The sequence below is a fragment of the Scleropages formosus genome, chromosome 24 (assembly GCF_900964775.1).
Source record: "Scleropages formosus chromosome 24, fSclFor1.1, whole genome shotgun sequence".
NCBI classification, from domain to species: Eukaryota; Metazoa; Chordata; class Actinopteri; order Osteoglossiformes; family Osteoglossidae; genus Scleropages; species Scleropages formosus.
Window position 1 is genome coordinate 7,903,033 of NC_041829.1, and position 242,004 is coordinate 8,145,036.

The 242,004-nt window shown below is 43.3% G+C and overlaps 19 protein-coding genes and 1 non-coding gene across 30 annotated transcripts; 9 read left to right on the forward strand and 11 right to left on the reverse strand.

Moving 5' to 3' along the window:
* The first annotated feature begins 4,679 nt into the window (after nt 1–4,679).
* On the forward strand, nt 4,680–14,239 carry LOC108936591 (casein kinase II subunit alpha-like). The gene is made up of 13 exons (XM_018756066.2): nt 4,680–4,828; nt 7,736–7,929; nt 8,493–8,604; nt 8,867–8,968; nt 9,074–9,124; nt 9,287–9,346; nt 9,900–9,983; nt 10,349–10,459; nt 10,726–10,827; nt 10,921–11,021; nt 11,318–11,466; nt 11,839–11,928; nt 13,166–14,239. Exons 2-13 carry the CDS (start codon nt 7,829–7,831, stop codon nt 13,279–13,281), a joined length of 1,179 nt encoding a protein of 392 aa, XP_018611582.1. The 5' UTR covers nt 4,680–4,828; nt 7,736–7,828; the 3' UTR covers nt 13,282–14,239.
* A 28-nt stretch (nt 14,240–14,267) lies between these two features.
* slc2a10 (solute carrier family 2 member 10) lies at nt 14,268–20,767 on the reverse strand. Its single transcript, XM_018756065.2, has 6 exons — nt 20,509–20,767; nt 19,352–19,450; nt 17,444–18,766; nt 16,302–16,424; nt 15,466–15,601; nt 14,268–15,248 (listed from the first exon to the last, which is right to left on the reverse strand). The coding sequence occupies exons 2-6, from the start codon at nt 19,353–19,355 to the stop codon at nt 15,146–15,148; spliced, it is 1,689 nt and encodes a 562-aa protein (XP_018611581.1). The 5' UTR covers nt 19,356–19,450; nt 20,509–20,767; the 3' UTR covers nt 14,268–15,145.
* A 1,097-nt stretch (nt 20,768–21,864) lies between these two features.
* Nucleotides 21,865–24,246, forward strand: tp53rk (TP53 regulating kinase). The gene is made up of 2 exons (XM_018755818.1): nt 21,865–22,283; nt 23,522–24,246. The coding sequence occupies exons 1-2, from the start codon at nt 22,058–22,060 to the stop codon at nt 24,004–24,006; spliced, it is 711 nt and encodes a 236-aa protein (XP_018611334.1). The 5' UTR covers nt 21,865–22,057; the 3' UTR covers nt 24,007–24,246.
* Nucleotides 24,247–32,366: 8,120 nt separating this feature from the next.
* Nucleotides 32,367–41,451, forward strand: LOC108936570 (hepatocyte nuclear factor 4-alpha-like). 2 transcript variants are annotated; one of them, XM_018756011.2, is made up of 11 exons: nt 32,367–32,658; nt 33,742–33,980; nt 36,044–36,218; nt 36,435–36,529; nt 37,110–37,216; nt 38,726–38,881; nt 38,997–39,084; nt 39,430–39,582; nt 39,767–40,003; nt 40,246–40,368; nt 40,556–41,451. In XM_018756011.2, the coding sequence occupies exons 2-11, from the start codon at nt 33,866–33,868 to the stop codon at nt 40,696–40,698; spliced, it is 1,392 nt and encodes a 463-aa protein (XP_018611527.1). In that variant the 5' UTR covers nt 32,367–32,658; nt 33,742–33,865; the 3' UTR covers nt 40,699–41,451. The 2 variants fall into 2 exon arrangements, with proteins under 2 accessions (XP_018611527.1, XP_018611526.1); XM_018756010.2 differs by lacking the exon at nt 32,367–32,658 and having other exon boundaries at nt 32,983–33,980.
* Nucleotides 41,452–42,360: 909 nt separating this feature from the next.
* Nucleotides 42,361–50,016, reverse strand: serinc3 (serine incorporator 3). The gene is made up of 11 exons (XM_018756009.2): nt 49,974–50,016; nt 49,695–49,872; nt 47,621–47,782; nt 46,673–46,866; nt 46,303–46,382; nt 45,905–46,042; nt 45,605–45,774; nt 45,177–45,267; nt 44,085–44,286; nt 43,188–43,421; nt 42,361–42,534 (listed from the first exon to the last, which is right to left on the reverse strand). The coding sequence occupies exons 2-11, from the start codon at nt 49,731–49,733 to the stop codon at nt 42,396–42,398; spliced, it is 1,449 nt and encodes a 482-aa protein (XP_018611525.1). The 5' UTR covers nt 49,734–49,872; nt 49,974–50,016; the 3' UTR covers nt 42,361–42,395.
* An 854-nt stretch (nt 50,017–50,870) lies between these two features.
* Nucleotides 50,871–53,559, forward strand: LOC108936385 (ice nucleation protein-like). Its single transcript, XM_018755724.2, has 5 exons — nt 50,871–51,003; nt 51,117–51,169; nt 51,272–53,269; nt 53,381–53,409; nt 53,494–53,559. The coding sequence occupies exons 1-4, from the start codon at nt 50,978–50,980 to the stop codon at nt 53,392–53,394; spliced, it is 2,091 nt and encodes a 696-aa protein (XP_018611240.2). The 5' UTR covers nt 50,871–50,977; the 3' UTR covers nt 53,395–53,409; nt 53,494–53,559.
* A 1,561-nt stretch (nt 53,560–55,120) lies between these two features.
* On the reverse strand, nt 55,121–57,584 carry LOC108936479 (uncharacterized). The gene is made up of 4 exons (XM_029248942.1): nt 57,539–57,584; nt 57,141–57,283; nt 55,833–56,126; nt 55,121–55,481 (listed from the first exon to the last, which is right to left on the reverse strand). The coding sequence occupies exons 1-4, from the start codon at nt 57,552–57,554 to the stop codon at nt 55,305–55,307; spliced, it is 630 nt and encodes a 209-aa protein (XP_029104775.1). The 5' UTR covers nt 57,555–57,584; the 3' UTR covers nt 55,121–55,304.
* A 234-nt stretch (nt 57,585–57,818) lies between these two features.
* Nucleotides 57,819–71,460, reverse strand: appl1 (adaptor protein, phosphotyrosine interaction, PH domain and leucine zipper containing 1). 3 transcript variants are annotated; one of them, XM_018756110.2, is made up of 22 exons: nt 71,145–71,460; nt 69,174–69,272; nt 68,729–68,788; nt 68,555–68,626; nt 68,340–68,427; nt 68,124–68,165; nt 67,878–67,936; nt 67,376–67,522; nt 66,780–66,862; nt 65,970–66,128; nt 65,125–65,313; nt 64,797–64,839; nt 63,811–63,867; nt 63,476–63,567; nt 63,040–63,222; nt 62,747–62,799; nt 62,193–62,367; nt 61,943–61,979; nt 61,252–61,401; nt 60,372–60,441; nt 60,043–60,132; nt 57,819–59,819 (listed from the first exon to the last, which is right to left on the reverse strand). In XM_018756110.2, exons 1-22 carry the CDS (start codon nt 71,196–71,198, stop codon nt 59,782–59,784), a joined length of 2,040 nt encoding a protein of 679 aa, XP_018611626.1. In that variant the 5' UTR covers nt 71,199–71,460; the 3' UTR covers nt 57,819–59,781. The 3 variants fall into 3 exon arrangements, with proteins under 3 accessions (XP_018611626.1, XP_018611625.1, XP_018611624.1); XM_018756109.2 differs by having other exon boundaries at nt 60,391–60,441; nt 62,747–62,796; nt 71,145–71,455; XM_018756108.2 differs by having other exon boundaries at nt 60,391–60,441; nt 71,145–71,455.
* Nucleotides 71,461–73,906: 2,446 nt separating this feature from the next.
* ube2v1 (ubiquitin-conjugating enzyme E2 variant 1) lies at nt 73,907–79,161 on the reverse strand. The gene is made up of 4 exons (XM_029248873.1): nt 79,073–79,161; nt 77,659–77,807; nt 75,245–75,370; nt 73,907–75,025 (listed from the first exon to the last, which is right to left on the reverse strand). The coding sequence occupies exons 1-4, from the start codon at nt 79,137–79,139 to the stop codon at nt 74,879–74,881; spliced, it is 489 nt and encodes a 162-aa protein (XP_029104706.1). The 5' UTR covers nt 79,140–79,161; the 3' UTR covers nt 73,907–74,878.
* A 1,993-nt stretch (nt 79,162–81,154) lies between these two features.
* Nucleotides 81,155–82,827, forward strand: LOC114909438 (CCAAT/enhancer-binding protein beta-like). The gene has a single exon (XM_029248872.1). The coding sequence runs from the start codon at nt 81,464–81,466 to the stop codon at nt 82,325–82,327; it is 864 nt and encodes a 287-aa protein (XP_029104705.1). The 5' UTR covers nt 81,155–81,463; the 3' UTR covers nt 82,328–82,827.
* An 8,417-nt stretch (nt 82,828–91,244) lies between these two features.
* On the reverse strand, nt 91,245–102,314 carry LOC108936323 (tyrosine-protein phosphatase non-receptor type 1-like). The gene is made up of 9 exons (XM_018755647.2): nt 102,129–102,314; nt 100,070–100,160; nt 98,186–98,286; nt 95,540–95,638; nt 95,320–95,457; nt 94,596–94,805; nt 94,080–94,241; nt 93,438–93,628; nt 91,245–91,934 (listed from the first exon to the last, which is right to left on the reverse strand). The coding sequence occupies exons 1-9, from the start codon at nt 102,222–102,224 to the stop codon at nt 91,580–91,582; spliced, it is 1,443 nt and encodes a 480-aa protein (XP_018611163.1). The 5' UTR covers nt 102,225–102,314; the 3' UTR covers nt 91,245–91,579.
* Nucleotides 102,315–105,732: 3,418 nt separating this feature from the next.
* Nucleotides 105,733–119,650, reverse strand: LOC108936597 (proto-oncogene tyrosine-protein kinase Src-like). Its single transcript, XM_018756072.2, has 12 exons — nt 119,302–119,650; nt 111,799–112,153; nt 111,526–111,625; nt 111,185–111,283; nt 110,665–110,768; nt 109,903–110,052; nt 109,376–109,531; nt 108,587–108,766; nt 108,271–108,347; nt 107,402–107,555; nt 106,367–106,498; nt 105,733–106,026 (listed from the first exon to the last, which is right to left on the reverse strand). The coding sequence occupies exons 2-12, from the start codon at nt 112,031–112,033 to the stop codon at nt 105,818–105,820; spliced, it is 1,596 nt and encodes a 531-aa protein (XP_018611588.1). The 5' UTR covers nt 112,034–112,153; nt 119,302–119,650; the 3' UTR covers nt 105,733–105,817.
* Nucleotides 119,651–121,354: 1,704 nt separating this feature from the next.
* On the reverse strand, nt 121,355–122,968 carry manbal (mannosidase beta like). 4 transcript variants are annotated; one of them, XM_018755821.2, is made up of 3 exons: nt 122,903–122,968; nt 122,323–122,506; nt 121,355–122,145 (listed from the first exon to the last, which is right to left on the reverse strand). In XM_018755821.2, the coding sequence occupies exons 2-3, from the start codon at nt 122,470–122,472 to the stop codon at nt 122,035–122,037; spliced, it is 261 nt and encodes an 86-aa protein (XP_018611337.1). In that variant the 5' UTR covers nt 122,473–122,506; nt 122,903–122,968; the 3' UTR covers nt 121,355–122,034. The 4 variants fall into 4 exon arrangements, with proteins under 4 accessions (XP_018611337.1, XP_018611336.1, XP_018611338.1 ...); XM_018755820.2 differs by having other exon boundaries at nt 122,323–122,503; nt 122,903–122,933; XM_018755822.2 differs by lacking the exon at nt 122,903–122,968 and adding an exon at nt 122,850–122,902 and having other exon boundaries at nt 122,323–122,503.
* Nucleotides 122,969–127,270: 4,302 nt separating this feature from the next.
* Nucleotides 127,271–147,102, reverse strand: nfatc2b (nuclear factor of activated T cells 2b). Of its 2 annotated transcripts, none has more exons than XM_018755662.2 (10): nt 146,731–147,102; nt 144,713–145,556; nt 144,455–144,623; nt 139,289–139,491; nt 138,033–138,205; nt 137,478–137,618; nt 134,049–134,104; nt 133,111–133,243; nt 132,402–132,965; nt 127,271–128,029 (listed from the first exon to the last, which is right to left on the reverse strand). In XM_018755662.2, exons 1-10 carry the CDS (start codon nt 146,873–146,875, stop codon nt 127,977–127,979), a joined length of 2,481 nt encoding a protein of 826 aa, XP_018611178.2. In that variant the 5' UTR covers nt 146,876–147,102; the 3' UTR covers nt 127,271–127,976. The 2 variants fall into 2 exon arrangements, with proteins under 2 accessions (XP_018611178.2, XP_018611179.2); XM_018755663.2 differs by having other exon boundaries at nt 144,455–144,626.
* Nucleotides 147,103–163,697: 16,595 nt separating this feature from the next.
* On the forward strand, nt 163,698–171,576 carry cyp24a1 (cytochrome P450, family 24, subfamily A, polypeptide 1). Its single transcript, XM_018755812.2, has 12 exons — nt 163,698–163,994; nt 164,575–164,765; nt 164,922–165,015; nt 165,899–165,992; nt 166,172–166,263; nt 166,765–166,876; nt 168,241–168,386; nt 168,748–168,914; nt 169,121–169,199; nt 169,433–169,630; nt 170,554–170,665; nt 171,018–171,576. The coding sequence occupies exons 1-11, from the start codon at nt 163,722–163,724 to the stop codon at nt 170,662–170,664; spliced, it is 1,557 nt and encodes a 518-aa protein (XP_018611328.2). The 5' UTR covers nt 163,698–163,721; the 3' UTR covers nt 170,665; nt 171,018–171,576.
* Nucleotides 171,577–174,567: 2,991 nt separating this feature from the next.
* LOC114909447 (5S ribosomal RNA) lies at nt 174,568–174,686 on the reverse strand. The gene has a single exon (XR_003797320.1). It is a non-coding gene; the product is annotated as a 5S ribosomal RNA (ribosomal RNA).
* An 883-nt stretch (nt 174,687–175,569) lies between these two features.
* On the forward strand, nt 175,570–179,348 carry LOC108936461 (coiled-coil domain-containing protein 69-like). Its single transcript, XM_018755824.2, has 9 exons — nt 175,570–175,778; nt 176,905–176,962; nt 177,159–177,310; nt 177,667–177,742; nt 177,825–177,898; nt 177,997–178,098; nt 178,342–178,461; nt 178,601–178,698; nt 178,925–179,348. The coding sequence occupies exons 1-9, from the start codon at nt 175,746–175,748 to the stop codon at nt 178,953–178,955; spliced, it is 744 nt and encodes a 247-aa protein (XP_018611340.2). The 5' UTR covers nt 175,570–175,745; the 3' UTR covers nt 178,956–179,348.
* A 6,982-nt stretch (nt 179,349–186,330) lies between these two features.
* On the forward strand, nt 186,331–194,208 carry LOC108936466 (docking protein 5-like). Its single transcript, XM_018755830.2, has 7 exons — nt 186,331–186,420; nt 189,215–189,322; nt 191,090–191,204; nt 191,752–191,871; nt 192,485–192,674; nt 192,893–193,019; nt 194,131–194,208. Exons 1-7 carry the CDS (start codon nt 186,352–186,354, stop codon nt 194,203–194,205), a joined length of 804 nt encoding a protein of 267 aa, XP_018611346.1. The 5' UTR covers nt 186,331–186,351; the 3' UTR covers nt 194,206–194,208.
* Nucleotides 194,209–197,792: 3,584 nt separating this feature from the next.
* nat8l2 (N-acetyltransferase 8-like 2) lies at nt 197,793–201,290 on the forward strand. Its single transcript, XM_018756054.2, has 2 exons — nt 197,793–197,823; nt 200,510–201,290. Coding segments are annotated over exons 1-2 (735 nt in total). The 5' UTR covers nt 197,793–197,822; the 3' UTR covers nt 201,244–201,290.
* A 1,688-nt stretch (nt 201,291–202,978) lies between these two features.
* Nucleotides 202,979–221,045, reverse strand: znf335 (zinc finger protein 335). 4 transcript variants are annotated; one of them, XM_018756053.2, is made up of 28 exons: nt 219,467–221,045; nt 217,358–217,555; nt 216,228–216,501; nt 216,028–216,105; nt 214,684–215,742; nt 214,435–214,587; nt 214,170–214,331; nt 213,795–214,065; nt 213,504–213,678; nt 213,053–213,165; nt 212,769–212,787; nt 211,779–211,895; nt 211,134–211,210; nt 210,854–211,014; nt 209,975–210,204; nt 209,778–209,880; nt 209,078–209,166; nt 208,544–208,764; nt 208,163–208,298; nt 207,829–208,032; nt 207,286–207,428; nt 207,002–207,141; nt 206,307–206,410; nt 206,015–206,101; nt 205,657–205,740; nt 205,505–205,570; nt 205,001–205,106; nt 202,979–203,918 (listed from the first exon to the last, which is right to left on the reverse strand). In XM_018756053.2, exons 2-28 carry the CDS (start codon nt 217,547–217,549, stop codon nt 203,794–203,796), a joined length of 4,689 nt encoding a protein of 1,562 aa, XP_018611569.1. In that variant the 5' UTR covers nt 217,550–217,555; nt 219,467–221,045; the 3' UTR covers nt 202,979–203,793. The 4 variants fall into 4 exon arrangements, with proteins under 4 accessions (XP_018611569.1, XP_018611568.1, XP_018611567.1 ...); XM_018756052.2 differs by having other exon boundaries at nt 202,980–203,918; nt 206,307–206,407; nt 213,504–213,681; XM_018756051.2 differs by having other exon boundaries at nt 202,980–203,918; nt 213,504–213,681; nt 217,358–217,583.
* Nucleotides 221,046–242,004: the final 20,959 nt, after the last annotated feature.

A 242,004-nucleotide genomic window follows, 5' to 3' on the forward strand; every position in this document is an offset into this window, starting at 1 on the left:
TGACAGCACCAGTATTGTTCTTCCATGACCTCAAAGTCCACCGAAGGGACAGAACAGCAGCGGCTTTGTGACAAGACAGCTTCTGTCCATGACAAGTGTTTCCCCTGTATGCAAACACTCAGGAAGTTCACTGTTTATCTTCATCTCTGCTGGACAGCATCAACTGGAGAGAAATAAGAAGATGACATGTTAGTCCTGGGTGAGGATAAACATGTAAATTTGCCCCAAGCCATCTTTCAACTTGTTGTTCAGTCATCTTGAACCCAGGCTACATGACATGCCAGAGAGTCGCCTCAACTCTGATGCAATTTTATAGTACAACTTATAAGCCAATAATATCAAGGAAATCTGTGTTGTTGTAATTTCCTGCAATTGTGGTGCTTTCCGCTTCTCAAGTAAGCTTATGAAAGCTATTCAATCCATTTATCCTGCAGTATTTGACAGCACCTATCCTCAGTGAATGAAATGGAATGTGCGGTACGGTTTCTGAAAGGGACGCAGAGCTGCAGTTGCCCATATTTGTAGAATTTGGCCATTTTCGGTGTGTATTTGTGTCATGAATTTGTTTCACTCCAGTGGGGAAAAAAATGTAGTGTTTGAGCATAAAAAGGATAAAGCAGGATTGCCTGCAGATTTTTAGCTCTGTATTTAACTCCATGCTTGTTAACTTTTAAAATATATCGCTGTTTAAGAACAGCTGAGCCTCTGATGTCTAGCAGTGCCCGATCAATGGCTTCACTTCCTTTCCTTTTTTCCAAGAACTGCCAAGAAGCCAATTGATTGTCTGTGCTGAGCCTCTGGAGAAAAGCATCTGCTAAAAGCAGATAATCTGTAAATCTTCCAGAATATTCTTTATCATGTCTGTTTTGGCCATGATGTAATTTCCTCCCTTCACAATGTAGGTTCTTTGCCAGCAGATGCTACAGTGATTAAGGACTCAGCCTTGTACCCTGAACTTATTATCCATCCACTACAGCACTATCCGTGGACCGTGTGTGAGATGTCTCCTACTCTCTGACTGTCCTCACCCCCATGACTGCAGCCTGAGCCTCCCAGTGTCTCCCAAGGGCCCTCGCAGGCAGGAAGCTGTCACTGAGGACTCTGGAAGGAAAAGCATGTGCAGCTGAACCTGTAGGGACTGCTCTCCATGCGACCGATCCTGGGTCGGTGCCAGTCTTGACGTCATGCGACACTTCGGCCCGGATTTGCGGCTCCTAAATTTAAATCTCCAATGAGAAGGTGTTCAGAACACAGTTGCGAGATCAGGCAACCCCTCCAGCAGCTGGACAGCTGGACAAAAAGTAAGGAAATTCCTTGAAAAAAATTAATTCTGTATGTTACAGTGGTCTGTCACGTAAGGGTCCAAGGGACTGTGTAGCCTCTCTTGAACTCCACATGGACAATGAAGTAAAGTACTTCACAGTAAAAACATGTCAGATTATCAAATATGGAAGCCACTTAAAGATTCTGTGTAAGAAACTAATGAACAGGGAGTTACATTAAATAGGAGAAAGGTGGTCATGAAGGACAAAGATGTCATCTGTATAAAATTTGTATATACTGTATAATAACAGTACCTATTAAGAGGCAAAAGTGGATTGATATTAAATCCATTAAAACAGACATGTACCTAGATTTCCCAGAATGCCTTGCACTCCAAGGAGCTTGGGATGGAAATTAAATGGGCCCAGTCGTGGCAATAAGATTAATGACTGATTTACAGTGATCTTGAAGATTCTGTCCACTTAAACAGCAGCTGAGTAGATGTGGTGTGGAGGGCTGTCATCAACACCCCCCTATCAATGATGTCCCAGAAGATGACAGATTATGACCCACTGAGGGGGTCCTTGGTGGTCTGTATTACTGCCAGAGCCAACCTTGAAGTGGTACATCTGAACATAGCTACAGTTCACGAACAGAAGAGGTTCAGGCTGATAGAGCAGGTTGAAGAGCCGCTGTGCTTGTGTGGCCCAGGGCAGTGCAGAGGCACAGGGTTTGGTACCCAGTGGAGGTTCTGCACGCAGACCCGGTTGCTAGCTGTGCGGATCTCCAACCCTCCGAGTCCCAGTAGGGTGGGCCGAGCGCGTGGTGGTCTGACAGCGGAGGTGAAAAGGAGGCTAATCGCAGGTCAGCACCTCCTTATGAAAACATGAAAACAATAAGAGGCAGGCCCATGTGCGCAAGCAGCTCCACAGGAGAGACTAGACACCTCCATTTGACTTGTGGGTCCCAATTAGTTCTTTTGAAAGGGTTGTGAATTTTCCAACTCGTGGAAAACACAGGGTTTTGGAAAGAAACACCCTCGAGGAACATGTCAGCTTCTCACAGAACTTGGGGTCAGAGACCTGTTCCTGCAGGTTCCTTCCACTGAGACCAGTGACTTATCATCTGCATTCACTGACCCACTGGAGACCATCTGATGACCAGGACGGGGGTCTGGATGACCACCTGACCGCTCGTATTTCCCCTAATTGTGTAATGCTGGCATACCCACCAGGGGTGGACAATCAGCTGGCATTGGAGGATTTCTTCTCCTATACAAACCTCCTCTGTTGCCTTTTAATTTTTTTCCTACTCTTATTTTTAAACCTATGTATCTCTGATGCTCTTACAAAATGCTGCTTGTTACAAGGCTTACTATGCTGATGTTACGAGCTCTGAGGCAACATAGTGGTGTTATACTGAGGGAAACTGAACCGAATTTAATTACTTAAATATACTCATAATTTGTAAGAAAATAATAGTGAAACAATAATAAGATAAAATAATAAAACACCTGTCATGCTTTTAAGTTCAGAAACATCAATGGCACCTAGTCATGCTAATCAAATATGAACACAATTCTCTGCATATAATGAACATCTTAAAGAACATTATTTTGGGACATCTCTTTGCTAAATTTTACTGCACCCACAAATAGAGAATTATTAATACAAAATACTGCATGTACTTTTTTTGTCATACACTGTGCATGATATATATATATTTTTTATAAAAATGTTTTCTGTTGGGCTACATCATGGTCTTCTTCCTCCTTCAGTAAGGAATTTTCCCCTTTGTTTTGGTGCCTTCAGCAGCTTCTTACAGGATCTGAGTACAGTGCTGCGCAGATCTTCCCAGGCATTGAGCCATCCCAAAACACTACCTGAATGCCATAAAGCATTTTGTGCTTCGTTACGATGTGTGTAACACTTTTCAAAACTTTCAGCAGAAATTCTCTTTGTTGCACAGTTCAGATTTTTTTTTCTAGGCGTTTCTTAGGTAATCATGATTACTTGTGAGAGGTTTGGCACTTATGATCACCTGTGAGAGTTAAGGCTGATGTGTAAATTTCTCCCCTTATTTTGAAAAACAAGAACAAGAAGGATCACACGACTCCCACTTTCACTCCAGCTGTAAGCAGCGCGGTTGTTTCACAAGGGAAAGTCGTGCAGCTGCCCGATGCTGGACGAACACCGAGCACGGAACTCGGGCATTTTGTTTCAACAGCAGGGCTAATTGTTGGGAGGATTTCCTCAATCAAGGGTCCCGCCGACACAATGGGCCGCCTCGCTGACAGATGCGTGGAGACTGTTGTAAGTTTGTTTCAGATTGTTTCCTACATTTCTAAATATCGCTTTGTTTTCTTGAGTGTTCTTGGCAAGACATTGTAGGCCTTCTCCTGACAAAAATCTGTTTTATTCCTCAGTTGCTTATTTTGCATGTTTTTTTCTTATTTACATTTTCTTATGTCATCTTGGACATATCATATGTTAACGTCCTAGAAGGAATTTTTATTCTATTTAGCTAACTCATCCTGATTTTTCACCCGTTAAATTGACCAGTGAGATGTAATGTTGATTTCTTCAGTTAAATACGAATTATCTGCTATTTTATTCAGAATTTTATCCTGTACTTGAAAACATGTAACATGTGCACCATTAATGTCCTGTACAGTACCTGCAAAATGTGTTGCACTTCTGGCTACTTGAAAATAAAGACATTATGAAGACAGCTCTTTGAAATACTGTAATATTTCAGAGTTGCACTGTTTTTAATGTAAGACACCAAGAATAAATGACACCGTTCATCCATTCAAACTATTGAAACTATAAGCAGAAAGCCTTGCGGTATAAGAGTAGGTCCCTGAACCAAAAGCAGCGAATTATAAAGGAAAACAGAAAATATTCATAATAATACTGTATGTGTCCACAGTGAAATAATTCCTGATGTATACTACCCTCCTGTGGCAGGTAATGTCATTCACATACACCTAATTTTACTATTAAAAATTACATTTAAAATATGCATGGGCTCATGAACTGCATATTAAGTTGGACACTGCAAGGACACTAGATCTTCCAGTGAAACCTGTTAACTTGCTAATTATTATTTTTATTTGTTGCTTAGCTTGGGCAATACGTGGATAATAGATACTAACTTTGCTGAAAGCCACATTATCTTGCCTGCAGTACTTAGTGGGGGCGATTTAATGAGACTTGTTATGTAAGCAGAAGCCACATTAAGAGCAACAAGACCACTGATCGATGGACTTAACTATAAACACTCGTTACTACATTCATAACTCGGGAGCGCACTTAACCCCATCCGTTGCTATACGCGTTTCCGCTTCCGGTTAGTGTGCCGTCCTACTCTATGACTTGGGCTGGTTGCGGTTGTCGGCTGGGGTTTCCGTTTCCGGTCAGAGTTGGTCGCTCTTCCGGTGGCTGGTCCTTAGCGCGGCCGGCCATATTGTCCCTGAGACAGCAGAAATCCTCCCGGCGGACGAGGCACCAGCGGAAGGAACGCGGCTGGGCGCGTCGAGGAAGAAGCGAGTCCCCACTGAGAGGTATTACCGCCTCTTTGGCTCGGATGGTTTTCCCGGGCGGTCGATATGGACCGGGAGGAAGGACGATAATGATAATGATGATGTGCTCCGGTTCGGGCGAGGTGCTGAGACTGACTGAGACTCTGGGAGAGACGAAAGTCGGCAGCCCGCCGGTTGTGTTGATTTGTTTTATATTAAACAACGCAAGCAAGTCCTAAGGCTCAGTTAAAGAAGCAGATTTAGGGCCCTGGTGGTGTCGGCGCTACCTGAAGGCTGTTTCCCCAGCAGCAAAATGTTGTCACCGGACGCATAAGTAACCCGTGCAAATCATGCTGTGTGTGTGTGTGTGAGAGAGAGAGAGAGAGAGAGAGAGAGAGAGAGAGTCAGAACCGGGTTGTGAGTTTTTAAATTACAGGTGTGGAATCTCCTTTGATATGAGTTGGTCAGATCTGGACTCCCTGGACACTTGATCCTATTCCTAGCAGCCTGTCCATCAGGTCCAGTGTGGGGGATGGATGGATGAATGGATGGATGGAGAGAGGTGTGTAGCATCACACTGACCCCACATGCTTTGGCTTCATCTACCTGGTACCTGGCAGCGCAGCACAGCAAGGATGTGTTCGGACCCAGGAACGGACAGGGTCCAGTCAGATGGATTTTTGACACAGTCCAGCCAGACACCTTGCAGTGCAGCCCAGCGATAAACACGCAGCTGTTGCACATTGTAACACGGTACAGGCAGACGTGCTCTTTACTGAACACAGATTCGAAAAAAACCTGCATGTCTTGCTGTAGCACCAATGGCTCTTTAAAAAAAAAAAAAAAAAGAAGAAGAAATATTGATGCGGTGCAACAATATGTTTATGCCAGTGAGACATGATTGATTTGAGGCTGTTCTCTGGTGAGCTACTATTAATTTAGTGCCCCTTCAGTATGAATCCAGATGCCAGTGCAATAACTTCTCTTAAATGGGACAGCTGGTAGTATGGTGGTTAGAGTGCCATCTTGCACCAGAAGGATCAGGGTTTAAATCCCACCTCTTGCTGTAGTAGCTTTAATAAAGGTACTTCCCCCTAACCTGATGTAGTAAAAATTACCCAGTTGTATAGATGTAAATAGTGCATTGTTGTAAAGACCTATCATTGTAAGTGGTTCTGGAGAAAAGTGATAAAGAACAATAATAGAAAGAAAAAACATGCATTTGCTGGAAGGTTGCCAGCTACTGTCTTAGTACTTTTCAGCACTGTACTTATAATTAATATGTTGCATCCATAAAACAGCAAATTAAGGATGGTAATTAACTGTGTTATCAGGTCACACTAGAAGATCTGGTGGTGTTTTATTCTCTGTAAACTACAGTACATGAACCTATATATAGTTAACAATTTCTGTTGTAAGATGTGTATACATATATCTATATAGGTAAAAGATATTCTTTTATCTGCAGTCTGCATTGAAGATATATAGACACAGTAACCATTTGTTTTACATCTTTTCAGTGTTGTCTGGATGTTTTATAATGTTAAATGTTGTATATGTTCAGAGATGCATGTTTGCCTGAATTCATGATTGTGAGTCAGTGCAACCAAAATTTTATTACATAAAACATTTATTAAAGTGTCTAATATACATTGCTGCTCTTTTTGGTTGCTTTTTACCGCCAGCTATGTGGTGGGTGCAGAAACGCAGGTGACGTTCATTCCACAAATAGATTTTTGAAAATAGAATCGTGAAAGTAAAGGAAATGAGAATTTAAAAATGGAATGTTAACATTCGAAAATGAATAACTCTAGCATTTATAACAGTAGGAGCCAGTGTCCTTCATTGAGTAATTTGGTTGCTGGTCTGTAAATACACAGTACATTTCGCTGGTGTTGTCTTAGAATATCACAGTATTTGAATTCGTCAGCTATAAAATTGGAACTGATGTGCATTTTTATCAGAATTTCTGTGCTTTGACCTAGTCAGCTCCAGAAACCATCTATTCTTGGTCAGTGTATTTTGTGGTTAAACTAACCTACTTTATTTTGTTTTTAATTTGGTTAATTGCGGTTTCTAGATTTTTAGGTTAATGCTACAACTTACTTAAATGTAATGTAAGCTGCATCCAGTACAGTTAAGAGCAGGAAGAGTACAAAGTAAATATGTTCTGCAGTTAGAGATGTTTTTGATTGTATATAATTTTACTACTGTCATGCAAGAATTTAACTTTTTAAATCATTTAGATTTGTTTAGAGATTTGCTGGGTTCTCATGGACAGACTTATCATACACAGCTCCAACCCACAGTTTCTGGTTTTCACATACAGGCACCGCTGTACTTCTGTAAATTTGATTTACGTAAATCCGGATTTACATATTAAAAAAAAAAATAAAATTCCCGGCATACGCATTATTTATGGATAGCGCTTTTACTTTACGCAAAATATCTGAAATGTCTTAAGCAGAAGTCGGCATAGCTAGGCAAGGCAGGAAACTGCATCTTCCCGGTTCCTGCGAGTTTAGAGCTGTGAACGAATCTCCTCTCATTAGCGTAGTACTTTTTTCACCCCCCCCCCCCCCCATTTCGTTATTCACAATACCTGGTGGTAAACGTGCACTTGAAGGTAAAGAAGAATTGCCTCGCAAGTGTACAGCAAAGCTGGAAAAAGATTCTCGTCTGCACCACAAGAACTAGGTTTAGCCGTATCCACTGTAAAGACAATAGTGAAGGATGCTGGAATTTGACATGTGTAACTTCTGACTTAGAACAGTCTATTTGCATAAGTCGAAGCGTGTCCGTAGTTGATGCGAGCAGTGAAGTTAGAAACTGAATTTGAAACGTTTAGTTTGACTGAAATTTAAGGGGAAATAATGTTAATTTAAGAACAAAGTAATGCTATTTGGATGTGAATAATTTCTTAAATCTTCTTGTCCTAAATTTTCACAGCTATAGCGGTGGACCTCATCTCTACTTACCAGTCACACCCTCCCCATCCTTCACCGAAGAACAGGTTCTGCCCTCTTTGCCAAGCTGTCGGACATGTCAGGACCCGTGCCGAGTCGGGCCAGGGTGTACACAGAAGTGAACACGCACAGGCCCCGAGAATACTGGGATTATGAGTCCCACGTGGTTGAGTGGGGGTAGGTAGTTTTTGACTGACAAACACCACATCTGAGTTTTGTTACTTTGTCTTTGAGTACAATGTAAAAGAATATTTTTATTTTATCTATATATCCAAATATATATATGTATATTCCCCCCCAGTGTTTGATATTTTATGTACTTTCCAGGAGCAAGCTGGATGAGGGTACATAGTTTGATGGTCTTTTAATTGTCCATTCCTGTCTGTAAGCCTTTGTCACACTGCCACCTACTGGCCAGTCATTCAGAAACGGTCACTGGAGTGCTGAACCATTATTAAACCTTCTTGTCTTCAGAGAGTAAGGCTGAGATTTGTTTGTAGATGGCACAAATGTTGCTGTCTTTTGTATAACATAGAAACACCGGTTCCTTTCTGAGGCATTTTATACAAGTGAACTAGTGTGTTAAAGTACTAACTTACAAAATGTACGTTGTACGAGAACAGCTGGGCTTTAATAGATTGTATATATTTCAGTATTCTTTGATATTTGGTTGTTTTTTCCTGTCAAGTTTTAAAAAATTGAGGGTGGTGAAAGATTGTGGAAATTAAATTCCCTTGCAGAAACCAGGATGACTTCCAGCTGGTGCGGAAATTGGGACGGGGCAAGTACAGTGAAGTCTTTGAGGCGATCAACATCACAAACAACGAGAAAGTTGTCGTGAAAATTCTCAAGGTATGGCTATGTGTACAGAAAGAAAGAAACCTGCTTATTTTTTTTTTTTTTTTTTTTTTTTTTTTTTTTTTTTTTTTTTTTTTTTAAATTTATATGCATACTTTCCTTTGGAGCTTTTGCCTTCAGATTTTTCTGCTAATTTGAAAAATTGTTTTTTCATGCAATGGTATCAGCTTTACCCATGTTGTAGCAGTGTCTTGTTCAGTCAGTAGAGCTGTTATTCTTTGTGCCCTGGGTCAAAGTTATCTGAACTCTGTTATAGCCTGTAAAGAAGAAGAAAATCAAACGTGAAATTAAGATCCTGGAGAATCTTCGTGGAGGGCCAAACATTATCTCCCTCATTGACATTGTGAAAGACCCCGTGGTGAGTGCTGATCTAGTTGACCATGCAGAGATGACAGTTGATGGACACAGTATAATTCACTGCAATGTTGTTTTTCTTTTTCCTTCTGCTCCCACCCCATCCAAGTCACGGACTCCAGCGCTGGTTTTTGAACACGTGAACAACACTGATTTCAAGGTAACGTCCACATGTTCAAACCCGCCTCCCGCAAAGACTGCAAGGAATTCATAGCTATTAAAAGAAATCGTCAATTCATAAATGTCTGTCTGTGCCAAATTTGACACAATTCAGTTCTGAATTTGTTTTACAGTGCATTTTATGTTCTGTTTTTATCAACAGCAACTGTACCAGACCTTAACAGACTATGATATACGATTCTACATGTATGAGATCCTCAAGGTGAGTATTTTAAGGAAGCTAAAGTAAAATTAAGTGGAACACATTTCCTGTCTGAAAAAAAAATCAGTTTTATCCTCCAGTCTACAACATAGCAAATACACAAAAGGACAAGCATCCATCACCCAAATATGATATACATGAGTAAAATTTTAATTCATGACTTCAGATGGGTTTTTTTTCCCTGCATGGAGATGTCAAGTTTTCCATCTCCATCGGGCCATATGTGTTTGCTGTGTTTCTTCCTTGGAGTGTAGGGAACTTGGGTCATTTCCACACTATGCTACTATTAGCTGAGTGGTTTATAGCAGCTGATCTGCAACAAGGCTATAAATAAAGTTTAGCTGCCAGTGGCAGAACTGTGCCAGTCTTAGATGAATGACACCCTTAAAATACCTGTGGATTTTACAGTAAATGAGTCAAGGCAAAACTTGGTGTATCTGTACTTTAACCCTAACATAAGTACAGTCATATTTTCCCATTATTCCTATTGAAGTGAAATCTCTGCCATTTAAATATTTCATGCTGATGGATAACAGCCTTTATTTTGCCTCAGGCCCTGGACTACTGCCACAGCATGGGAATCATGCACAGAGATGTGAAACCCCACAATGTGATGATTGACCATGAACACCGCAAGGTAACATAGTTCTTATTTACCAAAAGGAAATGATGCCATCTTGCTTATAATGGGGGGAAAGCAAAAAAACACACTGGCTGCTGCCACAATGTGCTAATAAGTTTAGGGTTTTTTTTTTTTTTTTTTTTAATTTTTTTAAGGGTAAATGCTGAGTGTCGTTTGGTCTACATGTCGTTAATTAGTCTTGTTGAGTCTAGACAAAAAAAGCAGAGTACAGGATAGATGATTAGCCTTTTGTATGTTTAGGAGAAGTCAGATGTTTTCGATTCAAGCATCACATTTGATGTCCATTAAGTTTTTGAAATGGCTATTGAATGTTTACAAAGGAAGCCCCAATAAGTGATGTGTGGCATCTGTGCTCGTAGCTGCGGCTCATCGACTGGGGTCTGGCAGAGTTCTACCACCCAGGGCAGGAGTACAATGTCAGGGTGGCCTCCCGTTACTTCAAAGGTCCAGAGCTGCTTGTTGATTACCAGGTACGTCCTGCTTGGGGCATGCATGGGGGCGTGCTTGTTGTCAAGCCCTTTTAGGCAGATATGTAACAGTTTATGGGGTCTAAGCCTGGAACTGTTAACAGTGCATGGGCTTTTCATGGTTTATGCTCTGAATGAATAAATGTGAATTTTAAAAGCCAGAACTATTACAGGCATGTGACACAGGCAGCAACACAGGAGTTCCTGTCTTCAACCTCAGGGCCACAGGTGTTGCCCACATGTTGATGCTTCTGCTCTTTTCTTGTCAGATGTACGATTACAGCTTGGACATGTGGAGTCTGGGCTGCATGCTGGCCAGCATGATCTTCAGGAAGGAACCCTTCTTCCATGGCCATGACAACTACGACCAGGTGAGCAGGAAACCCTTGTTACTTCCTCTTTCTACAGAGGGGTGAACGGAAAAGTACAACTATGAAGCTAACGGCTCTTCCCCCTCCCACCAGTTGGTGAGAATAGCTAAAGTCCTTGGAACTGAAGACCTTTATGACTATATTGACAAGTACAACATTGAACTGGAGCCCAGGTTTAATGACATCTTAGGAAGGTGAGTTCTCAGACCTGAAACTCCAGCTGAAAGTGTTTATGCATCTTGTTTTAAAGTTTTTATATTTTAATATGAGTCAGTTGTGGGAATTTTTAGAAGCTTTCGCAGATTACTCTTATTAACGATGATTTGTAATTTTAACAGTTACCCAAAAGCTAAAGCTAGTTCTTGATAAAATCCTCAACACCTAAACTTGTGGACTAATGAAATTGAAGGACTTGAGCTCTGTGAATACCTGGATGAAATTTGGATTGAGGTTTCTGTCTCCTTACTTACTTCTACTTCCCTCCACCTAGGCATTCCCGCAAACGGTGGGAAAGGTTTGTACACAGTGAGAATCAGCACCTGGTGAGCACTGAGGCCCTAGACTTCTTGGACAAGCTGCTGCGCTATGACCACCAAACCCGGCTGACAGCCCGCGAGGCCATGGAACACCCGTACTTCTGTGAGTCCCAGTGTACATGCACAAAGCCGCAAAACTACATGGGAAAATTTTACTTTGCCATATACCTTGATGTTTAATGGGAACAATTCAGTAGGTTTCTAAATGGTACAACAATAGGTCTCTTATGGGGACTTGAACCTGCTTGACAACATCCTTGGCAACACCAGTCCAACAGCTGTGATTCCTCCAGGCAAAAATTCATCATAAACTGAAATTCGTTTACTGTGCTTTACCACTATTAAGTGATTCTTTGGATTCCGGAGCAATCCCCGCTTGGAACACACATGTTGACTCGTGAACCTCCCTTTTGCTTATTGCATTTTTACCATGACACAGTGCAGCTGTTCACATGGACACTCTGTCCTCTTGCAGATCAAATTGTTAAGGATCAGAATCGGATGGGAGGCTCTGCTGGTTTACCCAGCGGGAACACGCCTGTCAGTTCGGCCAGTATGATACCAGGTGAGGCTTCATTGTAGCAGGCAGGTCAGAGTTCTCTCCTTCTGTCAGCTGCAGACCAAGTTTTCATTCTAGAGCCCTAGTTTCAGGTTCCTGTGAGTGGCACATCTAATATGTCCTGATTATCATGTGTGTGCGTGTGTGTCATTCCCTTATTGCTGGGCACTGAACTATATATGTTTGTTTCTGTGCTTTGCGCTTGACACATCAGTCAAAAGAATCTTGATTAAACAAGTCCATTGTTTTCCACCATTTACTTCTCTGTTGACATTAAACAAACTTAAAACTGGTTTTTTTTCCCGGGGAATTTGTTAGAGGGAAGTCAGGAGTGAAGAGCCGTGTTATAATTGAGTTCCTGTGCGGCGGCACGTGTGTTTCACATCTCTTGGGTGTGTGTGTACATTGGGCGATGGTGTGTAAACTGCTCAAACAGAGCAGCACACTTCTCATTTAACTTTGTTGACTACCAGTAAGCTCTTGGAGCTCTATACAAGCTTTGTTCCTGTCCTCATCATGAACTGGATTTAAATGTTCAGCAGTGGAAGTGAGAAAATCAAGGACTTGTTTCCCAGTAATATTACATTTTTATTTATTCAATTACCTTTTCTCCGAAGTGCTGTATGACTTGGGGTAATCAGAAGTGCATTTGCTACAAATAAAGAGCTTTAGATAAAAATACTTTAAAGTGCAGTTTGTCTGCCACTATTTTTTTGCTGGCACACGTAACGAGTAGAATTGAGTGAGATGGGAAATACAAAGATTATGACAGATGTGATGCACATTTATGTAGCTTTTTTGGAGGTCAGGAGAGAAATGGGTCTGAAAGAGATGTTTTGAGATCCTTCTCACATGCTGAAAGGGATTCATCAGCTCTAAGGGACAGAGGAATCGCATTCCTCCACATCAGGGCCTAAACGAAGAACTGATGATGTTGGTCACTTTGTGAGTGTGACAAGCTGTGTGCCAGAGGCAGACCAGCACAGTCCTCTTGCTGAGGTGTTGGGATTAATCGGCTTCTGTAGGTATTGGGGTGCTTGTCTTGCAGTCCATATCCAGAATCTTTAACTTGGTTACTGTAGGATTGATTTTAGTTTGTAGTGTTGACATTAGAATAAAACTAAATGTAGACAATATTTAGTACATGCCATGATTATCTTGTGCAGTGTGTTTTTTTTTTTAAATAAATTCCAAGAATTCCCTCAAGGATTAACAAACAACTGTTTTCTATTCATTCACTCAGGGATTGCTGCCTTGCCCTCCGCCTCCTTAGGCCCTCTTGCAGGCTCGCCTGTTATCTCTGCCCCTAGCGCCCTGAGCACCCCGGTGCCCGCTGCAGCTGCAGGAGCCCAGCAGTGACAGCACTCCAGCGCCCTGGCTGTAAACCAGGTTTTCACCCGATTACTTGTGGAAGCAGTGCACGGTCGCCAGCCCTGGCTGTTATTCCCTGGAGGGAACTTGCGATTTCACTGAAATGACAACGAACGTGAATGTTTTTGTATGTCATATATACAGGTATTATACACATTTTACAGTTGAGGCACATGCGCGCGTGTGTACATGTTGCAAGGAAAAAATATATAAAATTTGGAACTGGCTAGATTTTTTTCCTTTTTTTTAATGTAGATGACACTATGCTAATTGAAAGTGAACTATGAAATCAAGATCATTGGGGAAATCATTTGGACCAAACAAGCACATACCATAAAACTGCTGAAGGTAATGTTAACAAACACCAGAAGGATGTCTGCCTCCAACAAACAGGAAGGACTCCCAGTTCTCCACACTGAAGGAGCACCACCGTTGAACTATTCATCCCCAACAATGTCTTGGTGGCAAGGGTGTGACACAATGGGTGCTTGCTCATGTGCTGTAGTAACACTGCTGCTGTGGACTGATGTTCAGCTTCGCACACTCTGGCGTGCATTTCTGCTGGGAGTCTTCGGCTTTGTCCTCCACTGAGCCCTGGGTATATGCAGAGGTTTGCTCCCGATTTCGCCGTGGACTTATTCAGCGCAATCAGTGATCCCCAAATTTTGCCAGAGCAGCCCTCACTGCTTCTGAATTTGACAACCTTGATCCAGCAGCCTACAAGTTCTGCTTCATGGGTATATTGGACCCGATACACATTTTTTAATCTTTTTTTTTTTTGTTGTTGTTTTTGTTTTGCTTTATTCATGTGAAATGCCATATACAGTTAAGTGGTCCTCTTTGCAGAAAGCCATCAAGCCAAGCTTGTTATTTTATAAAGTATACTTTTTTAAATTATAACTTTCTTCAAGTAGCATAACCAAAGTTGTTATATTTCTCTGAGAGACTGACCAAATTTGTTTTTTTTTTTTTTGTTTTTTTTTTTTTTTTGTTTTTTTGATTTCTTACACTGATAGACGTAACTGGCTTTAAAGTACTTAACTTATTCTAACATGGAAATAGGCATTTGTTATATAAGAGCACAAATGCAGATGTCATTGTGCTTGAAATGACTTTGCACTTAGTTTGAGCATTTTTTCATATGGTAAATTGCTCTTGATAATATCTTCAACCTCACTTTCTGAATTATATATATGGAAGGGTAATACAGTTGTATTTTTGGTTCTTGCCAGTTTTACCTAGAGGATATGGAAGGACACTGCAAAACTTGAAGGGGATTAAAGCTTTTTGCATTGTAGTGCCATTTACGGGGTCTTTGTCCATACATTGTCTTAAGCTTAGACCCAGATGTACCTATGCTTCATAACCTTTTATTTACAGTTGTAAAAACCCCAATGCATAAAACATTGCAATGAAACTATGAACCCTTATCACTGTATATATTTTTATGTCCTGATGTGGAACAGCAGTCTGTAAGAATGTGTAAATAAACTTGTGTTTTATTTAACAGCGGTAAAATTTTAACAACCATTGTCATAACTTTGACAAAAATTTTAATCTTAAAATTGACATCAGATTATTTCTTGAAATGCGTTTTAAAACCTGCACTTCCTTGTATGTCTTAAAACCTCCCACAGGAAGTGTGAATAGCTAGAAAGCTGACATCCTGTACAAATGACATGAAGCGATGAGGTAGTTGGGAATTTCAAAACGAGCTGCACGGAGGCCTGGAGATGGTCGTTCTGGCTATTTATGCAGACTTGGGCATAGTTCAGTACTGGTGACTGCTGATATGTCTACAGCTGGTTGGTGTTTCAGACCATCACATGCAGCTTGACTTTGAGGTTGAAGATCACAGTTCTGATGCGTTTGTTGAATCCACATCCACCCTTTCATAACCTTTGGAGGAAATTCTTCTCTTCAGGCCATCACAGCATCCACCTCTGCTGCTTAGTCTACAACACAATAATTCATCAGACACATAGCCATTCATACAAATCTGATTTATGAGACTTGCACAAGAGATTTGGAAATGTTCACTGTACAAGTACTTGTCCTTCAACACCATGCAATGCTGCTGGATGGTTTTTTCTTTTTAAAGTGTAACTTTACAATATTTACCATGACCTGAAGCAGTGGCATCTTTCTTTCAAACTCTTACAAATATCTCACCTCTTCCTGGAGAGTTCCTTGTCTATTTCCTCAAGGGATTTTCCTTTGGTTTCAGGCAACATGGTATAAATAAATAAAACTGCCACCACTCCGATCAGCCCGTACAGGAGGAATGTCCTTGAAATACCCAAAGCATCTACAGAAGAAAATGCAGCGTTAGCAAGATCTACTGTTGAACACAAGGTTTGTCTAAGAAATTCCTTTTCCTGTTGAATGTAACTTGTTTCATCTACCCATCCAATAACTGCTTATCCAATAAAGGGTCTGGAGCCTATCCTGGAAAAGGCATGAGGTGGGTTGCACCCTGGATGGGATGTCTGCCACAGGGATTTATTTTTTCTAAGTGTTTTAAAACTACCTGCCAATAATGTTCTTGATGATATATAAGTATATTTCCAAAGTGGCCTAATGCTAGCATGTAGCTTATACACTCTGTGACCAATTTATTATAAAAGTTATGCTAGACTGATCATTAAGCGATATTCATCGTCAGAAACTTTTTTGCCATTGTGGCATTCAAAAGAAACTTAGTATTTAAAAAAAAATGGCCAAGAAAAAAATCCCCACACCATTACACTACTACCCCCAGTCAATACTGGCCATGTGTACCTAATAAAGTGGCCAATGAGTGTATCTCAAAGTTAATAATACCACCTACCAAACTCTTGTATACAGAAAAATGGTGAATGAGGAAAAAAAATTAAACAAGCAAAGCAGTCAATTATTTCAGGCCCTGAAAGTGAATTGCCAAGGTAATGATTCCTTTGGAGGTCTGATGTTGCATAGCGAACCAGAAACCGGCGTTTGATACGAAGCCTGGAAAATATCATACGTACCAATTACATTTAAGAAGGAGAAGGTGATGATCAAGTTCGCAGCCCAGTTGAAACAGGTGGTCAGTGCAAACGCTCTTCCTCGCACCCAGGCAGGAAATATCTCACTGAGCACAAGCCAAGTCACTGCCAATAAAGACACATTGGGACACTGAGGATACAGAAAATGACAGCAAAAAACTGATTTTCTTCTCACTTATAGAATTTATAATAGACCATAATGGATTTTTTTAGCATTGCTGTCATTTATTATGTTTGAGCAAACCAGGTTTAAAGCACTGATTTGTAGAATAAATAATTGTGAAATAAATACCATTTTTTATTATCCGGAAGAGCTACTTAAAATGCTAATGTACAGATGAATCTTACTGAATTACTATAGACTAATTACATTGCACAATGATAAACATAAAGTGGTACCATGTTCAGAACACTATGACATGAAAATAAGACACAGTGGAGCCACTTGGGTAGGGGGGGCACGGTGGTGCAGCGGGTTTGGCTGGGTCCCGCTCTCTGGCAGAGCTGGGGTTTAAGTCCTGCTTGGGGTGCCTTGTGGCAGACCAGCGTCCCATCCTAGGTGCGCCCCTCCCCATCCAGCCTTGTGCCCTGTGTTGCCAGGTTAGGCTCCGGTTTGCCATGACCCCGCTTAGGACAAGCAGCTTCTGACTGTGTGCGTGGAGCCACTTGGAGGTAAATGCCACTGATCCAGTGTGTTATAAACTGTCAGGAAATTAACTTTACATCCTAGATACGAGTCCCTGTGTGACTGAAGGTGAGAAAATAAAACACATCTGAGCTGAAATGTCCATCTTCTCCATGTTTTTTGATGGTAGAAATGATAATGGTAACATAGTGGTTAGATCAACTGCCTTTGGACCCAAAGGTCACAGATTTGAGCCTCACCTCCAGCTGTAGTACCCTTGAGCAAGGGACTGACCTCGAATTGCTGCAGTAAAATTACCCAGCTGTATAAATTGGTAAATAATTATGTCACTTTGGAGAAAAGCATCTGCTAAATCAATAAATGTACCAGTAGGTACTGATATCTGCATTCCCTCACTGCCATCGTTTAAATCCATGTTTACAAAGTATCGTGACTGTGGTCAAATGAACATTTTGACAGCGCAACGACAGCAACTTACTTGGTCCGAATCCTACTGAATAGGCACTGACATACGCCATCATGCTGATGAGAACAATCCAGTTTCCAGCTCCGTTACCTACAGGCCCAGCCGGTACCGCGGGGGTGGAAAAGACTGAGTCGTTGGTGTCCGGGTTCAAGCCAAGAGGCCTGAGGACATCGAACTCCCTGAGAACAGCGCGTTCCCCTCCCGTCGTGCCCTGAGAGCTCCTGAGGAGAGAGGTGCTATTTGGGTGAAGAGGCACCATCCTGCCGCCTGTGGGCTCAATCAGCGGTAGGGTGTCGTTTTGCAGCAGCTCTCTGGCCTCACAGGGCCTCCTTTGGCCATGCAGTGTGTGGTTGCTGAGAAGCGCAATGACGATCAAGGAGGCGCTCATCACGGTGCATCCTCCGATCAGCAGCGCCCTCCTGCCCACTTTGTCAGTGCACATCATGGAAACCAGGGTTGCGGCGACCTTCATGACCCCAAGCCCCACAGAGGCCAGGATGGCCGAGGCGTCGCTCTGGAAGCCCACCGAGTGGAAGATGGTGGAGGCGTAGAAGAGCACGCTCGGCTGTCCCGTGAACTGCTGAAAGAGCACGAGACCCAGACCGAGGATCATCCTGGTCCTCATGTTGTCCTTGCTTCGGAAAAGATCCAAGATCCCATTGGGTGGAGTGCTCTGGCGGTTCATGGCCAGCATGTCTGCCTCGCCCTGGTCCCCGCTGGCGAACCGTACGAGCGCACTGTGTCTCTGTGGCTTTGCCGTGTCCCTCACGCTCTTTCCAGGATTGGATGGAAGAAACCAAATGGTGGCAAGCTGAACCGAGGATGGTGCCATGGCCAGCCCAAACATGTACCTCCACCCTCCCCTGACATCCTCTAAAATGTAGTTCATGGCGTAAGCTGCCAAGATGCCAACTGTGATGCCCGCTTCGTAGAGACTGACCAGCAGCCCCCGGCGCTCAGGACTCACCATCTCGGACACAAAGATACAGCAGGACATAGAGGACAGGGACATCGCGAAGCCCACAGCAACGCGACCCACCGCCAGAGTGGGAACAGACCGGCTCGCAACCAGAACCACGCTACCAGCCTGGATGAAGAGGTTACTGAGAAGGATGGAAGTCCTCCGGCCATGGCGGTCGATAAGGACGCCACCGACTGCAGACGCCAGTAAGCCGCCGATCAGGAGGGCGCTCACCACCGCCTCCTGCTGGAAGCAACTGAGGTGAAACTCGGCCTGCAGCTGAAGGAGCGCTCCAGAGATGATCGCCAGCTCATATCCAAAAACCAAGCCACCGAGTGTGGATACCAGCGTGGTCAAGGCCAGGACAGAGCAACCTAAACATACGATAATTAAATATAACAGTTTCCCAGTTAGAAAAGTAAGTGTCGTCAGGTCATTTTTAAAACCAAGAATGCAGTGAAAGAAAATATTAGCAACGCAAGGCTTTGCGATAAACTGTGCACTTTGCTTGATCGATAAACCTATAGACTTAGTGTTTACAAAAACAGAGACAAGAAGATGAGATGCACCACGATGGCGCCAGGATGGCCGACACTCAAGTCAATGGTGACCTGTCCTATTTTTGTCCTTTTCTCTACAAACGCAGGCAGGAGGGAGTATTGGCCCGAGACCGAAAAACAGAAGAGTCCGTTGAAGTCGTTTTCAGGAATTTATGCTGCTTTGCTGAAATTAATTAGCGTAGTATATGCTACACCTTTAAATTAATACAGTAAATTGTTTTTTTAATCTAGTAAAATTTACTGTAATTTTACTAAATCCATGGATATTTTGATTGACTCATTTATTAGTTAATATTTTCCTCATGCAAGTGCCTCCATCAATTTATTTTTGTTGATATTCTGGAAAATATCGCATATTCTGAGTAATCAGTAACTAGTAAGAAATTTTCCAGGACTTACCCATCTTGTTGCTTTTAAAAGATGTGCAGAGAGGTCGATTTTCTAGTCATGTTTCAGACAAAGCTTGGTGGGTGGTATTGATTCAGTGATTGAGACCTCCTGAAAAAGACAAAATATCTATAATAATAATGCCGATGACGATGATGATGATGATGATGATGATGATGAAGAACATGAGAAATTGCACTGGGGCTCCCGCACATCATTGACAGGATGACTGATCCGAAATACCCAGTGGTCCACAGACAAGGTCTGGAAGGTGGCCCTGGGAAGGAAAACACTGTAACCATGACAACGGCCCTGTTTGTGCCCCTGATATTATTAGACAAATCCACTTGAGTCCAAGATCAAAGGGAACCCATAAATGAGACTAAGTGCCCTTTGTCCCAATCTAAAGCAAAATATGAAGAATAGCATATTATACGTGTATTATTGTAAATGCAACGCAGGTCTCAAGAGAACATCAGTTTCTGAACAAAACAAAACAGAAATCCAATTTAAACTGTAATAGAAATAACCTAGAAACGAAACAGCTAAAAGTTGCTGTATTTTTTTTATAAATAACACTGGACACTGGACGGCACCTCCTCCGGCACGTGTCGCTTCCATTGGAGCAGCAAACATTTTATTCCAATAATGCGGAGAAACACATCTGAGTACTGCAAGATATTTCTTTTTTTTTAAAAAAAAAAAAAAACAATCTGTATTGATGTGAACGCGGCGCTATGAGACTCCGAGCAGCACGTCGCACATCTGTCAGAATGAAACATTAATGGAAAGAAAAGAGGCGCAACATCTTGTAGGGAGAGAGTGAGTGTAAGTAGTGTATCTAGCAGTGTAAGTCACCTTGGTCAATAAGGTGTGTGGGCTGGGAACACTACATAGAGTTCATTGGAAGTGCTTTGGGGAAAAGAGTCTGATAAATAAATTAATGTAAACGTAGAGAGAGAGGGAGGGAGGGAGGGAGGGAGGGAGCGCTGGAGAGCCGGTCCTTACACCACCAGCGCATCCTACACGCACGGCACGCGCTTAATAACAGGATGGAACGGAATGATACCGACTCTTCTTGGCATCTTCAAACTATCAAAAGGGAGGCGGATCTTTTCTTTTTTTTTTTTGGTTTTAGCTGTAAATCGACAGCCTTCTTTCGTTCTCACCGTGTCTGTGGTGGCAGATCGTCCCGTCTTGTCCGAAATTCCCGGAGAAACTCTGTCTGCGGACGTCGTTGCGTCACTGGAAGGTCGAGCGGGCGCGCGGTGCGAAGCCGGGCTCGAGACGCTGCCGTCCGCCGGAGCTCCGCAGTCAGTGGGTCGGACGGAGTGACGGTCGGTCGGTCAGTCGGTAGGTCGGACGGAAGGACGGGCTGGGCAACGCACCGCACCGTACCGCACCGCACCGCGTTCTCCAGCCACCCAGCCCACCCCCAATTCGCTCCCCTCCCCCAGCGCAGCGCTCCCGTCCAGGAAGTTCGGACACGTGGCAAACGACACACAGTCCCGTAAACTTCGCTTAAATTCCTGAGCGTCGCCGCGTCCGGTCCCGCAGAGACACAGGACACGATCGTGTCAAAATGTCTCCAGACCAAGTTTAAACTCTGCTCTAGGTTTACTTACACTTACGTCTCGACTTGCTCGTACGGCAGCTCCTGTACACTTTGTTTGTATTAGCGTTCGTGGCCTTATTATTATTATTATTATTTGCTGTCGTGATATTTCTCAGCGGACGTCCGACGACGTTAACGCTTTAAAAAAACTTTTTTCCTCCTTTTTTTTTAATTAAACTAATAATTCAGAAATTCAAGAATATTGACACAGAGAAACCAAATCTAGCCAGGGGAAGTATACAAACTAGTGAATGAAAATAAATAAATAAATAAATAAATAAATAGAAATAAACTCCGATGACCTTCCTTCGTTGTATACTTACATGACAACTTTAAAAATATTACAGTAATTTACCGTCTTGGTGGCGTTATTGTGAGAACACTTTCGTAGTTTTTACGCACTGTTCAAATTCTTTAAAAACGGATAAGAAAGGTTTTGTGGTTAGCAAATTTGGAGCCGTGTATATGATATTTGGCTAAGATAATTATCAAACTGATAATATATGACTGCATCTCGTTGCTTCTGTCAAAATGTAAAAATCCAAACAATACATATTCATAAAGCAGAGCAAAATCCTCATATAGTTTATCAACCATTAACATCTCTTCATAGCTTTCTGGTGTAAAAATTCTTGTGCTAGAAAATGTGAGGCACACACAGTCTCTGGGTGCATGATGTTACAAAAAAAAAAAACTATTTATATCTATCCCGTCCTTGAATTTTTTTTTTCAGAAAATGCTTTACAGGGTAGAATTTATGTATAATCTTAAAAGAGATTTCTTAATCTTGTTTGTTAAAAAGTATTTGTGAGTCAGCAGTCAAACTTTCTCCCACGTTTCAACTAACGGACCTGAAATAGAACGCGTCCTTTTTAATATGAGACCTTTATACCTCCGAACCGCTAGGTGGTGCGATGCGGAAAAATAGGGGCGACGGAACACAGTCAGGCCGTTTACAACCACGAAGAAGAACAAAGTCCTCCAGACAGTAGGTGGCACTGTAGCGCCACCCGTGTCCAATAAGAGGCACTGAAGCGCTCTTTTTTTCACCATGCGATACAGAAGCTGCGAGGCGGTTGAGTTAAAAAAAAAAAAGTGGCAATATGGCTGCCGAAAAAGACAACAGCGCCGTGCTAACGTTTCTCCGAGGTTTAACGCTGCTGAAGCAAGGAGCGGAGGCTCGCGTTTACCGCGGGGAGTTTTTAGGGAAGCCGGTGATCGTAAAAGAGCGATTCCGGAAAGAGTATCGGCACCCGACACTGGACGAGAAGCTCACGCACCGTAGGACCGTGCAGGAGGTGCGCTCCGTGCTGCGCTGCCGCAAAGCAGGTATCTGTCTCGCCAGTTTAGTTTACGCAGCTGAGTGTTTTTACTGGTGTAGCTCCGTGTGAGTTAGTCGATCAAGGGTACTTGTTGTACGCGTTGTAGAGTAGCATTGCGGTGGGGCTCGAACCAGTATCGTTTGGTTCGTAAGTTCGTGTCGACCTCTACCCTACGTGCTGCCGCTGACCAGCGGAGGGCGCTGTTGCTCGCTAGTGAATTTCGAGCGCGTAGTCAAAACTATATTTAAAAAAAGACAAGAGAATATAATTTTAAAAATGTACAGGGTACTGAATTAAAGCTAAAATGTAAAAAATTGCAATTAAGATTTAGAGAACAAAAAAATGTGCAAGGTTTTGAATGTGCATTATTAATAAAGTGCAATGTGCAGCGCTGATGAATAACACGATACCACCAGGGTCCAAGTTAAAGTGTATGTTTCCATCATGTTGAGGAGTCTGATGGCCAGAGGGATGACTTTTGAGTCTGAGATCTGGATTCTACATTCTCTGCAGGCCTTTAGCTTTACATTATTATACCTCAGTTTGGGCCCGTTAGTCATGAAGGGTCTCTAAATTCCAGAACGATAAGGTCATCACGTCTCAGAACACCATATTTTTTAGAGGGTTTTTTTAAAACCACCATGCGATGTTATTCAACTTCAAAAATCCGTGAACAAATCGGTTGTCCCTCCCCGAAAGTTCTTGTGCAAGATTAATTAAGAAGGCGCAATTTAATTTGATCTTTTCGGGGAAAAACTCGAGCTGGGGGAAAGGCGTAGATCTGAGTGGAAAAGTATTAAACAAAATGCATTTACGTAAAGCTTTAAAAAAGTGTGTCCAATCTTGTCGGCAACCCGTTCGTCCGCTGAGATGAATGCTGCTGTGTCCGTGATGACGCGCGCGCGCAGTGGTGAGCGAGTGGGACGTGTGAGGCCCGAACGCTCACGAACACCAAAACAAATGTGCGAAACGCTGCCGCAGGTTAGATTTAGTTAAATTTGTTTATTGGGATTTTTTTTTCCCCTACCTTTTTGCCTCAGCAATGCGCAAACGGAAGTACTTAGCGTTCGCATTGTTTGGAATGAAATAAAGAATCATGCGGGTAGCAGTCATCCGGTTAGGCATCGACGTCTTCTCTCTCAGGCGGTTCTTCAAACAGTGGGTTTCTGTTGTTTCTCAGCTTCTGATCAGCAATATGTTTATTCCAGCAGGTAATTTTGAAAAATTGTCTTGTTTCCTCTCCAGGCATCTCCACACCCGTTGTCTATTTCGTTGACTACACGTCCCATTGCGTCTTCCTCGAGGACATCGTGGGGTCGGTCACGGTCAGAGACCACGTTAACTCTGCCCAGAGGTCAGAAACGGGCCGTGGCGGTCTGGAAGCTCTGGCCGGAAAGATCGGGCAGATTCTCGCCAGGATGCATGACGAAGATGTGATTCACGGCGACCTCACGACATCCAACATGCTCCTGAGGGGGCGACCTGAGAGCGGGGAACCGGACTTGGTGCTGATCGACTTTGGGCTCAGTTACGCTTCGGCGTTGCCGGAGGACAAGGGGGTCGACCTGTACGTTCTGGAGAAGGCTTTCCTGAGCACGCATCCCAACACGGAGGCGCTCTTTGACGCGCTGCTTAAGAGCTACACGGCCGCTTCGAAGAAGTCGTCGGCCGTCATCGGTAAACTCAACGAAGTTCGATTAAGAGGAAGGAAGAGGTCCATGGTTGGCTAGCGGCGAGTCCTCTTTAACAAAATTGGGGGCTTAACTTTGACTGAAAAGTACTGCTTTAAGGGTGCATATGTTATACGTTTCCTGTCTGCAATGCGAACGTACAACAAAAAGCGTTTCATCCTGTGTTGAAGACTTCAGTATCGCCAAAATAAAGTGCAGTTCTTATACAGGGGTTGTTTGAACGGTGAGACGTGGTAAAGTAAATCATACCTGTCAACAACTTTTTCAATAAAAACATTATTGCCAATTTTTAGTGCGTTGCTACTTTAACTTGCTGTCATTGTGTGTCTCCCGGTGGCATTTGCTATCTTCTTACCACAAAAGGCAGACATCCCATAGGTAGCTACAGACGATTGTTTGGAAGCCTTTTCTCGGTCAGTCGTTTGAGTTATTGGAGCCTCGGCAAACCACAGTCCCGTGCTTTGAAATACGGTGGTGATAATTGTTACGTGAACCAGTTCACCGCAGAGGAGGTGACCCACTGCTGGTGCCCGAGAGCTTCTGGGCCATGGGTTCGAATCCAGCTCCGTTGGGATGAGTCTGAGGATGAATGAGTGGAATCCGGCCGGTAGCGCTTTTCTCCCACCGTGTCGCATCCTGGATGAAGGCTGCAGGCGTGTCACGGCATGCTCCTCGGTGTGGGGCGTGCCTCATCTCAGTCCCTCTCAGCTGGGGTGGGAACTGGGTAAGTGTCCAAACTGGGAGAAAGAGGGTAAAACACATTAAAACAACTCCACAGTCCAATCCTGACAGAACGTGTTTGCCATGTTTGATGTATTTTCTAACCTCACCACCTCCAGTCACACCGCATGTTCCTCACAAATTTTATGTCATTTGTTCTCCGCATCAGCGTGAGTCCGATGACGTCGAGAGCAGATGACGAAACGAGGAGGCCAAGGTTCATTACAGACACGGGTTCGACGCAGATCTGGTTCTGTTGCTGTAGGAGGCGACAGTCTAAACTGGTAGGTACGGCAGACAGTAACGGCACAGCTGCTGGTTTCGTTTAAACGGTTCTTTAAATGATGACTTATCTACAGAAGAAAGTTACCTGGATATTCACTGTGATTACTGGGAACAGCACATACAGTACATGGATACACCTGACCTGTGCCTGGACACAGAAAACCATGAAAGATGAATCACAAGTTGTAAAAGCGCAAAAAAAACAAATACCCTGGTGTTTCGATCCACTTGTTGCTATGGTTACCACAACCATATAGACGGGTGTCCGTAAGAGGTTCGGTTACTGTTTAACCTCCCCGCCCTCATTTTTCCAGATTAGGAAAATCAATAAGATAAGAAGAGAGGAACAGGCCTAACCTTTTGCCAACACCTCCTTCCTGTGCGTAGAGTGGGTCTGAACGACATGCTGCACTTTTCGCTCGCTGTGTAAGAAGTGGGAGTCACTTCGTTGTGAAGGAGCACGGAAAGACATGGTCAATGCGAACACCGAGGGCACCGCTGGCGTGGACGTTGCATGCGGTGAGTTTTCTACCGACGTCGCTAGAGGCGGCATGATGATCCTCATACCCTTTCTGTTGGTTTTATTTTTTTTTTTTTAAAAAAAAAAAAAAAAGAAATGCAGCTTTCTTGTGGCATGAGTGTGATGGGCAAAATTTTTTTTGTTTTTTTTTTTTTTTTTTTTTTTTTAAATTGCTGATATTGAATCAAGATGCCATTTTGGGGAGTGTTTTGCTACCATTTACCTGAAGGCCATGTTGGGATGGATCGTAGATTTTTCACTTTTCCTCTGAATTTGCTTTATTATCTAAATACATTTAAGATGCATGTTTCAGGGATGGTCTTTTAAACCTGAGCTGCAAGAGATCTGCTTCTCCAACAAAGGACAGTGTTTACACGGGCCAGAACGCGTCCTTCCGTGCGGGTCAATCGCGTTTTTATTACTTTCCGAGACTAGATAAGATTCAAATCATATAATAAAAAATGATTACTGTTTGACAAAAGTATTACTTCTGCTTTGTGAATCCTAAAATTTTAAACACGTCTTTGCTGTTGATGGAATTGTCGCCTCTGAGGTCCCTTCGGGTGCCTGAAAACAATTTATAATACAGATATTAAAATTTTGAGCAGAAGAGTGCTCAGGACCTTTGCATACCTAACACTACTATATAAAGCTTCTGATTTTGGTGTGTGAACTCAGGTTCTCTGCATGTTTGTCCTTTTCTCGCTGTAGTTGTTTTGTGGAGGTCGTCATCATGCAAAAATCTGAACAATTTCTAATGTCGGGCACAGGGAAAAATTAGATTTAATGAACGGATCGAAGAAAACAGGAGGGATTCTGTCCCCTTCACCGTAAAAGGATTCGACACCAGTCTCCCCATCTGGTAATAACAGGTATACTTTTTATAGCCCCAATTCCGATTGAATGACTTGGTACCCTGAACACTGTAAAAAATGTTTGTACAGTGCTCCGCACATGTATTACTGTGAGTGTCGTGCATGTGGCGCTGATGTTTTTTCTTCGCTGCTTTCAACCGGCACTGAACAATAGTTCAGCTTTGCCTGTGAGATGGGAGGAGGCAGAAATGTGGCTCAGCCAAACCGCTGAGGTAGCAGAGCAGAATTTTTACCTCCTAATTTATCAGCCTATAAAGCTCCAGGGCTGTTCCTACAATTCAGGTGCATCAGTTTTTTTTTTTTTTGGTGACCCCTAGCGTAGAACCCTGAGCAACAAAGGACTTGGAACCGGGACCTGCGTGTAATTCCTTAAGTCTCAAAGATCTCGGTACTCTAGTATTGTACTGTACTACGTTTATTTTACTTTACCTGCTCCGTACAACTATTGCTGGAGTGAGTGAGGTTAGTCATTGCGCCCCTTTGCAGCTGTTTTAAGGAGCAATTTAGTTGAAATCATAGTGCTAAGGGGGGGTGGGGGCTGTGTCCCCCCAGTGTTGACACAAGTGTCCCTCCAACATTTCTATGTATCTCCACCGAGTGATACAGCCGTCAAGGTGTTACAGCACTGGTGTCATTTATGAATATGAACTTGCAGCTACAGGTCCTACAGCACCTGAGAGTAGAAAACAAACTTAAAGCAGTTAAGAGTCTCTGTTGGGGTTTTTTTTTTTTTTTTTATTTTTTAAATTCTGTTGCTTTGCTGATCCTATTGGTATTCTGGTGGGTTCTGCTACCGTTACAGAGACTCGTGCTTGAATCCAGTTAAATGGAGGACATGACCATAACCATCGCTTTACGGTTCTTAGCATCCTGATTTAAAGTGCCAATTTCCAATGTGTGGCGGAGACCAGTACAGAGCGATGCCATGGTTTTTCTCACAGGGCCAGGACTGTTTTTTCAGCAGCACTTTGACCTCTGTCTTCAGGGACACACATTTGTTAATAATCAAAATTGCACAGTTCATGCAAGATCACACGGTTTATAGAACCTTTCTAGAACTGGGTGGCCAGGATAGGCGGCTCTCTTGGTGATGTAAATGATTTTGTCTGTGCCACCACGAGGTGTGCGTCTCAGGTGGCAGCGCCAGGAGGGCCACGCAAACAGCACTACTTCACCATGGTATCTATGAGTACTGTGGCTGAACAATCAAGGACACCTGTACCTGCCTCATAATGACAGCGGCACGACCAACCGCCACAACAAAAAGGTACATTGTCCTCGCTGATTTTCCCAAAACATTTCCCTTGAAGCAACATTCAAAATTATTGACTTGAAAGGCAAGAAGTGCTTAAAACGTATGTGTATCTGGCACCGGTTACAGTACAAATATATGTAAATTTATTCCTTTTCTAGAAATTGTATTGGAGCCCGACATCGTCAGGGATCCATGCACTTCCCCTGCTCTGGAAAAACTCAGCTTGTGCTGTATTTGGTTTGCCTTCGATTCTCCTCGCCACTGTTTAGATTACTCATTTACAGTATACAGATCTGGTGGCAGAGGGAAGAGACCATGGATGGTGGGCTCAGGTGAGACCAGTGGAGGTTAGGGTTAGAGGGTCTGTGGCTAAGTCAGTTGCATCATTGTTGGGGGAATTTGATATTAGAGGCCGTTCGTTAAAGGCGGCGGAGAAGGCAAGCCAGGGGTTATGGCTGAAAAGAGAGCAGGGTAGTTGGGGTTGTAGGTTGGATGGAGATGTGTAATGCTGGAAAACTAGTCGCGGGTGGCTAGTAATGGGAAACAGCTGGCAGTGATTGAGGAGGCATGGCCTCTAGGGTGGTTTAAGTTGGTGGAGTGGTGCATTTGCACTTTCTGCTGGCAGGTATGGAGGTAAAGGTACAGCGTCTAGAAGGTATGTACCGAGCTCTGCTTTATCTGGTTGTTGAGTTAGCGGAGGTGCAGTATTTGTTGAGGGTGAAGGGAATCTAACATGTGTATGGAGGGGGGTGGGTCTGGGACGCCAGACTGCACTGTTGAGCCTTCTGGAGGTGTCGTGGGCCTAATTCAGTGAAACGCTGACGAAGGGAGGTGCCCACTTGACAACCTCAGTGAAATACTCATGTTGGTACCCTGCTGGTTTGGTTTGTTGGCTTGCTTGGTGAGTTAGGCTTGGTTTGTTGGTGGGTTGGAGGAAGGTAGTTAAGCTTCTTGGTCTCGGGTCGTAGGATGTGTTCTCTGGCTTCATGCTGTTGGTTGGACTGGGTCTTTGTGTACAGCTGTTGAAAAATACGCATGGGGTAGAACATCTTGTCCTGTGTGTCTTGAATGTTACGTTGATTCTTTATCGATAACTGTGAACGCCGCAGGGCTGCGGCGGCCCGGAGCCGTATTACCCTGTTACCAGTTCACTCGAACACACATCTTTGGACTGTGGGAGGAAACCCGAGTATCCCTTGCTCGTGATTGTTTTGAGTTTTTGCCGTTTAGCCTCCTTATGTAAAGCATGTACGTGAGTTATGTATTTACATTTATTAATTTAGGTGACGCTTTTCTCGAAAGTGACTTACAATGTTAGTCTGTCTACAGTTATCTACCCATTTATACAGCTGGGTAATGTTACAGGTGCAATTTAGGGTATGTACCTCGCTCAGAGGTACTACAGTTGGAGGCGGATCGACCTGCGACCTTTTGGGTCCAAAGGCAACGGCTCTAACCACCACACCGCTAGCTGTCCCAATGTATAAATTTCACACAGCTTCTTTACTGATGAAGGATCTGCCGGAATCTGCAATATTGGGAATTTGCAGCTTTTCTACATGGCTGTTGGTTAAGTAAAGAAATGTACGCAAACGTAGAAGTAAACAGTCGCACCTCGAGATGTGACCGTTGGAGTTACGAGAATTCCACTTCACGAGCGCTTTCTTCATAAATTCTCAAATGGGATGTCGGTGCACCGTCAGCACACTGGATGGCGCTCTGTTCCCTATTTTCCCAGTTGAACTGTTGAAAAAAACACTCTTAAATATCGATAAACTCTGCCGGTAGCTTCGTGGTTTCAGTGGAGCTTTTACGTAATTATTAGTTCTATGGCACGATTTCCATTACAAACATTCATCACTTTAAATAATTTAACATTTAAAACTGTAGCTACAATCGAATGTACCCATAAATGTTTCCTAAGTCAAAAAAACACAAAGCTAAATAACTCAATAAAAATCATGCAACTGAACATCCCAGGGTCAAGTGCAATGTGAAGCGATAGAGGCCCTGAGCAGGGTACTTACCCTGAACTGCTCTGAAAAAACATGACCCAGATGTATAAATGGCTGTCGTTGTACGTAGCTTAGTTTAGCAAACATTTTAACGTGGTTTGTTGAACCATCGGAGCAACCGCAATTACTGACCTGCAAAAATATAGAGGTTTTGTGTGATGCTATACATGCTGTGTGTATATATGGTACACCGACCACTTGTTCATATTTGACGTTTCCGTGATTGCGGTGGCACAGTGGGTAGCGCTGGCGCCTCAAAGCTGTAGGTTCGAATCTAGCTCCATCTGGGTGGAGGTTACATGTTCCATGTGCTTTATTTCTCATGTGCTATCCTCCTGGGATAGGCTTGGGACCCGCAATAACCCTGCACTCCAGTCAGTAGGTTTAACAAAAAACCAAACCGGGTGCAGGTTCCGCTTTTTGTGCAGTGGAAGTGGGTGGATCCACGAGGCCCCGCCCTACACTCAACATCCAATAGAATACCTCGAAGAGGGCTCCATTTGCATATGTCTAACCACTGCTGGTGCACCGAAAATTCGAAATGCTTCTTCCATTAAATGTCCAAAAAATTTAGCGCTGCTGAAAAGCAAGTGTTTTGAGAAGATGTTTAGGATTACTGGAGATTATTTAATACTGATGGATGGGTATGGACATGAAGTGTCTATAATAGACTATATGCTGACCAACAGAGATTGCAGAGAAACACCTGAGATGAGATGATTGATGGGCTTGATTCGGGGGGGGAAAAAACTTAAAATAAATGCTCACTCCTCTAATACAGCAGAGTTGGACAGAATACAGCAGGCCTGTTCAACTTTGGTCCAGGAGGACCGACTTCTGCAAGTTTTCCAGCGCTGTCGCGAAAGCGTTCAGTCGGTACAGAAAGTTTGAATGAGATGTTTACGTTGCTGCTACAAAAAAAAACTGGACTCTGTGGTCCAGCAACGCAGCTGAATATCCCTGTTTATAGCAACATCTGTTTGTTTGTCAGCCGCATGCAGTCTGTTTATTGTGTAGATTGCTGAAGACAGAAGGCAGCTATAATAGCAGAAATGCTGATTTGTTCTGTATTTCAAAGGTATTCTCAGCAGTTAATGATTAGTTAAAGGTATTATCACGTTGTCAGTGATTGATTTACAGAAAGCTTTGGCGATAGTTATTGATGCAATTGTTTGCCTTCCTAAAGTATGAAAGGCTAATTTATTAACCGTTTATGGCCAGAAGTGAAAATGCTTAAACGTTTCTTTATTTGGAAAATAATAGAGCTTTTGTGCAGCCTGTACCTCGTTTTAACAACCACCGAGGCCGTTCGGGCGAAGCGAAACAGGGTACACCTGTGAGTTCTTCCTGCTGTGGCCGTTGTTGGCTATTTGCATGTTCGCGGTCGTTGCCACATTCAGGCAGCGGTGCGGAGCCTACATGCGGATTTACTTTGAGACAACTGTCCTGAAACAGCTGTAAAACTATCAGTATAATGTACTGTTTCTTGTCTTTAAATGTGTTTGTGGCATTTTTACAGTGGATCCACATTCCTGCACTGGCCAAAAAAAAAACATTCTAATGCCAACTAGGTGTTTCCATGTAAGCGTGTGATTTTTTTTCCGAAGCACTTCCGTGATGAGCGTTGGCAAAGTGGTGCAGCGGGTGGCTCGAGTGCACAGGTTGAGGTTTATTGCTGATGTTTTTAATTTCTTCATCTGTTTGTTCTTTTCGTAGCCAGGGCGCCTCACAGCTCCAGCTCTATGGCTTTGAACCGAGGCTCGTCTCTCTGTCTCTCGGTTCACGCGTTCTCTCCGCGTTTCTGTGGGTTTGCCCAGGGTGTCGTTTCCTCCTACGCTCCACGCGCACGGTGCAGCCGATCTGGTGACTCCAAAGGGCCGTGCGAGTACCCTGCAGTGGCCTGGCGTGCTGTTAAGGGTGTCCCTTACCCCCTACCCCATGTCTCCAGGGATCGGCTTGGGATCACCTTCAACGGGACGGTCGTCCAAATGACTCCATGTAGTGGATGACCAGAAAAGACTGGGCTGTGTAAACCTCAGCCGGTTAGCAATCCGTTCCAAAACAGGACAGTGGTAATTAATAAGAAATGAATATTTAAAATCTAGGAGGTTTTCCATGTATTTCAAATCCCATAGCACCGTGTTTGGGACTGTGCCTTGATTCATCGATTCAAATGAATTTTTGCGTGGCTTCCTACTTGCATATCTCCGTCTGCCTCATTCAGGCAGGTATTTACCGGTGTGAAAACTGCTGTGTTAAGCGTGTTGTTGCAGTCCTCCTTTCCCTCTTATCAACAGCGATGTGCAACAGCGCCATAAAGGTAACCTGTTCCGGGTGTACCGCTCTATTAGAAGCACTCGGTACACCCCAGTGTCGTCCAAACCCTGAGCAGGCCGAGCAGTTGGAAAGAATCGATCTGTTCAGATCATTCCGTTTTCTGCCTCTTTCTCTGACCCACTCTCTGTGGAGTTGTAGCTCGGGCACAGAAAAGGGCGACCGAAGCACATATTCGGTGTGATTTTAAATGGAGCTTGATCACCTGTGAAGAGCGAGTCGTGAGCGAGGGACTTGGTTCATGATAAATAAGCGGCAAATTTAGATGGGGGTCTCTTGTATTGTAGTCTCGGCATCTCCGAGTGAGAATGCCATATGCTCCTTCCCTGTCCGTCACATTCTGGAACGCGCCGGTGTTGTCGGCAGAAAGTCGGCGTCCGGAGTGTCGGCGGGTGCACCCGCGGACGAGATGGAGCAGATGGCATATTTGAGATCTTACAGTGGATAATTAGTATTCACTAGATGGAAATGTGTCAGCGGGCCAAAAAATTCAGCTCGTTTATTTGCGTTTCCAGTTATCTTCGGTTCAGAAACGATGTCTAAAATGATCTGCCCGGGGAAAAACATCACCACAAATGCAATCTATAGAAATGAGACTTAATTCCATATTGTAAATTGACAGGAATTGAATGGTGAGCGGGTGTGTAAATGAATATGTTGGAGCGCATTTCCGACAAACCGCGAAGGGTAAGTAGGTACTGTGGCGCTGCTGAAATTTTACATCCAAGATGTGGTGAGTCATTCCGTGCTCTTTGTCATACCAAAGGCAGCTTTCAGGGTCTCTTCTCCATGAATCATTTGGCAGAGTGTGGTGTACAACATGACTCTAATCTTGTAGATTATGTTTTATTGGGCCTAATATTGCTGTTCTCAGGGTTTCTTGGAAAGATGAAGATGCGAGCCGAGATACGGCTCTTAATGGCGAGGCAGATAAGATACTCTCCGCAGGGTGCTGACGGGCCGCACACACCTCGGGCCATTCGACAAAACCGTTTTCGAAAAGAATTTTGTTTTAAGGGGAAAAAGACAGTAAAGCCACGAGTCGGGTAAATGGCTGCGACAGTCCTGTGCCTCATAGCTGGTAGTTTACTGCAGTAAAATGGTTTTAGTGTTGCTGATATTTCTTAAAATGACTTTGTTCTGGATTTTATTGTTGTTTGTTACCCTATACAATTAGAACTGAACATGCTTTATGGACATGATAAAACGGTCTCTTATCGGGCATCATACACCATATCGGTTTTTTCAGTGCGGAAATCTTACTTGAAACCTTGAAATAGACCTTCCTGGGTGGCGTTTACCTCTGTACACCACTGGCTTATTCATTGTAGAAATGAAATTTCATCTCGTACACATTTATAGACACTAAAAATAGTGGATATTGTGTAATTTAAAAGAGCCACTCAGTACACACACACTGCTATTGTGTTGCCAGTGTTGGCCAGATGCAACACAAGGTGTAATATAAGAAAAGTTTAGGTCACTTTAATATGATATGAATTTAATGGCACTTTGAAGCTGCCTCTTTTTTTTTTTGATCTGGTAAAATCGAGTGTTGCGGGAAATGGGGTGTTTGGGTGGGGGTACGGTAAACACCAGCTCGCCAAAAATAGAAAACGGCCCCGGCATCGTCCACGGCGTCGCCGGCTAAATATTAACAAAACAATTACCATGCCCTTTACCTGGGAGGAGACTGGCCCGCAGCCTCAGTCATTAGCAGAATGTACTCCTCCTTGGACCTGGTGAGATAGTGATGTTCACTGACTGCAGGGAAGGCCTATCAAGGAGGAGTGTGTGCTTCTGTGTGTACCTGAGTGCGGGAAGGTGTGAGCCAGGAGTGAGGTCACGTTCGTCGACGCGGTCGAGTCTCGCGCCCGCCGTCAGGTAGCCGACGATGAACTTGTCCGGAACCCTGGCGGACATGGAGATGGTGGACTACAGCGAGGCCCTAGACCCGGCCTTCACTACCCTCGAGTTTGAGAACCTGCAAGTGCTCGCCATGACCACGGGTGAGTCGCTCACCGACGCTGCCTCCGATGCCACCGGATTAGTGCGTGAGCGTGTTACAGGAAGGCGTGTTTTTGCACAGTCGTGCTCTTCAAGGCGTACCTGTGACTTGAAGTTCATTCACGCGCACATTTTGCTTATTAATATTATATGGACAGTATTTAATTACATTAGATTAAAATTTATATACCATTAGCAACCAAACACTTGATGCGTGCAGAAGAAATTAGTAGGATTGTCGGTCGTTGGTGGCTTCGTGCCTTAGGAGAAGGAGTTGGCTCTTGGTTTAACACCTTTTATAGATCTTATGTTTTGCTTCAAAATTTCCCTCCAATTAGACCTCTTTTCCACTGATAACCCTTAGAGAACCTATGATTACTCAGTAAACGTATTGGGCGACGTCATATACGTTTATTCGTTTAGCAGACGCTTTTCTCCGAAGTGACGTACGTCTCGAATACAATGTGAGCATTATGTTAATGTACATAATTTCATAATGTTCACTGTCAGAAAGAGACTTGGATGCAGATGCATGATTCTATATATTGTAATACTTGTATATTAAAATGACAACCTATATAATTGTTTTTCCTCAGAGGAAAAAACCCTTCAACAGAACCTATATTATCTACTCTGTAAACATATATTGAGTGGCAAAATGAAGGATTTTTTTGCAAATTCTTAAGTGAGATATTCAATCCCAAATATAACGAGCTACAGTTAATTTACGTTCACTGCAGTTTGCAAGAGTTAGTGAAAATGCCCTGCCTCCTGATGTAGTGTACCTGTTGAATGCTCACACTTACGGTTGTTCATCCTGCACTCTTTGGTTTGATCAACCAAGAGGCAATCATGTTTATTGATTACTGTGATTGGCACTGCAGTCAGTTTGTTGATTTAATGTGAGTATCACTGTTTCAACAGAAGCACTATTTGCACGGGTCATGAACAAATCTTGAGCTCTCTTCTGATCCCCGGCTCTAAATAGTGACCGGTACTAAACCTAAGATTTTCACAGAGCATTATACACACACACATCATCTGAAACCGCTTGTCCCATGCGGGGAGTGGGATCCTAACCCGGCAACACAGGGCGTAAGGCTGGAGGGGGAGGGGACACACCCAGGACGGGACACCAGTCTATTGCAAGGCATCCCAAGCGGGACTCGAACCCCAGACCCACTGGAGAGCAGGACCCGTCCAACCCGCTGCACCACCGCGCCCCCCACATTATATACAAATTAGTATCACTTATGTCTTTCCCATATGACAGTGAGATTTTATTTGAGGGCAAAAGCACACATGTATCTCGTAGACTGCTTAGGAGGCATCGGTTGAATGTGATCAAAAATGATATGTAATTTTTATATATTTTAGAGGGATCCTTAAACTGTACCATGGCTTTGTACGGAAAATAAGTGTGTAGCTACACGTATTTCATAGGTCACTGAATTATGTTTATACCGTTTTTAATGCTCAGCCTGTTTCAGACAGATTTGTTCATGATTTACTTTTCGGTGCCATTGCAGTGGTACCGTAACGTACCACTTGCGGAACTCGTAACCTTCGGGGCCACGGGACGCACTCGGGCTCTGTCTTCCTGCTTCGTCGCTGAGTCGTCGTTGGGCATGTAATAGTGTTCACGTCAGATGTAAATCACATGGAATTGTATCCCAAATTCACAAAATATTTTGTAATCAAGGCCTGCTCTTTTATTTCCTCCCCATTCTGATTTCCATCAGTGGTTTCAGATTTCTCATCTTTGTCATTGTGCTATGGTGTTATTTTATGCTGCTGGTTAATTCCAGCTCCTCTTTCACTGTTCAAGTCATAGGCATTTGATACAGCGCTTTCTCGCGCCATTATTCTCCAGGACTGGGGTTTGATCACACCCTCCTGCCAGTGCCTCACCTGTCCTCATACTTTGCTTAACTCCGCCCCTTTTCCTTGACCAGCCCAATCAACACCACTCTGGGCTGCCTGACTCCGCCCAGCTTCGCCCACTGCCGCACCTGACTTAGAAGTTTACATTCCCACATTTGCTTCCCTCTGCCTGTGATTTCAGATTCTTCCCCTGCTGAAGGTACCGGCGGGATGGGCGTCCCCATCGGTGACCTGAACGCTCTGTGCGCCATCTGTGGCGACCGGGCTACGGGAAAGCACTACGGGGCCTCCAGCTGCGACGGCTGCAAGGGCTTCTTCCGCCGCAGCGTCCGGAAAAACCACGCCTACTCCTGCAGGTGGGATCGCCTGCAAAGTGCGTTCTGTGGTGTGTGTCACAGCGAGGCTTCAGGCACCCGAACCAGAGCAGTCGAGCTGAGTGACATTTAGAAACATCTCACCTCCTTTTCCTTGAGCGCTAGGCAGGGTACGCCTCAACAGGGTGTCTGTCGGTCATTGCAAAGCTCTTTTTGTCATGTTTTCGTATTCGATTTCACGGTTCGTTTGTTTTACAGATTCAGCAGACAGTGTGTTGTGGATAAAGACAAACGAAACCAGTGCAGATACTGTAGGCTGAAGAAATGCTTCCGAGCGGGAATGAAGAAAGAAGGTATGTCTGCCTCTCTCTTTGTATGTTGCTGTTTGCAGGAAGGTTCCTACCTGCTGGAGTCCACTTTTTTTTCCCCCCCCCCACAATTTCATTATGTATTTTTTTCTACCTCTATGATTTACACTTAATTATTCTCTGATTACTCTTTATTATTCATTTTATGGTTTTCATTTGTGTTATTTTTACTCAATATATTTTGCTTGTTTGCTGTCCCTTGTTTTTAACGTCGTCGTCCCTTTTCCTTGTTTGCTTTGGAAATTTCTGGAATACCAAGCTCCTCTGTTTAGGAGGCCTTGGATGGTCTCTTCTATAGGTCCACGATGATGATAATGGAAGCTGTGGTTATATAAGTGGTGGTAGAGAGGCTGGAGCTGCGTGGCTGTCTTCAATGGGGTAACATCTGGGTAGTCTGCACACGTGTAACAAACCACGTTAAGCTTATTTCTGCCTTATTATTGGGACTCCAAAGAATGTGGAATTATCTGACGAACATCTGTTCCAACACCAGAATATAATAAGGCAAAATATAGGCAGTTTATACTGGAGCGATTTTGGTTGAAACCTCATTGTTCCTCATCAGCTGTGCAAAACGAGAGGGACAGGATAAGCACGAGGAGGTCGAGTTACGAGGACAGCAGCCTTCCTTCCATTCACGCCCTCATACAAGCTGACGTCCTCTCAAGACAGGTATGGTGGCAGCATGGTGAATGCCTTTCAGTTTCATAAGTATTCATCTAATTCTGAATGCATCCCTGGTTGTCTTAATGCATCACTGCTCTTTGTGTGAACATTTAAAGGCACTGAAATTTCCTTCAGTATGTATATATACACACACATACAGTACTGTGCCTAAAACTTTTGCACTTGGGAAAAAGCTGTGAAGTGAGGATGCTTCTAAAAACAATGCTCTTAACTTCCTGCAAAGCTTGGCTGGGTCCTGCTTTCTGGTGAATCTGGGGTTCGAGTCCCACTTGGGGTGCCTTGTGATGGACTGGCATCCCATCCTGGGTGTCCCCCCTCCCCCTCCAGCCTTAAGCCCTGTGTTGTTGGGTTAGGCTCTGCTTTGCCATGACCCCACTTGGGATAAGTGGTTTCAGACTCTGTGTGTGTGTGTGTGTATGTGTGTGTGTGTGTACGTACTTCGACATACAAAACCCTTACTGTAATACTGTTCCTTTTTGCAAAAGGAATGCTTGGAAATCTAAAATATGCTCTTTCTGCATTGACACTAATGCAGAAAACATGAAATTACCATCTAAAACAAGTATTTTTGTGAAACATCTAAGTGCCTAAGACTTTTTCACAGTACTGTGGCGCTTGAAGCGTGCGATCAAAATCCGATCACCTCTTGAGGTCATATTTATGCAGAACTAGAGAGAATTCTAAAGGTTTTTCAAACTTTCAAGCACCACTGTGTTTCTGAAATGTGTATTTTGGGAATATACTGAACCTAATAACATAAACTACTTTGGACAAAAGTGGTGGCTAAATGAAGAAACGGATTGAGCTGCAACGAAGTCACTGCAGTGAATCACCTCAATATGAAATGTTTTTGATTTAAAGTCACTTGCCACGAAACCTTACTCCATGAGGCAGCTAGTGACACAGAGTGTAAAGCTGCATCTTTAAACACTAAGAGCTCTGTTCAAATCTCACCACCTCCTGCAGTCCTGTTGATCAAGGTACTTTGTGGAGGAATTTTGCGCACATCTCACATTCATTGCAGCTTCGCCTTTATTCTTTGGTGAGTACAACGGTGATGAGCAGCATGCTGGGATTTTTTTTTTCTTTTTAAAAATACAAAAGATGGGCGGCTTATCAGTTTACAGCACGTTTTGGACTGTGGTCAGCTGTTGGACACAAGGGTGTCGTAACACAATATTTTGAAAAGGAAATAACGGCTGTGCAAGACATTGATGGAAACAGAGTGGATATTAGGGCATCAGGTGTATGCAGGGAAATGAAGCGCAACATGTTTTACAGCATAATTCAGTACTTTCCTTCAACTTACCCTGAACTGATAACAGTAAGAAAAATAACCCCGCTGGATAAATGGGTAAATAGCTTAACATTGTAAGTCATTTTGGAGAGCAAGTTGAGCGAAGAAATCAATGTAACTACGCTCAGACGTGCGTCACTGGGTGCAACTGGCTATCGAAGGATTTTGAGAATTGTTTATTGTTCAATGTGTGGCAGATATCGTCACCAGCGCACGTCCAGAGCGGTGACATCAGAGTGAAAAAGGTTGCCACCATCCCTGATGTGTGCGAGTCCATGAGGATGCAGCTCCTGGTCCTGGTGGAATGGGCCAAATACATCCCTGCCTTCTCTGAACTCCCACTGGATGATCAGGTGAGGCCCACTGCTGCTGGGTGAACGTCTTCAGAATGCCAGCTTGGTGATGATGGTCCCCTTTATTTTATTTTTCCCCAAGAAGACACATAATGGCACATGTTCATCCCCATAGGTTGCCTTACTGAGAGCTCATGCTGGAGAGCATCTGCTCTTAGGAGTCACCAAGAGGTCGATGCCATACAAAGACCTGCTGCTTCTAGGTGAGCATCTGTTGGAACTAATGACCTTCAGACATATATTATGGAAAATATATAATTTTGCTGTGGACTGCTTTGGCTAACGCTCAAACTCCCACTTGGCACTGCTATTTGCCAAGAAAAGTTGTCGTTTAAATGTGCAGAAATAGCTCAACTCACTTCAGTGTTAGGGCAAAAATATAAAAATAAAAGTTCTGAGCTTTTTTGAGACTTGTAAAAGACTAATGTTGAAGTAACATTGTGGTGTTGCGGCAACATTAGTCTGCTTAATGTATTAACACCAAATTAAATATTTATTGCTCCCAGTACTATTGCTATTACTGTTTATTATTAACAATTTTCTCCCAGGAAGTGACCACATCGTACCGCGGAACTGCCCAGAGCAGGAGATTTGTCGCTTAGCAGCGAGGGTTCTGGACGAGCTGGTGCTGCCTTTCCAGGAGCTGCAGATCGATGACCACGAATATGCCTGCTTGAAAGCCATCATTTTCTTTGACCCGGGTATGAGCACATTTAAATCCTAAATCACACAGAACTGTCCTGCCAGTGATTAGATCATAGGTTCTACATGTACTTTCTTGTAACAGTTTTCTCAAGCTATACATTGATTAATATAGGAAAAACCGGAAATGAACAAATAAGATTGTGGTTCTTGACACTAATGCTGCATTCCATCCTCTGCCAGACGCCAAGGGCCTGAGCAACCCGGGGAAGATAAAGCAGCTGCGCTACCAGATGCAGACGAGCCTGGAGGACTACATCAACGACCGGCAGTACGACTCACGGGGGCGCTTTGGCGAGTTGCTCCTGCTCTTACCTGCGCTGCAGAGCATCACCTGGCAGATGGTGGAGCAGCTGCAGGTGGTCAAACTCTTTGGCCTGGCCAAGATAGACAGCCTGCTCCAAGAGATGTTGCTTGGAGGTGAGGCACTAACAACCCTCCCCAGTTCCTGCTTCTGTTGAAATTTTAGCGAAGAACTTAGAAGCCTAGTGAACACGTTTGTAGGCCACTCCAGTACCGTAGCTGTCTCAAGCAGTACGTTAATTTCAGCGATCCAACGTCTTTCCCCGAGCGTGTATATAGACTTCAGTTTTACACAAGTGCAGAGCAATATTCACTTGCATTCACTATTGAGAGCTCATGCCCTGTGTTGTCATTTCCAGGTCCTGTCAATGAAATGCTCCATGCACCTCCTTCTTTGCAACCCAACCTGGTCCAGGAGCACCTCAGTGGCTCACCTGCAGTGGGTAGTAGCATGGTTGCCCCCCTGCACAGCCCACAGATCTGTGAGTACTTGACCCTTGCTTGTGATATTACCTCATTATTAATGAGACAAAAAGTGGATCTTGCTTAACACCAAAAAAGGTCAGTATAGCTAAGGTGACATCCAGTTAACCTTGGTGGTACTCCTGATGCTTGGGACCTGCTTGACTTACCATTTCCAGCACTGTCAACTTTTGCCATGTTTTGCAGCATCTCCTGAAACACCCCTGCCGTCACCCCCAGCAACTTCCAGTTTGGAGCATTACAAGCAGCCCCGGGGGGTCATAACTATGGCACCCAAGGAAAGCTCCCGCTTCCAGCAGCACATCACCTCCAAACAAGGAGATGCCTAACCTCTTCACAGCCTGCAGCCTTTTACTGTTCTGGTTTCATTGCTGTTCAGTGGAGCAGAAAATACCCATGTAAATAATTTATGGTATGACTTTGTGAAGTTTTTCCAAAAGCAGCTTTTAAAATGTTTAGTGTTTTCCAAGTGGTTTTATTCATTAGCATGAGCTAGGTTAACTAAATACTGTTATGCTTAAGTACCAATACAAATAATTAAGTGGCATTCTGATAAGCAGAGTAACAAAAAATACCCATCTTCAGAAGCAAATTTTTTTGTGTGGGTAATTTAATACATTCCTTAGTATGGCCTAAACTGTTCTACAGTAGCAGTGAGTAGAAACTAGTGACCAAGTTTGTGGTTAAACAAATCACTTTAACATAACTTATACAGCAGATGACAACTTTAGACATTGGAGCACAGCCAGCCATCATATTAATAGCCTGGAAGAAATACACATATGCAAGTAGAAATCTTTCACAAATATTTGGCAAAAACATACAAAATAGCAGTATTGTTAAAGAACACACATCTTTGCGATATGTCTTGCTTTACAACCAAGAATTTAAAGTGCACAATTGACAAATCCAGTCACATAAGGCATGAAGTGCTGGACCCACCACAAAAACATCAGGAATCAAAATTTGCAACTGGATGTTGCACTTTCACAATGTCAGTTTATGTTTTGTCATTTCTAAACAAAAAAAAGAACCAAGAAAGAGCACCATGTGCAACAGTGTCACACACATACACAATGCTCATGAAGAGCTTCAAAATGTAGGTACTAGGACAACTTACAATCGGCCCTGCATTTTGGATCATGTTTAAAAACAGATGAAATCAAATCTTACTCCACACTTAGTTCTGCTTTGTAGAGGAGGAACCTGTGTGAGTAAGAACTCCACATAGAAAAGCTACAGCAGTTCAAAAACGCTATAGATTTGTACAAATTGTAGGACACACACACACACTAAGTGCTGGTCTGTCAGTTTAACAAACAGATGGCAGAAGTCCACAGCCATTGAAATGAGCAATGGTTTTTCAAGAACTAAGCACTGCTAAATCAACTTAGATTTCTAAATTTAAATAAGGCAAAACAATTTAAACATTTTGGGTATACAAACTGTGCTCTATTAAAAACATTACATGCTACCTCACATTCACTTGAGACATTGTAAAATCTAGGCACATCATCAGGACACCCCCCCATACTAAAGAAGAAAAGTTTTCTTCCCTTACAAAAACACAGTGAGTCTGCTGAAATGAAGAATAAACAAAACTGCAATTTGTTCACTACTCCTGAACACTGCACACTCCATTCACAAACTTTGCATAAAAACAACAGGTAAGTGCAACTAAAATGGTTTGGAATCAATTTAACTGAACCTGTATGTTCACCATTTGATATCAAAAGATCTTATGTCTACAATGTACATTCTACAACTAAGTCTTTGGAATTGAAGATGTTTTCCCCACCAATATGTTCACAGGATTTAGCTATAAAAGAAAAAAAAAAAATCCTATACCTCTAAAAAATTAAAAGCCTTTAAGTATCTAGTGATGGAACATGTGTAATATGTAGGCAAAACGGCATTCATTACTTTGTACTTTAAAACTACATAAGAAATGATAAATGCTCAGTGACTTTCAAAAAAATGTGAATGCTTTGGCCCTCGAGGCAGTACAGTGGGGACTGTAGTGAGTTTAGCTAAAGTCACGGTTGGGGCACATCATTGGGGCCACCAAGGTCCACACATAGAGAGCGAGACATACCCAGCTGGAGGTCATCTTCACCCAGACGGCCGGCCACTTGCTCGTCATGGTGCTGTAGTCGGCATCAGGGCTACAGGGAGGGTGAACATTTTCTAAGAATCATGATCGACATCCTGGCACTCAACAAATGCATTCAGTTACCCCTGCAGTAAAGGCAATTGACCTGGGGAGGCCGGCTTTAGGCTCTGAAAGGAAAGCAGAAACCTGAACAAAACTCATGCGAATGCCACGTAAAATACAGGAAGATGATGGATACTAACAAACCAGCCATAAAACTCCTAAACTGATTATTATGAGGCTAGGTTTATATACTAAGATACAGACATTTATTTACCATTTATACAGCAGGATATTTTTACTATATTAATTGAGGGTGACTTCCGTAATCAAGGGTACTGTAGCAGGAGTGGAATTAAAACCCAGGCTCTTCAATTGCAAGGTGATGGCTATTACCGCTGCACTACCAGCAGCCCCCATGAAAATACTCTCTTATTATTACTGTCATTTTGATGCTTGGCTCATGTTTTCACACCTGAATTTGTCCACTGAAAAATAGGGATTGGATAACGGATACAAAGTGCAGCTTTAAAGAAAGCATTGGCTAAGAAAATTGTATTATAATTATACAAATATTTATATTATTAATAATAAAATCATCATCATCATCATCATCATCACTACTACTATTATTACATATTCGGAAAATAAGGCAGGCACACTGACCTGTACCAGTTGGTCAGCGTCATCATGATGTAGAGGGAGGCGAGGAAGAGCATGAGATGGAAGCAAGAGTAGCTGTACTGAACTGCCTCCTTCTCGTTGTCCTCCACCCGCCTCGGCCCTTGGCCCTGCTCTGCTTCGTCGGGGGTGCTCGCCCCCGAGTGGCTGTCAAGGATGACCATATCGTTGGACGCCAAAGTCAGCTTGTTCACCTGGCTGGTACTGGAAGAGCGGATGCTGCCAAGGGAAGAACACAATTCCCTGAGCACTGTGCTCCCGCTTACATTCTCAACCTCGACCCCAGTTCTCCTTCCTCTTCGTCTCCCTCACTTTAAACTTCACTGAAACGCTCCTTCTTTGAAAAGTAAGAAACGACTCTAAACTCATCCTGTGCAGACAGTAAAAATATTAACAATACTGATGGAGTGTAACAATACCATTTGACTACACTTCTTACTGAATTTCAGAGGAAATTTTGTTAAGAACCAGCAAATCATTAGGTAGTCATGGGCCAAACAGGGTAAACTGTGTAATGCGAGGTTGCGCAGCTTTGTGATCAGACCTGACGATTTTTCATTGCTTTGATGAATCGCAGGGGGTCACAGTAACAAACAGGCAGAGAGGGAACACTGAGAAGTTACAAATTCATCCATATACACAGAGCAAGGGGTCAAAGTCAAAAGGCTACGATATTTCACAGTTATAATATCAGCATGACCACCATGTAATAACTGCATGGCATCATACAGCCCTAGCTCAAAATGTCCAGAAGGGTGAGCAGATATTATACAATTTCTTAGAAGAATGATGCAGATGAAATGTTAATGGAAGAAATGTAAACACTTCCGTTACAGACATACAGAGCATGAACCTGCTTTTGGCCCTAATGGTTTAACTCACCTTGAGTACAGTATGCAGAGGACAAAAATGGCCAGTCCCACAATACTCTGGGCATCCCACCACGGTAGGTATGGTGCCGAGGGAACCGGCTCCTCCGTATCAATGATCTGGACGGCCGTCTGATTTTCCTCAGCGATGGGGGCCAGCGTGGGAGCAGCAATCTGCTGGAAGATGCTCAGCAGGCTGGGATTGCATTTACGCTCTGGAATGAGTGGGGGGTGGAAATCACTCTGTTCAGGAACGTGCAAAATGAACCTTTATTTATTTCTACTTCTAAATATTTCAAAAGGAAAAAACTAGCAATAAATTGCCACCAAATTTTACATCCCTTTTACCATATGTAGTAACATCAAGTATGATTGTAGATGGTCATCAAAATGTACAAATTAATAATACAAAGTGGAACAGCTGCACATCCTTTAAAATATCAATTGACAGTAATCGTCAAAACAGGCATTCATAAAACCTTTCCACTACATAATTATGCATTTAATAACCTCCTTTAAGGGAAAAAGCAGAGATACGTTTCAGTGTAATGAGGACAGTAAACAGGTGAGAGTCCCTCAATGAGAAAGGGAAAAGTGTGAAATAAACTAAAATAGTTCACGAAACATTGTGCAGTACAATGAAACCAAAGCCAGAGCTCCTGCACTAAAAGACCGAGGACCACATTCTGTGTGCAGATGATGTGCTGTTGGACTGGAAACGAGATTTTTAGCAATTAAAATAAAAGGCTTACAATATGCTATAGATGAAAAGCTACAGTTTCACTTATGCAGCTAAAGAATGTTAATAAGGACATGTATATGCATACATATGTATAACTTTAAGGGTTCTATTTTATTTGAGATGGGGAGGGGGGATTGTGGTACTATTGTATGGTTTGCTCATTGTCACACAATCAGTGGAGACAAGCAGCTCCCACCTTCACTGAAAACTGTATGAACGAGTCTCTCTAAAAAACAGCCTAAACCTGCGCGGCTTCCTGGCGTTGTAATATCGACAAAACATCACAGTCATTTTCCGTGCGGGTCGGGGCTGCGTGATCACGGGCTGCTGTAAAATCAGCGCCGCTTTGCACCGAGAACTCACCGGGTTCGTTGGTGATGGCTGACCACGTCAGATACATGGTGTATAGGGTTATGATGGAGGACTGCAGCAGGCCGGAATGCGGATGGGCTTCCTACACACACACACACACACACACACACACACACACACACACACACACACACACACACACACACACACGAGTTAAATTTAATACAACCCTTGGCAACCGTTTCCAAACTGTACAAACTCCACTTCAGCACCGGAATCCACTGGTACCAGTTTCCCTTTAATTAGTGTAAAATTACTATTAAACATAAGTATAAACATTTCTAAATAACGGGAATCATGTAGTTTTGTCAAACTGCCTGACACCCAAAAATCGTCTGGGAACCAGAGACATGCACGCAACACCCAAAGAGTGGAGAGGTCCTCCTGACACCCGCCCCCAGGTCAAAAGTCACCCTCACCTGTACTTTGGGCAGGATGGAAACAACTGAGGCCCCGAAACACAAGAGCATGTTGAAGCTGATGAAGAACTTGTTGAGCCCACAGCCCTCAGGATGAGTGTAGAACACAAAGAGCAGAACAATGGCCACCAGGGAGAGAACGTAGCACAAGCCCGTCATCAAGAGCAAAGCTGGAAACCAAGCAAAACAACAAGAAGAAAAATTCCATCTCGTTCACGCACTGAGCTTTGGGGATGTGTTTCGGAAAGGAACAGTGAACCAAAAGGCACCCGCTCGAGGCAGCGTTTAGGAGGGACCCACCGGCATACCAGCCCCGGGAGTTGCCCTCCTCCATCTTGTCCACCCAAGATTCATTCCACGAGTGGGCAAAGTCCACCAGGAGAACAAGCTGGATGAGGATAAAAATGGATGCTCCACCGATCGCTGTAACGAACCAACCTGCAAACACAGGGTTCATGAGAAATAATACAGCTTTATTATTACTGTAACTGCTTCAGATGCTTTACAGCATTTACTTCATCAGCTGGGTATTTGCTATAGCATTTAGAGTACGGTACCATGCTTACCGGTTCAGCTACACAGCCTTGTGTCGGATTTAAACTTACAACCTTAGAGATACTTAACCTAGAGTGTTACCAGATGTGTACGTTGTATGCAGTGAGGAAAATACATGATACAATGGAAGTGAGGATCCTTACCACGTGTGAAAGCCCCATCTGGTATGTAAAAGGCACCAACTGTAATAGCAATTATGGCAGCAATCTTAAAAAACCAAAACCTGCACAAAAAAAAAAAAAAAAAAAAAAGTTTTAGTGCTACGAGTTGGATAAACTCTCGAGTAAACTAACAGTCACATTCATCCAGCGAAAGAAAGGAGCCCTTTCTCATCTCAGCGTGCTGATCATATGACACTGGAATTTGCTTTGGGAACTTAGCACTGCTTCACCATGGGATTTACTGCCTTTGCAAAGGAACAGGAATCTCCATTATGTTCAAACACCCTAACTCGTTTTGCCCATGAACTTCTCTTTTTGTTTGATTGATTGATTGATTGACTGACTGACTTACCCATTGTGGACAGCTGCTCGGGGATCCCGGCTGTTTCTAACATTGAGCATAAGCAAGAAAAACAACAGGAAAAACATGGCCATGCCGAAGCAGATGCGGTACACTGCCTTGTAGCCCACAAAGATCTCACAGTTGACGCTGCCATGGATGCCGGGTATGGAGGAACCGACGCCTCCTTCGCAGAAGCCTGGAATCTGCACATGGAGAGAGGTACAGGAACAGCTTTTACCCCACTGCCGTAAGAGTATACAACACTCACCAATGTGCCACTTTTTATAACTAGAGTTGGACTGCTCCTTCCAAGCACATTGGTAGATTACAGTGTCACTTTAAGCATTCTCATGTTCTGAGTTCTCTGGCTGTCTACTGTTATTCATTGTTACCGTTATTTATTATTGTCATTAGTATTACTCATTGTCATTGTTTTGTGCAGTATTTCTATTGTTTTTGTCCACAGTCTGTGGAGAAGCATTCAAGAAGAGTTTCATGATACTTGTACATGGTACTTGTACCTATGACAATAAACGTGAACGATCCTATATATTGCTTATGTTATGTATTGTCATTTTTATTATGACATAACTTCTGTACGTTATTATTCATTTGGTATTTAGCTGACTCTTCTTCACAGTCTCACAGCATTTGACTCATTTATACAGCTGTGTTTTTACCTTGATCAGTGGTACTACAGCAGTAGCGGAGAATGCGGTTTGAGCTGGCAGCTTTCACGTAAAAGTGTAAGCACATGTTCTTAACCACACTTACATGCTGCATCCGCTGAAAAGTAAACCATGTGACTGAACTGGTGTCACCTGTGGAACCGCTACAGTGACGACAATGCCCTTAGATCATTCTGACCGAGATCATTCTTTATGTGACATTGGTCCCGGCAGCAGCGATGTTGGATGCGGGCTTGATCCTCAGCTGGGTCAGGCCTACCACGAGTACCTTTTTGAGCTGGTGCTCGATGCCCGGAGACAGCATTATGCAGGCAACGATGGTCCCCAGAAGCAGGAGGAAGGCGTAGATGATGCGGGTCACCGTGGAGTTCCTGCTATTGGGGCAGCATCTGCACAGCAGACATGTCGCGCCACTGCAGAGGCATGGAACCTGTGTGGTCACACACACAGCGATCAAATTAGCTGTGGTCAGCCAGCGGTCACCTGCACGCTTCAGCCTTCTGCGTTGCGTTCCCATGCTGAGCAGTAGGTCGAAGGGGAGCAGAGCCCCTGCAAATTGTTCCGACATGGAAAACCAAGAGAAAAAGTCATCATTTCAAAAGCAATTCACCGAAGGAGACATTTCGGGTGGGGTGGGGGTAAAGGGGGGGAAAAAAAAAAAAAAAAAAGAAGACATTTTGTGATATATATGTCTGAAACAGGTGGCTCGTGGGCTCTGTTGCTTTAAGACCAAGTCCAACACCAGTGTGTGCTGGAGAGGATTGTAAACAACTTCTTAACGCTAAACCCAGCAGGGAAGGTCAGTGCCGCTTGGGCACATTTGATAATCGACAACACACTCCCCACAAACACCTAGCACTCGGACAAAGCCCGTCTGCAGCTGATAGCCCTAACATGTCACATGTCAACGAAGAGGAGCGCGAAAGACAAACTGTGTTCTGTGCTCTTGTCCACAAGCAATGTCATGTTCTGGCAAGAGAGCAGCGAGCCCATGTGTTCAAAGAGGATGTGGTAAAGGGTTTGGTGTGCAATGTGCAGACGATGAGGTTTCCCGCAAAACACACTTTTTTTTTTTTTATCGGTTACAAATGTCCAAAACCGTGCCATCCTCCTCTACCAGAACTGACTGACCTTCACGTAACCACTGCAGTCAAAGCTTACCTGCTTTCTTATAGGTATCAATTTAGAAGTGAGTTTGATAAACACCAACGTCATCTTTTTTTGCTGAAGAAAAAAGAACCGAGAGAAGAAAAGGAGCACAAAAGAGCCCAAGAGGAAGACAAAGCCCACTAAGGAGCTCCACTCCAGTTCACTGTGTGGCTGGAAAAGTGACCTTTTCCTGACTGAGCCCATGGGCCATTAAACTGTACTCCCAATCTAACGTGTAAAAGCACAACACTAATTATTTATGTTATGGCATGTACATTTAAATGTATTCATTTAGCAGACACTTTTGTCCAAAGAGAGTACATCTCAGCAAAAGTACAATTTATGCATTACATTAGAGAAGGAGACATAGCTGCAGACATGATGAAAAGTCTCAAGCAAACCTAGTTTGTTCCCTACCACTTGCTTCACCGAGGTTCATCGTTCGAGTAGGTGCATAAAACATAGACAAATCCTGATACCCTCCTACCAATTTTTTTTTTTTTTTTTACATAAGATACACAAAGAAGAAAATAGAATGCAAGAATAGTGGCTGTATGTATCTGCCAGGGGATGCTCATGATGAAGTAACTAAGTAGTTATGGTGCGTGAACATTTACACCGTACATGAGCTTTGTTGTTGTTATTATGAGGACTGCAAGAAATTATAACTAATAATAATTAGTAAGAGTAATAACATAAACCTAGCAATAACATTTAGTGGCAGAATCGTTTGTAATAAGGATTTTTTCCACAAGCCTTCAGCCACATCGACACTGAGGTGTTTCTCCTGTCCTCGTGACGGAATGAACCCCCGGCCGCACTAATCCTATTTATCCCCCAGAGCTCCATTAATATTAACCCTTTTCCACCTTTCCACGCACGGACACCGTTTTCCCCGTGTTTTAACACACGGAACCACGGTGAATAGGCGCAGCTTTCACTTCCCCTTCAACACCGCAACGCAAGGAAAGTGCCGTAGTTTTCGGTTTCACTGGAAAACGAAACGGATTCCGGCTCGCAGGGTCACGCGACGCCCGCGCGACGACACTCGCCGCGCTCCTTTCAGATCTCTCTGCACTCCTTTATCGTGCCACGCCGCCCCAAACCTGTTGATCGGGCGGCTCCAGGTCATCCACTGTGCAGAGGCTGATCTCACCACAGCACAGGGTTCGGGTCGCGGCGCCGCTGCTTACCCAGCTGGCCACGGAGAAGGCACCCAAGACCGTTCCCATCCTGCCGCTTCACCCGCACCGCACTGCCGCCGTCCTCCGCTCGCTCGCTCACTGACTCACTGCGCCCTCCGCTGCTCTCCTGTCCAACCGTGATCACACCTCTGCTCTAACACTTTTTGAGAACTCTTATGTTCCAGCCCTAAAATATACAATCACAGCAATATTAAACAGAGACTGAGGATCAACAGAACACACTTAAGTCTTGAGCCCAAGAGCAGACACGCACCGGGTAGCGCTCACCACCGCCAAGAAAATTCTACTGCGTCAAACCGAGGTGACGTCACCGCGCTTGATTGTCTTTTTCCTCGGGCGAAGCCACACCTCTGTGTGACGTCATCGTGCTTGGGCCAGATCCATACAAGTTGACTGTATCGTTGTAACCGTACGGTAACAATAAATTGGCACTTTTCACTGAGTGACAAAACTTGGATGATCTCAAATAAATATTCTATAACTAATGAGGTTAAGGAGGTTTTCATATATCACTCCATAGAATCTACGTAAAGACCCTTGAAGGCTTGTGCATGAATTTAAAGTGGATAAAGAAAAGGGCGCTTTTGTGCTTTTTGTAGGCCTGAAACCAACATTTTTTTTTGGTTATGTACCTTGGTGAAAATTCTTTGTTTTGAGCTGCAGTAAAGTAGTAATACTGTCAGTTTGAAACCTTTTGATTTTTGATTTTTCGCTGAAACAGTCACGTGGTTCCGTGCTGGTTGGTACTTGGATTGGAGGCCGCCGGAGAGTACAGTACCAGGTGTTGTACGCGTTTCCCACCACTGCTCCGCCAGGGGGCGCTATTTAGCCGTTCCATCTTCATATCCTTCATACGCCTCATCACATCATTTACTTTAAAGAATCTTGATTACTGTTTTCGTACTGCTAAAGCTTACATAATTAGTGCTTTTTGTTACTCATATATATCAATGTTTTAACTTCACTGATTGTCAAAATAATGTTAATTTACTCTGAATTTACTCCATGGCTAGCATATTTATTATGCTTATGTTCAACAAGCTGGAAAGCATATCCTTTACTCAAACTGAACAATCATTAACTGCATTTAATTGCTGCCAGTTGTTTCCAGAGGTCCCACCTGCCCCTGGTTAGTCAGGCTGCAAACAGTGAAAAGCTGCCGGTTCAGAGCTGATTGTTATTCAGTGGGGAAGGGAACTTAGACCCAAAGTAACACTCCAGGGTTCTTGCCACTAGTGGGTTCTTGGAGAGGTGGTGTGTTTAGGATCTGAATGATGGCATCTCAGGTTTATTTGAGGTATGTCTGACATTTTTAAGTTGGTTTTGGGTCTACTACAACTTGAGTTGAGTTCCCTGATGTTTGTCTCTTCCTATGCTCTATGTAATGGTCCTGTCTGGTTTGTTCTGCAGGGCACTTTGCTTGCTGTTAATAATGGGTGTCTCTTGCACTGAAACCCAGAAAGGTAACTACCTTGGAATAGTGACCTAACTGTAGGTATACAGTGGGGTTTATGACAATACCTTGTCTAGGCTGCCTTTCACGCTTGTCCCCTTGTGTGTTGCAGGTCCAGGCTTTGGTGTTTCTTGGCAACAGTACCCTAGTGCCATTGATAAGCGTACCGGTTCCTTCCAGCGTGGAAATGCTGCTGGGGACTATGAGCCCACCTCAAACCAGCCTGGTTCTGGCACCTATATTTCTGGCCTCGTAGCAAGTTCCCCAAGTAGCTATAACCCTGTTGTGGTGAAACCAACCCCTAGTAACTTCTGGCTCAAATACCTGAGCTCAGGCAGGTATGCCTCCAGTAGTGCTGAGCCTGTTCTGAACACTTCTGGTTCACCCAGTGACTCTAGTTCTTCCAAGAGCCTTAATTACCAGGCTGGCCTTCCAGGGTACAGGTCTCGTTCTGGTCAGCAGGTGGGATCTTGGCATAACTTTGCTCAGGGAAGTATGCCTGTATATGGTTCATCACAAGGTGGGTCTGGTTTTGTCCAGTTGGCTACTTATCCAGTGGCACATGGTTCTGCCCAGAGCAGCTATAGTGTTTCTCCAAGCAGAAGCTATAGCACTACCTTGGGAAATAATGGTCTTGCAGTGAATTCTGGTTCTGCTCAGGCTGACCATGGCTCAGGTCAGCAAGCTGCTGGTTTTGGATCACTGTTTGCATCTGGTTCTCCTGGCAGGTATGCTTTCCACCATATGCGTCCTGCTGCTTCTTGGCCACCCTCTAGATCAACATTAGTCCCTTCTGGTTCTGCCCAGAGTGTAGCAACCCTGCCTTCACTGGGGACTGCTCAAGTCATCTACCGTTCTGGTCTAGGCATGAGCTCCCAGGGTGTGTCTAGTTCAGCTGGCAGGTTTGTTTCACCACAGGGTGGTGCTTCTGGTCAACTCTCAGTTCCCCAGCTGAGTCATGGTGTTGGTCAGAGGCCTCAATCCCAGAGCTGCTATGGCTGTACTGGCAGCCCTGTTTCCTGGACTCAAGGATCCCAAGCATCCTCTGTCCCTCAGGTTTATCCTCCATCAGTCCAGCTGATTGACACTCCAGCTGTCTCTGGTTCTCAGACTACTGGTTCATGCTCTGGTTGTCCCCAGAGCACAATGTCTCAGGTGGGGTATGGCCCAAGACATGCATACCAGGGCATGTCAGTCTCTGGCCAACAAACAGGGGCCTGGTCTCAGTATGGTTCTGCACAGACTACACCATCCCAGGTGGGCTATGGCTCTAGTGACAACTATGGCTTGACCCTGGGGCAGATCTCCCAGACCAGCTATGGTCCTGGTCAGACAACAGGAACCCAACCCCAGTATGGTTCTGCACAGACTGTAGCATCAGACCTAGGCTATGGATCTCCTGCCAGCTATGGTTCTTCACTTGGTGAAGTTGCTCAGACAAGAACCAAATCTGAGTATGGTTACCCACAAACTGTGGGTTTGCAGGTGGATTGTGGATTGGATGGCAGCTCTGGATTAACCCTGGGGCAGGTCTACCACAGAAGTTCTCCTCAACAGAGAAGGACTCGGATTAGTGTTGGTACACAAGCTGGTTTTGGTTCTGCACAGCAAGCCTTTGATCAAGGTACAAGTGTCCAGAGCAGATATGGAGCTGCTCAGAGCTCTGGCTCTCACACCCACTATGGGTCTGCCAGGGGTTCTGGTTCTACTCAAAATGTAGCTTCCCAGCATTTCCCTATGGCCTCTTACAGTAGCTGCACCCCTGTCCAAGGGGTGGGCTCCCAGCCTCTTTCTGGCTTAGCTAGCAGCTATGGTTCTGCACTGGGTTTGGGCTCCCAGTTTGCTTCTGCATCTGTTCCTATCGCTTCTAATCAAGCTGGAGGATCTCTGCTTGGCTCCATCTCAACTGGGTGTGCTAGCTCTACCCAGGGTGGCTCTGAACTTGGCTCATCCCAGCAAGTAGCTTCCCAGGTCACTTCCAGTTCAGCTCAAGGTGTTGGGTCACAGGTGGATCAGAGTTCTACTCAAACACTAGGCTTCAACCTTAACTCTGGTTCTGTTCCAAGTGGATGGCCCTTTGGCAACAGTCAATCCAGGACATACATTCCAGGTAATTTTTCCTCCCCCTCAATTTGGGGGAAATGGTGATTTTTTTTTTTTTTTTTTTTTTTTTTTTTTTTAACACTTTGTTTTTAACATCTCATGTCTTTCCCTTTCACAGGGAAAGGACTGTGATCTTCAATCTTGATGGTAAGATTGATTATTCAGTTTGCATATGCTGGTCTAGCTTTATGCTCTTGCATAATTGCTTACTCTGTTTTTTTTCCTTTCCAGGTACTTGATTGCTCTTCATGAGCTGAAGAGATTATGCATGTCTTTTATAAATAAATATTCTTGCTTGTAACATACTGTAGTGTCCTTTAATGTCCTAAGGACAGGTAAGAGGGTGGCACACCACATGATGGATCCTAATTCCCTTAATTAGGAGAATGCTGAGTGTCTGACCCACCACTAAATGTGGTGGGTGCTGAAGTTGGGACTGGTAGTCTAGTCATTCCTTCTCTTGCACCACATTCAAGAAGCCTCTTTTGGCAGTGTTATCCTTGATAGCATAGCACTCAAAATAGTTGGGTTATCAGAAGCTGCATGTAACTTATGGCTTTTTTTTTTTTTTTTTTTTTCTCCCCCCCCAAAAAAAAAAAAATGTAGCTCAGCAGTAAATGCTGAACCTGGGGATGTTAATGTAGGACTGGGATGCACCAGGCCCTATTCCTTAAGCAATGAATAAGGCTTTGACTGCCTACAGAAGGGGTGACTAATGTCAGCATTACAAAAATCATCTGATCAGAACTGAGCTTTCCTGTGAGAGGGCTCTGCACTAGCACATCCTAGACAGCCCAAGACCTTTCCAGTCTAAAGAATTTAAAGGCAAAATCCAGCTTCTGTGACAAGTTTAAAAAAACCATTTTTGTACGGTCCGCTTTCAGCCGGGCTCCTGGTACCTAATTGCCCTTAAAGATTAATTTTAATGTCTGTCGAGTTGGGCAATTGAAACGAGTGGCGCTGTAGCGGTTTGTGCTCTACTGCCCTCCCGTGGCAGTGGTGTCGTACTGCAGCCACGTGTCGGCACGACTAAGTAGCGCTTTAGGTGTGAGTGCAAGTGGGATGGAGCAAAACGGAAAATACAGGTAATTTAGTTTTAAATAACTAGTTCTATCACTTACAGCTGGCTGTGGCTTTAAGATACTTGTGATCACCCAGCAGGCACTTTGGGCCGTTCTCACAGGTTGGCTGTAGGTGTTATATAAGTGACAAATTCCCATAATTTAAGGGCCTTCAATTTACACCAGAAACTAAAACAGCAGGACAGACAATTTTAAAATCAAATCTGAGAATTATTGCACAGTACTCACTTATTTGCTTTTAAATGCAGTACCTCACAGCATTAAAGGAAGAGTCGAATCCAGCCACAAATCTTGTGAGGGGGAAAAAGACATGATCTTGCCTTTTCTCCACCCTATGAATGTCTTATGTAGAGTTTGCTGGAAGTTGCTTTGGAGAAAAGCATTTGCTAAATAAATGTAAATATATCTCTCTACCAATTCAGCCTTTGTATAATAAAGTTTTTAAAAAGTGACAGTTGACAATGTAAAAAATATTAAACCATTCACATATAGATATACCACCCATTAATATAAACTGACATTGTTTCATTTAATCCTTGCTTGTTTCCCCTCTTGTCTTTGCAAAAGGCTGCTTTCAGGTCTTTACACAGTGATCAAATATTTGAAAATGTCAAATGTAACATTTTCCAAAGGATACTATGAAAATTTCAGTAATACCTTTTTGGTGATGCCCATACACCCTTTGTGCCAGTGTAAGAAAAGGTGACAACACTTTCATTGAAAACAGCTGTTAAGGTGAGGTATTTCAGACCTTTGAAACTACAAAAGTAACAGTTAATCGTTTTATTGTTCTGCTGACACCACAGATGGACATTTTACAAACTAAATCAGTGACACCTTTTCTTGAAGGCACAGCAGCGAGAGCCACTCCGGAAATCTGACTTGGCAACTGGGCCGCATCCTTAACCGCAGCGCTACAGGGTACCTGGGAGTGGGTGTCAGCAGGTAGGCCTGCTCAGCTCAGTTCTTTCCTGGCTTCTTCACACCACTCACACGTCCACTGAAGTGCTGTGAGGTTCCGGCCCAAGCGGCGCGGTGCTGCATAGCTGGTAAGAAGCTCTCGCTCCTGGTCACCCATTTACTGGCGCGTCCACGCTCACAGGGACACCTTGTGGGAGCAGCACACACCTTTGGACCCTGGGAGTGAAGAACAGGCCAGCAATTAATTAGTGAAAGAAAGGAGGGGGGGAAATCTTCAGTTCATCAAGGACGTCACGTATTAAATCAGACGCCTTGGCAGAGAGTTTAGTGTAATTATTATAGCTGATCATGTGTGGTTTTTTGGGAGGCCGATTGGCACATGTGGTGCAGGCTGTTTACATGAGTTTCCTTTTGTAACTCAAACTGCTCCCTGTGTGTGTGTGTAAAAACATGCTGGTGGTAGCCCTGCCTTTACATCGCGTTGTCATCGATTAGCTCCAGACAAGTGGTGGGGGGGGGGGGGGCAGCTGCTATGTCCACATGTTCCAAAGCGGAAGAAAGACCGACCTCCCGCCGTTCCTGGAAGCGTGTCGACAAGTCCACTGGGCGGCTGCTACAGAGGCTCAGCGTCATGCTTCCGATGGTGGTGGCGCTGGCCTGGTGGCTGCTGGTGCCTACAAAGAGTCCAGTTGGGATGGAGATTTTGGACGCAGCGCAGCAGCTCAGGCCGAGCAATGGAGGGGCGGAAGGGCCCGCGCCCCTCGGAGGCAGTCTCTTTCTCATGATGAAGGCAAACTGCTTCTTCTCCTCATTGAGCTGCCGAAGGCGGGCCAGCTTCTGCTGCTCGAGTCTCTTCAGCGTCTTTGGGGAGAGACGGAGGTGCGAAGGTCAAGGGGACGCTGCCGATTTGGACAGACCACACTGAGAACTGGGGTACCGCAAAGAACAAAGAGCGAAGCTGTATGGGACAAAGCGAAGGGAGTCACCACTGGGTGTCCCGTGATGGACGACCGCTTGCGCTGCCTGTCACTTGCTGTCCTTTTAGCTTGTCGCGATTTGCCGTTTGACTCGGGCTGTGCCGGACAAAGGAGGCTGCGCGGACAAAGAAAGACCTCTTCATCCTCCTTTGTGATTTTACAGCGCCTCGTCGCGTCACCGTCTCCAGGGTTCTGGGAACAAGCGAATTCCTGACCTCCCAAGTTGAGTTTCCACACAACATCACACAAGGCTTGACTTGTGGTCCCTCTGGGAGACTCAAGGCCTTGCTAGTCTCAATTTGTAACGTGCCGGAAACCGTAAAAGAATCAGTCACCCTCAGTGTCCAGTGCAAATACTGCTGTCAGAGCAGCCAAACTGCCCGCCCGGCTATTGCGAGTCACACAGAACAGCGCAGTTCCAGCGTTGAGCGCATGCGCCGCGCGATTTTGGCGGCATTTTAATGAGCGCAGTGCAAACACGTGTGTTTAAAGGCGGCCTATTTGATCTGAGGGGTTTAATGAATAGTGTTACTAAGAGACCGTCCGGCCGCCCAAACCCTCCCCAGTTACACTTAGTCAAGGGCTGGTTAATGATCGGCTTTTCCCGGAAAGGAGTTTTTTTTAAATTTATTTTATTTTAAATTATTAAAACTCCTCGAAATTCGTGTTTTAAAAAAAACGGATGCAAATTTAACATTCCACAGCCAAGCCCAAGACATGTTTTTTTTTTCTTTTTGGTAAGTTACAAACGCGCATTAAGTTATCTTCAGTAGTATTTTTAAAACAGAGTCGGGTTCAATGTAAAAGATGAGCCGAGAGCCGGGTGGGTTCCGTTCACGTCCCGTCGAGTCCCGCGCCGCGCGTCCTGCTCACGTGCTCAGGTGGTCGCGCTCCTTACCTTCACGAGCTGCTTCTGGTCCCTGATGAAGTCGTTGTTCACTTTTTGGGAAGCGCTCATCAGATCGGGGGCGCAGAGCGAGTAAATCGGGTCGTTTCTGTACAGCAGCAGCAAGGAGACAGTGGGATTGGCGTCCATGTGCGCTGTGGGCAGCGAAGGAGATGAACAAGGATGAAGGTGAAGGATGAGGAATCGGCGCCCTTCTGTATTCTACGTTCCTCAGTCCTGTACCCAACAACACCCCCTCCCCACGCCCACGAAGGGACACGCACCGACGTGTGGCGCCTCCTGCTGAACGGCTTCGGCACGCAGCGCGGACGCCGAGTACTGTACTGTACTTTACTCTACTGTAACTGTAAGTGTAGAGTCCCAGGACACCACAGTCCTTTATCACTCACATGTCCAACTCCACATCCAGAACCCGGGATCAGCTGGTGCCGTAGCGGTTGCATCTGCCGCCCTTGGACCCGGGTTCGAATCGCAGCTCCTGCTGTGGCGCCCTTGACCTGGGTACTTACTCACCCTGAAGTGACGCGGTAAAAATTACCCTGCCATCTGAGTGTAAGTCACTGCGAGTTACTCAGTTCCTCTGGAGCAAAATGGGAGCACTTGATTTCCTACAGAAAAGATGTGCTTTTCTGGGGAAGAAGGAAAAGCGAAGCGCAGGTTTGTATTGCTGTACATTTATTGTTTAAGGGATTTAGTGGCATCCTGAAAAAGTTGCTTCCTGTTAAGAGTCACTGATATGTACAATAAATGTCTGTAGCTCCAAATTCCCTGTCCCACAATGCTAAAGTGCAGTTCACCTTGCTTTGAGCTTTTATACACAACTGTTACAGTTCCAGAAATGATCAGACACCCCCCAGAAAGCACTTTGAATTGGGGAGGATATTGATCATGGCTGCAATATTCATTTCCATTTCATGTTACCTGTTTGGCCCCTGAAATACAAAAACCAACATTCTATATTTCAGTGGACAAACTTCCCCCTCCCCAGTAACTTTGTCCCATCAGACCGCTCCTTGTATGTAAAACATTTTAAAGCAATTGATACATCACAATGCCATCCATCTAAATTTTAAATTGCACACAATGTATACAGTACATAACATGTATACAGACAACTGTAAAAGGGACATGTACAAATTAATTTTCAGAAATTTTCCACAACTGTTGAATCTGAAATTAGTCTAATACATAAAGAACTAATTTTTAGTCAGTTTAGAGGTTAGTGCAAAGAAAAAAAACCCAATCCATCTCACTGCTTTGATACAAATCCCACTGACAAAGTTATGTGGGAGAAACACTTTTTCCAAAGTGCTCAAGTACTGCTGCATCTGTTTTTCAACCTTTGTGTTAGTGTAGAGGGAAAAAAGCAATAGTGACATTCAAAAAGAGATTTACTCTTATTTACACTCAGCACAGGACTTATTCAAGTGCCAACCTCCAGGTGTCACTTGGTGGATACGCTCAGGTACACTTGTGTTTCTCTGCTCCTATTTGGTTTGGATTTAAAAATGAGCGAGTGGTCAGGCCGGTCTTTACACGCAGAACGCCTGCCAGACTTCGCTTTGCGACACACAGCTTTGTGCGAGACCCAGACAGGGGCCATCGTGAGGCCACACAGGATGGAAACACTGATCTTGAGGGAGGGAAAAGAAAAATGGACTTTCTGACACAGTGGCAGGAACAATGACTGCACCCTTGCTCCGAAATACAGTATAATAAATGGATATTTTAATTCTTGAAAGGACACCAGCCTTTTAATTCGCTGTATTGAAACAAGGGTCCACGGATACTGCAGGTTTCGTAGGGAATGCTGTGGTGTACAAGTCGGTGACGTATGCAAAAAATATTGGCCATAAAAACACGCTCTACTCAGCTGTGACAGAACTTCAGCCGCAAGAGGGCTGGAGCTCTGACTGTGCCGGAGGGACACCGCAGTTAGTGACAAAAACAGCCGACAGACAGCAGCGCGCACAGAGACTCGGCTCTGCAATCCGCAAAGCAAAGGAACCGAGCCGCCGGGAAGAGCGGCGCACGCTCCCTCAGCAAGATATGCAGCTCATGCAAATCTGTTATCTGCGTAATGATATAAGAACAGGAGATAATAGAAGGTTGTCTGCATTTTACCAGTTATCAGTGTTATAAGACTGGTTTCACCAGGCATGATGACACCCCCTGAAAAAAGCTTCATGTATCACTTCACCTTCATATTTTAGCATGATGTAGGGTTTCAGCACTGAATTACTCTATATAATAAAACATTGTTCTAAAACATTTTTGAAAACCGTCTGAATATAGAAGCTGGTATAAAATACTGGATTTATAGAAAAAATATCAGGGAAACAACTGAATCTGCAGGTCATTTGACATCTTTTGCTAGAATTGTTTTCCTTCTTCGGGGTGGGGGGTGGGGGTGTCACTTTGCCCTTGCTCCCTGTGAATGCCGAAAGGGAGAAGCTCAAGTTCTGGAAGGAGGAGCTCCAGAAGGAGGTTTCGCACAGGTCCTTGCTGCTCATGTCAGGCTTCCGACTCTCCCTTCTTCCGACTGTCCTCTCCCGTGTCGCTGTCCTCAGACTGGCTGTTGCTGAGCACCATGAACTGCTTGTCGGAGGCAGTGGCGGCGGCGTTGGGTCGGCTAGAGGCTGCTATCAAGCGGCTCTGTTCCTCCAGGTCCTGAAGGATTCAGAGATTACTTTTTCAATTGTAGTTCCTAGCCATGATTGCAAAGAATTTCATGATACTTGTACACAGTACTTGTACCTATGACAAACTTGAAACTTGAAGTGAAATACTTAATAAGGGGAGATGGGGGTAACAGTGAGAAGGCACAATCTCCCAGTCAGCACACATTTCCACAGCACTATTCACAGCAGTAGTTCTCCTTCTCCTGAGATACCTTCTCGATCTGCTTCTGCTTGCTCAGCTCCTCTTGTTGCTTCTCCTTGGCTTTGACCAGCTCCCTCTGCCTCTCGGAGGCCTTGCGCCCCTGGGAGAGAAGCAGGCAACGCAATCACCAGTGACTGGACCGTGCAAACATCTTGCTGCATATTTAACTGCTCAAACCACAAAGGTGGTTATGAACATTTGGGGGAAAATTATATTTCTCTATATAATTTTAAATGGCACAAAAGGGAGAAGTGCAGCTGCTAAGTTTGCATTTTTAAGCAAGCATCTATGAAACCAAGAAGGAGGAAAGCAGAGTGAAAAAAAGAGTCATGAACATACTGAGCTGAGCTTTCCTCACCATCTCTGAGTGGAAGGCAATCTGCTTTGCCAAACCAACGCTGTCACATATCTGCAAAAAAAGGAAAATATAAAAGTAAACCTTTTGACACAGAGATGAGACTTCTGGGCTAGAAACAGGCACAACGGACCTAGACAAGAGGCCCAAAATCTAAGTTTTTGCATTTTCAGTTTTGTCCCAAATGTGGTGGAATGATCATCTTCTGTCCCTCAGAGCTGCTGAATCCCTCCCAGCATTCAAGAAGGGTCTCAAAACTGATCTTTTTCAGACCCACTTCTCTCCAGCTCTCCTAACTGCTCTTTAAACCTGCATCACTCCATTTGTCACCATCACCACTGCATTTACATTTATTCATTTAGCGGATGCTTTTCTCCAAAGCAACGTACATCTCACAGAAAAATACAATGAGTGCATCACATCAACAGAGAGACTTTGATGCAGACACGTGATTCTAAGTACAGTTAATTGTTACATTTTACGATATGACTCAATGTATACAAGCAGCTGCATAATGGTTTATATTCCATCATTTCCCATCAGGCTCTACTCTAAAGGCATCTAGTCGCACAATGTGTGCCAGCAAAATGGTGGTATTAAACTGACTGCTTCACATGTCTATGTCTAAAGCTCTTTGTTGTTTAACGTACTTTTGTTTACTCCAAGCTGTGCATCGCCTTGGAGGAAAGCGTCTGCTAAATAAACAAACGTAAAAGATTACCTTTGCTTTCATGTAGAAGTGTACGTGACCTTGCAAAGCTTAACGTCTTTAAGATGAACAATCAAGGAAACTGCACAACTGTCTAGCTAGCAGGGGCTGGTTTGGTGGAACTCCACTGCGGTGCATGGGAGGGCTGATCATACCTTCTCCCCATCATTGTTGGACTCAAAGATGTAACAGATGGAGCCAAGCTGGCCCTCGGCCCGACCGCCACCGCCCATCTGTAGGACGAAGCCGAAGAGGCGCTTGTTCTCCTGGTGAGAAGCGCAGAGTACCACGCTAGAGAGGGGAAACTGAGGGGAGAGCGAGAGGTAGAGAAAATGAATCTGAATACAAATATTGTAAAGGCTGATTCTGCTAGGTGAGTAAGTTTTAAGCTACTTATTATAAAAGTTACTGTGTGGCAGTAGTAGAGGGTATAATGCACTCATATTTTTTGCTTTGGAAAAAAGCATCTGCTAAGGGAATAAATGTATAACCTACCCTATGTCTAGCTGCTACTTTATTATTTGTTTACATTGTGGACTTTATCACTAAGTGAAGTACAGCAACACAGTATATGAAAGACTTGTTACACTTACTTCAGAGCAGCTGTACTTTAACCTGTTAACTGCAGTTACACTTTCTACCATAAAATTTTTTTGTGATTATATTCTTATTAAATTACTCCCTTAATTAAAAGAACACAAAACAATGATTCAGATTCAAAGGAACAAAGTAGCAGGAAGAAAATATGTAACAAGTCCTTTTCAGTGATGATGGAACAGCATATTGGAATGAAATGAGACAGGAGATTATTTGACACTTGTCGCCCGATAGGATAGTGAGGCTTACCCTGAGCCGTGTGACCTGGGTCTGGGGGTCAATAAGTCTGAGGAAAGAAAACAGACAGGAATTCACTTCTGTTGTGACCCTTCAAACATACCTGTCACATATTTTCACTTTTTTTTTTTACCTGTACATATGGCCAATGCAATTAGTTTAATGCATATATCTACTAACACTGATATTACATTAACAAATGGTAAAGTCTACCAGCACTTTAAATACCACAGGTAGCCAAATGTAGGAAATGGCATCTCACTTAAGGCAGTCGCAGGTGACCAGGAGGTGGGACTCTGTCATGCGGAAAATGTTGTGGATGGCACGAGCGGCCAGGATTTGGCGCATTGTCTCATAGATGACGTCCGAGCTGTCTGTGGCCCGCACCTCCATGGAGCCCAGGAAGCGCACGATGTACAGCTGGTGCAGGATGGAGTCTGGGGAAGGGATGGGACTGAGGTCATATCTGAAAGTCTAAAGTCCTGAAGAGGTAGTAGTAAAACTGGAAAAAATGCTATTACAATACTGTCCAAACAGTACCATTGCCTACAGATAACAAAAGTGAGGTTCAACAAAAACTGGTGTGGCTGGTGATGCTTTTATATGCATATAAAATATGTATATTGCTTTAGGACACTGCTTCCAGGGCAGATTCGCACTGGGGTTCTGTGTAGAACAGCATACCTTTAATGTCCATATGAGGGAGGGCATGGACTATAATGTGCACTCCGGAGACTGATGAGGGACACTAGTTGAGGGAAGAAGCTATGGCACCACAAAGCCCTGACCAACACGGGGCATAGAGGAGTCTCATACCTGAACCATCTTCCGACTGACTGTCTCCAGATTCCCCAAAAGGGTTTGTCCTTCTTTCAGGAAACACAGAGGGGAGAGTGGGATTCAAAGTCACAGGTGCGAACGTAGCATGAATAAGAAGAGAGACTAATCTGGCTATCTAAGTCAAAGCCAGTAACTTATAAACAAACATGAGGAAAACACTACATGCTACCTATAACCTTCTCTGGAGCTTATGAAACAAAGCGTGTGTCCTGTCCAGAAGGAGCTTTGTGCGTGTCAGGAAATGTGCTCCAGTGTATAACGAACCAGACCTGCCCCCCTGCCCAGTGGTTTTGGCCTGGCTGCCTGTCTCCTCGCTGACAGGTGAGATGATGTCAAACTGGATGGGTGTGTTGGAGGCCACCAGCGAGTCCAGAGACAGGGACGAGAGTGAGGAGAGGGCTGGAGAATCAGAGCCCTGGCTGCTGGTCCGAGATGTCTTGGGACGGCCTTGCCTGGAGGCAACAACAGACACACAGGAATCAGACAAGGACTTCTGGGAATCATTCAGTTTACACTGGTACCATAGAAACTCTTATAATTTTACTGGTATTTGAACCGACAGCCTTAAGTCACAAGCCCAGGTCCTCGTCCTTTTTGATGGTGTCACCTGCGGCCTCATTAGCCTAGCTTCTGAGAGGTAGCGTACATTGAAACGGAGCTCTATGGTGGCCTACAGCGCCCTGCGGTGCCACACTGCACACTCACACGCCTGGCCGTAGGCTCTCGTGCCTTTGCTGGAAGGAGGGTGAGGGCGTCACCGCCTCGAGAGCAGATTGGTTCACCCGCGCGGCAATTTCCTGCCAACGAGACAATACTTCAGAATCGCAACAAATCTGGGAACGGCACCGAACCAAGAGGGTGGAGCATCTTTCTGAGAGGTACAAATTCACAGTAAAATTCTTGCCACCAGGGGGGGGAAAAAAAAAAAAAAAAAAAAAAAAAAATGCAGCACAGCGTACTGTCCCGCTAGCCGTTTAAACACACGGTGTTCTTTGCATAGAACAGAGGATGGCAAGCCAGGCATCACATCCAACACTCACCTCAGGGTTTTCGCTGAGATAGATACGCTTGGAAATGTTGTTAATGGTGGCGATCCACTGGAAACAGAGGGACACAACCACATACAGTCAGTAACTGGAACAAAATATAGACATACAAAGCCATAAAGGAAAGATATGTGAAGCCTTTTTAAAAAGGCTCCTGGGAAATGGTTATTGGAAAAAGGATGACCATTATGATTATGAGTGGCAGCTCCATGCACCAGCAGGGAGCCAGCACTCAAAGTAAAATGCTAAAACTAAAAAAACAGAAGGGAAGATGTTTAAGTTGTGACGGAAAGAATAATCTGCTATATCACGACATTTGTGCGTATTTAGCTGTTACAGAAAAGTACTGTGTTTGAATAACGAGGTATTAAGAACCACCACACTGCACTGGAAGGTCCCAGGATTGAATCCCAAAACCCTGCTCTAGAACCCTTGATCAAGGTACTTGCCCTGAATTAACAGAGTAAAAATTACCCAGCTATATCAATGGGTAAATCAGTGCAAGCAGCTTAACACTAAGTAACTTTGGAGAAAAGCATGAGCTAAATAAACAAATGTAAATGTATTATTGACAAGAAGCTGGAAATGGAACAGGAAACTATAGATGAAACACAACCGAAAGTGCCAAACAAGTCTAAAGCACTGAAAGATATATTCTCAGCAAGCTATTCTGAAAATAATCTATTTACCGGTGCTCAAATTCAGCATTTAAGTTTTCGTCTACACTGGACAATCCCGGTGTAAGAGATTAGCGTATTTACCTGCACATAGTGAAAATGTGCTTACAAAATAAAATTCAGTATTTAGTCCCATTTTCATCCTTATCTACCCAGTCCTGCAGGGCTTTTGCACAAGACAAGGTTTTTTCCTCGTAGTCAAGGGATCTAAAAGCTAACACAGTCATTAGGCCATAAAAGACGGGCAAACAGGCGTTCAGACCACAGAAACAAATAGTCATAAACCGTCTCCCGCCCTCTCACCTCCTCACAGTCCTTCCTGCTGTCGGCTTGCAGAATGGCCACCCTGGAAGAGAGAGAGAGCGTTTCAGATAGCCCTGGTCCCTGGAGGAACGAAAGAAGGAATTGCCAGGCTGGCACCATCCAGGCTTTCTCATATGACCATGTTAGAGGGCTGCTACTGGACACTCTTGTCTGGCCACACCACGGAACCAACTGCAGTGCCATTTTTCTTAGAGATTAAATTTACTTAAACTCTCAGTTCATTATGCCATTAAGATATTGTGATTTTAAAAGTCATTCTAGACCACTGTCACACCGTATCAATGACGTAAAAAATGGTCTGACTCACTTCTTGCCATCGAAGGACGTGATCTGGAAGCAGAAGCGTCGGTCCTCGCAGTCCACTGCCATCACGGAGCAGTTATCAATATCCATGACAAGACCCCCGGCCACATCCCCCCGCGCCTGGCTCATCAGGTTCCCCCCTTGGGTGAAGAAGTACTGTCGCTCCCAGGATGATGAGACCAGACCTGTCTTGCTGGTGATGCCACATCACACAGGTGTGCACACACACACAAACACAGACTGAGACATTACACTAGCTAAGCTCTGTGATTAAGACCCAGAAATTAACAAAGTTGTAAACAGCAAGGGTTACAACTACAGCAACAAAAGACAAAGTGGTAAAGGAAATTAAGAACTTATTAAATATTAATTACTATTAAAAACAAAATGTTCAGCCAGTCTTAGCTTATTTTGTTTTTAATGACTAAGTATGATTTGAACATTGTCAATGCCCCATTCACTTTGGGAATCTTATTAGTTAAAAAAATATATTTTGTTCTTTAGTTCTCATTATAACTGTCCACAAAAGATGTCAATTTCACCAACAAGTTCCCTGGTTCTGCTTGTAGAAATTTCATTAGATATTTGATCAGTAAAATTCATATAACTAAAATGAATAAATGGAAGGAAGGTAGTACTGGAAATAAACTGAGATGATAGGTTTTCACAGCAACAACTGATAATTGAAGCGCTGGAAATAACAACAACAATAATTTTCTGCACTGTGATCTTTGTAGCTGCTCTCCCACAGCAATTTCATATATCAGCAGCAGAAAATTCTAATTAAATCTTTTTGGAAATTTGGTTTCCCCAAAGAGACAGATGAGAATAACGGGAGGCGAGCCTTACTTGCGGGTGTTGAGGTAGCCGGCCTTCTGGGTCAGGTTGCGGTTGATGGGTATCTTGCTGGGATCGGGGTCAGGCAGATAGAGAAGGTCACTGCCTTGCTCCAAGTCCTGGATGGTCTGCTGCATCACATTCACATCGTTGTCCATCTCCCTGCGGACACTGATGAAATGCAAGACATTCTGGAGTCACTGCCTCTGGATATATATATATATGAAATAAATTAAAAATTCTTTGCCACACTTCGAATTTTAATATTTTTATAACCTCAAGCAACATTAAAACTAATTTAAAATGCCTGAAAATAATAATACATTGTCTCCACAAAACTCCTAGTCAATGGCAAATACATTTACATTAATTTAGCAGACGCTTTTCTCCTAAGCAACGTAGATCTCAGAGGAAAATACGAGTACGTCACATCAACCGAAGACACGTGATTCTAAAATACAGTTAATTGTCACATTCCACCATATGAACCAGTATACATCACGAGTAGATGCGTAAAGGTTTATCCAGAATTCTAAAATTCTGAACACAGAATTATTGAACATAATAATAAGGCACCAAGTGAGTGACTTGATTTAAAGTGTTGCCATCCACTTCATTCTGAGTGCATTTTACTGAAATCTACTGTACAAGTTGCTTTTACTTGGCCACAAACTGAAAATGTATTCACTCAGTGATGAAAATGCAATTAAAACAAATAAATAGACAGGAAAATATCATGCTTTAAATTTCATAACTCGGCTGTAAAAAAAAGCAGCCAGTGTAGTCCATGGCACAGTGTAAGGCCACTAGTGGCACCCTTACTTCTGCACACTTGTACCAATGTTGGTCAGGAAGTCCTCCCATTGCTGCGTCAGGTTCTCTGAACCCAGCTTGAAGAAGCTGATCTGCCGGTTGGTGTGAAACAGACAGTGCCAGTGAGCTGATGAGTCACGCTACGTCCCTCCACACATCATCCGACAGATGACTAAAAGCAATTTCCCATAAACCTCCTTTATTCATGGTTTTAAGAGATCAAAGGAGATGTGTCAATCAGCAGAGCAATGCTAAACACTGGTTTTACAGAGCATACACATCATTTTAACATTAACACTGATACAGGTTTTTTTTTTTTTTAATGACTACTCGTTTAACTGGTGCTTTCCTCAGAACTGAATTGTGATTTTAATCTACTTACAGTGATTTACCCATTTATACAGCTTGGTAATGTTTACTGTATCAATTTAGGGTGAGGAAGCAGGGATATAAGCCTCAGTCCTTTGAGTGCAGTGCAACAGGTCTGAGTACCAGTCCAACAGCTCCTCCAGCTATTATCACTAAGGATTCACAAAGGAGTCATACGGAGATGGCAAGCTGAACAGCATTGGTCTTTGGCGATTCTGGAGGTGGAGCTACCACACCTGTGCCTGCATGTATCCCAGCAATGGCTCCAGCAGCGCAATCTTCTTCTTGTACTGCAGAGAGTTGAGTGCTGTGAAGTAGTGCATCATGGTCTGGTGCTGCTTCTTCCGGGATGTGTAGACATCCTCCGTTGCTTCATTCCTCACCTGGGAAAAAATGTCACACAGATGTGTGAATAAACACAGGTCATGCCTTTACTTCTTTCCCCTAATTTCTCCTGAAGTGCCCATTTTATGCTTCCTACCTGCCCACAAAACCACTCCAAAACATTAGATGTAAGCAGTTAATCACCAAACTGGCCTTAAACAGTGAAGTGCAATTGGAAGCACATCATTGCAATGATTAAGCCCCTTATGATAAATTCCATATAGCTTAAGTCCTAGGAATAGTTTTACAGCTGTGCCTTTAAACAGGATGCTTAACCTGGAAGAGCTGTGTTAATGGGCAAAGTGGAAAAGTGCATGAGGTTTTTCAGGAGTGAGCAATCTCAAAATAACATACCTTCTCATTGTCCCTCTTCTTTGAGAGCTTGCTGTATCTGTTGATCGCTATGTCATGATCTACAAGAATGAACCTAACAGGGTCAAATGCTGATTTATGTCAACATAGCAATTGCTGTTATTCTTGATCTTATTTCCATCCATCCATCCATACACCCCCAAGGAAACCCTCTGGGGCACAGAGAGAGCTCCACACCTTTGCAGTGAATGCTTCCACATGCCAAAAGAAATGGAAACAACTGCTCACCACTACTGGCAATCTGGAAGACCTCCTTAAGAGTGAGAATTTCTGCATGGGGAGAATAGAACAGCTCAGACCAAGTCTAATCAGTTCCTGATTACACACCATAGCGATCAAGCTGCAATCTGACTTTTTAACGGGTCACCATTGTAACTTGCAGCCAACCCAGCAACAGCTGATGGCTTTGTTGTGGCCTACAAGTCAGGAATCCTCCTCTTGTACCTTTTAGATCCCTCTCCTTGAACTGGGTGATGGGGAACATCATCGCATCAGCCAGCTGTGTTGACAGGACTGCATGACAGGAGCTGAGCTGTGGGACAAGGAGAATTTGGAGAGCTGGTTTAACTCATCATCAGTTATATCTGTGCAGCTACCAGGCCATTGCAATAAATGGCAACAGGGAGGATACAGAAAGCATGAAGGGCAGGCCTGCACACCTCATCAATGACCTTGGCGAACTGCTGTAGTGTAGAGCTCATGACTTCGTCATCACCCCCTAGAGGAAAACGCTGAAAAGACAGGGCAGAATCAGTGAAAAAGCTCAGGTGGGGTTCACATTCTCCATGCAGGTTTCCAACAGCAAATATCAGCCTCAGTCCGTACGGTTCTACCTGTTTCTCGTACTCCTTCAGGAGTCTGGAGGTCAGGTGAGTGGCCGCACTCAGTTCGTTCTGCAAAGCAAACGAAACCCGACCCCTCAGAATCTCATTGTTGTCACCACCACAGCCATCAAATCAAACTGGATGTGTAAACACAAGAATTTAGAGTGTCAGTCCTCTTTAAGCAATAACATGCAGCAAAAGAGGCTGGTTTACTGCTAATGGCAAACATTGACATCAGGGACCTAAAGATGTAACAATTGGTTTAATATCTTAAGTCATAAAATGATTTTCTAGAATGTGGTACCCACCGAGCGTGAGTGTGTGTGTGTGTGTGCGCGCGCGCGCGCATGTTGTTCTTAAGTGTGTGAGAGCGGGAACACGTGTAGAGTATGTGCATGTGTGCGAGTGCACCTCTGAGCTTGGGTGCATGAATAGCGCTGTGAGAACTTCTTGCCTGAGCATCATAAATCCTCTGCATAGCGTGAAAGAGCTGGCTGGTGTAGCTGGAGATAGCTGCTGCATCCTCCTCAAAGACCCCCAGCAAGGACCTCGTCTGGAGCCAGGCGTGCGAGAACGTGGCATGAAACACGAAACGCAGGACAATCAGATAGTAGAAATTACAGTACGACACAGCACAGGAATCCTCTTGCAGTATCTCTGTGGGAATTTGATAACCCCTCGTACAACTGTAAATCATGGTAGACCTACAAGTATTTAAAGCTGCTCCACTGAAAGAAAAAAAATTATGGGTGGTCCAGCTTTATTTCTTTCCCATAGTTTCTCGCTGACTTCCTCAGTACCAGGGCAAAGCAGTGAAAGGGCTCGGCTCTTTGCTAATGAGCTAAATTTAGTTTCACACTTAAGTGATGCTGAATGCTGTCCCGCGTGAGCAGAGAGGAGCTGTGATCAGTGACAGCCATGCAAAAAACACAAAATCCTTGGACTCTGATTAGGCCCTCGCTTTCTTTTAGCCCTTAAGGTTGAAAGTGAACAATATAGACAGCAAATATTCCAGAAATCCAGATACTATGCAATTAGAACCATTTCTGGGGGTTGCGAACCCAAACTCGCAAGAATTCTCGTCCGACGGTTCTTTCTAAATAGTCAAGGGCAAGCATGTTTCCAATTGCAAATAATATGTAATCAGCATACAGTTACTGATACTAAGTGAACTGGTCAGGCCTGCCTCTTCGTTCTGATAAAATGAATGCAGGTATCACGTAAACCGATAAAGCAGATTGTTCCTTGAACCGGGACTTCAGATGCGGTAATAAAGGTTGGGGAAAATTTTCTGCTAGAAACCAGAAGGTTATTTTATCTGTGACAAACTGAAAGAAACCAACAAAGTAACAGGTCAGGCTGAAAAAGGGATGAAAACAGAGTTGTTATCAGGTAAACAGGTGCCGTACTAGTTAGGGTTGTCCCTTTGTAACGTGAACTCCCTGAATCCCACTTACACTTACACTCCCACTTACAGTATTACTACTGTAATACTTCTGATGAAGGTATTTACCCTGACTGACGGGGTGAAAATTACTCAGCAGTATAAATTAAATAAGTGATTGAGCAACTTAGCGTACAAAGTCGACACTGCAAGTGACCGTGGAGAAACGTCTCAGATAAATAATGTGTGTACTTCATATAGTCTTGACAAGGAGCTCAAACACATTCTACACACACCTTGGCTTGTTGGGATGGACCGGCTGTTTGCAACACACACGTCTATTTCACGCGTTTGGCTCAGTGTTACATCACATCTGCTCATGTATGGTTTTTAATTAACTAATGTAAAAATTATGAAGTGCAAATATGGGCAGGAAAACAATGCAAAAGTCCAAATTTTCCCAGCTTGTTACACTGTTCTCCATGCAAATAGACACCTAAGGATTCCTGCTGCAGGCAGCAGGTGGCGTGACGGTTGGAGATTCCACATTTGCAACATCAGGTCCCGGGTTCAAATCCCACTTCCTGTTGTAGTACCCTTGATGAAGGCACTTACCCTCAACTGATAAAATAAAAAAATTACCCATCTGAAATGAGTAAATCGTTTTTAACTTAAAACGAACTGTACTGTACACACTGCTTCCCTCAGAAAAACGTCAAAGAAACAACTTTTAAAAAAATAGAAAAGTACAACGCAAATTAAAAGGGATTAATTAATTCATTTAAAAATGAACGGCGTCTTGCGGGGGGTGCTCTCTCTCGTGCGCGCGCTCGCCACTTGTAAACAATGCGGGGCGCACGAGCGCTCCTGTGGTGGGGCTCGCGTGCGGAACCACAGATTTATAACAGGCGGTCAGTTTACAGGAAAACAACCGGGGTGGATCATTTTCCAAACCTGTTTTTTCGGCACAGCTGCTGTGCTGAGCTGCGACCGTGCGACCTGCTCGTGTTATCGACAACAGACCAAAACGCATCTGCTTACCTGAGGACTGTCCTCCAGCGCCTCTTCTATCGGAAGTTTATCGATCCCAGGCATGTCTCCGAAATAAGCACAGAAAAATGAAGCCCCGAAATTAAAACAATGCGATGACAATAAGGTTCGAGTCCTACTGCATGCAACAGCTCCACAAATCCACAACACCCAACCCTACCCTTTTCCCGATATGCGGATATCCCGCCTACTGGGTTATTTCTGATTGGGTAAGCAGACGATAGCTATTTGTCTTTAGGACGCGATTGGTTTAGGAACGTGTCACACAACCAAAATGAGGAAAATTACGCCATTTTGGCTCTAAAGCAAGTCTCGCCCTGTCACGTGATATGCTATGACGGCTGGGGAAAGCGGCTGTGGTCCAATTTAAAACGATGTGAACAAAATTCTGCGGGGAAAAAAAACAAATAACATGAAAAGAACACGAAGACAACATTCATTTTCTTTCTGCAAAAAATATGTGTAATTACTAAAAAACTTGCATTCTTTTTCAGTATTTATTTGTATTGTCGGAGAACGGAGACCGTGTAAGAATATGATTTGTCGATATTCCGGCCGTTGTTGTGGAGCTCTTCTTCCAGCAGAGGGCGTCCCGTTCAGACCCGCACCGTGACCTGTAATATACTGTTCTCCATTCCTCCAAAAGCGACGTTTAACGGTTATTACCTTGTATTTAGTTTACATTTTTCTCCAACGTGACTCAAAATGCTAGGAACACTAAACTCCCTTCGGTCGCTGATACACACCGCGCGCAATTTAGTCACCGGTTCACATGAAATATTAATGAACGGGTACTTCTAGACAGCTGGTCTGATTCACTTTTTTTTAAATTTTGCAATACCAGCGCCCAAAATTGCTTTAAATATCAACAACACAAAATAAAATTTGGCACAGCTCAATGAAATGATTGTCTCTAGCAGTCCTTCAGAAACAGGTTTTTTTTTTTTTTTTTTGCTAAAATTATTTATTTTAAAAATATAAAATACCTTAAGTCTTAGCTATAGGCTATATAGAAGAGAAAAGGAAACTTCCTCTGTGATTTTCTGTTTTCTTCTCGTTTGTCTTTGCTTATCAGTAATGTTTTTACAAAATACACATTTTCTGAGTGAGGCGTACGTCGCGAAAAGCGTCTGCTAAATGAAATGAGGAAAAGAATTTTAAAGCAGTTATAGCTACGAAGACAGTCAGTGTGATTAGCATTATAGTATAAAATCGGTTCTCTTTAGGTATTGATATGCGGTGGCTATATTTTAATATAGTCAATATGATGTTGACCACATTGGAGACACTAACGACCACCCTAGCCTAGGTCTCAAAGACCGTCTACCGAAACCCATCACTCGAATAGTCGAATGCCGATTTACAATCGATTCCATCAGCACTCTGATAGTAATGCCTGGACGGGCAGGCGTTTAATCCTCGTGTTCTGCCAAGATTCCTTTTACGTACTTCCTCATTGTTTTGGGTCCAAATGCGGTATTTGTAGATATCATAATAATTTAGAAATGAACCCTATTGTTCGCCAGCCTATATACCAATTATAACTCTGTAGACAGAAAATGATTGCAGCTTAACCCTCCCGTTGCTACACAAAGCATACGTGCAAATTAAAATCCGCAAATGCCATAACATCATCATTACAGAACTGTTCCCATAATTTTGGGAAAAACGTAGCAAGCTGCCGAAAAAAGGTTTCTTGATCTCACGGACTCCAAAGACAGCGTCTATTGCAATTTATAACAGTGCGGGACATTTTAAGAATGTAGAGACTGTCGAAATGAATAATATTCAACAGTAAGCGTAGTAAGAAATTACATATATTTTTCACATCACTTCGTTTCACTTTTATCACCCTGGCTGTAACATTAAGGTTGCTGGTTTTGAGTTCCTTCTCCTGTAGTATCTTTAATGACTTGAGTTACCCCCAGTAAGAATACCATGTTACATCAATAACTGTAACATATCCTTATAAATTAAATCAGATGATGTGTGTCATTTCATGTCTAATCCCTTAATTCACCTCAAGTTCCTGAAACAGGTATCATAGTGTAGCTTGCAGGGGGGCAGGGATGAAGGTGAATCCGACCGCCTGCCTTTTGTAAGACAGCCCAAATCCAGGGGGCAAATAACGTGAACAGTCCAAATGTCTGCTTCCACAAACACTTGAACCCATGTCTCTGCCACAGCGAAATCACTTCACTGATACACTGCACCAGAAGCAAACTACCTCCAAGCCCATGAACATTTACATTTCAATGCATTATATGCACTTTTTGTTTCCAGAACTGACACTTTTGACACCGTAGTTTGATTCAGGTATAATGCAGTATTTATCATATGTACTAGCAGGAAATGTTGCTTGATCAATGTGGACCAATGGATACCTCTGGAATAAAGTGCAGACAGTCATGTGCCCCAAGAGTATTATGGTCAAAACATTTCATAAGAAAGCTAGGACCTGATAACCGTAAATTAAGTAAAATGAATGTCAGTCATAATCATAATCAGACAACTGGATGGCTTTTGAACACTATATTGTAAAAAAAAAAAATGCTTCAAATTCAAATTAAAATATGGCCAAAGTACATTCAGTGTAGAGGGGATAAGTAACTGAAAAGATATATTCATCACTGACATTTTGTTATAAATCAATCAACCTGAACACCACAACATTCTGGTTTTCATTAATTGTAAATACAACACAAAGGATTTTGGAGTAATTCTGTACCAAAACAAGCAAGTTACCATTATTGACATTTTACAATTTAATATCCACTCAAGAGGAATAAAGACTGTTCCATTACACCAAAAACCCCCTTTCATTTGCAGGATGTTAGAAACACAAGAATGGATTTAAATAAACCAGCACAAGAAGGACACTAAAACACACAGTGCTTCCTTCTAAAACACACAGGAGAGCAAAACATGGCCATGAAACCAATAAACATTCATATTATTGATGACCAGATTCCCAGAATAACTGTAGCATTATGGGCACAGAAGTTCATTAAAATCCTACTGAATTATCATCATTTTGGAAAACAAGATTCCCAGTTAGCGATTTGAAAAGTATACAGCAACAGGTCAGAAGAACCAGTGTTCTCCATATATTAAAGCTGGGAGGTAGACCAAAAAACAGTCGCATAAAACCAAAAACTGGACTAAATGGTATGTAAAACAAATATGTACGTTATGACATGCTCATCATATGTCACAGAAATGTATTATCCGTGCCATTGCTGCATCTTTAACTGCTTGACCAAACCAGCCATAGCTTGTAAATTCAGATTTCATATGAATGTGTTCACAGCACTCTGTGAATGAAAAATACAGCACACGTGGGTACACTCAATAAGATCATTTATGTTATTTTACAGTCTGCATTTATAACAAGTAATAAAAAAAGATTAGTAAGATGTACAGTATCACAATGGTATTTTCTGGCCTGCGTAGTCCATCTATAAGTATCTGGTCAGTCCAGTGGAGGGGGTTGTGGAAGGGTGGGGGTTCAGCTACTGGGAAATGAGTAGTAGAGGGGAGAGCATGGGAATGAATTTCAGAGTCTCTGATGGAAGGGGTCAGCTCGGGTGGGGGGCACTGCTGCTTGTTGCCTGTGTGTGGAACAGAGGGAAGCAGGAAAAGAAGTAAGGAAAGATGGATGGATGGAGAAGCAGATGAAACCCAAAGAGAAGCAGAGAGCGGGTCAAAGAGAAGCCAAGGGAGGGTCAGTTGCTGTAGACCTGACCCTCGGGCGGCTGTGGCAGCTTCATATTTTCTTTGCAAGTCATGAGCCGCCGCAACTCCTGGAGGACCACACGGATGCTGTACGAGTTCTGCCACTTGGCCAGGGCCGACACTGCCCGTGTGTCCACCTGGTGGGCAGGGCAAATGACGATAAACTCATTGACCAACAGAATATTCACAGCCCAAACCCTGTTGCACTCGAACACATTTCCTTACCTCATTCTGGAAATAAAAGAATTGTGGGTCATAATTTCTGAAGAGTCATCATGTAAACAAGGAACAAAATCACAATGTCACCTAAATTACTGACATTTTGAAGAGCAGCCTAGGAGGATTGGGTCACTTACCACCCCATTTGAGGTGTGCACTCCATTCAAGTTGATCTTGGTCACAAATCTAACAAAGGGAGGGGTCTCAGGATACCTGGGCCCACATTCCACCTTCAAGCTGTACATCCTGTTCTCATAAATTGTCTGCAATAAAGAGAAAAGCAGCACAGTAAACAAGAGGTCCCTTTTCTTTGAACAGTTACTACTAGAATTTCTATTAATTCTAGTTATGTACGATTAATAAATGTTTTCTGAAAAGACCATTTTTGTGAATAGCAGCATCACACGCAAATGAAATAGCAGAATGAAAATACTGCAAAACAAAACCATAAATGCACATAAATACACACAATGGCCACTATAAATCAGTTAGAATGGACAGTGCCCACAAATCCCACACTTAGCAAGGCTCAAAACTGCACCAATTACAAAAAAAAAAAAAAAAAAAAATATTTTGATACAAAATGCCAAAAACAGCTGTCAGCTAGGCATGGAGTTGGAGAGCTGGCAAAATAAGCCCTGGCTTTACTACTGTAGCTCAGGTTAGATTTTGGTATAAAGTTTTCCGTCTTTCTTTAGAGTCAGATGAACTTTTTAACAAACCATCTTTAATATTTAAGTAATTTGACAGAATCTGCTGACCTTTGGTGAAAAAACATTTACAGAATGACCAAATAAGGTGCTGCCCCTCCAATAATGAAAGAACTGTAATTCACTTGAGGGTGGTGATCTTCGAAATACAGATACAAGGCAGAGTAAACCCTGGATGGGATACCAGTCCACCATTCACCTATTTGCTCACAGATGCACACAAGAGCATTTTAGAACTACCAATTCATTTCTTTGGACTATGGGAAGGAACCAGAGAGCCTGGAGGTAAGAGGGCATGCAAACCAGACACAGACTGAGCTGAATTTCAACCCAAAACCATACCATACAGTCCAAGAGCTATGAGGCACCAGCACTACCTGTGCCATCGTGCCCCACAACAGAAATATAAAACGGACACATGTTCTATTTGACCTAAATAGCTAGTCTTTGCCATTTTGAAGATTTTCACATAACCCTCATCACTTCACACTTGGAAGGCTCATGCTGATTCATTTGTTGCTTTGTATATAAAAGTAAACTGATACATCTAAAATTTTAGCTTTGACATCACAATGAGCCAAAAAACTTCCATCATGTTATAAATCATAGAAAGGTCATTAATTCAAGGTCTCAAAAAAGCAGGGTCATAATTCAAAGCAAGTACAATTAAATCCTCACAGTAAAGGTACTTTTCTGAAGGTCGCAGTTAACAAATGAGAGGCTGTGCAAGCAATCTGTTGCCATGTAACAGACTGTCAATGAAAATAACAGAGTGCTTGAAGACCACTTCGGTTAAACAGACAAGCAATAAAATATGAATCAACTGCATTTACACTAAAATTAGATACACTGTCACTATATAAAGCAGATGTATAATGATTCTCTCTCTGCCATGGCTAAGATTTATAATAATTTTATTCTATCCTGGCTGAGTCTTACCCTTTAATGCAAAACTTAGAGGAAGTCTATGTCCCAAGTGGGTTTTAACGGATGTGCCTTGCCACATAACAAATATAGGATCTGGAGACTTTCAACACAAAATGAAACCTGAACTGTTTCCTGTGCTAGATGTCAATTTTACCTTCAGGTTTCCATAAACAACAAGAATGTTTATACACATTTAAACACAGACGTGATGCACACAAATGACTCAAAAAGTACAGTAATTTTCATTTAACATGTTAATACAATTGCATCATCTCCTGCACTCTTGCTTTTGACTAATCTGCATAGTGAATGTGACAATAGGGCAGCAGAGCAGTTAAGTATATGTATGGATTTTTTTTAAATGAAGGATGTGATTCTAGTCCCAGGAGTGCCCTGTCACTGTAAACATTAGCAGGACCTTCATCTGAATTCAGTGTCCAGCTGCACAGATTAAGTTGAACACTGTCTTAAGCTTTTAAGTTGCTTTGGATATAAATATCTGTCAAGCTGCTAAATATCAACTTTTTGAAACCTGAACCTATAACGGGGACTTTTTTGGAACCCGAAACTGTTAAGCCGACTTACTTTCCTTTAATAGCTAGCAGCATGACACTTAAACTGGACTGTGCCTACAAAACTGACAGTTTAAAAGGCTTTAAAGAAATCTACCAATGCTTGGGAAAGGAGGGAGGAGGGAAAAAGAAAGAAAGAAAAAAAAAACAACATATTGATTACAAATCCAGATGCAAGAATAGCAAATGAGTACAAAAATAACACTGCTGTATGCTGCATACAACAGTAATGCTACAAATAGTACCACTACCTTTTTCTACTGCCATTGCTACTACTGCTACCACCAACAAAAATAACAATAAGAAAGATAATAACAGCTGGGGCATGACACGTCTACTCACCCGAGGTGGGCCAATGATCATCCCCCTCCAGCGGGTGAGGGTCATGTCCTCATCGTCCTCCAAACCCCAGCTCACTGTCCCATCTCCCACGCCCTTCTGCCCTTCCTCTAGCTCTTCAAGCAGACGGAAGTTACGGGGAACCTTCACGCCTGGACATACAGACACACAAAATTGATGCACGTGTGAGACACTGTGAAACAAACTTTTTTCTTTTTTTTTTTTAAAGAAACAAACTAGAGAACAAACACTTACACCCAGGCATCCCTAAACCTTCATGAAAGGTCGAGCTTCTGGAAAAATCAGCTCACTTCCGGTAAACTCAGTCAATTCAAAGCACAGTTTTATGTATAAGTCCACATTACATGCCTTTCTACAAACAATGTAGTGATCAAAAAAGACAATATATGCTAGGCATTTACGCTAGAGCTCAAAGTACATAATAAAGAGGCTACATTTGATCAGATATTAAGCTGAACACATTTTTACAAACTACTTAAGTCCATGACAGGAAACATTTCCTTTTAGCTAGGTTTTTCACAGCATTAAGCTTCTGTGACACTCTCTGCTACCAGTAACCATTTATTTAACACTAACCAAACCGATAACCATGACTAATGACCAGATATGAAACCAGTATTATAGAAACCAAAATTAAATAGTACCGGCGAAGCACATCCCCTACCACTAAAGATGAACGTTTTAATTTTTTATGAATCTAGGCAGGCCAATACGTGTTTACTACTGCATAATGGGTATCACACATCAACCCCAAAAACTAGGATAAAGTAGAAACTACAGAAAATAGGCTAGGTTTAAATGTTAAGGAGTAGTCATACAGATGTCATCTCTGCCACACTAATACCATTTAACTACTAGTATTCCCCCAAGTCTACGTAGGAAGTTAAATTATAAATAAGGCCAGAAAAGTGCAAAAATGACGACTGCACTGTTGTATATTCAGAGAACTCTTAAAAATAAGACGATGTCACGGAGATTTATGGACAACATGAACATCTCCGACGCCGGACGGAGGTTTCAGCAGCATTGCATGCTCCATGACGATGCAACACACACTGATACCTAATATCCGACATAAATCACTCATATTTACTTATTATATCACGTATTAGCGCTACAGCCACACATTTGCGTCGGTATTATAAGCCGCTTTTATTACTAAGTTGTTCTGAAAATAGTTTCTGCCTATTGTTTCTCCTCAGCTCACCGCCCGGCGCGGTTGTAGTTTTTAGAGACAGACACAGGAAAACATTGGCTATTTTACAATACTGACGCAGAAACAACGTACCATATTTTGATGTCGTTACTGTTCGGTACGAGCTGTCTTAAATTTGCTCGTGTTGTTATTAAAAATGTTTCTTAGTGAAAAGACACTGCTTGTTGATACAGAGCTCACCTGATCCGGCGCCTGCCGCCATCTTGTCGCTGTGCAGCGGGGGCGCGCACGCAGTCGTACGCTGCATTTGGACGCGACGCGACTCGACGCGCACCGGGCGGACTTTTCGTGCCGCGTGGACGTCGAGCGCGCCGTGGCACGCGCCGTGGCACGCGCCGTGGCAGGGAGCCAGAGGAGGAGCGCGCTCTGGTCTGCGGGGACATGCTGCTCTTCACACGTACAGCGGCTGTAGGACTTTCACACACGTTTTAATTTGAGACATTGTGCTGCTGCAACTTGCAAGGCACCTCAATGAAGGTGCGAACAAAAGTAAAGCAGCCAAAATGTTGCCATTGTATGAATAGACACCATAAATAAGTTAAAAAAAAACCATGCACGGTTAATAAAATATATAACCCTAAAGTTAAAATGGAGAAGTTGGAGGAAGTGATGACTCAGGTCGAGAACAGTGCAGCTGTGAAAACCTTTCGTTAACCCTCAGTTCACACTCGTAGTAACATGAAATAAAAGGGAATGACAGCGCGTTGCCTTTAATTGAATGCTGCTATCAATTGGAATGATGTGTCCACAGTGTCATTGACACGATTCCATCCATGATCCCACTTTCCTTAAAGACAAGAATGCAGTTAGAGCTGCGACGATGAACAGAGTCACACATCGAGTGCAGTTTGGGGCACATCTCTCTGGAACATATAGGGAGCAATCCGTAGGACCAGGGGGAGGATGCGAACCCCACACGGAGTGGGGTTGGATTCGTACCAACAAGCCAATTAACAGGAGTCAGGTAGAAACAATGCAATCCTACACCGAGTGTGTGAAACGTGAACCAACAACCTAATCTACGGAGACGGGATGCAAACCACTCGAACCATGTGGGATTCGAACCGACAACCTTGAAGCTGTAACGTCACCTATGAGCGCTTCAGATTTCAGCACAAATTTAGAGCAATGAATGAACAGAAGGCGAGCACTGCGACTTGGAAGAAACTAAGAATGCAAACACATCTCTCAATTTGTCCCTTCGCGCATTTTAAAGATTTTTCCGGCAGATAGAGGTGCTTTTGCTTTTAGTTTTCAGACCGTATGTACCAGTGTAAAGTGAGTGTTTCCTTATTTGGATTTTATATTTAGACACATCTTGCGCTATGTTTCTGATGTTTTTTTTTAAGGCTACATGAAGAGCAGGAATTCTTCGCAAGCAGAATTCTGATATGAAAAACTTTGCAAGACTTACAATAAAGTTGTAAATATTCTGTTATTCATAGAGCCCAGATAATGTTTTATATTTATCACCATCGTTTCCAAAATACAGTTAAATATTTAAGTATGACATTTATGCAGCCTTTAGAAACTTTAACTTTATAAATTTTAAAACAAGTTTCTATTCTTCAAGCAGGTTTAGTTTGTGTGGGGCACAGCGTGTTTGCCAAGTTGCACTAGTTTACCACGTAAAAATACTAAAGTTAGAATTATTAAAATGCTAAGATATAATCATTCGTCTCCAAGGGATTGTGCAACAAAAATAAGACTTTAGGTTATTTATACGTTACCATTTGTGTCCGCCAGATGTCAGTAAAAATGCTTAAAATGAAAAACAACACGACCTAGTTTTTTTACACAGTATATGACAGTAAATTGCGGAATTGTGTGTTAAATTATGATACAGTTCGGTGTTCGACGCTGAGCTATAAAAGTATTACATGTGCAACAACATAAAACAGTGTAAAAACTTAAAAATGACACAGAACTTTTATAGCAGAGCTTTTAAAATAATATGAAGTCCACCTTTGACCAACCACATTCATTAACGGAAAAAAAAAAGTTTTTTAGCAGTAGGCTTTTAAAAATGATATTTCGCGTAGGTCTATAAACCGCATCGCAAGATGTGTATCATAGATCAAATACAGATATAATTGTATAATCTTTGCATGATTCGGGAGGGCAGCTCGAGTCGAAAAAGGCACCTTCGCGCACACACTCAATGAAACGAAGGTAATTTATTAAACGAAGGGCTTTTGGTTGATTTGCAGACCAACTGACAGGACACGTCACAGCACAGGCAGGGGCAGCAGAAAACGCCGCCCTCTGTTCGGTGTTATATAAACGCAGCCGTCAATGTGCCGAGTTGACAGCGAAATACTCCCGGAGCGCGACGCGACGCGACGGACAAGCAAAAGCCACTTTTCACGTGTTTCCCACAACTGCCGCCGGTGACTTTTACTTGGTTTCTCCTCATTCGCCGCACTCTTCTGTGGTTCATCACCAGCCCGGTATTCGGCATCATCTTCTGCTTTGCGACCAACCGAGCGGCGCGGTCTTCGAAGGAGCCCAGAACCCACCACCCCCTGCCTGCAGTCCAATGGTCGACCACCCCGGCAGGTGTTAGGATCCATGGACGCCGCTGTGTTCTACGAGGGGGACTGTCCATCCTTCGGCGACAGCAAGGCCGCCCACGGCCACAACCCCAAGGGGGGGTGCAGACAGTCCATGACGGAGCTGGCCATCGCGGACCATGAGAAAGCCATAGACTTCAGCGCCTACCTGGAGTCGAGCGCGCCGGAGCGCCGAGTTGCCCGCGCCGCGGAGCCGCTCCGCCGGGAGGACCTGTACTCCACTTTCCTGGGGGAAGAGGGCAAAGCCCGGCGCGCAGCCTCCTTGGAAAACTACCGAAGCTACTTCACTTTGACCAATTTTGGGTCCTGTCAGTCCAGCAGCAGCCCCTTGGACGCGAACCTGAGGAGCTACTCGGAATTGTCGGAGAGCCGGGTGGAGGCTGGGTCCGCCCACCCGCACCAGCATCATCCTGCTTATTTCAAAGCCGAACTCAAGCAGGAGGTGAAGGAGGACCCGAGGATGGAGAGCCGCGCCTCCGGCTACGAGGTGAGACCCTACATGCACTACCAGTCCACCCCCAGCGTGGGCAACGTGTCCACCGCCTCCTCCTGCTCCAGCCCCCCCGGGACGCCCACCACGCCGGACGGGAGCCGCTCGTCGGGCCGCCAGGGCAGGAGCGCCGGTGGCGGCAAGGCGAAGAAGCGCCTGGACAGGGACAGCGAGGAGTACAAGCAGCGGCGGGAGCGCAACAACATCGCGGTGCGCAAGAGCCGCGACAAGGCGAAGATGCGCAACCTGGAGACGCAGAACAAAGTGCTCGAGCTGTCCGTGGAGAACGAGCGGCTGCAGAAGCGCGTGGAGCAGCTGTCGCGCGAGCTGGCCACGCTGCGGAACCTGCTGTCCGCGACGGGTCGGTGCTGACCCCCCCCCCCCACGGGGGACACGTTCCAAAAAAAACACGGCACGGGGAAAAAAAAAAAAAAAAAAAAAAGGACAATGAACTTGTGCGCCGTCGTGCAGGTGTACTGACGCACCCTGGATGGAAATCACTGTTATTCACAGTATTATTAATAATAATGATACGGAATAAATGGTTTAATTTCTCGGCGAAACGCGAGATCGCCGAGAGGTGGAAGAAACTTTAACACGCATTATTGGTGCCTGAACATGTATGTAAGAAGCCACTGTGAGACACCTTCTTGTTCTGTTCTCCTTTTTGTCCGTTTTTTTTTTTTTTTTTTTTTACGTTTCTGCTGTCAAATTCGGTGTTATTATATTTATAATGTAATGCAACGGCTGTCAAAAACGAGAAGTGGATTAGACATGTATGATGCAACCCAATGTAACAGTATTGGTAGGCAGTGAAATGATCTGTGATAGATACATAGCCTACAAACACGTGTTTTTTTTTTTTTTTTTTTTTTTAAAGAATTGTAGATATGAAATAATATTTTATATTAAAACTGTTTGTTTTTTACTTAAAAAACAATCCGTCGCTCAGTTTCTGGAGAGTGGTCACTGCTGGATTCCGCCTCTATAACCTGCTTTCCCAGACACACCGTGTCAACTGTCTGCATTTCAGGATTGCTGTTGTTTTTATGTGTGGTATTATTTGCTTTGTGGTAATTGGCTTAATGTATTTCAGAGTATAAAGAGGAGGCGATCATTGCAGGAAAAAAAAAGCCACCCTGGTGCGCATGAAACATTAAGGGTCTGATAAGTTAATTGCATCAGACCACAACGCAATAATGCTGCAAGCTCCCGATTTTATTGCACTAGTATATTAAAGAACTCTTTCTGGCTGCAGTGAACTGCTCTGTTTTGGCCCAGACATGTGAGAATTAATTCTTTCTGCACAAACATATTTTAACCCGAACCTACTTTCCTCCGCTTGTTTTTTTTTTTTTTTCCGTCCTTTATCTTTTGTTGGTCTTTTCTCAACAGAGAACCGAAAAGCCAGCAGTGCTGAAACCCAGTCGATAAATGTGACCAGGGGGAAGTTTGTTAGACTTTGATCTAATTTTAGCTTTAATTTCAATTTACGAAGGAAAATTCCGATTTATGAAGGAAACATTCCAGCGTGAGTACCTGTACAAAGAGCACTGTGAAACAAGATGCGTTTTACAACTTCGGTGTCAAGTTATTAGCCTCATGAAATTAAACAAAACTAATAAATGATACATACGATTCATTGCTTCGTTTTCATTCTGGTGATACAGGCCAAATAAATACTAAATACTTGATGAAATCTTACGTAACACGTAGAAAGACGATCACAAGGAACCGCTTTAATTGTAAGAAAATAACATGTCAGCAAACAAACAAAATTACAGGCAACGCCTCATACTGTTGATATTAAAATGTATTAAGTGCATGACGATATCTTTCAAGTACTATGTTAAATTGCAGTTAACAGTGGTTTATTTATAGGAGCCAAAATGCTCAAAATGGAATAGGGCTTTCGTTAGGAACCTCAATCTGTTGGATTCATTATCTTTGTATCTATAATTCATTATTTTTTTGCATCCTGCTGAAATAAAGGTAGTCCTAAGGGTAGGGATTAATAATGTCACAAAGTCTTTTCTCAGTCTGATGCATAAGTCTCTAGGATTATCAGTTCCAAATAAAACAGAAGCACAAAAGCCCTGTAATGATTCAATTGTTGGGATATACAGTACAGTACAGTATTATCCACAGCAATGATACAATCACAATATATAACTGATGGAGAAAATGATGGTTTGCAAAGAAAACAGAAAACAAAGGAGCTCTGCATTTCTTTTAAAAAAAAAAAAAAAAACCTCCAGAATGTATCACATGCAAAAGTGGGAAAGTGTGCACAAATGACTCAGAATCGGTTCGGAGAGGTGGCTCTGTGTGTGTGTGTGTGTGTGTGTGTGTGTGTGTGTGTGTGTGTGTGTTGGGTTTCCATATTTGCCATTTGTTATTCGTGAACCTGCTGGCAAAAAAAAAAAAAAAAAAAAACATCTTACCAGCTCGTTATTATTGTCTTATTGCTTATATAATTTAAAGTGGACGTTTTTCTGGAGTTATTCAGATACTAAAGCGCGTGTTCATTTTGGGACTCGAACCTAGTACCCTCTGCCTTATTTCATTCATTTCAGGGGCCATGCAGACCGCAGAAAGACAGCACTGACTCAGATTTCAAACCACAACAATGGGGAACATTAATTTAGTTCACATCCCTATTCATATTCATATTATGCCTGCTCATATTATTATATGTTATATCATAATTAAGTCAGCAGTTGACAGTTAAGAAATTATTAGTTTTTTTTATTGGCTGGAAGTAAAAATCAAATCAGTACTTGTTATTTAAAGTTATTATTTCAGTGGTCCACCTGTACTCAGTTAAGGTGTATTGAAAGAAAGGGAACATCTGTAAGTCTATTGACTCAAGAGGAACTAAAGTAAATATTGTAACTCATAATGGAGAAGACCAGGGAATTTCCATGTCACTCACTTTTTGTTCATTTTGCAATATCATTCCCAAAGCATTTTATGGATTTTAAATCAGTCAGCTGACTTCATTGCTTTACTTTGTCATGGAACAATTAAGGCTCTTGCTATAAGAACTAGGGAAGAAAAACAAAACAAAACAAAAAAAACAACTAGACTCAAAGCTCCAAGAAAGTTTAAAGTGGTGTTATTTCTAACCTTCCTGAAGACAAATCTGGAAACCTGCATATAACTGCACGCTTAAACAAAGGCTTTAGGTGTAAGTGCAAAACAAAAATTTATCTGACTGCATGTAAGTTTTCCCTGCATTTCTGGTTCAGGCTATTATTATAATAAATTTCACAGAGAAGGATTAACTCTGAAACCTCGTTCAAATTTAACAGGTTTACTAAATTGAATTATCACAGTTGGCTATTTTTAAAGAACATGCAAATTTGTACTCTCATCAGTGGAGTAGCTGAAGATATTTGATTGCAGTAGGACATTTAAGAATTTCTAAGTTTAAAACTGGACTGCTAACAATGCTTCCCTTCTGATGAACCCTAAAATAACAAATCTGACATATTTTTGACATTTACTAATTTCAGACTATGGTTTAATCCACTTTGAAACAAAATACCTATATGACATAAAAAGAAAATAGGTGATGTAAAGCAAAAACCGGAGTAATGCATTTACATTTGTGGCTTCTGAATTCTGAAACTGTTACAGTATTTCATGACAGTTTTCTTTAGGATATTACTTTGTTATTTTGGGCTTGATACATGGACTTCCCAGGGACTGCCTCTCCTTCGTGACACTATTCCTTAAGTCCCCTTCCGGAGAAAAATCGGGGAAAAGGGTCTCCAACGATCAAAATGTGACGGATTGTCTGCTCCCAGGCCGAAAGGTGGTGCACATGACGGCGAAGAACCGCACTCTGCCCAGTTTACTAACCGTTGCTGGACATTGCACAACACTTCAAACATCCTCTTTCATCTGTACCTTCTATTTCAATGACGCAACACTGAAAAACTGCTGTTTCACAGTCGCAAAAAGGCCGCTGTGCTCAGGTTTTGCAACCAAAATAGTCACGCGCAGGTCCGTAAATAAAATTTCTGCGCCGCATTCCGTGGCTGTGACATTTCGGGAAGCTGTATTAAGGGTAACGTAAGGTGAAACATTACAAATTCTGGAATCATCCTAGAGGCAGTCTACGTTTTCCGGCTTTGGCCGTGACCGAACCATAACGATGCTCTACTTCAATGGTTTTAGACTGAAATGGTGTATTGGGTACGGGGTATCACATGGACTGGTGTCTACAGGCCAATCCACGTTGATGGGAGTTACATGAGAGAGGAGGCCCGCGTGATTCATTCTCTCGGCCACCATTCCAGGCGCTCGGGTATCGCGCTTCTGGCGGAACTCGATCGAGATGAAAGCCGCTGGGTCCACCGTGTCGTACGAGAGCACAGATCTACGCTCTTAGTAATTTCTCCATTTCCTCAGTGGCCCGAACGCACACTGATTTTATGCAAGTGGAATTTCCCACGCAGCTTTTTCTGGAAGTAAAACTCAGGCACCCTTTTTTCTTTCAAATTTACGGTTAACGAAGCTAATCTTGTCAGTAAATTTAGCGTTATGTCATCCACGGAGCTCGCCATTAACCCCTTCCAGCCCAAACCTCCGCGTTGCCATTCGAACGATTTGCTTTGTCCCCCCCCCCAACCCCACAGGTGCAACGTCACAAAGTGACGGGAGGGTTGTTGCACAAGATTACAGCAGTTTATTTTCGCTAGGCTGCGAAATGATATTTCACGATACGTCCGTAAATTGTGCATTTTTGCTGCTGGGTTTTTATCCATTTGTTTTTCAGATTGATTAGATTATTTTTTGATGACATGCTGTGCTGACCAATTTTAAACAAGCACTTCTTGAATAAACTGCATAGTGAACTGCATAAGTTGATGTAAGTCAGCACAGATATGATCTGATGTCAGTAGCATGACAACTGGCCAGTTAATGGGGGACTAAATATTTATTACCAGGAGTACTCGAGGGAGTTAAGCGGAGGCTTTCTCGAAGAGTGGGGCGCACCACTGGTCCCTTGTATTCGTTACACGTCTTGTTTTTTCGACTAAATCGAACAGCTTTCTGGCTCCTCCTGTTGTTGCAGACTGGTAATATTATCCACGTATAATTCCGGCAGACTGCAAAGACCAACGCGAAGTTTCGTTTTTCTCGTTCACATACAGCGATGCTAAGCCGACAGGACTGTCAGAGTCTGAAAACGAATATTAAAGCAGCTGTTCCTGCGCCCGTTTGCTTTACTGCATTGCGCAATGACTTGTGTCCGATCCCTCCGAAACGGAGAAGGCCATTCGCAATCCAGCTGGAATAAGCCACGCAATGTCATGGTCTTGGCCCGTGCCATGTTTCACAGACATAGTGGAAATCCTCACCATTTCTTGGATTCTCAGTACCCGCTGGACTCCCACGGCTGCTGGGACACAACAGTCAGGTCAAAGCGGTTTCCATCTTCCATCTGATCAGTATTGCAACACAGCCGCCTCCTTCATCTCTTTTCTTCTTCAGCGCTTGTGGTCATCAAGGAGTCATCACCATGGAACCAGTGGCTTCCGTCAGGCTTTCGTCCCTTTGCACAGGGGTAACTAACCTTCTGGAGGATTTCATTGAAAATGTTACACGCCTGACGCACCCCTTCAGGTGTGGCCAACCGACAGCCACAAAACTGCCACAACATGAGAACACTTATGAAAAACAAATGTATTTCTTAGTTTCAAAGATGTAGTCGTTTAATTTTGCTACAGGACATCATTTCCTGTGCGATGATTCAGGTTTTATCTCACTACAAGCCAAAAGGGGGATGCACATACCAGGTTATGGTTTGAGTATCAGGATTTCAGTCCTAATAAATGTTTCCACACAAAGGGCCAGAAATACACAGTATCGACATACTGTAAATACTGTATTCATGCACTGCTGTGTGTAAAAATGATCATCGTTAAGGTAAAAGAAAAGACTTTGATGCTGCTGGGAACCAGTATCACAGGGCAGATCTTTTCTCACCCGCTATCAAGACCACACTGAGTCATTTGAGGTTCTGTCCTCTAACTCTGCAGAAATAACACCTCCTCAGCGGACTTAGTTGGAAGATTGTTTACTGACCATCTAGAACGCGACCAATAATTTTTTGGGCTACACACTTGAGCGTTTAGTAGATTTCAACTCAGCCGGGAAGTTCCAAGCTAATTATTAACCAGAGGACACATATTGGAGGGAATTGCAGGGCACAGTTAACTTGTCTTCCAATAAGTGTCGACGTGGAGGGTGAAACAAGGCGCAAACTGAAAAACAATGCGGTTGCATGGACCACAAGAATGCGTACACATGCATACAAGCTAGAAAATGACGTGCAATAAAGCAAATGAAATTGCAAAGTTGAATTTATTTATCCTTTATGGGGGAATTTTACAATTGAAAAAATATGACACGTAAAAAAGAGCCCAGAAACGGCTTTGCTTGGATAGTTACAGCGTTTTTTTTTTTTTTTTTTTTATTATTATTATTAACAGACACATTTGCTACAGCATAAAGCCGTAGGTTGTTGAGTCCTTGGCAAGTAGTCCGCTGGGTGAAGAAGACTGTAGGGTCAGCTTCCGGTTAATGGATCTGCAGGTGTACCCTGCCCTTCAGAAAGGTACTGAGCATCTTCGGTAAAAATATCAAGCTTTATAAAATGACTGGAGTGCAGATATGAAGTTGGTATAGATAAAAGCGCCTGCTAGGCCAATTTTTTTTTTTTTTCTTAAGAAAGGAACTTTCACACCTCAGGCTTTTGATGAGATAAGGTTTTTTGTGTTCAGCCCTGCATAGTAACCTGACAGCAGAGGATCCCAACCAAAACACAGCTGTACTCTGTTCAGTCTATTAATGGTACCTTTAGAAGATGGGTGGATCTCATACAGGAAGGGCCTGCCATGACTCTCAATATATTACAGATTACTGAGGGCTGAACTACATTCCTCCAAAACAAACCCAAAAAAAAAAAAAAAAATATTCAAGCAGTGGGCCAAAAGGGCGGTTTTGTTCAGATGTCTTGGATGTGTTTGCTCTGTTCTGCTCTTGCGCAAAGCGAGCGTGCCGGGTTTGACGTCAAGGAGCCGTTTCCAGCTCGTTCTCCAGAGCCCTTGCTCAGGAGCGAGGTGCTCCTTGGGAGGATCGGAGCCAATTCCCACAGCTACGCCTACTAAACAGTCATTACAGCCTGCATTTATATCTGGTATAATTACGTATTATTATTATTATTTATTTAGCTGATACCTTTCTCCAAGGTGACTGACACTTTTAGATTAGCAACTGTTCCAGTTATTTAGCCCTTTACACCGCAGGGCATACAGGGTAAAAACCTTCATCAAGAGTACTGGGATTTGAACCAGTGACCTTCTGGTCACCAGGTGACATCTCTAATCTCACAACACAGGTAAACAGATCTCTGCAGTGTGAACGTCCTGTACGAACGTCAAACGAGAAAAGAACGAGGGAGTATAACAAGTAAATAAAGCATGAAAAATCAGGGTAAAAATCACATGCAGAAAGATAATTTTTCCTTATAGAAAACCAGGTTAAGAGGACAAAACGTCTAAGAATATTTTTAAGCGCATTTCGATACTGTACGCACATCACGAAATCCCAAACAGCACATCAACCTTCCGCACACTACCAAGTTCAGTCAAATTGAGGTAAAAAGGGTAAATCTAAGAAATATAAACAGAAAATCAGTTTTTTTTCCAGTTCGAACAGCACATAACTCAATTCTTAAAAAGAGTGAGAGGATGGGGGGGAATCTTTTTTTGACAAGGCCACAGGAAATAAGAGAGGGCCACCTTGTGGAAGCCACATAGCTGTGCATGTGTCACCCTGCACGCACTGCATTTTTCTCCTGCGGAAAAACACTCACTTTGCCTAATACTGCCACTTAACATCTAATTAATATCCGCAAACACATTTTGCTGGTTTTGTCGGGTGTTTTCACAGTATATAAAAATAATCTGTCACAACACTGTAAGAATGGCTTGCGAGCGACTGTAAAAGGGTCCTGTAAAGTGCCGAAGAAATCCGTGACCCGAGCGACTCTGGCGCGCGGTCGACCCGTTCGCACGCCAGCAGCAAGTCAAACATTCACAACAGCGGTCAAGAGTTGAAGGCTAACCTTGTCTGTAAAAACACATTTAGCCGCAACTCTTCAGACAGAACGACTCGTCTCGTTATTTCAGTTGGAAATTGGACAAGTGGACCTTAGAACAGAGGGAGAGAAAAAAAAAAACCAACCCACTCACCGTCTCTGAAAGGGGCACAACTGCCAGGTGGCTTTTCGAATAGTAGTCCTTGATATAAATGTAGGGTTTGGGTGGCCCAGTGCTGGTGCTTCACAGCTCCTGGGATGTGGGATTGGAATTAGGCTTGATTCTGAATTTCACTGGGTTTCCTCCCACAGTCCAAAGACATGTTTCAGGTGAATCAGTGACTCTAAATTGCCCTGAGAGTGAGAGTGAGTGTGAGTGTGAGAATAAATGAACATGTGTGTACCCTGGCTCACACCCTATGCTTCCGGAATAGACTCTGGACTGCTGAGACCCTAAAATTCCCAAGCAAACAGATGAGGGGGGAGGGAAAAAAAAAAAAAAAAAAAAAAAAAAACAGTTTTACGGTTTCTGTGCATCAACTGATGGAAAAGACTGGCACCACAGAGACTCCTCTCCACCAGGATGTGAAGCAGCCAACTGCTTAAAGGTCCCTTAACTCTTCTTTCTCATATTTCTGCTTAAGTAAAATTAAACCTTTACTGAACCAATTCTTCGATTATACATCGCTATACCTGAATCGATAATGACTATTATTTATTAAAAACATCCTCATCAGAAACACAAAGAATATGGTCAGGATGGTACGCAAACACACAACACACCGTGTGGTACAATCCATATACAAAGATGGGTTTGAAAAGTTTGTGACCCTGAACAGACAGAGCGCAGAGCACCTGGGTCGGGTCTCTCGGGATGCCCTGCCTCGCGAGAGCACCGGTGATGAGCACAGCTCTCGATAACACCGTCAAACGTTTGGAACCAAATGCAAGGAAATATATCCGTATCCCCTTCCTATTCTTCCTATGCACTGCAACTTGCCAGACAACAGTACCTGGGCTCCGCAGTCACGTCCTTCCCACGCTTCTTTCCTCGCAGCATTTACTCACTTATTCTCTAATACTGCGAAACACTGGACAGGCTTTTTAGAAAGCAAGGTTGGAAAAGTTTTTTTTTTTTTTTTTTTTTTTTTTTTTTTTTAAAAAAAACAGGTTTTACAGTAAAAAAAATAGAACAGAGGTAGAAAATAAAAATGGTCTTTTGGTATCTAGTAACAGTAGTAGGAGTGTCTCCCTGATCAATGGATATATGGTCAACTGCAGATACGGAATATCGTACATTGTACAAACGAACAGACACACATGCACGCAGAATCTCCCTGGTATTTAAACAGAATGCTTTGGAAGAGCTGATGCTTCCTGGTGGGAAGGGGGGCAGGAGGCACTAGTGAGCACTTCCTCAGGTCTAGCTCCTGCCCGGAGTGGAGAGCGGAGGAGGTGAGCTGGCCTTGATTCTGCGCAAACTGGGGGTCCAGAAAGAAGGAACGACATCAGTGGGAAGCAAACCGGCAGCACAAGTAAACAACCACGGCTAGGAGTGTGCAGCTGCACGCCACCACCAGCGAAGGGCTCCACGTTCCCAACAGGCTCCCGATGTCTGCCCTGACTTGATCCGCTGTTTCTTGTTGCCCCACATGTGTCCCATCTTCTCTAGAGCTCCCCGTGGTCTTCTCTAGAGGTTCCCCATGACCGGCCTGGGCCTCCGCTGGACTGACGGTATCAACGGCGGCTGCGACGGCAGGCTGGGGCGTTTCAGGTCGTAGCCCTTCCGGCTGGGCTTCGTCTGTGACCCTGTCTGAGGCGTCGCCCACCGCCCTCCTGCGCAGCTCAGTCTCCGGAGCAGCGCTGTGGGGAGACACCGGTGAGCCGTTTCCAGTGACTCTCTTGGCTGGTGTGTCTTCCAGAGATGTCAAGCGGTGTTGACAAGCACAGCCGTAACACACCAACACAGTGTCGCCACGACACAGCCAGGACCTAGGCTCTCCAATCAGCCACGTACTCTACATTTACATGTATTCATTTACCATACACTTTAACTTTCATATAACCCATTGCATTATTTACAACCTAGACTTTCATTTATTTATTTTTTATATATTTCGAATCCTTTGCACCCTTGCGCTGTTCCGACAGGATGATGTTAGCCTCCACTTATATTTGCAATACAGGGTCCTATACAACAAAAAAAACCTTCAACAGCTTGTGGAAATATACATATTTTTTTCATTGGCTTATCATGCAGCACAGCAACTTTTTTTTACCCCAGTTATAAGGAAATTTCACCTCCACAACAAGTATTTTATTCTCTGCTTACGAAATTACACATAATTTTTTAAATTTAACTACCAGAATATTAATAACATTAAAATACAAGGCAAAAATAATAATAATAATAATAGTAAAAAATATATAAAATATGTTGGTTTTAACAATGTCCTGCATAAAAGCACCTTTTGTTTTGGAATTTTTAATTATTTTAGGTGGCATTTTTTTTGTTCAGGAACTGATTTCCTCCCCCCCTTGCAGTAATGGTATTTGCCCCCACCCACCTAATAGGGTAATTTCACAGTACAGATTAACTCTGTTATATGGGGAATGGGTTTGTTCCAACGGGATCTAGCATTGCAACGATGGCCTGAAGCTAACAGAACCTCTTAAAATACAGGTATCCCTGCATATTAATATAGCTTGACTTTAAAAACCAAAACCAGATTCACTACTTCTGCGCTTAATTTCAATTACGTTTAAAAATATGTCCCTGTCGCAAGAAAACGTGAAAGAGATACAGTACTAAGTCATACCTTTCATGCTGTTTGGTACTCCATGTTATTCTCTATTCCCTATTTATTACTATATCATTCCATGAATTTCAGGGTTATATTTAACTTTCACTGGCTGAGCATTTTAGACAGCAGAAGAATTCTAAGATGACGAGGCAACTGATGCATGCATTCCCTTCCTGCAATAGTTCCTTATTCTAGATATTTCCCACTTTCACTTACAGTTCCTTTGGAAATTATTCTGTAATTATCCTGTAATGCTATGTGCGATGATCTCTTGTACAGCATCTGCAAAACTGTGGTGATATTGAAACAAATGTTTTCCTTACACAAAAACAACAAACACCTGTAATATTGATGAGGTGATGAAATGATCTCATAAGAACAAACATAAAATAACTTTAAACTGGCTGAGGACTTACATGCTGTGGAGGGGAGCGTTACCTTCATACACAACAAATGCAAACTTGAACACAAGTGCACACATCCCGCCTCTTACTTAGGTTGAGGTTGGAAGCAATTACTTGGTGATACGGATGCGGTAACCTGGATACGCAGAAGCCGTTACCTGGATATGTGGAAGCTGTTGTGGTGCCCCGTGACAGGCTCATCATCGGGTTTGGTTATGGGTACGGGGAAGGGAAAGGCTGCCATCCTGCCGTTGTGGGAATCCACCCCAAATCTCTTTGGCGGTCGGGGAGGAGGGGGTGTGAACTCCGGCGGAGGATCCTCTTCCTTAGAAAGCTCCTTCCAGGACTCCTTGTGCGATATACACAGCGGGAATAGAGTGAAGTCCAGGACTGATCGTGGAAGATCTAATTAGAATGCAGGAGTTCTCTAGTGCGTTCTTACACTGATAACGCTTCTGGGGTTTCACAGCAAATGGACTCGAACTTCCAAGTGTTACGATAGGTAGTGCAGTATTTAATTATATTAAACTGTAGTAATAGCAACTTTATAAATAAAAAAAATTGACTTGTAGGGTAGTGGCAAGGTCATGGTGCTAAGCTAGGCAGCAATATACCAAGGATGGAACACCACTCCATTGCAGGGCAATCTCACACACAACCACATACACTAAGTGGATTCCCCAGTTCACTGCAAACATGTCTTTCTCCAGAGCACTTGGAGACAACCCACAGAGACATGGGAAGTACACTGAAACTCTACACAGACTAAGCCGCATTCGAACCAGTGCCTGGATGCAGACCTGCACGGATGTGTCCCCTGAGGTAAATCTGGCTCCCTCGATGACCGCCAGGTATGAGAAGCGTAGCTGATCGGGAGTCTGGATGAGGCCCATGCGGTAGTGTCGCATGTCCAGGAGGACATCACGGAGGCGCACGGAGGACGGGTCCTCCCGCAAGGACATCTGCGGAGTGTGAGACAGGTAAACACACCTCAGCGAGAGTCATAAAAGCAGGCGGCAAAGGTGAGACGGCACTTCATACAACCTTGTTTTGGAGAATCTCACAACTGCCGATTCACGCTGTACTGTAGATGAACCGACTCAAAAGAATTAAAGATCATGGCTAATTGTTTAAATGTGATGGAAAGTACTTACAAAACTCTCAAGTGAGGTTAATCTAAGAAATCACAGTCATCAGCCATGTTGTTCCTCTAAAAAAAACATCACTTAAAATACTGCAGTCCATCATATTAATCGTCTTCCAGGAAATGGACCATTCCAAGTGGCGCACAGAATCACCAAGACACCTGCACTAACCAGCAGCAGGCAAGTGTCCACCAGACAGAAGGTTCCGGAACGTCCGATGCCCGCACTGCAGTGCACCACCGCGGGGCCCTTGTCCGAGGCCAGGCAGCCCGACTCCCTGACTCGGAAGAGGAAGTTGAGGAAGGAGGCGGGGGACTCGGGGACACCAAAGTCAGGCCAGGTGGTGTAGTGAAAATGCAGGACCTCTCTGCTCTCCTGAGTCTTAGGGGCACAAGACCAACAGAATCACCACCCATGAGTCATCCGACCACGTGACGCTACCTAATAGTACCTATTTATGCTAGAATAAAACTATATATATCCTATTGACCATAAAGATGATGTTTGTAAAACACTACAGGTCACATTTTAAATTTCCCCAATGGTAAGGCTGGGTTCTCAGAAGATGTAGGAAAGCCAAATAGGGTTGGGGTTAGGGTCATTGTGTCGGGGGGTGTCAGAGTCCCTGTTTATAAAGACCTGATACATTTTCACTGATTATGTAATTTGCCAAGAGACATCCTCAAATTTTACACAGAACCTTGGTTTGTACCTCTAGTCCTGTGGTGTCGAAGTGTATGCGGGTTTTTCCTGCAAAATCACTTAAAAAAATTCTCTCAATTAATTAATTCTTCCCAACTGAAGCCAAGAAACCTGTACACATACTGGCCTCCCTAGGACCAGGAATCCTGCGAGGTGAGGTCCTGGTAGAAGGTCAGAAGACAGTGGCTCTTACCGACAGATTTTCCAGTGTCAGCTGGCGCACGGTGTAGTAGGACTTCACATCCTTGGAGACCAAGGTCAGCTTGAAGTTTGTGTCCTCAAAGACCATTTCGGTGTCTCCTTCAGAGGGCCAGTACTGGGCACACTTCACCTGTAGCGATCCCGAGGAATGTCAAACACCAAGTTTAAAATCAAGGACAAAAGGAAGAATTTGGGACTGGATGTCTACTTACAGAGCCCTTCTCAATGATGCGGTTCAGCATGACCACGCCGCTGCTCCTCTGCTCCCACACCATCTCCCAGAAGTGGCCGCACGTGTTTGGTAAAGGGCCCTGAATAAGGGGACCCACACAAAAATCTGTACTAGGTATAAAAGAGCCATCATCCTTAAACACTGGCTCCAACAGATGGTCAGGTTACTAAGATTTCCACTCTATTTTGACCTGTATTTACTTCAACTTCTTCAAGATAAAAAGCTTTACAAAGTATTAGTTATAGCTATCATGAAAATTTTTAGGGAACCTAACTAGTAAATAAAATAAAGGATATGTACTGTTAAACCTTTACTAACTGTGACTTATAGGCAAAAGTAACCTTGGATTTAGAAGTAAATTGAGTCACGAATAGATGGTTGCAATACTATTGGTGAAATGAGAGGTCAGTGTCTAAAAAACAAGACACGTGTAAAACAACCAGAAAACAGGACAATTTTAACCATAAATTAAAATCCATAAAATGAATTCAATATAGAACTAAACAGAATTAAATTAAATCTTTGATGAGTGGTATCCAGCACAGCTCCATCAAGGTGGGGTCATATATGTTATTTTCATAGGAGGAAAAACCAGTGCTGCTCTATTTCAAAGCAGACTTATCAGAGCAGGAAAGACTGAAATTGTAAAGGCTGCTTTTTACAAAAAACATGTGAACTGGCTTTCCTACATAACCATGGAGTGGAAAAAAAAATACCATGACATTGCTTCTTATATCAGAAAACATTTTTTTAAGCTCTGCATTCTCAACTGGGAATCACTGGTTACACCCAGGTTACGTTCTGCTGACTTCATACTTCATTTGTTCTGCAGTAGAAGATGTTCATTTTTCAGTTTCCATGATAAGTATCTACGTGATTTCCTGGCTGAGCTAGCCGTTGGTAGATGTTGCGATATCCATAGATTTAAATGTGCCACACAACACAACATGCATTGCCTTACCAACCAGCTAATCCGTAGGTATACAATAATATGCAATGTACATGGTACAACATGGTACAAGTTAATTCCATGTTCATTACTTTTATTGCTGATGGAAAGCAGAAATAAAGAAAAGAGCAACGGACCCAAAACAGAACCTTGTGGAACCCCAAAAGTATCATGAACTTTTTTTTTTTGATGAGCAGTCTTTTAGAGCAATATAAAGCTGGCTGTTGGTCAGATATGGCACAAACTAGTTAAGCACTGCTTCAGGGAGACCTACCCATGCAGTTCTTAAAATTAATCTAATTTTTGGGCACTACACTGAAATCCAGCTTCTGCATCAAGGAGCAAGTCATTTACCACTCTATCCAACAGTGTTTCAGAGCAGAGATTAACACACACTTCCCTCCAAACAAGTGGAAATAAACAAGAGAATAAGAAAATTGAACTCAATCAAGACAACCATACACCTTTCTGTTAAGTTCTCTACGAAGAATTGGAATGAACTATTGTCAGCACAGTTCTGCTAGGAAAAAATTATGTGTTTAGAGTGCCAGTTTTGAGATGCAGGTTTAGACCAGCTTTCAGTAATGAGATAACTACCTGCAACAAGCTGGGGCACGATGTAAGCACGTCAACGAAGAAGTCAGATTCCACTGACTTAGTGCAAAAGTTGCTATTATTTTACACAAGCAACAAAATAAGTCTACATAGCATAATATTACAAAATAACATATTACACAAAACTAACAAATGGAAATGGGGGGGGGGGAACTGCTTCCTCATTTGTATGCAAATCCTCCAACCACTTTTGGGGAGCTTTAAAAAAAGTCACAATAGGCATAGGTGGGAACAAAAACAAAAACTGAAAGGAAAAACTATTCCAGTCAGTGAGCTGACTTTCATTCTTCAGTGAGTTCAGACAAAGTCAGACCAACATGACAGAAGCCTGCAGCCCATAAGAAAGTGAAAATATTACCAACCTCCACCTGCCTCAACAAGATCATCACACATACTCTGCATAGCAAGGTCTGGCTCGTACTCTGTAAAAGCAGTACCCCTTAAGGGATCGCTCACTATTTCCAGAAACAGGTGTGGTGCCCTCAGCAATGACCCTTCTTCAATCCCTGTGTGTTCAACGCTCTGCTTATTTCCCACATTCACTAAACTGAGCCCAGGAAACAGGCCTGCAGCATTCCTTGTTGAATCCACATTAGAATCCACACTTTCGCAGGTTCAGTAAACATACCCTAAGGCGACAATCTTGGTCTCATTCTTCTCCTGTTGTACACAATCTCATAGGTCCCCTTATGTTCTGAAGAAGGCTTGCTTGGTTTCAAAAAGCTAACTGTAGGAAAAAACAAACTCGATCCTACCCAGAACAAAAATTCAGGATAAAATTTAATTTTCTTATGGTCTGCTGAAATAAAATTTCAGCACGCTGCACTCCCAAGCGATGTAGAGATATGGTATTGTGAAATTTCAGGAAAAAAATGAAAAGGGAGCGGTAGTTATTGCCATAGATCAGACCAGATAGCAACCTCGAGAAAAGCACCACCACCAAGTAGAGAGAGGTAGAAAAAAAGTGCATATATTGAAAGTATGTAAGCGGTAGAGGTAATGACTTGTGTGGGTGACCAACGTCAGCTCTTGCCTCAGTGGTCTCACTATGGATGCTGTTACCTGTGTCAGAATGTAGCTTCTTCTCGTCTCCTTCATCGAAATTAAACTGGCATTGATGTAATCGTTGGTTCCCAACTGCAAACGTATCCTGCTGTCATCAACTGAAAGAGTCAAATTATTATTATTACCATTATTATTATTATATTCTGTTATTCCCTCCCTCCAATAAAATGCCTTTTTCCAAAGTGATTTGCAAAGAAAAATATCTTAGGAATAAATTCTGTGTTCAAGTCTTACCCTTGTCTGAGTGTAAAGTTTACAAACAGCTTTATGTAGTTTTGCATTTCAGGGCTGCAGAATCCCGTTGGCTCCACAGAGCCCAGTATCATGAAATATGGAAGACGTGTTACAATCGAAAGATGATATTTCACGTCTTCCGTGTGTGAAAGTGACATTTCGTATTTCCCATTTATTGTTTCTAGTGAACTGTAATGCAAAATCTTAGTCTAATCCCACCCCAAACTTCCAGTCATTAATACTGAGAAACCCGGAAAAAAATACAGCAAGTCAGCAATGTACAAAAATTAAGCTAAACACACCTTAAATCAGATAATAACAACAACAACAACAACAACAACAACACAATAACATCTGTTAAATCAGTAAAATATGAAATACAGAGGTTTTTGTTCCCAATGCATCTATTTCACATTTTTCCAAGACACTGGGTTAGGCTACTTCCGTTGTACCTTTAAACTGTTAGATACTTTACCTGAATTGCCTAGGTATAGCTTTTCATATGGATGCCGTTTTGGTAAACTTCATAAGACTCCCTCACCTACCAGTTAAATGTATACACACACACACACACACTCAATGTCTACAACCACTTGTCCCGAGCAGTGTCGCGGCGAGCCGGATGCCACCATGCCCCCCCATTAGTTAAACAAATACCAGGAAATTAAACATTATGGGAAGAAAAGTTACAGCCCGACATACTAAACAATTATCTTTCAATTTGCTTTCACAGTTAGAGTCCAAGCGGGGTGTGATGGCGCAGCGGGTTTGGCCGGGTCCGGCTGGGTCCCGCTCTCTGGCGGGTCTGGGGTTCAAGTCCCACTTGGGGTGCCTTGGGACGGACTGGCATCCCATCCTGGATGCGTCCCCTCCCCCTCTAGCCTTATGCCCCGTTGCCGGGTTAGGCTCCAGTTTGCTGTGACCCTGCTTAGGACGAGCAGTTTCAGCCAGTGTGTGTGTGTGAGATCGAGTCCATGAATCTTCTTGATGACGACAGACTGCCTCATCTCCTCAGTAACGCATCAACTCAGGAACTGAACCCTGTGTGACGTTATGCTCCTCCACCTCTGGCTGCTTGATGGTCCCACTCACAAAGGGGTCCTTCAGTGAAAACCTGAAAGTTCTTTGTTTTCACTATGATTTGGTGGCCTGAGCTCCCTCTGTCCCTCAGAGCTGCTGAATCCTTCCCAGCATTTAAGAAGGGTCTCAAAACCAATCTCTCATAAACTTGCATCACATCATCTGTCATCACCACCTTTATACTTTCCATCAGACTCAATTCTATATGCAGCTACTCATTTAATGTGCTCCAGCAAAAACAGACAACCTCATCTGCATCTAAAGCTCTTCGTCTGTTGTTGATGCACTTTCATTTAATCCAAGTTGTACATCATTTTTTTTCTTTTGTTTTAGAAAAATGTCTGCCAAATGAATATATGTAAAAGTCACTGATCTCCCCAAACCTTCCCTCTATGTGCGTACCCTGGTTTACCCCACTAGTCAAATCCAGCCTACATTAAACACCTATATAGACCGGTACATAAAACGAAGATACCAAAGTCCTATATCATAACCCGAGAGACTGAACACATAGTCAAGAAGCAGAAAATCCCGATTAGGTGTTAAATGTTGCGGAAATGCACTCACAGGGGCTCACGTCTCTGTAGCGATTCCGGGCTTTGTTCTCAGGTAGTCTGGCAACATGGCAGGGCAGCGTTACGGACTGCTCACGAATTTCCTGGAGGAGGACAACGAGGGACAGGAGGAGAGGGAGGAGAAAAAGGAGAAGAATTAAAAATTTGTAAATGGTCCGCGTACATATTCCGCAGGGCAGTGGCATACTGGACTGAAGGGGTGACTACTAGCATGGAAAATATGAGTGCAAAGCTCCCCTATCAGTCTTTGGTGGCATCAAACACACACACACACACACACACACACACACACACACACACACACAGGGTGCAGAGCTGGAGGGGGAGGGGACACACCCTGGGCGAGATGCCAGCCCGCCACAAGGCACCCCAAGCAGGACTCAAACCCCAGACCCACCAGTGAGCAGGACCTGCCTAAACCCGCTGCACCACTGTGCCCCCTGGCATTAAACAGAAACTCTTAAAATATATATTGTTCTGAATATAGAGTGATTGTACCGAACATGACAAATACAGCCTTTTCTCTTTTAACAAAAGTCACAAAAAGAGGATCATGCACACACCACAGATATCTTTGTATTGAAACACCGATTAAATTCATATAAGATACACTGTGAAAAGCCTTTTTGTTATGAACCTGTCACCATAAATTGCTTTGATATATAACGCCTTTTTACAGTAAAACATCATTATTCACCAGTCACAAATTCACACGCTGCCTGTGCTGAAATATTAAAATTCTGTTGTTAATAGTCATAAATATCAATGGCGGCTGTCAGAATTAATTATGAACTGGAGGCATGATACCCCATCTAGCCTAGGCTCTGGAAACACTCGCCACACCCACGTCAGGATGCCAAGCGCGCGCGCACGTGCGCGCACACACACACACACACACACACACACACACACACACACACACACACACACACACGCACGCACACACACTCTCGCTTTCTCATTTCTCTTCTCATTACTCACTTCTCGTCTATCACTGGCCATCGCTGTTTCTCTCCGTTTGTTCCAACATGACCCATATCTGCCCTACACAGGTATGCAGTCACCCTTTATGCGACTTTCATACGAATATCACTTTTGTGGAAAATAGTTGAGAAAAAAGGAAAACAAGAAGAGGGAACAAAATACAGAACATACTGGTTACGTAGAAGTCACTTCTCTTCCTGAGTGAGCAGCATGAGGCAGAAACAGGGCCGAGCAAGGGGCACCAGGCAGCAAAGTGCTCAAGATCCTCACCTTGATATCAGAAGGTTGTTGGTTCGAATCCCCTCCTGCTGTAGTGCCCTAAATCAAGGTGCTCACTGTGAACTGATGAGGAAGAATATCTGGCTCTAGAAATATGTGAGATACTTTAACTCTTCTTATTTAATACTGTAAATTGTTTTGACAAACTGGTGTCAGCGAATAGGCTATATAATAATAATAAAGCACCCTAGCTGTTCTGCAAAAGACAAATTTGGATTCCTTCCTTCCAAAGTTTTACAACCGCGCATCTGATCGGTGTAAAAAGGCAAAGTCAGTAAGAACAACGAACTTCACAGCAGCCTGCAGGAAACCCGAGTTTTATACGCACTAGTCTTATGCCTGATTTTATATTGCTTTTGATCGGTATGATTATGATCATCACGATGTATGAATGATCACGATGACCTACTGACCCGTGACGACGGCCTGGCCGGCGCGCGAGCGCGATGACTGACACCGTCACCGTGTCCGTCCTACTCGAACACACACAGAGAGAGAGAGAGAGAGAGAGAGAGAGAGAGAGAGTGTACGACTCGAGTACGTCCTGCTACCTCTTAGTACTAGCATAGCAGCTGCGGTAAAAGAGGCTAAGAATCATCATGTATCCGGCGCCGCAACGAGTGTCGCCGTTCTCTACTACAGTGAGTTAGGGGCGAGCAGAGCGAAGCGAAGTGAAGCGAAGGAAGTGTGAAGCGAAGGAAGTGTGAAGCGAAGCGCTGCTGCCCCGCCGGTTGTTCCCTCCCGGACCCCCTGCCTCAGGGCAGGGCACCGTAGACTACTGTGTCTACCTGGTAAATGTCATTCCAGTCGCCGTGCTCATCGAGCTCCCGAAACTCGGCCTCCATCGTCGCGCTGCACGCCGTCGATCCTGTTAATAAGTTCATTCCTGGTCAATCACAAGTTCTTTTGTTTTTTGAAAAGTAGTATGCGCCCACGTGCAGCGCCTTGTGAAGCTTCTTCATTTGGCAGTTAAAAAAAAAAAAAAAAAAAAAAAAAAGGCTCTCCCGACGATGTCTCACGGAACCATTCAGTCCCGAGTTAACGGCTCAGCAACCTAGTTAAAATCGAATTTTGATTGGTTGCGGAAAACCGGATTTCGCCTTTTCATTGGTCAAAGCAGTGGGCTGGCCTTTGTAGTACAGCGCAAAAGGCTACGCCAAAAGCGCAGGATACGAGCGATCTTCGCCCAACATACGTAAATGACTTAGACAACGACGTTCGGGAGAAGCGCTGGGCTGGGCTTATGCCACCGAAGTTGTGTGGCGTTTCATGTCGGATCTCGTTTACAGGATTGTATTTTTCAAGCAATACATTATTAAAAAACATTATTTTGAAATGGTAATGATTGTGTAATTTTTAGAGTGAAACTTTTTTGTACTGTCTATCTATCTATCTATCTATCTTTTTTACTGAGAATACTTTCATCAAGTCTTTCCAAGTTCATAGTTTGGGGATTTAGAACTGTAGAGGGCAATAGTTATTTAATGATTACTACATATAATCATTGTTGTGTCATTTCCTGCAGTTCCATGTTGCAAGTTGGATGAACAGAAACATTTCTGATTGACAAAAAGAAATGGTTAAGAACATGCAAATCATAAAATTCCTTTCTGAAGAATAACTTTTTGTCATAATATTAGCTCCATATATGTGTTTGTACATATATATATATATATATATATATTATATATATATATATATATATATATATATGTATTTAAGGGGTGTGGTGGCGCAGTGGGTTGGACCACAGTCCTGCTCTCCGGTGGGTCTGGGGTTCAAGTCCCGCTTGGGGTGCCTTGCGACGGACTGGTGTCCCGTCCTGGGTGTGTCCCCCCCCCTCCGGCCTTGCGCCCTGTGTTGCCGGGTAGGCTCCGGTTCCCTGCAACCCTGTATTGGACAAGCGGTTCTGAAAATGTGTGTGTATTTAAAATGCAGTATAATTTCTTGTTTTGTTGTGTTATTCAAAATTAGTTAATAAAGCATGCATATGTATGTCTCTGAAATGTCTGTTTTAATAACAATAAAGTGAAATCACACAAACTCTATGTAAATTATAGCCTGAGCCTTGAAGCAGTTCATGTTGCTTTTATACGTCATAAAGTCCACAAGGTAAATTTGCATATACAAAATTACAAAAAATCAAGTTTAACATATGAACAAAGACAACACTTGAAAAATAGTACTTAACTTTTAAAAATAATGAAATTTCAGGTTAGCACCAAAAAACAACAGGCCATATCCACCAAATAAGTCCAGTTCTTTCCAGAAAGCCAAAGGGAAATAGTGATTATTCAATTTGATTTATCGTCAGATTGAGTAGTGATGCAAAAATATGAATATTTCCATGCAGATATTCCATTATAGCCTTTTCGTTTTGACTCATTTGCTTTTGAAGAAAATATATTTCCTTCTGAGCTATATACCTTAGCAACAGTTTTTAATGTATTCAATTTAATATCATTACTCGTTCAAACAATTTTTTGCAGGAGAGGAGTACTGGAAAAACAGCATCATTTACAGCGTTAGAGACCCTTGTCATTAGAAGTAAAACATTCGCAATCTTTTAATCACTCAGCGCATTTCTCCTACTGCTATCATTCCAAGAATAAACATTAGTTAACTGGTCTCCATCATATCATATATCTGTGTCTTATTTTGTAAAAATCATTTTACATTTTGCTGCAGTAATCTCTTAATTGGATTAAAATCTATGTTTACATTCCTACAGTTAGATTAAATAAAATAGCTTTGAACAGTTACCTGCATTAAAACCATTACTGTATGCATGAATAGGTGGGTTTTTATGAACTATTCATGAAACATATTTGAAAAACAACACTGAAAAGACTAACTGCTCTAAGTGTTTATTACAAGCAGGTAAACCAGTGTCCTTTAATTTAATTTTTGTCCTTTGCCGTCAGTCAGTGAAGTCCTGTAAAATCACGGACAAATTCAAGAATGTCATTACCTCGCAATTTAACTTCACCTACCCAGTGTCACATTACTTCAATAGTGATCATTACATTCCACTGTTAAAATGGTTGGATTTTTTTTGTTGGTCACGTCTCATTATAGTTTCTGTTGTTTTTTTAAACGACAAAAAAAAATCCAAACATTTGAGCCATACGTATAAATAGTTTTATTTAGGTGAACCTTATATGCATTATTAGTTAAACATATACAATTAACTAATATAATACTAAATGTTATGTTCTGTAGTGAACAAATACCAAAATGGCACAGGGGCATATTTCAACTGTCATTCTATCCCTTTCTCAAACCCATTCCCCATGAAAAACATAAAATGCAGATACCGGTAAGCTAAAAGGAAAGGTTGCAAAATAAACAATATTTTATTTTTTTAATAAAAATCATCATTTTATAAACATTAACTCCCAGGGAGGTATTTCAAGTTATTTTAAAGAAGAAAATGTTAACAGGCTGACATTGAAAGTCATTATTGTTTTATTTACATGTTTGAGTTCTGAACCTGTAGGGCTTACAAATTATAGACTGAAAAAATAAACTGTGGCTAAAATGATCCAACATCAGACTGAGTATCAGAATTTTGTATAACTTTGCTGTGTGCCCACTGTGAAAGGAGCTCCAACTAATACACATATATTCTGCATAAACATTTCTCAATATAAATATATTTGGCACAAAATAGATGGTAAAATCCTATGACGTACAATTTCATTCTCTGTACAAACTAAAAGATCAGTAGTTCAAACAGGATTGAATTTCTAAAGAAATTGCTTGTTGAATGTATTATTAAAATTAATTGTGTTATTAAATTAAAACTTTAGGACTCTTTCCCTTTTCCTTAACATCCACATTAGATCGTCAACAATAAGAAAAATGTTTTTCCCTGAAAGCTTCAAGCAAATTTCCAAACAATTAAATTTTGAAAGAATATAATTAAAAACTAACCCTGTTATCTGAGATTCTCTCTGTACGCTCCATGTGCAAGGCTGTCATGGATTAACTGTCTCAGAACACAGTAATAAAAGTGTTATGAAACCTGATACCGGAGGGCAGAATTTTTTTTTTTTTTAATTTTCTGGAATACATGTTGATAAAGCTTATGCAAAGCTAACTTTTTCTGCCCCATGACTTTTGGTAGAGCAACAGTTCACAGGCATTGCAGCATTTAACTTACGACAATAATATATTTGATGTAGCATTCATAATGGTAAATGTGGACCCCCTAATAGATGAACTTCAAGTAGAATTCAATCACTGCAGCTCCACGGAATAATGTGGACTGAGCAGCATTTATAGACAGCAAGGCAAAGACGTGGAGGAAACCTGGGTGACATTATATCTACTCAGCTGGGCACAGTGGAGGCTTGTAGACAGAGAGGCACTGAAATCAATGCAGTTGGAGGGAGGGTATGTGAGATTGGGCGTTGCCAAGCAAAATTCTCCATCCACACAAGTGAGATTCTCCACCCGGAAGCTTCCAGAAGCCCTAAAGATTCTCCCCCGGCTGGTACTGGGGTTCCGTGGAGGTGAAGTAGTCCTCCAGAAAGCCCTGCAGGTACTCAAATGTAGGCCGCTCCTCTGGTTCCCGTCGCCAGCAGGTGAGCATCAGGTCGTGCAGGGACTCGGGGCATTCGGTTGGACAGGGCATGCGGTAGCCACGCTCTACCTGCTCCAGCACTTCCCTGTTCACCATTCCTAGGACAAGAAGGTCCAATTGCCGGGTGAAACGCATTAGGCAAATCCTTTCTACCCTTCCCTCTTTACAACCATTCATAACTCTTGAAGCCCTTCATAAATGGGCACCTTGGTACAGTATATATAGAATATACAGTGTATGGTGGATGGATATGGCCTGGTATACACTGTATATACTACACTGTATAGTATATAATCAGTATATACCTCCTTACTATTAGCAGTATGAGAACTTCAACTCTTCTTTAATGCCACAGTGCTCCACTGTGTCATGTGAAGCCTGATCAGTTATTGAACTGTGCAGGTTGCTGAAAATAGACCAGCTGGGGGTGCTCTGTACCTGGGTATGGCACCCTGCCCTTGGTGGCCAGCTCTGTGAGCAGGATTCCGAAGGACCACACATCAGACTTGATGGTGAAGCGACCGTAGAGCGCCGCCTCCGGGGCTGTCCACTTGATGGGAAACTTTGCTCCTAGCGGAGGGTTACGAGGGACACGTTACACCCCGATTCAGAATCCACAAACTCAATGATTACAACTGTTCTGAAATTTACATTTAGAGTAGCTGGTGCTTTTCTCTAAAGTTAAGCTTCTCACAAATGTTTACCCATTTATAAATCAGTGTAATTTTTATTGCACCAGTTCATGATAAGTATCTTGATCAAGGGTACCGCAGCAGGAGGTGGGATCTGAACCCGGGTCCTTAGTGGCCAAAGGCAGCACTTCTAATTACTACACAACCCGCTGCCTTCAGGGGAGTGTTTATCTCTCTGGTTAATATGGTATGTGCCGTGCCTATAATCTTTTATCACTATACTGTAAACTTTTTAAATCTGAAAACCCATTTTCACTTTTTAATGCTCACTGAAAACCACAGTTAAAAAGTGCTTCCTTATGAAATATGATACATGTTACACGGGCACTTTGACATGATAAATGGTGTCAAAATTATCTGTATTTTCAGATAATTTCTGATGAAAAATTGAAGTTTTTTTAAACAAACCTGCAAAATGCTTGATGAATATCTCAGGGGTTAAATGCAGAATTAATAAGAGAATGTGCTCAATCTTTTGGAGGGGAAAAAAAACCACATTTTTCACTTTCCTTCCTGTTCACCACGAACGACTGCAAGCGAACCGAATGCTCAGTGCGCAGCGGTGCGAGATGTCTCATATACTCCTGACACTTGTGAAATGTGTAGTAAGATGGGTATTGCTGTATCAGAGGTTCATGCTGAGTGCTATGTGAAAATGTTGCTTCAAATTATCTTGATGCAAACAGATCATCTCGATTTACCGTCTGTGTGTGTGTGTGTGTGTGTGTGTGTGTGTGTGTGTGAGCGCAGGAAATAATCCCCATGTCTCGCTTGAGCCTACCTTGCCTTGCCGTGTACTCATTGTCCTCAATGAGACGGGCCAGACCGAAGTCGGCCACTTTGCACACCATCTTGTCCCCCACGAGAATGTTGGCCGCCCGAAGGTCCCTGTGCACGTAGTTCATCCTCTCTACGTAGGCCATTCCTGCTGCAATCTGGAGGGAGGCGATCAGAGGCATCTTAGGTTAGAGCTCCTTACAGTCTTTGCCTATTTACATAACAGGACCTCATCTAAAGGTAAAAAAGCAGGCACTTCTTGTCTTGTCTGACTTGAGCTGGCAAACTTTTGGACATAACAGAAATGCCTCTATGGTGAATAAGGTGTGTGGGCTGATAAAACTGCATAGAGTTCAAAATAAGTTGCTTTGTAGAAAAGTGCCTGCTAAGTAAATAAATGTAAATGTAAGCCAAAGATCTGTCCTTGTTCATGCCTATTGACTGTGTATGTGTCCACTGTCTGCTAGTTGTCACCGATGAGGATGTGAGGCTGAGGAATCGGTGAGGACCCAATTGCGGGTTCTTTTATTGAAATCACAAACAAGGAGCAGACAAGAGTTCTTGTCGGGGACGGACGATCGAGGGGCAGACGTTGTTCTTGGGGTGAGACTGGAGACGAGGTCGGAGGAGCAAAGCAGAGGGTCTGGATCCGGGACGTCGGAAACAGGAAACAAGGGGAAAGGTACGAAAGGGATCTGGGAGAACGAGGAGGTAGGTACTGTTTCTCGTTGATGCGCAGGAGATGTGGTTTTGCTCTAAGAGGTTCCGCAACCAGGTGTACTGGACCGGCCTCTTTATACCCTACTGGTGGAGGCGTTTGGCGCGGAGCTGTGGGTGTGACACTAGTGTATGTCCGTTGACTGCGCTGCTCACCTGCGAGGCCATATCCACCAACTGTGGCAGTCGCAGCATCCTGCCTGCATCACCTTTAAGGTAATCCAACAGACTACCTGTAAGAGAGGGCGGATGTGAGAAGGTGTAATACTGTCCATCCAAGCAAACAGTAAAACTCTGTGCTCGGTATTAACTTTAATATTACTGATTTTATCCATAGATGTGTAAAAGGGGATGTAACCAGGGTACTCAACACCACAGCCTGGTCAGGGTAAGGGTACTGTGGTACAGCTGTAGGTACTTTACGCATGTGTATGGGTCTGTGTGTGTGGCCAGAGACCCCAGACCCCCGCACCTTTGGGCATGTACTCGGTGACGATGTAGATGGGCTCCTCGGACACCACAGCGTACAACTGCACCAGCTTCTCGTGCCGAAGCTTCTTCATGATCTGCGCCTCCTGCAGGAAGGCCTCTGGAGACATGGTGCCCGGCTTCAGGGTTTTGATGGCCACCCGCGTCGTACCGTTCCAGGTTCCTGCGTGGCCACGACAGCAATTTAGCCACAGTTCAACGGAACCCCTGACCGGTGGCACCGACTACAGCAGTGACACACAAGAACATCACAGCTGAACATTTACCAGACTGATTCACAGCTTGGCAGGAAAGAAACAGTTATCCTATTGCTTATATTAAAAAGTTGGAAAATTGCGCGGACTTAAATTGCCAGTAAATTGACTTCTGTTGTTATATTACATTCAGTGAAAAACATTCCTGTTTTGGAGTGGTTAATTACATTTATTAATTTAGCTGAAGCTTTTCTCCAAAGGAACTTACAACATTAAGGTATTTACACTAATTTCCCCATTTACACAGCTGGGTAATTTTACTGGAGCAATTTAGGGTAAGTACCTTGCTCAAGGGCACTGCACCCAGAGGTGGGGATCAAACCTGCAACCTTTGGATCCAAAGATAACAGCTCTAACCACCACGCTACCAGCGGTCCCATCAGTTAACCGATTTGTTAGATTCCTGAATCCATTTCAAAGCATAAGAAGTGGCAACCAGGTGCCTTTATTAAATTTATGCAAATTTCCGAGTGGACCTGTGGGGCTCAATGGAGGGGGAGGATAACTGAGTGACGTACCCATCCAGACCTCTCCGAAGCAACCCTGACCCAGCTTCACGTCAAGCCGCAAGGAGCTGCGAGGGATTTCCCAGGCGTCTCTGGACAGGCCTTGCGTCTGGGGCTTCATAACGGGGCACACGTCTGTCAGGCATTGGCACAGGCCGTCTGCAAGCTCTGGGGGAACGGGTCCACGGGAGATGGTTAATGGTCACAGCTTTGGGTGGAGCAGAGATGTTTGAGACATCCCTATCTGAAAAATTGCCCTTCTACTGCAGGTGGAGGAGATCCATGAAAAGAGGGGGTCTTCAATCGAAACAAGCGCTGAGACCATCATCATAGTACTGATGATGTCAAAGCACCTTTCAAGGTACAAAAAATTAAGTTCTAGTATTAAATAAACTCATAATAAAATAAAAGTTACACGTTCATTCCTTCTGATGGAAATTTGACAATTCCAGCAGCGCACTGAGTCGGCGCTACTGACAGAGAACCTCGACACCGGCTTCAAAGCGCTGAGCTGCGCGGCCATCTGCACTCCCACTCACTGCGGTAGTGGTTGACCAGCTGCTGCAGGGTGCTGAACTGCGCCCGGGACGTGATGTAGAATCCTCCACTGTCCAGCTTGCGGATCTTGTAGTGTTTGACGTTGAAGCCCTTTATGTCGCTAACATCCAGAACAGACAGGCAGTACGCACCTGGGACAAGGAAGCGGAGCTAATAAGAGCTAAATGCTTTGGTATCCAACAATCACGTCATAATTATTGGTAAGATAATACAGGCATTATGCTTCAATAATCGTAGGACAAAGTGCAAAGCAAACAGTCAAGTTCCTGCTCTAACATTTTTTCCAGTGTAAATCCCCAGCAGATTCCCCCCCGATGTCTACATAGTACTTCTTGACTTCTCCTCATGACCCCATGATTGACAGTGTGTCAAGAAGTTCTGATCATAAGTTCCTTTCTACAGCTGCTCTGTAAACAAATCCTGCAGTCATAAAAAAATAAAAAGGCCCACTGCAAACATGCCACACACCCCCAGACGGCCGTGCTAGGGTGACAATCGTTCATTCAGACCTCAGCATCTAGCAGCTTCCATGGAGGGTGAGGAGTGCTGGCTTTGAGAGCTATTGAATTTTCAACGTTTTTCTTGATGGTTCAACGATAAGTACACTTGTTTGGGACCTGGAACCTTGGTCACAAGTCTAGTTTCTTAATAGCACCAGCAACTGTCGGAAAGATGGATGGATGGATGGAAGGATGGATCTATGCTCTGCGCAACTTCCCAGACTATGATTTGGTAACGCTCACCCTTGGTGGTTTCGCTTTCCCTCACGAGGAAAGTCCCTCCTCTGCCCTCGGAGCCCAGGAGCAGCCTCTCTGAGTCGCGGCGGGTGAGATTCCCGAAAAACCACCTGCGGGTGGAGGGAGAGAGGGATGGAATTGCGAAACTGGCAGTTTCCAGAAGGGGGAAAAGCATGTTTCCGTGCGTCTGTGTGGCTCTCTGTTGTACAGGCTCGTCTGAAACACTGTCACACTGGATGCCATATGAGGACTCTGCTGCCCCGTACCCCAGTCACTGCACTGATTGTGAGGTTTCTTTTCCCTTCCCATAATCCTTTGCAAGAAGCTGGAGGCAAGACTATGAAATCAAGCCGTAACCAGTGCTATGAGTAAAAGGATGGTATGTCTGTGTATGTATGCATGTGTATGCGTGCGTGGGTATGCACGTGGTTTGCAGCGAACAGGATTTATTCCCCCTTGCGCCCTGTCGACACCACTGAGGGGAAGCGAGGCGGGCAGTGCCGGAAGACGGAGAGCGGAGACTCACTCCTCCGCCCTGATGGAGTCCGTGGGGGCGACGTAGTTGCTGGGAATGTATCCGCTTTGTCCTGTAGCGAGTGAACGGGCCAGCCACCAGTCCCCCTCCCTGCAGAAGGGTGAACAAAGAAATACGGGAAAGGGTTTAATGGATTAACTAAACAAGTACTGACACATCCGTCCGTACGTATTTCTCTCTCGAACGCGGCTCTCCGACAAGACTAAAACAAAGAGTGAGAGCAACATTTTCATCTTGTGCCATTGCTATATCTTTTCAGTCATGTACTGGAGAGGATTTAAGGGGAACCTTTAATTTTCCGGAGTTTTGCTTTTCGACGTGATGGATCTTACGTGTTGTTGAGTATCTGCAGCCTCTCGCCTTTCTTGAAGGTGAGGTCCGAGGCGGTGCGCGATTCGTAGTCGTACAGCGCCACAAAGGTGGTGACCCCTCCTGTGAGGGGCATGTCAAAATGTCATTTGACTCAACACAATCACTCCTCTATTGCACAATGGTAGTTCCCTCCTGGCGGGTCTGAAAGATCCCAACCAGAACTTGAACGCGCAATCTTTTGGTCTGCAGCTCAGGTTTTTATTTACATGGTAAGCCCCCCCCCCAGTACGTACCTGCCAGCTGCGAACTTTGCTGTGGGGGATTCAGGCTCTCGTTGGGATCCACTCCCCCGAAAATGAACATCTCCGGCTTCTTGGTGGGGGGCTGCTCGACCCATCCGCCGTCCCCTGATGCAGGGGCTCTGCTGGATGCCTGGGATGGATTGAATCCGGCGAAAGGACCGATGGTGCCGTCCAGGCTTCGAGGCCTCTGGCCCAAATCCTTTGGCTTGCTTTTGGTTGCCCCCATTTCAGGGCGTGGCGAGCTGAGCTGGACCAAGCCGAGCCGAACTGAGCCGAGTTGTGAGAGACGCCCAGTTGAACAGTCACTTTTTCCTCAGAGGACTGACGGTCACCTTACCGTTGGTTTCTGTACAGAGCACTACATAAATTAGCACCTAACATCACAAACATACAGAAGTTCTTTGCAGCAAAATCACATGTAGTATATAATGTATGTGGAATCACCCAAGGTTAATAAATGTCCCACATTTCTCCCCGATATAAGTATACTCAAATCTGACTGTTCGCTGTCGAGTGTCTCAAATTTTAATTCTCTCTTTACTATGTTGAACATATGCACACACAGTGAACTTCCAGGTAAGTTTGTTTGCACAGTACTAACACATTCCAGGACACCTACACCACACGCTGCCCCAGAAAGACGATGCGCATCATGAAAGATCATAGTCACCCCGCACGGGCACTCTTCCCTTCTCTGCCATCTGCAAAGCGGCTCAGGTCTATTCGAGCCCACACTGCTAGGTACAGGAAGAGCTTTTACCCCACCTCTGTAAGAGTATACAACACTAACCAACGTGCCACCTTTAGTAACTAGAGCTGAACTGGTCCACCCAAGCACATTGGTAAATTACACTGCCACTTTAAGCATTCTCATTCTCATTCTCTCGTTCTGAGTTCTCTGGCTGTCAACTGGTATTATTGTTATTCCTGTTACCATTATTTATTGCTATTGCTGTTGCACTGCTCACTGTCATTGTTTTGTTTGTGCAGTATTTCTATTGTCTCTGTCTTTGTCCATGGTCTGTGGAGAAGAATTCAGGAAGAATTTCATGATACTTGTACATGGTACTTGTACCTATGACAATAAACTTGAACTTGAACTTAAAGAGAAACTCATACGACATCACCCCTCACCTACTTCATCGGAATGGGAAGAAATCCAAATATTTGTCAGACTGGGATGAAATCCAAGACGTGAGCTGTGGTCCTCCACCTTTGGACGCTTACTCACCCCACTCAAAAGGGATCAAAAAATAAAAGCCTATCTGTTCTGTCTTGGCCTTGATGTAGTAGAATGAACTCCCTCTGTCCCTCATAGCTGCTGAATCCCTCCCACATCCAATAATGGTTTAAAGCCTATCTCTTTGAAAGCCACTTCTCTCCTGATCTCTTGACAGCTCTATAAATGAGTCCAACTCCATCTGCTATGATTATCTATGTATTTCCTTTGTAAATGTCATTGCAATAGGCAGCTACTTCAGGGATGTGAACCAACAACATGGCTCTGATTCACAGTTTAGTCTTGCTGGCTAGGAGGGCTCTGGGTTTGAAAAACATAAAAAAGGCTCTCACATTTCCTCTAGAGTATACAATATTCTGAGAAAATTATGCCAAGCACAGCATGTGACAGCAAAGTGACCGGGAACTGCATGTCAAGGAGAGACAGTCTGGTGCTGTTGGGAGAACCCAGAACCCCAAGTTGGCTTCTTACATCTGCATTTATTTATTTAGCCAACACCTTAGTCCAAGACAAATAATGTAAAAGTTTGTCCCCTGAGCTACTTACAGATATTTACCCATTTACACTCCTGGGTAATCTTTACTGGGGCACTTCAGGATAAGTACCTTGATCTAGTGACCTTCTGGTTGAAAATGAACAGCTGTAAGTACTCTCCCACCTGCTTCCAGAAAACCGTCAAGTGCTCAACCGACTGGAATGGATATTACCCTTTACATTTGTTTTAAAGAAACATATAAAAGGAGTACAAGCAATTTTAGTGCTACACAGCTAAATATTTTACCAAAGTACAGCAGAACAAGTGCCTATTAAGTACAACCCTCCCTCCTGGGGCAATTTACCTCACTTCCTTGACCACTGGACAACCCTTAAGCCAAACAGGTACAGGCTTGTTGACTGTTGCCCATAAAAGGCCCGAAAAGCTATGACTCGCCATGATGTCCGTGGCCGGGATCACCCTCCACACCGGTTTACTTTTGGATGAAGGGTTACGTAATACTGCTATATGCAAGCGAAAGTGCTAGTTACACATAATAGTGCGGTCTCTTGCTCTCTTTACATGCCCTTCCATATCCTGTAATTGCAGTAGAGTTTTTACAATCTGGGGAGTTTCTGTGTTTTTGAAAAAGCTGCAGGAAACCAAAAGACACTCACAAAATTTGAGTATCTATACCTACATGTAATATATCAGTTATATATACATATGATTGTAAAATGCAAAAATTTAGGGAACATAACCTACAGAAGCCGAAAATCACATTATATTTTGATCTCTATAATGAGGCTCAATCACAGTGACTGAAAGAAACCGCTCCAGCGTTTTAGACAATTATTTTCCAATTTATATTCTACAAAACTGTCGCATTTTACAGGTGAAGACGAGCGAGTGCCGTAACGCTGTCACGTCAGGCGAGCCAGCAGGCAGACGCTAGCAATTTTTGTTTTTGAGGGATCAAATGAAACGCTCCCGGGTTCAGTCAAGACTTGCTTGGTAAAAGACATCAAAATGGGAAGATGGGTCTCCAACAAGGAGGCGAAACACATTTTCTCTAGGGCATGAATAGTTGAATTCTCAGTCGCTGGTTCGATATCAAGGAAGGAAAAAAAAATACAGGCGATGTTCATGAATGTTCAATCATGCTTGAAAACATTATAAATAAATAAGCAAACAAACAGTCAATAGGACTTGGATTTCCGGAGAGCACAGGACGCTGTCGCATCCCCTTTCAGATCATTGAGACTCATGTCTGGAAATCCTCCTCTCAAACTCAATGAACTATGATCTGTCAGCTGCATCATGGTAGACGTGAGCTTACAGCCCAATCCGGATTCACAGTCCGTCTTCCCCCGTGCCAACGTTTCACATACCGTAACCCATCTCAGACATCCAACCTTGCAGAATCTCACAGCCTGCAATTGTGCTGCCACTCCCAATTACACATGTGGGCATGCAGTGTATTCTTGTGCTTGGAGCTTAAGTATGGGCACACTGTATCACACACACACACACACACACACACACACACACACACACACACACACACACACACAGACCGAAACCGCTCGTCCCAAGCAGGGTCGTGGCAAGCCAGAGCCCAACCCAGCAAAACAGAGCACAAGGCTGGAGGGGACACACCCAGGACAGGACGCCAGTCCGGCGCAAGGCACCCCAGGCAGGACTCGAACCCCAGACCCACCAAAGTGCAGGCACAGGTCAAACCTGCTGCGCCACTGTACCCCCCTACACTGTATCACTGTATGTGATAATGTGGCAACCATTCTCCAGCAATTTCTCCAATAATCAATCACAACTAAGTCTTAAGTCTTATATTGGGCTGTCTCTCTTCTTACATATTCTAAACGTGCGGATCCACGAAAGCATGACAATTTCTGAATGGTACAGTCAAAGGTCTCGTAAAATGCACAGATTAAAAAAAGGAGCATTATTTGTGGATTTTACTACGAAGCTCATGCTTTTACCCAAAGCGACTACAGACTGAAGTACCAGTGTTGGAGCTGCTATAGCAAAGCTGGAAAAGGTACTTTGAAAATCTAGGGTTCATTAAAAAAAAAAACATGAAAATGAACATCACCGGAAAATTTGGAAACAGCCCTGCGGTTCCAGGGCATTAAGATGCATAATACTGTCGGCTGCTTGGGGAAATATGCAGGGGAAATGCTAAAAAGGAAGAGAAACGGGGTGATTCAAAGTGCATATGGTGCGTTAACGAAGAATCATATGAGCAAGAAGCGAGGCAATGCGTGTTTGTGGCGAGAGCGCTGGTGTGTGTACAGAGCACTACTGGAATGTGGGAGGCAGGCAGTAAGACAAGTCCCGACACCTTGTCTGCACCCACAGGCCCGAAAATGCGCTGGAAACGTGTAGCATGCCTGCAAGACCCCCCGAGGTAAGATATACACATTCTGCAGCTCCCAGATTACATTAGAGGCCCTGAATTCATATACAAGTACGCAAGTGGATTTATTCATGGATACTTACTTTTGAATTAATGTAATATTTGAGGTGACCCACCTATAGGAATCTTGGGCAAAAAGGATGGAGAACAACGCAAATGCAACATTTATAGACGTGTTTCTGTAAATCTTACTGATGTGCTAAAAGTGGAACTTAAAAAGTCTCCACTTTAGGAAAGAAACATGGGACGGTAGCGGGTCCTTTATAGGAACATCAGCTGATCGTCAGGTGCTCTGGCATGTAAATTCCCACACAAAAAACCTAAAAATTTTCACCGGCACCAATTCCTCTTTTTGAAATCTGACAAAAAAAAAAAAAAAAAAAAAAAAAGAAAAAAGGGTAAAATGTATATATTCAAAACACAAACACAAAATAACTTGCTTCATATTCACAACACTTCGGAGCCCTATTAAAGCTCTATTTAAACTTAATTATGCATGTAAGAGCCGTCACCTTCCGATCAAAAGGTCTTAGGTTCGAGTCCAACATCTCGCTGCAGTACCTCTAAGTAAGGCACTTACCCTGATTTCCACCAGTAAAAATTTAGAAGGTGTTAAAATGCCTATATCATTGTAAGTAGCTCAATATACAAAACTAAGTTAAGAGAAAAATATAATAATAATAATAATAATAATAATAATAATAATAATAATGCAACAAATGGCATCCACTTCATTTCTCTGTACTCTGCCTTGAAATACAGTGGTCACGTTTTCCAATTGGACCAATCAGAGCAGGGTTAACACCCTGGAGCTGGTGACCGGGGATCCTGGCTGATGGTCGGCAATGACTGTGTCCATCATCCTGCTGTCACATGTGTCCACGTGCCCAGCATCACATCCTCCGTGAAGAGGAAGTACAGAAGCAGGAAGTAGCCGTAAAAAAGGGCTTTAAACCAACGCGACACAACAATAGTTCTGCAAGAATCACAGAACCAGCGATCCACTGTTATTTCGCTCAAGCGCTTCATGGAATATGTATAAGTACGTTGTATATGTGCGATTAGGCACCAGTTCTGACAGTTTTTAGAGCCATAGCCTAGCAGCCTGAAGGTCTTGGGTTCAAACCTCTGTTCCTATTGTAGAACCATCGAGAAAAGGACCTACGTAGAATGTTCCGGTAAAAATACCCTGACGTTCAAACGAGTAGATCCTTGTAAATTAGTGTTCTAACAACGTTTGTTGCCTTGAACAAAAGTGTCAGTTGAATAAATAATAATCATTGCAGGTGCAGCAGACTGGCCAGTGGACAAGGCACGGTTTTATGATTATGCAGTCAACATACATAGTTAATAATAGGAAATGGTTCAGCTACAGGTAGGTGTAGATTTAGAGAAGACTATTATTGTGATGTTTTGCAAGCGAGCGATACAAGCTGGTCACCTCCAGAGTGTGGACTGAACAGCCGTGTAGTAGCTGCTCTGGTGAGGTTTCATTTCCTCGTTCCTCCGAGAACTCGGAGACAAGCACATGCCTGCAGTCCTGGTCTATTCGCCGGGCTTTGCCTGCTCATTCCACAGGGGATCCATGGGGCTGACGACTAGCAGCAAGGAATCCACCTCACAAAACTATCAGTCTCAGCAGTTTCTCCTTGGAAGGAGCCTGCGACCATCCAGCCATCACTAGGCTCAATACTGTCCACTGGTGCTTTAACTAGGGATTTTACCACATGTACAATGTGAGCAGTTGAATATTTTACAAGAACCATGTAAGCAGTAAAATTTGTCCCTAACCCTAACCTCAAAACAAACACAGCTGTGTGTGATGCTCAAAAGGAAGGTGTGAGATGCTGCCACCTCCAAGCAGGCAGTCCTTCCAGCCCACACAGCACATTTAGACAAATTCTTCCAGATCAAAAAAATGTGGAAAATAACAAAAGTGAGTCAAAACAGGAAGAAGAACAAGGTTTATCTGCGAATGGAAAAGCAGCAGAGCACAAAATGCTCCCCAGTGGACTTGCTTTACTTTCTGCGGTGGAATCTGATAAAAAAAAAAAGCACAGCTAACACACTATTTCAAACAGAAAAAGAAAGCTTTAAATGACTTGTTAAAAAGAATAACGCCCATTGAATCTCTACTGGAGAAAAAAAAAACCTGTAGTTCAATAATTAATTTTATTAAACAAAATATAAGTATATAGTAAATCTAAATATTACTTGCAAACTTAACTAAACCAAAAAGGCCTTGATTTTGAAAGCAACTTGACCACAATGAACTTGCATGGTAATATCTTCAACATATGCAATATATATAGATAATGTGTATTTAACAATATAAACTAATGAACCAGTCCAGTATTCAAAACTTTCAACGCACTGCAGACGAGTTTGTAAATAGGAGCACAAAAAATATTTTTCACGGGTTAATTTAGTTTTTCTATATTCTTGTCATTCATTAATAAATTAATTAGCATTATAATTTTACTGCTTTCCAGAAAATTTGCTTTTTTTTTTTTTTTTTTTTTACAGAGTTAGAATGTAGACGTTGGTAGACAGCTGACACTTGACAACACAGCACTGCATTTGTCCACAGGTAGCAACTATTGAACAGGGGGTATAACGTGGCCACGTTACTGTGTGTGTGACTCTTACATCTTAAGCAAAGCCTCCTGTTGAATTTAACACAAAACATAACATTGTCCATGGATGGAGATACTGAATAGGTGAAGATTCCTCCGTACAGGCAGGACAAGGTTTCCCGTCCACTGTTTTAACCTGGACAGACAGGTCACCAAGTGCCAGCTTCAAAATCCAGGTGGGGCCCTGTTACACCACGTACAGGGTAATTAACCGGAATTAAGCACTGAACTTGAATTGCTCAAGCAAAACTTAGAGTTGTACACATTGAACAAGTCACACGGCTTGATAAATACAAGTATAAATACTGCATAAGTAAAATACTGTAATGCAAAAAATCTGACAAATTTATTTTTATTCAGTGACGTTTGGTTAAAGCAATGAAAAGAAACTAGTCGAAATAAGTGGTCCTGTAACACTGCAGTTTAGATTAATAATAATAATAATAATAATAATAATAATAATAATGTAGTTATTATTGTTATTTTTTATTTTTGTTGTCTATTGTCGTCATGTCATTAATTGCTACATGCGGAGGAATATTGTAAAAAGTCGCAATTTCCAACTGCAACTACTACTATGCCATTATTGATTAAGAGTAACCATGTGCACAAACAAGCCTTGAGAGAAAAGACGCTCGAAGAGGCTAATAAACGTACATGATATGAAGAGAAAGGACAAGAAGAACACACAGCGAGCGCTCACCTGTGGAGCCCCAGCAGAGCAGATTCCCGCTTTCACTGACTGTCGCGCTGAAGCCGCAGCACAAGTCCGCTCACACCAAGCGTCCCATCATCGCGCACTCAGTCACACGGTAGCGCTCCTGTGGAATCATGACAACGACAAAGAAGGACTTTAAAGCGCACGCACGACCGAGTGCGTGTGCATGAGGAGAACACCAGCAGCAGCCGGGCAGATGATGATCGCAGCGCGCTCAGTAACACCTCCCCTCAGCCCCTGGGATCCGCAGAGTAAAGCGTTAGAGATCCGAAAGAAACGATGCGTTCGCCCGTATTTAGAGCGCAGGGAGAGCGCGCGGACACGCAGTCTCCCGTCGAAATGATGGGCTGTGAACGGCGGGGACCGAGGGTGCGGTGACGTCACGGGGAAACACTGAAGTGTTGCGCAAACCTGTCCTGTTTTGAGCGGCTGTCAATGGGCGTAGTGGGAATGCTGAAATAATAATGCTCAGGAAATGACAGCAAACAATACCAATACTGCCGTGAGGATGAGTAGCATTTGGTCTTTTTTTTTGCATAAGTTACATATGTTTTGTTCCCCTCAGAATATACATATTTTTTGCATATATAACTGAATTTACAAAAACTGACATCCGGTACCCTAGTATACTGAATTACTGCCTTCTACTGATTATACACACACACACACACACACACACATTTTCAGAGCCGCTTGTCCCATACGGGGTCACGGGGGAACCGGAGCCTACCCGGCAACACAGGGCGTAAGGCTGGAGGGGGAGGGGACACACCCAGGACGGGACGCCAGTCCGTCGCAAGGTACCCCAAGCGGGACTCGAACCCCAGACCCACCGGACAGCAGGACTGTGGTCCAACCCACTGTGCCACCGCACCCCCTCTACTGATTATAGTAGTGGGGAAATAATGGTAGAAGGTAGAGGTGCCTCCCAACTCCTGGGCTGTGGATCTGGACAGTTTCAGTGAGGGTGAGTTTGTGGGGAGTTTCCTTCACAGTCATAAGACACGTGTTTCAAGTGAACTGGTGACTTTAAACTGCCTGTTGGGAAAGTGAGTGAGTGAGCGAGCGAGTGAGTGAGTGAGTGACTGACTGACTGCTCTGCGCTGGACTGGTGTCCTGTACAGGGTTTACCTGCATCCCGCCCCACGGTTCCAGGTAGGCTCCAGACCACAGCAACCCCGCACTAAACAAGCATTTGCCGATAATGGATGGGTGGATAATAACAGTAATAGCAATTAAGGGTTACCAGGGAACATGAGTTGCATACAGCTCCAGAAAGTGATGGTATAACATTATATGCCTACTCACATTTGGTAAGTTAGGAAGTTTTCAACATTTTAAACACAGCTGAGTGACACTACAACCAGACCCCCCCTCCCGACTTGCCTGTTTTTGAACTGGAAATAGGAAATCATGGCCTCCTGTGTTAAATCAAGGACAGCTGTACCATACAACTTGCTGACAAAATGTTGTGAATGAGCCACAACTTGTATTGTTACAGAATTATAATTATTTATATTTATAATTATTATATGGATTATATCATTACTTCCTGGTTATTCTTCTCTAAAAGAATAAAACTTTTTTTACCACTCATTTTCATCTAGAATAATGATATTCTTTGCTGTTAAACCTTCATTAAAAATGGGAGAAACAGTGAGGAATGCTGCATTTTCATTTCTGCATATTTTGTCATGAAATGTTAAATAGGGAAGGTATAATGTATAAAATGTTAAATGGTTCTGACATCGTTTTCCCGTTTTCCTTAAGAACTTTGAACAAATCAAAATACAGGCCTCAAATTCTGCACATGAACTGGGATGAGGGATGACTACTCTGGAAAAATCAATGAAAATAACTAGGTGATTTTTCCACAGTGACTGAAAGTGACTGAAAATCTATGGTATAACTTGGGAGTCTGTTAGAAAATGTGAATTTCAGACCTCGTTCATCACACCCATGGCTGAACTTGTAAATCTTGTTGCCGTTTTTAGTTTTAAATTATACTAAAGTGGACACCAAACGATCAAGCACAGTCTTGTTTTCAACATAATCTTATTGTAAAGCTGATTCAAAATATAACAAACAATCCAGCAATCCACACAATTAAACACCATCAAAATGTACAGTATGTAATTTGACTAGGTAATAAAGCAAAGCAGAATGTAAAAATAAATCAAGATAGAATTAGTGTTAAAATGGATCTCTTCAATTTGTTCCTTTACTCAAGTAAACATGCGCATTGTTTACATGAATGCAGACAGAAGAGTTAGAATAACCGTATAAAGCTGAATGTGCACGTGTTTAAAGAGATAATGACTTCCATCCACAAATTTTCAGTTTTCATTTAACATTTAAGGTTGTTGGAAAATGAAATGCTACTTTTGGTTTTCAGGAATCAGTGTCTGAAATACTGCCATATACTACACAACAGAACTTTCTAACTGAAGACCAGTTTATGAAATTTAATTTGAAAAACTTATAAAATGTCTGGAAGCTTAAATACAGTATTAAAAGAAGCCTTAGTTGTTTTTTTTTTCCCTGGTGGATGGGAAATCCAGAGAACAACACTGGCTTGTGTATCATCACTGGAAGGTTTTCAGCTGATGGAATGTAAGAGGATTAGTTTGTTTGTTTCATTCAGATGGACTATGAATTCAAAATCCTCTCTGTGCTGTCAACCCCATTACTCCATATTTTCCCAAGCTCATTCACAAGTTATCTTTTCTTTTTGCTTTCTTTCTTTGGCTTCTGCCGGACCTGAGAAACGGATCCTTTGGGTTTTCTCATCTGCTCTGTGCCATGTGTCTCACCAGGTTCTGCTTCCTCCTGTATGAAAACAATGATTATTATACAGTATATCAGGCACTTAATATTTCCACCTGAAAAGCAGACCTGCAAAAAATGGTAAATAAAAATGCCAAATAAGCCTTCAACTGGATTTACTGAAATATGTATAATCTAGTGACAAGTTGTTTTATGACTGCAATCAGTTTGTGCAAATACCTGGTCATGGGCCTTGGAGGATGGTAATATTACCGCAAGGATGCACACAAGTTGGAATATGGCTCCCAGGAAGAGACCGTAACGTAAGAGATTTTCCAGGAGGGTGGGTTCTGGAACCTCGGGGGGTGAAAGGTCCAGTTCTCCAGACATGATGACTATACTTCTGTATTCCACTCCAGCCCTTTGGATATCAAATCACAGGCAGTCAACAAGAGTTTGTATTTCCAATATCCTCATCAAACAGGACACTTAAAACTGACTCGCTCACACATACTTACAAATAACATTAGAAAAGCTACAAATTCGTCTTTGTGTCGTGCAAGAGAAATACCCTAGTTAAAATATGCAAGGTTAAATAAAAATGAAAGTTAAACATGCAACCGCAGCTAATAATTTTCGTCGACAGTCTCTCTGCTGAACAGCATCTCTCCTGAAACATTCCTGTTTGCGGTTAAACAGTCAGCCGACAGAGGACTAAAAACAACACAGCTAACATTTTCATTACACTTCAGCTACAAAGTTTTCACCTTTATCTCAAAAGACAAATTCAGCTCACAATCGCATTTTGCCCACAACATACCTGCAGAAGACACTACGGGTTCAGACAGGATATTGCATCACAGCCCAACTTCCGGTTGGCATTGTTATACGGATCGCTGCGGTTGCTGTATTGACTGATCTGGGATCAGGTTAAAAAGTCATGAACCTCTCAAAGCTGAACGAGCTGTCTGGTTTAGGATCAGGTTGTACTGCTATAATATAGGGCAAGTGCTACATCATTTAACACCCCATTGCAATGTTGCGTTACAATATATCCAGTTATTTTGTATATTTAATGCCTCACATTATTTTTTAAAAGAAAATCACAATTAATAAAATGTAGTTTTTAGTAAGATTTCTTGCCCATGACACACTCTGCACAGGAGAAATTTTTAGATGATATTATAAGACGATGGCAATTTCTAGAATTACAAGTTTTTGCATTACCACTTTTAAATCTGTTTACATTTGTATTTATTGTACCGACCGCACACCACTGCACTGCACTTTATTCTATAGTGTTCTTTGTGTAGTAGCTGTGAATTGTACTAGTAGTAATAGTATATGTTGTACATGTTGTCCTCTATGTCACATCGGGCAAACGCTGTTTCACTCCGATGTATGTTCTGCATTGTGGAAATGACAATAAAGTTGAACCGAGATTCCCTGGTCGGCAATTCAATCTCTCACGTGCAGTCATTCAGATGCTATGACCGGATCTGACCACCAGGGGGAGACACATATTAATTTTGATGTGACGCCATAAAATTTTTGTTTATTTATTTAACTGAGGCTTTTCTCCAAAGCGACATAAATCATTCACTCATTTACACAGCTAGGTAATTTTACTGGAGTAATTTAGGGCAAGTACCTTGCTCAAGGGTACTAGTGCTGGAGGAAGGATTTGGATCTGCAAACGTCCTTTTTGGCCCAAAGGAAGCAGCTCTAACCACTACACTGCCAGCTGTCCCTGTCCCATCATGTCCCTCTTGAAACATAAATATCCCTTAACAGGGAAGATCAGACATGGACTTTAATACGCCTCCACAATATTATAGCAGTACCCTAAATTGATTACTCGTGACCTTTTGGATGCAAATACATGAGGAAATATCTGCTGCATTGGGTTCACAATCTGTCAGTCTGTATCTGATAAATACCAGTGTTTTCCTATAGTTCCCATGTTTATTTACACATGCATATTTCATTAGTAAAATTAATCAAATTGTCACCTCCCCTTGACACCTGGCAATCTTCAGAGATCTTGTAGAATTCAGGTATCCAAATCCGAATTCGAATCCAAAGCAACTTCCAATGAACTATGTAGTGTTATCAGCCCACACACCTTATTCACCGCAGTGACTTACACTGCTGGATACACTACTTACACTAGGTCACTCATCCATAAATCAATGGAACACACTCACTCACACACTATGGGGAACCTGAAGAGCATATCTTTGGACTGTGGGAGGAAACCAGAGCACCCGGAGGAAACCCACACAGACACGGGGAGAACATGCACTCCACAAAGACTGAGCGGGGATCAAAACCCCGTTCTCTCGCAACACCCAGGCGCTCTGAGACAGCAGTGCTCTTTGCTGTGCTGCCATCCCACCCCTTTTAACGGTGGTGCTGGTGACTGTTTTGGGACATAAATTCTGTTTGTTTGAAGTTAGGAAACCTTTTCAGAGTTGAATGTTGCAGTACTCCCAAAATATAATACTCAGCTCATCCTCTAGGTAATAAAACAATTTAAAAATGGTAGTTATAATGGTTGTATTCATTTGAGCTTGCATAAGATGAAGCTCATATGGAAAAGCTATCAGTATGTGGTGCACATGATAATGATGTTAACAACCAAAAACTCAGTTTCAGCACTGTACCAATGAGATTACAAAGAAAGAAGTGAAATAACGCTCCCCTTGCATCACTGCAGGTGGGGATACTGACCAGGATTAATGTCTAACCCCACCAAAGGATAATTGTAAAGGCGATCATTTTAAAATGGTTAAAGGAAATTTGAAACATACATTCTGCCAGTTTCTTTGGCACACTGAAGTTATATATTGGCCTGTATTGCTAATAAAACTAAGAATATTCCCCAGAAGCACGATTTTCAGGAGCATCAAATTACAGCGTCGTGAATGAGCCGTCAGTGACATTGCTACAGACGTTTCGTGGTCTTTACTTGCTCTGCCTGCCAAGATATCATAAGCAACCTAAACAAAGGAAACGTTTGTGTGTTTGTACATGAGATCAAGAGATGAAGTCCATCCATCCATCTGTGACTCTCCGTATCTGGGCATGTTATTGTGGAACGACTTCCACAACGTGCCATTCAGTCTGTAAACCTTCCCCCGCGATAAAGATGGGCCCAAACAAGGCATTTCCTAGCAACCAGCAGGTCCGGCTCTGTTGGGGTCTTATCTACTTTCCTCGTTGAACAAAGCCCAATGTAAGACTTTAGATGAGATATCAGTGTTTTCAGCAAGAGGCAAGTTTTAGCGCTGTAAATGCATTTGAATGTATGCAAATCTGTCCCAGTATAACCAAATATAAAATAAAATGCAAAGTAAAAATCACTTCCTTCAATAAGAGAGTCATTCAGGGTACAAAAGCAAAAGGAACTTTGTTGAAAGGTACCTGTAGTACATACTGTAAACATTTATTTTTTATCACAGTGAATTCTTGGATATTCCCAAAGAGTAGAGAACACACCTACAAATGCATACTTCCAGTTTACTGTTAGAAAAAGTCTTTACGTAAAAGTTTGTTTAATTTTAAAAAGGTCAAAATTGAACATAGCACAATGAAGGACTCGTAATTCCCACGTAAAACATAATACATTTATTTTAGTTACATATTGTTGGAAATGTCACTGCATTAAAGCCACTACAGTTGTGCAACTATTGATATGTTTATTACAATTACACTTTAAATTAATAAGGCTGTTGCAGCAATTACTAGACAAATGATCTCTGAAGTTTTTCTGTTAAATACATATGAAAACACGATATTTTTCTCAAGATTATTTTGAAAAAAAAGTAGAAATAAGTGCACATTCACTGAATTCTTAAGGTGCTTGTTATACAGCGAGTGAGAGCTCCATAACAAAAAGCATTAAACAACATTTTTAAAAAGACTGCAAACACATTCGGCATAAAAGAAGGTTCGTCATGAAACAACCCACAGTATTGCCTTTGTTTCATGAGCTCATTTTGTTTCATATGTACCTGTACTGTTTCCAGAACTAAACTACTCTTTCAATGATGTTCTCAAAGGCAATATACATTCAAATATTCATTGTTTTACTACATTACATTCTCAGGGCAAGAAGACATGTCACAAGTTGAAGAGGGAAAATTTTCTATGGAAAGAAATTTAAGATGTTCAATATATAGCCTCATTTTAAACTGTTTTCCATCACCAGTTACATACATATATTATTTTTTCCACACTACGTTGACACAGAACTCTACAGGGTGCAGTAACCTTTTGTGATATCAGACATTAACTTCCTTCATGCTGAGATCTTTCTGAGAGAAACTGCCATAAACACATAACATAAAAGGCTGCTGTTTAAAATGCTTTGTTAAAGTAATGTGGATGTAATTAAATAACGTGTTTTCCTCATATTTTATCCCATCACATAAATACCAGTACAGAAGTCCCTTCTTTGAATGGTGGATACAAAAAGGGATTAAAAAGTGTCAAATATGCCATGGCATTACAAATATGACAGTGTGCAATCTTTTTCGAATAATGTAAGGCACCTGAAATGGTACAGGCTCTAAGTTCCAAGACAAATACCAATGCTAAATATGAATTCTTATTTAATGCTGCAAATTCACATAAAAATATCGGGGACACATTTATTGGATGCTGCAATAGCACACAAATGGTACATGACGAGGCTACTATTTTGTTCTATTGACAGATTAAAATGAAACTGGTGACAATTTGTAATTAACAACCACACTGGCAGAGCATCAGTGGAATTATCTGTATTCCAATAAAATCCTGGAGTACAGTAACACTGTGACCACCACTGTGCATGGAACTCAACTGTTCATTAGCCATGTCATTTTACTACAAAGTTTAATTTGATTCCTGTTATTTTTTCCAGTGTCACTACCAATGATTTGTTAGTTATCTGTCAAAAAAGCTGCCTGCCCAGCATTTCTTAAACATTCAGGGTACCTGAAGATACAATGGAACACCCACTTTAATTAAAACATAAGCAATATAAATTATGAAAGTATTTCTCTGGTTAATACTAACATACAAGGCACACAACATACAATATTTAAGATGGATTAACAGAGAGAAAAATACATAGGGATATTTAACAGAAATATTTAAAAAGACACAAATGGAAAAAAAATGACAGTAGAAAGGCAGCAGATATTATATATTGATTCATCATTAAGCTTTTTCACATAAAACAACAAACTCATGCTTTTTTGGACACAGGGGCACAATGAATGAAAAATGATCACACATCCCATACATTCCAGCAGAATAAAAACTATGTACAAAATTCTAACTCATCGGATGCCAGACGTAAAAGCATATATTTAAAATCTATACCAACTGATGTGCGAAAGCATTTTTCAATGGTAAAATTAAGAAAAATATTTTAAATTGGTTTTCATTTCAATTTTTTGGCAGTAAGACATAGGCCAGAAAAAACTGTTCTATGTAATATTTTATATAATATTCATGAGCAATAAATACAACGGTTTCTCTAGAGGTCAACACAGAATCTGATCCCTAAACATGAATACTGTAATTGGCCATATTTTAGGTGGGCAAAAGTTGTCTTCAAAATATATGTTCACAAATGTAGCTAGCTGATCATACAAAGAGATGTGTAGGATAAGTGGGACTAGCTGTTACCCGCAAGGTTTGCTTGCTTATGCAAATGATCTGGTGTCAAGATGCAGATGATGGAATGCAGTTATGACTTTGCAGGTAGATAGCGATGGACATAACATCTGAACATTCAGCAAAAGCTGAACCTACGGCCGGCTCTGGAAACCACGTTAACTGGCTTTTAACGGAGTCCCCAGAGAAGTTTCCAGAGGCATGATCCTCGACAGTTCCTCGCTCTATGTCTGACCTCGCCTGTGGACAGTCAGGTCCTTCCTTATTATGTCGTTAACTGGAGGGCAGAAAGAAGTGGTAAATGTCACAGAGGCAGTTAAGAGAATTATAAATGTTCAAGCCCTGCGAAAAAATCATTATGTTCACTCCTTCGTAGAAACCATCCAGCTGCAGACATGGGATAATGACGTTTAAAACTATATAGCTGCTTTGGATAAAAACTCACACACACACACACACACACACACACACACACACACACACACATTTTCAGAACCGCTTGTCCCATACGGGGTTGCAGGGAACCAGAGCCTAACCCAGCAACACAGCACGTAAGGCTGGAGGGGGAGGGGACACACCCAGGACGGGACACCAGTCCATTGCAAGGCACCACAAGCGGGACTCGAACTCCAGACCCACCGGAGAGCAGGACCCGGTCCAACCCGCTGCGCCACCGCGCCCCCCTGGATAAAAACTCCTGTTAGAAAATAAACTGTCCACTCTAGAGATTTAATAATATGTAGAAATTAATTAAAATGCTAATAAAAAGGCAGCTAGTTGTTCATCAATTTCTAAGAAATTGATGACTCACTGCACTAGAGAGGGGTCACGGCTGAAGTCCCTGCACCACCCCCAGTGGTCCACAAGGAGGAAAAGGGCCGTTATCACCGACGGTTTGCGTCTTCGCTTTCACTGTGGCCCGCTTTCTACAGCACGGCTTCCTGTTGTTCCACTCAACAAAGCGAGGGATGGGTATAAATGGAAACTTTTGCTGCCTCGGTGCTCTATAAATAGCAGCATGGCGCACATGACCCTTTGCGCTCTTGCGTTGTTGAAGCGGTGGGAGCGAAGGTATCCATTTCAAAAGCATCTTTATCTTCCTTTAAATGTTTATGAAATGATACATCCTCTAAATTATAAGTACATGTTTGGTTTGGGATGACATTAAGATAAAGGTTCACTCAGTCAGAATTTCTATTACAAAACACAGCGATGACCTAGCAGTAGCAAAATATCAATATATTTATACCTCTAGAGCAAAGCCAAATCTGAGGCTTTGCTCATGAAGAGACACTATTTATTAAAATTATTTTTAATTTATTGCATTTAGTTAACACTTGGAATGTTAGCTTTGAAAAGTAAGGACAGTGAAGTACTGATTTACACAGCTGAGTGATTTTTACTGTATTAAATGCAGGAAAATACTTTACTCAAGGATAGTAGTGGGAGTGGCATAATAAATCCAGGTCTTAGTGGTAGGTGAGTGGTAGGTAATGCTCGAACCACTATGCCCCCTATGGCAATTTGTTTCACAACATTGAATTAAATTGTGCAAAAAAAATTTAATCATATATTTTTTTTCTCCATTATTATTTGGGCAATTATTTTACCCAACTCAACTGAAAATTTTATAGACACACAACTAGATTGGATGCATTGCTTATGACCTAATTCTGCAGTCTGCACCTACACGTTTGCCTGCTCACCTTAATTTTAGGCCTTAACACATGAAAGACTGACAGTATGCTTTTAAACTTGTTTACTTAGTTGAACATAATTTCTTTTTTTGTATTTAAACATTTGCACCATGGTTTTCTTTTCCTTGAAAATTAAAAAAAGCCCCTGCTTTGTAGTGTTCTTGAATGTATATTTCAGTAGTTGACGGTCTTTTTTGAGGTCCTATTTAAAGCTTTGACCTACATAGTGCACCAGGGGGAAGACTGCAAGCGCCGAGCAGGTAGAAAAGTGAAACAGACACCAGGCTGCACAGAGCAGTGGCACGTAGGTTGTGCCAACGCCCACTCCCTCCCCCCTGCCCCTGGCTTCCCAAAACCCAAAGGCAAGAGCGGCAGCTTCGCTGAAATGATGCGCATTGATTGTCATCATATGTGTGTAACTGCAGAGAAAGACCCCAGATGTGTAAAAAAGACTTTAATGAACTCTCCAAATATCAGAGACCTGTTCATGCATGGAGTGTCAATAAATACAATGAGTTCAAAGCACATAATGCATCTTGCATCTCAACGGGTGAGTGTAGTAGATGGTTAAGGGCATCAGCTGGTCAGTCTGCACCTTCCATCCAGCCATGGTGATGACCCCTCCCCTGGGATAGGAGTTATTCCAGTACTTCTCTTCTGAAATTCCAATTTAAACCTTTTCAGGATAGTACTCCACAGCACAGAAGGCAGGGGGAGTGTATGCTTTTGAACCAGAGTGGTACTGAAGAGGTTTTCATTAAGCATATTTTATTGAGCATCATGTGCATTTATCTGATTAAGAAAATGATATTTCTTAAGCGATAGCTGAATTTATTACTGAAGAATTTCAAAAGAAAATAATCTGCAATTTAGCACAAGTGTCTATAAGTACACTTAATTTCCTCTGTTAGCTCTTTTGAGATTTGTTCCAAGCTTCTCGTGAAAACACCACCACAGTTAGGTCTATTTTGGAATAAACTAAGTTTTTAACAAGTGAAGTTTTTAGCAGCAATATGTTTATGTACAGTATGAGTTACGTATGTTTTATTTTAAATTAAATATAAATTAATTAAATATCTATTTAAATATAGAAGTCCCAAGCACATGGTCCAAATCATCAGCTTGTCAGGATTAAACGTTTTAAAGTCTTTAGCCATTTTCATACTGAGAAAGTGTTAATCTCTTTCTCTCTAGTGGAATCTCACACTTTCAGTGCTTTCCTACCACAAAAATTTAGTAGCAAGCTGTGATTAGTGATGGGAAAAATGCCTGATCTTTAATTGGTTCCAATTCAAAGAAAAATAAACGTTTTCTGCCAAAACCCTAATCCTGCCTTCTTGAAAGTTACAACATCAGCAAGAAAGGTACAAATATTACTCACAAAGCAAATGAAATTACATGGAAACCTTTCACATTATCTGTTATGCGAAAACCCTTCTCTTCCCATTTAAGTTTAGTCTGTGGGCGTAATTGTACCTTCACAAAAGTTCATTGAACTTAATATTTATATTGACAATAAATAGGTGAGATATTCTTTTAGAACAAATTACACTTTTCTTATTTAGCAAAACAGACCAAGGGTGAGAGAACAGACCGTCATCGGTTACACTAGAATAACTAAGTCTGCCTTTGCGTTGTTTACGAATGATAATTTTACTCTTTAATCACTGTGGTATATTTGAACACATCAGTACTGTGCTAACTGCATTTATTATTTAAAGCACGTTTATGTAACCCATGTCTTTTCAGCCCCTTTGACAACTTCATAGTCAGTAACAGTGGGAATACGGGCTAGAAACATGTACACTGGTACCGTAGCTAAACTAGCCGCTGACGATATCCTTCAGTGTTGAAACCAGCCCAACTACCAAAGACTGATGAATGACTTATTTTTAATTAACCCAAGATAATAACTAAATATAGGCCTATGTTTTAATATTAAAGTCAAACTAAGAGCCATAGACACTGTTTGGAAAAGAACCAGAGCTAATTAGCAATGATATCGGAGCTAGCTGCTATTGATATCACTTAGCAACGAACCCACACTAATCACCGATGACCTTTGGTGTTGATCCCACACTATTTACCAGTGATGTACTTTGGTAACGAACCCCCTGAATTACCAGTCATGTTGTTTTTGTAAGAAATGTGAGCTAACCATTCCTGCTATCCTTTGGTAAAACGCCCAGGCTCGCTACTAATGACGTTAGCTCATAAAAAACTTGTGCTCGCTACTAATGGTGTCTTTTGGTAATGAATCTGTCCGAAGCGTCAATGAAATCTGCTGGTAATTAAGCCAAGGCAACAAGCAAACAGAGAATTTGGTAATGAATCCAAGGCAACTGGTCATGACATCCTCTGATAATGACACGCTGTCATAATATGTGACAACTGTCATAAAGTGTCACAACATTATAGATTGTCATTACATGTGACAACTGAGCTTTATTTGAAAACACACAACCACAGCACTCTGGTCACTTTAATTAATGACAGTGGAAAATTATTTAAAAAATAATTATACATTTGATGCAACCATAGTGCTAAGTCCACTTTTCTATCTGCCATTACTTTTCATTCTGTTTTTATTTATAACACAATAGAATGGTTATCAAAGCAACAAATAAGGTGAGACACAGTATACAGCAGTATTGTCATTTGAAGGTTGTTTTAAGTAATGGAAATAAACAGATGCTAATTAGCATTTCTTCTAACGTCTAAAACATTACTTCAATCTTACTGAAACAGGCGTAGCTCATTTGACTCTGTGCTTAACTAGAATAAATAAAATGTACTTTCTGAGAGGGATCATCTAGTAAAGTCCCCAGTGACCAACTTCTCTGCAATCTCAACAAATGGTTTTGGCTAAATAAAGATAAAAAATTAAAGTTGAAAACATATTTTTTTAACGCTGCATGGAAGACACAAGGGCATGGATAAATTCTCGCTCACCATCATCCAGGTAGGCCTGATCGAGATTTTCCTGCTTGATGGTCACCTTCTCCAGAGCTGCTGGTGCCAGTTCCTCAGGAGCAGGACCCCTCAGGGTGTTCGCTGGGCCCAGGGAGGCCCTAACCCTTGGCTGCGGTTGGGCAACAGTAGAATATGCCATGACATTGGTTCCGGCAGTAGCCTGACCGTATCCATCAACACATGTGGCATGCTGGAGCTCTGTGGATGGGGCAGAAGTGGTGAGCAGGTGGCTGGAGGCTGACAGCTGAAAAGTGGATGGGGCAGCAGAGGATGAGAGGCTTGGAGATCCAGCGTGAATCAGGATGGGCCTCTGGTAGAGGCTCTTGCCACTTTGGGGGTATACGGCACCCGCGTTCGGCTCCTGGAGGGTGGGGTCCGGGACAGCAGGGATTGAGCACACTTGCTGGCATGGTGCCATGCTTGTCAGCAAACAGCCATCAGTGTTGATGAAACCATAGGAGTTGTGGTAGTAAGCATGGGAAGACATCCCCGAGACCTGACTCTGCAAGTAGTCATCCAGAGGCTCAGTTTTTATACATGAGACTGTGGAGAAAAGAAGAAATTTGTAGACTGATTTCAATTCAAGTCACTGCATACATCACAGTCTATGACAAAATTGCATCTGCTCTATCATTTGTTATGTGTGAAATGAGTGATGGTGCTGCTGGGGATGTATGTGAAGTCTTACCTGCTAGGGGAGTGTATGTGAAGTGCTGCGGTTGACTGCGTTTCTTCTTCCCATTAATCACGTAGAAATTCACCTTGACTTGATGGCTGACGGCTGGGTCCCGGTACGATGGGATCTCGACAAAGAGCATGTTCTGAAAAAAACAGCACCCATATTACTAGCACCCGTCACTGCGTTATCCTTTTGTTGTAACTGTGCTAATAAAGCACAACAGGAAAGATCGGAAAGGGAGTTGTTAAGCGAAACCTTGCAAAGCCAACACTCATCCACCTCTATTTTTGGTCAGTATGTTATAAAATCGAGATCCGCAAGCTCAGCCATACAGCCAGGAGTGGTCTGTCCAGCAGACTCCAAACCAAAGATACAGTACATGTACCTATATTTACACTAACCCATCTCTCAGTATCCCACAAAAACATCAGGATAGGTTTCTCCAGAAAAGCTATAATAAAATTAATATCTAGGAAATAAGTAATGTTGCTTAGTGAAATACTCTCCAGGAGTCACACATCACACCCTGAACAAACAAGAACTACGAAAACAGAAGCAACAGCAGCAGTACTAGTTACAGCAGTTGTAGTAAAGCTGAATTTTTCTAGGAAAATCACAGTGTTTCCAAATATGTTTTTCAGGTATGACCTAGTTTCGATGGAGACACTGTATTATCATATGGGAGGCACGATAGGTGACTTAGACACACACTTCCCACAGGCTAATCTGCAGTAAAATACAACGGTCGCACTGCAGCCTGATTTTTATGCACACTTCTCTGCAGGGTTAGTGTTTAGTAAAATATATTGGTCATACTAACATGTTAGGTTTTATACACTTCCCGATATGGATAATAGACAGTAAAATAAACTGGTCTTACTTAAGCCCTGGTTTTTATAGATACATTCCATGGGGAGAAGACAGAGTCAAACACTGGTCATACTCACGGCTTGGCTCTTTGCTTTGTCCACCGTAGCCTCTGCCTTCCAGATGTGATGTCCTTCTGCATTCACACAGAGACAAACATGGTGGTCAGGTATCTGGACAGTGAGGGGGAATTTCATACAGCCCAACATCTGACAGACATCACCCAGGTCTGGCATCTATTCCAATTCTCAGTGATTTTTCATCTATCATTACAATGACAGTAGATGGTAGTCATAGGAAAGATGCACAAAAATCTGCTAAGGACTCTACACATACAGCAGAATCACACACACACACACACACACACACACACACTGTCAGAACCGCTTGTCCCATACGGGGTCACGGGGAACCAGAGCCTACCCGGCAACACAGGGCGTAAGGCCGGAGGGGGAAGGGGACACACCCAGGACGGGACGCCAGTCCGCCACAAGGCACCCCAAGCGGGATTCGAACCCCAGACCCACTGGAGAGCAGGACTGTGGTCCAACCCACTGCACCACTGCACCACTGCACCCCCGACTACGGCAGAATCCTGAAACATAATGCTATCCTGCACATACAACAACAGTAACTGGGAGGAAATGGAATATTGGGACTGTGACCTCGGACCTCAGGACTGTAATCTCACTGTTGTCACTGATGGAACCAGTGTCTATTGTTGCAGTTATTAATTATATTTACATTTGCATTCAATTGAGGGCAGTACAGTGGCACAGCGAGTAGCGCTGCTGTCTCACAGCGCCTGGGTGGTGCAAAAGAACGTGTGTTCGATCCCCACTCAGTCTGTGTGGAGTTTTTTATGTTCTCTCCGTGACTGTGTGGGTTTCCTCCGGGTGCTCTGGTTTCTTCCCACACTCCAAAGACATGCTGCTCAGGTTCCCCCATAGTGTGTGAGTGACAGAGAGAGAGTGTTTCACTGATGGGTGGATGAGTGACCCAGTGTAAGTAGTGTATCTAGCGGTGTAAGTCACCTTGGTGAACAAGGTGTGTGGGCTGATAACACTACACAGAGTTCATTGGAAGTTGCTCTGTAGAAAAGTGTCTGCTAAATAAGTAAATGTACATTTATAATTAACATGAAAGCTCATAAAACCTTGTTCCACACTGTTACTGACTGTCCAAATAGAAATATTTAAAGTCAGATTTAGAAAGAATGGCACTAATTAATGTTGGCACCACAGTTTTTAATTTTGTGGAATATTTTGGTCGGTCGCGTAGCCTGTGGATATAGAGACAAGTTTGTAAGTAAAAGGTTGCTAGCAAAAGAAACTATTGTAAAAAATAAAATAAATAACAAAACTGGTGTCATCCGTCTTGTTACTTTTTTAATCAGCCTTTGTTCAGTTGTTGTTTAATTCAATCTATCATTGACTTATTTACCATACATGTAAATGTAAACAATAAAATGATGGGGCTTCTCTTTGCTGCCTCCCCTGCTTTTTGAGGAAGAGGGACTTAGGATAGCTGAGAAGCAATATCCTGGGACTAAAATTGTAACCCATTTTTTTGTTCCTCTTAAATGTTACCATGTCATCATGAAAGAGTGAGAAATAGTGAATATATTATCGGTTCAAAGTAACATCCTGCTGTTGCACAGTAGTATTTATTTATTTTTCGACACGAATCGTTCTTCAAGATAACGACTGACGAGTACTCTTGAAACCACATGTCTTGGAGACGACCACTAAAAGCACCTGTACCTTGTTCCGTCCTCAGCTTAGAAAGAACAGCACAACACAGCTCCATTTTAGAGAAAATGTCTTTTGAATTACACACTGAATGCTACATGCTGTGAGGAAAACCCCATGTCACCCCGAATATGAACTGTAAAAAGATAAAAATGACTAAGGAGTCTAGGGGAAATTCCGCACCTTCTAGAAGGATTTTGTCAGTTTCAAGAGCAATGCACCGTATCTCACCAGCAAATTCAGCTTGTGATTATATGCGTGATTGTATTGTGGAAAATAAGAAAAATACACTGTCTGACAAGTTTTTGTTAATTAGATACACAGACATTAGGATGAGGGCAGCAGGAAGTACAATGGTTAAGATGTTAAACTTGTGAGCCGCTGGGTTTGAGTGGGAACCTTCTTTCAACCCTTGAAGAAAACCGCTGACACGAAGGGCTTCATTACAGGGGTTAAACCACTGTGCAAATTGGTAAAAAATTTCAACCCGTAAATTATGGAACAAAAGTGTCTGCTGGCCATATAAATAATACTAATAATTTTAAACATTCAGAGAAGTGTTTGTAAAATTAATTTTTCAAGACTGTACAACACTTGGGGATTCGACAACTCTTCAGCCCTGTTCTGATAGTAATTCTCTAACTGAGGAGCACCATAGGTAAATTTAAAAAAAGAAGAAAACGCCAAGTTCACAGCAATTTTAACAGGTTTTGAATGCTGATACTCAATTCTTGGGTTGACACACCTTGAACAAAAGAACTCCAGTGGCTGCAGGGTGAGCCTTTGACATAACTGATGACATTATAAAATATAGACATCTCAGTACTAAACTCAGTATAATAGCTATCAAGAAAAAAGCAGTAATAATTATAATAAATATGAAGGTCACTCATCCTTGTTGTAGAATCACGTAGCAAATCAGTTCAAAACCACTTTTACTGAACAACAAACAAAGGGATCTACTTAAACTTCCTGCTCTGTACCGTGGTTGTCAAAGACACCAGGGAACTGTATGTACACTGCGCACCTGCAATCTACTTCTCTGCCTCGATAACAGCTTCCACCCTCTCTTTCCAGCCTTCCTTCTTCCCGCTTTATTGTGCTGTGTCAGTGTTTAACATAGCTCATGGGGCATATTAAAAACTGGCATTGAATCTAATGACCTCTACTGGAATATGGATCCCTCAAAGGACACCGAGCAAAGCACTGCATCACGTCTGATAGGAAAGTAACAAAGTATGAATGGTAAAGTATGTTAACAACGTGGTTCACAATCAGGTGACAATGAGGTCATAATCAGGTTAACCAAAATTCATACCAGAATTTGTCTTTACGTATTCAAGATGGGAGATGAAGCATAGAGTGTTCTTTATGCCTGTACAGCATGCCATTCCCCTGAGGTCAAATAATAAATTGTGGGGGAAAACTGTTGGTACTATCTTAACTGGCCCAAAGTAAAAATTTAGGATGATGTATTTTTTACAGTGGCAGTTGTACCACATTTTCATTGTCATTCCCAAGTCATGACAACGTTCCAATTTTTCTTGCTTAGTTATACTTTCACCCAAAAATAATTTATAAGCATTGAAACCTTGTGCTTCGCTGCAGTTCCCTGTCTGGGACTAGAACCGAAAGCCCGCAAATTGAAAGGACGTGTTGTTAAACCCTGTGCTCCCTCCCCCTTCGTTTGAAGGTGTTGAGGTCACGGGGAAAATTTTTTCATTGTACCAGTATCTGCGGCAGGTTGGGATCACTCACCGCGTGTCTTCTCCGAAAAGACCACCTTAGAGTCTGAGGTAAAGTTCTGCCCGGTCAGGATCATCCGCTGGCCCCCAAGGACTGAGCAGCTCTCCATGTCTTGCTTCTCCACCATTGGAAGCTCGTGGGCCGACCTCTGGGCTGTGTGTGTGGGAGGTGACAGTATAAGGTCATGTTATGGTACTTGTGTGCCATTGTCGTGGACATCATCATCATCATCATCATCACCGTAGTCATTATCATCATCGTGATTTTCATGATCACTGTTGACACTCTTGGTCATGATATTTCTATTAGACAGCTGTGCTTCTTTCCTGAAGAATTTGAAGATGAGTACTACAGTGAGTGCTCCAGTTTACCAGCCTGGTTCTATGTACTAAGAATATCTTCATCACTACATGAGTGCCCTATTTTTAACAGCTGTTTGATTCAGTTGCATGTTTTTTGACTGCAGTCATATGACCATGACGTGGTATTGAGTGCAAATTAGAGCTCCTCATGGGAAACATGGGAGACACACTATGAGGAGGCCTGTGAATCTGGAGAAAGACCTACAGCACTCAATGGGATCCGACGCTGTCTGAAGGGAGATGTACTGCCCCCCGGGCTGAGGGATGTGGATACGGAACACGAGGCGGACACAAGTGTTCTTCCGGCCCACGTCTGTCTCGCCTTTCCTCATCTCGATGTCTGCATTTTTCAATTTCAGGATGCCAGCACAGTCAATTCTGCGGAAGACACATGGATCTGAGAACACACCTCACTAAAACAGAGGATGCTGTCACAATATACAGTATAAATACATTTACTTTGCCAAAATTCTTCTCCAAAATTTCTTATGATGTCAAGCTACTTACAATAATGTACCCATCTCTGGGTAATTTTACTAGAACGGTTAAGGGTAAGGAAATTACTTAAAGGTACTAGAGCAGGAAGCAGGCATCAAAACTGGATCCTGGGAGTCCAAAGGTAGCAGCTCTACCCAGTGCGCTACCTGCTGCCCTCAGGTGATGAATGAACTGCTTGGGCCAGAAACTGAACCTCTAAGGAACACCTTTAAAGCAGAGCTGTCTGTTTATAGATTAGGAAAAGGATTTGCCCAAAGTTTACTATTTTGACTCCAAAAGGGATTTTTCCCTGATGCAGTTCAGGTAAGGCACCTACCTGGGATCTAACCCAGCAATCTTCTGCCCACATGGCCAAGTCCTTAACCATCAAGCCATATGGCACCCAGCAGCCTGAACTACTGCTGGCTCTAAAGATGTTACAGGATACATAGCCATACATAGTGAAACATCCGGCCAGCTCATTCCACACCTGGGTAGGTGGAGTTCTGAAACTTTGCGCTTGGACTCATGTTTGCTGTCAGTTCACAGCGTCACCAGGCTCACATTCACGTCACCAAGCATTTCACACAATATTCTGACACGCAAAAACAGGCCCGGCAGACCCAACGGATTATTATCTTTTTTTTAGGGAGGAAATGACATTTGTGACTCTAGTGCTGCGCATCATATCAATGCATGAGATAATAAATGAGGAGGAATTCAAGGGCCAAGATTGTCAGCTACTCAGCCAAAAGTCATGCGTCAGGTGTAGGGGTTAATAAAGCATGTCTGCATGTCTCATTAACTGTAGCATCATTGTGTTGTGGAAGACTTGGATAATTTTAGGTAGGAAAGTAGCAACACTGTGATCCACTCCTCCACTAGCCCATGATTTTTGCTGGAGAGGTGTAACACACATGGTTCTCCCGGTGTTGGTGTCCCGTCCATTTCGGAATGAAGGGGAGCTGGATGACTGGGCCTTACGTGGCAGTCATGTTGTTCTTGGGTTCCAGTGGGATCTCCAGCACCTTGGTGCCGTTGATCATCTTCTCAAGGCTGACGGTGTTGACGGATTTGCCCGTGATGCGTTGGACCTGGTAGAAGGCGTGGGGCTTGAGCATTCGCTCATCAGCAGTTCCAATAAAGATCTGCAGGCCCAGTGGCTCATGCCCCCGGTAACCATGGAGCTGGAGGAACAAATGACAATCTTTGTCTGATGTGTCTGATACAGAGAGTTCATTCTATAGTTTAATGACATTAAGGTATTACACAGATCATGAAGGATGTGACACATATGTTATATACTGTAGATATAGTCATGCTAAAAAACTAAAAATAAGCAATTTTGGAGGAAATTCAGATGGTATAATTTAAGTCTAGCGTTCCTCCACTTTATCGGTGCAATTTGTTTCTCAGAACCACCTATAAATAGAATTCTCAAATTCTGGTATTAATTATTATACATTTAAATTGGAAAACTACAATGCAGAGCAGAGTTACCGATTTTGATTGCGCTTGTAAAAATATTACTCACATTTCTGCATCAGCTTAGACCTCCAAGCCAGAATGCTGTATACCTATTTAGCAATTAATAAATGAAATGCAACCTATCAGGAGCCAGTTACAATTATGGTATGATTTACAACTGAATCCAACTGATCGATTCAATCAAAGACCAAAGGTCTAACAAGGAATCTTGGAAGCAAACAAAACTGCATTATGTAAAACTGAATCCTTTTTCCAAATCAGTTTACAAGTTTACCCATTTATCCCATTTATGGAGTGGGATATTTTCCTGAAACAACTGACCCAAAACAGCAAGATCTATTGAGCTGCAGTTCACGCTACACAACCGTCTTAGCTGCTTTCAAACTCATTGCCTTTCCTATCATATGTAGATTTGAATAAAACGCACATGTTACTAATGTGCATGTTGTGATGCGCCGCCTTTTCACACACACACAAAAAAGTGCAGATCTTTCGGATTATGGAATACGAAGATGCTGCTGTTAGTAGACACTAAGTGCTTGAAAACAAAGGTATAAAACAAAGGCGACAATATCTACGCCTCTACACTAAAACCCACACACACACACACACGCACACACGCGCACACACTACAGATTCAGAAAACCTGAACAGAGGAAGCATGCAAAAAACCACGAGGTGTGAAGGTGCAGCAAGCAGCGTGTGTCTCTGAAAGCAACGTAGAGAAAAAAAAAAATGAGCAAAGACTAGCTCATTTCAAAGCTGAGATATGTTTATTGTCTCTTCTCTTTGGTGTCCTTAACAGTCCCAACATGATCAAATGATCGCTCAAAAGCTGCATACTATGCTCAGTACTTAAAAAGTAACCCTAAACTCAGCCCCGACTACAGTAACCCTTGACACGGAGCAAGTTTCCTGCCTAAAGACACCCAGATGCTTTGAGTCACGTAATTTATTGCGGTGCACAGCGCTCTGGGTTTGGATGGGGTGAAGAAGGATGCAAAGGCAGCGTTCATCTGGAACGTTTTATTTGAACAAGGGCACACAGGGAAATAATGCTCTCGGTGCGAGGACCCCATTTCTTCAAGGACCAGCATTACAAGCCAGCCTGCGTAGCCCCCAGGCAAACACGGTCACCCCATCATTTTCCCCAGAAGTGCCACCAGTGGTTGAACACGTTATTTACAATTTACCCACAATTCAGCTATTTGCAATAGAGCCGTTTCCCGCTCAAACACATAGTACCGCGGGTCGTTACAATATTGTTTCTTTCCAGATGGAATCATACACACAATCTTTCCTAAATTTTACTTTGATTTGACTTATGACTTCAGCAAAGTGAATTTTAACCTGAAGACTTTTATTACGAATAAGCCTGGGCTTTTGCTTGACTCTGCAGAGCGGCATCCACTAAATGAAAGTTAAAAATGAAGGTTCAGACTAAAGGCTTAAAATGAAACAAAACCACAGCAGTAAGGAGTCCCACATAGTCATTACCCGTATGCAGGCTAACACTTAAAATTTCTCCATTCCTCTATTACTCTGCAGGATTTCTATGACAATATATGACAACCTGGGGCTGCGGTGGTGCAGTGGGTTGGGGGTTTTAATCCTGCTTGGGGTGCTTTGCAATGGACTGGTATCCCATCTGTCCTGGGTGTGTCCCCTCTCCCTCCAGCCTTATGCCCTGTGTTGCTGGGTTAGGTTCCAGTTCTCCTTGACCCCGTATGGGACAAGCAATTTAGACGACGTGTATCTGACAACTCACCTTTTTTTTTAAGCTGGAAAAACTCAAACTCAAAAGAATCAGCTGTTTACATTTATTCTTTTAGCCGATGCTTTTCTCCAAGGTGACTGAAAATGTGAAGTTACTTAGAATCATTGACCCATTTACACAGGTGGGTAATTTTGCTGGAGCAATTTAGGGTAAGTGCCTTGCTCAAGGGTAGTAGAGCAAGAGGTGGAAGTCAAACTTGGAGGTATTGAGTCCAAAGACCGCAGCACTAACCACTGCACTACATTACTGAACCACTTGTACCTTTCCCACCGAGCACTAGGTCCTACAGAATTTTTAGTGCCTACAAATGAGGGGAAAAAAAGCCAAAAAGTAAAAAAAAATGAGGAAAATAAGGAAAAACGATACAGCAAATTAAACCAACTGAAACTCCAAAACGACCTTTCAAAAGCATAATTCCAGAATTTCTCTGCATTTTCCAAGTTTCTTTCTTTGACTCCGCCCTCAGTCACATGGTTTAGCGTTAGAATAAAGGTCATCATGTCTTGGCGTTTATGGCTCTCTTTGACCCATTATTATTTCTTCTATATACTATATACTATTTCATCATGTCAGCATGTTGTTTTCTTTGCAAAGTCAGTGAAACTGGCCCCCGATGTGCAGCACGAGACAGAATCAGGTGTAAGCAGCGAGAGGAACCCTAAGAGAGGAAGGGAAGACCCTGGTGGGCGCTTGGCAGGTGACTGACCACCGTGAAATGGCGGGATCCTATGTGGCGTGATCCCAGCGTCTCCGCTGTACAGTTTTGAAAATAGCAGAGACCTCTTTCCAAAACACGCTCATGACACGCAGTGATCATGGGGCCACGTGTCCCGACCTCATGCGAGAGATATGACGCGGAATTCTGAGAATATGGTAGAACAACAAACGTTTTCATGCGGTTTAGTCTCAAGCACAAACAAGGCTGTGCAAAAAAGCGCTTTCCTAAAAATAGCAAATTTGGTAGTGCTCATATATGAGCTTGAGGTCTGCTTTAACATACATGACTGATTTCCATATAAAATGTGGGATTTGACAAGTAGCACCCTAAGGGCTACTTGGGTAAAGCTATTTTAACTCTAGTGCTGAGTCTCCTTCACCAGCTTTGTCTACGGCAGGCGTGTCCAACCTCTAGGCCGCCGTTTTACATAATGACACCTGCAAAAACATTTGTCAAATTATTTACATATATTGAACCTGCAAGCAATGGTGTTAATTCTGCTGAATCACATGACAATAGTTATAATTAGACAGTTATAATTATACACACTTGAACACACACCCTACCAAAGTACAAAAATTACTGCGTCCCTTAATATGATTTTTACACAAATAGCCCTCCACAAGTTCACAACAATGATTGTGGCCCTAGGCCTAATAAAGGGTGGGCACCCCTAGTCTACAGAACACTCTCTGTGGATAAATTCAGAATATCTACATACTCTCAGAACACTAGATGTTTTCCCTTGAGCAACGGCACAAATACACAATGATATCTGGATGATTAATCCATTATGACAAGATCAAATTGTGTGTGTATTATTACATTTAAAAGTTTTGACTAACAGAATTTGAGAGAAAAATCCAGATTGTCCCAAAAATTAGTGTTTATATGAAAAAGAGCCTACCGATAGTGTTTAAATGATGATGTATTTGGCTCGGAATTTCCAAACTTTTTGCTTTTTTCATTTTGCGACACCGGATGTTTGCCCAATCAGCTCAGGACAGTTCACTTTTGCAAGGGTACAGTGCAGCCCCCAGCTGAAACCAGAACCTCATCTGATCGTACCTCAAGTTCCTTAAACACTGTGCCAACTTCTGCTAACCCTAACCTACAATCGCCACCTTATCACGAGATTCTGATGAGTAGACCACCTCTCCCAGAATGCATTGCTCCTTTTGTCCCATTCATACTGTGTGCGTGCCAGCTGCCCGTCTCACCCATGCTCTTAACCTGGCGCCGTACAGAAGACCGAACACATCATCTACTGTGGGCATTTAGCCAAAAATCCACAACAATGCCATTTTTTCCAGGTTGGAAATAAAACAGATGCGTAAAAAAGTTCCTGCTTTGCATAAGTGCAAATACTGAGTTGCAATGCTGCACATACAGGCTGATGCCGCAAATATGTATTTCTGCCTTGAGGGCTCAATTTAAAAAGAGATCCAGTGTTACGTTATTTCCTATTTTGCAGAATAAGGATAGACAAGGTCAAAGGAAATAAGCAAAAGGATGTGAGTCTCAGTAACAACAATATTGCATGGTATAATTACAGGTGCTACCTATGGAAAACACCCAGGGTCATTCACTGTGCTGTTCACTGTTTCATTACCATGCTGTTATTTTTACCGTGGTAGCATCAAAGCCAGAGAAAAGCGCGTATAAATGTCTGTTCAACAAGAAGCTGAGCCGATGGGTAGCACAGTGGTTAGAGTACCTCCTTTTACACGTAAAGGTCACCGACTCAAATCCCACCTACTGCTGTTGTGCCCCGAAACAAAGTATTTACCCTGAATTACTCTAGTAAATTTGGTTACAGATATAAAGGGGTGAATCGTTATAAAGTGCTCTTGGTGAAAGGCATCAAATTAATGCGTAATTAAACTTCCTTCTGTCCTTCACTCGTAAAGCGGTGTGTAAGGGGACGCAAACTGAAAACACAAAGTTCTGTCATGCAGTGAAAACAAGCATCAAATACCTCTGCGCGTTGGCAGTAACACGTGGGTTCGAGCAGATGAAGACCCTGGGAAATGTATTTGTCGGAAGGAAGTGAGGGGAGGCGGGGGTGCAAGGGCAGAGGCGGCTGGGCTTTGGTGAAACCTGTGCAGATGCCAACTGCTCCGCTGCAGCCCGCAAGGTGGGCACGGGGAAGGAGCGCACCACGTACCTGCACCACGGGGTGGCCCCCAGCCAACGCCTTCACAGCCCCCCTGCTGCCCTCGGTCTCGTACTGGGCACGGTGGTGGTGTCTGGGCTGCACCTCCACACGGAGCTCGTAGGGGTCCTGGCGGCTGGGAATGGGCCACTCTAGTGGGGGCAGGGACACCATCGGAATACTGCTGGGAAATAATAAAGGAATAAATCAATGAGGCTTACTGTACGTTTGGGGATTTAAACCTGAAACCTTCAGTCGTCCTTCTGTTACCTGGGGAACACCTGACTGGGCAAGAAGGAATTTATGACATAGTAGGCCTCCGTGCTGCTCGTGCTCCTCAGGTGCGATGGGCAGGAGGACGGGGAAGGTTCTGGTTGGCTCACGACGTATCCAGGGTATTCCAGGTGGGTCTTAACAACCTTGGTGGGGACAGAGCCTGTGGTGAAGGTCTCAATGCCATTGGTTGAGTGGTTGGTGCCAGGCAGGATAGGGGTGTGGCCTCCTCCTCCTCGAGGGGAGGGGCTCCGGGAGTGGGTGGGGCTACTGTACATGGCATAGGTGCGCTTGCCCTGGGGAGAGTTGGAGCGGGAGCCGGGGTGGGGGGAGGGGGAGCGGGCACGTGGGGAGCCCACAGGAGAGGTGTGGGGAGAGCCTGCGTGCGGGGAGCCTATGTGGAAGCTTCGGAAGTCAGCCGGAATCTGACTAGCCCCTCCTGGAGACACGCATGGTGATGCCCAGGGGGAGAGATTCTCCGAGTGCCAGCTCGTAGAGGAGTTGCTGCTGGCCGGACTCGGACACGCTGTCTCCCGATAGGCCCCGCCCTCAGGCCTGGGCACCGGCAGCGAGTGGCTGGGCACCGTGAGCGATGCAGCCCCCAGCGAGCCGTGATGGTGCTGCTCGTGCGTGAGTGTGATCTCGATCCGTGGGCTCGGGCCACCCCCGACAATCCCGGAGTGCTCCAAGTAGTCATTTTCCTCATAACCCCCGGAGACCCCCAGGGGAGACCTGCCACGGAGGGATCGGCTGCAGGGCCCCACATCCACGTCCCCCTCGTGTGGGTAGAGCGTTCCCGGAGGGGGGCTGTGGGACCCCTGCGGAAAAAGACTTGATTCCTCTGCAAAGAAACAGGGAGGAAACATCAGGCCGGCGGGGAAGAACCATGGAACAACCATTGAAACGAAAGAAAAATCAGAGTAAACAATAATACTGCAACACGTGTCAGTTCGATGGGTCGCAGAAAGTGTCCCCTTGATTGTATGTGCAAACATGAGGGTGCAACCTGTGACTCCCCCACATCTGAATCCAACAGGAGCCCTCAAAGGTGCGAGGTTCGTGCCGTTTCACACGTAGCCGACCTCAGTTTACGGAAACGTGTTTCAGCGTCTGCCTTCACCGAATTTCAAACGCACACATAATAGATTTTAAAGGAATATCGGAATATGTTTAAGCGACAAAACCTTCCATGGGAGGAAACAAGGTATAAGAAGAAGGTGTCAGTAGCAAACCCTGATGGATAAAGAAAGCATTAATGGAAAATATGGAATTTTAAATGAACTTTAATATCATTAATTAATTCACCGATCTTCAGATATGTAGGAAAATGTTTAGAAGTTATGCTTTTGTTTTACCACTTTAAACACGGTGTTCCAAGTCACCAGATAAGGCTGGTGCAGCTTAATGTTCACCAGTATTTTTGCTCTAACATGGTCAGTATGGGCTTTCAGGTGCCATCATTTACTTCACTTCTGTAAAAAAACTGCTTCCATAGGCAGCGTAAAACCAGCTGGTACCACTGCTGCTCTCTTTTCACTTTTATACGGCCAAGTTACTTAATATTTGGCCAAACCCCAATTACAAAACACAGCACACACAGAAGTGAGGACTTGGAAAATTGATTGAATTCTGATTTTTTTTTTTATTTAAATGACACTGACAGTCGTGAAATATTTTACTCAAAATTATTGCAAAGCGCAACGCAGCTATGCCACGATGCGCCAGTATAAGTCAGAATAAGAGCTTCACCTGTCAAAAAACGCATGCGGCGTAAACAGGCTCGGTAAATAATTTCATCGCGTGAATCTCTCGTCTTATGCGATCACGAGGAATAGTCCGTTCTGAAAATGAGCGCGGACGAGGGATCGCGTCGCGCGCCGTGCAGCGACCCACCCTCGGCCACGCACAGCCAACCCGAAAGTATTCATGTGAGGTGAGCACGTTGCCCAAGGGGCCATTGAGCACAATTACTGCACGGTTACTGCACAGTGACTGCGCAGTGACGGTCCACACACCTGCTTCTCCAGTGCTGAAGCCCAACGCGGCATCGCCGTAGGACTGGCCGTACGTGAACAGGTCATCGAAGTTCAGGTCACCCTGACCCAGGTCTTCAACAAACGTCACCGAGCTGGCCTCCTTGTCTTTGCACACGGAGTTCATCTGTCTAACTTACTGCCAACGCCGCTTCAGGAAAATAAGGACAAAAATAATAACTATATAATACAACATAAAAAAGAAAAACTCAATCAGCTTGAGCCCTGCGTGCGTTCTTATAATTTACATTCAAAGCAGCCGAACAAGGCCCAGTGGGAAATATTCCTCCGAGAACACGTGCAATGTGAGCTCTCTAAAAGTAAGGTGATGAACTGCAGCGTTTGAGGCGCCAACAGCTGCACAAAACCTGAGTGAAATGCGCTTACTACCTCCTTCCTGTTTCAGGGTAACCGCCGGCGTTCAAGCGCACACAACCTACTTCATAAGCAAATACAGGAAGGTGGCACATGCAGGGTGGATATGCAATGATACAGCATAATAATTTAAAACAACAACACCTTCTTCTGAGTTTTGCACATTTCACACGTAATTTTCTTTTCTGATTATTTTAAACTTCACAGAGTGTTCCGATTGGGAATTCTTCGAGTTCCAGATTTTTTTTTTTAAGCTTTTTTTCTACTGCTCTTTACTCTTACCCCAGCTTTACTCTTACTTCTTTGAGTTGATATTTCAGGTGGAATTTGATTGTGTGCTTTTAATTCTATCGTGCTGTAGGTTATGGGCATACACCTGTTGTTCTGCCTCGTAAAATTTAATGAGCTATTTTTGTCTTTGTAGCCCCCCCCCTCCCCCCACACACTGTCTGAAGCCGCTCATCCCAAGCGGGGTTATGGCGAACCAGAGCCTAACCCGGCAACACAGGGCGCAAGGCTGGAGGAGGAGGGGACACGCCCAGGATGTGACGCCAGTCCTTCGCAGGGCACCCCAAGCGGGACTCGAACCCCAGACCCACCGGAGAGCAGGACCTGACCAAACCCACTGTGCAACCATGCCCCCCTCTGTTTAGCCATTTATTATTATTATTATTATTATTATTATTATTATTATTATTATTATTCTGCAGCTCTCCAACCTGACCTGCAATGTAAAGTTTGTATACTGAAATACTTAGAAATACAGACACATTTATACAGCTGAGTAATTTTTACTGTATCAGTTCAGGGTAAGCACTTTGCACAGGGGTACTAGAGCATGAGGTGGGAATCAAACCTGTGCCTTTTGACCGAGATGCCACCTGCTGCCCCCATTATTTCCATCACAAGCAGTTAGAATAAAACACAGACCCTGCTGATACAATTATTTCTTGTTAAACACAACACAGCCACCCTGCCCATTTATTGCCATTAAGGTGGTTTATAATTATTAGGGTATATCACCTCGGTAGAAATTGTCATGAGATGGGCAATACAGTAATTAAGGTTATTATATGAAGATAGTTATATGAGCAGCTGATGTATAAATGTTTATTGAATGTTTATGCATCAGCTGCTCATATAACTATCTTCATGATAAAACACGGAGGTTCACAGTTCTGGCTCCGTTGTGGTGGAAACGACCCCCCCCTCAGAACTGCTGAAACGCTGTCTACGTTCAAGAAGGGTCTGAAAACTCAGCTTTTCTGGACTCACTTCGCCCATGATCTCTCAAGCTGTGAGAATGTCGTAAATTTGATGCAAATGTTCATGCGCCCTGACTTTATGATCATCCCCGGATAAGGCTTTACACAGTTCTGCATTTTATGTGAATGTTTGTGCACCTCGTAAAAAAAAAAAAATTGTAGGAAGGTGATCAGGAATTGTCGGTTCTTAGTTTTGTGCATCGGTGCGTAAAGTGGCAAGAAACAAGCTAAGTTTACTTACGAATCGCATGTCCGTGACTATGTCTCTTTCTCCTGATGCAAAGCACAAATTGTATTTCACCGAGATGTACGTCGCTTCGGACGAAAGCGTCTGCTACATGAATAAATGTAAAAATGCAAATGTAAGAGAAATCGTTACAAGTAAATTGATTTTCAGGGAGCTGAAGATATTTCGCTTTAAGATTAGATAGCGTAATATTTAATATCCTGTCTGAGAGATGTCACACCTTGTCTGCCAACTTAGTACAGGCCTCTATTGTCTAGTACTCAACAGATATTACCAATAATACTCAATGGAGTGACAGAGAAATATTGGGAGGGACAATTTAAGGTTCGATAAAACATTGGGAGGGTTCATCCCCCAGCTAATCCGATTGCACTGAGGTAACACCAAAACAGCACTTTACACCGTTCTGCATCCATGTGACAATGATTGATGGTAAAATGCTTTACTCCCAAAAAGTCATTGAGAAACACACACATTTACAGAACCGCTTGTCCCAGACGGGTTTGCGGGGAACCGGAGCCTACCCGGCAACACAGGGCGTAAGGGGACACACCCAGGACGGGACGCCAGTCCGCCACAAGGCACCCCAAGCGGGATTCGAACCCCAGACCCACCGGAGAGCAGGACCCAGTCCAACCCACTGCGCCACCACGCCCCCTCATTGAGAAACATATACATTTAAAAACTCTAAATGTTCTTCCCATTAAGAAAAATTTGTGTAAACAAGACACTGCTGACAGGAAGTTTAAAAAGACAACACTGACTTGTTCCAAAAAAAAGGAGTAGGAGTGGAGTGTGTAACATAAACCCGCAAACACTTTAGGGTTGTGTAATCATTTTAAAATACAATTACAGGAAGAGTTCACACCCCTTTACAGGCTCATTTCCCGCCAGTCAGCAAAAAAAGTCAAAGGGTATAGAATGGAAAAAACTTTTTTTGCACAATTAAGATTTGTTTGCATGTCTAAAGGAAAGTTTATGATTAATAAAGCACCGTTTTAGACAGACCGGTTTAAAAGGTGAGAACGCTATCGGTGCACGTCAAGCACAAATTAACGCTCCCAAGACATATTAAGGTTTCAGAGGTGTTGCAATAGGGAAGTCAAATATTATCTTACCGTGATACTGACTTCGAAAAATCGAAAATCGAAAAGCAACATTTTGCATGAAGTACCCGATCATTACAATTTCTCACAGAGCATCATGCAGTGCAGTGATTCTTGGGCCTGTTAGGATACCTTCAACCATGACCTCCATGGTGTGCTCATTTGCTACTCTAGTTTCTGGACCTACATACGTCAGTATATTGCAGTCGACCGAAGAAGTATTGGCACCCTTAATGGCACTGAAAAAGGTGCTTGTCAAACTTAACAGGAAGAGGCTCAGTGCTGTTCTGCTCTTCAGGGAAGTCTTCACCAAATATTAATTGTAGGGGTGCCAATAATTTCTAAACATATTTTTGCTGATAATAAAAAAAAAAAAAATCCTTTCCATTAAATATTTTTTTTCAGAAATGGTTGCATTAAAATAAAATAAAAATAAAAGTATATGATGTCCCCGTATGTCTGAGCCTTAAATTTGACCCAGTAAATGTGTTTATTTTATACATTAATTTTTGTTTAGTTTCATGAAGGATGCCGCTACCTCTTGAGTCGACTGTAAGACTGCAAGTCTTCATATTGTAAAATATGTGGTCAGGTGAAACAGCTCCAGCTAACACAATTCTGCTAAGAAATCACTGCTCCCCCTTGTGTAACACGGGATACATCACATGTGATGTAGTACGTCTGTGTGCAAACACAGAGACTGAGCATCACTCAGTCATTGAGCGATTGATACTCGCAGCGCCTGGGTGGTGAAAGAAAATATGGGTCCGATCTACACACAGCCTATGTGGAGTTTGCATGTTCTCTGTGTGTCTCTGTGGGTTTCCTACGGGCGCTCTGGTTTCCCCCCACAGTCCAAACATGCAGTTCAGATGAATTGATGGTGCTGAACTATCCATATAGTATGTGAAGGTGTGAGTGAGTTTGTGCACGTGTACCTACTCTGTGATGGACTGGCGTCCTGTCCATAGTATACTCTCCCTCAGCCCTATTCTTCCAGGATAGGCTCCGCTTCACCGCGACCCTTCTCAGGACAAGCGGTTATTGAAACTTAATGGATGGTGCTTGCACTATGTATTTTTTTGATCCCTGATAATACAGTCGGAGCAGAGGTTTCTGCAGCAAACATCTGCTTGACTCACAAAACCTGGAAGAGAATAACAAAAAATGCAATACTGAGGAAAAACAGAACTGGCAGATGAAGTTAAGAACAAATATGAGAGATTATTTCTTCCCCCCCCTTAGCAACAAAACATGGGCCGTTTGTTTTTGAGCAGCAACAATCATTTCCAGAAATCATCACATTTTCCGGCTGCATGAAGCCCAAAGGGAAGCTGGTCAGATTTCGGAACCCGTTTTGCGGGAAAGAATACGGCGGCGCGTTTGAGGAAGCTCTTCTTTTGGGCTTCCTCACACGCTACTAGCAGTTCCAGGGTGGGGGCGACGTTTCAAAGGCTATATATAGTAACTTGGTCACTATGCTACACATTCTGGAACTGAGCTCAATGATTAAATCTTGACATTTAATTATTAAAAAACATTGATTTACCCCACAGGCCACAGGATGTTATGTATTCAAGCAAAGCCAAACATGGGTGACTGACCACTGAGAACGTTCAAAACAATCACAAGGTCATTAAAACAGTTTGGTAAAATTCAGTCAATGGGAGGATCAGGCCATAAAAACAATATTAATATACCGTGAAAAGGATCATGCCGAACTATGAGTGATTTTGATATTTTTCCACCGGAACGTTAACCGGTTTAACCCGCCCATGTTATTTTAATTACCGCTAGCCACTGAGTGGAATTTTTTGCAGGGTAAATGTATTTTATTCCTTCACTCTGCATTTTTTCCGTAATTTTGGGCTTTCACTTGACTGTCCAAACACACTTCTAAGCGCTCAGGGGTGTCCACCAGGTGACACTGTTACAGCTGCTCTTCGGAACCTGGGTCCTGCAGCCGCGTGCTGCGAAATTCCCTCGACTTTCAGCTGCAGCATCTTAGAGATCAAAATCGCGTGTTCACCTGTGATTGCAATCGCTCACACACACAAACACACACACACACACATTTTATTATGCTACATCTCTGCAGGCTTTTGGAAATCACACAGGTGGTTTGCAGGCCAGGTGCGATGAAGCTGGAACAGGTGTGCAGCACTGAGATTCCAGGTGTGATGAACCGAGACTCCAGTCTTTCAGAAATACACCGTGCGGGTGACCTTCACCTATGAAGTACACAACTCTCCTCGCGTGACTTAGCGCACTTTAATCTAGACAAACCTGTCAGCTGTTTTGATTTTGAAAACTAGATGTGATAATATTGGGTAATATTGGAGGAGGCCCCAATAAATGTTTAATTAAATCTAAGTACGTGTAGGAACTGTATCGCTCCTGTTAAGAGAAGTGAACATATTTGACTGTGGTCGTCCAAAATGACTGGAAGAACGCTGCATTTTGCCTGTTTTCCAGCACTTGCGCTGTTATCGGAACGGCGCGGCATAACATTCGGTCAAAACAATGTAGCGCAGCACGTTTGTGGGTACGAGGTCCAAAGAGGCGCTCCGTAGGTCAAGGCACAAGGCATTGAGGAGCTGTTTCAGAGCGAAATCGATTGGGTCAAAGGAAAACAATGTACACAGAGAGGGAGGGGGTGAGCAGGAGCTGTCCTTGGTAGCGCGATTGCGCAGCCGTCTGCAATCGCACGCCGAGCGCAACACCGAGCGCCGAACATGTCATTTCCCGAGTGCCCGCGCTGCCCCTGACTGGTACGCACCTTCGGTGTGTGAGCGTGCAGAGTGTGTCTGGGGATTGCTGGGGAAACTAGTGGTGTGTGCATCTCTCTCTCTGTGTGTGTGTGTGCGATTCCCCACAGGAAATGTGCTTTAATGTTTGGGCAGATATTTCAGCTCATCTTTTAATTCACTTTCTTTGCAATCCCGCCCTTGATTTATGAAAACGTGTGTATGCTTTTCAGAAGGAAATCAAGGTACTGGAATTGTGATTATGCGCAAGTGGTCGTTGCATGCGTGAATTTTTAAAAAAAAATGTATTGGACAGATGAGAGGAGGGGTTCTATGTATGGTGAGCGATGCTCTACCCTGAATCCTTCATTTCTGCGGAGAAAGAAATTCAAGAAATTTGCCAGAATATTTGGTAAAAATACTGTCAGCAGCAAGAAAATTTGTGAATAATTTTGACACTTTTGTTATATGGCCACAATAAATGCAGGCAGCTGCAGGAACTATTCCGGTTAGGCCAGTCTCCTTACGCTCCTCAGTTTGAACCCCACTCCGGCTGCAGTGACCTTTGTCAAGGTACATATTCTGACTGAATACAGTAGAAATATACTGCTGTATAAATGGGTAAATCAGTGTAAAGCTGATTTAAAGGTATCAGCTAAACAATGGCTAATAAAACACTTTAAAAGCCTTGTACATCCCCAAATTCATATCAGAAATAGAAACGGCATTGTAATATTTTTATTTTATCTTGAACTCATTTAGTTAGGTGATTTTGCCCTTCATGGATCTCCTAAAGGCCACGGACCGCTCGGACCCCGGTAAAGAACCCCTGGAATAAAGAAATCAAATCTAGATGTTGGTAGTGGGGGGGAAAAAAGACAACAATTACAAATAAAACATAAATGGAGAGGTTCCTGTCTTACATAATTGCTGAACTCCTAGCGCGGAACACAGCAGTATGACAAAGACAACTCGTACAGTAAGACTTGCCGAACGAGATCTGGACCCCGGGAGAGTGCGCACATGTGGCGTTTGCCGAAATTGTTAATGACATTCGGCTATCTTCTGGAAACACTTTTATCTCTACTAGTGCTCTTTGACCGGAGTACCATCTGCGACTAGTTCAAAAACCAACCTCTTGGCAGACTTGAGGGGTTTATTGGTTTAAAGGAAGTGCCCTTTCCTGAGTTATGTTGCGCTTATCGAAGATATCGACTTGTGTAAATAGACTCTTCTGACCCAACCATAAATCAAATATGGTGCCCCACGGAACAGGGTGTTATGATCCCAATGATCTTTGGAGATTAATTCTGTAAATGATATACGCTGATATCACTGAGTGAATTGTTTTTTTTTTATTTTAAATAACTGCTGCTTGTCCAGTACAGGGTTCTGGTGGTCCAGAGTCTATCCAAGAACCATGAGATGTGAGGCAGGGTACACCCTAGGTGGCATGCCAGTTCATCACATAGGAATCTCAGAGACACACACACACAGATGCAAACACAATGGCCAGTTTAGAGTGAGTTCACCTGAAACATGTCTTTCGACCGTGGGAGGAAACCAGAGCACCTGGAGGAAACCCACCCAAGCTCCACACAGGCCGAGCTGCCCGAACCCACAGCCTAGAAGCTGTGAAGCATCAGTGCTACCTGCTGCTGCTACCACTGTGTTGGCCCATGATTGTTATTATTGTTATTGTTGTTGTTTTTTGGCACAATTAATACATAATTGCTAAAAATCCAATAGTCTATCCATACATTTTGACTTTCTTTTAGTCCATGAACATTAAATTCTGTATAACACTTTCTTAAGCTAATATTGTTGTGCGAACTATTAAATGGCTCTCGTAATAGTATATTTTTTGAAATATCAATAATCTTTGCAATATAAGCAATCCATATGTAGCCTAGGCAATGAGATAAGGGGGCGGAGCCCGAGGGCAGCTGCCCACAGCTGAGACTAATTTCCGCCTCTTTTTCTTCCCCCGGGGCTCCCAGTGAGGAGAGAGCGAGACAAGAGACGAGGTGGAAGCACACAGCCGACGCACGCCCGATCACCGTTTCCAAACCCCGCACACGCCCGCACCTTCGTTCCCGAGCCCCACGACGACACCGCAGTCCCCGAAGTCCTGCCCCCGAAAACCCGTTCCCGGTGCCCCCGTTCCCCCCCCCCGTCCTCTATCATTGCACCTGATTGAACAAAAGGAGCACGAGCACTCACCTGAGCCGGCCTCTGTCTGTTGCACCATATTATTACAATGCAGATATTCTTCCACGAAGGACTAAACATCGCCTTGAGGTTGGAGAGAATTTCAAATTATGATTATGTTGAAAGCTGCTGTAATTCAGGAGTACAGCCCTTCGGACCTGTGCTGAATGTTGTCAGACGAGAAGGGGATTTACTCTTGATTTCAGGAACTGAACTCGGACCAACTCCAGAGCGCGAGGCCTTGTTAAAGCTGGGACCCGCTTACATAAGTGGTGCGTTATTCCCACACACACACACATCATCTGAAGCCGCTTGTCCCATGCGGGGAGCTGGATCCTAACCCGGTAACACAGGGCGTAAGGCTGGAGGGGGAAGGGGACACACCCAGGACGGGACGCCAGTCCGCCGCAAGGCACCCCAAGCGGGACTCGAACCCCAGACCCACGGGAGAGCAGGACTGTGGTCCAACCCGCTGCACCACCGCACCCCCTCATTATTCCCATAATGAGACATAATTGTTTCACAAGGCCCAACAACGTTGCAGAGGCTGCTGGACAATCATCATATCTCGACTCCCAAGGGTAGAGAGCACAGTGATGTGCACACATAGGAAATAAATAAACTTACCGGCACCCTCACCCCCCCCGCACACCTGACTGCTGGTGTGTCATACAGGGGTGTCGGGGTCACCACAGTTCAAACGAAACCTGAGGCCTCCCTGCCGAGGTATTAAAGGGCAAGTGGGGGTGTTTGATTTCCCCTTGCTGACACTGAGGTCAGGCAGTGCATGTTGTTTTCTGCCTGGGGATGTGCCCCCGCTAGGGTTGCAGGAGTTCATCCAGGAGAGCGCGGCCACCTTCTCGAACCCTTCTGCCTGGCGACAAGCCTGGCTGCTACGTGCAACCGTCAGGGCTGCTGTGCTCCGGGAGCACAGCCCGTATTGCAAATTTATTAACTTGTAATGGAACGCAACTTTGATTAACACTTAACTGTTGATCAGTAGTATCTTATTTGGTTATTACTAAACAGTTTTCTGGGGAAAAATATAGCATAAATATACACTGCACTGAGTGCAGGTTTGGGCTTCGATGAGTCAAATGATAATAACGCATCATGACATAGCAAAAGTATTACTGAGTACGTAAAGATTTATTGTTATCAATCCTAAGAACCTATATCCCTTGGGACCCACCCCTTCAACGGTCTTTTGCGTCACACATTGCATCACAATGATGGTAAACCGGTTCGCAGTACACACAGGTCACTGGCGTGCACCTGAGGAGACACACATTTTCATTTACACTCACATTTATTTATTTATTTAGCAGATGCTTTTCTCCAAAGCGATGTAGATCTCACAGAAAATGCTATTCGTGCATTACCTTAGAAGAAAGAGACATAGCTTCAGATGTGCGACTCTTAAGCGCAGTTAGTTTGTTTCCTTTGCCATATGCACTGACATTCATCACACAAGTAGCTGCATAAAACTTTACCAGAATATCGATAATTCCTAGTTGGTTTTTTTTTTTTTTTTTTTTTTTTGAGGTACGTATAAACGTTTACGTTACATTGCAGGAGTAGCTGTGTAAAGGATTTATCCAAGCATGATCATGAACATTTATACCTTGCATGAACTTAAGAGATGAGCGAAGTGAGTCCGGAAGAGATGAGTTTTAAGACCCCTTTTAAATACGGACAAAGATTCAGCAGTCCTGAGGGGGAGGTCGAGAGAACCTCCGTGCTTTACCTTTCGTACGCGGGACCGCCAAGCAGGCAGATGCGGAAGTGCGTAGCAGCCTGGTTGGGGTGTAGCAGATGATCAAGTCTTGTAGATAGCTGGGAGCAGTTCTCTCGATGCATTTGTAGGCCATAACCAGGGTCTTAAATTTGATCCGGGCAGCTATGGGAAGCCAGTGCAGAGAAACGAGTAGAGGAGGTAGATGGGAACGCGCCGGCAAGTAAAACACAACTCGGGCAGCAGCGTTCTGTATGGGCTGTAGAGGTTTGATGGCAGTAGCAGGAAGGCCAGACGGAAGAGAGTTATAGTCCGGACGGGATGTCGCCATGGCCTGGAAAAGTAGCTGGGCAGGGTCAGTTGTGAGGTAAGGATGGATCCTGCGGCTATTACGCAAGATGTATCTGCAGGTCCGGGTTGTGGCTTCAGTATGCTGAGAGAAAGATAGACTTGAGTCAATCATCACTCCCAGACTCTCAGCCGAGGAGGTAGGCAAAATTAATCAGTTGTCCAGTTTGATCGAGAGATCATGACAGGAAGACAGGCCAGCTGGGAGGTGTAGGATCTCCGTTTTGGAGAGGTTGAGTTGTAGGCGGTGATCAGACATCCATGCGGAGATGTCCGACAGGCAGGCGGCACCTGAGGAATGCAGGAGGAATGTGCATCGAAACAGATCCTTTTGACCGGTGTTCATGGTGAAAACAGAAAAAAGTGTGAATATGATTATCTCTTACTTTTGAATTAAGAGCAGCGCATGAAAGTGCGTTCAGGCGTGAGGCAAAATCAAGCTGTGAGGAGAAGGCAAGTTTGGATGGTGGGAATCGTGGCCTGACCCCGAGCCACTGGGCGCAATGAGTGGAGGGGGGCACGTGGATGTGGGGGGTGTTGCGGCTGGTGGTGGAGACCAGAGATGAACCGAACATAAGCGGGGAGGGAGCAGCGCCAGCTCTCGCACAGCTGCTTTATGAACCGATTTTGCCATGATGTCATCGCAAACAAGTTCCCAGCGTAGATCACCCCAGGCCTCGGATTCCTGACCCTCCTCACTCTGACGCTTTCTTCTGTCATGTAGGGGTCGGGGAGCGGCTCGTGCTGACGGGCCGGAGAGTTATGGCTCGGGCCCCGTCCCGTGAGAGCACGCTGCCGTAAATCACACTTTCGAATGATCTTCTTTCATTTCGGCGCTGCGGATCACCGGCCGAGACAACCCGACTCTCACACAGACACCCAAACATCCAACGGCAGCACGCACGTACACTCTCGCGTGTGCGCAAACACGGACGAAGGTGAAAAAACATTTCTTACGATGACACGGATGTGCATGTCCGTGTTTTCGCGTTTACCTTATTGATTTTAAAATGACCCCAAACTAACGAAAGGGAGTTCAAAGTGTGGGAGTATACTCCCTTTTTATAGTCATCATTTTATTACTGACTTTTTATTACATGATGAATTACTTCTAATTATTACATTATGGTTATCGTGATTTTCCACACTATAGGAATGACTAGGCTCTGTGTCACAAAAAGGTCTAAGAATTGTAAAGGGGGGGTGTGTGTGGATTATCAAATTGCACAAAAGTGGTCAACTGGTGTGCGGTTTATCTTATACCGATGGGAGTCCAAACAGCACATTTTGTACCAGGAATGAAAACACACACACACACGCACACGATGTCTACAATCGCTTGTCCCAAGCGGGGTCGCGGGGAACCGGAGCCTAACCTGGCAACACAGGGCACAAGGCTGGAGGGGGAGGGGACGCACCCCGGACAGGACGCCGGAATGAAAACAGGAGTTGCTAAACCGATATGATTCTTGAACCTTCTGACCCATCACACAGAGGACGACCTATGACCTCTTCCTTGGGAAAGCATTTTCAAAATTCCATGCATTTTCAATCAACTTAAGTGATTCTTACGGTTATTGATCTCTAGTAGAAAAAAAAAATCAATCTGCAATCTATACAGCTCTACCCTTTGATCTACCAACCTTGTCATACGCTTTTAAACGTTATCAGATAAATAAATTGCATGAGGAGTATATGTATGTGGGCAGAATGAGCATTACTGATGGCTCTGAGGTTGAGAATTCTCAGAGATTCTTTATAATGTCTGAGCAGACTCATAGCAAGGCTTGGAATCACCCGCTGAGCACTAAGACACTCCTTTGCTGCGTGGCCCCTGACGTCTCCAGCTCACTCAAACCTGGAGCAGCTTTCCCAACACTCTGGTGTAGCTGCTAATGCCTCTGGTATGTCTGTAGCACTTCCGAAGGACTTAAATATGTCTTCAGCAGCTGACATTTGACCTGACATCTGCCCCTACTTTGCGCACGTGCTGCTGCTCAAGTTGTACCATATGTTCCCTTCTCACGTCCAGCTTCGGATATTTTAATCCAATCCTCTAGGGTACCGTTCATCCAGGTCATCGCCTCTCCCTATAATTGGGGTAACAGGCCATCGAGGTAGGACCCTGGGTCCAATGTTTGTGTTGATGCCACCACTCTTCTCTCACAGCTTCTTATTTCTCTTTTTTCCTTCCATGGCTCTGATGTGGGGGAATGACTGCCCTCTGTCACTCAGAACTGCTGAATCCTTCTGAAATTCAAGAAAGGTGTGTCAAAACACATCTCTTTCGGACTCACTTCTCCCTTGATCTCCAATGGGCTCGATAAATGTGTCCCACGTTATCTGCTTAATAAAGAAAAAACAAACAAAAAAAAAACTCACTACTTACAGTTTCCCTAAGAAAAGCGAAGACTCACTGATAGCATGATGAACTGATGGAGGAGGTAAGCGGACCTGCTTTGTCATTGGGTTTCCTTTGGCCCAAATAGATATGTGCGATGGGAAAGTCTCGGGTCACTGGGTTCAGCCTGAACTGTACAGATAATCCATCCTTCGTTCTTCAGCCTTACGTCTTATGCTTTGGTTTTTCCGTAGATTCCGATTGGAAACGATTGTCGCTATACCCAAACTAGCAATACTCATAAGAGTAACAATAATAACAATATCATATAGAGTAATTAATATAAAAACAATATGTATTCTAAGAATATACTGATAATGTCCACAAAACTGTGAGCCCTGCAATTTTTAAGTATGTTTAGCATCTCTTCTCACTGTGCAGGTGCTGACACATTATTTGACTTTTATACATTTCGCAGAGGAGTCTTTATAATTCTTTATAAATACTTCAGATCTGCTTTTTAAAAGAATTTATGACTGTATGTTAGATAGCACGGCTACTACACCAACGCTTGCCAAACACAAGACGAACATATATTGTTAAGAGTGTGTGATCATGACATGGATTGTTATACCTGCTGCAGCAGAATCAATGAAAGGAGTCAGGAAAACAAGCACAGAGGTGCGTTAACCGCGACGTGATGTCTGCTCTCTGACGCAGGGTTTGGAGAGCCTACTATGAACCCATTAACCCCCAAGCATTTATCAGGAGTACATTTTGAGCTGTCACCTCTCACCTGAATACTGTCGGTGCTGTTCAGATCTGTTAGGATTCCTGTCACCAACCTGCGTCTGATCTCGTCGGGCTTGTGGAACCAGACGCCCTTTAATTTTGAGTACTAATTTCATTTTAAAATCAATCCCAATATTCTGTAACAATTGAATATGTTCGTACTTGAAAAATGCTTGATTCTAAATGTCTGTGCAAATTTCTTACATCACACAATTATGCTTTAATGAAATATTAAGTAATCTGTTAATTTCTAACAAAAAATAGAACAAGAGGCTGTAACATTAGCTGTGAGGGGAGTTAATTTGAAACTATTTAAGTTAAGATACTTAGATAAGATACTACTGTTCAAGAGACAACATCAACTCCCTCAGTGCTGATTTAACATTTACATTTTAAATGAATCAGAACATATACTGGCATCTCGGAATACTTAATATGGATAAAATTCCAGGTCTTCTCTTTGCTGCCAAACTTTTGGCTGAGCACATACATGAAGAAATCTTATTACTTTATCCCTCAATTGTGCTTCACATTGTGTTGAAAGACCCAAGTGTGCAAAATGTAGCCAGACTGGTTCTTTTTAGGGGCCCTTCTTTAGAAAAAATATCAGAGAAACTAAACAGAGTTTAAACTGAACTATGTCAGTATAGAATAAGTAGCACATAAATGGGCTGGTTTCAGTAAAAGCATCACTTAAGCAACAGAACACTACTATTGATATGGATAATAAAACTTGCAGGAATCATTAGGAGTACATATTTGAGAAAATGTAGAGCTAATGCATTAACATGGAAAAGCAGAAGCACCAAACAGGGTTCTTCAAAACAGAACACAGAAACATTTGTCTTTTCTAGTTGTTTCTGTATTTTCAAAAATTAATGAGAACTGTGAAAAACAAATATGCATCAAATTCCTCACAATGCAATCATCTTAATTTGAAATCTAAAATACTTACGTTAATGTTTTTTCACCTGTTTTATTTGATTGGAATGGTTTCATTTGCAAATTGTGACTTACAATATTTTAACTCAAATAATTACATTTCTGTAGGTAGGATGCAATGGAAAAGCATCAGGAGTGGTTTCACTTAGTACAAGTTAAGCGAGACAACTGCTTTTGTTCTAAGAATCGAGTTACGGCGGAACACCTCAGTGCCAGGGACTCAACCGGAAGGTTTTCGTCATTAGGAAGACAGTGCACAGCTGAGCCCACTGAAGTCACACTGAATCTCCCATGAACCAGAACGGAACTTGAGAATGCTTACTTGGACACCTTTCTGTGATGGGAGATACAGCCCCCCAGGGTGGCTAATTTCAGCTATGCATGCCTGTCACCTGATAAACATTGCGTGGAGGTCAAGGTAACTCTGACGGTATCTGACAATCGTGAGTAAACTCATTTGAAGCATAACAACATGGAGGCACAGAAGACATGGATTGACACATGTGGACAAAAGCTAATGTAGACTGACAGAGTGACAATAGCTGACGAAGGCTGGCACAGGCTCACAAACATAAAAGCAGATCATAAACAATCTCTCAACTGAGATAAAAAGCTAACTACTTGCAGAATAAAAAGAGGGTGAGTTCAAGTGTTCCTTCGAACTAAGCATAGGGTAAACAGCTGCATGGAGAAACTCTCACCCTTTACCTACCATTTATTTGTGGCAGGAAGATTCTGGAGTCACTATCCCTCTCTTAGACTGTTGAACACAATTGGGAAAGGCACATTAAGAAGAAAGAGGCACCAAGTGCAGGTGCTTAATATAATTCAAGACGCGATTAAAAGAGAGACAGAAAGAGGAAGGTAGGGTTTTCAGTAAGGGTTAGGGTTGTTGAGTTGAGTTGAGTTCCGTTCAGTTCAGTAGGGTTCAGCTGAGTTCAGCTGAGCTGAACTGAGCTGAGTTGGAGTGACAGTTGGAGTTGGGTTGGGTTGAGTTGGGTTGAGCCAAGCTGATCTCTTTATGGTTTCTGTACTATTCCATTTTGTAAACCATGGAAAGAAAGTTTAAGAAATATCATAAACTCACCCATCACAACCTCATACCAAGTCACTTCTTTGATTAAGCACAGCTTGCTTTGTCACATTGTATTCCATTTTTAAAAACAAACTAACTTTAATACCTAACAGAGAAAGCACCTTATTCTCACATTGGGTGGAAAAGATTTTTACAGTTGTGTTGAGCACTGCGTGGAAGTTGATCGCCTTAGACATGTCCCAGACAGAAATGCAATAATCTATATGCTTTAGGAGACCAGGCGGTGTTAGCTTTATTAACCGTAAAAGAACCTAACACAATCCTCTTATTTCCATGTTTCAACAAATGATCTACGTATCATGGGAGAAAGTACATGGGCTTTTTAAAAATAAGGAGCAGGATACAGTTTGGTGAGTGTGACGCAGAACCCCGCTGAAGTCTGCTTATTGGTTCAGTAATAATCCAAATGTCTCATCAGACATGAAATACCTTTGGTGTTCGCTATTCATTAGGTTAAACCTGAACAACTATAGGAATAACAACATTGCTGTCAACACAGCTGAACTATGATGAAATAAAGTAAACATTTCCTCCTACAACAAAAATGGTCTTTTGTAAACAAATGCCAATAGACAGATAGATACTAAAGGAATCACAAAGTTTTTACAAAAAATATGGTAAGGGACAACTAAGATCTTGTCCGAACATCCAGGTGGTGAGGAAATGTCCCCTCTAATGTCATCGCTCCTCCGTCTTTTGCGTTGCTGTCTCACAGCACCTGAGTGGTGTGAGAGAACGTGGGTTCGACCCCCGCTCTGTCTATGTGGAGTTTGCATGTTCTCCCCGTTTCTGCGTGGGTTTCCTCTGGGTGCTCTGGTTTCCTCCCAAAGTCCAAAGACATGCTGTTCAGGTTCACTCGTAGTGTGAGTGACACAGAGAGTGTGTTTCACTGATGTATTGATGACTGAGCCATTGTAAGTAGTGTATCTAGCAGTGTAAGTCACCTTGGTGAATAAGGTGTGTGGGCTAGTAACACTACATAGTATCCATTGTAAGTCGCTTTGGAGAAAAGCGTCTGCTAAGTGAATAAATGTAAATGTAAATGTCTTAAACTTGCAGATCAATGTGTGTATAAAGTCTCTCACGGTCTCTTATAATGTTAATATAAAGCCTGGAATGTTTTATCTTTCACAGCCAAGCCATACAAATATCAGATGTTTTCAGGTGTTTTATAATCAGCATTATTCAATGAGTATATTTTAAATTATCTTAAATGCATTGTTTTTGTTCAGTGCATTACACTACAAAATACTGAATCTTAAATTATACCTGTTATTTATGTAGCTGCCCATTCTGCTGTTCGAAATTCACCATCTTTGGACCTTTGGGGACCACATTCATGTCTTTCTGCGACATCTTTCTAAACTGAATTGGAGTAGTTATTTTCCACTTATCAAAGATCTACCATTATACAAATATTTACCTGACCTGGTGTAGTAACATTTACACAGAGAAAGTTTCCGCAACAGCTAGAGGTAGTTAAACGGTTAAAGTAAAGAGTGTGTTTGGAAAGTGTGTTTATCCATGAACGGGAGGGAGGAGGGGGAGGAAGGGAGCTTCCTCTGTCCACCACTGGGTCATGAGATACTCAGGATGGGCTTCCAAAATGAAGATAATGAATGGTGGGCTTGGTGGGGACACCATGCAGCCCAAGGTCCTGATTGGTCCCGTCTTGGGTTGGGGCAAAAAGGGCTGAGGGTATATATTGTGGATGGATGGGAGCTGTTTAAGACAGCAGGAGCACTTGGTGTCTCAGCCTCGCGGGACAATGAGAGCTCAGATCCAGAAAGCCCCACAGATCCTGGAGCTGCTGAAGCCCAAGAAGAAGCTGAAGCTGCTGGGGATGGGAATGGGGGTGCAGCAGCGCAAAGCGACCGTTTCGGTTTGCGCCCTAGAGCCTAAGGATGCTGCGCGGGTGGGCGCCGCGGGCTCCGTGCCACAAGGGCTCTCCAGCATCCCCGGACCCACGAACTGGCCCCTGGTGGGCAGCCTGGTGGACCTGCTCCGCAAAGGGGGGCTCAAACGGCAGCACGAAGCGCTGGTAAATAATAAAAAATGAGAAACAGTGTATCGGATAAACCAAAATTTATAAAGTATCTAAAAATCACGCATGACGTAATGTTTATGTCAATAAATAATATTATATAAACTTCCATAGGCGAGTTCTATGCACTTTCATTATTATAAGCTAATGCATAAAATGTTATTTAAAGGTTATATCTTCATTTTTTCACCTAAAACGTAAAATAACAGTTTATAAAGACACCACATTTGAGTGTATCAAAACGTCCCGTGCGACTATTATTATAATAGATGTCTTAGAAAACGCGCCTTTTTTTTAGCTTTATTAAGGTGATGCATAACATATCCTACATGACAAATAGTGAAAATTGTTTCATTTTAACTGAAATTATACAAATTTCCTAAAGTCCCTATCGGACACACCACACACTTTCTTTATATAATAGGGTATGTAAAAAAAAAAAAAAAAAAAAAAAAAAAATCCTTGAGAAACGCTGCTTTCATCCAACCACTTTTCATCAGTTGCAGCTGAAACGTATTGTTATTTTGAGCTGTTCCGAGTAAATGCCGCTGATCGCCGAATGCCCTCCCTCCCTCAGATCGACTACCACAAGAAGTTCGGCAAGATCTTCAGGATGAAGCTGGGCTCCTTCGAGTCGGTGCACATCGGAGCGCCCTGCCTGCTGGAGGCGCTCTACAGGGGCGAGAGCAGCTACCCGCAGCGCCTCGAGATCAAGCCCTGGAAAGCCTACCGGGACCTGAGGGACGAGGCGTACGGGCTCCTCATCCTGTGAGTAGTCCACGGGGATGGGATGGGATGGGATAGGACGGGACGGGACGGGACGGGATGGGACGGGATGGGATGGGATGGGGTAGAGCACGTGCAGATCCTGCGGTGCGGTGCGCTCCTAACCCACGCGCTCACGAGGTTCGCTCCGTCCGGCAGGGAGGGGAAGGACTGGCAGAGGGTGCGGAGCGCCTTCCAGCACAAGCTCATGAAACCCACGGAGGTGGTGAAGCTGGACGGCAAAATAAACCAGGTACAGCGTGTGTGTCTTACTCGGGTACCGCTCTCAAAAGCATAGTGCGAAATGTAAGAGAGCGGCGATGGTGAAGGAAATGCCTTATAATCGTCAGTCATGATGATATAAGTACGCAACGGAATGACTGTAATACATAAACGTGAAATAACACTGTGTTATAAGAGACTTTATTGTCACTGTATGCAATACAATTAAATTCCGAGTGGCAACCCCCCCCCGAAGAGCAGCAGCAGAAAGAACACTTTAGACAAACAAAAAAAGATAAGTAAATAAATAAATAATTGGATTGAACTTTGTAGTCCTCAGCATCCATTGACGTTGGAGGTGAGGGAGTAGTGGAGGCAGCTTTTATAATAATATAGTCATCATGATGACATGTAGCTGTTACACTGTAAAATGCTGACTCTTTAATTATACGTATCATTTATGCAACTGCTTAATTGCAAATAATTAAAGTGTATATGCTTACCTGTGTGAAATTATTCCATACAGAGGTGGGGCAAATATCAGCAAAAGGATGAACTCCTCTTCAGGCTGTTGCAATATTTTAAATTTATCAGACTTTTATAATGTACAAATATTATTGGCTTGCTGAATTGTAAGGCATTTCCTCTCAGTACAAACTTTTTTGTTGATTAAATTTCCATTGTGCACAAGATACAGAAGACAAAAAGTAAATGTATAAATAGTCATTATTATCAGACAATTTCCAGTATTTGAAATCATTGCAACTTTGTAGAGATGCTTTGTAAAATCCAAAATATGTATTCTACATATGTAATTGAACATATGTGGATGTTGTGTAATGTCCATGATGAAGGATAAGCATGCAATAAAACCCAGTTTTTTTTTTTTTTTCTTTTCTTTTCTAAAAATGCAGGTTTTGGCTGATTTTGTTGATAGGATTGGAAGAATAAACGTCAAAGGTCACATTGAGGACTTGTATTTTGAGCTGAACAAATGGTCTTTTGAAAGTAAGTTACACATTTTGAAGCCTTTAAAAGTAACACTGTTCTTTCTATAACTTTTATATAAAAAACTAACATGTTAAATGGAGTGTATTCCTCCAAATATTTTAATCTACTGCTTGGTAATCAACTGATCATGAAAGAGTAGTTTGCTAACGTCTTTTTTTTTTTTTTTTTTGTTGCAGCCATTTGCCTTGTGCTCTATGACAAGAGATTTGGGCTCCTTAGTCAGGAGGTAAACGAAGAAGCCATTAACTTTATTACAGCAATTAAAACGGTAAGTTTTAAAATGAGTCCTCTGATGCTCTTTCCTTTGGACAATTTCTTTTGTAATGAACCCCAGGAACTCTCCCACTGAGTGAACCTGTTCACCTCAATTGCAAATCAATACAGTCAGTGAAAAACACCTCATATTGATAACCTACATCATCGCCTTCTGACACAGCACTGCTGTTACTACGTGTTTACTCATATCCCTGAAGAATGAGGTTCACTGAGTTCGCATCTTTATAAAGAATGGGTATGGACTAGTTATTATAATTTTCACCGATTTGTGGTTTCTGCTGCGAACCACAAGTGTGAAAGTCTGACTTGCATTTCTTGTTGTTATCAGCTGCATTCATTTATACAAAAATGTTCCTCAAAGAGCTGCACATTTTCATTATTGGATACTTTGTTGTTGACTCTGAGGCAAAGGAAGTATTTGCTTTGTCATAGGGGATTTTTTAAAGAAAAATTGTTCCAGAAAAGAAATTAAACTTTTTTTCCCTTTAAATAGATGATGAACACATTTGGCACAATGATGGTGACCCCAGTGGAGCTCCACAGAAGCCTGAACACGAAGACGTGGCAGGAACACACGGCCGCATGGGACCACATCTTCAGCACGGGTACATGGCTCTCGGCCTCTCTTCGGCGACATGTGACCCACAAAAAGCACCTAAAAAAGGCAGACAGCTGGTAGCCGAGTGGTTAGAGCTACGGCCTTTGACTCTAAAGGCCGCAGGGTCAATCCCCCCTGCGGCTGTAGTACCCTTGAGCAAAGTACTTACCCTAAATTGCACCAGTAAAATGACCCAGCTGTGTAAATGAGCGTAAGCATGTAATAATTGTAACCTTAACATTGTAATTTTGGAGAAAAAAGCGTCAGCTAAATGTTTAAAAAAAAAAGACACCCTATGCGTTTCCAGTCAGGTGATGAGATATGAGCCGGGCTGCCGCCGCCAATAGGCTACGCGCCCCAACCTTTATTCACCATGAGCGTTTGTAGTAAACCGGATGACCCGCTGCACACATCCCTGCCGAATATTTGTAGTAGTTTGGAAGGGAGGGGAGTCCCGGAATGGCATGTTGACCGAGCGCTTTGCTCGAGATAACTTGTCGTGCCGATTACACTGGCCGCGGCCATCGGGCACGCGCTGCACTCTCTCACACCTCAGCTCCCTCGCGCCTACAAGCAGGGGAGGGGGGAGGGGCTGTGTCCGCGCACCGCCCCCCTCACGAGGTCATTCAGGTTCGTGCAATAATCTGTTTAAGGATTTACGGATCCGCTGCTTCCAAGATGGGGGGGATGGGGGGTCCGTTTTCTGACCGGTCTATAGAATGAGGGATATACTTTTTCAAAGAATACACCTCTCAATTATGAGAAACAAACAAAAAAAAAAAATCTGCCGGCACTCAGTATTTACATTTAAAGTATGCCGATATCGCTTCACAAAATGTATCAAACAAAAATTACTACTTGATATGTCAACGCTCCAGAACGTGCGGAACTAAGGGCATTGTAAAATACTCCTAGAAGTCTGAGACGATTTAAAGAAGTTAACCCTGAAATGTCACAAAGTTATCACATAAGTTTAAAAAAAAAAAATCAGATAATATATAAAATAAGAAGTTAACTTTATATTCACATCCTTTAGTACTCGTGGATTTAAGTGCAGTTAGTAGTCATTTCCAACATTACCTCGAACTGCGCCCTAAAATGAACTCATCAAGTCTTTTCAGAGAGTTCATTAACTGCTCCACTGGAATCTGAGTTGATTATGAATTGTCCAAAGATGAGTAAAACTATCACTAAAATTTCTCTTCAGTTTATGCACTACATAGTCACTGTATCTATGATGTATACAAATTCCATTCATACCTAGTTTATGAGGGAGAATATTCGATCGTGACTCTTGAGGAGTTCTCAGTTTATTCATCTCCTCTGACATGACCGCGCTCATGAACGCATCTCTTCCATTTCCGGTTGCAGCGAAGTCGTACATCGACAGGCGTCTGAAGCGGCACGCGAGCAAACCCACAGACGACTTCCTGTGTGACATCTACCGTCGCAGCCGCCTGACCCGGAAAGAGCTGTACGCGGCCACGACGGAGCTGCAGATCGGAGGGGTGGAGACGGTGAGAAAGTGGGCGGGGCTACAGCCCGGCGTCTCGGCTGTTGCGTCACAGAGCCGCCGCTCTTTGATTTCACTAGATGAAGCGGGAAGACGTGTAAAGGCACGTCTAAACACGACTTGCCACACTGTTTAAAGCACTCATTTGCCCAGAACTTCAGAGCTCTCATTCGGTCACTTGAACATGCAATCTGAAGGGAGTCGTACATCTTGTGCGTTCATATAACTTTGTGTCTGCAGTCAAAACACCATCATCGGAATAGGAATGAATTTATAGGAATGAAGAGTGAAAGGAAGACGTCTAGAACGCAGGGAGCTGTGTTTGCTTATCTGTGTGTGTGTGTGTGTGTCCTTCCTTCGTGCAGACGGCCAATAGTTTACTGTGGGCCCTCTTCAACCTGTCCCGCAACCCACGGTGCCAGAGCGAGCTGCTGCGGGAGGTCAGAGCCGTGGTGCCGGGAGACGAGGCGCCGAACGCCCAGCACCTCAAAAGCATGTCATACCTCAAGGCGTGCCTCAAGGAGTCCATGCGGTGTGTGTTCGTGTGTGTCATTCTCCCAGCGTCCTCATCTGGGGCGCATCTCATGGTGCCCCGTCGCTGGGTACTGGAGTTTAAGAACACCTTGAATGAAACACTGAAATGCTAAATCCCAGCACTTCGTGTCATATTCAAAACTGGTTAATAAAAGCCCGTTTAATTTCCTCACAAAAGCTCACTTCATTCTCGCGCTTTTACAGGTTGACTCCCTCTATTCCGTTCACGAGCAGGACTTTGGATAAAGACACCGTTCTCGGAGATTATGTCCTCCCCAAAGGAGTACGTCCTTACCGTTGCCTTTCTTTACATCAAATGCATTTATTGAATGCTTTACGTATGTTAAGGCAATTGCTTTTCCTGCAGTGTAAACTTCAAATGTAAAAAAAAAAAAAGTGCTTGGTAATAATAAATAGCAGCGCACCATTAAAACTGTAAACATCAGGTGTTTGGTCAGCAGGCTGTGTGAAAACACTGCTCTCCTGCATACCTTGAATTTACCGTTGGATTTGCAGACGGTGTTGATGATAAACAGTCACGCCTTGGGCTCCAGCGAAGAATACTTTGATGACGGGAAACGGTTCAAGCCAGAGAGGTGGTTGCAGGAGAAGAGCAGCATAAACCCATTTGCGCACGTGCCCTTCGGCATCGGAAAGAGGATGTGCATCGGACGGCGCCTTGCCGAGCTGCAGCTGCAACTGGCTCTGGCTTGGGTGAGCGTGTGTGCACAACCACCCCCTCACACACGCATACAAAAGCATTTCTGGAACAGAGCTTTTCAAAAAGGGGGAGAGGCAAATGATTGTGTTCTTGGCATTACACAGGCACCAAATCTCAAAGGCCTTGTAGAACTTCTCCGCAGAGCAATAAGCATCTTTTGCATATTGTAGGCTTTTGATCTGTTTACCTAAGGATACACTTCTGTTTGTTTTCTGGAAGGTTTACATACTGTTTACTAGCATTCTTATGCGTAACTTGCGTGTTGTATATTAGAAGTGCTTAAAACTGTTCATACTTTTTTGCTTATGTGGCCAGACTCGGTAAAAATGTTTGTGGTAATAGGGTAGCTGGTAATGTAGCGGTTGGCTCTGCTGCCTTTGGTAACCCTGAGCAAAGGTATTTACCTTAAATCGCTTCAGTAAAATTACCCAGCTGTGTAAATAGGGTGGCACGGCGAGTAGCACTACTGTCTCACAGCGCCTGGGTGGTGAAAGAGGACGTGGGTTTGATCCCGTGTGGAGTTTGCATGTTCTCCCCGTGTCTGGGTGCTCTGGTTTCCTCTCACAGTTCAAAGACATGCTGTTCAGTGTCACTCACACACAATGGGTGAACAAGAGTGTGTGTGTGTGTGTGTGTGTGTGTCATCCACTGATGTATGGATGAGTGACTCGGTGTAAGTAGCGTATCTAGCAGTGTAAGTCACCGTGGTGAATAAGGTGTGTGGGCTCATAACACTACATAGAGTTCATCGGAAGTCACTTTGGAGGAAAGCATCTACTAAATAAATAAATGTAAAATGCAATGTAAATAGGCAAATAATTCTAAGTAGCTTAACATTCTAAATTATTCTGGAAAGAAACATCAGCTAAATGAATAAAGTAATAACTAAACAAAGTTTTGTTCGTCTGTATGCCAGCTGATCAGGGACTACGAGATTGTGGCGACGGATCAGGATCCAGTGGAGGCCATTCATGCGGGGACCCTCATTCCGAGCCGTGAACTGCCGGTGGCTTTTATCAGACGATGAGGTAACTGACGCATACGTCTTTGCGTTAAATCTTTGCTCGAATCGCATTTGAAGACGACAAGTTACATGCACCGAAAAGGGTGGAAAAAATCAATGCGGTTCAACCCGACAGAGGCTGTTCACCTCTGTTTATCTTTTCCTCACTCTAGTCTCCTTCCAGATAACATTTGGTCTTCCTAAACTGTCGCTTCATAGCCTCCTTATCAGTTTCGCACCGCTATCAAAGAACTATCTTGCTTAATTCATTGTTGGTTTTTGCATCTTCAGCACGACATGCGTGCTAAATGAGTCTCGTGTGTGTGCGGTGGGCAAGTTTTTCCGCTTCGATCAAGCTCTGATTCTTTCCTCCCCAGGTGGAATAGTGGAATCTACATCTTCTGTATGACACTGCAGGTGGTGTGTGTGATGGACAGTGACCTCCAAGAAGAATACCTTAGAACGCAAAGGATCATCCCAGATCAAGGGATTAGATTATAAAGACTCTGTAATTGATTTTTACTGCTTTCTTCTATTAAATTTCACTTATTTTGTATATATTGTCTCACTGTGCTGCTGTATTTTACTATGTATTTAAATAATTATATAAAGTGTTCGGTTATGTACATAGACCTGGTGCATATATTGCTTTAGAAAAAATATTGTATTACTTTGTATGAAATAAATGTTTTTATCCTGTTAATATTACTTGCAAAAGAGAATTACCTGTTCTGTAGCACAAAAAAAAATGAAATCCACACCTTAGTCGATTAAATTAGACAGTCCTAATAAAGTCTCAGGGAAAGCTGTTATACACCGAAGGACGCAACCATATAGAACAACCAAATTTAATAAACATTAAGCAGTAGTCATGCTTTTTATGCAATAATCTCACTGGAAACAAATGTACGGTATGCTGTAGGAAAAACATTCATAACCAGCAACACATTATACTCTAAAATTGCTTCTATTAATTATCTGAAATGCAGGATGACAAGGAAAAACCCTCTGTCTATAACTGAATTTTTGTATAACTGGAGAAAAAAAAAATAAAGAATTTCAAAAGCATGTATCAGTTTTCATTGCAAAAACATTGCAGGGTAAACAGATGTTGCAGATGCAGTACAAAGAGCCCTTATCAGAGTGAGTTTGACGCAAGCGAGGCACACAAATCCTGTGCTTCAGACAACATGCGCACACAGTCTTTCAGACATAATTTCATTTCAAATATTTGTTTTCACTAATTTCTCTGTTGCCCTCCTGAAGCACTGAACCAAATGGTTCAAGCAAACATATTGCAAAATAACAGCGAATAAAAAAAATGGTCACCCAGGGGGTGCAGTGGTGCAGTGGGTTGGACCGGGTCCTGCTCTCCAGTGGGTCTGGGGTTCGAGTCCCGCTTGGGGTGCCTTGCGATGGACTGGTGTCCCGTCCTGGGTGTGTCCCCTCCAGCCTTGCGCCCTGTGTTGCCGGGTTAGGCTCTGGCTACCCGCGACCCCGTATGGGACAAGCGGTTCAGAAAAAACAAAACAACAAAAAATGGCCAATGGTTTACAATGAGACCCATGTCACTTTAAGAATTTCTTTATTACAATCATTGCAGAACATATTTACAAAATAAAATAATTTCTAGAATAACTTAGCTGCTTAAATTGCTCATGATACCCCATAATATACATATTAAATTCTCTATCCACAACCCAGCTACAGTTTAGTGATCACCGCTTGGTCCTCTAACCTCTCCTCCATATACCACATCATTTACTCTGTTACCTCCTCTCATCCCTTCTCTTTTACTGTAATGCAAATGACATTGAACTGCAACCCATGTCCGCAATAGCGAGTTCTCATGATGACACCAGTTCATAATCAGCCGACACCTCTTCCTGGACAAGCAGTGTGTGTCACCACATCGAAATCCTACCTCGGTTTAACCTCACCTCTTTTCTGTATATTAACCTTGTATTTTACAGTCTGGCGTGAGCACGTTGCACACATGCTTTCCACATTAATTTGTCATTATTCGTATCATTAGGACGTCCTAGTACAATCAAAGCTTGATTTAGTCTCCTGTACGAGGATCCCACAATGTGTTGCCTGTACTGGACTGCATCCCAGCCTGTTCGGGCAACCAATCAGCATAGAATCCGTTTGCACTTATACCCTTACTGTACTTTTACACAACTGGGTGAGATCCTTTGTCTTTCAGAATGCGGTAAATTAATGTACAGACATGTAAATGGCCAACTGCTCCTCACCGAGAGTCCATCATTTCCCCAAATCCTCTACTTCCCCAAATGAACAGTGATGTGTAACAATGGCCTTTGAAACTTTTGTTACTTTACACACGGGCCAAAAGACATACATTTACGGCCGATAACCACTACATTACATACAAGAGCCGTCACAAACGGCCTTGGTGAAAAATAAGGCTTACATAAGTGTAGGCAACAATAACCTTACCCACAGATTAAAGCACAGGTTTCCCAACAGTCTTTACCTTGGACCGCGGCCCGTGTCATTCACCTGAAATACGGCTGCTGCTCTTTTCAAAACAAAATGTCAATTTAAAGGACCGCAGAATGAAACGTGACACTGCATCAAACGAGAAATGGACTACGATGGCGTTGCTTATCTTAAGCAGACAGGATTATTAACATGCAGAACAATACTTTTCAGTTTTTTTTAAAAAAATAAATAAATAATACTTTTGCAGAGGCTACCCTAATCCAACAAGTCCTTTGCCTGGATATGTTTGTTCTGTTGGATTGACTTCTGATGTTCCTCTTGCGCACACATCTGTTTTCCGGTCTTTGAGGGTATTTCACGTTTGCTCTCAGTTTATTGGCATAAATTATTCTTAACTCTATCCCATGGAATCTAAGAAAGCGATAACAAACATTTTATTCTTGACAAAGGTGACAAAACCATAAAGGTATTTTTCAGGGACGGCCCCACAAAGTCAGCTTACTAACCTTATGGGGTCATTTTCTTCAAAATATCCCCTTGTATTTTAAGAAAAACAACTAAACACGTGCAGATAACATCAAATATACAAATGTTGTCCTGGCATTAAAAGATAAACGACTCCTGATTTTTTTTTTTTTTATTATAAAGAACAATAACAAGTTGGAATAGAGGGGGAGTGAAAGGACTTTTGTGTTGTTGTGCCACCTGCTGGTCAAACTGTTACAGCACAACTTTCCACAGTGAACGAGAAACTTTTTTTTTTTTTTTTTTAAGAATGGCTTAAGGACATATTTTGAGAGCATCAATGCATATTAATATATCATCATTTTACACACATCTAATTCACTTGATTCTTCTTCTTCTGATCATAGTGATTACAGCGGCTATGTGGTTTGCTTGTTGCCCTATAGTTGCTGTTCTGGTTGTTTTTTTCCCCCCATCGAGGGCTGCAGCGATGACAGCGCAGGACTGTTTATATAAGAGTTTTGTCGAAAAAAAAGTATTTGTCAACAATTGCACTGAGCTGTCAGTAACACTTTTTTAAAAAAACTATTTGTGCACTTTTTTAGACTTGGGAAAAAAAAATGTAATATTTATTGCAATGTGTCAGTGTTTTGTTGTATTTTGCTTCTGTGCACATTTTGATTTTCAGCTGAGCAAAGACTTATTTTACAAATTTCGTTGTATGTAAATATAGTGTACTTACACAAAACGTAAATATGATATACATACAACATAAACATATATAGGCAATTTTTAGTAAAGCGATAGTCAGCTGTAATATCAAAAGAAAATGTAGTATGAAATGCGGTAAAATATTACGATCGCAACTGAAAAAACGTTGGGTTGGAATGTGAGAAGGTGTGATCGTGGGGGGAAAAAAAAAAAGTTATTCGGAAGGAAAATAAGATGATGTTGAAATGAGGAGGGCGAAGAGCGCCCCCTCGCGGAGAGAAAAGTTTACAGCACCTGGTATTCCCAGGAGGTCTCCCATCCAAGTACTAACCAGGCCCGACCCTGCTTAGCTTCCGAAATCGGACGAGATCGGGCGTATTCAGAGTGGTATGGCCATAAGCGACAACAGCACGCGCAGACGCGCTATTCATATTTTACAGACGCCCATTTCTTACTATCTATATATATTTCATCCCCAGATCGGGATGTAACACTTGCACGTTTACACTTCGAGCCACGTGTCATTAACAAGCTCACCGACTTCCAACAAAACAAAACAACGCTGACAGCAATAATACATAGCAATAATACATTTAAGACAGTTAAGTTTAATACAATACGTGCTATTTTTCCTTGTACTGTAGATAAATTGTGAAGCTGCAATCTCGTCATGCCGACTCTTTGGGTGCAGTTTCATGTTTCCTCCACTGGAGGCCAGTAGAGAACAACACAAACCGCTACAGAGCGACGCGCTTCAATTGCCTCCGCGCAAGAAATGAATGAAATCCACAGAAACACAGGATGACCTGGTATTGCACTGATCACCTGTCACTCAGGTAATTCACTTGCCACCTTCTGTCCTGTGTACCTCACTCAGATGTCAGACGTGTCACACTCGCGCATACTAATGGGCAAAGGTACTACTTACCATGCATTGCTCCAGCAAAATAAATAAATAAATACATACATACATACCCAGCTGTAAAAATGGGCGAGAGAGAAGGGGAGGTGGACTGATCTGGTTCTAGTAGAACATCCACCACTTGGTGGTAACTGATGGACTGACCCTAGACTGAAAGACATCTCGTGACACAGTCAGCTGTACATGAACTAGGTTCAAGGGCAAACTGTGTGAAATGCATCGTTAGTGGCCTCACTGTCAGCATTTAAGTTCCGGGTCTGATCTGGAGTGATAGAAAAGCGGTCAAGCATGAAAGTAAGTTTTATGGACAGACGCTCCTCACCATCGGCACTCGAGCTTGTAGGTTCGACGCGCTAATACGCATGCGCGTCAAATCACGTGATCCTGACTCGGTCGTTTAAATTGATACAGTTACAGGTGGCCGCTATCGCTTCCATCCCATCCCCTCTGTGACCGGTTCCAGTGCACGCGACGGACTGTGACTTCCGATCCGTTTTAGCGAGCGTAGCGCGCGGAGCCCCGGAGGAGCGGACGGGCCATGGGGGGTACTCTCAGCAGGGCCAGGAGAACGGTACTCTCTCACTTCCTCTCTGTTCATAAACGCAGTTCTAAGAAAAAAAGAGAGAAAAAGTAAAACGCACTCAGTTTTTATCATGTTGCAGCTTGGCGCAGAAAAGTTTACAGTAAAGAAGTAAAGCTAGTTGGGGAAATGAGTGTTACCACACTTTTACACGCTCCGCGTGTGCTCAGTTATTGTTTGCGTGGCTAAAGTAATTCTGATTACACTTCCTACTTTCAGGCGGATTTTTTAAAAGTTCTTTATAACAAAAACATGGTGCAGAAAAGAACTACACAAAATGTCAGGGTGAAGCAAACCACGCACAAAATGAAAAGCGCTCAACTCAAAGGTATATTATGGCTTTACATTACAGTTACCTGCTGACGACAAGTGAAGTTATTGATGTACATCGTGACATCACCAGACCAGGGAACGCGACAAGCGAAACTTTCCGTTAAATCTTATAGGAATATGAAATTTAATTAGTAAAATGATACTAGTAGTGTATTTTTTTCCTCGACTTGTCGATGTCACTGAAACGGAGCAAAGCATCTTTTTTTAATGTTTTTTTTTTTAATTTTTATTTTTGAGGACATTGCACAGACGCGCCGAATGACGTGCACGTGCCGTGGGAACGCGTCGAGCCCGTCGGTTCTTTCTGCATCACACCGCGCATCAAAAGCACAAAGTCAAGCTGCGTCCCTCATCAACCTTGCAGTCCGTAACCACATTTAAATGGACATTAAAAGGATGCTGTCGGCATCTAGCGGCAGACCTATGCAACTACACCTAGTTATTTTAAATCGACCAAAGTGATTTGTAATCCTGTCGCAATATGCCTTAAAAATGTAAAATATGGGCCCTGTGACATTTGATGATTATCTGCATATTTTTAATGATGATTTTTCTACATCATGGTTGCCTGCCTGAAGGAGGAGCCACCATGTCAAAGTCCTTGAAAATACTAACATCTGTTAATATTGTTTTGACATATCTTGGTGTCTCATGGCATTTGCCACAGTCCTTGCCTTTAAAGACTGATTCCTCCCAAAGGTTCCTCGTATGCCTTGCAGTTACTGTGAGCACGCAAAATGAAAACTCATTTTAAAGAAGTTTTGTAATTTGTCATGTATTTCAGAAGAAGGGCAAAAGAAGGAAGCAGGAGCTCAAGGAGATCACCTCACAGGATGTGACTGGTGAGTGGCTTCCTTTACTCTATGAGAAAGTTTGACAGCAGCCGTGAGGTTTCTGCACTAGACAAAATTTGCAGTTGCGGACCTTAAGGTGTCCTCATTTTGTTGAACTTGGAGATAATGGTGACAGGCATAGTGAATTGATCCAGCAGTGCTGAGTCCATGACTTGATGTCCAACGGTCTCTGTGTCTAATCCAGTTAAGATCTTGCTGGAGAAGCTTCAGGAGCAGCAACAGGACCTGAAGTTCCTGCACGACATCCTCTCAGCAGCAAGCAGTACACAGACAGAGATGGTGATCCAAGTCCCCCAGAATGAACTCCTCCAGTTGGTCCAGGTCCTCACTGAGAAGGTACCTTTTCACACCTGGACCACCACCACCCAGCCCCTATCGAGCCCACAGCATTAGTGGAACCTGCACTTTTCCCTTTGCACGTTTTGTGGTGCACCCCTTGACAAGGTATAACAGCTGGGCCTAGTATATGCTTGCCCCTAAAGTTCTCTTGGTACAAAGTCCCAACATACAGGTGGCCTTGATGTGTCAGGGCAGGAAGCCACACCACTTCCCACAACAGCATGTGACCCTGCAACTGCTGCTGGTGTCTGAGATGCCAGAGCAAAGGCAAATAGTGCACTCTGTGCGTGTGGACGTGAGAGAGCTGTGTGTTGGCCAGGTGTGTTGTCAACAAGCAGACCTTCTGTCTTCAGGTGAAAAGCAATACAGAAGATGAGTTTGAGGGTCGAATCCGGATCCTGACCGAGGAGCACCAGGTCAAAATGGAAGGTAAGAGGCACTTTAGAATAATCAACCAGCAGTTCAAATGTGCCTTTTGTTATTGAATAATTATTGAACCTCCATCCCCCAGAAGTGCAAAGAAAGCATGAAGAGGAGATGAAGTCAGTGATGGAGACTTTGCAGGGAGAAGATGCCCCACATCAAGTAAGACATGCTTCACATTAGTCTTGGGACTCAGAAAGATTGATGGCTGTAATGTTGCTGACCTCTTGACCTGTGACTCATTTGTGGCTGGGGTGAAGGGTGAGGCAGAGGAGATATTGGCTCAGTTCCAGGCTTTCCGAAAGCTGCAGAGGAGAGTGGAGGAAAGCACAATGAAGCGAGATCTACAGGTGAACATCCAGGTAGGGGAGACGGTGGTGTCACCATATTGTGGAAATGGGGGGGATGACAAGGGAACCTCACTGCAATACTGCATTAGGACAAATGGTAAAGAACGAATGATGCGGGAACCTGCTTGTCGGGATTTTGCTTTTATGCACCAGGCTGAATGTTGAAGCCAGCCAAACTTGAGTTTCTACCAAAATAAATCCCCATAAACATGCTCAGAGGTCACTCACCCCTTGCCTTGTAACTCTTCCTTGCAGGCACAAGGCAGCCCAGGTGCATTCTGGGAGCAGGAGCTGGAGAGCTTGCTGATTGTCATAGAGATGAAGAACGAGCTCTTCCGGGAGCAGTCAAAGAGACTTATACAGATGGAGCACCTGGTAGATTGCATACTGTTCCTGCTGACCGCTTCACCAATCCCACTGGCTCTTAGCACATGAAAAATAGACATCCAGCATACACCTCTACAGCATGATGTCTGTTATACCTTTGTGCGCCTTAACCTACTGTTTATTTCAGATGGAGAGGAACCGTTCCTTGGAGGACCGTCTATCACGTGTTCTTCAGCAGAACGAAGACTTGCTTGCCCGCATGGAGAAATCACAGACTTTGAACAAGTAAGATTTCATCCTGGTATTGTTAGGTTTCTACAAGGCTGTCAGAATAGAACCTTATTACTGGCAAAGCATCCAAATTATTGAATATGAAGCAAAAATAATTCAATTGAAAGCACTTGTAAACTTTCATTAGTGTATGATGTAGTTGGTCATGAAATGAAAAGTAGAGTAAGTTGGGTTTAACTTTGTGTGGTTGACAGCTGTGCACCTTGTTTGGGTCTTACAGGTGGCTGTCCCGAGGGAGAGGGAGTCTCTAGTGATTTGGAAGGTCAATCATGGTAAAGAAGAGCTTCAGTACAATCTGCTGCATAAGAAGTCCCCCTTCTCACCCGGAGCGTGTTACCTTCCCTCAGCCTGCCCATGAAGCTGACCCTGAACTTTCTAGCAGGCACCCAGGATTTGGCTCACCAGAGAAACCTAAAGTACCATCCTGATGTCCTATGGGGGGAATCTTAGTTTTTAATATACTTTTATACTTATTTTATATTAAAACATTTATATTTACCATCAGTAATTTACCTGTTACACTTTTGTGGTGGGTAGTTTCAGCCTCTGGAGTGATTCCTACTCCTGGTAGTCTAGTCCACGAAGAGCCACACCAACCATACTTTTGCTGTACGTGTAATAAATGAATATGGAAGTTTGATGCATCTCTTTGCCTTAGAAGCCTGTTTAAAGTGGACAAGTTGTCCTTTGCTCAGGAATATACCAGTTAGCTTCCCACATGCAATGTAAATACAATAATGCAAAAGTTCTCGTGTTCACTTTGTGTTAAACATTGAATGATGTGATAATAGTAACTAAGTGTAGCAGTTTGCTCCAAATTGAGCTTTTGCTGTGTATCATGTTAAGATATGGTTAAACTTCCGTACAAGTCCTCCTGGGGGTGGATTTTTGCAATACAGGCAATCCCTGCATTACAAATGAGTTCCATTCCCAAGTCTGTCTTTCCGTTGGATTTCTACATACCTTAGAACAGGTAAGGGTTGGGTCTACTGTCAAGTTTTGGTATCTAGCGTACCTTTCTGTGCATAAGAACTTTCACATACAGCGAAACATTTTCAGCATAATACAGTAATGTTACTACAATATAATAGATGTATAGGTACCAAAGAACTGCTTTTCTGTTTGACATTTTACCTTTCCCCCCATGCTTCAGTTGCATGATCATTTTTCTTTACATCACCTTTATGCATTGGGGCTCTCCTTATGAGTTAGATATTCAAAGCCAAATAGAACATGACACTTAACAGCACCCTGGGCTATGTTATACTGAGTGGCTAGGAGACTGAGGTGTGCAAAGCTAGGTGGGGGATATTTGTCAGTACAGAAGGGCACAGGCCAGACTTGAAGTTGGTGATGAGGGGGTTGGTTGATGCACAACTGCAGGCCTGGGGGGGTAAACCTGATGTAGTTGAGTTGATGCAATGGTTAGGAGCTATGGCTGTCAGGATCAGGAATGAGGGGCTTGGATGGACAGGTAGTTGTGGGTTCACAAGAGGCTGGTTTCACCCATGCAATTCCGCAAGCAGGTGGTGCAGGTAGGGCTTCTTTAGACCCTGCTGGGCTACTTTCAGGCAGGCATGGACATGTGGGGTGAGATTGTGAGCAACAGTCCAACTGAACATTTACATCTATTCACTTAGTTCTCCAAAGTGACTGACAATGGATACTATAGTGTTTTAGCACACACCTTATTCACCAATGTGACTTGCAGTGCTTACAATGGGTCACTGATCCACACAGCAGAACACACACTATGGGGGAACCTAAGCAGCATGTCTTTGGGAGGGAAGACCACAGACAGGGAGAACATGTAAACTCTCAAACCCACATTCTCTCACACCACCCAGCTGTTCTGAGATACTAGCACTCCCTCCCCAAGAAGGGCAAGGTCTTTCTCCTCCCTCAGACTGATGCACCAACACAGTAGCACTCACTACAAATGATTGTATTTAACTTGATTTTTTACTAGAGTAGGCCTTAATGGGGGTGGGGGGGGGGTCTGTAAATACAGACCATTTATAACACAGGGACTGCCTGTACCTGTATTTAAATTCAAATAGTCTGCTGCATGCTCAGCCTGTTAATTGACCACCTACCTTCAGACTCCATGTAGTTAGATATGTTAAGGCAGCAGCAACATGACACTTCACTGTTACTGTATCCCACAAAGTGCTAGGCAGAAAGAACTTGTTCTTTAGAATTCACTACTCAGTATTTGAGTACAGGCAACTATCAACCATGTTTAATTCCTTTCAATCATTAATGTCTTCCCCCCCCCCCTTACTTTAATCACTTAAAGTAGGAGTCTCCCTTTGTGACTTTAAATCAGCAAAGTCAACCAGCTAGAACACCAAGAACCATAACTGACAACTGCCCAGGCCATCCTACCATAGAAGGCAAATTGAAAGTTTAATTCCCTCCCCCCTCAATTGTCAGCAATATTAAAGTCCACAGAACATAAGAATAAGCCATTTATTCAGACATAACACGGTTTCCAGTTAAAGGATTGTGAAATACCTGAAAAAGCCACAAGTGAGCAGAAGTACAAGGACATAAGTTTTTCAGGTTGCATTAAATCACAGCTTACCAAAGCTGTAATTCAGGATCTCTCCCCTATGAAAGGGGAGGGGAAAAAAAAAAAAAGAAAAAAAGAAAAGTCAATGTATGCCTTTATATTGCCAAATGACTAGAAAGGTTTCCTTAATAAAAATTACCTGGAATGTATGTCCTGGATTGACTGTTGCCAAAGGGCCATCCACTTGGAACAGAACCAGAGTTAAGGTTGAAGCCTAGTGTTTGAGTAGAACTCTGATCCACCTGTGACCCAACACCTTGAGCTGAACTGGAAGTGACCTGGGGAGCTACTTGCTGGGATGAGCCAAGTTCAGAGCCACCCTGGGTAGAGCTAGCACATCCAGTTGAGATGGAGCCAAGCAGAGATCCTCCAGCTTGATTAGAAGCGATAGGAACAGATGCAGAAGCAAACTGGGAGCCCAAACCCAGTGCAGAACCATAGCTGCTAGCTAAGCCAGAAAGAGGCTGGGAGCCCACCCCTTGGACAGGGGTGCAGCTACTGTAAGAGGCCATAGGGAAATGCTGGGAAGCTACATTTTGAGTAGAACCAGAACCCCTGGCAGACCCATAGTGGGTGTGGGAGCCAGAGCTCTGAGCAGCTCCATATCTGCTCTGGACACTTGTACCTTGATCAAAGGCTTGCTGTGCAGAACCAAAACCAGCTTGTGTACCAACACTAATCCGAGTCCTTCTCTGTTGAGGAGAACTTCTGTGGTAGACCTGCCCCAGGGTTAATCCAGAGCTGCCAGCCAATCCACAATCCACCTGCAAACCCACAGTTTGTGGGTAACCATACTCAGATTTGGTCCTTGTCAAAGCAGCTTTACCAAGTGTGGAACCATAGCTGGCAGCAGACCCATAGCCTAAGTCTGATGCTACAGTCTGTGTTGAACCATACTGGGGTTGGGTTTCTGTCTGACCAGGACCATAGCTGGTCTGGGAGATCTGCCCCAGGGTCAAGCCATAGTTGTCACTAGAGCCATAACCCACCTGGGATGGTGTAGTCTGTGCAGAACCATACTGAGACCAGGCCCCTGTTTGTTGGCCAGAGACTGACATGCCCCGGTATGCATGTCTTGGGCCATACCCCACCTGAGACATTGTGCTCTGGGGACAACCAGAACATGAACCAGTAGTCTGAGAACCAGAGACAGCTGGAGTGTCAATCAGCTGGACTGATGGAGGATGAACCTGAGGGACAGAGGATGCTTGGGATCCCTGAGTCCAGGAAACAGGGCTGCTAGTACAGCCATAGCAGCTCTGGGATTGAGGCCTCTGACCAACACCATGACTCAGCTGGGGGAACTGAGAGTTGACCAGAAGCACCACCCTGTGGTGAAACAAACCTGCCAGCTGAACCAGACACACCCTGGGAGCTCATGCCTAGACCAGAATGGTAGATGACTTGAGCAGTCCCCAGTGAAGGCAGGGTTGCTACACTCTGGGCAGAACCAGAAGGGACTAATGTTGATCTAGAGGGTGGCCAAGAAGCAGCAGGACGCATATGGTGGAAAGCATACCTGCCAGGAGAACCAGATGCAAACAGTGATCCAAAACCAGCAGCTTGCTGACCTGAGCCATGGTCAGCCTGAGCAGAACCAGAATTCACTGCAAGACCACCATTTCCCAAGGTAGTGCTATAGCTTCTGCTTGGAGAAACACTATAGCTGCTCTGTGAGCTCTGGGCAGAACCATGTGCCACTGGATAAGTAGCCACCTGGACAAAACCAGACCCACCTTGTGATGAACCATATACAGGCATACTTCCCTGAGCAAAGTTATGCAAAGATCCCACCTGCTGACCAGAACGAGACCTGTACCCTGGAAGACCAGCCTGGTAATTAAGGCTCTTGGAAGGACTAGAGTCACTGGGTGAACCAGAAGTGTTCAGAACAGGCTCAGCACTACTGGAGGCATACCTGCCTGAGCTCAGGTATTTGAGCCAGAAGTTACTAGGGGTTGGTTTCACCACAACAGGGTTATAGCTACTTGGGGAACTTGCCATGAGGCCAGAAATATAGGTGCCAGAACCAGGCTGGTTTGAGGTGGGCTCATAGTCCCCAGCAGCATTTCCACGCTGGAAGGAACTGGTACGCTTATGAATGGCACTAGGGTACTGTTGCCAAGAAGCACCAAAGCCTGGACCTGCAACACACAAGGGGACAAGCGTGAAAGACAGCCTAGACAAGGTATTGTCAAAACCCCACTGTATACCTACAGTTAGGTCACTATTCCAAGGTAGTTACCTTTCTGGGTTTCAGTGCAAGAGACACCCATTATTAACAGCAAGCAAAGTGCCCTGCAGAACAAACCAGACAGGATCATTACATAGAAAGAGACAAACATCAGGGAACTCAACTCAAGTTGTAGTAGACCCAAAACCAACTTAAAAATGTCAGACATACCTCAAATAAACCTGAGATGCCATCATTCAGATCCTAAACACACCACCTCTCCAAGAACCCACTAGTGGCAAGAACCCTGGAGTGTTACTTTGGGTCTAAGTTCCCTTCCCCACTGAATAACAATCAGCTCTGAACCGGCAGCTTTTCACTGTTTGCAGCCTGACTAACCAGGGGCAAGTGGGACCTCTGGAAACAACTGGCAGCAATTAAATGCAGTTAATGATTGTTCAGTTTGAGTAAAGGATATGCTTTCCAGCTTGTTGAACATAAACATAATAAATATGCTAGCCATGGAGTAAATTCAGAGTAAATTAACATTATTTTGACAATCAGTGAAGTTAAAACATTGATGTATATGAGTAATAAAAAAGCATAAATTATGTAAATTCAACAGTATGAAATGAGTAAGCAAGAATTATTTTTTAAAAATTATGTTATGGGGTGATAGTAAAGAAAAGTTGTGGAGAAAGTAAATAAGAGCAGGTTGTGAAAATGGAATGGCTAAATAGCGGCCCTTGATGTAGTTGGGGCCAATATTGAGCACCTGGTACTCCGAACCAGTCTCCCATCCAAGTACTAACCAGGCTCAACGCTCCTTAGTTTCCACAATTGATCATATTCAAAGTACTACATTTACATTTCTATATTTAGCAGATGCTTTTTTTCCAAAGCGACTTAGAAAGAACTGTGTAGTGTTATCAGCCCACACACCTTATTAACCGCGGTGATTTACACTGCTGGATACACTACTTACACTGGGTCACTCATCCATACATCAGGGGAACCCACACACACTCTCTGTCACTCACACACTATGGGTGAACCTGATTACTACTAAGCACTACAAACATAAACAGCAGTTGGCCTCTTAAAGGTGCTACGACTAACGTTGAAAAGTTTTTTACATTCATAAAAATAATGTACTGAGCCTTTAGGTGTAAAACTTTGTTGATTTCGTACCATCTTGTTTTAGTACAGAATTTTATAAAGATTCATATTGTCAGCAACTGTGCGGTCGCTCGGAATCCAGTAAACAGGGCACATAAATAATTTAAACAAGAGTGCCTGCGCTATTTGGGGACTCCAGCTGCGACTGGCTCGACGGCCTCTCTAACCCGCAGTCCAATCCGCTCCCGCCAAGCGCCACGCGACCGCGCGTGCCGTCGCACTGCAGCACGCGAATGGCGCCCCTGGGGGCGGGTGGCTGTGCTTATTATTAACTATCGATGCGCATGCGATGAGCACATTTCCAAAAGTGACTTTTGTGACATTTACACTCCAGGAGGGAGGTTCATTGACGGACCCTCAGCAGCGTCCTTCAGTTTGGGACCAAGTTTTTATAATGGTGTCTGTTGGCCAATGCAAACGGAAAAGTTAGAAAATGAACTTTGCAACAAGTTATGTATTTATGTTTATACATTTACCGTATGTATCTGTGTATTTTTATTTTTTGAGTTAAGCACAAGGACACCACAGCAGGAGTCAGATCTTATCCAGGAAGCTTAATAATAAATATTATCGTATCAGATTTGCTACAGAGATTCCACGAACGCTTCTGAATGTAATCACCCTGAATGCACAGGGTGTGTCTTGAGAATCTCTCTGACTGTTCAGTGTCCCACGGTATTTTAGTGCATTACCCTCCAATGGTATTTTTCTAGGGCACAAAACTTTGTTGTCCCTACAAAAGTGACAGTGTTAATTAACACTATGCTGCTTTATTGGTACACAATGAATTATGCATCTGGTACTTATCAGAACCATAAAAATGAAGTTTATATTAAATTTTCTTTTCCCAAAATCTTGATTTTTGCACACACACTTTCTGAACTGCTTGTCCCATACAGGGTCGTGGGGAACCGGAGCCTACCCAGTAACACAGGGCATAAGGCCGGAGGGGGAGGGGACACACCCAGGACGGGACGCCAGTCCGTTGCAAGGCACCCCAAGCGGGACTCGAACCCCAGACCCACCGGAGAGCAGGACCTGGTCCAACCCACTGCACCACCGCACCGCCTTGATTTTTGCACTGTTTTTTAAAATTATTCTGGCCTAGTGGCTCTAAAGAGAAAGTATACAGAAAATTCTGAAAGTACATAAAAAATTCCCCTAGGCACTTTCGAATAAGTCCCGCTTGCCCAGCTGCGCCCGTGATCGGAAAAGGCAAAGGAACACACTCGAATTCACTTTAAGTTTCCACCAGGGTTTTGGCTCTGACGCCACACTGCGGTGAACAAGAAACAACGTCCAAAATATGTAAAAGGCCAAACAAATTGAAGGGAAATCCATCGACTGTGCGCTGACCTCTGGGAAAGCCTGCAGACTGGGGAAGATTTTATGTCAGCTCTGTGAGGTGCTGAAATAGCCTGCGGTTGACAAACAGTCCCCCCCCCCCCTTGGCATTGACTCCTGTCCTTTTACAATCTTGGCACACAGCTCCCTTGCGGACCATCAGATGCCACGCCTCGCACCCTGTTCATCGGCTCCGCTGTTGATGGTTTGGGCCGCGTGCCTCGCCCGCGCTTCACATGTCCAGCTCCGGGTGTAACGGGGGGGTGGCCAACGGGTTTAATTTCTCATCTGGAAAGACAGATGGGGTACAAGCGCGGCGGGGGGGAAAGCACACGGAAAGGAAGACGACGTTTCCTCTCTGGGCGAGAAGGCGTCGATGATGGCCTCCACTTTTACCGACGTTGTGAAGCAGGGATACGTAAGGATTCGAAGCAGACACTTTCGGGTGAGTGTGTGAGCTCAGTGCGTCCCTGCAATGTGGCTGCTTCCGAAGTTTATTAATAACTGGAATAGATTAAAGTTCAAGCCTCTATTAATAAAGTAATTTTCTCTTTGTCTGAAGAAATTGAAGAGAAGATGAGCCATAGTACAACACAGAACAACATGGGAAACTGTGTCAATGACAGTAAAAAGGAACTGCACTTTATAACTGGGGATTTTACATAAGCTACAATAATTTATAACCATAAGAATCTGTTGTTTTGTCTTTGCCTCTAAGTGGTTCTTAATGCTTGTGGTAAATGAGGTGGTACGGTGGCACAGTGAGTAGCTCTGCTGTTTCACAGTGCCTGGGTGGTGGGAGAGGACATGGGTTTGATCCCCACTCAGTCTGTGTGGAGTTTGCATGTCCTCCATGTGTCTGTGTGGGTTTCCTCCGGGTGCTCTGGTTTCCTCCCACAGTCCAAAGACATGCTCTTCAGGTTCACCCATAGAGTGTGAGTGACAGACAGAGTGTGTTCCACTGATGTATGGATGAGTGACTCAGTGTAAGTAGTGTATCTAGGAGTGTAAGTCACCTTGGTGAATAAGGTGTGTGGGCTGATAACACTACATAGACTTCATTAGAAGTTGCTTTGGAAAAATGCATATCTGTTAAGTGAGTAAACATAAATTTTAAGGGCCAGCATAATATAGAGTGGTAAGGGACATGGAACTGTTAACTTAATGTTTTAACACAAGTGGCTGTGAATCCTTTGAATTTCTGTTTTTAAGGAGAAGCAACATTTTCCTCCCAAAGTTTATGACTGTTGTATAATGTATACGTTAAGAACATATAAACTCAAAGTTGGTGTTTCCATCCATAACACCACTGCAACTACTGCTGCAGTATCCTTGATCAAGATATTTACTCTGAATTACTGCAGTAAAAATTCCCAGCTGTATAAATGGGTGAAATGCTACTATTTACACTTTTTTTTAACAGAAGAAACAGTCTATATGCACTGCAGGGGGCACAATGGTGCAGTGGATTTGGCCTGTGCCTGCTCTCTGGTGGGTCTGGGGTTCGAGTCCTGCTTGGGGTGCCTTGTGGCAGACTGATGTCCCGTCCGGGGTCTCTCCCCTCCCCCTCCAGCCTTGTGCCCTGTGTTGCTGGGTTAGACTCTGGTTTGTCATGACCCTGTTTGGGATGAGCAGTTTCAGACAGTGTGTATGTGTATATGCACTGTAACAGACAGTAAATATAGTTTAGGGATATTTCTAGCAGTTTTTCTTGTGTTTACATCTTTTTTTAAAAAAAAAAGATAAAAAATATTTGAGAGAAAACTATTAATAGCAAAAATATGACCATCTGGTTTAAGCTGAATGTAATTGTTACACTTTATATAGAAGTACAGAGTATTAATTTCAGCACCAGGTCAATAGACACACATTTTGTTCACTAAAGTGAAGATTTTCACATGTGCTGAGAGTGTGGTCACTGTACTGAAAAGAACCACACTGGCAGTACCAAAACAGTTCAAGGTTAGCATACTGGAGGTTAGTAGAATTATCCTTCTGAATCAGAAGTTTGTAAGTTCAAACCCTACCGATTGCTGTACTGCTCCACTAAAAGTTATGCTGTGGTAAATGTGGGTAAGTCAGTGTAAGTTGCTGTGGTGAAAACTGCTTGCTAGATAAATCATTTTAATGTAAATACTCGGTTCCTAGAGCTTATTAAAAGTAAGAGATGGTTGTGTGGACAGTGATAAGTGGCTTCATTCTCTTCGAAGACTTAGAGGCTCTTTGGATGTCAGCCTCCAGCGGGCAGCGTTGTCAAATCACTTTTTATATCTCAGAGCACATGTAGGAAGGGATTTCCCGCACATGAGCGTGTTTGGCCACTCCTCTTCTGACCTTTCAGGGGCTGACAGAAAACATGAAAAAATCTGAAATGAGAATTTATTCAAATCAAACCCTCCAAATCAAGAGCGGATTCCCCAAAACAAGAGCCAACCAGCAGGTGATGGACAGTCGCGTTCCAGACGGACGCTGTGTGAGGGTGTGTGGTGTTGGGGCTGAATGCATTCCAGCTGTTTAGCATCTTTGATGCAGACCCCCAGTTTCATCTTACAGACAGGGGTCCTAATATGGGGGGAGTAATTCAACAGTGGATTAAAATAAACTTAGGGAAATCCGAGCTCCTTTGCAAGATCTAGACCCCCGGGTTGGCGTACTCTGTTAGTAACACTACAAGTAACTGCCAATCTACTACAGCTTACATGGGAAGTATTTACACTTCCAAGCTGTTTAACACATATATATCTATGTGGAGTCTACTTTGGACAGAAGGTAACGTGGCGGCTATAGGGAACTTAATTTTTGGCCTAACTAGCTGATAGTCTGAGCCTGTTTTCACTAGTTGCAACTTTACAGTTCCAACTCCAGATGAAATGATTTACCATCCAAGAAGTGAATGCAAACTTATTTGATTCACGCAGCTTTGATACACAACACCTTCCTGCTTTGCAAAAGGGGAGTGCAGTCAAAGAAAGGTTAAATTATATTTAAGGTTCCTTTAATCATGGTTTATATGTGGAACATGATTAACAAAGGTCATGTAATTTGTTGGCCATGTATGTTGTTGTTTCACAGGACCACAAATGGGGGGATATATGAAAGCACTGTCATCTGGGGAATGATTGTGTTCCATACCCCTCAATGCAAAATAATCTATAATAATATCAATATGCAAGGTAATAAGTGGGTATCCATCCAGTGCTAATGGAAACTATCTGCTGGGCTTTCGCTTCTCCTTGCAGATCTACCAGAAGTGCTGGTTGGTCTTAAAGAAGGCATCCAGCAAAGGTCCAAAAAGACTGGAGAAGTTTCTGGATGAACGAGCAGCACGCTTCCACTGTTACCACAAGGTAAATCCCGAGTTTACCCATCTGCAAATCCACTTTGAGGGTTGCGGCTGGATTGATTCAGAAATAGCACCCACAACCCAGGAGCTGTGCGGCAACGGTGGTGCCCACAAAGGTCTGAGTGCCACAAATGGAGTTAATTTCAAAAACCTCTAGATCTGCCATTACCCTTCTTCAAAAAACACAGACATTAATTTCTTACATGCATAAAAATACAAGAATATTCAATCTACTGTTGGGAAGTTATTGGAAAATAACGGACGCAGAAAGCCGGACCAGGCGTAGGATGCGGAACGTATAAGAGAAGCTCAAATTATTATACGACAAGGGAATTCTAGTCATGATTGTTCATACTTGGTACTATTTCTGGATCAAGTAATAGACAAAATGAAAAAGCAGCGTCCCCCAAGTTCCACTGCTGGGTGGCTGATGGATGTCTTTGACTTTTACCGTGGCATTCCTGTCAGTGTAAGAAGTAAAATATGGGACGGATGGGTACTTCAGTAATGTGTGACAGCAAAAAAGGGCAGTAAGAGACAAACAAGCTGTGCCTCAACAATCCTGTGTCGGTGTCCAAAGCTCCTTGTCTGCCGTGAACTGAATTTAATTTACAACTCTCAGCCGTATATCACTTTGGAGAAGAACATCTGCCAACTGAATAAATCGGAATGTAATTAATTACATCACCGAGTAGCTTGAAAATAAAGCAGGCTGAGCTGTAATTGTTTTACTGGCGATGACAGCATTTGCTGTGACCGTAAAGGTAACTCTTACAATCTTGCATGCATAAGTGCTGTTATTGTTTCATTAAATGGTTCCTAGGAGGCAGTTCACTGACCACTGTGTTGGATTATTTTCATTAGTACACACCCTTCTGAGACACATGCATTAATTACAATTTACTTCTATGAGATGTACGTCGCTTTGGAGAAAAGCGTCTGCTAAACGAATAAATGTAAATGTAAAGATACTGTAATTGTACATTTTTTTAGTTATCTGTAGATTAACACCTATAACCACTACTCATAATGACATCGTGTCGAGAAGATGAATACTTATTTACCCTTTCGATGTAAAGTTTTTCGGACGTCATTCGTAAAGTAGCATCATAAAATATCAACGCTGTCTCGCAACAGAAAATGAAAAAAGATGAAAAATTAGTTTTAATTAGACCTCAGTACTTGCATTTCATGATTTTCATTTTGGAGTTTATAGAGAAAAAGAGGATAATTGAGGTTTAGCAACATTTACCTGGGTTTTTACTCACAATTGTTTGACCTAAGGTTACACAAGGCATCAACCTTTCACTAGAGAGTCACTTAGTTCTCCATTAGATGTCATCATGCGAGAGCCAGGTGTGCTGAACGGACATTGTGTTCTTGCAAATCCTTCCTAATGAAAACCATTCTTCTCCTTAATGAAGACCATTGAGACGGAACCAGTTTTCAAAGAGGCCCTATTCAGGACTCATTAACATTATCGTTTTAAATTTCTTACACTGCATTCCCATAATTTTCATTAACTTAATAAAATGCTGCAGCCATTGTGCAACTGTACACAATGGCTATTGTCTTTTGCACAAAATTGCCACGACTCTTCAATAAAATGATGGTATGTGCTCCACAAGGTGTTTCACTTCATGATCAGTCTACCTCTCTTGATTATTTTAAAAAAACAAGTCAGAATGTCACTCAAAGTAGTGCATGTTGAAACATAACTGTTTTTCCATATAGACATTATTGACATGCCTTGGTGACGGCTTTACTTCAGGTAACGGAGCTGACAAACGTCAGGGATGTGAAACGGCTCCCCAAGGGCGTGAAGAAGCATGTGGTTACCGTGGTTTTCAATGATGATTCCTCAAAAACTTTTGCATGTGAGTCAGGTGAGTTTGGCAAAACACTGCCAAAAGTGACCAACATACCTCATTTTAAGCCATCACATTTCCATTTTTTTCCTCGATATCTTTCTTATACCTTGTTGCTTATATTACGAAAATATTATTCACTGGATAGACTTGATTCTTTCCCTTGGAATTAAAAGGAATTAATATTTCTGCCACTGTTTTGCAATTATTGTTATAAGAATAGTTATTTTATACATTTTTCTGTTTAAGAAAATCTGTGGTATAACTTAATTATTATCAGAGTATATTATACAGTGTGTATATGAATATGTATATATTCACTATTTTAGATTAATGTCCTTTAGTGATAATGGCATGATTTCATACAGCGGTGTAATATATTGTGTGAACTCAGACATAGAGAGGTAGTTACTGCAATTTACTTGAAATCTGCGTTGCTAAACAAAAATCCCAGTTTTCATTCCGTTGCAAGAGAATATGATGCAACGGGCCCCATACCTTCTTGTCTCCTTTCACCCCCTGGCATGCAGTGACATCCTCAAGTCCTATCATATTTCCCTTACAGAGTTAGAAGCCAACGAATGGTGCAAACTGCTGTATGTTGAGTGTTTTGAAATCAAAATGAACGAGATGAAGTTGGCAGAGCCGGATTTGCTGGCACCTGGTGTCTACAGAGATGGAAGCGGTATGTGCTCCACCGACTAAGAGCACAGGTGTGAAAACATCCACTAACAGTGCAGCTAACTGCATCTGAAAATGTATTTTAGGATGAAGTATATATTTTTCAGTGTGCTATACAGTAGGTGATACATGTTATGGGTCATTTTCAAAAATTCATATAATTTTGAATTGAATAGACAGTAAAATATGATGAGAGTGTAGAATATATTTTTAAAATATACAGTATATTTCTGTCTTACGGCAACGAATCACTTGGATAGAACTATATGGAGATGCCTACAGGCTCCGTGTCATTAATAGTAATACTTTGAGCTGTAATAAAACAAAAGATGAAAATACTCCAGGTTAAATGCTCCAGTGATAAACAGCTGGACTCCCTTGTAAAATAAACTTGTGTATACTATATGACACATTCAGACTGAAATATTAACGGTAAAGTACAGTATGTTGGCACATACAAGGATTTTTGCATCATGGATGCTCATTCAGACACATTCAGCATTCAGAACAACATCAAAGAGGTAGAGGAAAAATCTGAAGAAAAATGCAATAAATTGATACTAGACAAACAGTACAGTTACTTATGATGGGATACGAACGTGACACTTTTTTTCTAGAGCAATTCCACGTGTTCCTGATGCCCTGCCATAACCTGGATTTCCACGGAGAGTGCGTCCTGCAGATCACCGCGGAGAACATCTCCTTGTGGAACGCGCTCGACCCGGGGCTCAAGATCGTGTCCTGGCCGCTGACGGGCCTTCGCCGTTACGGGCGGGGCCACACGTGGTTTACCATCGAGGCCGGGAGGTGGGCACATTCACGGTCCACAACGAAACAAGAGCGGCGATAATAGTGTAGTAAGAACCACACATCATAGTGTAAAAAACATTAAAAACTACATTAAAAAAACAAACCACTACATTGCTGTGGACTGTAAAAATTCAGTTGGCCGTAGCGACGGCGACACGCTCTTCCTTCCCGTGATGCTCCAAGTAGCAAATTGAGCCTCTCCTTGCTTCTCCCAGGATGTGTGACACAGGGGAGGGCCTGTTCACCTTTCAGACCCGTGAGGGAGAGGTCATCTACGGGAAGGTCCACGCGGTGGCTGTGTCTGCAGCAGAGCGACACGGCTGGTCGAATATCATGTCTGCAGTATGTCTATCCTGTGAACCGAGATTCGCTGCACCCACATGCAAAACGTGCTTGGCAGTTTTATGGAATGCTGAGTATATTTATAGCGTGCCAGGATGTTCCAGGGTGTGCTGGGGTGGGGAATGACCAGGCGTGAGGGGATAGAGAGTAGACTTACAAGGTGGACTCACAAGGTGGACTCAAACAGTCCATTTACATACTGTGGCCGCACCTGATGCTTGTCTTTTTATTAATCGGGTGCGACCAATAATCCTGGAGGTGGGCATGGTCCATGCTCCTGCATGTCGCGGTGTGTTTAATGTGCATGTGTCACGGGGGCGAGGGCAGGAGACCGAGGAGTTGGTGTGGGCCCAGATGCGGGTTCGTTTCTTGCGGTACAGACAAGGAGCAATCCGGGATCGTAGTCAGGGACAGGTGAGGCAAGAGATCTGAAACCAGAAAGGCAGCAAACAGGGACCGAAAGAAAAAAGAGGGACTAAATGGACAAGGAGGGAAGTGGGGTTCTTTCGTTATCACCGGAGAAGCAGTTTGACTCGATGAGGTTCCGCAACAAGGGGAGAGGGGACGGTATGTTTTATACGCTGCAGCTCTCATTCTAGGCAGGTGTGGTCGTTTGGCTCGAGGGTGTGGGTGTGACACCATGATCATTTGGAAAGTGCTGTGCAATATTATTTAACTATTTATTCATGGGGGGCGCAGTGGGCAGAGGGTTTGGCCGGGTCCTGCTCTCTGGTGGGTCTGAGGTTCGAGTCCTGCTTTGGATACCTTGCAATGAACTGATGTCCCACCCTGGGTGTGTCCCCTCCCCCTCCAGTGGGGGGTCGCAGCGAGACGGAGCCTAACCCGGCAACACGGGGCGTAGGGGACATACCCAGGACGGGATGCCAGTCCGCTGCAAGGCACCCCAAGTGGGACTCGAACCCCAGACCCAACGAAGAGTGGGACCCGGCCAAACCCGCTGCGCCACCGCACCCCCCCAAACAAGAAATACTGACAGATAAATACAAAAGTCATAATAATGTCTTTTACATGACTTAAATTATGGGTTTCTTATATGGATAATATTAAAGCTAAACTCCTCCCACTGTGGGACTCTTGTCTTTCCACGCAGAACACTGGGACACCCAGAGAGAGATCATCTCAGCGCCTGGGAACCCGAGCAACGCCCAGACTGCAGTTCACTTAACCGGTAACATTGACCACTTCCAGCAACCAGAGGGCCTCATCTGAGATCACTTTTCAGACATGTTTCCTCCTCAGGGGAATAGTTTTTTATTTTAGAAGTGTGTTTGTGTGTATCTGTATATGCTGGGCATCAGGTGAGAGCTGCAGACACCCAAGAGCATTAATTTCTTGACAGAAAAATAGCACAGATTATTTAATTTGGCATATAGATAAAGAGCATTCTTTATTACATGGAGGAAACTGATAAAAATGAGCTGGCAAGCATTGTAGTTACTATTTATAGAAAAATTCTATACAAATTTTATACGCAACATTCATCCGTCAATCTTTTATATATGCATTACACAATTCTTTTTTTAAGTAAGGGTATCTTCTCTTGAATGTATCACAGCCTTCAGATATTTGGATTATTCAATTTTTTCCAACGCACAACAAATTTGTCTTGTTGAAAAAAATTATTTTATAATTTACAGTTGCTCAACTAAACTTTACGCATGGAAGGGGTTCTAAGGTTGAAGTCTTTCAAAAGTTCTAGAAGAAATGAGAAAACTTCCCTTCTTTATTTTTGTTGACATGCTGCCTCTGAATTGAAACTTCCATTAAACACAATATTATTTTCTTTCTTTCTTGTTCTATAACTAGAAGAAAATTGCATTCCTGTGAAAGCCTTCAGTATGAGGAAAACGTGGAGATGAGGAAAAGGACGAACACACACACACACACACACACACACACACACACACTTGAAAGACTCTCCTACTGAAGACAGAACCTGAAAAGTGAGAGAAGTTTTTGGAGCATCACAGCCAACTCTATTATTTTTATCCTTCTATATCCCCTCCGATCTTGTCATCATCCAACTAAACTTTTCCTTCAAAAGCCTGAAACAAGAAGACACTTTTCTACAGTTAAAGAGCTTAGTGTGGAGGTCATTTGAAGAACAAAAGTTAAAATTTATGGAAGGATTATTGTTATGTCCAGTTTCTGTCAATAATTTTGAATTTCTATTTTGCGTTATCCTGAGCAGCTAAATATTACCAGATGTCTGTTATTACACACAGGAATAATGTAAGTGCACATTTTAGAGAAAAGAATTAAGTGCTATATTAATATAGTAAGCGTTCAACAGTTTGATGCATAAGTATTCCTAATGTACATACAAAGCTTTCCTGTTATAACAAATTATGTAAAAAATAGAGGGGAACAAATTAAATTGTTTGGGGGGTTAAAAATAACTGAGAAAAGATTCACTAGATGTTTCTTCTGACAGATAAATTGTAAGAGCATTGTTTTAAATGTATATGTTGGCCGGTTTCTCTTCAATTTGTGTCATTTATTGTTAATTATAATTTTGCCAAAAGTTGTACGATACCATGAGACCGATGTCATTTCATTTGACCGTGTGGCTTGATCATTCCAAAATAAATTTTACAGAAGTAATTATTTCAGCAAATACAAACCCCACATATACAGTATTTTGCCATTATACTAAAACCCAAAGAGCGGAGCATATCAAAAGGCAGAATTCAAAGAACCGGCTCTCAACTATTCCGGCTCCACGTGTTTCTCCTCACCTTACAAACACAAATGGGATCCAAAATCTGTTTGTAACTCGTTTAATTTGTAAGTCCGAAGTCACCTTTACTCCTGGATCATAATCATTCACAGTTCCATAGAGAGTTACCATCTTTCTGGGCATTAGATGGTTGTTAATTAACCACATACGGTCATTACAGTAGGGTCACCATACAGCTTATAACTTTGTTATCAGAATCAGAATCAGAATCAGAATCAGAACGAGCTTTATTGCCAAGTATGTTCGCACATACAAGGAATTTGTCTTGGTGACAGGAACTACCACAGCACAGACAGAATGACAGTGACAAGACAGGTGAGAAGATAGAGTATGTGAGCAAGGGATAAAAAATATTTAAAAATATAAAGTACCCAATATACAAAAATAGTCACTAGATACAAATGCAAGGGAGTGTGAGTAAGAGATATGTGATAAATAGTTATAAATATAAACAGCATTATGTATTGCACGGTTTACTCTCTAGGGGAGAGATTTAGGTGTTCATGAGGTAGATGGCCTGAGGAAAGAAACTTTTCTTATGCCTGGCTGTGCTGGTACTCAGTGCTCTGTAGCGCCGGCCAGATGGCAAGGGTTCGAAGAGGAAGTGGCCTGGATGTGAGGGGTCTACAATGATTTTGCTAGCCCTTTTACTGACTCTGGACGAGTGCAGTTCTTGGAGAGCTGGGGGGGATGTGCCGATGATTCTTCCAGCGGTCCGAACTATCCGCTGCAGTCTTCTGATGTCTGACTTCGTAGCTGAGCCGAACCAGACAGTTATAAAGGTGCAGAGGACGGACTCAATGACTGCGGAGTAGAATTGCATCAGTAGCTCCTGTGGCAGGTTGAACTTCCTCAGCTGGCAAAGGAAGTACAACCTCTGCTGAGCCTTCTTCACAATGGAGTCTATGTGGGGCTCCCACTTCAGGTCCTGTGAGATGGTGGTGCCCAGGAACCTGAATGACTCCACTGTTGCCACAGTGCTTGTTCATGATGGTGAGTGGGGATAATGCTGAGGTGTTTCTCCTGAAGTCTACGATCATCTCCACCGTTTTGAGCGTGTTCAGCTCCAGGTTGTGATGACTGCACCAGACAGCCAGCTCTTGGACCTCCTGTCTGTAAGCAGACTCGTCGCCATTCCGGATGAGGCCGATGAGTGTGGTGTCGTCTGCGAACTTCAGGAGTTTGACAGAGGGGTCTTTTGCGGTGCAGTCGTTGGTGTACAGGGAGAAGAGCAGTGGGGAGAGCACACATCCCTGGGGGGCGCCAGTACTGATCGTGCGAGTATTGGATGAGAATTTTCCCAGCCTCACTATCTGCTGCCTGTCTGTCAGAAAGTTGGTGATCCACCGACAGATGGAGGCGGGCACAGAGAGTTGGGTTAATTTGGACAGGAGGAGGTGTGGGATGACGGTGTTGAAGGCTGAGCTGAAGTCCACGAACAGGATTCTCGCATAAGTCCCTGGTTTGTCCAGATGTTGTAGAATGTAGTGCAGTCCCATGTTGACTGCATCATCCACAGACCTGTTTGCTCGATAAGCAAACTGCAGGGGGTCCAGCAAGGGTCCAGTGATGTCCTTCAGGTAGTCCAACACCAGTTTTTCAAGTGACTTCATGACCACAGACGTTAAGGCGACAGGTCTGTAGTCATTAAGTTATAACTGCAAAGTCATGAGGATCATTAACCTTTATACTGTGCTTAGGTTCAGTGTGTGTCTACGTGTGTATATTTCTCTCCTGTCTTTGAGTGTGTGTGTTGATGTGACTATATATTAATTTATATATAATATAAATATTATAATAAATAAATAAATATATAATATATTCTGTCTGTGAGTGTTTCCTACTAGTGTGTGTATATTCATCTCTATACCTGGTGTGTATCCTTTTTGTGTGAGTGAATTCCGTCTTTACGTGTTTGAGTGCTGTGCGTGAAAGCGTGTGCGCTGTCTTCTTTATGTTTGTGGTGCGCGCGTGCATGAACTTCGTGCGCGCGCGCCGCGGACATAGTTGGCCGTTGTGAACTCGATTTGTCTGCCGTGAGAAGTAAGTAACACTTTAAAAACTGTGTGTGTGTGTTGTCACTGGAGTTCTTCTTATTTCAGACGCTCGCTCTCAGGAAACACACGTTCATGTGCACGTAGAGCGTAGCGGTGCTAAAACCGCAGCACAGAAAAGAGAATAAAGACGAGTTTGTAATTCGATCCGACGCGGGTTTGGTGCGCGGGCACTGCGCGTGCGCGCGCGCCTGTTGACGAGGCCGTTCGATTCCAAGTGTCGGAGGCGGAAAGCGGTACAGTAATTTAAACTTGTAAAGCCAACCAGTCAGTATATTGTGAATGACAAGGGATCTTGACGCGTTTCAATAAATCAAATGTATTAAGTTGCATTGCTGGAAACGTATAGAATGTTATGCATAGGCTACATACTGTCACGTGTAGCTCAATAAAGAATATTTAAAGGGATACTGCAGATTTTTTTTTTTATTTTTTATAACTAACTTCTCTTATCTCTACTGAATCATGTGCAGCACACTCACTGTCCGTAAGAATACTAGGACCTTGACCAGCAAACCTGCTGACTAGTCTTAAACACAGCTCTGTAAAAATTCTGTTTTCATCAACAACAGTGTACTACAGATGCAGATGCTTATGGAACACAAAATTACAAACTGCAATGCAGGAACATTCTAGGTTTGTCATCCGAGCTCTTCAGACAGACAGGCGCGTCTTTTTGATATCATATAAGTTCAGCAGCTCAGGACGGATCGATGTTGCCATTAAAATCACGGACTGACTCTCCGTCCTCACATGTTCAGCCCGGCAGTGATTTGACAAAACGTCCTGCTCTGTGTTCAGTCCGTGTCCGATAAACTGACGTCACCGACACTAAAGTTTTAGTTAAACTCTCCACTGACTTTTGCTATGGGTCACATTTACATAAATAATAACGATAAACTACGAATTTATACAGCGACGTAACGTGGAGAGCTGGCGAAATGAGCTGGGCTGTAGCAACGTAACTTTCTCTGTCAACTTTTAGATGTTTTACCACCGCTCAATGACAATGTTGTTTTATTAAGCCGGCATTTTGCTAGAATTTACTTTGGCTTTCGACTTGAGTACAAAAAAAGTATCTATACGCTGTGGAGGAGCAGCACTGACTGAACGAGTCGAACCCGCCTTTCATTTGTTCCTCTTTTTACTTCTCTCTTCCCGCGTCGCCTGTGCCTTCGGGAGCAGGACGGACACAACTCTTCTCGGACAGATCATGGGATGCAGAATCGGTTTTACTGTGAGGGATCGACTCGAAAGCTTTTGGAATCTGGGAATGGACAATTTTTGGGACCGATTCCCGGCCTCACCGCGGACTTTTGCCTCAAATTTGAGCCTCTCCGCCCGTGTTCCTTGAACACTCGCCGAGTTCGGGAATATTAGTTTCATCAATATCCTCTTTCCATTCTGAATTATTGTACGAAGTGTGTGTGTTTGCAGAAGATATACATTTTATTTACACCTTCAGTCTTTGGCTGTGTTATCTGTGCCTCGTTTAACACCCTTTAACACTTGATCATCCGTCTAAACGTGGACATTTACGAAGAATTTATTACCAGATAAATTCTCTCATTTCTTAAAAGTGCCCAGAAACCCACGTCCTAGACCTAAAACAAACCTTCACCTCACTGTGTGAATGTGAAGAAAATGTAAATTTACTGTATTTTTACCTATACTTTAGTTTTTAAGTGAGACATGATTCAAAGCCGAGTCAAAAGTCAGTATCTGGAAGGTGGACGGAATGAAACACTGAGATTTAAGAAAATATGTGAAAAGTATTTCTCTTTGCAAAATTATACAGTTATGCATTTACTTCCATTAAAATAAAGTTATGAGTTATAAATGGTGGGGGCTCAGTGGGTTGGACCGGGTCCTGCTCTCCAGTGGGTCTGGGGTTTGAGTCCTGCTTGTGGTGCCTTGTGATGGACTGGCGTCCCGTCCTGGCTGTGTCCCCTCCCCCTCCAGCCTTATGCCCTGTGTTGCCGGGTTAGGCTCTGGCTCCCTGCGACCCCGTATGGGACAAGCGGTTCAGACAGTGTGTGTATGTGTGTGTTATAAATGTATAAAACTTTTCCAAAGATACAGCAGCCAGTGTCCTCCTGGGAATAAACCAGCAACCTTGTGGTTGCCAATCTGGTTTGGTTTAGTCCGTTATCTTTACAGCTGTTCCTTATGTACCTGACACCTTTGTTTGATAACTTTATAATGATTTACACATTTGTACAACAGGGTATTTATACTGTCATTTCAAGGTATGTGCCTTGATCAAGGGTACTACATGAAGAATAGGATTCACACACACAACCTTTAGACTGCAGTACAGTGGCTCCAGCTGCTATACCACCTGCTGCATATTAAACTTGTAAACTGGAGTGGAGTTTTAGGGTTAAATGTATAATACTATAATACAAAACTCTTTTTTTTGTTTGTGATGCGGGTCTGATTCTGCATTCATCAGTAACGCAGCAGGTGAGGTATGTAATGTGGTTAATACCAAGAGGTCATAGGTTCAAATGCCACCTCTTGCTGTAATATGCTAGATCAAGGTACTTACGCTGAATTGATACAATAAAGAAGTACCCAACTGTATAAGTTGGTAAAACACTAAGTAGCTTTGGAGAAAAGTGTCAGATAAATAAAATGATGCAAGTGTAACACCTTCCTCCCTCCTCTGCCAGTGCAGTGGACGATCCGACGGTTCGAGCCCTCGGACAAGGAGGCCGTGTACGTGGTGTTCCAAGAGGGCATCACGGAGCACGTGTGGCCAGCATTCCGCCAGGCCGTACTCCACCCTGACCACGTGGCCCTGACGCTGATCATCTCCGTCACGGCCTATGTTCTGGGTGGGCGCTGCTGGACCTTGGCTCTGCTGGCTGGTGCATTGTGGGTAGGCCTTGTGTTCTTTTGCTGCTACGAGTTCTACACCGGCTATGTGCGGGAAAGGCTGCATACGGACATGAAAGACATCCAGGCCAGCTTCCTTGCTGACCCCGACTGTTGCTTCTGGGTGGCAGAAGCTGAGGTTGGTGGCAAGTGCAGGATTCTGGGCATGGTCGCCGTGGTGGGCGGGAAGGCGGGAGGACATCAGCAGGGCGAGGGTGCCACGCACAATGATGGGCCCTCTCCTGGACAGGAGCAAGAGCGCTATGGGCAAATATTCCGCATGACCGTGTCATCCTCCTGCCGCCGCTCTGGGCTGGGAACCTTGCTGGCGCAGACGGCCATCCAGTTCTGCCGTGACAGGAAGTTCTCCAAGATCGTTCTGACCACCAGTTCCATGCAGACGGCCGCCATCGCCTTGTACCTCCACATGGGATTCAAACACGTTGTCCCCTTTACCTACTCAGGGGTACCTGCTTGGATGTTCCACATGACCAAAATCACCTTGCTGTGCATGGAAAAGTCCCTCTAGATATGCAGTTGCACACTAAAATATGTATACATCTATATACACTAAATACACTGCAAGCATCTAAATATGGACTGTAGCAAAACTGTCGTAAGATTCGAGGCATTCAACAGGATTTCAGATCCGCAGCTTGTTTTAAATTTTCCCCAATGAAAAAACCACATTCCACCACATTTTCAGAGAAGACAGAATAAATAAAATCACAGAAACTGATCATTGTTATCAGCCCACTGAGCTCACCTGTCAACGAACCACTAAGAACATCTATTATATATTAAACAGTTCATTTGGAATTGAAATGAAGATTTAACGCTACACCACCTTCTTTTCCTAAAACTTTTAAATGGACCTAAAAATTAACAGAAACACCGTATTTAAGAAAATATTAACTAGATTTTAAGTGAATGAATAAATTAATGAGAATATTACTCCTGAAGGCCACTATAAAATGATAAATGATAAAATAGAACAAAAATCTTTTTAAATGATAAAAAGAGTAGAGTTAGTAGAGTAAAAAAAAGTTGACTGTCATTAACTGAAATTTGCACATTATAAGAAGGGCCAAATAAGTCTGTATCTGAAATACAGGTTTATGTTTAAAACATGACCACAGGACTGCAGGAACACAACCATGACCCAAGAGAAACCACTCTGAACTTCAATATGCTGGCTGCTATTTATGGTACAAATCTTGTTGGAGCTCTCTTGGACCCAAGGCCAGAGTACAACAAGTAACAACATGGAGTGATGAGCACAAACTAACTATTTGCAGCTATTGGGTAAATGTGGTGTGTATATGTAACAGTCCGCATGATCATCATGCAGGAGCTACTGGGTGTGACCATGGTTCCATACTTTGGAATAATAACCAATTCCGGTAAAGCCATTCAAAGGGACCAGGATCACGGTATAGTGCCAACTTGTTTTCTTACCACATTCCAAGACAGTTGCGATCACACCCTGCTGAAGATTTATCACTGGTTTCACAAAGACCAGGATGAAGTGAAACACCTTCAAGGAGTTCCCCGATCATCTGATCACTGCACCTTCATGGGAAGTTCTGCAGCACTGAGGGTGGAGTTGGCTTCCCCATTCCCTCCTTCAGCGATCTCAAGGCTTCCGATGTTCCGCCGCCCACTGGGTGTACAGCAGCATTCCGAGAAGAAGTGGAGATGTTCTCAAGATCCTTGTCTTTAAGCAGCTGAATATGAATTTAATAATTAATACAGTTTTTCCCACCCACTGTAGGCCTTTTATCACTACCAAATTCATATTCAGTTCTGATGTTTGTTTTACAAACAGAGTTCTTACTGCTTAATTATTACAATTAACATATAAAATAAGTGAACTGGAAATCATATTCAAGGCAAAACAATTTTGAAGCATGTTCAGGAAGTGTTTTATTCTAATTGCATTTTAACTGCTGAGTGAATTACCCCCAAGAACATCCAGCTGAGTGCGATTGCTTGGTACCTACAACACAAAATTTTCATTATGTGATGTCAACATATGACCATTTTTTCAGGTGTCAAGAATGTCAGATTAAATAGAATAACAATATGCAGTGCAGTCATTTAGGAAGGATTATCAATTATTTATGATAAACACAGAAATCATTTTGAGTTTGTGGTGTGTCACAAAATTCAGTTCATGTCATTAATGATACAGAATTAATGCAACACTAAGAAGTTTCCCTACATATACACAAACATTTGTATTTTTGCTGATCCTAAATAGTCCAAATAAATAAAACATTTTTCTTTGTTAAATGATACATTTCAACATCTTTTTTTACAACATATGTATGTCTGCAATTTTAACGTGAACCGAAATTGTATCGTAACTTTTTCGTTTTTATTGTGTCTGTTGCAAAATGAAAGTCTTTGGTATTAGCTTTTAGTTCATATGCAGCAATTCACAAAGCAGAGTTTATGAAGTACAGCCACAAAGTAAAATATAACACGGGCTTATGGGCCATGTTTTTCTTCGCCCCCCTGTAGGAAATGGCTCGTGTCATTCTTAGTGAAGTTTAGGAAACGCACAAACCCAGTCAAAAGAGATCCTTTCTAGCCCCCATACACTCACACCCAGAATCACATGGATATATTTGTTCACGTTGTGCCATTTCGGGTCAGCCTGTAATAAGCAGGTGTCCCAAAAAGTTGCAAAACAAAAAAGTCTTCAAAACGAGATAGAGGCAACAGTATGAATAATTATATTACAGAGACACTATAGGATTCATCAGAAATGTTGAGAGAGCCATCCTCCGTCCAACATGGTCTTTCTTATTTACAGTATTTCTTTAATTTTATTTTACATTGAGAACCCCCTACGTAGAAATTTCCAAAGAAGCTGCAGAACCATCCTGGACTTGGAGCCCGATGTGTTCTCAGTCAATCAGAAGTAGAAAAAGGCCATTCCCGCTTTTTTTCCTAAGCAACACCCACGCAAATTGTGATTAAATGCGGTTAAGAAGCACAAGAAGCCAACTGCTTGTTCGTAAGCCGTGCAACTGGAAGAAGTGCAGGAACCGAGAAGCGATGGTGTGCGCCGCTACTCCTCCGTAAAGGTGATGACGTCGTACTGGATGCCCTCCTGCTGCATCTGCTCCAGCTGTTCCGGCGTGGCCTCGGCCGCATACACCGTCTGTGCCTGTGCCACGGCTGCATCCACTACAGCTGGTGGGGGGGCGACTTTATTATTGCACTGTACATGGCGGATGCTTCGTCATAACATTAGATCAAGAAATTACATTTAAAAAAAAAAAAGTCACATTTTCACTCTACTTGGATATTATTACTGCAGAAGTTTGAATCTTTACCTACTATGCTAAAAGTGTCCTGTACATTTACATTTATTCACTTATCTGATGCTTTTCTCCAAAGCAACCAACTCTGTAAAGCTACTTAAAATTATTTACCCATTTATACAACTGGAGGTGGGATTCTGATGCTACCAGCTGCCCAATACTGTACCACTCAATAATAATAATACACACACACACACACACACACACACACACACACACACACACACTTTCAGAACCGCTTGTCCCATACGGGGTCACGGGGAACCGGAGCCTACCCGGCAACACAGGGCATAAGGCCGGAGGGGGAGGGGGACACACCCAGGACGGGACGCCAGTCCGCCGCAAGGCACCCCCCAAGCGGGACTCGAACCCCAGACCCACCGGAGAGCAGGACTGCAGCCCAACCCACTGCGCCACCGCGCCCCCCCAATAATAATAATAATAATAATAATAATAATAATGAGCAGTGCAAGGTGACTACAAGTCTGTACAATAAGCTTGTTACTAATATTTAGGGGACTAATTGTTACTAATAGAGGACATCTGGTAGCGTAGTGGTTAGAACTACTGCCTCTGGCTCCACAGGTTGCAGATTTGATCCCCACCTCTGGCTGTAGTACCCTTGAGCAAGGTACTTACCCTACATTGCCCCAGTAAAATCACCCAGCTGTATAAATGGGTAAATAACTGTAATAGCTTGTAATAACTGTAACCTTAACATTGTAAGTTGCTTTAGAGAAAAGCATCAGATAAAATGTATTTATCCACTAATAGTATTTATTCATGTACACAGCTATATCAATGTGACCTGTAACACTTCAGGGTAAGTACATCGCCCAAGTGTACTACAGCAGGAGTAGGGATTGAAACCCAGGACCTTCAGATTGCAAGGTGGCAGTTGTAAACCACCTGCCGCCCAACTTAAATTTAAATTAAGAAGAAACAGGGTACCGGTCACTGTTGAGTGGGCAGCGACCTCAGCATTCTCTTGGCCCACGACCTGCTGCTCAGAGCTGATGGGCACGTATTGGATGTGTCCGTCGTGGCTCAGGGCGATCTAGGTGAACAAAGAGACAAGAGTGGGCCGAAAGAGAGAGAGAGAGAGAGAGAAGGTGGTTTTGGGTAAGAACATCCATGACCACAGGCTACAGTTCAGGAACTATACACTTATCAGGCCTAATCTTAGTTATTTAGTTGTTTATACGTTTATCTGACTGTTTTCCTCAAAGCGACTTACAATGTTATCCTACTTAGAATTTCTTAACCCGAATAATATTTACTGTATCAATTCAGGGTTAAGTATCATGATCAAGGGTACGAGGTGGGATCCAAACCTGAGTCTGTGGAGTGCAAGGCAGCAGCTCTAACAACTAAACCACTTGCTGCATTGATCTTAGGGTTATTTAAAGAAGTCATGGTGCCTTAGATGTCTGACATTGGCCACTGAGACTGTACCTGCTGCTCCTGCAGGAATGCTCCATCCTGCTCATACTGAATGTGTGCGATCTGTCCGTCCTGCATCTGTAGACCGAAATTCATCATGCGGTCAATGTCTGGCACCAGGTTACAAGGCCAGGTTCACACACAGATGTCTCCATGTGTCTTACCTGGATGTGGTTTCCTTCTGAAACCACTACATACTCCTGGGGGATCAGGTGTTGCACCCCGTCTTGGGAAATTATATACTGGACCTGTGGGGAAGTGATGGTGCACAGGAGTGGTCAAAAAAGAAAAACGCAAAAAGATTATATGAATGATACCTGAATTAAAAAGGCAGAAGAACACAGCCAATGGAGCTTCTCCCGAGTATTTGTTACTTTGTAGTGTTCACTACATGGCAACAGAGATCCTCAGTGAGGGAACAAAAATGCATCCAGAAACAATGAGCTGGTGCCATTTGGTCACTGCTTCATTGCCCTGAGAAGCTCACTGGAGTCAGTGCTGTTTTTGGACGTCATACTCCACCTCAGCCAGTTGGTTCTCTGCCGTGACCAGGTGCTGTACGGTCTGTCCATCCACTGTGGTAATTTGCTGGATATACGTGGCTTCCTCCTAGAAAACAGATTAGAATCGTCTCCAGTGCCAGTTCATATCCAGGACCATAAAACTAAGTTGGCTTCAATTTGACCTTGATGCATCTAGAGCTGCAGGCAGTTTCTTCACATACTTTTGTCCATGACAGCTGAGCTGAGACCAAGACCATGAAACCAAGTACTATTAAAAGCCCTTGCAGACCTAGTTGGGCTGGCCGTTGTACCTGGTTCGGGATGCTCTGCTCCTGGGCCACGATGATGTGCTCCTGTGCCAAGGCCTGCTGGAGCCCTTCCGAGGTGAGCACCGTCTGTCCAGCCTGTAAAGCTGCTGAGGACACAGGGGTCAAGGAACAAGGTAAGCTGCTTCGATGATCATGCTCATCATGCAAGGTTGGGCAGATGTGGCAGGAAGCCGCTAGTCCAGTTGCTTAAGTCAAGCCCATAAAGGCCAAATAAAATGGTGAGATAAGCTTGTAATTACACCACTGATTAGAAGAATGCAACTGGAAATTAACCACACTGGTGTAAAGAGTGAATTTATTGAGGCATGAAATAGAAAAAGCTCATGCTAAATGGAAACAACTGCTGACCTGCAGTAGTTTTGGCATTTATGTGTATCAGCAATGTGCAATACTTCATAATGGATCCCGAATTAGAGTTAGGTGGTACATGGGCTGCTAGAAGAACATTGGTAGCCAGCATCCTGCCCCAGGTGTGATATGGCGTTGCTGGGCTGAACAATGAAACAGGTATCTTAGAAGGAGGTGTGGGAGGTGTGTGCCTGGATTTACCCCACCTGAGTTTACCAGGGTGTAAACGTTTCCTTCTAAAGGGAACCGGATTGACTGGGAAACTGGTAGATGATCAAAGTGGGAAGGAAAAGCACTGTAAAACACAGTAGAGAAGGGAGGGTGCTCACATTGAAGGCTGGCCAGTGCCTCCTCATCCGTGTTGACGATGATGGCCTGCTGCGAGGAGCCCAACCGTGTCTTTCGTGCAGGCGGCTCCAGGCTATGCAGCCTCTCCATGTGGAATTTCAGGTGGCCATTACGGTTGAACCTGCATGGGGAGGAGGTACAGGGGCGGTCATGTTACACCTCAAAACACCACATTTTTAAACAGAGCAGTCAAGAAAGCACACATCTCAGGGTCAACAAGCTCTTTAACATACAGTTTCGTAAACAATAACGATCGTCCTTGCACCTCTGTCCGCAGACCTCACAGGCGAAGGGCTTTTCGTTGGTGTGTGTCATCATGTGCCGCCGCAGGTCCTTCTTGTTCTTCGAGGCGAAGCTGCAGTGTGCGCACTTGTGGGGTCGCAGGTACGCGTGCATGGCCATGTGTGTCTGCGGTTACAAAGGGAAGGCAACAGAAAGGTTATCCAAGCGTAGTCAACTTCACACATTGTGTTCTCAACATTTCTTATTGTTGTGGACAAACTTTGGCTGTGCCGTTTAACACACGTCGGCACCTTTACAATTCTTTTTATGTTCTGCATCCTGAGAAAGGATGAACTGAAAATACGGGTTCTAAGTAACTGAAATGTTCAACTTTGTGGTTTTTAACCTCTCAGCGGTGAGCATTAGTCCCTGGTTGTTAAGGACTCTGTATCCCTCTTTTCCCCCCACAGTTTTATATTGGGGTTAATTTGGGTTGGATTGAAAGACAGACACAGATCTCAAGAAACAGAATCTAACCAATCAGGAGTGGCAAAGTGAGCTGTGGCAGTTGGGGTTGAGGACGCACCTTGACCTCTGGCCAGGAGGGCGCTGTGAAATTGCAGTCGGGGCACTTGAAGGTAGTGGGGTCCACGTGCGCTCTCTTGTGGCTCTCCATGTCGGAGCGGCCGTGGAACGACTCCATGCAGATGCGGCAAGAGAAGCGCTTTGAGTTCACCTGTTGCCGGGGGGAGGGGGATGCAGGAGGGGAGCTGGGCTCCTCCGTGCTCAGCTGGGACATGCCAAAGAAAGTGGGGAGGATAAAAACATTAAAGATCAGAACTCCCAGAGGTACTCATTCTGCTTGGCAATTGCTCCAGTAAAACCACAGCGTGACGTGACCATGTGACATCAGAGCTCACCTCCACCTGCTGCACAACGTCTCCTTCGATTCCCGAGGTCAAGTGGTACTTGCCCTTGTGCTCCTTCATGTTACTGGAGAGAGATTCGCTGCTCACCACCACGGACTGAGATGCCCCAGGGCTGCCTTCCGTATCGCTGTCATGGCAACATGCAGGGGGTGTTTTCAGATGATGTAAGAAGCACTTTGACAACACCTCCTTACTATTAATCAGCTAAAACATCAACAGAAGTAAACTTCCCACACATATAATCATCATTCATTTAGCTCCTGATGAAAAGCTTTGGTTAAACATGATGTAAATATGAATAGTCACAATAATGTGTTCAGCTGGGAGTCAAGCCAGGCACATGCTGGTGCCACCCTATGTGGCAAGGGGTACCTGTAGACAGCAGCAGAGCTGTGGATCTCCTCCCCGACCTGCTCTGAGACCGCAAAGTCCCCAGCGCCCTGATAGGCGCTCACAGGGACATCATCTACGGGGGCAGTCGCCATGACGTCCCCGTGCTCGGCTACATGGAAGGTCACGACCTTCTGGGGCTGCCCTGCCGAGTCGGCCTCCCCCGGCGTGGAACCATCCGCATCCGCTTTCAGCACGGCCACCTGGGGAGGGGTTGCAAATCTAACCCATCACGACTTACTCCTGGGGATGACGCGTGTCCAGCTCGTGTCTGGTGTTCCTCGGTGTCACGGTACATGTTTATGGGAATAATCACTAAAAAAGTGGTACTGAACAACAGTTGAGACAGCATATTTGTACTCATTTTAAATATGACTGAAAGATGAAAATATTGCTGCTGTCTGGTAGTGTGCTGCCAGTATACCAGGTCACAGGTTAACCCCGTGGTCATTTTGAGGAAATCTAGTGGATTGTGCTTTGCAAGTAATAGGAAGACCAGGTAAACTACTACAGTACCTGCAGTGAACTGCCCACGAGCTCGCGGGGGGTGCTCATGTTCAAGAGCAGGTCCAGCGCATTCTGGGCTGACAACTCGGAGTCATCTCCTGCAAGTGAGCACGGGAAGAGCACAAGGATACTTATGACACACGAAATCCTGGAGCCATCTGTGATACAGAGGATACAACATGTGCGCAAACACACCCGCACACACTTTCACTAGTCTGGCAATGAGTTGGTTATTACGTTGGAATGAAGAGCTTTTCATACTTAAACATGTAAACATACCCATAGCTCAGAAAAAATATTAACCAGTAACTACCATACTATTTTGTCATGAATAACTATTGGTTCACTTTTCTATTTCTTGTGCCAATGGCTTTCAGTTTCTAGTATTTTTGATCCATGAAATTACACTGATATTAATTCTTTTTGCTGTCTTTTCTCCAAAGTGACTTACAACGTTTTAGGTACTGGTTACAGTGATTTTTTCCCATTAATAAAGCTTGGCAGTTTGTGCTGTATCAGTTCACAATGAATACCTCAACAGTACTAGAGCAGGAGCGAGTTTGAACCTGTGTTCCAGTTCAAGATGGTGCCCCTAACCGCTATGCCACCCGCTGCCCTCAACTGCTGCAGGAAAAGCTCAGTAGATCATGTCTTTCACAGCTAGAATAGCTTCATTCAAACCCCACACCCTGCACTGTGGGAGACCAACCGTGTTCATAGATGATGGTGGTGTTGCCCAGGGAATCCTGAGAAACAGCGGCGTTCTCCATTGTCTGAAGTGCTTGCAACTCAATGGGGTGCACCTGGCATACCTATAAACAAAGAAAAGGCAGGAGTTTGAATGAGGCTCCGCCCTTCAGGTGACAACCCTGCCCACTCAGCCTCACCCACATCCCACAGCCTTACGATGGGGGCGCGGGTGCTCTCCTGCACAACCTGCATATGGTCGTGCAGCTGCTTGAGCTCCTCGATCTGCTGCAGTGTGAAAAAGGGTCGGCGGCGACGAGGGGGCTCCTCCGGGTGCGTGACGCGCCAGTCCTCAAATTCATCAGGGTGGCGCGACATCACATGCAATCGTAGGTTCTTCTTGTGCTTCGTCATGAAGTGGCAGAAGTCACAGGAGAATGGCTTCTCCCCTGGGAGATGAGGAAAGCAATATTTCAGAGCCACCACCTACCTACAGGACCTGATTGTTCCCAACACTCAAGCAAGAGTGCTGCACTCCTCCACTCCAGCTGCTTGGTGGTCCCACTCACAAGAGGTCCAAAATCAAAAGTCTGTAGTTTCTTGCTTTCAGCTCTGATGTGGTGGAATGAGTTTCCTCTCCCCCTCAGAGCTGCTGAATCCTTCTCAATATTCAAAAAGGGACTGAAAGCACCCACTTCTCTGCTGATAATCCTGCATCAGACCATCTGTCACAATCACCTCTGCACTTCCTATCAAACTCAATTCTAGAGGAAGATACTTGTGTAATGTGTGCTAGCAATAGTGGTGTCAGACAAACGAACTGTGCGTCAACACTCATGTCAGTATCTATAAATCTGTCGTGAAGTGCAATTTTCTTTGCGATGCTGTACGACATTTTGGGAAAAACTGCTAAAAAATAAATGTAATTGACAAGTTGTTATAGGTAGGAAGTGTGCAGCTAAGTCCATAAACCCTCAAAAATGAGAGAAGCAAGAAAACCTTTCTACAAAATAAAGGTACAAAAGGTCAAAAGTACAGTGAGTATAGTGGCCTTAAAAGGCAGCGGTAAAATCATGCAGCAGCATTGCAAGGGCTTACCTGTATGTTTGATTGCAATGTGGGACACTAGGAAGTCCTCCTTGGTGGTGGAGTACTTGCAGTAGTCGCACTTGAACGGCTTATCGCTCGTGTGTGACAGCTGGTGGTTGAGGAGCAGTTTCTTGTTGTCACAGGTGTACTCGCAGAATTCACACTTGAATCTGGCATGGAGGGGGGAAATAAAAAATTGTTATATATTATATATATATATCTCAAAGGTACACTTCCAACAAAACCATACTCTAACAAAACCAAAAGAAAAAACAAGCCTTGCTCATACCTGCTGTTCCCGTAGCTCTGGATATGTGTAAGGAGATGCATCTTAAAAGTGTACCGTTTCTTGAAGGATTTCCCACACTGAAAAAGACAACAGGGAGAGACTAGTTCACACCATCTGCTGCAACAGTCTGGCGGACATCTACCTTATGTCTCCAGCTGTGCTGTCGTAAGTGCTGCTGTTGCTCCGATACGAACCCCTCAGCGTATGGAATTAAAAACTGTTTTTTGTAATTTGATAGTTCTACTTCATAAAGAAAAGACAGGTGCAGATGCATTTTGTTGTAGATTAAATTAATAAAAATTAGCTTGGTGATCCAGGTGAGCTATTTACCATCTGGACACACTGCTTGTCACATTACAAACATCCAAGAACAAAATTTCGAAATCAACATTTTTCTGTTTGTTTATTTTTTAAATGAATTTTCCTCATGTCTTCAAAAATGTGTTGTACAATGAATGTCACCTGCATTTCTCCACCCAACCATTAGGTGGCGATAAAGAGCAGCCAAACAGAGAAGGGATGTAGGACCAGATTAATTAAACCCCCATTCCTGGTTCCTGAGTGTTGGTGATCAAGGACAAGATGATGACCGTTCCATATGTTTATGAAATAAATTACCCCGATCAATCATTTAACGTGTCTCACCTTGTCACACATGTGCGGTTTCTCCGTGCTGTGTGTTTTCATGTGCTGTGTCAGGCGCTTCTGCATGGGATACACCCTGTTACACACGGGGCACAGATACTGCACCACCCTGGGGACCTGCAGGAGACCAATACCAGTCTTCTATAACATGAAAAGCAAACACTGTAAAAAGTTTGTCAAGCTAAAGTTAGAAAACAGTTCATAATGAAAGTTATGCTTCAGAAAACATCATAAACATTGTTACTGATTTAAACCACTGAAGATGGGCTTGGTCGTGCATTTAGAAAGGTCACCACAAAAGGAAATATTGATGCATTTTTGTTTCCTTCGTCTAGATTTTTTGCTACAGTCAGATTCCATCATTATTGGTTCTGGTCTCAATATGGCAGACTGAGCTCCTCCATCTCTCAGAGCTGCTGAGTCCTTTCCAGCATTCAAGAAAGGTCTTAAAACTCTTTCAAGGCTGTTTCCCTCCCAAACTCCTGAAACCTATTAGGTTAGTCCCTCACCACCGACAAGCTTTTATCTACTCATTTTCCAATTCATACATCACTTTTCACCTGTATCTACTGGAACTTGTGTGCTATGACACAGGCAGCATTGAATAAGCAGATAGTACTCCGTCTTCTGCCTTGTCTGGGGTGCACTTTTGTTTACTCTGAGCTCTGTTTCTTTGGATAAAACCATTTTCCAAATGCAGAAATGTAAATATAAATCACATTGGTTTTATATAGCTTTTGTACAACATGACACCATTTTTTGCAGCATATATAAGTGGCACCTACTTGTTCATCTCAGATGCTAATGAATTTGTCCTAACTTAGCAATAACATGTTTGAGGATTTTATTATGCTATTATACTTTGAGGATATTATTATGCTATGTATGTACTAATGTCTAGTGACCATACCCATCATGCAATGGGCAACCAGCTGTGATTCCCATCTGCCGAAAGCAAAAGTTCTTTCAAAAAAAAAAAAAAAAAATCACCTGGTCTGTCTTCTTTTTCCTGAAAGTGAGAAAGGAACTACATCAGCATCAAAACACAATAACACTTCACTACATACAAATATAGCGGGCTATGACACACTGAAAATATTAATTATATGTAAAAATGCTTGCTGCTTCCGACAAAGGGCAAGAGAAGTGTTAAAACAGAACATTACCCTACCTTTATAAAAATGCAAAAATGTGAGGAAAAAATAACAATGAATGGAAGCATTAATCCCAGAGGAAAATATGCATAGGCGTGACTGTTAATATGTGGCTCCTACTTGTCTTTGGTGTGCACAGCCGAGTGTCGCACCACATCCTTCTTGTAGACGCTGCTGTAGTCACACTCCTCGCACTTGTAGGGCTTCGTTCCCTCGTGATTGAACATGTGCTCCTGGGCAGTCAAACAATGGTCAATGGAACAAGTCAGGTCATGTGACTGCAGAAGCAAAACAAACACACACTTTTGCCTCACACAACTAAAAATAAATACACTGGCTCTGATTATGATCAGTTGTGCTCTGAATCGTTGATCAAACATTGTCCAGTGTTTTATGTTATTATTATGTACCCTTCTGTCCTTAATTTTTTTTCAAGTTCAGGAGTCAGTGCATTTGGACAGTATTAACTGACAATACATATCCATGGCAAACAAACATCTTTTGAGAGGACACTTTTGCAGTGAATGCCCATATGTGCAGATTACTGTAAAACTGAAATCATTGCCCTCACCTTCAGTGATGACCAGCGCTTACACCGGTAACTACACTGCAAGCACTTGAACCGCTCGGGGTCATCGCCGTCGTGAGAGTCAACGTGGAAGCGAAGGTCTTCCTGGGATAGAAATCGGGATCCACAGATCCGACAGTTGTGGGGCCTTAGCAACGGCTTCAAGGATTTGTAATACCTACTGTTGTCAAGGCAGACAGAAAAATTGGGGAAAATAAAAAAAAAAAAAAAGTGTTACTTTTTACCGAGCCATGGATCAAAACCTCTTTTTTCCCCCCGCTGATGGGCTCTTACTTGCGGTTTATGTATTTCTTGTACTTCTTTCGAAGAAACTGCTTTGTAGGGCGTCCTCGTTTCCGAGGGTAGCAATCAACCTCCTCCGGCCCCGTATTTGATGATGGATCCTTGTTCTCAGAATCCGACTGACTCACGCCAGGTTCGGCTCCATTTTCATTTCCCGAGGACATGGGCCCGTTGTCCATCCCAGAAGAGCTCGCCTCCTCGGCTACTTGAGAGTCCACATTCTTACTCTCCTCAGCTGCTGCTCTAGTATTGCTTGCTGCTTCTGAAATAAGAAAGAGAAATCAAATACAAATATAACACAAAGCAAAACAGAAAACGCAGCAGTAACAGTAAACAGTTTACTATATTTTTCTTTTACGGACGCACTCTGGTTACGGCGGCTGCCTGTGTAGTAAGGGAACTTGCTGGGGCGAATCACTCTGCGCCGCGGGCGCTCTTGCGAGAGGGATGATGACGAAGGAGTGCTTCGGAGAAGGGCTGGCTGGCGTCCCCTGCAGTCTTCATCAGCTGGGTTATAGTCACTATCATCTGGAGAACAAAATCACAAAAAAAAAAAAAAAAGTCAGTGCCATGTTTGCTACTCATGTTGCCCCGTTTATTTTATTACCATGATGCCACTGCCTCCGCCCACCTTCTGCATCGTCGATGGCGCCAGCATCCACAATATCGTCATCTTCCTCCTCTGCCACTACCGGTTCCTCCACCTTCACCTCGGGCTTCTGTGGGGCGACTGAGTCACAGCGGCGTGGCCGGCCTCGTCCCCTTTTTTTCGGCGGTGGACCACCTGCGTGCGTGCGTGTGATAGATAGCCGCCGATCATTTCATCAAAAGGACCAAGAAGGAAACCCAGAAAAGAGAGGAAGGGGTGTAGGAATCGTACCTGTGTTCTTGAAGTGCTTTTCCCTCATGTGGTTTATTAGGGTGTCCTTCGAGACACTCTTGTACGGACACATCTTGCACTTGAACTGCTGTACAACCACCACTTCCATCATCTCCTCGAGCTCCGCCAGGTCTGGGGGCTGGTCCCTGAGGCTTGTTGGTGGGCCCGGCCCCACAGCCCCGCTGCCCTGGGCTTCTGAACAGCCACTGCCCTCTGGAGGTTCTCCACCCTCCAGTGAGACAGTCCGGTTGGGCCGCACCGGGTACTGGCTGGGCTGGTCCTCGCTACCCTCTGCATAGCGGTAGCCATCTGGCTGATCAGGTCGTTGGTCGTCCACAGCAACGCTGACCTCCATGTAGCTGGAATGCTGTGGTTGGTCTGGGCAATCCAGGGAGCTCTCCTCCATGTAGATAGACCCCTGGGCCACGCTGCACTCGATGTAGCAGGAGTTGTGGGGCTGGTCTTGCGAGTTCTGTGTCTGGTCTGGGTCATCCACACAGCACTCCATATACTGGGAGTTCTCAGTCTGGTCTGGCCCGCCGGTCACGCACTCTGCGTAGTCTGGTGGCTGGCTTGAGCTGTCCGTGCTACAGTCAATGTACCGCGAATGCTGCTGGGATGGCCCTGGACCGTCCAGATAGTGGGACTGGTGCAGCCTCCCTGAGGGGCCGGCACCACCCACAGGGTAGCGAGAGCAGTGTGACGGACCGGGCTCTTCTTCGTGACCCTGGTAACTCCGTGAATGTCGCTCCGAGTTGTCGGGCCTGTCGGCTCTACACTCGATATAGTGGGATGGCCGTGTCTGGTCTGGTCCCTCCCCACTGCAGTCCAGGCCCTGGAAGCGATGTGTGCCATCCGTTCCGATGCTGTCTTCTTGCTCCACATAACCTGAATGTCCCGGTTGGTCAGGCAGGTCAGGATCCAAAGCCTCATGATCGGGGAGCACCACTCTTCGAACCTCCACCACATCGGATTGGTCCAGGCAAGTCGAGGTCGGACCCTCCGCCAAAGCTTCAATGGTGATGCGACTGGAAGACATCTCAGACACCATAGCAGCACCTTGGAAGGAGAAACACAGGTGTGAAACTAAGAATGTGTCTTTTAAGAACCTGCAGGGAGGGTAGCATAACCCTAACCTAAAGGATATCCCAAACCCTATTCTTGCTGTAGAACCTTGGTGACACCACTAACCCCAAATCACTCCAATAAAAATACCCTGCGTAAGTGGGTAAATCGAACAATCAGAAGTTGTGCCGCTGATGTGATAAAGGCGTAAGTAACAAACTGGGAGTAATAAAATTACAAAAAACTGCAATGTATAAATCAGAGTGTTTGAAAACCAACCATCATCAGGACCCTGAAGAATAAGATACTGCGTGGTCTCAGCATCTCCATCCTCAGCACTGGTGACCGCAATGCAACCTGTAGCACAGAGACAGGCCTAGAGTGAATCCCACTAACTTCAGAGAAACACGTTTAAAATGTTGTAACAATACCGTACCATCTGTTATTTCCCACAAAAGAGAAATCACATTTAATTTTACCATTCATGATGTCAGGACCGATAGTGGACTCGATGATCTTGTCAATAGCAGAGCCGAGGTCCGACGAAGTGGAGGCGGTGGAGTCCGACACGATCATTCCTCCGTCTGACACCACGCTGGAGTGGACGAGCACCTGGGCTGATTCGGACACCAAGATTGACTGGGTCACCGTGGAGACGCTGGACACGCTGGTGGACTGTGCCACGGAGGATGAGTCGGGGAGATGGACCACTGCTCGTACGTCGGTGCTAGAGCTGGTCTCAGGTATAAGCTCCTAAACACAAGCAGCCGAGGTCATACAGGAAGCGTTCAGTGGGGCAAGACACAGTAAGTGATATAAGGGATGTGAGGCACATGAAGATCCCAGCAAGGTGATATATGCTTTGCTTGATTAAATCCAAACGTACTATTCTACCCTTTAATATGGTCGATATGTAAGTACAATGGTACAACAGTAGGGATTATCCTCGTACTGGAACCAGGAACCGAAGCGGGTGCGGTGGTGCAGTGGGTTGGACCACAGTCCTGCTCTCCGGTGGGTCTGGGGTTCAAGTCCTGCTTGGGGTGCCTTGCGACGGACTGGCATCCTGTCCTGGGTGTGTCCCCTCCCCCTCTGGCCTTACGCCCTGTGTTACCGGGTAGGCTCCGGTTCCCCGCGACCCCGTATGGGACAAGTGGTTCTGAAAATGTGTGTGTGTGTGGAACCAGGAACCTTCACACGACAAATGCATCCAATTAACCACATGCTGCTCTTTTATATATTTGGCCCAAGAAATGTAGACATTTGTGGGTTCAGATTCCAGAAGCAATTCTCCTGTCCCAAGTTTGAGGAAAGGAACTTACAATTACATGTATTAATTTATCTCACAGTTTTCGCGAAAGTCTGGCACCCAGTCCTGGGTGTGTCCCCTCCCCCTTTGGCCCTGCCGACCCGTGTTTCCGGGTAAGGCTCCGGCTCACCGCGACCCCGTGCGGGACAAGTGGTTGGATTTTCTCGAAAGTGAATTACAGTGTACTGTTTGAACACGAAGCTGCTTAAATTGATTTACCAAGGGGTAGTTCTACTGTATCTGTACAGATGTGTTATGGGGGAGAGAAACTATCAGCTAAGTGATATCCGCAAGACCCACCACGAGCCTCTCCGAACTCTGGCCCACGTGGGAGTCCGATTCTGGTGCCATGGTGGGCATTGCGGCCGTGTCGCTACTGTCAGCGGACATAGCCTCCGATGACTCCATGCCCATGCCGCTCTCTGAGGGCTCCTCCAGGCCAGACGGACCCGCATCACTGCTGCTTTCCACCTCGTTCTCCTCAGAGTCCATTTTGCCCTTGGGTTGCAATTTCAGAGAGAGAAGGCTGTAATGCACGTAGCGAGTTTGACAACTCCATTCAGGTTGTATCTATATAGTACTTGATGTTGGTCATACACAAAATCTTGGTGTACAAACATCCACTCTTTACTTAAATAATGTTTTTTTTTTTTTTAATACCTACTTTATTCTGAACAGAACATCTGATGTCCTCCATTAAATTCCCTTAATCGGTCTACAACTCACAATCAAGAGGCAAGTTCAGATGGATTTTTATTTAAGATTCACATATTTTTGGCCTGCTAATATCAATGCGGCTTTCAAACTTCTCAGTTATTTAAACCTGAATGCCCTGAATCCAAAGGTAAGGTGTAAACCCGTGTTCATTCTAAAAAGATTTAAACCCACATTTTCCATTACATTTAAATGTTACAGGTACTTATTGATCAAATGCTTTTCTCTGAAGTGACACGAAACACAGTAAACAAGAGTGCATCAACAAAAAACAAAAGAAAGATTCAGACGCAGACATGGGATTAGCAAAGCTCATCTTATGTGTCTGACAAAATCATGTTGCTGGTTCACATCCCTCAAGTAGGTGCCTACAGAAGTGAAATTCAAATAGCAATATCATAGATAATAATAGCAGATGGTGCCAAATTCTAAGAAAGAGATCCAGCTCTACAAATTGACGGTATATAGTGTTTTTTTGGGACATCAGATAATTTGGTGTGACTTTATACATTTGTTTTCACTTTTTTCAACCAGCAGGTCCCACATTGTGTGGAAACACTGTTTGAAGTATTATTAAAAGTTTATGCGAAAATAAATCTTGATTCCAGCGGGTTATGACCCTACAATAGCGCAACACCAAGGCCTCAGTGTATCAGTGTATCCCCCAGTCCACACTCAAAAATATGGTAAAGCTACTATTGAATTACACCATTTCAGCACCTTGAGCTGGTATAACTTGATGTATTATAGTAAAATGACTGAACAAGACTGTGAAAAATTTTACTTTATTTTATATATTTAAAAAAATTGAAAATTTCTGTGTCATTAAATATACTACAAGATAACATTTAATTTAATGATCAGTGTTGGGTGAACAAATGACATTTCAGAAATGGCCCAAGTGACATCTGACTTGATCATCTGGTTAAACACGTTTATGACAAGACACTTTACGTGCATTTTATGATACGTTATTCCACTTCGACACCAGCAAAACCAATTTTTACGTGCAAAAAAACAGAATTTCAACAGTAGAAGAAGAAGCGCACAGAAACCCACCCACAACACTAAAAAAATAACTGGGTTTATAGACTAATCAGTTGACATGATGTGTGAAAATATGAAGGTTTGCAATTTAACAAGGTAGGGTAAGGACTGCGTAAGGACATAACAGGTCGGTTTCAGTCACACTCCCGACCACGTCTACGCGGTGTGTAAATAGGTGACTCAAAGCAGTATGTTGACATCTCCTTCACATACACGTTTGGGCAGGTTGTCAAAATCGAGTCGGGTGCTTAGACTAGAGCTCAAGTCCGCCATAGGGGCGGTGGTAGTGGTGTGCCTCAGTGTAGTAACTCGGTTCTACTGGAGCGCTAACGCTCGCCACGGCGCGGCCCGGCCCCGTCATAAGTAACAACCGCGAACCGCGCGCGCTTCCCGCCGTGATCGCTGAGCCGCGCGGCCCGCGCGCTCGGTGCTGCCCGCCCCATTGCCTGCTCCGCGCCGCCATTTTCCTGCCTTGTCCTTTTTCGATTCAGGCAGTCTTCAAACTCCTATCGAAGGCGGAGGGACCCCCGGAGGGCCTCTCCGACTCGGCCAGACCGCCTTATCCCGCTTCCTCACTGAAGAAGAAAACATTTTAACAACCTGTTCCCACCCGTCGCGCCTCTTGAAATAGTTTTTTTAAAATCTCACCTCGAATTTCGCGCTGGCTTGTTTCCGCTTCCACCGTCCGTTCAAAAACCGCGATGGACGGAAAAAGATAACCGCTCCGGCATTCTAACTGGACGCCATCAACGTTCCCCCGGCTGCTTCAGGACGCCAACCGGAACTCATTTATCGGCTGCACTTTTAGACTTCTAAGTTCGCGTTCCTAAAATATATGTAACTCTTTCCACCTACATTCATTATGGTAATAACTCGTGTAATTTTTACAAATGTTGGCTAAATTATTTTTGAAGTATGGCTGATGTAACGAAATCATGTTATTGTTTTGGGCAGAAGAAACGGTAGGTGTGTTTGGTTCGAAAGGCGGAAGAACACGGCTCTGAGCGGACTGATACTGGAACTGGGGCTGTCTTAGTAGTTGCGCAGCCCAAAATGTCTCACGGGTTATCATTTCATGTTGTGTCTTAAACTGTGTTTCAGTCACTTGTTGGGTATTTTCTTTTGCGAGCAGTGAGCAGATTCTTTACCTACACGATTTGCCTACATTTTTTACAGAGCTGGGTAACAGAATGCGTCGTAGAAGCTTAGTAGTCAGTGTGATCGGACTCGCGCAAAGGAAACTGTCAGACAGACTGAACAGTTACACACAGTTTTAAATTGGGGTTCATACAGAGTTATACAAACTCACGACTCAAACGCCACATTTAGCTTACTGACAGTGCGTGTGTTTAAACAGTGGGTAATCTAATTTCAGCATGATACAGTAATGTTCTCGTCGAGAAAAAATATGGTTATTTGGACTGGAAGATATCGACAATTGGGTGTTTCGTAGTTGCTTCAAAATGTAATAATAATAGTAGTATCATACAGTAATATACATAATACAGCTAGTTAACACCTGAACTGGTTACCGTTCGCAGAGGCAACTTGTACAGTTTAACAGACAGTTGTACAGTGATAAAATGTCTTAATACACAAACTGGAGGGGGAACATTTTACTGTTTAACTGTTTACTGGAGTTGAACATTAAATCGCGTCAGCAAATATTTTTTTTTTCCCAGTTAAAATGCAGTAAACGGAAGCAGTGGGTAGAAATAAGTGTAAATTATCTAAAAAGGGGACAAGTTTGTGCTGTGGCATTACTTTAATTCATATGTTTTAAAATGTGAGTGATGCCGTTAAGAATAAATATATGAAATGAAGGAAAGGAACTGGTGCACAGAGAATGAAGAAGCAGTGAATCTTATATCTTTATGGATGGGGCTGGTCAACAAGGAATGATGGGAAATATGTGAGAAAACAAAGGAGGGGATTAGGTTTTTGGATGCCCCCCCGAAAGATCCTTTATTCCCCATGTTTAATACCACTGCTAAGTACTATCTGTCCACCCACTTTCATAATCCAGCGTCCACTAAAAAGGGCCACTTATCATGTTAGTTGTTACACAGAAGAATTGTATCAGCCATGTGTGTGTGATGTCCAGTTTAAGGTAAATGCATATGAGATACGATTGTTCTGTTTAACAATGTAAGGACAAGGTATTATAATGTTTAGCAGGGGAAGTCATGTAGCGCTTTGTAAAAAGTTCCAAAAAGGTGATGAAACATTCCAGAACTCTTGCAAATTTTGCAGTTGAAATGTTAATGTTTGTATGTGAGTTTTTCAAATTTGATACAGAAGAAAACCAAGATAAGAAAGAAAAGGCTTTATTGTTTTGCTTGCGCTCCTCTCCAGAAATGTCTCTGGCTGTTGGTTTTGATTTTGCCCAGAGGGAATTATACAGTTGTATAGTTTTATACAATTCAGTGTTTTTATTGGAGTAACCCTGCTTAAGTTCATTTTTCAAGCTTGCTACAGTAGGTCTCTTTGTTACAAGTTTCTGGTTTTTAAAACATCCTTCTCCTCAGCCTTTCCAGTTTTCATCTTTTTCATGTAGGACTTCAGCTCATTCCCTCATCAGTTTTTTTTCTCATCTCACGACTAACTTTTCAGAGAAGCTGTCAGAAAGCCGGAGGGTTTTGTGCATTTATCACTTAAATATGTTCTCATTAATAGACAATAAATTTGAGTTTGTTTCTTCAAGTTTAACAAGAGCTACTTCAATACTGCTCTCTCGAGTCAGAGAATGTATGCGAGTTCCAGTCCTGACTAGGAAGTTGGGGCTTGGAAATTATAAAATGGGAGCAGCTGGTAGCATAGCGGTTGAAGCGGCTGCATTTGGACCCAAAAGTCACAGGTTTGAGTCTCATCTCCAGCTCTAGTACTCTTGAGCAATTGTTCAGCTGTATAAATGGTAAATAACTCAACACTGTAAATTGCTTTAGAGAAAAGTGTATGCTAAACAAATAAATGTAAATAAAACTTTAAACATTCCATCATTTAATGCTTTAATAAATTTGATGTTTGGATAGCTTGCCTGTGTTTCATCTTATTCTTAAAAGCATCAAACTCATTTTAAGTTGGTTGATTATTATCGAAACTGCGATTCTCTGAATGAAATGACTATGGTTTATGATGTAGATTTAGTGACTCCAAAGAACCCTCCAGCTATTATTTTTAGGCGTAGTAAGAGATATTTAATCTCTTGCTTTGTAGCAGTGAAACAAAATCTGTGATGCATAATGCCCCTGATAATTCTTCATTTTGTTAACACTCTCTGCATCTCTTCACTTTTACACTGTTACCATCTCTGGTTTTTCATTTTTTTTGCCATCTTGTAAAAATTCAGTATTACACACAATACTTGTGGGTTTAGTTCTGAAATGGTTTTCCTTTTTATAAATCAATTATTAAAAAGACAATTTCCAAATACTGCTATACATCATTGTAATTTTTGCATCTGCCAAACAGCATATTGCATATTTGTGCAGTGAACTGCTGCTTAATTTTGTATTTTATACACTCACACAATATGAATCCATATCAACACTTACTATGTCACCTAGGACTCAGTAATTTTTGTCCACTTGAGGGCACATTTTAAATCTATCTTCCAAACTATGTGCTACAATCGTAATGCACCGTATAGGGAGCATTTTATGCTTTTAAATGATGTCATATATTTGAGCATGGGGCTTAGGCAGCTTCTGAGAAATGCATGCTAGGTCTCAGGAGGTTATAATTATGACAGCATTTGTCATAATTGTACCTGTAGACCTTTTGTATAATTTTTCTGAAGACAGATGCTTCTTTGTTTTTCAACTTTTTTTTTTTTTTTTTTTTTAGTTTTTATGTATTCTCTTTTAAATTCTATAACAAGAATTTTCACTGAAAAGGTGTATAAAGAATACATTTGTTACAGTATGTTGAAGGCATGATAAAGTTTGCTCAATTCTACATGCAGGATTAGAAATTCTTTTTTATAGAATGTATAATAACAGGAAGTAATGCTCAGTTGATGCACCAGAATTTTTTCTTAATTAATAGTGCAATGCAGGAATCTGTCATCTTAAAATAGGGAGTTTTAAACCATTTTCAGCTTAGTTACTAATGATGAATGGAGATGCCATGTTGGCTAAAAACAAATGCATCTAATTGTACATGCATTTTGAGAAATGTATAGTTGATTAAATGTAATGGAAAACATTTCTTCTTTGCAATGCATTTTATATATCTTTTTCTGTTACCAGAATTTTTTCTTTAGGTCTCTGTACATTTTGTTAAGACAAATGCTCTCTGATAAAATTCATCACACACTCAGCAGTGCATAATTAGATGGGTATAGCTATGCAGCACATAGTTTCAACAATTTAAATTTTCTCTAGATTTTCTACATGGAATCAATACAGTTCTGAAATGTTGCAAGACATCGCAATTTAGAATTAAGGCCCAAAATGTATATATTTATTTGTACAATCTCATATTAGTGCAAAACTTAAAGCCAGTTGAAAATAGAGTAGCTTTTTGGGGGTTCTGCTAAATGCTGCTGCATTTTTGTAGTTTATTTCTCTACATATACAGACATTATGAATATGTCAGGAAATCATAAATACTTCTTCTGCTGTAAATGTGTAAATGCAAAACAAAGTTTTTGGTGGGGGTACTGATTTATTTCATCATGCGCCCAAAAACGGTACGATGGTGGATATGTCTTGCAGTCCAGGTGTTTTATTGAATGAAAAATGGAGATGAGAATCCCTAGAAAGTGCTCCATCCTCCACTGTCTACCTCCTAACATCCATCCTTCATCCTCCCCTCCTCCATCTACTCTCCACTCCCAACTATTTACTCTTCATCCTCTATCCATCTATCCTCCACCCCACCATCTATCCATTGTTTATCATTTGTCCTCTGTCACCCCCACGATGCATTCTCCATCCTTCACTCCCACCATCTACCCACCTTCCACCCTTCACCCCACCTTTTATTGATCCTCCCTCCCCACCCCCGATGCTCCATGCTCCTACTCCATCCCAGGCTCTAGGACCCAGATGCTGCGACTGGGACGCGGACACCGGTTGATGTGAAATCCTGCTCTTCAGTATCTCCCACCAACAGCCAAAGGAGCCGCACTGCACTTTTAGGAAACAAAAGAGAATAAAAGAAAACAAATCTGCTCTTGTACAGAGAAGGCGGGCACCAGCCGGCGCTTATTGACTGATCGATCGATTGCTCCGTCGACTGACTGACTGATTGATTGATTGATTGGCTGGCTGTTCGGGAGGCAGTCGCGCGCGGGCGCACCAGCCGCGGTCCCGATCGAGAAGGCGAATTGTTGCACAGACCGCCGGCGGGCTGCTGTCGGGAGCGAGCATGAGCCAGCGGTTCAGGGTCACCTCCTTCTCCAAGGAGGAAGGCAGATGCGGCGCGTCGGGCGCCCAGGGCGAGGTGAACCAGCTGTTCGAGAGCGACGAGTCGCCGCCGCGGTCCCCGGGCGAGGCGAGCGCCCCGCAGCCGCAGGAGGGGCTCACAGGTACGGTGCTGCCGGGATGGTGCCGATGCTGGCGCTCACAGCTGGAGCGATGCGCGGCGGACCCGGGGCTGATGCTGATGCTGATACTGATGCTGCTGGTACTGGTACTGGTAACTGATGCTGGAGCCGATGCTGCACCTGTGAGCATGACATGAATGGAGAGGGAGCCTCAGTTCCGGAGGTTCAGCAGATCCCCGTGGGGAGTCAGTGTGTGGCGGAGCAGGAGGCACCCAGGTTCATTCATTCGCTCCATCCACGCACGGCCCCCGACCGAGCGCGACACGTTCGGAAAGTACTTAACACGCTGTCACGTCCAAGCAAAACCGGCGCGTTAACACAATGTGAGGTTTAACAATAGTAGTACGCGCTACGTCCACACGGCTTTTATGTATTGATCTTTTGAGTCGTGTAGTAAGACGAATGAACCAGCCGGAAGGGTTAAAATAAAATTTAAAAGAATCTATAACTGTATAAATATATTCCAATATATTTCTGCTGTGCTTATGAAAATGATCTAGAAGATGACTACAAAGGAAAGATACATTTCTGTATGTCGCACACAAACAGACTCCATTCATTCGTTTCCATTCATTTTTTTTAGTTCAGTTTAAGTGAACGAAGACAGAAAAGAGGCGGGATCGATGTGCTGCAGTGGCTTTGATTCTTTCATACATATTTGCGTTTATCACCTGCTGCTTTTGGATGGAAGAGACCATTGCATTTAATTTCTTTTGTTGGCAGAGCCCTTCTTTCACCCACCCAGCATCACCAGTGAAGGTGTGGTATGCACAGGTGCTGTAGAACCCTGATGATGATGACAATGGTGATGATGAAGCTATGAATTATGACTTGTTGGAGTGCCTCTGCATAGACCGCCTGATGACTTGCAGACGTGGTCCGCTTTTTTCGCTCTGCAGGTCTCCCATCCAAGCTATGATCAGGATTGCTTCACGCTTAGCCTTAGGAACACAGCAGGAGATGTTTTATTTTTCTTTTTTCTTGTCCATTGCACTGTTCTTACACATTTTCCCTCCAAAATGAACAGCAGAACCAACAATAAGACAGTGTATGTATGCTCCCTCTCTGAGGTAAAGGATGGATAGGTGGTGGACTGATGATTTATGGACAACACGAGATGTGACACTGTATTTCAGGTACAAAGCGGCATTAAAATCCATTATTGCATAATTAGAGGACACGCAAAAGACTACTGCCACCGTTCAGCACAAATTCAGTTGCACTTTGGTGTGATGGAGTAACATGGCAGCCATTTTATTTTGTGCTAAAGGCTCTGTAAGAGCATTATCAATCACACTGTATTAAAAGCCTTCTCCATTATTGTGTCCTTATGCAAAACTCCCACTAATCCCAATTCGAATCATATTAATTGCGTGAAATCCAGAGAATGGAAGACGTATGTCTCTGCACTGCTCTCGCTCTTTTTCTTCATACTTTCCACCATTACGGTGGCAATGGTGATAGCTTCCTTAAAGTGTTACTATCAGTGGAAAAACTGAAAATACGGCAATACAGATGGGCTACAAGAGGGGTGGGTGTGAAATGTATTCCATTGACAGTGAATTTTTATGAAGTTGTTTTAGTTGTAGGCTCAATCCATTGTTATGGGAAGTTCTTTGTGATGCAGTTACAATAGCTTCCTGTTAGATTTAGCTTTACTCGCAGCTGGCTATGATTATGTCACAGATACAGTCTAATTTTTGGAATAGAAGTGATATAGCAACATGCAATGCAATATGGTTCATGGTTCAAGGGCAATGAAAGCAAATAAGGCGCCTAATCTCCTTATTCACCGTGCTAAACGTTGATAATCACTCGGTTCTAGAACCTACTGCTAGACATCATGACTTTTGGAAGGATCTCATCACTATGTCGGAGGCTTCCCTTCCCTTCTCTTCACCTCCCTTCCCTTGACACTCCAGCCAATGATATCTTTCAGTGTGTTGATCACAGTTTTACATTCCTGGTTGAGTGCTACTGCTGCTCTTAAATTATTATGAAGTCCAAACCCCATGACAGCCTTACATAATGTTGTTCAGTGTCTAGGATCCTTCAATGTAATAATCAAAAATAACTGACACCTGGGTGAACTCCTGGGGCAGAAACATTACATGCGTTTGTAACATCCGAGTAGTTACAAGCTGTTCAGTGCTCTTTCGGTAGTGCCTATCTAACAGGAACAACATAACCATTTGGAGGTATTGGTAGGAAGAATTAAATATCATGATAAAATGAATATAACTGTGCTAAATAAACTCCCACAAAGCCAAAAAATTGTACATCCACCTTATGGTAATTCACTACCAATAAGTGGCAACGCACTGGTGTTAAAGACATACCGTGAAAATGTTGCAATAATATTTGGAGGGCAGTTTTTGGTGTCGATCAAGGTAATTCTGGTTGATATTTTCATTTATGGTACATCTGTATATCACTGCTTTTTGCTGTACTGTCTTTTTAGCTGTTGACTCTTCCTCAGCCAATGCTATACCCACATGTAGTCTGAGCAGTCAGCTATTTCAAAACCCTGTTACAGATGTCAAAGTGAGAAAAAATATTACCTTTTTCCTCAGTCAAAATACTTAGATTTCTTTATTATAAATATTTAAAGGTACTGAGTTGAGATTTATGAATATTTATACCTTCCTGCTTATAATGGGCTTCTTACTGGAGGGTTATTTATTCAGAAAAGCACATATCTGTGCTAGTCTGTAGTCGCTCCCTAGTGTTGAGTAACCCATTGCAGAGATGGTGCTGTATTCATTGTAGTTTATGTTTTATTCATTGAAAAGTTTGCCTGTTGCAAAAAATATCATTACCACTAACATCGATTACTGTACAGCATTTGGAAGTGTTGGAATACTTATAGTGCTTGCAGTGACATTCATCTACAATGAAAATTGCTTGTACCAGTGACAAATATGATCACAGGGGCACAATGGGGAGAGTGCTTAAAAATCAAACGTCATAAACGAATTAGCGCTTACAAAATCATTTATCACGCTGTATAAGTAAATATATCACACCATCATTAAGGAAATGAAATGCCACTTTCTGTTGTTCAATTACTAGGAATTCTGCAGAACCTCCACCCCTTTAATGATCAGATGTCTAAAGAGTTTAGACATTGTCGGAACAAAAACCAAATGGTTCTGTATTCTGCCTTATTTGACCTTTGCTGGCTAGCAGTGGCTGAGCAGAAGTTATTTGCTTCGCTCATCCAAAGGAAACGAATCAATTTCACATTTTCAATCAACTAGTCATTAAAGCCATGTTCTTTGTTTTCCATTTTGCTGTGTCAAGGCCATTGAGTTTCTTTATTGCATGAGACCTGTTGATTACCCTGTATGCTCACTTGGACCAATGCTAGTTTCTCCACTTGTGTGGTAAATGGATGAAAGGATGGTGGCTGATCAGCATATAGAGAATGCAGTGGACTTTCTCTTTTGTTCCATTTGCTCTGAATTATACGAGGAGTTTTGCAGAGAGACAGCTTTAAGATGAGAATGTTAGCCTGGGCTGATGTTTCTAGGCTTTCTAAGAACATTCTATAGTGGTATGGTGGTCATGCAGACCACTTTTGGCCAGCAGATGATCTGCAGAAAGTAAGGGTACACAGGTCTTGGTCTGGACATGTTCACAAAGATGGAGAGGAGCAGAAAAGTTAGTGTACAGTATATATGGTAAATAGACATAACAGTTAGAGAGCAGCTCAACATATAGATAAATGGACAGACCAACATGGGCAGCATTTCCATAAAGCTTTCTTTAGAATGGTTGGCTTCAACTAGAATAATTAACTGAAGGTTTGTTTCTGACTGGCTGACTTAGTTTAAGGGCCGTTTAACTTAAAGCTTCATTTTTTCAGTTTTGCTAAGCTGTAGGAAACTAGGTAGGAATTATATAGATACTTGTCTGCCTAGATTGTAACTGGTCGAAAATTATGCTTCAGTCCTCAGCTGATTTTGCATAGGTAACTTTTAAACCCTTTGTGGTTTAAACTGATAGCAATAAGATCTTACTTACTTCTTGAAAACAATGCAAACTGACCAAACTCCAAACCCTGTGGAACCCCATATTTAAAGACTTGGGGGCTTGATGGCAGTGGGGCACAGTAAATATACCTCTACATGTTTTTGAAAAGATCATCTAGCTAAGAGGCAAAAACTTAAGCACTGGTCCATAAAAACCAAGGTGAGACTGCAACCTTTTTTGGAGAAGGGTGTGAGATATTGATTTAAGGGCAACAGTATGGTCAGAAACATTCATTTTCTACTACCGCCCGCCTTCAGGGTCAACTATATGTCAGTGACAGCCCCGATTAATGTTGTGGCAAAGGCAGAAACCAGGCTGAGAAATTTGTAATATGTTCTTGGTAACTAAATCACCATTGTTGTTGTAAGCTATTACTTTTGGACTGATTTGAATGGTAATATAGAAGGAAAGATTTACACAGGCTGTGTGTGAGTGACACAGAGAGAGTGTATTTCACTGATGTATGGATGAGTGACCCAGTGTAAGTAGTGTATCTAGCAGTGTAAGTCACCTTGGTGAATGAGGTGTGTGGGCTCATAACACTACATAGAGTTCATTGGAAGTCGCTTTAAAGAAAAGCATCTGCTAAATAAATAAATGTAAATGTAATAAGCCTGTAGCTAAAAACTATGCCTTCTCGAGTAAATGTCTGACCACAACCACATTAAGAGCTTCAGGGAATAGATCTGATGATGATTCATTAATGATATTAAGAACAGGTAAATGCAAAACACAAACTGCCTGTCGGTGACTCTTTAAGCAATTTAGTAGGCATGGGATCTAGCAAGTAGAGAGCTTTGTTCTATACGTTAATTTAAGGACTTCCTGTTCGTTAACGGACTTTGCAAATACTGGTGCAGCACTGCTCTCATACAGTGATCCGAAGCATCTCTAAAATAAATCAATGGCAGAGAAACTCATTTACTGTTAAAGATTTTGATGACATCACTCCTTACAATATTAATTGGAAAGCGTAAACTGCTGTAGCTAATTTATCTCTAGTGAATTGAGCCACAGTACCTAAAATGGAACAAGGGTTGTTTTTCTTTGTATTTCAGTCAGAGTAAGAATAGAAAGCAAGCTGTGCGAAAAGATTATTTTTTGTTTGTAGACTAATACAGTCCATACCAACCTGAAGACCTGCAGCTTAGTAAGTTTCCATTTATGCTTTAATATATAACCCTTCAGTTTAAGGAACTGTGAGATACTATTAAAGTAAAGATGTCTATCAGTCCCGACTACCTTTCTTTTCATAGGAGTGACTCTATCCAGGTCTTGTAGTCGTCACTGAGTTCATTAGCACCAGCACCAGAAGGACAGTCTGAGGTTTTCAGCCTATTAATAAAGTGTGAGGGAACAAAGCCGTTAAGGTGCCTTATTGTTTGGGATAAAAGCATCTGCTAAGCAACAGAATTAACGTGCATTAACATAATCAAATGAAGTGGTGGAATAAAGGGTTGAAGAGCCCATTTGAAGGCCTGTAATGTGGTTATTCGTGATGTGGAGAACCTGCTGCGTCTGTCTCAGCAGTCGCATGTTGCCGCGAGGCAGCTTTGCCCTCAACTGCAGTGGTGGTCGGCCAGGTCCAGACTGCGTTAAGCATGGCGAACCACACGGCTGGTGCACCACGCAAAGAGAGATCAGGCATAAGGCAGTGCTCCTGACTCTGACGGAGCGCGGTGAGTAAATATTTCCCTCCGGAGCCATTTTTTCTCTACTGAGAAGCATTAGAAGGGCCGTGGAGGCGATGGAAGAGGTGCGGAATGATGTCCTACACCTCATTTGTATGGGATTTCACGGGGGTTTTGAGTGCTCACCAAAGCCCCCTGTGTGCTGCAGTGGGATTTCGGACTTCAGGAGGCATGGAGTCATGCGACATCTTGCACCCCTCACAGAACTGCCCATCCCGGTGCAGCTGCCACTGCTGGCCTGGTCACGACCCCCGCATACCTTCTCATGAGGCCACCTGAGAGCTCTAACCTCCTGCTCTATGATTTTAGGTCCTGTGAATAATTAATTTGAACTTATTGGTGTAAACGTTGTATTTCTTCATTTCACAGACACTTTCCTCCTAAGGAGCTATAGAATGTTTATATTCTAAGTTGCTTATAATTATTCACCTATTCATTTAATTTTTACTGTATTCATTCAAGGTAAGTACCTTGGCCAAGAATACTTCATCAGGAGTAGGGATTTAAACCTAACACCCTCCAGTAGCAAGGCTATGGCTGTAAGGACTACTATACAAAATTTATGTACAGTATATACAAAAATTAAAAATTTTTACCAACATTGTAATTTTTCTTTGTTTTCAGACCAAGTAATAGAAGTAAAAAACTTGTAATGAAAATGCAATAAACCAGTTTTACAGCAAGATCTTTTTGCTCCCGTGGGTTTTAGGAGGACTTGTTTTGTCGACTTGATCACAAACGGTTTCCGTGAGCCACCGTGAAGATGGTGCCCGGCGGAAAAACACAGCCTGCCAACAGCTCAGCCTCTGCTAGCCCTTCGAAGCGAGAGGAAACATCAGGCAGAGAACACACTTTACTCTTTGGAGTCTGAGCTCCGGATTTACAGTCTCGCTCAGAGAGCTGCGGTACTTAGACATTTGTCAGAAGCCCACTCCTCTTTCGAGTTTGAGAAGCAGCAGGGATCAGAAGCCACCCAGAGCACCACCGTACAGATGGATCCTTTCCTTTTCGTTTTCGGCACCTAAAGGCCGGGTGTCACTTAAATCAATAGAGTCATCCAGTCCCATGTGTTGTGTCACCTCGTGTTTGGCCAAAGCGCCACGTTGAGGTGTCAGATCGGAACAGATGGGCTGTCACATTTGGAGGAAATTAATGCGCCCCACCCACTGACAAATCGCAAGAATAAAATTAAAAGTTAATAGGGAAGGGTCACATCGTTTATCAGCGTGGGCCACATTGCCTTCGCTGAGGCTTATGCAATGTGTCAATGTTAAGTCCGGAACAGCCCCTGACGTGGACTTTTCCGTTGGGCCGATCTCTTTGAAGTAATGAGGGGGAAGACAGGAACGCGTGAATTTTTTATGTGTCAATTTGGGTGCCGTGTCGAACCGTGACAAATAACCCTGGGGGGCTTCGGCGCTTCCAGAGATGGGAAAAATTCACAGTTTCATCAAACTCTGTGGAGGACGTCGTCTGGCGACTGAGTGGTCAGCTTGAGCTATTTGCGGCTTCGTGACACCATTAGTGGAATGTGTGGGGGGTGATGTGCGGGTGTGTATCTGTGTGCTTCTCTAGACGTGTGTGCATGACAGAGAACAGATGCTTAGTGCTATTAATTGGTAACAGGGTGGTGTTGCCTGCTTGTCCATAAAAAGATCTGGGAGACTTTCCAGTAATGCTCTCTTGAGTCACACTGTCATCCGGTGGTCCTGATGCTGCCCAGGTAGTTCCAGGCCGCACCCCTTTCTCTGATGTCACGCATTAATAGGTGTTTCTACCAGGGGGTTCCTTTAGCTAGAGTTTCGTATAATTTCGTAGAGAGTTATGCTAATGCTGCACAAATGCGGTTTCTCAAACGTTAAAGGGGGCGGTTTAAGCACCAGCTGGAGTGAGTGCTCTTCTCACACTGCGTGCTCCTCTCTCGCTCCACTTCCCGACACATTAGACAACATTGCCGTTTGATGGCGATTTCTGTTTATTTCAAATCTGGTTCCTCTCCGCTTTCGATCCGCAGCCCCGGCACTATAAATATAGCTTTTGCACCGCAGGACTCGACTGGCTGTGGGTGTCTCCGAACAAGGGGTCTGATTGGCTTTGCTTTTGAGCGTCATCGTAATGCGCTTGGAATGCAATTAAATTTTTTTTCCCCCCGCAGCCATGTTTTTTATAAATAAATCTGCGAAGGCTGATTAATCGCAGCTGCTGTGTTTAATACCTACAGTATCATCAATATACAGTGGAGGCCTGACCACCCACACAAGGTCATCATCAGCCTTCCTTGCTCATAAAGGGACTTGGATGCCAAATAATTGTAGCCACTTAAGGCCCTTTAAGAGACCTTGGCAGGACCAACAAGGGGAATCCTGGGTAAACAAATGGGAAATTACTATTTAGAGGGAGTTAATCTGTGTTGGGATTACATTTTGGAGTTTTGCTTTTGCTAGAGACCTGAAAAGATTTTTTTTTTTTTTTTTTTTTTTTTTTTTTTTTTTTTTTGCGCACTAGTATATTGTCCCAGTAACATCTTTTGGCTGGTATTCTATTGCTCATAAAGGTCTTTCATTTTCTTTTCATTATTATCTTATTTTTTGTCATCGGGGGTTAAAATTGAGGAAAATAAAGCCGCGTGACTCTGCATCCACCTCCTGCTGAATCTCTCCCCCCCCCATCAGATGCTCCTCAGTGGTTTTTCAGCTGTAAGTAGGTGATGCGGTACAGAGAACATCTATGTGATGTATTCGTTGTGCTTGACAACGCCACGCTTACATGCTGTTTACAGTTGTTCTCCTTCCGCTTCTCTTCAGCCAAGCCCAGCGGGTGGAAGCCCAAATCACACTCCATATTACAGCCTTGAAGCTGGAGTGGGAGTTGGCAGTTTCCATTACTGTAGCGCAGTAGCGCAGCGATAAAACCAGTTGGGCCACTCTGAGAACAATACCTGCAGAAGCACTATTTGCAAGGCCTTAGTCGCACCCCTCGAAACAGCAAGAGGCTGGGTTTTAACAGTTTTTTTTTGCTGCTGATAAGTCCATTACTGGTGAATGATGGGGTGCCCTTCGGGCTGGAATTCCCATTGAACATCCAGCTGTAAACATCTGGCCTGACTGGTGCCAGAGCAGCAAACCTGGCCAAAAACCGCTGCAGTCATTGTTACTATTACTACATACGTCATGTCTCAGCAGAATAAAGCATCTACTAGAATAAAGTAAGTATCTGAGTATCTATCTGAGTGCTGCCACCATAAATCTGATGGGGATCTGGAACCATCTGGTCGTGATTTCCTTTCTCAGACTCTACACTGGCTGCTGGTCGGGTTGACCGCTAGCTAACTTTGCCGAAAGGGTCTTGCATCCTCAGTGCCGCACTACATACCGCTGTATTTAGGGAAACAGATTTGAAAAAGCAGGAAGATGCATGAAAGGGTTCCATAAAGATCCTGCAGCTGATCCCAGTGTTAAAGAAAGACCTCAGAGATGCTGATTCCTTCTTACATTTGAGAAGGGTCTCAAACCATCTCTTGGAGAACCACTTCTCTCCTGATCTCCTAACAGCTACATAAATCGGTCCAACACCATCTGATATGATTATCTATGTATTTGCTATTTCAATGCCACTTCTACAGGAGCTACAGGAGGGACGTGAACCAGCAACATGGTGATGTCAGAGACATAAGGTGTACGTTGATAACCCTTATTCCTTTATCCAAATCTTACAATGATATATTTTGTATTCTGAACCACTTACAGTGATCAGCAGTACTACACTAAGGGCAGGATTCAAACCTGGAGCTTCCGAGAGGAAGGCATCCGCTCCAACTGCCGCGCCAGCTGCTGGCCATGCAGAATAATAACAGTAAAAGGAGTTTCTCACTTTCTGAAGATTCCAGATAAGTCAGTGCTGCTCGTGGCTGTGGTGTCCTGCAACATCATCTAGGGCCATGGCAGGAGACGTTAAGAAGACAGCTGTGGTGCTCTTGCCGGCAGACATCCTTTTGTTCAGGGGAAGCTTTTTGCTCAGCAGCTGCTGAGAATCATTTTCTCTTCCTCTCCCTTTGTCTTCTGGCTGTTAACACTTGAACAGGATGATAAATTAAATTCATTAAACTTGGCGTCTCGGGGTGGCTATGGGAGCAACAGGGACAGGGAGGGGGGCTCCATATCCTCACAAAATGTATCGGTCTTCAGAAAGTGCCATCAAACAGCACTGTTGATGTATTAGCATACAATAATACACAGGGAAAGATATTCAACCCCTCGTGCCAAAAACCAAGGGGGCTAGACAAACCAACCATGCCACAATATACCATCCCTCCCAAAACCAACCAATTCCCTTCACAAAAATATCATGGGCAAACACCATCCTCCTTGCCGGGAGCCACCGTGTGCACTTCGTTGGGGTTGTCAAGTGGGCACCTTCCTTCATTGATGTTTCATTGAATTGAGCCCACTACACCTCCAGAAGGCTCAACAGCGAGATCTGGCGTCCCAGACCCACCCCCCTCCATGCCCACAGTGCCATCCCAGCGACTCCACCCACCAAAAAAAAACCAACCAATACACCATACCAGCATATGGAGGTGACAACAAAACTCAAACCATTGATGTTCACCTAGGTGAGTACTCCCCACTCAAGTGTGCTTCCCCCAAGCACCCTGGTGCCTTCTCATCCACAACCACTGACTAGATCTTTCTGCTACCTCTGACAAGCCTTTAATGGCTGCTCTTAACGACTGACCCCTAAAACCAAACTCCAACAGCAGCGACGTGGTTGATTTTGCAACAAACCCTCTAGTACCGATCTCCACTGGTCTAATAACGCACTGCCAGCCTCGCTCCCTCACCTCACCAGCCAACTCAGTGTACTTCAATTTCTTCCTCTCAAAGGCATCTTCCAATGAGTCTTCGAAAGGTATTGTTAATTCAATGAAGTACACTATCCGTGCGCCCTCGGAGTACAGCACAATATCGGGTCTCAACGCCGTGATCGCAATGCACTGCGGCATCTGCAGTTGTTTTCCCACATCCGCCAACAACTTCCAGTCACGCACTTCACCCCATTTAAAACTCGTATCACCACGACCACGCGCGTGACTTATAACACTCTCCCCCTCCCGCACGAAAGAAATAAGCTTATTTCTTCCATACTGCGGGAGTGAATTAACTTCAACCCGCTTGTTCTCCAACAAGCATGCCAAGGATCTTAACACTTCATTATGCCTCCAAGTATATCTTCCCTGAGATAAACTAACCTTACATGCAGATAGAATGTGCCTCAAAGAGGCTACACCACCGCACAAGCTGCAAGTCGGCTCTGTACCTACCCAGCGATTAAGATTCTGCGGAGTAGGGAGAACATCGTAGGTGGCTCCGATGAGAAACTTAATACGACCGGCGTCCATCGCCCACAGATCACGCCAGCTGATCTTCCGCTTCTCCACATGCTCCCAAGCCAAACATCGCCCTTGCACACCATGTGACGTCGCAGTTACCCGCCTTGCCTCCTCTTCCTGTTCGCGAATAAAACCAATCACCATCTTCCTCCTCTCCGGTAACTTAGCTTTACTCCACAGCTTTATTCGATCGCCGGCACCGAGCCCCGCCCTACCTACCTGCACCTGACCAACCACATCTCTGTGCTCAAGCGCTGTCTGCGCTTGCGCAACAGCTTCCCGTGGATCCCACTTACGTCCTTTTTTTAAACTTACAGGAACCGATCTCACCACTGGGTCTCTTGAGTTTGACAGTGTTAATTCCAAACCAACCTTGGCACACTTAAATTCTTCCACGAGGCTAGTCAGTGGTAGTTCCAAAACCCCATTTCCATACAGAGCCACACTGCTCAAACAATGAGGAACCCCCAACCATCTCCTAATAGCTTTGCTCATAACCCTTTCCAGTCTTTCAACCTCTGACATACAGACCTCGTATATAGTTAGCGGCCATCTAATACGAGGCAATAAACCAAACTGAAGGCACCAAACCTTCAGCTTCCCTGGCAAAAAGGATTTATCAATCCTATTAATTGCCAGTACAACATCCTCCCTTAATCTTTTGACCTGCTCCTTATCGCCAAATGAGGAATCATACCAGCGACCCAAGCTCTTAATTGGCCTTTCAGCCACTGACGGAATCTTTTCCCCATCAATCTGGAAATTCTCCCGTGATAACTTTCCTTTAACTACCGACAAACTCCTACACTTACTAGGTTTAATTTTCAATCCGGCCAGTTTTAGATTTCCATTCAACTTCGTTAATAAACGACGAGTACATGGGACAGTAGTAGTAAGCAGAGTCATATCATCCATATACGCTCTGATTGGTGGAAGGTGAGGACCATCCTTCAGCCTCATACCCCCAACCACCCATCTCGACGCCCTTATTAACACCTCCATAGCCATGGTAAAAGCCAAAGGCGAGATTGTGCATCCGGCCATTATACCAATTCCCAGCCGCTGCCAAGATGTGGTGTATTGCTTGGTACAGAAATAAAACTTAATGTCTTCAAAATACACCTTAACCAGTCTCGTAATACACTCTGGAACTTTAAAGAAATCAAATGCCCTCCACAACAAAACATGCGGCACTGAGCCAAAGGCATTTGCCAAGTCCAAGAAGATCACATGGAGGTCTTTACCATCCATCTTGGCCTTCTTTATCTGATGCCAAATCATACTGCAATGCTCTAAACAACCTGAAAAACCCGAAATTCCTGCCTTCTGCACAGAGGTGTCAATTAAATTGTTGACCAACAAATATGCAGATAACCTCTGTGCCACAACAGTGAAAAATATTTTCCCTTCAACGTTAAGAAGGCATATTGGCCTGAACTGCCCTATATCCACCGCATCTTTCTCTTTGGGTATAAACACTCCTCCTGCTCGCCGCCATTCCTTTGGAATAATACCTTTTTTCCATACGACCACCATCTGCTTCCACAAAAACTTTAAGACGTCTGGGGCACCTTTGTACACCCGGTAAGGAACCCCATTGGGTCCTGGAGCAGATGCTGCCCTTGCACGCCGTACCACCTCTTGTACTTCTTTCAACCTTGGAGGACACACATCCATTTGTACCACAATCTCCCCTAGTGGAGGAATGTCTGCAGGTACCTCAAAAACCCTCTCACTTTCACCATCGGTGTGCATTCCCCGCAGATAGCTCTCCAACTCCCTTCTTGGAACATCTAAACACCCAGACTTCTCTTGCTCAAGCAAGGACTTCACAAATTTAAATGGGTCCTTAAAGAATGCCACCCTAGCCTGTTCCTTCTTCTTTCTCCTCAATCTAAGCTTTTCCGCTCTCCTCAACACTACCAATCTACGTTTCAATTCTTCCTGCAAGATATTAATACCACTTCTACCTTCCTCATCTGCTCGTTTCCAAAGCTTTTTTAAATGTCTTCTTTCCTTTACCAACCTCTCAATTTCCATCTGCCTTCTTGACTTTAACCTACTCTGCTCACCTTTATGCTTCTTCTCAAACACCCCAAATCTCTTCTCCCCATAGTCATATATAATCTCACCCAACTGGTTTAACTTAGACTCAGCCGTACCCTTCAAACCATTTAAAATCCCTCTCAAATCATTGTTAACAGAGGTCCACTCCTTACAGTCAGTGGCACCTGGCCATCTCACCTTAAGTTTTCTACCCCTTTCCTTCCCTGCCCGTCTTGATATCATCTGCCCCGCATCCTCCCCATGATCGATGCTGCCTTGTGCATCCATGTTTGGCCTTGCCTCCTCTAAGACAGAGGTATTGATGTCCTGTGGTCTTTGGTGTGCAACCTGCCCCTGGACTTCACCCGACTTATTTGAACCGCTCCGTAGGTCGTAGCGATCAACGCAGGGCCCCTGCCCTCGTCCCCCCAAACACTTCTTTTTGCCTTGATGAATTCTTAGGCCTCTTACCGAAGTCACCTTCCTCCAACCACAAATGCACACCTGCAGCGCCAATCCACCCCTGCTTGGCGTGGTTGTGCTCGTGCTTTCCCCCCTACTCATAGTCAAATTCACGCCATAGTCAAGAACCGTTATATCCACCAATGAGTCATCTTTCACCCCTGCTCTCGCTGACTCTTGGGGTATTGATAATATTTGTGTGTCTATAGCTTGAACAGGGTGCATCTCCCACTACACAAGAGCATACGATGCTGCTGACACAGGTTGCTAGCCCATGTCAGCCCCTAATGGGGTCTATTCCCTCCTGCCAGCAGTCTCTCCTTGCAGTCACACGGTCTTTCCCGTGCCGCCAGCTGCCCTGTTCGCAGCAGTCACTAGTCACCTAGAACCAACATACAATAATACACAGGGAAAGATATTCAACCCCTCGTGCCAAAAACCAAGGGGGCTAGACAAACCAACCATGCCACAATATACCATCCCTCCCAAAACCAACCAATTCCCTTCACAAAAATATCATGGGCAAACACCATCCTCCTTGCCGGGAGCCACCGTGTGCACTTCGTTGGGGTTGTCAAGCAAATTAATGTGTTACCAAATTAACGAGTATCGATGCTCATAAATTATAATGGAAGTGAGATTCTTAAATTTGATGCAAAGAATCAGAAACAAAAATAACATGTATTTAACTAACCGCACCAGATGCACCATATTAACACGGGAGTGTTTTTTTTTTTTTTTTCTTGTTTGATATGCATCTGTTGTTACTATTAGTGTAATTATGAGGTTTTACTTAAGGGCAGCATGTCACCATCTATTTTAGAATTTCTCTTTAGGTCAAACACTTATTTTTGGTGCCCAGGGTTAATCATACTTTAATGAAATATGCAAGATGGAACATTTACCTTTAATGGCTTCCATGATTACCCAGGAGATTTGGATTAATCTGGAAATCAAGTAATCAAAACCCTCTCGACCCCTTCATGTGCTGAGTGCTGTAATTATATTGCCAAAGCACAAGGGGGCAGAACAAGCCTATTCCAAGTGTCCTAATAGGATTTTCCCTCCAAAAAGTGATGTTAAATCGATGCAAGAAAATGAGAAAATATGAGCCACTCCAGCATAATTTTCCAGGACCTGACACTTTTAACACATTTGTAGCACAAAATATTGTATCTACTAAATAAACTTGAAGGGCAAAAAATCTGGCAATGTTAACATTTTAGATTTGCCTGCTTAAAGGAAATGACACTGATTTTGGAAGCTGGCCGACTTTATGTATTTTTGTTTAGACCTGCCTTGTCTTTATTCAATTGATTTTCTATGGAGAAGTCATCTAGGATAATGACACTAATGTGATTCCAGTCATTAAATAATTCAAAGAAAAAAATTAAAGGACACACTGTTGTGTATTAAAGAAAGACTCGAACAGAACTGCAGTATATCTCATTTCTGTCATGACTGATTGATTGATTGATCATTCAATCATGTTAACTGTTAAAAATGGCTAAAGGAGAGTGTGGGATTTGAACCAGCAACATTCTGGTTTTCTTTAGCTTTTTTTGGCCTCTAGGCCCCCTTGAGGTGAATGCTTGTGATACACTTGCTGACAGTTTTCCATTACTTACTGCACTTCACTGCAATTTACCCCACAGTGTAGGCAGACTGCCCTTGGTGCCCTGTTTTAACTGCATTTCATTGATTCTACTTGCTGACCAGTGTTTGTGTGTTTGACCTCCGTTATTTCATTCTAATGCACTTACTTGATCTGGATGCCCTTAACCTTTAAGTTTCCCCGGACCAAGAGCTCGCTAAATGAATAAAGAAAAATGTAGAAGTTACCCAGAAATGAAATAAATTATTGAATTCCCTCATGCAGAAAAGTTCTCTGTAGCTGATTGGCTGGAATTAATCTCCAAAAAGAACATCTGTAAAGACTGTACATCTGTCAAGATTACAAATATAAAATGGCACCAGTTGTTGTTCTCACTGTTATAGACACATCAGAACATAAGCTAATAAGACGTGTGTTTTTTTTCCTAGAAAATAACTACACATGAATTTCATAAATATGTTGTGATCTATGCCTTAATGCAGTGATTTTTTTCAGCTTTAGAAAAAGTGCCGTGATTTACTACTTTTCCATGCCTTCTCTCATATATGTAAAGGCTGATGTCACTTTGACCCAATACTTTGTTCATTATATATTATGCAACTATACATTTTTCTAGTTCTTAATGGATTATTGCTACTTTTGTAGCTTCAGGTTGTAGAGAATATTGATATTGTGGTTGACAGAATGGGCCTCTTACTTTATCTCCCAACTTCTAGTGTATGAACGATATACATTTATTTATTTAGCAGACGCTTTTCTCCAAAACAACTGCCAGTGAACTCTAGTGTTATCAGCCCACACACCTTATTCACCAAGGTGACTTACACTGCTAGATACACTACTTACACTGGGTCACTCATCCATACGTCAGTGTAACACACTCTCTCTGTCACTCACACACTATGGGTGAACCTCAACAGCATGTCTTTGGACTGTGGGAGAAAACCAGAGCACCCAGAGGAAACCCACACAGACAGGGGGAGAACATGCAAACTCCATATAGACTGAGTGGAGCTCAAACCCACATCCTCTCGCACCACCAAGGCGCTGTGAGACAGCAGCACTATTTGCCGTGCCACCCTGCCGCCATCGAGTTTCACAGCTGTCCACAGGAAGCCCACCAGCTTTGAGTTGGGACCCCCCAGTAAGGCAGGGCTTTGCTCACGGCTTCTTCACAGATGTTTCCGGGTGGGAACAGCAGATGGCAGTATGACCCTTCATGAGCCTCTCCCACACTCCAGATGTGGTGATACCACTGGATGGGGCCTGGAGGCTTGAAGGAAGGAACTGCAAAAGAAGGTGTGAGGATGGGGTGTCCCATGCCTCAGGCTGCACATAAATCCTCACAGCTGTCTCATGTCACTCGTTCTGCAGATCCAGGTGGTTTTGGGGGGCGAGTGAGGTGGGGTGGCGATCGAGTGAAGTAAATGACACTCGATAGGCAGGGAAGTGGGGGGGGGGGGTGCATGACCTTCATGATATTCGACAGGGCCGTGATGGAGATACGTCTCCAACTCCTCAGCAACTAAAGGTCAATAAGTCCCCTGGGTTTTAACCATCACTGACATTAGTTCCATGTTTTCATGGCGGTTAAATCAGCTTCTTCTTCCTCTTAATATTATTTTGCAATTTCTTTCTATTGATTAACAATAGAGAAATTATACCATACAAAGGCAAAGGTCACAGCATTTAGTGGATATGTAGGGTACCATTCCGGTCATCTTATGTCCCATCGCGTTCCTGGAACGAATGGGTCAAAGCGCCTGGAGCAGCCTTACCGTGAAAAATTACTTTTAATAGTTATTACTGCAGACGTTTGATGCATGACGGGTCCTTCGGTGTCTGGACTTTGTTGAGAAGGTGTGAGTCGTCTGTGGGGGACCTGTGGTTCTGCTGTCCTCGGTCTGCCGGGGAGTCCTTATAATAAAAGCACAAACCGAGGTGAAAGAAAAAACGAAGTGAATAAGCAAAGAAAAACCACAGAGCACAGCACAAAAGTGACCTTCCAGCAACAATAAACAATCCTAACATCAATAATTTTACATTTTTAATTATTCATTATAGAAGCACCAATAGTGTTGCTATAGCTTACTGACCAGCAGTTGGGGTTTATGCATTAAGCGATCTGCTTAAATGCTCTGCTGTTAACTGCTGTCATTATTTCATTTTCATACAAGAGTCAAGTGTGTAAATGTACCGTACTGTAAAAGTAATTATGTGGCGTATTCTTAATAATCTTGCGTGACTTCTGCTTTTCAGGGTGATATGTGTGTGCGTCCTTCCTTTTCTCTTTCTCTCCTTATTTATTGTACCCCCCCCCCCCCCCCCCCCCCCCCCTGCCACTTACTGACTCACTCTGGGATTATACGGTACACCTCGATTCTCACTCACAATCAC

What these genes read in the sequence shown, in the direction of transcription:
- manbal (XM_018755821.2), bottom strand. Translation starts at nt 122,472, where the DNA reads ATGTCTGGAGAACTGGACCTTTCACCCCCCGAGGTTCCAGAACCCACC. An exon ending in CCTCCAAGGCCCATGACCAG is followed by an intron (nt 122,146 to 122,322) that starts GTATTTGCACAA and finishes GTTTTCATACAG; the next exon opens with GAGGAAGCAGAACCTGGTGA.
- LOC108936461 (XM_018755824.2), top strand. Translation starts at nt 175,746, where the DNA reads ATGGGGGGTACTCTCAGCAGGGCCAGGAGAACG. An exon ending in TCCAGGTCCTCACTGAGAAG is followed by an intron (nt 177,311 to 177,666) that starts GTACCTTTTCAC and finishes TTCTGTCTTCAG; the next exon opens with GTGAAAAGCAATACAGAAGA. An exon ending in TTATACAGATGGAGCACCTG is followed by an intron (nt 178,462 to 178,600) that starts GTAGATTGCATA and finishes TGTTTATTTCAG; the next exon opens with ATGGAGAGGAACCGTTCCTT.
- appl1 (XM_018756108.2), bottom strand. Translation starts at nt 71,198, where the DNA reads ATGCCTGGGATCGATAAACTTCCGATAGAAGAGGCGCTGGAGGACAGT. An exon ending in ATTGGTACAAGTGTGCAGAA is followed by an intron (nt 66,129 to 66,779) that starts GTAAGGGTGCCA and finishes GCATTTCATCAG; the next exon opens with TGTCCGCAGGGAGATGGACA. An exon ending in ATCTCAGCGAAAACCCTGAG is followed by an intron (nt 63,568 to 63,810) that starts GTGAGTGTTGGA and finishes TCTCGTTGGCAG; the next exon opens with GAAATTGCCGCGCGGGTGAA.
- znf335 (XM_018756051.2), bottom strand. Translation starts at nt 217,549, where the DNA reads ATGGACTCTGAGGAGAACGAGGTGGAAAGCAGCAGTGATGCGGGTCCG. An exon ending in AGCGCTGGTCATCACTGAAG is followed by an intron (nt 213,166 to 213,503) that starts GTGAGGGCAATG and finishes TTGACTGCCCAG; the next exon opens with GAGCACATGTTCAATCACGA. An exon ending in CAGAGCTACGGGAACAGCAG is followed by an intron (nt 211,015 to 211,133) that starts GTATGAGCAAGG and finishes CCTCCATGCCAG; the next exon opens with ATTCAAGTGTGAATTCTGCG.
- slc2a10 (XM_018756065.2), bottom strand. An exon ending in CTCCTTCTTAAATGTAATTG is followed by an intron (nt 15,602 to 16,301) that starts GTACGTATGATA and finishes TTTCTTCTGTAG; the next exon opens with ATGCTTTGGGTATTTCAAGG. An exon ending in AAGGAACTCTCCAGGAAGAG is followed by an intron (nt 15,249 to 15,465) that starts GTGAGATATTTG and finishes ATTGTGTTGTAG; the next exon opens with ACTAAGCAGCAGAGGTGGAT.
- ube2v1 (XM_029248873.1), bottom strand. Translation starts at nt 79,139, where the DNA reads ATGCAGCGTACGACTGCGTGCGCGCCCCCGCTGCACAGCGACAAGATG. An exon ending in GGCGGCAGGCGCCGGATCAG is followed by an intron (nt 77,808 to 79,072) that starts GTGAGCTCTGTA and finishes CTGTATGTCCAG; the next exon opens with GCGTGAAGGTTCCCCGTAAC. An exon ending in TGATCATTGGCCCACCTCGG is followed by an intron (nt 75,371 to 77,658) that starts GTGAGTAGACGT and finishes TCTTTATTGCAG; the next exon opens with ACAATTTATGAGAACAGGAT.
- cyp24a1 (XM_018755812.2), top strand. Translation starts at nt 163,722, where the DNA reads ATGAGAGCTCAGATCCAGAAAGCCCCACAGATCCTGGAGCTGCTGAAG. An exon ending in GCGTACGGGCTCCTCATCCT is followed by an intron (nt 164,766 to 164,921) that starts GTGAGTAGTCCA and finishes TCCGTCCGGCAG; the next exon opens with GGAGGGGAAGGACTGGCAGA. An exon ending in TTATTACAGCAATTAAAACG is followed by an intron (nt 166,264 to 166,764) that starts GTAAGTTTTAAA and finishes CCCTTTAAATAG; the next exon opens with ATGATGAACACATTTGGCAC.
- LOC108936597 (XM_018756072.2), bottom strand. Translation starts at nt 112,033, where the DNA reads ATGGGGGCAACCAAAAGCAAGCCAAAGGATTTGGGCCAGAGGCCTCGA. An exon ending in GCAAAGTTCGCAGCTGGCAG is followed by an intron (nt 111,626 to 111,798) that starts GTACGTACTGGG and finishes TGCCCCTCACAG; the next exon opens with GAGGGGTCACCACCTTTGTG. An exon ending in GACTCCATCAGGGCGGAGGA is followed by an intron (nt 110,769 to 111,184) that starts GTGAGTCTCCGC and finishes CTCCACCCGCAG; the next exon opens with GTGGTTTTTCGGGAATCTCA.
- tp53rk (XM_018755818.1), top strand. Translation starts at nt 22,058, where the DNA reads ATGGCTGCCGAAAAAGACAACAGCGCCGTGCTAACGTTTCTCCGAGGT. An exon ending in GCTGCGCTGCCGCAAAGCAG is followed by an intron (nt 22,284 to 23,521) that starts GTATCTGTCTCG and finishes TTTCCTCTCCAG; the next exon opens with GCATCTCCACACCCGTTGTC.
- LOC108936323 (XM_018755647.2), bottom strand. Translation starts at nt 102,224, where the DNA reads ATGAACTTATTAACAGGATCGACGGCGTGCAGCGCGACGATGGAGGCC. An exon ending in GAAGCTACATTCTGACACAG is followed by an intron (nt 95,639 to 98,185) that starts GTAACAGCATCC and finishes CCCCTTATTCAG; the next exon opens with GGCCCTTTACCAAACACGTG. An exon ending in TGACACTGGAAAATCTGTCG is followed by an intron (nt 94,806 to 95,319) that starts GTAAGAGCCACT and finishes TGTGCCCCTAAG; the next exon opens with ACTCAGGAGAGCAGAGAGGT.
- nfatc2b (XM_018755663.2), bottom strand. Translation starts at nt 146,875, where the DNA reads ATGAACTCCGTGTGCAAAGACAAGGAGGCCAGCTCGGTGACGTTTGTT. An exon ending in CTTCAGCACTGGAGAAGCAG is followed by an intron (nt 145,557 to 146,730) that starts GTGTGTGGACCG and finishes GTTTCTTTGCAG; the next exon opens with AGGAATCAAGTCTTTTTCCG. An exon ending in TCAGGCCTACCTGGATGATG is followed by an intron (nt 128,030 to 132,401) that starts GTGAGCGAGAAT and finishes TCTGCCCTCCAG; the next exon opens with TTAACGACATAATAAGGAAG.
- LOC108936570 (XM_018756011.2), top strand. Translation starts at nt 33,866, where the DNA reads ATGAACTTGTCCGGAACCCTGGCGGACATGGAGATGGTGGACTACAGC. An exon ending in AGTGCTCGCCATGACCACGG is followed by an intron (nt 33,981 to 36,043) that starts GTGAGTCGCTCA and finishes CTGTGATTTCAG; the next exon opens with ATTCTTCCCCTGCTGAAGGT. An exon ending in CAAAGACCTGCTGCTTCTAG is followed by an intron (nt 39,085 to 39,429) that starts GTGAGCATCTGT and finishes ATTTTCTCCCAG; the next exon opens with GAAGTGACCACATCGTACCG.
- LOC108936591 (XM_018756066.2), top strand. Translation starts at nt 7,829, where the DNA reads ATGTCAGGACCCGTGCCGAGTCGGGCCAGGGTGTACACAGAAGTGAAC. An exon ending in ACATGTATGAGATCCTCAAG is followed by an intron (nt 9,347 to 9,899) that starts GTGAGTATTTTA and finishes ATTTTGCCTCAG; the next exon opens with GCCCTGGACTACTGCCACAG. An exon ending in TTCGGCCAGTATGATACCAG is followed by an intron (nt 11,929 to 13,165) that starts GTGAGGCTTCAT and finishes TCATTCACTCAG; the next exon opens with GGATTGCTGCCTTGCCCTCC.
- serinc3 (XM_018756009.2), bottom strand. Translation starts at nt 49,733, where the DNA reads ATGGGAACGGTCTTGGGTGCCTTCTCCGTGGCCAGCTGG. An exon ending in TCGAGCACCAGCTCAAAAAG is followed by an intron (nt 46,867 to 47,620) that starts GTACTCGTGGTA and finishes CTCCATGTGCAG; the next exon opens with ATTCCAGGCTTCTGCGAAGG. An exon ending in CTCTGCATACTGTACTCAAG is followed by an intron (nt 43,422 to 44,084) that starts GTGAGTTAAACC and finishes TTCCCTTGGCAG; the next exon opens with CATCCGCTCTTCCAGTACCA.
- LOC108936466 (XM_018755830.2), top strand. Translation starts at nt 186,352, where the DNA reads ATGATGGCCTCCACTTTTACCGACGTTGTGAAGCAGGGATACGTAAGG. An exon ending in GCTTCCACTGTTACCACAAG is followed by an intron (nt 189,323 to 191,089) that starts GTAAATCCCGAG and finishes GCTTTACTTCAG; the next exon opens with GTAACGGAGCTGACAAACGT. An exon ending in AACTTTTGCATGTGAGTCAG is followed by an intron (nt 191,205 to 191,751) that starts GTGAGTTTGGCA and finishes TTTCCCTTACAG; the next exon opens with AGTTAGAAGCCAACGAATGG.
- LOC114909438 (XM_029248872.1), top strand. Translation starts at nt 81,464, where the DNA reads ATGGACGCCGCTGTGTTCTACGAGGGGGACTGTCCATCCTTCGGCGAC.
- LOC108936385 (XM_018755724.2), top strand. Translation starts at nt 50,978, where the DNA reads ATGATGGCATCTCAGGTTTATTTGAG. An exon ending in GCATCTCAGGTTTATTTGAG is followed by an intron (nt 51,004 to 51,116) that starts GTATGTCTGACA and finishes TTTGTTCTGCAG; the next exon opens with GGCACTTTGCTTGCTGTTAA. An exon ending in TTGCACTGAAACCCAGAAAG is followed by an intron (nt 51,170 to 51,271) that starts GTAACTACCTTG and finishes TGTGTGTTGCAG; the next exon opens with GTCCAGGCTTTGGTGTTTCT.
- LOC108936479 (XM_029248942.1), bottom strand. An exon ending in ACCAGAAGCAGCTCGTGAAG is followed by an intron (nt 56,127 to 57,140) that starts GTAAGGAGCGCG and finishes CTCTCCCCAAAG; the next exon opens with ACGCTGAAGAGACTCGAGCA. An exon ending in GCTTCCAGGAACGGCGGGAG is followed by an intron (nt 55,482 to 55,832) that starts GTCGGTCTTTCT and finishes CTTCACTCCCAG; the next exon opens with GGTCCAAAGGTGTGTGCTGC.